The sequence below is a fragment of the Homo sapiens genome, chromosome 2, assembly GCF_000001405.40.
Source record: "Homo sapiens chromosome 2, GRCh38.p14 Primary Assembly".
Classification (NCBI taxonomy): Eukaryota; Metazoa; Chordata; class Mammalia; order Primates; family Hominidae; genus Homo; species Homo sapiens.
In genome coordinates this window covers 216,584,843-216,870,890 of record NC_000002.12, presented here as the reverse complement: position 1 = coordinate 216,870,890, position 286,048 = coordinate 216,584,843, and the positions used below count along the sequence as shown (strand labels likewise).

The 286,048-nt window shown below is 46.6% G+C and overlaps 3 protein-coding genes, 9 long non-coding RNA genes and 4 pseudogenes across 17 annotated transcripts in view, besides 6 other annotated features; 12 read left to right on the top strand and 4 right to left on the bottom strand.

The window, feature by feature from the left end:
• TESHL (testicular germ cell expressed HSF2 interacting lncRNA) overlaps window positions 1-119 on the bottom strand; it is an 868-nt gene extending 749 nt beyond the window's left edge. Inside the window, exon 1 of the long non-coding RNA NR_130782.1 lies at window positions 1-119. This exon is cut by the window's left edge and continues 90 nt beyond it. This is a non-coding gene — a long non-coding RNA (testicular germ cell expressed HSF2 interacting lncRNA).
• Window positions 120-3,081: 2,962 nt separating this feature from the next.
• LOC105373876 (uncharacterized) lies at window positions 3,082-4,559 on the top strand. Its single transcript, NR_135525.1, has 2 exons — window positions 3,082-3,310; window positions 4,363-4,559. It is a non-coding gene; the product is annotated as an uncharacterized LOC105373876 (long non-coding RNA).
• A 1,851-nt stretch (window positions 4,560-6,410) lies between these two features.
• On the top strand, window positions 6,411-10,637 carry LOC124906118 (uncharacterized). Of its 2 annotated transcripts, none has more exons than XR_007088082.1 (3): window positions 6,411-6,499; window positions 9,909-9,966; window positions 10,531-10,637. It is a non-coding gene; the product is annotated as an uncharacterized LOC124906118 (long non-coding RNA). The 2 variants fall into 2 exon arrangements; XR_007088083.1 differs by lacking the exon at window positions 6,411-6,499 and adding an exon at window positions 9,365-9,484.
• Window positions 10,638-10,826: 189 nt separating this feature from the next.
• TNP1 (transition protein 1) lies at window positions 10,827-11,433 on the top strand. Its single transcript, NM_003284.4, has 2 exons — window positions 10,827-10,995; window positions 11,196-11,433. The coding sequence occupies exons 1-2, from the start codon at window positions 10,857-10,859 to the stop codon at window positions 11,222-11,224; spliced, it is 168 nt and encodes a 55-aa protein (NP_003275.1). The 5' UTR covers window positions 10,827-10,856; the 3' UTR covers window positions 11,225-11,433.
• Window positions 11,434-13,113: 1,680 nt separating this feature from the next.
• LOC124907979 (uncharacterized) lies at window positions 13,114-14,494 on the bottom strand. The gene is made up of 2 exons (XR_007088084.1): window positions 14,322-14,494; window positions 13,114-13,747 (listed from the first exon to the last, which is right to left on the bottom strand). It is a non-coding gene; the product is annotated as an uncharacterized LOC124907979 (long non-coding RNA).
• A 1,261-nt stretch (window positions 14,495-15,755) lies between these two features.
• Window positions 15,756-16,508, top strand: LOC124907978 (uncharacterized). Its single transcript, XR_007088081.1, has 2 exons — window positions 15,756-15,922; window positions 16,084-16,508. It is a non-coding gene; the product is annotated as an uncharacterized LOC124907978 (long non-coding RNA).
• Window positions 27,904-29,103: an enhancer, noted in NCBI's record as "BRD4-independent group 4 enhancer chr2:217706511-217707710 (GRCh37/hg19 assembly coordinates)". NCBI's record gives its function as "activates an origin of replication core promoter dependent on BRD2, P300/CBP, MED14 and CDK7 cofactors, and independent of BRD4, by STARR-seq in HCT116 cells {active_cell/tissue: HCT116}" and the evidence as "EXISTENCE:reporter gene assay evidence [ECO:0000049][PMID:35650434]".
• On the bottom strand, window positions 59,818-176,445 carry IGFBP-AS1 (IGFBP5 antisense RNA 1). Of its 2 annotated transcripts, NR_187138.1 has the most exons (6): window positions 176,130-176,445; window positions 158,422-158,511; window positions 105,881-106,002; window positions 71,206-71,342; window positions 67,504-67,579; window positions 59,818-61,075 (listed from the first exon to the last, which is right to left on the bottom strand). It is a non-coding gene; the product is annotated as an IGFBP5 antisense RNA 1 (long non-coding RNA). The 2 variants fall into 2 exon arrangements; NR_187139.1 differs by lacking the exons at window positions 59,818-61,075; window positions 67,504-67,579 and adding an exon at window positions 65,605-66,166.
• FABP5P14 (fatty acid binding protein 5 pseudogene 14) lies at window positions 64,899-65,368 on the top strand (annotated as a pseudogene).
• RNA5SP120 (RNA, 5S ribosomal pseudogene 120) lies at window positions 77,291-77,402 on the top strand (annotated as a pseudogene).
• RPL31P14 (ribosomal protein L31 pseudogene 14) lies at window positions 84,712-85,091 on the top strand (annotated as a pseudogene).
• Window positions 171,886-171,965: a silencer, noted in NCBI's record as "silent region_12306". NCBI's record gives its function as "represses an Ori minimal core promoter by ATAC-STARR-seq in GM12878 lymphoblastoid cells {active_cell/tissue: GM12878}" and the evidence as "EXISTENCE:reporter gene assay evidence [ECO:0000049][PMID:35858748]".
• IGFBP5 (insulin like growth factor binding protein 5) lies at window positions 175,342-198,786 on the top strand. Its single transcript, NM_000599.4, has 4 exons — window positions 175,342-176,452; window positions 191,812-192,041; window positions 192,660-192,779; window positions 194,009-198,786. The coding sequence occupies exons 1-4, from the start codon at window positions 176,116-176,118 to the stop codon at window positions 194,138-194,140; spliced, it is 819 nt and encodes a 272-aa protein (NP_000590.1). The 5' UTR covers window positions 175,342-176,115; the 3' UTR covers window positions 194,141-198,786.
• On the top strand, window positions 179,327-189,652 carry LOC124900515 (uncharacterized). Its single transcript, XR_007088080.1, has 2 exons — window positions 179,327-179,435; window positions 180,464-189,652. It is a non-coding gene; the product is annotated as an uncharacterized LOC124900515 (long non-coding RNA).
• Window positions 198,787-206,454: 7,668 nt separating the features above from the next.
• IGFBP2 (insulin like growth factor binding protein 2) lies at window positions 206,455-238,063 on the bottom strand. 4 transcript variants are annotated; one of them, NM_001313992.2, is made up of 4 exons: window positions 237,616-238,063; window positions 210,105-210,334; window positions 208,893-209,033; window positions 206,455-206,951 (listed from the first exon to the last, which is right to left on the bottom strand). In NM_001313992.2, the coding sequence occupies exons 2-4, from the start codon at window positions 210,276-210,278 to the stop codon at window positions 206,787-206,789; spliced, it is 480 nt and encodes a 159-aa protein (NP_001300921.1). In that variant the 5' UTR covers window positions 210,279-210,334; window positions 237,616-238,063; the 3' UTR covers window positions 206,455-206,786. The 4 variants fall into 4 exon arrangements, with proteins under 4 accessions (NP_001300921.1, NP_001300922.1, NP_000588.3 ...); NM_001313993.2 differs by having other exon boundaries at window positions 237,877-238,063; NM_000597.3 differs by lacking the exon at window positions 237,616-238,063 and adding an exon at window positions 236,926-237,471.
• Window positions 226,672-227,246: an enhancer, noted in NCBI's record as "H3K4me1 hESC enhancer chr2:217508368-217508942 (GRCh37/hg19 assembly coordinates)". NCBI's record gives its function as "activates a minimal SCP1, AML or CMV promoter by ChIP-STARR-seq in naive H9 embryonic stem cells {active_cell/tissue: H9 hESC(naive)}" and the evidence as "EXISTENCE:reporter gene assay evidence [ECO:0000049][PMID:30033119]".
• Window positions 238,064-248,458: 10,395 nt separating the features above from the next.
• LOC124907977 (uncharacterized) lies at window positions 248,459-250,052 on the top strand. The gene is made up of 2 exons (XR_007088079.1): window positions 248,459-248,501; window positions 249,780-250,052. It is a non-coding gene; the product is annotated as an uncharacterized LOC124907977 (long non-coding RNA).
• Window positions 249,764-250,264: an enhancer, noted in NCBI's record as "H3K27ac hESC enhancer chr2:217485350-217485850 (GRCh37/hg19 assembly coordinates)". NCBI's record gives its function as "activates a minimal SCP1, AML or CMV promoter by ChIP-STARR-seq in primed H9 embryonic stem cells {active_cell/tissue: H9 hESC(primed)}" and the evidence as "EXISTENCE:reporter gene assay evidence [ECO:0000049][PMID:30033119]".
• Window positions 255,391-255,685: a silencer, noted in NCBI's record as "tiled region #7775; K562 Repressive non-DNase unmatched - State 23:Low". NCBI's record gives its function as "represses a minimal TATA promoter and a strong SV40 promoter by Sharpr-MPRA in K562 cells {active_cell/tissue: K562}" and the evidence as "EXISTENCE:reporter gene assay evidence [ECO:0000049][PMID:27701403]".
• PSMB3P2 (proteasome subunit beta 3 pseudogene 2) lies at window positions 259,845-260,605 on the top strand (annotated as a pseudogene).
• Window positions 263,953-280,898, top strand: LINC01280 (long intergenic non-protein coding RNA 1280). Its single transcript, NR_110392.1, has 4 exons — window positions 263,953-264,029; window positions 271,867-272,255; window positions 275,648-275,707; window positions 279,808-280,898. It is a non-coding gene; the product is annotated as a long intergenic non-protein coding RNA 1280 (long non-coding RNA).
• Window positions 267,217-267,938: an enhancer, noted in NCBI's record as "H3K4me1 hESC enhancer chr2:217467676-217468397 (GRCh37/hg19 assembly coordinates)". NCBI's record gives its function as "activates a minimal SCP1, AML or CMV promoter by ChIP-STARR-seq in primed H9 embryonic stem cells {active_cell/tissue: H9 hESC(primed)}" and the evidence as "EXISTENCE:reporter gene assay evidence [ECO:0000049][PMID:30033119]".
• Window positions 280,899-286,048: the final 5,150 nt, after the last annotated feature.

Genomic DNA, 286,048 nt, shown 5'->3' with positions numbered 1-286,048 from the left:
CAGGCCTTCACCATCTTCTTCTGTTCCTCAACTCTGGTCAGCATGAGGTTTTGGTTGAAACAGCAAGATCTGCCTGCTCCTACTGTTGTCCCTCTCTCCTACCGCAGGTCCATTTGTCCAAAGCAGTCCACCCATCATTCCCTTTATATAGTGGCTTATGACACGGGCCCTCCTGGTAAAGGGACATGATGATTGATGGTGCCTTGTCACAATGGCTGAAAGTCAACATGAGAGCTTGGTTGAGTGGTTGGGGCAGTACTGAAATGTTGGATAAAATTAAGAAAATGCCTAGTAGGACTCCTTAAATCAGCTGGCTGCCTATCAGCCAGCCCATAGGAACCCCCAAGAATTACAGAAACCAAGCAAAATTCTCTATGCCTTTCAAACCCAAGTCTAGCTTTTTTTTTTTTTTAAAGAATAACCATTTATTAAAGTAGATACAGAACACTTGTTTGGCCAAATTTTAATACTGCTTTACATGTTTTGTTTGTGAAACAATTCGTATTACATTTATAACCAAAAATTTCAACTGGTAACATATTTAATATTCACTGTCAAACACACAGTTGATAATCTTGAGGGGAAAATACATGAAAGGCATATATACAATTATAGAAGCTCTTATTGTACATGTAGCATATTTTGATCTCCAAGTCTAGCATTTTTAAAGCCTTTGTCTGCTGACACATTTAGGCATACATTCCTGGTTTCATTGCCTTACTTCTAGAAAGAGATCTTGAGGGAGGATTTGAACAATGTACACTTTTTAAGTGAATTTATTGAAGTATAATTGATAAACAATAACCTGCACATATTTTAAGTGTACAATTTGATAAGTTTTGACCTAGGTATACACCCATAAACCATTACTACAAATCAAGATAAAAAGTACAATTAAAGCTCTAGTCCAGTTCATTTTTTAAATCTACTACCCCTGCCCTATCCCCTAGAGCCCCACAGAAATATAGCTTCAACTTCAAGAAGCTTGATATCTGGCCAGAGAAGCCATCTTCTACTGGTAGATATAAAATGTGACCAAATGAAGAAGTAACCATAGAGTATAGGGCCTTTGTTTTGAGTCTTGAAGCACATTTGGAAGTTTAATAGGTGAAGATGAAAAAAATAGTACAAATCACTGAATTTCCTATGAAGACCTGTACTTTTTCTACTTTTTAAATAACCCAGTTTGGTTAGAACAGAGGTTGCCTGAAGGAAATAATGAAGGACATGGCTAAAAAGCCAGGTTGGGGTTGGGGATGGGGATATGGAAATTGAAATGCTGTAGTCAAAATGTCTACATCTTGTTTCACTGGGCAGCAGTTTGCATGAAAAAAGAGACTCCAGCCACCTCCACAGTGATGTAGTCCAAAGGCTGATGAAGGGCTGCCACCTGGCATCATGGAAACATGGGCCTCATAAAGGGGGAAGAGCCCAACAACACACCTGGGCTTCAGGCCTAAGTAATGAAGCTCTGGGTGGTGCCAACCAGAAGGGTCAGGTTGGCAGGAAGGTCCCAAGAAATGTCGTCTCCTCTCTTCCTTAAAAGCCTGGTTTCAAACACACTTCCTGAACAAGGGCTGTAGTGATTCACCCACTTCAAGAAGGCCAACTTCATGTTGAGGCCATAGTGGGTGGAGGGGTGGAGGTGATCATCCAAGCATCCCCCAGTGTCCCTCTAATATCCCACCTCTTGCAGATGCCCAAGAGGCAGAGAATGCTACAGTTCTCTTGTCATTCTTTTAACATAAGACCTAAGGTTTTAATCCTGGGTAGGGCAACAAAGGCAGGAAAGAAGAGAAAGAAAGAGAAGGAGGTGGAGTTGTATTCAAACTACATATGTGATGCTGAGCTTAATGTATTCTAACTCTTCTCTGATTGTCAGGTGCTCTGCAGGAGTCACCTAAGGTAAGGACAGAGAAATGAGATGAGGTTCCCTCAAGCGGTCACACAGTGCCTGGCGCTTAGTAGGTCCCCTAAAAGTGCTCTGACCACCTCAAGTGTCGCAGCTTCCAGTTTTGCATGCCTTACTTTCAACCCCATTCTTTCCTGAGTTTTCTTCTGTTCTCTCGGTCTCCTTGCCCTGCTCTCTCCTCTGAAACACCCAATGGCTGATAAATCCCATAACTTTGTCTCTAGAGCATCTTACCTGCCCCTGGAGATTCAACCACACAAAACTCTACCTTGCCAGTGCCCAAAACTACATCCCCAGCCTCAATTGCTCTTCTGAGCTACAGATGCCTCTATCCAATTTGTCTACAGGGCATCCTTGGGGACCTCTCTGGTAGACATTCAACCTATGCAAAACTAAAACCAGTTTTTTTCTGTTCACATCTATTTCCTGCTCCTGCATCTACTCAGCAGTCATTCACTATTCACTTAGGACAGAAGACTAGGATTAAAACTTTACCCCTCCACATAAATCACGTCAGTATTTTATAACTTATCCCTTCTTCAACTCCATTGCTGGCTTGGGTTAAATGGCTTAATATCACTAAAGAACTTACCATATTGCAGGCACTTTCCTGCAATAGATAACAAGTTAGAATTCAAGTCTTTTGTTGATAGCTGTCTTTATGGTGAACATTAAGTCAAAGATATCACCCTCTGGGTAACTGACCGTCTTCCTCTGCATCCCTTCTGTGGCAGCAGTTAGAGCATACGCACTAAAATTAAGTAGATGTGGATCTAAATCCCAGCTCTACTGTTTAGTATTTGCACATCCTTGAGCTATTTCCTGAAGCTCTGAGCCAGTAAGGAGGTGATCTCCAACTAGGTGTTTAGTCTCCTCATTGGTAAGATAACAGGATTGCCATTAAGCCTGAGTCCTCTCTTTAACTTATTGAAGATTTTTAAGGCTGGGAGCAATATAATGATTTGCCCACATTTGGTAAGTTGAGAAACTTGGATCCAGAAAATCAGTCTGACTAAATATTGGAGAAAATCATCTCAGGTCCCCTGCTCAGCCCTTCTCTTGTAGATTGGTTCACTGACCTCATATGGCCTTTGTGATATCCCAGAGAGGGGAAGACCAAGTCACAGTGGCCTAGATTCTCTGCAGCTGGGCTCCTTCTGTCTCAGAGCTGGGAATACAATCTTCAGGCAAATGACTGGAAAGCCTCCTTCAGGCCCCTAACATCTCCCAGCAGTAAGTATGAGCACTAAGTGTGTGCATTCAGCCACACTAGGATACAGCAGAGCTGCATGTACCCCAGGACTCAGCCAGTTTCCTACGGGAGCATAGAAGAAAGTACCACTAAAGGAGAGCAAGGAGAAGGAAGAGGAAGAGGGCAGTGATTGGCAAGGCTTGAGGGTAAGAGTAGGAGGAGTGAAGACAGGAGTAGTACCAGCTACGGATGGAGGATGTATGTGAGGAGGGGAGAGGGGAGATGGTCATGGAGCCAGTAATGAAGAGACTAAGTCCATTCTCAGGCAAATGGCACAGCCTCAGTATGAAGTAAGTCATTTGCAAGTATTCATGAATCTCCCATTATGAATAGGAGATCTGACCAGCTTTCCTGGATTATAAAGGTAAACAAGATAGGGATTTTTCAATTTAGTTATCTGGTATTTGCCATAAGTAGTGTCTTAAGTGAGGCAGGAGAGACAGAGTGGGCTTCATAGTCACGGGACCTGTGCATCACAAACGGTCTTGTGCCCACTTACCCACACTGATTCCAGATTTATGCTCTTCTGTCACCATCTTGAAATTCTTAATAATTTTTTAGCAAGAGGCTAGCATATTCATTTTGCATTGGACTTCACAAATTATGTAGCTGGTTCTGGGGAGACATAATTTTTTTTATCTGGAGCATGTGGAGTCCTAATAAGCAACAACAAGGAAAGGGCGCAAGATGGGGGGAGGGCCGGCCCCAAGTTGGAGGAGAACAGTAAACAATTGTTCTGAGAAATGGCTAAACACAAAAAACCTGTGGGCATAATGACCTCCTTCCCCAGATAGACCCAGCAGCACAACCTCATTCTGCACATAAATCCTATAAAACTCCCCTCTAGCCCCTGCCTCTTTGCAGACAGCCCCTTCTCTGCTGTGCTGCCCATTGCTTTCTTGCAACATACCTTCATACTTTGTCTAATAAATCTGCCTTTCTTTACCTATGATTGTCTTGGTAAATTCCTTTACTGCCCACAACACCAGCCCCAGCTAGTCACACCCACAAGAAAGCAGATGTCACAGGAAGTAGCAAGTAAGCTAGGCCAAACCAGAGCTAAAGAGGTAACAAAATCATAAGGGAAAATTTGGAAAATGTCACGTTAGCCTTGTGTGCCCATCTGAAGAACTTCCTGAGGTTCTCCTGCTCTAACCAGGGACTTTTAAACCTCAGTTTTGTCTTTCCTCTCTTGCAGCATGAAGAAAGTGCACTTTCACTGTTGCAGTAGTCTTAGAAAACAAATATTTCTGCATGGTGACACGGTTCTTACTAGAACCCCAGAACATCTCCATGGTATGACCTACCACATTTCCTCCCCACCAAAATAATAATAATAATAAGGCTACACAGTATCTGGAATTTCTTGCTCATTAAAATCTGATTACTACCACACTCAAAAGCATCTGGGTCTTTCTTTGGTCCTTACTAAAAACAAAGGCTTTGCTTTGAACATTTCTCCAGGCAAGTCCCATCTGCTCCCCCAGAACAAGAATGTAATGAAGAAGGAAGTGTTACTAAACCTTTGTGCTTTGGACCACAGAACTTTAGAATTAGAAAAAGCAGCAAAAGATCTACTTTTTTCTTTTTATTTAGTATAAATACAACTAAATCTACTTTTTGAGATCCCCAAATATGAGTATTCTGCCCCAAAGAACAATGCGGAAAACTGACAGCGACACTGTCAAGCAAGCCTTCATTGCCAGCTCTGTCTCTCAAGAGTTTCAGGACATGTAGTAAAATTATGTTTTGAATCTGCCTGTTCTTCTCCCTCAATCGCCACTAAGACTAGGAAGTAGAGGCTTGGCAAGCCAAGTCAAAGAGGCAGGGCTGATTGTGATGCTCTCTCTTGGCCCAGCCTTGGTCAGTAGAGTTAGTCAGAGCTCCTGTATGCAATGCACTCTACCAGCCTGATGGTCACAATGCTATGAAATCATCAATTATGAAGCCATTGACCTTCACGTGTGGCAACCTCAACCTGTCTCTGTGGTCCTTTTCCACCCTTGATGGCAACTCTTTCCCCCCTTTCAAAGGGTCAGGTGCCCTAAAACTCAGTGAACTGATGGCCCTTGGCAGGTGGGATGATTTTAAGAGGGCCAAGGCCCCTGCACATGGCTCTTAGCACACAAGAGGAAAAAAGAAAAGCAGACCAAATGCACAGAAAATAACAAGAGGCCAGAAATTATAATTGTGGTGCATCATTGTATAGTGGCATGAAGCCTGGACTGGAGATTAAGAGATCTAGGTTTGAGATCTCACTTTGCCTATGATTTGTGACTTTGTCTGTTACCCTTCATCTCAAGGCCTATTTATTATAAAATTGTTCTCTAGCAATGCTCCAACTCAAAGTTCCTTACTCCCGTTGGTGGATGGATTAAAACATATTATTCTTGACCACATGAGGCCAAATGATTTTAATATGTGTGATATTTTTGTACCATAACACCCTTTTCTAACACCCTGGGATGCAGCCCTACTTTTATCTTAACAGCTGAATGGAACTATATTTCCAGTGTATTCTGGAAAAGGATATCTTTTTTGTTACTATGTTATAGATGGGGATAAAGGAAGGCAGCAAAGTGGCTAGTGGTCAATGTGAAAACTTTATTTAGAACCCTCTGAAGCACACAATTTGAATTTTCTTTATGCACCATTATACCATGTAGTTTTATTGTTAGTGAGACTTGGAAAGACAAAGGGAACAGAAATAGTCAATTTTCAGAAATCCAAAAATAATTAAAAGCAAACGAAAAGTTTGAGTGCTCTCAGAATGAGAACTTGAAAGTTGTCCAGAGGTCCTCCAAATTCATGCCCTGCCTCTAAGGACTACTTTTTTCCAGTTCTCCCTCTTTAATATTAGGTTCCTTCACTGTGATCATAGCAGGCATGCATGAAAGAAAAGGCTAATAGAGTGGAGACTCAAGGACAGGTTTGTTTTTAAGTTGAGTAGGGAAGGCACTGTGGTGCAGCAGGCAGTCCTTGGCCTGGGGTCGGCAAACTTGTCGCTATCCTGGCTCTTCCACTGCCCAGGTGTGGCTCCCGAGATAAGCCTCTTGGCTCCCAAAGGAGCAGGACAAGGTACACCTTAAGAGCCTCCCATGACCACTGCTCTTGTGATAAATCTCCCACTTTAAGCACCCCAATCTCTCTCCCCCTGAAAAAAACAGAAACTGTTTACTGAAAAACAATTTGAGAATGCAGCAGAAAGAATAGGAGAGAAGCCTGACGGAAAAATGGGAAAGAACACCACCAAATCTTCAGGCAGACTCCAGGCCATTCTCAGAACCAGGATGCTCCCTGTACCTCCAGAACTGGATGAAAAAAGACGAACGGAGGTAAGATCCTTCCTCCCTTTTGCTCTGCAAACCACCCCTTGGCCTTGGTCTCTGGCCTCTTCTTATTCCCTACTGAAGACAGTGAATGTGTTCTGAGTTCAGAGAGCTCTGCCCCTTGGTGAGGCACCTCTCTCAGCCACTTTCCCCTCCTCCAGCCTGTCCCCAAGCCCCTTTGGCCTGTTTGAACAGCAGCAATAACAACAGTAGAGAAGACAGGGTGTGCATGTGAACTGGGTAAAAGGTCCCCACTTCCCAGCCGAGGTCAGCATCTGGAGAGACTTAGATTTCAGAGAGGGATTCAGACTGAGTCATCGACAGGTATAAGGACTGTCAGCAACTTTTCCATGTTCCCTCTTCATAAGCCCCAAGTCTCAGCCTGCTGGGAAGATCCGGCCCTATGAAGGCATCCACTGGACTCCCCGGGAAAATTAATGGAGTGAGTTTGAATTGGAGAAGTGACATGGAATCTAACTAGAGATCTGACTTCCAAAACAGTGACACCCTAAGGCTACCCCTCCTAGCCTAGGAAAGGGACCAGTGAGAGCACTGGCCTCCAAGCCCTTTCCTGCACTGTAACCCTAGCTACCCGTCTAGGAGATACAGACACCATCCTGTCCATTTACCTTTCTCCAGGCAAGAACTCACTGAGCCCCAAGAAAAGAAAAGGCTGATAGTGTCTCTTCTCAAAAGGCCAGGAATTTAGCTCTCTCTCTTTCTGTGCCAAAAATGTTCAGAACATAGTCGTTTCCTTTCATTAAGGGAAAAAAAAGCTGAGTCCCACCAGGGAAGCTAAGGTGTAAAGGAAACAGGTTTATGGGGCTGTCCCTGTTAGTCCTATGCTGAGTTATTTGAAGTCACTCATATGTCCTCTCTGTGCAAAGATAGCAGAAAAAAACAAAATGGTGAGACAGGGAGCAGACTGGATTAACAGATGATTCTCAAGGAAGGGCCTCATCCTGGACCTGCTAAAGGTTAGAAGTAGCTCACTAGGCTCTATCTAAATTGCTGCTAGCTTGAGCAACACTGGGGCAGAAATGGGAAGAGAAACAGAGACAGGCAGCAGAGACCAACGCTCAGCCCTGCTCCATCCTCACTCCAGGAGGTCCGATACAGGAGCCAACCCAAACACCCCCCACACCCCACTCTTGAGTGGCCTGTGAATCGCCTTCCCCGTCCCCCACTGGGTTTTCTGCTGCTTAAGTTTCTCAGCATGGGTGTCTGGAACCAGAACTGCTCCTCAACTCTAGGCAAAGGGGACTTTTTTGTTTGTTTCTTCATCAGTTCCCGAGTCTGGCTGCCTTCTTCCCTGTGATCTCAGCTTCTCCTTGGCAGAGCAGATCTTTTGGGGGTGGGAGGGATTGGGGAGAGAAATAGTATCCAGCCTTCAGGACCATCCAGAAAAATGTCTCTCAAACCAAAGAGGCCAGTTCCTCTGTAAACATTTTAGCCAATGGTTTCAGGCATGAGAGGTGGACACAGAGCACCAGAGGACCTGTTGTGAGGACAATGTCTTCTCTCTTCCCTGCCTTGAAATGGCCCCACTTATGCAAAGTCACTGTGATTGTGTTGAACTGTCTGTCCTCATAATATACCAAAGCAGCTAGACTGAACAAATATTTACTGACCACCTAGTGTGGGCCATGCTAGTACCTGCGGAAAATGCAGTAGAAATAAAAGGTACAGTCCCTAACGAGAAGGAGGCTATCGCCAAAGTCAGATCATTTCAGAGATCACCTAGCCCAATCTGCTTATTTTTAGAATAAGGGAGCTAACGACCAGAGAAGTCCAGTCAGGACCAGAATGAAGACACACCACCTCCTGTTGAAACCAGTCTAACACACATGGCTGGCAATGCAGGCATAAAACATGATTTCACACAATTAGGGTTGGTTGTCTAGACTTTAAAGCCAATATTATACAGACAATAAACTTTGAAGAAGTTTCAAAGGACAGTGAAAATTTGATAAGTTGGGAAGTCTTCCTTAGAGATGTGGGGCAAAATGGGAAGGAACAGGATAGTTAGAAAAATAAAAGAAGGACTTTTTATTCATTGACCAAATGTATTTCACAAATACTTACTGAGCTTCTATTCTGTGGCAGGACTGATGAACTCCCAGGGAATATTCAGTAGTGAGCCCAATTTCTCAATTCCTGCTTTCACAGAGGTCCCTGCTTTCATGGGGGCATGTTTGTAGGAGAAACAACCAGCCTTGAGTGGACGCAGAAGGTCTGGACTACCAACAAGCAAGCCAGCAGCCTGTTTTATAGAACTTCTTCATGTGAATAAAAGTCACCAACAAGTCACCAATAGAAGGTCTCCAGAGAGACCTGCCCAGAAGCAGGAAAATGGAAAGTGTCACATATGGTGGCTATACAAGGAATCTGGGTTTCAAAACTCAATTTGCCATCTATAGATATCAGAAAACCAGGGAGTGGGACTTGAACTACTTTCGCTCTTCTATTCAACCAACTTTTGCTAAGGATCTCCTGCATACAAGATGCTCAGTTCTTGAATGAGGGTAATGACAATGGAGAGAGGAGAGACAAATGGAAGAAATAGCAAACAAGTTCTATAGAAATCCGAATGAGGCGGGCACAGTGGCTCACGTCTGTAATCCCAGCACTCTGGGAGGCCAAGGTGGGCAGATCACCTGAGATCAGGAGTTCAAGACTAGCCTGGCCAACATGGCGAAACGCTGTCTGTACTAAAAATACAAAAATTAGCTAGGCATGGTGGCACACGCCTGTAATCCCAGCTACTCAGAAGGCTGAGGCAGGAGAATTGCTGGAACACAGGAGGCAGATGTTGCAGTGAACCAAGATTGTGCCACTGCACTCCAGCCTGAGCAAAAGAGAAGACTCGGTCTCAAAAAAAAAAAAAGAAAGAAACATTTTCAAAAGCAAAGCATTTACTATGAGGTGTAATGGAGGAAAAAGGAAAGGCTGGATGACTTATACACCAATAATCATTCAATATATCTATTTGTAAGTGTCAAAGGCACTTCAAAGCTGGTATGTCTTATACCAAGTACATGATCATCACTCTCCCCATGTCTGGCCTTTATCCCCATGAATGGCACCAGCATCCAGATAACTGCATTATACAGAAACAAAAGCCACACCCTTGACACCATCTGCTTTCACCTCCCAAATTCAATCCGTCACCAAGCCTTGGTCTCTTGTCTACTTTAGATCTCAATCAACACCTTTCCTGGCCAGACCTAAACCATCATCAAATCTTTCTCTCTGCTGAACCATTGATGTTGACAGTAGCATCTCCCTTTACACAGCTCCTCCAGTCAATACATCACCCACTTGGCACCCTCTAATCTCACATGCCATCCTCTTAACATTTTTAAAGGCTTCCCAATGTACTTGATCATGGTTTGATCTCTGTCTCTCCCTCCAGCCTCATCCTGTACCATGTAGGGAGTTTCCCTCTGCCCTTCTCCAGCCAAAATGACTCCGTAAGTACTTACTCACTGATTTATGTAGACATCTGATGAATGGCTTTCTCCCCAGTGGGCTGAGAGTTCCATGAGCACAGTATCTACGTGTGTTTATCCTCCACTAATTTTCTACCACCTAAATGTATGGCATATGCTATGTGATCAATATCTGTGACTGAATTTTAAAAAATGATTAGGTTAATTGTTCTGAACCAGAGCCATTTTTTCCCTCACTTCCCCAGCCTCCCAAAGAAACAGGTGGCAATGTTTGGGAATATTTTGGGTTGTCATAGCTGCCAGGCTTCTCTGGTGTCCAGTGGGTAATGGCCAGGGATGTTGCCAAACATCCTAGGGTGCACAAGACAGCCCACTGAAAGTTACCCTGCCCATTGTGTCAACAGTGCCAAGACTGAGAAATCCTGACCTAGATGAAAAAGAAGGAATATTTCTATTTTGATCATATTGAATTGGGTTCTGTAGAGTCAAGTCCTTACAGAAATAAATTTATTATCTCTGGATGCTGTGAGAGACTTAAACAGTCATGCATACACACACACTCAATGACTGTTACATTTCCTACAGGCAGGAGAAGCATATCTGAATGGTCTCTTGTACTCATCCAATGCCTGGCACAGGGCTGGGATTCAGTTTCTCAATAACACCTCTCTGGGAAAGCCTCACTTAACATAAAAAGGACCTCAAAACTGAGGGCAGCCCTTGAGCTGCACGAAAAGGACCACCTTATTTCACAAATGTGACCAAAGTGCAGCAAAGGTGAGTGACAGCACAGTAGAGCCCCGCCCACCTGCTGAGCCATGCCCCTTCCCTGTCACAATGGCCAAGGCCTTAAATACCCAGACTCCTGGCCCCCGGGCCTTGCAAAGCCCCTCATTTTGGCAGAACTTACCATGTCGACCAGCCGCAAATTAAAGAGTCATGGCATGAGGAGGAGCAAGAGCCGATCTCCTCACAAGGGAGTCAAGAGAGGTGGCAGCAAAAGAAAATACCGTAAGGGCAACCTGAAAAGTAGGAAACGGGGCGATGACGGTGAGTGAGGGATGGGGAGGAGATTGCCAAACTTAGGCACACATTGCTGCCAGGCCCTCCCTCTTGGAGGCAGCTCTCACAGGACCCTGAAATCTTGGCCTGAGATTATTTCCAATAACTAAATGCAGATTTGAGCAACAAGAGTCTTGATGGGAATGTTCTAATTCGTGTCTCTGTTGCAAACCTGTCCTTTCCCACAGCCAATCGCAATTACCGCTCCCACTTGTGAGCCCCCAGCGGGCTCTGCCCTGGTGCGCTTCACACAGCACCAAGCAGCAACAAGAACAGCAGAAGGGGAACTGCCAAGGAGACCTGATGTTAGATCAAAGCCAGAGAGGAGCCTATGGAATGTGGATCAAATGCCAGTTGTGACGAAATGAGGAATGTATATGTTGGCTGTTTTTCCCCAACATCTCAATAAAACTTTGAAAGCAGAAATGTTTACTTTGATCTTTTGGTTGGAAAGACTTGAGTTCCTGAGCTAGGTGGGTTTGGGGAAGAATTGGCCAGTATGAAACCATTAAATGTGACTTGGAAAATATCAAAAGTAATTTGTCCTCCAATTCCCTCCCACCACCGTGGGAGGTGGTCCTACTCTGGCCACACACTATTGCCGTATTTGTCTTCATCCCAGTGTGCTGTCTCTCTCCTCAACATGGAAAGGGAGAAGAGATAAAAAAGGGAGAAATGCATTCATTAGCATTAACCAAAGGATTCAAGCTGTTTTTGTTAGAGCTTAAACCAAAGGATGCAAGCTGTTTTCGTCAGAGCTTATAGCATAGAGGTGTTGAAAGCTAAACTAAATCTAAAGACTTGGCCCGGAGATAGAGATCACCTGGAGGAGCTCTTAGAAGCTCTTAATTCATTGATCATATGGGCAGTATTAGCAGGCTAAGAGATGGGAACACCTTCTGAACAGAGACCAACATGTTCTTTGTAAAGGATCCTATTGGTAACAGTGGAAGTGATGAGAGTTTAGATTTCTTTAGGTTATTTTGGTAGCTATGTTGGGCTTGAGGTGGGCAAGACTGAAGAGTGGGATATTGCCTCGTAGCATGCCATAAGCCTTAGTCCAGTGTGCCTAGAAGTAGGAATTGTCTCAATCTGAGTATTGATCATTTGACAGAGAGAGAGAGAGAGAACTGACTTTAGGGATAGAGCTGGTTCTGCTCATTTAGGAAATTCCTAAGCCCTCACTTTACCTTGTCCCTGAGTTGTAACACAATTTATGATGTCTCTGGTCAAGGATATGACATTCACCCACTCAGAGGTGGATCGTATTTTTCTTGTTTCCTGTTGCCTCAGAGGTAGCTCCAGGGTAGAAATGAGACTCATATTTAAACTCAAGAACCAACCACCCACGTGGTTTCTGGGGAAGTAACCAGGAAAGGGTATAAGCAGGAAGGAATGAGGGGGCATGAGGTTAGACACGAAGTTTCCAGCAGTCAGGGGTGTGAGACATGGGAAGAGGACACTATTAAGTCTGAGCCTCATGCAAATGTGTGGGTACCAGGATGTTGGTCCTATAAGGGGTGGCAAGGGGTGTTCCTGTGGGTCAGAATCTAGAAATGCAATAAAAAAAAGCATGTTCATTTTTCAGATAAGTTATTTCACTTGTTGGGGTAAAATATTTCAAGTCCTCACTCTTCCATAACCCTAAGAATGAGCATGCTGATTCAGAGCTGTTTTCAAGTTCATGTGAAAAACATCTCTCCTTACCATCAGGCACACAGATACTTCAAAGTTTTCCATTGTCAGTTTCCCTTTTTGTTAAATGGAGGATAGGGATAGGGAAAATGCTTCATAACCCTCATCCTCCATGGTTGTGTATATTTTACCTCCTAAATGTGACTTTTGTTTGTCTTTGCTTCTCTAACCAAACTCAGATTAGTCTCAAATAATCCTATATGTGTCCGTAGTGTCACTGAACGAAGCTCTAACTTCTTAGAAGTTTGCACACATATCTGATCTGGATTCCCTCCTTCAAATCTCTGAAAGAACTCATCAGCCATGGCTCTCACCCTGCTCTCATGCCTCCTGGGACTTCCTCTGCCTCTGTATAAAATATAAACACACTTTGCAACACATGAAATCTAGAAAATAAATCCAAAAAGTAAAAATTGTTTAATTATTTTAATGTGCTTTTGCTGCTCTTGCTGTAAATTCTTTTAAACTTAGCCTCATAGGTTGGGTTCTCAGGGAGTGGAGATGGAGCTTGAATGCAAGATGTTTATTAGAGGTCAGTACTTGAAGAGGGAGGCTGCAGGGTCGTACAGAAGAAGGAGCTGCACAAACCATCAGGCAGTATAGCCAGGCCTTTATACCATTTATACCCCCCCTGGCTGGGCTGCGCCAGTAAGACATGGCATTTCCCTGCTGAGGCAGACTCAGAAGGGAGCATCAGCTGGAGGTTCCTTGGTGGACCACACACCCACAATCTGAGCAGCTCACCTCGGTGTCTATTACAATTGCTCTCTGGATGATCTGTATCTTTTCTCAGCCTCTGGTCCCCATCTTCCCCTTAAGCCTCTTCACAGCTTGCTGCCTTGCCACTTCCTGCTATGACTGTGTGTCATGAGTCTTCAAATGCTCTTGTGCACAGCTCACTTCTTGTGGATTGCCAATTTGCACAAAGATGACCTCTCCCATAGGACAAAGTCAACAGTCAGGAACAAACTAGAATACCGTGATGCTGAGTGTGCAACATTTACTTCCCTCAGGAAACTTGTTATGATTAGGGAGCCACAGATCCCTGCAGATGGTCCAAATGAAGACTTTGTCAAAGGGATTATTTACAGAGGAGAGACACCTAGAGCCTACCAATGAGGTCTTCAGACCCTTAGGACTGAGAAGGCAAAAGGGCAAAATAGCACAACAGGAGCCCATTGACAGCCAAAACTGTGTGTGGGAAGGAATGGTTGTGAATGGACCTCCTGGTAAAATCTGTACTAGGAGGATCGCAGCTGTTGTCAGGCTCAGACACAGGGAAGAAACATTCCATCATTTATCTAATCTCCTGCTGCTGCTCTCATTGGCGAAATTCAGAAGTCAGCAGACAAGAGACCCCAGGTGACACAGAGCATAAGGGCCAGCCCCCTGGGGCATCAAAGAGCAGAGAATGTTGGATAAAATCTCCAAAATCCAACAGTGATATCTGACACAACTTTGTAGACAAAATTCTTCTTTCCCTGGACTCCTTAGAAGTTTGCCACTTTATCAACCTGCTTATCTCCTCCCTTATGTTGTCATGGACCGAAGTCCCTTCAGAAGCAAATTGTAGAGAGATAGAGTGAGGAGAGAGTTACACAGGGCTCCTGAACCCTCACCTTAAAAAGCTTGTTTTCATGTTATTTGCATGACAGTATTATCCCCAAACCAATACAACGCAATGTTCTAATGTAGTGCTATATCTTCACAATACTCTAAACACTGAAACAATCTAATTAATCATCAGGACAGGCCTGTGGTGAACAGCCCAAGACTAGCCACGGCAGACAGATCTTCGCCTGGTGACTTCAGCCTCTGCCCTCTTAGACAGGTTGTGAAGGAATGGTAGCCGCCCGGAAAACTCTGCTTTGCACTGGGAACTTTTTCCAGACCCACATATTGGAAGTTTTTCAACACTGGCATTGATGTAGTCTCTGTACCCCAGGAATATTCATTCTGTCCCTCTGTTTACAGTTCCTGTAGGCCCAGCACCTGCAAGGCACGTGTAGGGGTCTTTGACCATGGGGACTCTCTTTCAGAAAACCCAAAGGCCTCACCCCCTGTGTGCTTTTTCTCCATCTCCCTAACCAAGGAGGACTTTGTTTCCCTCCCCAGTTTTCTCCAGAACGCTATGTCCTAAAGTCATCACTTGTTTGGAAAAGTGAAAAATCAAAAAAAAAAAAAATGAAGGATCTTGGCCACAAGCCCTTTTGGGTCACCTTGACCTTCATGTGAGCTGACTTGGATATGGGGCCTCTGCTCCACTGGCCTCAGAGCCCGATGGGAGTGGCGAAGCCCAGGGGACCCACATGTGGGTGGAGAAAACCCCAAGGAGCTATGGAGAACACAGCCAACTCCCAACTTTCACCCAGCCTCCTCCGGATGACCCTTGGGTGGGACCTGCATCTGTGCAGCTGCAGGCAAACAGGAAGTTCTGGAGAAATGCTCAGGGCTATGTTTAGGAGGTGAAGGCCCAGAAATGGCAGCAGGGAGGAGACTTTGTGCTCTGGGGGTAGCTGGTGCAAGCCAGACATGGCCTGGGGCTTGGCTGTTGGGGTCACCCAAAGGTTCTGTCCTTTGAAACAAGAGAACAGCAGCAGCCTGAAAACTCTCTCACTTTCTGGCTTTGCAATCTGAGCACTCGCTTCCAGGCCTATGCTGGGAGAAGAACCCAAACAGGGAAGGGTCTTAATCCTTGACCTCTAGGAGCAGTGGGCCTTGGTTCCAGGTTGATCTGCCTCACTGGGCTGTACATGAGGAAGCTGGCTATTTCAACAAAGCCTGCCTCTCCTCATGGCTGGCCTCACCAAGCCTCTCTCCATTCTCTCCCCAATCCCTCCCACGGCACTCCAAACATGAGCTTTCTACTGCAGCTGAGCCCTCCAGCCATTCCTAAACTCAGTGTTCCAGAAGTAGTTAGCATCATAATACAAGAGGGTTGAGAATCAAAACCCAGGGGCCCGACTCCTTCTGAGCCAACTCCTCTTGCTTTGTGACCTCAATTGACCTATTAGTCCTGCCTCATTTTAAGCTTTGCACACCTCCTCTCCTGCAACTGGGGCCATTTCATCTCTTTCAATGGCCCGGCATCATCATCGCTGTATGCAGGCCTGACCTCAGGCAGAAGGGAGTGAGGCAGCATGACATAGGATGAAGCAGAAAGGCACTGGGGTGAGTGGGCCGGCGTCTGAATGCCCACTCTCTAGCTGTGTGATCTTAGGTGAATTTTATAACCTCCATTAACTTCATCTTCCTTATCTGTAGGATGCCAGTCATAAAATCTACCTCTCAGGTGGCTTGTAAGAATCTAAAATGCTGTAAATTATAGGCCCTGAGTACATTGCATAACCCCTCATTTCTCTGTCTGGACTGGTCTTTTAGGGATCATGACTGCTTCCCAGACCTTAGTCTCAGGATGCCACACCGGAAGAGCTGGACCCCACATTTGAAGACAGATGTCCCTGGCGGTGCCCGCCTGCTCTGTAAAGAGCTAGTCCCAGGCTCCCATTGTGACCTAGCACCTCAACCTCTCCTGACCCTTTTGCCTAGGCCAGATCCTGAGATCGGAGAGTACATACATCTCCCTGGGGCTTGCTTTCCTCTCCCATAAAATTTAGGAGTTGGGGATGATCTTATCCCTCTACCTAGACTGTAGACTCCTGGGAGCGGGAGGCAAGGCACTCACAAGCAAGGGCATCAGAGTGACATCAAGACACAAACAGCCATGGAATCTTGGGAACAGATCAAGGAGTCCACCTCTTAAAATATTGTAAAAAATAAAATCTGAGTACGAATGTTGGTGAAAAGGACCAAGGATGGATCAATAAACTCACCAATTAGCAACATACTTATTTTTTTCCATTAGCACTGGCAAGTATCTTTAAAATTAATTAGGTATGAAGTCCCTGGGTCTAACACACAGGAGGTTTTTACTAAAAAGATGTAAAGAGCTTGAATTTCACAATCAGCAGGGATCATCCTCAAAAATGCTTTAGAACAAAAACTTTTCTAAAAGTTGAAGGAAGGATACAGCCTTCAACAGTCCTAGAAACTGGACCTTTATTTGTTGAAGTTCCCTTCAGGAACACAGAGGAGCAACACTACACCAGCTATACAATAATACTTCTGCAACTGTATGTGATAGAATCACCAGGAGATCCTGATAAGATACACACTCTGATTCTGTAGGTCCAGGGTGGGCCCAAGATTCTGCATTTCTGAGAAGCTCCCAGCTGGGGCTGATGTTGCTGGTCCAAAGACCAGAGTGAGTAGCAAGGACATAAGAATACTCAATTGGAAGCTCTCTCCAAACTTCTACAACTATTCATTACCCCTATCTGAATCTGAGCTTACTTCCCAGGGATATCAGACAAAAAAATGAAAGAAGAGATAAGAGAGTGCTGTGAAACAGTTAGGCTTCTCCCACCATGGCCACCACTGGACTCTTGAAAGGGGATGTCTGGGTTGTCTGTTTGTTTGTTTGTTTGTTTGTTTCGAGTCGGAGTATTGCTCTATCACCCAGACTGGAGTGCAGTGGCGCGATCTTGCCTCACTGTAACCTCCGCCTCCCAGGTTCAAGTAATTCTCATGCCTCAGCCTCCTGAGTAGCTGGGACTACAGGTGCATGCCACCACCCCCAGCTAATGTTTGTATTTTTAATAGAGACAGGGTTTTGCCATGTTAGCCAGGCTGGTCTCAAACTCCTGACTCAGGTGATCCACCCAACTTGGCCTCACAAAGTGCTGGGATTACAGGCATAAACCACCGCATCCAGTCGGGATCTCTGTTTTGACCACGTAACCCTTTCTTTTTTTTTCTTTTATGTGCTCCCCTATGCTGCAGATCATGAGCCATATCACCCCCAACCTGCTGCCCGAAATGTGCATTCGTTTGCATTTGGTTGAGATCAGCAGAAACAGATTCCAGGTCACTTAGAAGTGGGGTGGGGTGGGGAGAGGATGAAATCTATTAGTAGAATGTGGAAGAGCTTAGGGAATAGGAGGAAAAGCTGAACAACTGGGCCTCACAATGGGAACCAGGCAGGCATCAGATGGGGCCTCAAGGGCACCCTGCTTTGATTGAAATGACTGATTGTTTCTCATTCTTACATCACTTAACGCTAAAAATTCAGAGTCCCAGGAGAGAGAAAATGATGACCACGCTTGTGTTGCTGTGGGGACAACAAGGGCTGGTCCTAAAAGGAAAATTGAGAGACTAATACCAAAGATGGTTATATGCATGCTGATCAGCCAGACACGATGATATCCTCTACAGATGTAAGAAACTACTTCCCTGCAATGCAAAGAATTCCAAGGTACCAGCAGCATAGCATAAAAACAGCACACAACAGCCACTTTCTTGAACCCCTAAATCTGTGAACACACTTATGCAGTTTTTTTCTGTAAAATGGCTATCTTAGCACAAATAATTTGTTTAGAATATATAACATATATTTCACTTTTCACCAGCAGAACCAGAAGGTAGCTTCATTCTCAACTCCATTACTTTCCCTGCCTAGAAAGTTTTACCACATTAGGAGAGGTAACAGAAAATGGGGTACGAAGGAGGGAGTCATAGAACACTGCACTGCAGTTCTACATGCTGGAAGGCTCATTTGCTAGTGAGCATGTTTTATATTCATGCCACAGCAAAAGGAAATGTTCCTGGGAGTCATAGACTCTCTGAAAGAGTCCAGGATAAAGGCGGTGATGTCCTTGAAAGCCAAGAGTACAATGACATAAAGGTGTGGTGGTTGGAGGGGACCCTGGCCTCAGGGCACTCCATCTGCCCCTGCCTAACTCCTAGCAAGAATAGACCCCTCTTCCTCTCCTTTTACTCCGAACAGCCAGGAAGCAAGACATGCTCTGGCTGATTCAGCAGACAGAAGCTCCTTGGGGTTGTGGTCTGTGGCTCTCCAGCCTGGGATCCACTGGGCTCATGCAGCTACCAAGCACTGGAAAGAGGGCGCGTTTGAATGTCGACGTGCTCCTATGATCACAGACACACCAGCCACCAAAGACATCATGCGAGAAAAAGAGTGTAAAATATCTCATTCATAATTTTTTACATTGATTACATGTTAAAATAATATTTTAACTGTATTAAGTTAAATCAAATAATGAAAATTAATATTTACATGTTTCTTCTTTGCTTTTTAAAATGTGCCTGCTAGAAAAAATGAAATTACAAATATGACTTGCATTATATCTATTTCCATATTTGGATAGAGTTGGCCTAGGCTGCCCTGGGTGTTAACTCCTCATTCCTCATACTTTCTGCACTTTGCACTTAGAGCAATGCCTACTAGCCAGGCCCTGTGCTACACAGAGCCCATTATCTCCCCCACACCTTTCTTCTCTCTCTGTCTCCTGTCTTAGTTTAATCCTATAGGTCTAGAGGTGTAGAGGTGATTGCTGAGGCACTGTTGTGATGTTCTTGTTGCTCTCATGCTCATTCTTGTTGCCTTTGATGGACCTATATGATCACCTTATCTGGAAGTCTGGAGGCAAAATTGTTCACCACTGTATATCTGTATCTTTTCTACCCAGACAACTCTTAGCTCCTTATGAATGGGCTCAAAGCTGATTGGTTTATAACCATATAAAGTGAAAACAGAAAATGTATTCTTTCTGATATATGAGGAAGTTTTCTATGTCACACACGGAGGAAAGGATAACTTGACATCTAATTTTCACCATGATCTACTCACACCTCTGCCTGCTAACTCTCTCTCTCACACACACACACAAACACACACACACACAGGCAAAAAGTAGAGAAGCAAATATCAAGGGAGTGGCACTCAGCTTTAAATTCTGTGTTATTTCCCATATATTTATTTGAAAATACTAGAATTTCATTAATTACACATTTAAGGAGAATAATGACAGCAATACTCGTAAAACACCTACACCAGACACTCTCCTAAGAGTGTTATGTGTATTAACTTCTTTCACTCTCATCACAGTCCCATGAAGTAGATATTATGATGATCTGTATTTTAGAGATGAGAAATGTTTCCAAGGTCACAGGGCTAGTGAGCAGCAGAGTTGGGGTAGAGCCAGTCTGTCTTTTGTCTGTCTGCTTAACAACTAAGCTATGCATCTGTGTTTTACAGGCAGAAAAAATGAAGCCTGGAGATTGGGAAAGATGCACTCAACATGGCTCAGTTAGTGACAGAGGCAAAACTAGAAATCTGTTCTTCTGTACTCTATTGCCCTCCCTCCACCCCCACAAATGCTGCTCCCCCACCTCCCCCGTCTCGCTACCCGCAAAACCAGACTACGTCATTGTCTGAAGTGAACGGGAGTTTTGATAGCAGACCTAGGATGCTTAGGGGTAGAAGACAAGGAGAAGAAGACAGATGATGTTCCTCATATCTCTTGATCTGATAGAGACAGGGCCAGTTGATTCAAACCCTAAGTAACAAACTATAACAGAAAAACCCAACAGCCTGATTCAAACCCTAAGTAACAAACCATATCAGAAAAACTCAGGCTTTCCCAACAGCCTGTTCTAGACTCAAATCTTACAACAATAACTTAGCAGTTACATAACCTTGAACAAGTTGTCTAGCTTCTCTGATTGCTGTCATTTGCTCTGTAAAATTGAGTTAAGAACACCTTCTAGGATCAACATGCAGATTTACATGGAATCCACGTACAAAACAATTCACATCATACCCAGTATATCCTGGGTACTTGATAAACATCAGCTCCTCCCCAGACCACCCTGACCCTTCTCAAGGTTAGCTGGAACCAAACGGGGACCCTTGAAATCTCTGCAAATGGGTCTATCATGGAGGACAGTAAGTGTGTAGGTCTACAGAGTTGCCCCAGGAGCAGAGAAGGAGCAACCTACACACCGGTCACTGCATAGCAAGTCGGGCAAGGGTTACCACCGAGAAATCCACCCCACAGCCTCACTCTGTGTTGCTAGAAAGAAAGAGAAGGATTGTGAGCTTTTGCTTGAGTCACAGAAGCCTTTTGTGTCTCCCCGGAGAGGGGAGGGTGGGACCTCAGGCTAACGGAACAGTAGTGGGCGGGGTGATCTGGCAGCCTCGATTTCATCGAAGACAGGCTGGCTTGATGCCCAGCCTGGCGCGTTGCAAGGCCAAGGGTGGAGGTGCCCTGTGAGGTGGAGACAGGTGTGGGGGAAAAGCAATGACTTGGAAAAAGGAGATGCCTCATTCTTATTTCTTTTAGATCGCATTTTAACTAAGTAAATTCCATTTTTAAGACTTTTTGTGCTTAAAAGGAGCCCATTTTCCATGCCCCAGTTTCCTCAACAAAAACATAGGAACTCAAAACATTGTGGAGCTCAGAGGACACTCCCAGGCCCATCTTTTCTATCTCTTCTATCTCCCAGTACACACCACAGACGGCTCTCGCCCCTACTGAGCAGATGGAAAACAAATGGGTGAGACCCCCAAGACTCCCAGAGACTAGAAAGCACCTTCTCTTTCTAGGCCAACTTGACCTACCATGGTTTTGGTTGGAAGGGAACTAGGCCAAAGACCAAAAGGAGGCTCCCTTCTGGAAAGTGGCCTCTTCTGTTTCTCACTATCACCTTTCTCTTTGAAATTCCTCCCAAATGTTAAAACCCAGCTCCAAGGATCTTTTCCTAATTAACCCAGGCAAAAATGAATAGGCTTTATCACCTCTCAATTCCTGGCTCACTGTGCATGCCCTTCTAGAAGTCCTCACTTTCTAAGAATGCAATGATATTATAGCTGCTAGGGTCTCTGTTCCTAATGGAGCATAATTTCCCTGAAGACAGAACCATTATCAGCTCTGTCTCATCCACATGGCTCACAACAGGGCTTCTCAGGCTGGGATAGTATCCTCCCTACTAACTCAGGATTTATTGAATGTCTACCCTATACCCAGACTGTATTTATAGTTTCCCACATTCATCCAGGATGACAGCCACTGTTCTGTAAATGTCTGTGGAGTAAAAGCCCCTTACACCGTAGACTGGTGCTTGTGTAGAATGAGTGGTCCAGGTACCAATTTCACCCTTCAAGTTATATGCCTCTAAGGTGAGCAGGGCATCAAGATCCACACGAAAGAGACAGGTTTTACCATGGCTGTGCTGAGAATCTGAAAGATGAAAAATATTGTCCTGGGTCCCTCAGAGTACACACCAGGAGTTCCCAATTTTGTCCATTCCACAACGCCTCAATTCTAAATGTAATTATTTGGCCAAATAGGGTAGAAGAGGGCTCCATTAACCCAAACTGCTACTCCAGGCCTGGACATCCCATGAGGACAGGTAGCATGACATTTTGTACTCTACTGTCTCTAGCCTCTGGTAAAGTGCCTGGAACATGATAGTTGCTCAACAAATATGTGTTGAATAGATGGACAGATGGAGGTGATGCTGCTGACAAGCGACCACATACATCTTAGGAGGAGGATAAGAATGAAGAACATCGCAGTTAGAAGGGACTCTGAAGTATTGCAAGACCAGCCTCTTATGTTTAGATTAGGAAATGAGGGCCAAGTTCACATGATGGAGTAGAAAGAGCACTGAACCAGAGTTTGGGAGACCTGGAAGCCTCAACTCTGACAAAAAAACAAAACAAAAAAACAAAACAAAACAAAACAAAAAACAACTCAGAAAAAAGAATAGTCAGCAGGGGTGCTGCTGGGGAAGCAGTCCTTGCCATATTACCACCACCACCCCTCCACTGACCAGGTCATGTGCTCTTAACACATGTATGTTTATGCTCTCCAAAATCACATTTCACATTCTCAATTCTGTTCCTATGTATTCTCTAATTCTAAGCTCCATGAAGCTTGGGGCGGGGGTCATGGTTTTGGTTTGTTCTTTTCTCACTGGCCATGGTATCCCTATCATCCACCACCACAACTGAATTACATATTAAATATTTGTTAAACACAAGAAGTTATTAATTATACATTCCTTCTCAATTGCATGCTAAATTTTTCATGCAGTCTAGAGTGGCTCTCATTGCAAATGTAGCCACCCTCGTAACTGTAAAGTTGCACTTGAGAAAGCTGATGAGAACAGAAGCGGGTTGAATTCGGCCCTAGAGAGCTGGTAAAAAAAAAACAGAAAAATGTATGGCTATTGGAGCAAAATCGATTCTGCCTTCAAGATGGATGGGGTGTCTTTCAAAACTCAGACTAACGCTAATCTGAGCTGGGCTTGAGAGACTTGCTCCAGGGTGGTAGGTCTGGGGAACATGGGAATGCAGAAGATTCTGCTAGTGGAACTGAGAGAATAAGCAACCAGCAGCAGTAGCCAAGTGGCAGCTGGGAGAAAAGTTTGGACCTCAATTTGAGAAGGTTCGTACCTACAACACTGTTGGCAAGAACTGGGTATCCTCCAAACTCAGGACCAAGAGAGGTAGAAGAGTTAGCCAAAGACTGATGCATACGCCTGTCATTTTTTATTCTGTTCTGTGTTAAGTTGACCCAGTTATGTGCCTATAAACCGTCCTTCCATATATAAACTGTGTATTAAGATGTTGAGCTCCATTTCATGAAGCTGGTTTATCATCCAGAAAGACTTTAGATTTAGAACATGAGTGACAAGGTAGATCATGGTTCTAATGTCTGGTCTGAGCAAGAAAAATGTGGCAAACTAAATGAGGCAGCCACCAAGTCCCATAAACTGTGAGAGAGGAACCCTGGGGCTATGTCTGGGGTGTCCAGGAAGAAATTTCAGCTCTAAGATTTTTGAAACCTTGGTGTGTAGAAGTTGAAATAAAAAAAAAATTTAAAAAAAGTTCAAGAGCAGATCTATTAAAAATACAAACGAGGCTGGGTGTGGTGGCTCACGCCTGTAATCCTAACACTTTGGGAGGCCAAGGTGGCTCGGTCACTTGAGGTCAGGAATTCAAAATCAGCCTGGCCAACAGGATAAAACCCTGTATCTTCTAAAAATACAAAAAAAATTAGCCAGGTGTGGTGATGGGTGCCTGTAATCCCAGCTACTCCAGAGGCTGAGGCATGAGAATCACTTGAACCCAAGAAGTGGAGGTTGCAGTGAGCAGAGATCGTGCCACTGCCCTCCAGCCTGGATGACAGAGTGAGACTCTGTCTCAAAAAAAAAACAAACAAAAAAAGCAAACAAGCAAAACATCGGGCTCAGAAATTTCACCTCTAGGCATCTGCTATGGTTTGAACATTTGTGGCTCCTCCAAAATTCATGTTGGAACTCAATCCCCAATGCAACAGTATTAAGAGGCAAGCCTTTCAGGAGGTGATTAGGCCATTAGGAATCCACCCTTATGGATACAATTAGTGCCTTATAAAAGGGCTGGAGGGAACTAGATAGGTCCCTTTTTGCCCTTCTACCTTCTCCCATATGATGACTCAGTGTTCATCTCATCCAGAGGACACAGCATTCAAGACACCATTTTGGAAGCAGAGACTGGATCTACTAAACACCAAATCTTCTGGGGCCTTGATCTTGGACTTCACAGTCTCCAGAACTGTGAGAAATAAATTTCTGTTATTTATATATTGCCCAATGTCAGATTTTTTTTATAGTAATATTTGTTCTAAGCCCAATGTTTTGCTTGTTTGCTTTTGTTTTGTTTTGTTTATTTATTCATTTATTTTTTGAGACAGAGTCTCACTTTGTCATCCAGACTGGAAGGCAGTGGCACAATCTCAGCTTACTGCAACCTCCACCACCTGGGTTCAAGTGATTCTCGTGCCTCACCCCCTCGAGTAGATGGGATTACAGGCGCCCGTCACCACACCTGGCTAAGACAGCATCTATTCTAGAGAAATTGTTACATCTCTGCACAAAAAGTGTTCCATAATAGTCATGGCAGGATTTAATGTTAACAAGACTCTTAACATAGTTATTTAACTAATAAAAATATGCCTGCTGCAAAGTCTAATATGGACTTCTCCACTGAAGTACACCCTAAGGGACTAGTCAAATCAATTAAATTACATCTGTACCATGATACATTCTATAGCAGTTTAAAAGTAGATATGTGTATGTGTGTGTGTACGCATACACACACACATATACATATGCTCTGATATGGATAGACTTCTAAGTCATATTACTAGGTAAGCAAAAAAATGTAAGAAGCAAAACAATACATATAGTATGATCTTGCTTAAATTTAAGAGGATAAAACTTTTTATGTTTAAAAATAAAGTGAATGAGTGTGTGTCTATGTGGTGTGTATATCTATATGTGTATGTGTGTACATATATTTACAAACGAACATACACACACACAATTTTGTACTTTTTTTATGTTTGCACCAAGCTGTTGACAGTGATCATTTCTGGGGGAGAAGAGTGAAATTAAGTGGTGAACAAAGAAGACTTTTGATCTGTCTGTATTGTTTGAGTTTTATTACACATTACTTCTATAATTAACTTTTTTAATTTCTTCAAGCTGCAAGCAATTTTTATCTGGCAATAAATGGGAACACCACCAGTCTTTTAGCATAGAGAGTCTCTTTGTTCTGCGGAAATTTCCCAAATGAGGCTTTTGATGATATAAAAGGACTTTCTTCCATGCTCAAGATGTGGTTTCCAGAAGAAAAGGTTATTTTGGGGGATTAATATTCCCTGTGTTAACATGTCCCTGAGTTGGAGCAGGGCAGACTGGACTAGGAGGTTTATAAGGACATGTGCCCTAGCTGAGAAAGGAACGAAGACCCAGAGGGATGGCAGGTCACTTATGTCTCACTCAACAGCAGCATGCTGGGAGTTGGGGCCCTTGTGGTTAGAAGTTTGAGGATGAGAGGCTTGAAATATTTTCATTCTATCTTTCATGCAACTCTGGCTGCAAGCTGTGCTCTTTCTGTGCCCAGATGACCAAGTAAAGCCCCAAGTCACAAGACACCCTCTCTCTCTCTCTGCCCTGTGTGGAAACACTCCTGCAGACCAAGCATCGGTGGTTATTGTGAATGGCATTGTTTCCATTGTATTTTTCAGTAGGCCATTACTGATATGCAATAAAGCACTAAGCCTTTTTAAATATTTATTTTGTATCTGGCTACCTTAATAATCTCTTATTAGTTCTCCTGCATTTTCAGCTCATTCTCTCCATTTTTTTTCGGTATGCCATCTGTTATGGTTGAATTGTGTTCTCTAAAAGGTATATGTTGGAGCTGTAACCCCCAGTACTTCAGAATGTGACTGTATTTAGAGTTAGGACCTTGAAAGAGGGGATTAAATTCAAACGAGGCTGTTAGAGTTGGCCTTAATCCAATCTGACTGATGCTGTTATAAGAAGAGGAAATTTGGGCACATGGGGACAATCATATGCAGAGGCAACAAGAGGTGGACATCTGCAAGCCAACAAGAAAAACCTCAGAACAAACTCAACCTGCTGTCTCCTTGATCTTGGACTTCCAGCCTCCAGAACTGTAAGAAACCCAGTTGTTGCTTAAGCCACCCATTATGTGGTATTTTGTTATGATAGCCCTAGCAAACCAATACACCATCATACAATCAGAAAATACTCAGAATTTTGGCTGCTCTTCCCCATAGTTCTGCCACTTATTTCTGTTTCCTGCCTTATCCTATTGGCTACCATATCCACTCTTTTCAAGTTTAGGATGAGTGCAAGAGGGGAAGTCCTCATTTGACATCCCAGTAGGCCTGTTTTTATTAACTAAGTCACTCAATATGAAAGAGCTAACTTTAAAAGACGTTAATGTTATTCAATTAATCCTACAAAGTTGACACTGTCATCCTGGTGAGTAGATCAGCGGATTGAGGTTTCATGAGGGTAAGTGACTTGTTTTGGTTGAAATTCAGACTCCAGCTTTCTCTAGTTTCTAAATTGAATTCCTTGCTTACTCTATCTTATCACCAAACAATTGACCAGCAATGAAAAAAAGAAATTTTAAGTATTTATTAATCAATGTGATGATTGCTTCTTTCAAGGGCTTAAATTGTCCTTGCTGCCACTAATTCTTGCTTCCCCTTCCTTGTGGGAAGAGTGTTTTCTCCAAAGGAAAGGTGGGGCCGAATAGCTGTAGAACAAAACACACACTTCTTAGGGCTGCCTTCCCAGCCCTCTCTGCTATATGGCTCAGAGAGGCAGCAAATATTAGCAGGAAGTATTTGGTATGGTGGCAGCTTCTAAGAAGATGGCTCCTGCCTCTACTGTTCAGGAGTGTGGGCTATAGAGAGTGGCTTACTTCAGTGAATGAGATACAGCAAAAGTGATGATATGTCATTTCCAAGGTGAGGTTAGAAAAAGACTGGCTTCAATCTTGCTCACTCTCTTTTGCACCCTGACTTATCAAACTGATGGAAGCCAGCTGCCACAATGTGAGGGGCCACATGGAGAGTGATGCATGGCAGGGGACTTAGAGAGGCCTCTGGCCAACAGCCAATGGAGAACAGAAAACCCATTCCAACAGCCTGCAAGGAACAGCATTCTGACAACAAGTGAGCTGGTTGAGTGGACTTTGAAGCAGACCCTCTCCCAATTAGGCCTTCAAATGAGCACACAGCCCCTCCTAACACCTTGAGTGCAGCATCCTGAGAGTTTGTGAGGACCCAGCTAAGACACACTCATTTTTCTATCCCATAGAAACTGTGAAATAATATGTGTTTATAGTTTTAAAACCACTAATTTTGGGGTTAATTGCTTGCACCGCAATAGATAATGAATAAGTTCAGTCTGGAAGTGAAAAGACCTGGATTCCAGTCTCACCTCCACCAATAGTTTACGATGAACCCTTAGGCTAGTACTTTTCTCTCTCTGAGAATCTGACAGCTCCTCTCCTGTGAAATGAGGAATGTGAGAGATAGCTCTAAAAATCTCTTCCAGCTTTCAAACTTTATAAGCCTCTTGACACAACATCCTAAATCTTTTCCTATGTCCCCTCCCACTCTTTTTCTCCTCTTTCATGTGCCCCCTTCCTTCCAGGCCCCCTGGCCTCTACTTGGGCTCTGTCATCCCTGCTCTTTTCAATCCTGCAGTGAAATAGAGAAGATCTTCCTGGGGGAAGAGGCCCAGCCCCCATGGCCCAGCCCAGGACTTTAATGGAACTTCAGAAGCTAAAGACAAAAGGAAGGGATGCCACTCTACTCTGTGAATTTCTCAGCAACTCAGACATTCACAGGCTGCTGCTAACTGCACACCTCAGCCCTTAGCCCTCAGCCCTCAGTCCCCTCTTCAACTTTTAGGAGACTCATGTCACATGTCCTTCCATGTTCCCCCAAAGGAAGCTCCAAGAGGCTCTCAAAGCCTGTCACCTGACTTCGGACAACACCTGGGCCTCAAGTCAGCCCAGCATAGTAAGTTCAGCAAATGGCATCTCCGGAGACCGGCGCCTTCCGCGGAGAATGCTGACCTGGTGCTTTCTCCAGAACATCTGGTCTGGTTCCAGGGGAAGCAATTCACAGGCCTGAGGAGGAGGCAAACCGGCCATCTGGAGGGTGGGGCCTGGTTTGGGAGCAAGCGCTCTGGAGTTCAACTCTCTGTAATGCCACCGGATTGCCTGGTTGACAAGGAACAGGTTCCCAGCGTTAAGCCTCAGTTTATATTTCTATAAAATAGAGAGAAATCCCTGAAAGATTTCTACCTCTCCTAACACATCTGCACCCACACTTTACAAACCTCTCCTCATAGACTTCTCTTCAATACCCCCAATCCTTCCTTAGAGGGTCCCCAACCTCCAAGAGACAGTACTAGGGGAGAGTGCCTGTTTCCTTAAAGACAGAAAGCATGGCAAAGTAAAGCCACTAGTGAAATTTAAATACAGAATCTCTCCCTCTATTGCCTTCTGGTTCTGTTCTCTTGAGAACAACCATCCATGCAGCCCAGCGTAATAATGAGCAGGTCCTGGCAGCTGTGATAATGGCCCTTGTGTTCTCTAGAAGGGGAAAATGAGGTACAGAAAAAGAATTAACTTTTTTAATACATTTTAATTATTTTTTTACTACACCTGCATCTGTGAAAGGAATCTAAAAGGCTGGGTGATTCATTCAAGTTCAGAAGAGTGCGTGCCAGAGAGGCAATGCACCTACCTGCTGTCTCTTTCGACGGCGTGTAAAAAAGAAAAAACATCTGACTCAAATAGCTTAAACTTTAAAAGGGGCTTATTAGCTCACCTAATTTTAAAAGATGAAAGGTATGCTGGCTTCAATAGTTCCACTTAGAATTTTTTCTCTTCCTTTATCTCTGTTCTAACTTCAACTTCATCTTAACACTGGTTCCCCTACTGTTCTTCAGATAGCTGCCAGCAGCCCCCAAGGTCACGAGCTTCCTCGTTCACATGGAGAAGGAATGTAGGAGCTTCTTTGCTCCAGCATTCACAACGAAAGTCATGAAGTTCACTGGGACATGACTAGCTGAAGCCACCCAGAGGTCATCATTATTGGAGACTGGATATGCTATCTGACTGAGCTCCCCACTGAGCCAACAGCAAAAGCAGCTTCCCTGAACCACTTGAATTCCCAAATAAAATTGGAGGCCTCTGGGGAAAAGAAAGGCAAAATGGATACTGGTAAGATAACCAACAAGAATCTGCTATAGATACAAAGAGGTTTTTCAAGTTCAGAGCCGCAGGGTTTTAAAGTGAATAATAGCCATACTACCCACCCTTCTTGGACCTCTGGATGATGACAGAATGTCATGTCCCACCCAGACAAGTGTGCCCATGCACACACGTAGACACTTATCCTCTTTGGAACCCAATTCCTCATCTGGAAAATGAAATGTTAGAGTAGATCATCTCTAAGTGGTGGTCCACTTCTAAGATTCCATGACTATTTATGAAGCAGATGTGTCCCTGGGCTCTCTGAATCCACATACAGACCTATGCTGGTTAGTTCTTACTACAGACCTATCTCTGCTCTTCTTGGGCCCAGGGGTGCTCCTAGAACCTACCTCTATGAACTCTGTATAAGGGCACTCTTGCCAACTGGCTCTGGTTCGGTTTGGCCAACAGAAGACATCAGCTTGAGATGATGAGTTGGGAGGAAAGACATTTGGGGTGTCTTTCTTGCTCCATTCCTAATTTTGGCCTCCTTTTAATAGTGTCTATTCCTCTAAAGCCAGGCAGCACCTCCTCTACTATTCCAGCTCTCACTGGGATTCTTGTAACACTGATCCCTCCCCTTCCCCTCTAAGGCCAAAGTGTGTCCATGGTGTTCCACTGTTGCTAGTCTCTAGGTGCCTTGGCATTTCTTATTGGTTTCTTTAAACCTGTCCACACCTTTGAAAGTAGTGCTTTGTTGTTTCTTTCATTCTTTTTTTTTTAAATTTGAACCATTTGAGTTGAATTCTGGAACCTGACTGATACATATTTTATCAGTCAGTGAAACACTCTTGCATTCCTCTTCAAACATGCTTCCAGGCAAAAACAAACAAACAAAAAAATAAATAACTACTGAGGATTCCTTATTCTTACACATAGGCGCACACACATGGACATGGAAATAAATGGGTACTACCCTAGGGATACAAATAGATTTTAATTTCTATGACAATACTGCCAAATTGGTAGCACCTGTCAGGAACACTGAGTTGAGAAGGATTCTGTCTGTGCAGTAGGCTGAATAGTGGCCCTAAAAATGATACGCCCACATCCTAAAGCCCAGAACCTATGAATGTGACCTTATTTGAAAATAGGGTATTTGCAGATAATTAAGGATCAAGATGATAGCTCCCAGGATTTAGGGTGTACCCTAAACCCAATGACTGATCATTGAGAGAAAGGCCAACAGAGATTTGAGACACAGAGAGAAGTTCGTGTGAAGATGAAGCACAGATTGGAGTGATTCATCTACCAGTCAAAGGCTCCCAGCAGCCCCAGAAGCTAGGAGAGAGGCATGGAAGAGAGTTGCCCTCAGAGTCTTCCCGAAGGAACCAATCCTGCAAACATCTTGATTTCAAACCACTGGCCACTGGCCTTCAGAACTAAGAGAATAAATTTCTGTTGTTTTAAACCAGCAAGTCTGTGATAATTTGCCCAGCAGCCCTGGGAAACTAATCCAGTCTGCACCTTAACTCAGCTGAACAAAGTCCCATGCAGAGTCCGGGGCAGGACTCTACCGTCACTAGGCTATCCAGTTTGGACAGCTGGAAGAGCCACTGGCCTGTATGAGCATCTGTGCTCCGATGGGCTTCCTTATGAAAATGTGTGTATGTGGGCATTCTAGACTCCGGGAAACCAGTGAAATGCAGCACATACGGCACTCCAGAGAATACTAAAAGATGACCCGAAAGAATATGCAGACAGTTACAGTTAGAGTCTCAGGTTTCCTTGTGAGTATATGCATGTGCACACACACCCACAGCCTGAAGGCAGAGATGATATCTGTTTCATTTAGTGTTCTTTTTCTCCACCTGTCCTTGTGCCATATGGTGCTTTGCACACACTAGGCATGGGATCACAGTTTGATGAATGAAGGAAGGAGAGAAGAAAATGAATTCATTAGTTAGTGAATTCCCAGGATATGGACTGGAGCCAAAAGAAGCAGGTTGCTCTTGGATACACCAATAAATCCCTGTGCTGATCTATCCTTCCAAATAGGTGCAAAATGCTAAATTAAGAATCATAAATCTGTGGGAAAGTCAGAATATGAATCAAATTGATTTACCTGTGCCAAGAATTAGTTCAAACCTGTGCAGGCTCTTGCCTACAACCCTCAGACACACTCTTTTCTAGCACACTTGGGTATATAAGAAGGACTAAGTGACCCTGCTAGGTTAAACGTCTCAGTTTGATGACCAATTAAGGCAGCATGGCCAGAAGTCAGGGATGCAGACTCTGAAGCAAGCCTTCCTGGACTCACATCCCAGCTCTGCCACTGACTATTGGTGTGACCAAGGGAAGATGAGGTAACCTCTCTTTACCTCAGTTCCTGCATCTGTAAAATGGGGATAATCGTTGTACAACTTCATAGAGTTACTGTGAGGATTACATGACTTACTATTTATAGACTCCTTAAAACACTGGCTAATATAAAGAGCACCACAAATATGTTTACTGTTGTTATTCTTCCTTTTTGCATTCAGGTATAGCTTGACCAATGGACAAATTAGAGCTCTCAGCCAAGCGTGCTGGCTCACGCCTGTAATCCCAGCACTTTGGGAGGCGGAGGCAGGAGGATCACCTGAGCCCAAGAGTTCAAGGCCAGACATAATGAGACCCTTATCTGTACAAAAATACAAAAAAATAAAAATTAGCCAGGCATAGTGGTGCATGCCTATAGTCCTAGCTACTTGGGAGGCTGAGGTGAGAGGATCCTTGAGCTTGGGAAGTTGAGGTTGCATTGAGCCAAGACCCTGCCACTGCACTCCAGCCTGTGACTGAGAGACCCTGTCTCCAACAACAACCAAAAAAGAAAAGAAAAGAAAAGAAAAAAGCACGAAAAACCAAACAAACAAACAAACCGAACAACAACAAAAACAACACATCTGAGCTCACAAAACTTAACTCTGGACCTCAGAATATTCTAGCATCAGATGAAGGACTGAAGGATGGTATAGACAATGACTCATGCCGGGGAGCCCATAGTAGCCCATCAGCGAAGTGCGAGAAGTTAGTGGGACAGGCTAAGTCACAGATGAGAAGGCAGTAGAGGCAGGAAAAATGCCCTCCATTCTCCAATATGGACAGAAGTATTGCAGGAAGCTGGAGGCCTTGTATAAAATGCATTCTTTGCTTTGCATGGTCCTCAACCCTCTTTTCTTCTTTTCTGAGCTGAGAACACTGTCATTTTATGAAAAGAATAACAAAGATGCATATATGCCTATAAATGGAAGATGAAGTGGTGACTGAGGGCTTCCTCCTGCCAAGGAAAACAAGTGCAAGGCAGCTGGAGAGAGAGGAGCCACGGAAGTCTACAGAACCAGAAGCGCTCCATCTCCCTGGGACCTGGCTCTGGTCTGTGCAGGCTTGGCCGTCTGGGAACGGCAGCTCCATGGTCCTGCGGGAGAGACCTGCCAGGAACCTTGGGGCCACAAATCAGGAGTTGCTGGGAGCTGAATGCTGCAATTTGCCATGGGAAAAGAAAGAGACAATTGGAGGCTGGTGGCCCAGAGAAACCACTGCTGAATTTGAGAGACATCGACTGAAAGATTGCTGTGTGTGAGGCATGGAACCATGGGGCAGAATAAGCAAGGCTGGCATGCTTTCTGTCCTTGAAGACCTAGAGTCAATGGGGAGGAGACCTGTGAAAGTGAGAGTAAGACACATACAGATGTGACTGCACCTTCCGAAGCATCAGCTCTGCTTTGAATCCGGAAGAACTAGGTTTCTGAGCCGCAGGGGGCTCGCTCAGTTTAAGGAAGTGACATTGGAGAAGTTGTGAAGGAAGGGCAGGATTTAGACAAGGGGAGACGGGGCCATAGGAGGGCAAGTGACTGATGTGACCCGGTATGGAGGCAGGGAGAAAATGGCACCTTTTGGTGGGGGGATGAGGAGGAGCAAGGGATCCAATTTGACAGGTTGGGCAAAAATGTGACAAAAAATGTGTAAGTGCACAACTTGGTAGAGTGCTCTTGAAACCAGGCTGGGCAATCTGTGCCTGGTTCTGGAAGCAACGGAAACTCACTGAAGGGGTGGGAGGCTAGAGAGCATGTGACCAGCACTGGAGCCCAGGCTCTAGGATAACTTATGGGCAGCAAGTGAAGATGGACTGGAACAGAAAGAAAGAAGACTCCTTATGGCTGTCAGCCCTTGGAAAGAAGGAAACCTAAGGCTTTTGTGCGACTTAAAAAACAAAAAAAATCTAGCCAGGTATGGTGACTCACACCTGTAATCCCAGCACTTTTGGAGGCCAAGGGAGGCTGATTGCTTGAGGCCAAGAGTTTGAGATGAGCCTGGGCAACACAGGAAGACCCCATCTCTACAAAAGCTAGAAAAATTAGCCACGTGTGGTGGCGTGCACTGGTAGTCCCAGCTACCCGGGAGGCTGAGGTGAGAGGATCACTTGAACCCAGGGAGGTCGAGGCTGCCGTGAGCCATGATTGTGCCACTGCACTCCAGCCTGGGTGACAGAGAGAGACCCCATTTCAAAGTAATAATAATAATAAATAAATAATCAAAATTCCCTACCACAATTTACCTATGAGGACACCACTCTGCCCATCCTTCCTGCCTCATCTTGTGCCACCTTCCTGTGCTCCAGCAGCACTGGCTGGCTTTCTGGTCCTCTGACACACCAAGCCTTTTTGATCTCAAAGCCTTAGCTTGTCTCCAAGATGGTCACCATCCCTTCCCTCCTTGACGACACCAGCCATTTTCCCTTTGAGAAGGAGAGTCTAATTCTCCATGTCCTACAGTCTGGACTGTGACTTCCTTGATCAACAGGATACTGCAGAAGTGATACTAGCCCAGCCTAGGTCTAGTCTTTAAAAAGACAAGTGGTTTCCTCTTCCTTGCTCACTCTGGACAAAGCCAGGCTCCACAGAAGAAATTCAACCATCCCGAGCCCTCCATGCCATTAGAAAGCCCAAACTAGCCATGTGGAGAAGCTACATGGAGAGAGAGCGTTGATAGCAACCTCCACCTATTCCAGCCAGCCTAACCCAAAGGCCAGGCAAGGGAGTGAAGGGACTATCTTGAATATCCATTCAGCCAAGTCCAGCCTTCTGATGACTCCAGCCCCAGCAGCTGTCTGACTACCACTGCGTGAGAGACTCCGGTGGGAATTGACACCCAGCAGAGGCCAATCAATCCACAGGTCTGTGGGAAATAATAATAATAATACCTTTTTGTTCTAAGCCACTAAATTTTGGGGTAGTTTTGTCTTCTCTCTAGAATATTCTGTCTCCCTCACCCATAAGCTGACATCCCCCATGGCTGGTCATTGTCAAACTTCAGGCCCCAGCCCACTTTAGGGCCTTCCTTTCCCACCCTACCTACATACCCCGGGTCCCCACCACCCTGAATGTCATTGTGTTACTCATACTCCTTGCACCCTTCCTGATGTGTCTCATAAATGACTTATTCTGTTAGTGACTGCTACCTCTCTCCCTTCACTAAACATGGGCCCTCTGAGGTTAGAAGCCATGAATACTTGAACCACTATTTCATTACCATACCTAGCAGACAGTATGTGTTCAATAAATATTTGTCAAATGGGTGAATAAGTCATAATCTCTCTACATAGCACAGAGCCACCAACAGGATGATGATAAATTTCCAGAGCCCCAGTGGTCTAACAAGCAAATAAGTGAGTAATTACATTTAGCTGTGACATTAGTCTTGCTCCAAGGGGTTCATAAGCTACTTTAAAAGTCTTTAAAGTATGTTCCTTCTGTATCCCCCAAAGCAGCTCATCTAAGAAGGGCTGCATAGAAGCTGTTCATTACATAGTCACTGATTTATTGATAGAAAATTGAATCAAAAAGCAAGTCTGGTCAACAGAGCAAGATCCCATCTCTACAAAAAATTAAAAATAAATTAGCTGGCATGGTAGCATGTGCCTGTAGTCTCAGCCACTCAGGGTGTTGAGGCAGAGGATGGCTTAAGCCCAGGAGGTCAAGGCTACAGTGAGCGGTGATTGTGCCACTCCACTCCAGCCTAGGCAACAGAGTGAGACCCTGTCTCAAAAAAAAAAAAAAAAAAAAAAAAAAAAAGGAATAAAATTGATCAAAAAAACCCAATGATTTAATGGATGGGTTATAATAGTAGAGTCAATTCTAGGAGGTCTGACACCAAAGGGATCCCCCTAAGACTGAAAGAGATCATTTAAAAGACAATCAAGAGAGACTGAGGTTGTTTTCTTCTCTTTTAACAACTCTCCTCAATGCAGAGAAATGTACAGAGTATGTCCATCTCCATCTCCATGGTAGCAGGAGGCAGGCATGATTATTATTCGTCACATAATTATAAAGAGCCTCCACGTGGTTATTCAATTATCAGATGAAGAAACTGAGGTTCATGGGGGAACCTCAGGGAATTCTAGGAAATTGTAGGAGCCGGCCACAAGGCTACTATTTCTTATTTCCAGTGGCCCAGGGGTTAGTGAGGAGGAATCCAATCAGAAGTCTGATTGGAATTTAAGGAATTCAAGGATGATGTCAGGCAGTCAAACACTGTGGATCGCCAGCCCTAATCAAATCACAGATGGGATTTATAACTCCCTTGCCCATCAGTGGTCCAAGTCGCGTTGTGTGTATCAACACCTCCCTTACCATGACAGCTAGTTTTGGTCCACACTAGGTGTGTCCATTTTTATGTTGAAGGGTGTCAAAATTATTACAAAGCTCCATTCTTTCTTACCAGACCAGTCTTATGCTGCTTTCTTCTCCCATTTCTCCAGTACCCCTCACCTCTTTCTATGTCAGCCAATCTTTCCTGGTTTGTTTCTGTTGGCCCTCTCCTAATGGTCTCTGAGTTTCTGCCTCTTTCCTGTATCCTGATGGTACTGCAGCATACTACCGAGATGGCCTGGGGTATCTTCTCAGTCATCTTTGACCACAGGCCACAAGGGAGCCATAGAGGAGAGAGAAGGCTCTTCTATGAGAAGTGGCTGGTACAGGTGAGGAGATCCGTGTTACAGGTGATTGGGAGTCAGAAGACCAAAGTCCTTATCCCAGTTTTGCTGCCTCCAGCCATGTGACTTTTATTCAAATGCTTAACCTTGTGAACCTCAGTTTCTCCATCTGAAAAATGAATAACCACGTGGAGGCTCTTCATAATTATGTGAATAATAATAACCATGCCTGCCTCCTGTTACCATGGAGATGGACATAGACATACTGTGTACATTTTAACTGCTAAATCTATGTATGGAAATACACTTTTGGCTGTCTGGTCTCACCTAGCTTGAAAGGTCTTGTGTTCCTGTCTTGGCTCTGCCCTTAATGATGTCACCTTAGATAAGTCACTGTCCCACTTTGAGCCTCAGAATCTTCAACCACAAAATAAGAGAGTGGAGTGACCTTGGAGGCATGAAATAGGACCAATATTCTGGGTCTATTTCACCCACTTTTTTATCCCCACCATTGTGTTTGGTGTGTGGTAGGCACTCAACAAATGTTTGCTGAATGAATGCATGTGAAACGTGATATTTATGAATAAGCCCTAAAAATACATGTTAAGAGTGGCTGAAGGAAATCTGGCTAGGAGCAAGGTGCCACATACAGGAGGCTTCCAATGAAACCCAGCTGGCCAAGGGCACATCCCCCTCTCCCTCCACATCTCCACACTGTCTGTCCACATTCCCTGAGAACCTGGCCTGGGTTGCCGCCCCTACATGAGCTCTGGGCAGATGCTGAGCATCTCTAAGCCAGATCACAGTGGAAGAGGCAGAAGTAGAAGAAGAGAGATGAGATGGATATGGAAAAGATGGGAGACCCTAGGAAAAGAAGGCAGGATGCTTCAAACTTTAGACTCTGACAGCAGAAAAAAAACCTTTGCAATCAGGTGATCAGGTAATGAAATTTCTCATTGTCTACACAAGGAACTTGGAGGACAACAAGATCACCTGGTTCATTGGTGATTAGGCAAGTTTGAATTTTAAAGGAGAACAAAAGTGTTGCTCCGTAGGATGTCCTAACTACTTCATGTAATTTCCACCTCGCCAGACTTTCCAGAACCTGGAAGCAGGAACCATACCACCTCCCTCATCTTTCTGTCCTCTTTCCTCCAGGCTCCATTCCCCACCCCACCCTCAGCCCCACATCTCTGTAGCACACAACAAAGGGAACAAATGTGGAGCAGATGCCCTGTAAATCATGAGGCCCATGGGCTGGGAGCAATTTCCTACTCACTGGAGAGCCCCTCTTCTACCTCAATGCAGCCACATCTGTTTCCCTACATCACAGAGGGACCTGTTGGTCTCAAAGGAGGAATTCACAGGGCTTCTCTATCACCTGCCTGGGAATGGGTAGGAGCTGGAGGAGGACTGCCGTTGCCAGAGACCACATGAGCACTGACCTCTGGCCCTGGCAGCAGCAGTAGCTGCTGTTGCAATGGGTCTCTGCCATGCCCCAGTCCTCGGGGAACATCTGCAGATCAGTGGTTGTCTTGGAATAGGCCATGGGAAAGTCAAGAGAAGCCACGGCTCTTGAAAACCATCCCAGAATCCCACTGGAACGCTGTGCCAGAATACACTGAGCCCTAAAGGTCTTGGGTTTTATGCTATTTTACTCATTTTTATTTTTTGGCTGCAGTTTTAGTTGGAAATTCAGAACACTAAAGTTATCCCAGGGCATTGGTTCCAAGCAAGTCACATAGCTCTCCTGCAGCTGATAACTACGGGACCTGTGTTCAGGATCCACAGCAAATGATGCAAATCAGCCTAGCCACCAAGAACAACCAGTCTCTAAAAGAGACCCAAGTCCAAGGAAGCAAAGACTGAGACCAAAACCCAAATCTTGTCTCCACTCCTTAAATCTTCCTGCCATGGCCAGGGGAACGTAAGTTACTTGAGGGCAGGCACTTGCCTCATTCATTTCTGAATTCCCAGTACCTGGAGCAGCCCCTAACACACAGTAGGTCCTCAGTAAGCATTTGACTAAAGAAATGGATAGGCCGGGCACGGTGGCTCACGCCTGTAATCCCAGCAGTTTGGGAGGCCGAGGGAGGTGGATCACCTGAGGTCAGGGGTTCAAGACCAGCCTGGCCAACATGGTGAAACCCTGTCTCTACAAAAACACAAAACAACAACAAAAAAAAAGTAGCTGGGCATGATGCTGGGTGCCTGTAATCCCAGCCACTAGGGAGGCTAAGGTGGGAGAATCACTTGAACCTGGGAAGAAGAGGCTGCACTGAACCAAGATCACACCACTCATGGCACTCCAGCCTGGATGACAGAGCAAGACCCCATCTCAAAAAAAAAAAGTAGATAAACTACTAGGCCATACAAAAGAATCTCTAGGCAGAGTGACCTCATCCCACAGCACCGCTCATCTTAGAATGTGATAGGAGAGGTGATAGGAAGGCAAAGGTTAGCAAACTGGCCCATAGAATTCTGTTTTTGTACAGTCCGTGAGCTAAGAATCCTTTTCACATTTTTAATGGCTGGAAAAAATGCAAAGAAAAATAATATTTTATGACACATGAAATACATGAAATTCTAATTTTGGTATCTATAAATAAAGGTTTATTGGAACACAACCACTCCCATTCACTTATTGGTATTTTCTGTGGCTGCTTTTGAAGAACAGCAACAGAGCTGACTAGTTGCAATAGAGACTGCATCACCCACAAAGCTGAATGTATTTGTTATCTAGCCATTTACAGTAAGAGTTTTCCAACCCCTGGCCTAAAGAATCTCCCCAGTTAGGTACATGTGGTCTAGATCCCCAGCGTTAACTGTTTGGAGTTAAGCATTGTTCTCTCAGCTCTTCCTTTTTTCATTTTTATTTATTTTTATTTTATTGCAAATTGACAATTTGTAATTGTATCTATTTATGGGCACAAAGTAGTGTTATGATTTATTAATACAATGTGGAGTCATTAAATCAAGCTAATTAACATATCCATCACCTCATGGCTCTTTCTTTTAAATAGAAGCCTTTCTAGGGTGGTTTAAATTACTCTTAGTAGTATAAATTTTTTGACAATTTCTCTCCCTGAAAAAAGGGACGTGATCAAGGATAAGGAGAAACAAGGGAAGACATATTTTTAAAAGGGTAAAGGACACAAAAAGGGGAACTTCCACCAAGAAAAACTGGGTGCACTTTATAATGTTCCTAATGGCCGGCACTATACCAGGGCTTTGGGAAAGGACACAAAACAGGAAACTTCTCTGAGTTCACAGAAGGACCCCTTACCTTGCCCTGAAACAGCCACAGCCCTGCCCAGGCTGGCTCCTCCAATCTGGCCTCCTTCAGTACCTCATCCGTCCTGAGCAGTGTGAGCGATGCTGTCTTTGGACGTCTCACCTGCACCATCCACAGGGCACCACACACAACTCTCCTGAGCAGTGGAAATCATGGTATTGTTTATTTAGATCCAGACATACCAAATGACATCCATCCCTTCCTCCCCGCAGAAAACACTCATCACAGCAATCCAGTCAGCAAACAAAATGACTACCACTTGCCATTTCTGATTCCATGCTTGCCTCGAGACAGAGAACTCCTTGCAAGTACAAATTCTGCCTTAGTGATTTTTATTTCCCTGCACCTAACACAACATCTAACTTGTGGTACGTATAATATTCAACTAAAACTAGTCCTCTCCTCTTTTTCCTTTTCTTTCCCTGTCATGCAGCTAGGAGATGCATGGAATCCAATGCTCTTTCCACTGAAGTGGAAAGTAGGCTGCTAACAACCTCCCCAGAATCCTTGTAAGTAACTCCTCCCCAGGGGAGAACACACATCTACAACTTGAGCCTGGAATTCAGGTCAGCTTGGTATCAACACTCATCCAGGGTCTCCCCATGGCCAGTATGGCTTTTGTCCCCCTTAGATATGCTGGAGGAGGAGTCATCTAAGTTTGTTTTTCCTCTCTAGTCTTCTGATCAGCTAGGAGGATCCAAGGTTCCAACTGAGTTCTCTTGCTTCACCTTGGGCAAGAGGAGAAAAAACAGTCACTTGTACACCTAACCACAAACCCCTGACCCTCTTCAAGGCAGAGGAAAGTAACTTTCCAAACTCTTCTTGAATAAGAAGAAAAGAACCTCTCCTCTTTCAACAGGTATTTCTGGCTGCTGGGGAGGGTGTTATTAATACAAGAATCTAAACACAATAGCCTGTCTCCTGGCAGCTGCCATTCCCATGGCAACCTCTGACTTTCACGGACTCCTTTGGATACTAAGGGCCTCAGAGACAGACTTCTAAAACAACCAAATTTTTCAAAAGTGAATTCTCAGGGAACTTATTCCTCTGTCAGAACAGACCCCTCCTAAACTTCCATTTAAAGAGAAAACCTAAAATCTGCTGTTTTAAAAAAAAAATAACAGAAACCCCCATTAAGTGCTGTTATCACACCAACCCTCAAAGCTATGGAAATGGACAATATAGAATTTAAATTTCACAGGTGAAAAAAAAAGTGTACTAAGTGTGAGTTGAGGATGGGAGATGGAGATCTGGTGGACTACCAGCAAATGGAGATAGCCATGAAGAGGCATATTTGGGAAGGTAGTTCACAAACCTGAACCAGAAGAGACTCACCTGGAGAACATGTTCAAATACCGATTCCCAGGCCCTGTCCCCAGGGATTCTGATTCTGTAGGTCTGGAATGAAACCTGGATCACTTTTGAAAGCTCTTCCAGTGTCCAGATGAACATTCAAATTGGGAAACCAGCAATCTGAAGCCTATTCCTTGCCCCTTCCCCACCATGGTCCAAGGGTCTCCTGGCTCTTAGCTCCCTCAATTCCTGCCAGCCCTCAATTCTAGAACCAGAGTAAAAGAAACTCATTTTCTTTAAAATAAAAGGAAGAAGTCGCAGCCCTGAAGTGCACGTGTGCTCTGTTAGGCGCTGTACCCAGGGAACCTTGGAGCTGGAAGCCGACTCCAGCCCTGAGCTGTGGGAAGGTTATGTCATGCTCTTGGCTTGCTGCCTGGTTTCCACTGGGGTTGCTGCCTGGTATATTTTAGGTGCTGGGTTTGCAGGCTAGTACTCTGACCTTCCTTGGCTCTCCCCCAGGGAGCAGCCACCAGGCTCCTGCTGTATCAAGAGCTACAAGGTACAATTTCCATGGCATCCAGGTAACAGGAACCAACTGGCAGCAATAGCTGGGACCTGCATTAGACCTGGGGAGGCAGCCTGCTGGAGAAGAAAGGTTCCCGGATGTGAGCCTTTGCACGTGGTATTAGCACGGCTATTCACAGCTGTGGGATTCGGGGCTAGCCACTGTCCTTCCATGGGCCTCAGTTTCTCAGCTATGAAACTAGGGGCTCAACAAGGGGTTCAGCATAGAATAGTGGAAGGAATGTGGATTCTGGGGCCAGAAGACTGAGGCTCAAATCCTAGCTTCATCACTGACTTGCTTGGTGATGTTGGGCAAGTGCCTGAACCTCGTCGTGCATCAGTTCTGTCATCTACAAAATGAGTGTAATGGTACCTCTCCCACAAGGCTGATGTGTCAAGTAAAGATGATGTGTGCCAAGTGCTTGGCTTACACACCACTGGAGATCCAAGACACCCACACACACACACTCACTTCTTAACCGGGAACCTGATGAAGTGGGTGCCAAATCTGGATAGAGATGGTCTGGAGGGGGTTTAGAAGACGGAGAAGTTTCTCTGTGCATAGCACATAGGAAGAAAGGGAAACATGAATTTCTGAAGGAAACGAAGTTTGAGTTAGGATTTTGACAAATTGAGAAAATATGAATAAGCAACTACAGGACAAAAAACTGAAGAATAGAAGAAAAAACAATCTGGAATCCGGATTGGGAAATTTGGATTCTAATCCCAGCCCTTTCACTGTCCAGCTTTGTGGTCTGCTGATATGTTGCCTCTGTTGCAGGAAAAAAAAACAGGTTCTTTTCACACTACTCGGAAAATTTAGGCTCACGGACACATTGTAGGGTGAGATGCGAGGAAGGGTTTATTGGGTGAAAAAGGAAAAAGGAAAGAGGAACTCTCAGCAAAGCGAGAGAGTCCTGCTAGCAGGCCCGCACCTTGCAGACTGAATCCCAGGCCACTACATAGGAACTGAAGAGGCCAGACTCCTCCTCCCTGCTCCACCTGCTTCCTTTGGTGCGCATTATTCAGACAGAACCAATCAGGAAAGGGTGGACTTCATCCAGGACCAGCAGTCCGGTTTTTCAGCCTTCAGGATTGTTTTAGGTTTTAGGTGGGTTTTCGCCAGGGACCCTTGTCTGTCTCCTGTCTCTATCACCTCTTTATCTATGGAATGGGGCTGTGGCAAAAATTAACAAGATGACTTAGGAGAAAGCACCTTGTATAGTGCCTGGAACACAGTAGATGTTTACTGGATGGATGGACGGATCTATGGACAGACAGAGGATGGATTCCAGATGGAGAAAGTGGGGTGGGCAAAGGAATAGAAAGAGGAATGCCCAAGGCATCTTTATAGGTCAGTGGGTATATCTGCACAGTTCAGCAATTTCTGAAGAGTGTTCTTGGAACTCTAGCCCCTAAGATACTCCTAAGGGGAAAAAAAAACATATTCCCTGGTCAATTAAACTTAGGAATGACAGTTTGATACACCACTCTCCTGATGATTTGCAATAAATGTCAACGTATAAATGATTCTGCAAAGTTCTTTCTAGTTTTATTTATACCCAGTAGTCCACAATCCATTTCACTTCTAAACCAGTTTTTCACATTAAATTTGTTAATTTCACACTGAACTTGGCAGAGGTCTTCCTGAAGTAAACTAAGGAGGTGGCGGCAGAGACCCTCGGAAGAATTACTTGGGGTTTTCTTTGTGCTCCTGCTGCACGCAGCTTTAGGAGCTGCCTGTGCAGCACTGTGTAGAAGCACCCTGGACAAGACAGGCAAGCATATTGAAAACAGGGTCCTGTGCTTCTATGCAGCCGCCGCTGCTGAGCCATATGACCTTGGGCAAGTTCCTCAACTTTCCTTTGCCTCCATTTCCTCACCTATAAAGTCACAGTACTTACCTCACAAGGTGATTGCAAGAATCAAATGAGCTAAGGTACCTAGGGAGGTTAGCATGCTGCCTGGCACTTAGCAATCTGTCAGTAAAAATGGTGCCGGTATGATTAGGTCACCATCTGAATATTCTCAACCAGTCATTCTCTAATATCCAGCAGGACTTGGACGCTGAGTCCTGAGGGTAGTAATCATACCAATTTCTGCCTCCCTCTTCCTTGTGGGGGTCAGCCTAGAGCCACACACCAAGAGGAGGTGAGTCAGGCCATTGCAAAGGAGGCAATGATGGTGATGTCTGCTTCGTGCTTTCTCTGAACACAGAGCAAAAGAAGGGCCCTCTTTCAGAAAAGCATCAAGTCTCGCAGGCTGGCAGCTGGCTACCAGGAGATGGAGAATCTGCTTAGTCATTTCTTAACAGCAAGAACAAGTGGCTTAGAGAAGAAGCCAGCTATACCCCCTGGGAGGTCAGCCAAGTACCGCCTAAAAAGAGAAAAGCAGAGAAGCACAGAACCCCAAGTGCCTGGATCTGATCAGAGCCATGGGGCAGAGACAACTGGCTCGCAGTGTCAGAGACCCATGCCCTGCACAAATGCCTGCACTCCAGGCTGGAGGGGGATGGGCCAGCTTCACCTCTGGCCAGAAAACCAAGTCCCCAGCTCTCCTCCATTTGTGGAAGAATGTTTGCTGCTCTGCAGAGGCCCTATGGTCAGTTTCTCCTCCTTGATTCATTCACTCATTTAGTTAACATTTATTGAATGCTTACAAGACGTCACAAGGGATACAGTTGTACACAAGACAGGAAAAGTTTCTGCACTGATGGAGTTCACATCTTAGTGGAGAGAGACAGAAAATACGCAAATAAAGAAATAAAATAATGTCAGGGAGTGATAAGTGCCTTAAGGAGAAATAAGTCAGGGTGAGGGTGAGAGAGAGAGATCAATAGATTAGGAGCTAGAGAAGGATGGAGAACTAGAGGTCAATGGATTAGGAGCTAGAGAAGGAAGCCTCCTGAAAGAAGGGACCTCTGAATTGAGATGGGAATGGAGCAAAGGAAGGAACCGGAAGAAGATCTGGAAGGAAAGTGCCCCAAACACAGCAAGTGCAATGGCCGTGAGACCAAACTGAGCCCCACATGCTGAAAAGCAGCCAAACTGGCTACGGCCAAAGCGGGGGTGGTCAGGAGAAGCAGGAGAGAGCTACAAGTGAGGTCAAGAACCTGCGCAGGCCAAGGCAAGGATTTTGATTTTATTCCCAATGCGACGAGAAGCCATTGGGAGATTTTGAATGAAGGAAAGGATAAAGAGCTCACCCTGACGACTGAGTGAGGAACAGATGGAGAGCGGTGAGAGTGGGCTCAAGGAGAGCCCTTGTGAGGCAGGTGCACAGCACAGGTGCGAGCTGATGGCAGGAAGGAGGTGAGATTTGAAGGCGGAGTGACGGGACATGCTGGTTGATGGATTGCAGGCTGTGTGCGGCACTGAGGATAAAGGCGGACCCCCAGAGTAGCCGCCCTTTTCCTGAAGTGTGGAAGGCTGTGCCGCAGGAGGAACCTTCTGGGAAAGGAAGACAACCTAAGGCTTTGGATGCACATGAGAGGCTGGAGATGCCTTTTGGACATCCATGTTGAAATGCCAGCCTGGCAATTGACTGTGTCTTAAAGCCTTTTGGATCCTTGAATCCAGACAGGATTGAGCGCACAATCAGAAGTATAACATTTGAGAATGAGACCCTAGCAAGATTATTTAGTTCAATGCTTTTGTTTCACAAAGGGGAAACTGAAGCCCCAAGAGGGGAAGAGACTCAGTCAAGGTCAAACAGCAATCTGCGTGTAGTGCCAGAACCACAGTCCACGTCTCCTGTGCTGACCCCCACAAGCTATCTTTCCAGTTGGAGTTTTCTTTCCACTCTTGTCAAAATTGTTTCCCACTGATTTCTTGAAGTTATTTGCACATTCTCTAAAAATTTTCCCTGTTTCACTATGGGGAAAGTTGTTTCTTTTTTCCTTACCCAATTTAATTTTCTCCATCTGCAATTTAAACTCATTCTCTATTTTAATCATTGTTTTGTTTTTACAAAATGTGCATGATGTTGCTATACCTGACTTTTAAAACAATTCTGTTAGGTAGTTAGAGTATGCATTTTGGTTACCATTGACAGATGAGGAAACTGTAAGCACAATGGTCAGATAAATTATATTCAGTCCCATAGCTAGTTTGAGACAACCAAACTAGAATCTAGTGCATCTTGAGTCTTTGCTCATGGCTCTTCCTTGTGGGCCAGAAAACATTTTTAAGCCCAGGCCCTGCCATCCTTCAGCAGCTGAGGACTTCTAGCTCTTCAGAAAGAGGAAGATAATTAACATTACCTCAATCTTACTCTTCTTCAATTCACATAATACTTTCTCCTTTAAACTCTCCTCTCTATGGCACAGATTGATTCCTATTGGCTAAATCCATTTCCTCTTTTTCCTGGGCACGGAGCTGAACTACCTTTCCCAGGCTCTCCTGTATTTAGATGTTTCTATGTGAGTGATTTCTCACCAGTGGAATTTGACCGGAAATAATGCACACCCTTCCTAGTCAGTCCTTAAAAATCTCTCAGGCTCAATTGCCTAGTGCTTTTTCCTCTTCCACCAGCTCGATGTAAATGAGCATGGCTCCCTTGGAGCCAAGTACCTAAGATGTAAGAACCTCAAACAGGAAAGATCCTGCTTCCCTGTATCACCACTTGGAGGAAAATGGCGTGCTCATTAGGGAAACACATTTTAGACCTTTTGTGAACAAGAAGTAAATTTCTACCATGCATGGGCCATTGTATGTTTTGAGATTTGTTTGCTACAGCAGCTAGTATATCGACCTGGGTTACAGACAACTGATTCAGGCTTAGGAAGACACTCAAGAGTATCTACATTCCAACACTTAGACTTAGCATAGAACCAGTGGTTGAAGTAGAAGGAAGAAGCTCAGAGACCATAAACCATGACCTTCCTTATTTAAAAAAGAGAAGAAAATGAGATCCATAAATGGACACATCTGGCATGTCTAAGGTCATGGCAGCTAAAAGGTCTCTACAGGACTCCGGGGTTCCTTGCCCAGTGCTCTTTCTAGACCACGTTGCCACTCTACTAACAGATGGGGGGTACAGTGTCCAAGACAGGCTGGAGAACAGGACTCAGATGAAGCTCACTATGTCTTCCATGACTGTAACCTAAGTCTCATTTGTAGAGGTTCACATCCATCTCTTCATGCTCTGAGCTCAGGGAGGAGTAGCTTGTCACCTTCCTTCCCATAATAACCTTCCTGACACTTAAGGATGAATATTAAATTACTTCTCAGTCCTGGCTTCTCTAGCACAGCTGTATTCTCACAGGTATATCTCAGTATTATGAGAAGTAAAAGGCAAATGTGATCATAACAGCCCCAAACCTTCATCATGGTGGTTGAAATGTAGGTCCGCACTGAACTGGCCCCCGGCCCAGTTGTCTCTTCTATCGCTCAAAGATGTCTGAGTTTTTGCTCATAGGACTGTACTCTGGTGGAAGAAAAAGGGGATGGTTTGGGTTGAGCCAATGTTTTTTATAGACACACTGCCCAGTCTCACACTTTCTGAGGTCCCTTGAGCACCAAGCTGGAGACTACAGCTTTAGCCCTGTCTCAAGTAGGGGATGTGCAAATATACGCTTTTCAAAGACCATTCCAGGGGTCTAGGGGTCTTTCCTTTCTTTCTTTCTTTTTTTTTTTTTGAGACAGGGTCTAGCTCTGTCACCCAGGCTGGAGTGCAGTGGTGTGACCACGGCTTACTGCAGTCTCACTCTCCTAGGCTCAAGTGATCTTCCCACCTCAGCCTCCTTAGTAGCTGGGAATACAGGTGCATGCCACCATGCCCGGCTAATTTTTATATTTCTTTTATTAGAGACTGGGTTTCACTATATTGTTCAGGCCGGTCTCAAACTCCTGGGCTCAAACAATCCGCTCACCTCAGCCTCCTGAAGTGCTGAAATTACAGGAGTGAGCTACCATGCCTGGCCTATTCCAGGGTTCTTGAACCCTTCTGCTCCACACCCTTATCGATAAAAGTACTTTGATCACTTATCCCCAATATATATAAGTAATGTCTTTAAATATTTAAGTGATATGCCTGTGCTATATATGAGTCAGTTATGTAGCATTCACAAAAATGAAATTTTTTAAAGGATGAGATTAAAAAACAAATGGGATTAGAAGTGTCAACAATTTTTTCCCTGGCCCTGCTGGACCATTCTACTCCCCTCTTCAGAAAACATTTGGTCCAGGCTGGGCACGGTGGCTCATGCCTGTAATTCTAGCACTTTGGGAGGCCAAGGCAGGCCGATGAACTAAGGTCAGTAGTTCAAGACCAACCTGGCCAACATGGTGAAACCCTATGTCTACTAGAAATACAAAAAAATTTAAAAATTAGCTGGGCATGGTGGCAGGTGCCTGAATCCTGGCACTTTGGGAGGCTGAGGTGAGTGGATCACTTGAGGTCAGGAGTTTAAGACCAGCCTAGCCAACCTGATGAAACCCCATCTCTACTAAAAATACAAAAATTAGCCAAGCATGGTGGTGGGCACCTGTAATCCCAGCTACTCGGGAGACTGAGGCAGGAGAATCACTTGAACCCAGGAGGCGGAGGTGGCAGTGAGCCAAGATTGCACCACTGCATTCCAGCCTGGGCAACAGAGCAAGACTCTATCTCAAACAAACAACAAAAAATTTAGTCCATCAGAACTTTTGGACGCCACAAACTGACAACCTACAGGTCAAATGTGGCCCACAGATGTGTTTTGTTGGACCTGAAAAATGTTTTCTAAACTTTCTGTTAGTTCCCAATACTTAAAAATTGGAAAAGTTCACATGAAAATCTAGAGATTTTTATCAATTTCATTCACTGCTTTAACCCCAGTGTCTGATACACAGTAGGCACCCAATAAATATTTGTTCAATTGAATTTCTAGCTTCTCTCCAAAAAAAAAAAATTCAAGCTGGCATTTCTTCCTGGCAGTAATCGCCTGGAGCTGAGTAGTGATTACTCCCTTTAGCAGGGTGTTGGCCTACCAGTCCTGAACCACAGTCCCCTCCACTCCCTGTTGTCCTATATCCAAACAGCTTCATACTGGTGATTTGCCCAGCCCCCATCAGCATCTGAACAATTGTTTTCATCTCAGGGTTTTCTGGCTGTGTGATGGCCTCAGTCACCCTCCATGAGTTAAACAAAAACAATATTCCACCTAGAGTCCAAAGACACAGGTTTGAGCCTGATTCTGCCAATTGCCGTCCTTGGGAAATTTGCTTTCTGAGCCAATTCTCCTAATCTGGAAAATGGGGATGGCAATACCTTCTTCACAGGTTGTTTGACAATCAAAACAAACAAGACAATATCTGTGGGCTGCTTTATAAATTGTAAAGTATTATGGAAATGTGAACACTTTTCATTGTTGCAGTTGCATTCATCCCTTAAAAGTATCCACTGTGGTGATAGTGATGGAGATTCCTAATGCCAAGCTCTTGAGCTCACTACACTTCCCTACATCAGCCATGTCTCTCTCTATACACACCCCTTTCCCAGCCCTCCCCTCTCATCTACCACTTTGGATTTCAGGGTTGAATGGGAAGACAAATGAAGGAACAGGCTGAAGAGTAAAGAAGAAGCCACAACACTCAAGGTTGGGTTCCATTTTTTCTACTAATATTGACTCCTTTATTTCACTCTTTCTCATTTCTAAGTCACTACACCCTTGTGACTTAATTCACTGTCACTGTACCCAGTGTCTCCACTCTGCGTCCTGAGAGCCAGTCACTGCCTCCTCCCTATGTCCCTGAATCCAGACCCCTCACGGACTGCTAATCTGGGTATTCACCCCCTGGAAATATGCCAAAGAGAGCTTTCGTCTTCCACCTTTTTATCAGCAGGGAGACTATTTTTGTCACATATAAGCCTAACTTAACAGCAACACCCTCACCTCTCTCTCTCTCTCTCTCTCTCTCTCTCTCTCTCTCTCTCTCTCTCTCTATATATATATATATATATATATATATATCCTCCCTTCTGATGCTCCCATAAATGTTTTGCCAGCTATAGGTTGGACCATATGAAATTACCAGTGTTTAACAATTTCCGATGTTTAAAAAATGGCAACTTTTTGTGGTTCAACTTGATACATTTACTCCAGTGGCCCAGCCTTGGGGTTTCTGTGATCTCCACCTCTTCCCATGTTAGGCCACAGCCAGTTGTCTTGTCCATTTTTTGTGATGATTGCACGGTAGCCCTGAGAAAAATGCTTCAGCATTTCAAATATGGCAGGGGGTTTCCTCCCTCCCAGACCTGAGCTACAGTTGCCAGACAACTCTGTGAACTAGAAACCCTAGTAAAAAGTTACATTCAGGATGAAACAGATTCCTGTCTCTTCAGTTTCTTTCCTGCTCCTTATGGGAAAAAATTATAAAATATGCATTGCTGGTCTGTGGCTTGGGAAGTGGAAGCCTTTTTAAGGAAGGGGGACCTCCCCTCAGAATCACCCATGTGTCACCACCTTGGAAGTTTCATGTTTTTCCTCCATGTGTTTGTTCTTTCAGCCCTTTGTGAAAGAAGTTCCCAAATCCCCTGCCTCTTGTTTATTTTGCTCTGTTGATCAGCAGGAACTAACCCTACTAACTGCCTCTTACCGGAAGCCCTCTCTCAACTTCCCTCTTAAGCCCAATGGGGAAAAGCGGACATTCTGAGGCTGTTGGAAGAATTCCCCCAACTGCCCACTGATAACTGAAATTCTGTATGGTAGCATGTCTCAGTCCATTGAGGCTGCTATAACAAAATGTCTTAGTCTGGGTGGCTTACAAACAGAAATTGATTTCTTTATAGTTCTAGAGTCTGGGAAACCCAAGATCATGGCACCCGCAGGTTTGGTGTCTAGTGAGAGCCTCTTTCTGGCTCATATATAGCCCCTTCTCATGTATCTTCACATGGTGGAAGGGGCTAGCTAGCTCTCTGTGGCCTCTTTTATAAAGGCACTAATATTCATGAGAGCTCCAGACCCATGACTTAATCACCTCCCAAAGGCCCCACCTTCTAATACCATCACTTTGAGGATTAGGATTTCAACATAGAAACTGGGGGGACACAAACATTGAAACCATAGCATGGCATAAATCCTGTAGCAGTAAACATTACTCCCTTCTTGTGGGGAGTCCTCTTTGAAAGGCAAATCCCCCACATATTAACAGTTTACAAAATGATTCCTGGGAATCCTAGTGTTCTAAGACATATTCTTGGTTGTTCATAAAAAATGGGTTTTTAGGTCCAATAAGTTTGAAAATTTCTTCATGCCATAGCCCCTCAAGTGAGTGCGTAATACACAGCATCAAACTAAAGACTCAGAGAGACCCTGCAGTGAGGAACCATTTAACTTTGTTTAATCTAGTCTTTCCTTAATTTATTTATCAAAATAATGATTTTTTCATGGAATTTTTTTTTATCACTTCTTGATCCTTTATGCCTCACAGAACACACTTTGTGAAACCCTGAGCTACCCCATGAGGGAGAACAGATGAGTCTAACACTTCCTCTTCCCCTTGGGTATGTGGAGAGAGCAGAGAGAGTGAGGACACCACACCTCTTATCCATCATCCTGCCCACCCCACACCCCCACTCCTGGAAAGGAACGCCACTCACACAGGCTTGCATATGGCTCTCCTCCTCCGCCCAGGACACACGCAGTATCTGCAAAGAGCAAGACATTCCCAAGTGTCTGTTCAGCCTATCATCCGTCATCAGTCTGGGCCCTGGGAAGCCCTGTGTGAGCCTGCAAAACTCAGTTAAGACAGGGAGATCCAAAAGGACCCCACCCAAAAAGAAGAAATTAGAAGGCCAAATATGATACGTTCTCTTTAGTTCCGTTGCCCAATTTCGATTAGACACACCCTTGTCTCCAAATTCATGCGAACTAGTCCCACCCAGGTGGGAGCCCCTGGAGCACCCTGTAGAAACCACAGACTTGGAGGTGATGCTTCTTGGCTTGGCCAAATTCCTTACGATTCATCTGGATCCCACACTTTCACATTTCAATTCTTTCTACTTTTTATTATTCTGTGTCATCTATGGAAATATCTCCCCACCTTGAATGTAAAATCCAAGAGGTTTGAGGTACTTCCTGTTTTTCTCCTTACACATCTAGTTTTCAGTGATAGGTATGGAGGAAGTACTTCATAAACGATACGAATTTGTGTTTAACAGAATCTCTTCTGTTCTTACCCATTCCAGGAAAGAAGGGAGGTAAGATAGAAAATCTCTCTTAACCCACCTCCTCTAACTGCCTCACAGATTCAACCAGTACCATCAATTTCCACTAAGAAACACACCCGAGAAGCTCCTGGCACACTCCTTGCTCACAGCACTGGGCCACTGACTCTCTCATGCCCTATGCACTTCTGTTCTCTCTAATCGAGTTATTTGCTTATCAAAGGTCATGTGTTCCCCAATTTGTTCATGCCAGTTGTATGTGTTACTGTAGTTGTGTATTTTAAATGAAGTTACCGGGACAGACACTCATGTTCCACTACACTAGATATTCTCCATTCACCCTCCAGGTCTGTTCTCCCCTGCCCTCTTCCTCTCTCCTGCTCTGTGTCCCAGGAGGCTGACCTAGATGGACTGCACTAGTCAGGCTTCCTTGCCCTCTGGCTTCTGGTTGGATTCAGCCACTGGAAGGTACCAGTGGGAGATAGAAAGTAGGAGATAGAGGGGTTGAGCTATTTCTTTCCCTGACTCCCTCCTTGCAGGTCTTCAGCTTGCTGGTGACTGAGTCCTCTGCCAAAAATCCTAACCCCAACCAGGAAGCTGTCTCTTGTGCTACCTGATGATGTTAGATCTAGCAAGGATAGCAGCTAGTCACTGTTGCTAGTTGCTAATCACTAAGTGCTTTGCTACCCGCTGTTGTTTTCCCTCAACTCCATCCACACTTTATAGTTCCTTTGTTAAACTCTTGTCAACATTCCTTTTGAGTGTACCGTCTCTTTCCTGCCCCCTTTACCTTGACTGGTCCACACACCCATAACTATTCTTCTCTCTCTTATTTTCTAAAAGAGCCCCAGTTTATTCTGATACCAGGATCCCAAGTGCTTCAGGTAGCATATCTCTCCTGCCAAAGGGTGAAAAAAACAAGTAAGACTTAAAGAGATTAAGTAATTGACCTAAAATCACACAGCTCCAAAGTGGCAAAAGCTGGGGATGGTATCAAACCACCTTAGCCTGGGTTGCTCTGAGAAATCAGAGCATCAGACGTCTTGTGGGTGGGTGGTTTATTCAGGAAAGTGATGTCATGGAGCAGGTGTGAGGGACAAGGGAATTGAAACAGTAATGAAGGGGGAACCAATATTAGAATATGTTATCAAATTGGTCATTGTTAAGAGAACTGCATGCTGCTTGCACCTGCATCCACCTGAAAAATCTTATGAATTCTATCTTTTTGTCCATCTGAAGCAAGAAAAGAGAGGTGCATTTATCCATCAGCTCCCATGCCCCATTGGCCAAGCATTGCCCCCCTCTGGAGTATTAACTGCTCTGCACTTCCAGGTGGCATATGGGGGAGAGCCTAGTGGTTTCCCACAGGTATTCCATACTGTGCCGTCAGAAAAACCCAGAACAGATCACAGGAGGCACTCTATACCAGTGTGAGGTGAGGCAATTGTAGGTTACATCTTTGTAAAGTGGGTCAAAACCTCTGTGGAAGTGGTCAGTGCAGCAGAGGCTGGAAGGGGTGAGCCCAAGAAGGTATAAAATGATGCCCGAAAAATGACTGATATAGTCTACCTCTTCTACTACTCAGATCCACTCACATCCTTCATCCTACAAGCCCCATCTACACAGAGACCCCTAGAGTGGTGACTGGCCACAATCTCCACAAAGACTTAATGCAAGAGAATTAGTGGAACCAGCTGGAGTCCCTACATCTGCATCTGTCCAGAAGCCATAATTAATATTCATCATCTCCTTCCTCCACCACCCTTTCTGGGTTCCCCTCCTCTCAGTCAGCACTTTGGTTTGTCTGGGTTGCTTTCCAGGTGGGGCATCACAGGCTCTTTGTTGCCTTGACCTTTTTAGTGTGGTGAAATTGCTTATTCACCAATATCACTGGGCAAGGATGCCCAATGCACCCCATGAGCTCCAATAGACTCCTCTCTGCCGTTCCTTGTATGGAAGCCACCATGGTTCCTCGTATCAGTCTAGGTCAATTACCCCCACCCCCTACCCCAAGTAGCATAACTCCTTTCTTTGCCTGCTAGTCCATTGGCACGTGGGGCCTAAAATGACCTAGTAGTAAGGAAATGGTAGTGGATCCAAAGTACAACAACTTGTCATTCATCTCAGAGGTGTGTTTCGGTGTGCTCTAAAGCAGTGGACCCCTGAAAACCCATTTGAAGTAGTAGATCTTTGGATCTTTGTGGAGCTTATCTCCCACTTTCTGGCATGCATGTGTCTTAATAGGGCCACTTCTGCCTACCAGATCCAATTAGCGTGATTTCCTCACTATTGTGAGCAGAGAGTAGGAGAGATTGTTCTGAGGATTAAACTCTCATCACAGAGAAAGCATTTACCATCTTTGGCCTTTCTTCCTTCTCTCGCATCATTCATTTCTTCTGTTCTCCCTAGTGCAGGTGCTTTCTTAAAGGTTATAGGGTCCTCATTTCAAGTGTCTGGTGTCATGAATTAGGTCCATGCCTCCCTTCTCAGGAGACTTATCTTTGTGATCTACAGGACCATGGTCTTCTGCAAGCATGAACCAAATTACAAACCTTGTTAAGAACTCTTCAGACTTAAGAAGTTCCAGACACAAAAATCTGTGAAATTGAACTAAATTATTTGAGTTGGGTTGATCCAAGGAGACTCAAAGCAATTCCCTAGAAGCAATGCTGCCTTTGTCCAAAATCCCTGTCTCTGGTGTCAAAATTGAAGAACAAGTGTTTCCACTAAGAGTTTTCATTGGGTCCCTTTTCCCAAAGATCTGCCTTTCTTGGATGGTCTGTACATGTCTAGAATTCCCTTGAATGATCTGTGCACATCAGAACCCACAAGAGCAACACCAAGTGGAGAGAGCCATAAGCCTGAAGGCAGAGACTTGCCACAGAGACATATGGAAATATTTTGCACCATATCACAGCTGACCTTTATCCATTCCTCTCCCTGTATTATTTTATCCTGACATTTACCATGCACCTGCTGTGTGTTAAGCACTGTGCTTTTCTATAGATTCGTTCACTTTACAAGAAGCAGAAATTTCAGATTATCCATGGGCTAGAAGGGTTGGAAGATGGTCTTAGGAAAGTCTCTGGCCTGTCCCAGATCTGCTAAATGTATGGGTGTGCTACATAATCTCTCAGGGTTCTTCCAGCCCAAATTTGCTAAAATTCTATGCAGCTCTGAGATCTAGTTTCTCCTTCTAACAGAAGCCCCAGTGGAGCTTCCAAGCCTCTCTTAACCTTGAGTTTCTCCCCAGAAAGCCAAGCTTGAGACAAGGGCTTGAGTACAGCTTTTTTGAAGCGACTCCAGGAAATAGAAGTGGGGAAAGAGCAGGAAAGAAGGAAGAAAGGAAAGAAGGGAGGGAAGCAGAGACAGAGCATGAGGAAGACAGGAAGGGAGGAGAGCTTGAGGGAGGGAAGAAGAGAAGGAGGATGGAGGGAGGGAAGGAGTCTAACATAAGAATGCATTATGAACTAGTCACCACTGTAGGAAATTGAGCTCAATCCCACTGGTATCCTCTACAGAGCCATATGGAATGCACCTTATAATTGTCCACTGGAAAGATGAAAAGAGAAATGTTTGTCCGCCTACTTCCCTTCTCCATTGATGAGGGGTTGTACCATGGTTGTTAAATCCCTCCCAGTTTGCAATTATGCCAGTGTCCAGAATTTCCACACAGTAATATCAGAGAAGCGCCAGGGCAAAACAAGAGATACAAGACACAGCTTAGACACTGACTGTCAGGGGCTCCAAGCTGGTTATCACAGCAATGATGTAAAAAGTGGGCCATTAGGGTTTGTAAGATTTACCAAACATACAGTATACTCTGTTAAATTTGAATTTCAGGTAAATAATAAATACGTATAAGAATGCCCTCATGCAATATTTGAGACATACTTATACTAAAGTTTTTCATTGTGCATCTGAAATTCGAATTTGACTAGGCATCTCGTATTTTATCTGGCAACCCAAGTGCAATGTACAGGTGGGTACAGGACGAATGCAATACAAAGCCCCAGCCCGTATCTACCATCTCCTTTAAGGACTTTATCTATCTACCTTGAGGATCTTTAAATTTCCCATTTCACCAAGCCTTGAGTATAGAACTGGCTTGATCATGAGTGATGAGCTGTGATTCCTTTGTACAAGGACAGGAGAGGTAACAGAAGAAAATGCAGCAGGGTGAGGTGAAATGGGACACAGAATTTCCCATTCTTTGGGGACTCAAAGCCCAGGGAGGGACTCTTGTGCTTGATACTGCCAAGACCCCATGCTGAGCAAACCCAGGCTCGTCCTGGACTTGCCCTTCATGCCCCTTGCTAGCTGAGGATAGTATATAACAATGTCAAGATATGAAGCCCCTACAGGGAATGAAGAAACAGAAATGCTCATTAGCACTACAAATGAGGATGCCAATATTTAAAAACAGTGGGTTTTGCCGACAAATTCTTCTGTTGTTTTCAGGAAGACTTCTCATCTCAAAATATAACAAATGTAATTGTTTTAAGAGCATTTAGAGCTGGGAGATGTTTCCTATTTTAAGTTTAAAAATTGAAAAAAAAATAAGATGCTTAAAAATTACATTGCTTCCATTTTTCCATATACTGCCTATACTTCCATTTTTCCATATACTGCCTATACTTCCTTTAGCTTCAAAATTTCCAGAACTTTCACATCTGTCCCTTGGTGAGGACTCCTCAGTCCCTGTGCCACCAGAAGCCTGCCTTTCCCCTGCCCAGTTCCCTCATCTAGACAGAATGACAGCTCCATTTGAGTCTCCTGTGAGGATAAGGCTAAACTATATTGAAGCTGCATTTTCTTTCTTTCTTTTTTTTTTTTTTTTTTTTTTTTTTTTTTGAGATGGAGTTTCCCTCTTGTTGCCCAGGCTGGAGTGTAATGGCGTGATCTTGTCTTACTGCAACCTTCACCTCCTGGGTTCAAGCGATTCTCCTGCCTCAGACTCCCGAGTAGCTGGGATTACAGGTGCACGCCACCACCCCCAGCTAATTTTTGTACTTTTAGTAGAGATGGGGTTTCACCATGTTGGCCAGGCTGGTCTTGAACTCCTGACCTCAGGTGATTCACCTGCCTCAAGCTCCCAAAGTACTGGGATTACAGGCATGAGCCACCGCACCTGGCCTGAAGCTTCATTTTCTATGTTGGAACCTTGAATCTGCTTCCCCTGCAAGGCCTCTGGAAAAAAAGGCTGAAGTTGCTCAAACACCTTCGCCTAGGATCAGCCTCTTCAGCACCGGTCTGATTCCAGAGCCTGGTTCCCACTGAGTCTCAGTTCCCCAAAGTGAGATGGAAAGGACAACAGTGTCCCCTCCTCCAGCCTCCTTATTCCATGGGTGACAATACTCAATCCTGAAGGTGGAAGGTGACTGGCCCAAAGTCCACAGCTGGATTTTGCCATTTGATGGAGCCAAGAGAGGAGTCCAATATTCCTTCTGTTACCCCAGCCACAGTCTCACCCCACTCCCCCATTCTTCTGTCTGATTGTGGGGACAAGCGGAGCCCCATATGTAGGGACCAGTGTTCAAAGAAAACTATAGTGAACATTTCACCGTAATGACTCAGAAGACAGATGAGAGCCCCAGACAGTAACCATGAACAGCTTGTAGAGGAAACTAGATGAAGACCCTGTTTCTGTCACTTAATCATCATGTAACTCTAGCAAGTCATGTAGTCTTCCAGAACCCCAGCTCATCTGAAAAGTGGGCAGGTGACCTCTGCTCAACTCTGAGTAATTGTGAGGAACAAAGGACTTCTCAGACATGATGGTGCAGAGAGATGTACATGTAAGTTATTGTGATAGAAGGGTATTCTGAAAAAATATGCCAATTATGGAAGCTTTTACACTATATTCTGTATGAATGACCTCATACCACATGCTATGGATTGAACCGTATTCCCCCAAAAGACACTGAAGTCCTAACCCCCAGTACCTGTGAAGGTGGCATAATTTAGAAATAAAGCCTCTGCAGATAATAAAGTTAAGTTGAGGTTATTAGAGTGGATCCTAACCCAATATGATCCATGTTAAAAAGGAGACATTTGGACACAGAGACACACAGAGGGAAGACAGTGTGAAGACACGGGGAGAATTCTATCTACAAGCCAAAGCATGGCTGAGGATACATGAAGCTAAGAGAGAGGCAGACAGCAGAATCCGTCTCAGCACTTGGAAGGAACCAACTCTGCTGACACCTTGATCTTGGACTTCCAGCCTCCAGAACTAGGAGGAAATAAATTTCTGTTGTTTAAGACAACCAGTTGGTGGTACTTTATTATAGTAGCTCCAAGAAACAAATACATTGTACAAAGATAGTTACTAGTTCTATGTTTTTCATTACAACAACCACACACCTGTACTGGCCCTGTTTCCCATCTAAGCAGCTCCTTGTTGCCCAGAGCTGTGCTGTCCCATACAGTAACTGCTAGTCACATGTGGCTATTAAAACTTAAATATCGATTTCAGTGAAAATTCAGCTCCTCAGCCACATGAGCCACATTTTAGGTGCTCAGTAGCCACACGCGGCTGTTGGCTACCATATTGGACAGTGCAGATATAGGCATGTCCATCACCACAGACAGTTTCATTGGGCAGTGCTGCTGGAAGATGGTAGCAACTCACATGAGCCACAAGGTAATTCACAGTTGGGTCCCAGCCACACTTGTTCAGCCTCATTGACTGCCACACCCAGACCATGTGTTCTTCCTGCGCTGGTGCCTCCACCTGTCCCTGCCTTTTTTTTTTTTTTTTGAGACAGAGTCTCGCTCTGTCACCCAGGCTGGGGTGCAGTGGCGTGATCTCAGCTCACTGCAACCTCCACCTTCTGGGCTCAAGCAATTCTCCTGCCTCAGCCTCCTGAGTAGCTGGGATTACAGGCGTGTGCCACCACACCTGGCTAATTTTTGTATTTTTAGATAGAGACGAGATTTCACCATGTTGGTCAGGCTGGTCTCGAACTCCTGACCTTGTGATCCACCCACATGACTTTTTTTTTGTGGTGTCCTTTGGCAAGAATGCCCTCCCTACCCTGTACCCCTCCCTATCCACTGTTCCTGTCTGCCGAGAAAGCCCTGTTCACTATTCAGACCCAGTGTCAAAAGTACCGTGCAGTGCTCCATGACCCTTCCAGGAAGAACCAATCCTCTGGCTCCACAATTGCTGTCTCATTACATCTGTGCCATGATGTGTGTTTCGCATGAGGCTCTCTATTAAGCCCTTGAGGGCAGGGACTTTTATATATATATATATATATTTGAGACAGGGGCAGTCTCTGTCACCCAGGCTCTGGAGTGCAGTGGTGTGGTCGTGGCTCACTGCAGCCTCAAACTCCTCAGGCTCAAGCAATCCTCCCACCCCAGCCTCCCAAGTACCTGGGACTATAAAGGTGCACACCACCATGCCTGGCTAATTATTGTATTTTTTGTGCAAAAATTAGTCAGGAGTTTCACCACATTGCTTAAGCTGGTCTCAAACTCCTAGGCTCAAGTGATCTGCCCGCCTCGACCTCCCAAAGTGCTGGGATTACAGGCGTGAGTCACTGCGCCCTGCCAATATTTTATCTTTAATTGACAAATCATCACTGTGTATAGGTATGGGGTGCAAGGTAGTTTTTTGATATACATACACATTATGGAATGATTAAATCAAGCTAATTAACATATCCATCAGTTTACATACTTATTTTTTTGTGTGTGGTGATAGTGGACATTTAAAATCTACTCTCGGCCAGGTGCGGTGGCTCACACCTGTAATCCCAGCACTTTGGGAGGCCGAGGCAGGTGGATCACGAGGTCAGGAGATTGAGACCATCCTGGCTAACACAGTGAAACCCCATCTCTACTAAAAAACATACCAAAAAAAAAAAATAGCCAGGTGTGGTGGCAGGCACCTGTAGTCCCAGCTACTCGGGAGGCCGAGGCAGGAGAATGGCATGAACCCGGGAGGCAGAGCTTGCAGTGAGCCGAGATCACGCCACTGCACTCCAGCCTGGGAGACAGAGCGACATTCCATCAAAAAAAAAAATCTACTCTTTCAGCAATTTTGAAATATATACTACATTATTAACTATAGTCATCATGCTGTGTAATGGGTCCCCAAAATGCATTTCTCTAACTGAAACTTTATACCCTCTGAACAACACCATTTCCCCCCACCCACCACCCCACCCTCACACTTGCTCCCTCTCCCCAGCCTCTGGTAACCACTATTCTACTCTCTACTTCAATGAGTTGGACTTTTTTAGATTCCACACAGAAGTGAGATCGTGGGGTATTTGTTGTTCTGTGCCTGGTTTATTTCACTTAGCTTCATGTCCTACAGATTCACCCATGTTGTCACAACCGACAGGATTTCCCTCTTTTGTAAGACTGAATACTATTCCGTTGTGCATAATACCACATTTTATTTTTGTACACCTGGGGCTGAGCCCAGTGCTTGGCAGAGAGGAGACACCTGATCGATGTCTAGTTCATTTCCGTTCGGGTTTAGGACGGGCTCCAGCTGCCTTGCTTCCCCATCACAGTGGTTCTCAGCTCTGGCTCAGCCTCAGTTGTTCTCCCCAGAGGGCGGGACTTCCCCACAGGCCCCTAGTTCCTTCCAGAGTCAGCGAAGATGTGGGGAGATCCCAGATCGGAGGCAGGAGCTCAGACCTTGGTGGCTCTGGGGAAGCCGTCAGCTGAACAGAGCATACCCTGAACCCTTCTCCACGGCGCAAGAGATGCCCAAGCAGGGAGGTGGCGCCCAGGGGCCGTCTCCGCACACACACTGGCCGTTCTCTTCCAGTGGAATATTCTGGCTGACCGCTCTGGCGTCCAGCACTGGCAGCTCTCCTGGCCTCCCACGAGGGCATTCTCCTCAGGGCACTGACCCACGTGCCTGCCCTGGCGAGCCCCAGGGTGACAGAGCCTCCCGTGGCTGAGAGTCCCCTGCCTGTTCCCCGAGCTCCCTTCCAAACTAGCCCACCCCGGTGCGTTCCTCGCCGCCCCTCCGGCCATGTCTCCCGCTCCTGGGCCCCATGTTGGGTTACCGGCCCCACCATCCTTCCAGCTTCCCTGCAGAAAGCTCCCTGCCGGTCTGGGCCTCCCGCCCGTCTCCCCCACAGCCACCTCCGGCCGTAGAGAGCCCTACCCACTGGACTCCGGCGGTGGCCTGAACTCCCCGCCATGATTTACTGAAACCCCATCACCTCTCGGGCTGCCCACACCAGAGCGTCGCTCCTCTGCTCTTTAACCTTTTCCATCCACCCCATCATCTTCCTAAAATTCAAATCATCCTTCTGCTCTAGGCTTCAGCTCCTCCCAAAGTTCACGGGACAAAACAAAAGCCAAACTCCTTCTGCAAGCATTGAGGTGGCTCCCAGATCTGACCCTTACTGACCCGGGCTGCCTCCCTTTTCAGGGCCATGCCACACGCTGTCCCACTCGTCTGCCTTTTGTCCACCTCCCGTGCCCCCCATGTCACCACCCCACACACTGTCTTCAGGTTCAGCTCACACACACACCCTCTGTGTGACGGGGGCACAGGGAGCTGCCTGCCATACTCACCTAGACGGCCTGGCTCATACATGACACCCAGGCATACAAGCCGAGGAACCTCCTTGCGCCTCAGTTTCTTCGTCTGCAACACGGGGTCGTACGATGCCTGCTGGTCGTTGAGCAGATTGGTTGAGATGTGTTACATGCGCACAGTGCCGTCCCTGGCACATAGCTGTTCATTTCTGTCACTGGTATTGCTGCGTGGTCTCCCGGGAAGATTTCGCCAAAACTGCCTCCTCCCTTTTCACCACATTTTGCCTGAACTCTACATTGGGGCTTTACAGCAGGCTTGGTTTTGCCCATGGCTGCCTCGCTCCAAAGACACTGGGGTGGAGTCTGGTTTGCCTGGCACCTCCCCAAAACAAGCACAGATGAGGCCCCGTGAATGTCAAATCCCTCCTGCTCCTGTCTCCTGAGCTCCTGCCACCGCCAGCCACTCCGAGCGAAGGCCCATTTCACTCTGACTCCACAGAAGGCATGTGTCAGACACTGTGTGAGTGTGTGACAGACGTGCGTGAGTGTGTGTGAGCATGAGTGTGAGGGTGTCTATGTGGGTGAATGTGAGAGAGTGAGTGTGTGAGAAATGCATGTGTGTGAGGGCATAAGTGTGAGTGTGTCTTTGTGGGCGTGTGAGTGTGTCTGTGGGAGAGTGTGAGAGAGTGTGTGACAAATGAGTGTGTGTGAGGGTATGAGTGTGTGTCCATGTGGAGCACTTGCTGTGTGTGAGTGTGAGAGTGTGAGTGTGTGACAAATGAGCGTGTGTGAGAGTGTGAGTGCGAGTGTGTCTAGTGGGTGTGAGTGTATGACAAATGTGTCTGTGTATGAGTGTGTGAGAGTATGAGTGCGAGTATATCTATGTGGATAAGTATCAGGGAGTGTGTGACAAATGTGTGTGCGAGTGTGTGTGGCCATGAGTATGAGGCGTCTATGTGGGTGTGTGGGTGTGAGAGTGAGCGTGTGACAAATGCGTGCTCGAGTGTGTGAGGGCATGAGCATGAGTGTAGCTATGTGGGCATGAGAGTGTGAGATGTGTGAGCGGGGGTGTGGTATATGAAAGTGAGTCTATGTGTGCATGTCTATGTCAGAGTATGCGAGTGTGAGTATAAGAATGTGTTGGAGAATGTGTATTGTGAGAATGTGTGCGAGAGTACTGTGAGTGTACATATGCCTGTATGAGAATGTACAGGTGAGTGTGAGAGAGTATGTGTGAGTGCACAGGTGTGTGTGAGGTGTATTGCGGGATTATGTGTGAGAGAGTATGTGCGTGTGTTTATATGCACATATAAAAGGTGTATGTGAGTGTGTGAGTGCACGGTGTGTACATGTGAGTGCACATATGCATGTATGAGAAGGTGTGTGTGAGAGAATATGTGTGAGTTGCATACCCATGTTTGAGGTGTATGTGTGTGTGTGAGTGCATGTATGTGTGTATGTGTGTAGCTCATGTTTATTGAGCACTTGCTGTGTGCCAGGCATTTTACTTATCAGCAACAAGTAAACTCACAGAGGTACTCATTATTTCCATTTTTTCAGAAAAGATAATAATTAGGTAACAAAGAGATTAACTTGCCAAGGGAGCTCAGATTCAACCCAGAAAGTGTTACAGTAATAGTAATGCCTGCATGTGCAACTACCAGATTTACTGCTAGAAATGGCTGCTTCAAGATTCCGTCTCACCCCCATGTCCCTGAGATCTGAAATCAAGGAGTGTGTGTGTTTATGTGAGTGTGAATGACTCCGTAACCAGGAAATGAAAACTGGGCAACTTGGGCAGGGGCCAGAAAGCAGAGTAGAAGAATGGGAACCACACAGAGGTCTTGCGGTTCTCAAGCATTCAAACAAGCTGGTCTCTGCAGAGCGCCCCTCTTGAGTTGGGGCTGAGTGGTTTCCAGGCCTAGAAATCAGCCTGATACCAGGTGAGTGCCAGTTGGCCTGTAAGCAGCAGCCATTTGTTCCTGGTTGAAGCCAAGCCACTTGGAGTTGTCGGATCAGCAGATGTCAGGGCAGGGGTGGGGCTGCGGGAACCCATGTGAGCAATCATCCCATTATTGGTTGCTCACGCTTCCAGGGGAGCTACAGTGGTTGTTCTCAAAATGAGGCCCCAGGACCACAGACAGCAGGATTCACACGGAGAGCTTGCTAAATTGCAGATTCCTGAGACCCATTCTCCTGGATCACAGTCTCTGGGATATGACCTTACAATCTGCATTTCTAACAAGAACCTCTGGTAATTCTGATTTGCTCTCAAATCAGAGAATCACCAATCTACAGACATGCATAACTGTCTGTCTTAGAGCATTAAGAATGATGGGCTGGGTGTGGTAGCTCACACCTGTAATCCCAGCACCTTGGGAGACCGAAGCAGGCAGATGACTTGAGCCCAGGAGTTCGAGACCAGCCTGGGCAATATAGTGAGACCCTGCCTCTATTTAAAAACAGGAAAAAAAAAGAGCGATGAAAATAAATTCTTTTTGTGAAATTAATGATATTCACAATATGTACATTGGCCAAAACAGTTTAGAAACACTCTGGATGTGAACCCATGGAGACCTAGGCTGCACCTAGGATGGCTTCTGGAACTCGACCCACCAGCAGTCCTGTGTCCAGTCATTGGTCAAGAGAATCTTTAATTGCCTAATGCCAATAATCAGGGTAACCAGCTCCTGCCTTTGGAATTGTGTTGTTTCTGCCTTGAATAAACTGGTGGAAGGTAAGAGGATCTACAAGGACAGAGATCAGGGACTTATTTAAGCTATCAAAGCAGGTGCCTGTTTGATCATGAATGCTTATTTAATCATCGTAGGTATGAATCTGGTCTGAGACTTATTTTCATTAGAAGATGCTGGCAGGGATGAGAAGGAACAGCTAACCTCACCCAACTCAAGCTTCCTTGGCTCTATCATTAACCACTAAAAAGTACCCAACAATTGTGCTCAAACAGATTGACTCAGGTTGGCTTGTAACAAGGCAGACGACCCAGTAGTGACTCACTTATTATGGGACAAGCAGAAGACACATTTTCAAGTGTTCACAATTGTGGTTGGGGTACCCTAGACCACCTGCCTTGGTTCACCTAAGGAGCTAAGGTGCAAATTTCTTAGCCCCTTTCCAGACCTATTGAATCAGAATCAACTGGGGTAGGGGGAGCTTTTCTAGAAATGACATTTTTTAGAAAGCACTCCAGTGATTTTCTGCACACTAACATTTGAGAACCACTGCTAAGAAAATCTTTTCTCGCTTCTCCACTCCCAAGGTCAAAGCTCATCACTGGTAAGGCCGACCTCCAGAGAACAAGCATTAACCACTTATCTTTCTTCCTTAATTGCATCTCCTGGTCTACTTCTGGGAAGAGGAGAGCCATCCAGGAGGCCAAAGTAGAAATAAGTCAGAAATAAGGAGGCTGTGGTTTGTGAACTCCACTATTAAGCATTTAACAGGGCAGGGTGCGGTGGCTCACGCCTGTAATCCCAGCACTTTGGGAGGCCAAGGCAGGCGGATCGCAAGGTCAAGAAATCAAGACCATCCTGGCCAACATGGTGAAACCCCGTCTCTACTAAAAATACAAAAATTAGCTGGGTAAGGTGGCACATGCCTGTAGTCCCAGCTACTCGGGAGGCTGATGCAGGAGAATCACTTGAACCTCGGAGGCGGAGGTTGCAGTGAGCCGAGATGGCGCCAATGCACTCCAGCCTGGTGACAGAACGAGACTCTGTCTCAAAAAAAAAAAAAAGAATTCAAACAGGAGAGTATACCTCCTCGACTCTGACCACCTTGCAAGGCCATCTGCCAACCATAGTCACCACTCAGCAGCTGCTAGGAAGATGGCGCCCAGCAGAGAGGAAATACCTCAAAGAAACAGGGATGAGAATGGCCCTGCAAAATTGGTGCAATGACTAAACCAGATGGTGCCATCTCTGATGGCAAAAGCTTCACTATAAAAACCAAGAGCACTCTGAAAACAACACGGTTTTCTTCTAAACTTGGAGAGAAGTATGAAAGAACTACAGGTGATGGCAGAAAAAACTCAGACTATTTGTCTGCAACTTTACAAAGCGTGCATTGGTTCAACACTGGGAATGGGATGAGGAAAGAAAAACGCAAGAAGAAGAAAAGTGGGAGACAAAAAAGCAGGGATGGAATGCATTATGAACAATGTCACCTGTACTCAGATCTGTGAAAATAAAAAAAGCAGAATAAAAATTTCCTTACTGCTTTGGAGAGCAATTAGCTGAGAGAAGGAACAATTTCAGTTCAATGAACATATCTCCATCCTGCTTGTTTTTGTTTTTATTTTTTTCATTACTGTGTTTAATTATCTTCATCACAAATATTTTACATGCAGCTATTTTAAAGTGTTGGCTTAGATTAGGATCAGCCTTTGGTTAGTAAATAAATGTGTGTTTTTGCTCAAAATAAAATAAAATAAGGAATTCGAGCAAGAGGCAAACACCCAACAGAGTTTCTAGCTATTATCCCAACAGGGAAGTTATCATTCAGGTGTATGCTTGTAGGACCTGATGAAGTTCTAAAATTTTTATAATTATTCCTTCATTTAGTAAAACAAAGATGTGGGCAGGCGGGGTGGGGAGGTGACAGGCTTGTCTTTGGAGGCAGCGAGGAAATAGGAGCCAGGAAGAGAGTGTTCCACTCTGCCTTTATTGGCGGAGAAGCAGGTTAAAGAACAGAAAGGATGGTGGCAGTTCCCAAGAAGAGAGAGAGAAGGAGGGACCTACCATGATGAACCAAAATCACAGGAGCTGCTGTCCCTGGGGCAGGGACTCAGAGCCAGGCCTTGGACTCAGTACTTGCCTTATCCAATCCCAACTCTCCCAGTCAGCCAAAGGTTATGTCTAGTTTTTATCTTTACAGATAAAGACACTGAAACTCAGAGGGGTTCAGTGACCTACCTGGAACACTCAACTTGAAAGTGGCAGAGTCCTGGAGGTGACCTGCATCAAAAAGTGTTCCAGGCACAGGGGAGACATGGCAAAGGACTGGGAGTGGGAGGGAGCAGGAGAAATTCAAGAACGAGAACCTGAAGGGCGAGCCGTGAGAATGAGTCACAGAGCAATTGGGAGCAGGGGAGCGGGGACTAGGCCTCTCTCCATGCTGAGTTCTCAGGAGCACAACCAGCACTGATGAAGCAACTGTCATGTGCGAGGTGTCAGGGGATGTGCTCCCTCTGCTCTCGGAGACTCTGATCAATGGGAAGAAAATAGACAAAAGAGCTCATCACTGAGTGACCAAGTGCAAAGACCCAGCGAATCCTGGGGCCAGAACCTGCAGACTCAGCAGCCTCTAAGTCTAGTTTGCTTCAGATTTCAGTGCTTGAAAAGACAGGAGCCCCAGAAAGTTCTGCCCTCCCTCCTTTCCTCCCTTCCTTCCTCCCTCCCTTCCTTCCTTCCTTCTCTCCTTCCTTCCTTCTCTCCTTCCTTCCTTCTCTCCTTCCTTCCTTCTCTCCTTCCTTCCTTCTCTCCTTCCTTCCTTCCTTCTCTCCTTCCTTCCTTCTCTCCTTTCCTTCTCTACTTCCTTCCTTCTCTCCTTCCTTCCTTTCTTCTTTCATTTTTGCCAATACAAACTATGAGCCAGACCCTAAGAAAACAATTTGACAAGCATCTTCCCCCTGCCCTGATGTCCATGATTCTGACATCCACTCCAAGAAGCGTGAATTTTCATCATTCCCATTTTAAATTATGAAGAAACTGAGTTCTCACAGCTGGTTGGTGACCATGCATGGACTTGAACTCTAATCTCCAAACCTCTACGCCTTGCTTTGTGTTGTTTTCCCCAAACCCTCTAGTCTCACCCTCGCCTTTTCCTTTCTGAGGCAGCTGTTGAACAAACCCAGCCAACCCCATGAGCTCCACCCCCACTCCTGCCACGGCTGCCATCAGAAAGCGGACAGGCCAGGACAGTAAAAGGGCGCACTGGCATGCTGCCCTGAGAGCAGCGGGTCACAGGCTGTGCCAGGGCTGGGCTCCAGCATGAGCTAAATCTGCCTCTCCCTTCCTGCCCGCCCGCGCCCCCACCCCCCCCCCCCGCCACAACCCCGACCCTGGCCAAAGTGGCGGGGAGCGGGAAACTAAAGGAAAGAACATGTTAACCATCTGCAAATATCATGAGAGGTGTGAACATAGAGAGCCAGGATACGATGTATACCCACTCTCCAGGGCACCCACGACTGGGGGCTGGGCAGGGGCAGGAGCAGCTGCTACAGGACCAATTTATGAAAGACACAAAAGAAAGATGAAGGTGGAGGGAGCCTGACCCAAAAGGATTAGGATATGAAATTGCAGAGGCATAGAGGGTCGGGACACAGCTGTAGAAAGGCCTGTAAGATGGCCTGGCTTGAAGAATTTTCAGCCTCACCAGACCCTAGCGGTGGGGTTCACTGCCCCAGCCTCCTGGCTGGGAGTCCAGGCTGGGCTGAGTGGAGGGAGGTCCCTGCTACTGCCTCCCAGAGCTGAGGGGAAGAAAGAAAGGCTGACCTTTGAGGAGAAGCTTGGGGTTGGGATGAGGAAACAAGCACTCTACCCTTGTAAGATGTGTCTGGCAGCAGAATCTAGAATCCTGGCTGACCCAGAGCCTCATCATGTGTTCTTTTTGTTTTCTGTAATGACAAAGATAAAGAGTGGGAAAAATAAACCAATGAAACATGCAGAACTCCTCTTTCACCTGCCTTGACCCTGAAGAAAGCAATCCCATTGGCAGACTAGGGGCTGGAGGGAGCACACAAGCTCAATAGCAGGCTCCAAGGTCCCGCCACCATGAGCACTAACTGGTAGCCTGCTCCACCTTTTCCCACTCCCATCCCCTGGCTTGAGAAGATTGTCAGGCTAAGCTGCCCCTGAGATGGACACCAGCACGCGTCACTCAATCTCTGGAAGTGTTGGTCCATCCCCTTACATCTGCAGCTGTCAGGCAGCCTCTTTGAGAACAGGCTCTGGTTACAGGGTATAAACAGGCCACAGAATCAGCTGGCCCTGGTCTGGCCCATGCTGCTGGTGCTTCTAACTTGAGGGGTGGGGAGCAGTGACAAAGCTGGAGGAGGGATTTGCAAAGTGGGATGGCCCCTCTCTCTGCATGCCACCTCCTCCTCTCCTTCCCCACTCATGTGAATTTTCGCCAGAGAATACAGATCTTCCTTCCCTGCAGTGGTCATGTGTCCCCGTGACCTTGGCATGGGCCGCAATGCAAGAGCAGCCCATCTTCCAAGTCAATCGGGTCAGAAACGTGCTGTTTGAGACCAAACACCATTCCCTGTCATCGCTGTGCAGACACAGAGATCCCTTTCATCGGAACAACAGAATCTTCTGTGTATTTGTCTTCCTTCCAACCCTAACCAGTGGGATTGAAAGTTTGTATCTTTTTGGCTCCAGGAGACCCTTGTTGTACCCAATATGGTATTCTGAATCTCTAAATGCTCAGCCAAGACCTGCAGATGATTAGGGTAAGCGTGCAGTGGGGGCTTCCAGAGTAAATGTTGCAAACCCAACAGAAGGGGCCACTGTCATTCTGGAGGGAAAAACAGAAATTCAGACTGATTTTCTTACTGAAGGGCCTCCCTATATCCTTCAGAACAAAGGATTGCTGGGGCTGGAATTCTGCCTGGTGATTGAGAACTTCAGAAAGCAGATGACATCTGGTGGGCCCATCCAGGTCTATAAATTCCTAATACAGTGTGAATATCCCAAACAGAGTAGAAGAAATCACTAGAAGCTGAAGCAAATAGTATAGATCCAAGGGGAGTGACCAGCTATCAAAAGGGCAGAAAGATTGGCTTGACTCAGCCTCAAGGCCACCTCAAGTCTCCTAATTGGCAGGCTTGTGGAATTGTATCTGTAGCTCTCACTTGAGAATTATAGATCAATTTCAGATCAGAACAATGGGCTAGATTGCTGCTATTCAATAGCTGTGTGATCTTGGGAGTCTCTTCGCCTCTCTGTTAGTCTGTTACCTTCCAATAACATGCAAGGATCTCTAAATCAAATTCATCCACATGTGCAGATCAATCCGCACATATGAATGACACACAGCCTTTGTTATTTTTAAGATGGGAAAAGACAGGGGTGACTAGGAGAACAGGGGGCTTTCAGAAACTGAGAATGTGGAAGATGACCACCCCTGAATGGAAAGATCAGAAAGAAGAGGAGGCAAGGAACAAAAGAAGAACTTCAAAAGACTGAGCTATGGGATCTAGAGTAGGCTCTGTGCACTTCCAACAAGGCCAGGCCAAACCAGGCAAAATTCTGTGGTTTTAGCTATGCAGCTACCAAGGTCCTCCGCTTTCTATCATTTAAGAAGTAGGTTTGTGTAGGTTTGGAGTGTAGCGTGTATGTGTGTTTTAACTTGGCTAACTTGAAACTTCCTTCCCCCAGATTAATCAAAGAATCAGCATATGACTTACTCAGAATATAGGTCACAGAATTATAGAATGTTATTGCAGGAAGAAGCCTTTGAGGATACACACTTGTACACACCCAAAGAGTGGCTTAATAAATGCATGTTGAATGAGGACACTTCATTACAGGGTTAAAGAATTATCCATCTATTCAACAATTATTACATACCTATTATGTGTTGGATCCTGTATTAAAATTAGGCCAGTTGCACAAATTCATCTGCTAGAGCAGCAAAAAAAATATTTTATTCAAGGCTGTTTAGCAGTTTAATCAAAAAGCTAAACTATTTTTTAAAGCCCTGAATGATATTTTTTTCCCCTATACTTGGACAATCAGGCATATGGGCCTTGGCATAAAAATGTTCCAGATCCCAGTTGGGGTAAGGCATGTGGCTAAAAAGACCTTCGAGCACTTCCAGTCCTTTCCACACTCCTGGAAGGTTTTTAAGAAAAAAAGAAGAAAAAGAAACACCCTTTGGTTTCAGTATGCACTCTCTGTACTTGCATCTGTCTCTTTGGACGTGGTTGGCCAAAGAGTCTGCTAAAAATATAACGAAAGAAGGTGGGTGGGAAGTGAGGAATATAGGGAGAAAATTGAAAAAACTAACCCTGTTCCTTGCTGGCTGCCTCCCCCCACAAATTCACCACAATGTTTAAGCATGTCACTATTTATCCCTCTTTTTAGCCATATTTTTGACACTTGACATGGGTATATACTGTCTTTTAAATAAAAGGTAAAAGTGCTCTCATTTTTATTCTTCCTGTTGGGCTCAAGAGTCTCTGAGACTGAGAAAAACTCTCTAGCTTCAAGCAGGTCTTTGTTCTGATTTTGCTGCCTCCCAATGGCTGGAAGGCAGGCTGGGGAGTGGTGGGAAGGGTGTTTGAGCCAATACCCATTGTATGGGTAGCAGAATCCGCCAAGATCCTGAAGGTATACGGGAACCAGTTTAATAGACTTCCAAGGACCAGCCAGCTGGGAGTACCCAAGTCTCTGGTTTCTCAGTTTCCAGGATCTGTTCATCCATGTCATGGTTGGAGTTTGCCCAAAGGGAACAGAGGAAGGGAGCTCAGCAGGAGCTAGTCCGGGAGCTGGGTGGTTGGATCATTGGGCTTCTTGGAGTTTGCTTCAACTCTTCCCTTTCAGCAAAGGTTACTGGAGCAGGCTGGGCCTACTTGGGCTAGGAGAGCTGAGTCATGCATGGGAAGGGACACCAGCAACTATAAATTATCTTGTGTGTAAGGCTGGCTTTCGAAAACTCTGGCTTTGGGCTTAGAGGCTTTATTTATATCTCTCACAGGAATATTTTTCAAACTCATGACCATGCACTCTGTATTGCTTTGGGGACACTCCAAGCACCTGGTCTCCTCTATGATGAGTCCTGCAGGTGACAGTCCCCAGAGGCCCTGGGCCTGGACTCTGAGTCTGCTGTCACTCACACCCACACGTACACCCCCTTGTTGCCAAGGCCAGGACCCCATCCCACACATAGATGCATGTCCAACTTCATTGGCACAATGTTGCGTGCAGACACACAGATGACATTCAGCCACACATCCACACACACACACACACACACACACACAGAGTCTCTCTCTCTTTCTCTCCCTTTCTCCCCATATGCAAACTACTACAACCCACTGGTTCTCTGCCCATTTCAGAGACAGCCTCTGCTCACTGTGAAACCTGCAACACACAAGAATACTCCACAGGCTGAAGGGCCCCTCCAGGAGTCAGATGCCCACTTCTCTGGCTGAGGAGCATTTTGTAACTGACTGAACACATTTTTTTTTGTGCTTTGGTAATTTGGTTTGCTTGTTGTTGTTGTTACTCGTACCTTACAAAGTGGATAGCGAGGTACCATAAAATAGTAGCTGCCACCTAATTCACACTCTTGAGAACAGTTTCTCTGGCCAAATCCTCGCAAATCAGAGTGAGGTGCCATGGAGATGCTTCTCCTCCGTCTTGGATTATCTGGCAAAGAGAAGCAAAATTTCCTGAGCACAAGTGCAAGAGGGGGCAAGGTTATCTCTTCTGATAAATGTGAATGCTTTTGTCTCTTCTTAGCCCACTGACATTGTTTCTGTATCTTCCACCTCCCTAGCCTTTTCTTTTCTCTTCCCTGCTTTGTAATTAGATGATTTTTGAAAATTTAATAAATTAGTGATTGTTATTTATTTCCCCTGGCTTATTTACCATTATTTGTTTTTATCAAAGTCTCTTCAAGATAGATAGAAAGTATCTCATTGTGGCCACTTTCCTGAGAGAGACACAGGAAAAACAAAACACTTTTCCTAGGATCTCATAGGACAGTGGCTGTGATGGGTTTGAGTCCAACACCTCCAGACCCTGCCTAGCAAATTGCTTCTAGAATGATGACCACAGGTCCCTGTAATTCATCCAGCCCAACTTCTATCCTCTGAGCCCTGTGTCTTCTTATTCAAAGGACATAGGACTGACTTCAACACTCACTCACTACCTTTCTGGGAAGCAGTACTCCTAGACTTTGAGGCTAGATCTTATGGGGCTGTCCTCGCCTGTCAGTAGAAGGGATAGTTAGGGCTCTACATGGGGCAGCAGTGACCCTATTGTTGATTGCCACAATGCCAGAAATTTGAAAAAAATGTCATAGTTCTACTTGAGGTTAGTGTTCCCCAGTTCCTCCCTCTTCCCACCTGATTTCCCCAACATCATAAGCACATGCTGTTCACACATATCTAATACTCTTATCCCACCATCATCTCTAGCTATCTTCCAAGCACAAATATATACATATATAAGGAATCACTTTCTCATCCCTGGATCATCCAACCATCTTTCTCCCGCTACTCAAACATTACTTAACTTTCTACTTCTTCCACCAGCTTTTTCAGACAATTTATTTTCCTCTTGACTACACAAAGCACTAATTCCTGCCACATATATCTCATGGAAATGTTTGCACCTCATCCTTCCATGGCTGTTCAATGCTAACAGTTCAGTTGTGCTTTTCGGGCAATGGGGGGCATGCCAGACAGTTCCACCTGTCCCTCCAAGTCCAACCTTCTCCATCCTACTGAGCCTCAGGAGGCCAACCCCTAGGGGCCCTATCAAGGGGAGTCCCTTGCCCTACAGTTTTCATTTGGATTTGGCCAGTGGGAGGCACTATCTGGAAGTCAGAGAGAATGAAGAAAGGGGAAGCTGGGAATTGATTCCCTCATTCTCTCCTTGCAGCATTGTTCCAGGTTGTCTGGGCTCCTTACAGCTCCTGGCATATCGTCCTCTCTATGGACCTATACATTAGTTTCCTGTGGCTGCTATAATAAATTCCTGCAAACTTGGTGGGTTAAAAACAACAGTAATATGTTCTCTCATAGTTCCAGGAGGACAGAAGTCTGGAATCAAGGTATTGGCAGGGTCACGCTCCCTCTGGAGGCTCTGGGATCAACAGGATCAGTTCTCTGCCTCTCCCAGCTTCTGGTGGCTGTCAGCATTCCTTGTCTTGTGGCCTCATCACACCAATCTCTATCTCTGTGGTCACATTGCCTCCTCCTCTTCTGTCTTCTCTTCTGTCTAAAATCCCTCTCTTTCATTTACGAAGACATTTGTCATTAGATTTAAGGCCCACTTGGATAAACCAGAGTAATCTCCTGATCTCAAGATCCTTAACTTAATGATATCTGCAAAGACCCCTTTTCCGAATAAGGTCACGTTCGCAGGTTCCAGGGATGGCCACCAGGCTCAACTAATTTTTTGTGTGTTTTTAGTAGAGACGGGGTTTCACCATGTTGGCCAGGCTGGTCTCGATCTTCTGACCTCATGATCCACCCGCCTCGGCCTCCCAAAGTACTGAGATTACAGGTGTGAGCCATCACACCTGTCCCGTGAACAATCTTTTTATTACTTTCATTAAGCTCACTTCTAATCACCCAGTTTGTTTCCTAACTGGTACAGGCATCTTGAGGTCAAAGGCATCAGGTAAAGCATCTGTGGGACTCACCCTATGCACTCTATGCAGAAAGTAAAGATTTATTGATGATAATGATAAAAATGAGAATAAGAACTTCAAGAGAGAAAGGGCCCAGCCCTCAGGAGCAGCATCATAGCAAACATCGCATACAGTTCCTCCCTAAACTCAGTCACGGGTACGAAATGAAGGGGTAGAATTGGAATGATTCTAGATTCTTTCCAGACCCTTTCTGTTAAGACTATTCCACTTAGAATATTTCAGCAGCAAGTAAACAGAATCAAATCCTCCTCCAATCTTGACTCCAATGGCTTAAATGGTGGCTCTCAAACTTTAGCATGTACCTGAAGGGCTTGTTAAAAGGCAAACAGCTGAGCCCCCCTCCCAGAGATTTTAATTAAGTAGTTCTGGGTAAGACTCAAGAATTTGCATTTCTAACAAGTTCCCAGGGGATGCTGATTGGCGTTTCTGGTCCAGAGACCAGACTTTGAAAACCACTGGCTTAAAATAGGTGAAAAATTTACTCTCTCATATTAAAAAAAAAAAAATGCCCTGGAGATGGTGGCTTCAGGGTTGGTTAACTCAACAGCTCAACCAGGTCCTCAAGGACCTGGCTCCACTCTGCTGTGCCATCCTCAGCATGTCAACCTTGACCTTGACCAGGTCCTTACAGCTGCAGGCTGGGTCCGACAGTTCCAGGCATCCCTTACAGGCTGGATAGTGGCCAGCAAAAGAGATTAAGCTTCTTAAGGATTGAGAACTCTTCTAGTTGTTATCTCCTTACATCATATTGGCCAGGATCACATCACATGCTTGTACCTAAACCAATCACTGTCAATGAGAAGAGGAACAGCAATGATTGGCTTATACCCATCAGCCATAGGAAGGAAGAGTAGACACCAACTATGCTGATGGGCTCTGGAGATAATAGAAAAAAGGATTACATCACCTGCTTAGGTTTTAGGCCTGCTAGAGTACTTCTTGGGTGTTGTCTGTTCGGCAAACATTCCCATCGTCTTTCTTCTGCTACTTGGAGGAGTGGGCGTAGGACTAAGGACGAACAAAGCCTAGTGGTCTGTGTTCAGGCAGCAGTGACACGTAGCCCAAGTAGGGAAACTGAGAATCCTTCCCTGAGTTGCAGCGAAGAATACGGTAGGGGGAAAAGGCACTCTCTTTCTGCAGAAGTTGCTAAGCAGGGACAGCTGGTGGTTATGTGCCTCCTAGGAGACGAAAGCCTCTGGGAAGTACTCAAAATTAACTAGCAGTCAGAGAAGCACAGATAAGCAGAGATGAGCAAACAGTGATTGCTGCAGCTCTTCCCCTATTTCTGTGAGGCATCTCAGTGCCCTTCGTATCTCTGGAAGAAATGTCTCATTTGTCTACACTAATCGGAATTATGTTTCTGTTCTCTGCAACCAAACAAGTTCAGATTTAGACACTGGTTCTGTCATGAAGGACAGAGGGGAGGAAGGTCTGAGGATTACATAAGGGTGGAGGTGGCTCGCACCACCTCAGCTCCCATCTAGAACCTCCACTCTTGGCCACATCTTCCAGACTGGGAACGAACAAAACAGAATCCCTACCCAAAACCCCAGGCCCCAGCCTACTCCATGATTGGCATGTAAGAAATGCACAAGGGCCCTAGGACCTTCAAAGACAGGGCAGAGACAGAGAAAAGACAAACCAGGTTTAGTGGGGCACCACCCCTTTCTTGGCAAAAGGAGTACTCCTGGCCACAGAGACTGGGGAGCATAAGAAAACAGTCTGCACTCTCAGCGCTTCCCTCATCTTCTCCAACAGCTGCTAGGGTGAGGGCAGGGTTAGGGCATCCTCCCTCAGGTGGAGATGTGGACAGAGGATTTCTCCAAGGGTAGATTTCACAGGGAGGAGGACCAACCCCAGACCCACTCTAGGTTTCCTCCTGGGACTTTTTTTCCCCTAGGGAAGAGAGTTCCTCATGCATGTGCTAAAATAGAAAGTTGCTTGTTTGTTTTAATTTTTTTTTTTTTTTTGAGACCAAGTTTCACTCTTATTGCTCAGTCTGGAGTGCAATGGCACGATCTTGGCTCACTGCAACCTCTGCCTCCCAGGTTCAAGTGATTCTCCTGCCTAAGCCTCCCAAGTAGCTGGGATTACAGGCATGCACTACCATGCCCGGCTAAGTTTTTTAATATTTAGTAGAGACGGGGTTTCGCCATGTTGACCAGGCTGGTCTTGAACTCCTGACCTCAGGTGATCCACCCACCTTGGCCTTCCAAAGTGCTGGGATTACAGGTGTGAGCCACCATGCCTGGCCCTAAACTTTTTTTAATGAAACATAACAACCTACATATGCAAGGAGCACATGTGATGTGTTGATACATGCATAATAATGTGTAATGATCAAATCAGGGTACGTAGGACATTCATCACCTCAAACATTTACATTTCTTTGACATTGGAAACATTTCAGATCTTCTCATCTAGCTATTTTGAATTGTACAACATATTACTGCTAACTGTGGTCACTCTGCTGTGCTATCAAGCACCGCAACATATTCTTCTAGCTGTATGTTTGTACCCATTAACCACCCTCTCTTCCTCCAACTCCCCACCCTTCCCAAACTCTGGTAATTAGCATTCTACTCCCTACCTCCATGAGATCCACCTTTTAGCTCCCACATATGAGTGAGAACATGCAATATTTGTCTTTCTGTATCTAGCTTATTTCAGTTAACATAATGACCTCCAGTTCCAGCCATTTTGCTGCAAATGAGGACATTTCATTTTTATGGCTGAATAGTATTCTACATGTGTATGTGTTACATTACTTTTAATGGCAAAAATCGCAATTACTTTTGCACCAACTTTATATATATATGTGTATATATATGTGTGTGTATATATATATATAAAATACACATACAGATATATATATATATACATCTCACATTTTCTTTTCTTTTCTTTTTTTTTTTTTGAGACAGAGTCTTGCACTGTTGCCCAGTCTGGAGTGCAGTGGTGCGATCTCCGCTCACTGCAAACTCCGCCTCTTGGGTTCACACCATTCTCCTGTCTCAGCCTCACGAGTAGCTGGGACTACATGCACCCACCACCGCACCTGGCTAATTTTTTTTTTTTTTTGTATTTTTAGTAAAGACGAGGTTTCACCATGTTAGCCAAGATGGTCTTGACCTCCTGACCTCGTGATCCACCCGCCTTGGCCTCCCAAAGTGCTGGGATTACAGGCGTGAGCCACTGCACCCAGCCATGTCTCACATTTTCTTTTTCCATTCATTTGTTGATGGACACAGGTTGATTTCATATCTTGGCTATTTTGAATAGTGCTTCAGTAAACCTTGGGATGTAGGTATTCCTTTGATATACTGATTTCCTTTGGATAAATACCTAATAGTGAGACTGCTGGATCATAGAAAAAACAATTCTAAAATTTGAATATTTGTTTTTAATGATCTTACTAGTAAAGGATGCTAGCAAATCAGCAAATTCTGCTAAGGCAGTAGAAGTCTGCTCAAATAATGTTTCCATTTCCAATGACTCATTAAGTACAATAATTACAACAATTACCATCACTTCTGTTGCCTTCATGCTGTCTATTGATCCACACACTCTGCCCCCAAAACTGCACTAAGCACTTAACAAGGAATTCACATACTAATGAGTGGGGTATCTGCATGACCCCTCCACAGAGTAAGATAAATAAATTGATCTTTTCTTCCATTGGCAATGGAATAATAACAATTTTTACTTTTCTTTTTCCTTGTTGCCATCCATAGATCTATACCCATTAGAAATCACAGCGAGAAAAAGAGCGGCAGGGGAGGAGCTCAAGAAGAGACGAGAGATAGGAAAGAAGCATTATAATTTGGCAAAAATGTGAGTCAGGGAACCTCCCTTTTTCTAACCCCTGGAAGCTCTAGCTGGAGCTCATCTTGCCTCCAGATGCAGAAAGCATATTCTACGCCATAGGGTCACCGTCTACGGCCATATCACCCTGAATGCACCCAATCTCAGAAGCTAAGCAGGGCCTGACCTGGTTTATACTTGGATGGGAGCCACCACAGCATCGCTGATGGAATCTCTAGATTAAGTGGTAGCTGGGTCCAATGTGGGTTTTTGGCAAGAGGAAAATAATAGAAAAGGAAGAGAAAGAGGTGTGTGTTTCTGCTTCTGTTGAAATACTATTTGTCCTTTAAGGCTGCCTGCTCTGTGAAGTTTTCCTCAAATTCTGTCCCATCCCACTCACCCCTGTCAGACTTAACTACTCTTCCTCCATCCTGCCATAAGCATGTGTGATAAGAGAAATCAAAGAGGACTATCAGTCTTCTGTGCATAGTGAGGGTGCGTGTGTCTAAAGCAGAGTGCAGAAATGTCTGCATTTCTTTTCCCCTACTCTCATCAAGAGCTGGAGCTCTTCCCCACTGCCGGCTTTGGCCCTGTAACTTGCTGTGGCCAACAGAACATGTTACATGTATTCTAAGCCTGTCTTCTAGAGGCTTTGCAGGCTGCCCCTTGCCTCCTTGGAACCCTGCCTCTGCCACCTGAGCAAGCTCAAGTCTGCCTGGGAGAGGATGAGAGAGTATGCAGAGAAAGGCTCCAGTCATCCAGGCTATCACTGACCAGCCTGGCCCATCAGCCAGCCTACAAACACTTAAGCAAGTGCAGCCAAGAGCCACAGAGCCCAATCTGATTCAGCAGGCCTGCCCTGCTGGTTTGCAGACTCCGCAGCAGTGATGAAGGAATGTTGTCAGACATCGCTAACGCTAGGGGTAGCTCATCATGCAAAAGCTAACTGATGCAGGTTGCTGGCCCCCTCTAAAAGGGAATGCCAAGAGGGCTGTTAATCTTAGATCTCTCTATATCACTCCTCCACTAATATATTCTTGGGACATTCCTGATTCTCAACCAAAGCTCACAGACTGGAGAGGCATAGGGTGCAATGGAATGGAACTGAAATGTTGATAAAGGGCGGAGCACCCACAGAGCACGCCATGCATGCACTAATGGAACTGTCTGGCTCTTCTCCACATCCCCAGGGCATGAGCTTGGGAAAAAGGTTACCTGATCTCCAATGCCTTTGTCTATTAATTCATTCAGGGCTGGATTAATCCCTGCTCAGCTTCTCCTCCACCTCCCCACCACCCCTGTCCCCAGTCTGGCTGCTCAGATGATGTAAGCAGTAACCAATCTTGCAGTCGGGGCAGTCAGCTGGCTGGCTCACTTCCGTATCCATTAAGGGAAGGCAGACACTTTAGAAAGAACTGGAAAATATTACCAACCACCCACTCCACTCAACTCCCCACCCCTTGCCCCAGTCTCCTCTCCCCGTCACATACACCCTAACCTCAAGAGACTGGAGCTGGAAAGTACTGAAGCCAAAGAAAGAAGAAACTGGAATTGTAGCCCCACAGATCTCATGGGTTGAGACACAAGAATCCTTTGGCATGAGAACTAGTCTTGGGAGAGACGAACCAGGGCTATCTCGAGAGCCCCATCAGCTACCCTCCCCCTCATCCCAGGCATCCTCCCCTCCAGGGGCTTTTCCATTTGGTACCAATGAAATGGGTATTCAGGGGCCAGAATGTCAGCATCAATGGTGGGAAAGGAGCCACACAGAAAATGCCCATCCCTTATTAGAAGTTGCTAGACTCCCTTACAGGGGCACAGTGGGGACCCAAAGTTGATGACTTGAATAGACATGGGCAGACTGAACGTGGTCTGTTTGCTGAGTTCAGGGTTTTCAAAACCTGTCAATAGTTACACTATTTCTCTCAATATCTACTATGAAAGGAGAATTCTACCATTGAAGAGCCAGCCCTTCCTGCTTTGGAAACTTCTGCTCTTTGAAAGTGCCCAGGAAAATGCACAGTAACACCCCCAGATTGGCTCCTCAAAAGCTGTGAGGTCTTGGGCAAGCCCCTTTACCTTTCTAGGCCTCAGTTTCCCTATCTGAAATGTGCAGATAAAAATGCATCCCTACTTCACAGAGTTTTTGAGTAAAACAAAAAAAATGTCAATAAAAGCTGGTTGCACAATAGTTTGTGAAAAATATGTGCTGGACGGGATCTCTGTACTTTCCACTCAATTTTGCTGTGAACCTAAAATTGCTCCAAAAAACAGTTTACTAATTTTTTGTAAATGCTGGACAAATGAGTGTGGAATGGATAATAGATGGTTGGGCCTCTTTTTTTCAGTGCTTACAGGCTGTAGAAAGGAAGATCAACGTTGATGGTGGGACTTCTAGACTATAAAGTCTGTTAAAAAGGTGGGTTTGTTTTGTTTTGTTTTGTTTTGTTTTGTTTTGTTTTGTTTTGTTTTTTGAGACGGAGTCTCCCTCTGTCACCCAGGCCAGAGTGCAGTGGCATGATCTCAGCTCACTGCAACCTCCACCTCCTGGATTCAAGCCATTCCCCTGCCTAAGCCTCCCAAGTAGCTGGGACTACAGGTGGATGCCACCATGCCCAGCTAATTTTTGTATTTTTAATAGAGACAGGGTTTCACCATGGTGGCCAGGATGGTCTCCATCTCTTGACCTCGTGATCTGTCCACCTCGGCCTCCCAAGCAGCTGGGATTACAGGCATGAGCCACCATGCCTGGCCAAAAGGTGGGTTCTTAATCCATCAGGGTAAGGGGATGTATCTACCCTGGAAAAAATTATCGGCAGCCCCAAACTGGAGATAAATTTGCATAAGGGATGAGAGGCAGCACTTTAAAAGGAAAATGGCTCTCGTCGTTCATGTGTGTTTCTGCCCAGCTTAGGGCTAACCACTGAGAAAGGGCTATTCAAGAAAGGAAGACACTGAATGCATGTCTCTTACTCTGTCTGCCTGTCACATGTTCTTCTGCTTCTAAGAAATGCATCCCCCTTCCTCTGGGATGTCTTCCTTCCACCCCATGCCAGTTTTATTCTACTAGAAGCTTCCAGTTGTGAAAATATACCTCCCTGATCTCAGGTGGAGCACAGGACCCACGGAAAGCCAATGTTTCCCTAAGAGTTTTTAAGTTAGACCTCGGGAGGTGGGAGGCGGGAGGCGGGGGGCAGGAGGTAAGGCAGCTCCTCTTCACGGTAAAAATGGCAGGTCGTGAAACCTGGCCATTGCTGGCACCCTTGATTCCAAAAGAGAATCAGTCTGAGTGAACAGAACTAGTACGTGGGCAGAAACCAAGATGGAGGACAGTGAGTCCTATCCGCTTGTCTTTTCCCTGTTCCCTGTTGACCCTGAGGCCAGCTGCACTCTGCCCTCCCTTGGTTCAGTTACAGGAACCAACAAATCCCCCTTCTAGCCTAGGCTGGATATGGAAATTCTGCCATTTGTGACTAGTATAATCCTGGCTACTACAACTCTGCCTTTCTCCCTCAAAAACAGTATAAGTCACTGGGAGAGAAGACATGATAAATAAAGCAATTAGAAAGCACTCAAAATAGCACTAGATTGGGCAATTTTGAATTAACTCAAACTTGCATCTATTTTTTTCTTTTCTTTTTCTTTCTTTTTTTTTTTTTTGCTTTTTTTTTCTTTCTCTTCTTTATCTATCTCTCTCCCTCTTTCTTTCTTCGCATTTTTCCCCAGCTAGCCGCTGAAAATGTAAAGATGAGGAAAACATATACATGAAAACTTTGCAGTGAGGAAGCCATAAATATAACGCGATATTATGCAATTTATACCTGATGGAGGTGTATAGCAGCACCAGGAAAGCATAGAGGAGGGTTAATTTATCCTGAATGCCAAGGAAAGGTACTGTTGAGGCAGGATTACTAACGGTGAGCTCTAATGGGTTTGGCAAGAGAGCCAAGATTGGGAGTTTACAAGAATGTAGATGGCATAAAGGAGACATAAATCCCAGAAGATTCCAGGGATGACTAAAAAGAGCAGGAATCATAGTAGAGGTGGAGCCTGAGGTTGCTTAGAGCCCTAGGCAACACAAAGAACCAGATGTCTTGCTCCTACCTCCTCCGCCACCTTAGCATCCATATTCAGATACTCTGCTGTTAAAGAGACCCTATGCCTGGCCCACAATCTTCTTTCTACTGCCAACCACCATATCACCTCCACACTGAAGATTCTGTCCCTCTTCTGCTCGGTTTCACTTACAACTTCAGCTTAGGCCCATTAGGGAACTTCTTGCCATAAACTGGCACATTCTCTGTGCTTTACCATCTGGTAGGGAAAAGCAGAGAGTGCTAAGCAGGCTAAAGCTCTACACACCAGGGGTTGGCAAAACCTGGCCCGCGGGCCAAATCTAGCCCACCACCTGTTTTTGTAAATAAAGTTTTCTTGGATCACAGCCCGGGTCATTCATTTACATATTATCTATAGCTGCTTCTGTGCTACCGCAGCAGAGTTGAATAGTTGCAGCCAAGACCACATGGCTGGCAAAGCCTGTAAGATTTACTATCTAGCTCTTTCCAGATAAAGTTCCCAATTCCCACTCTATAATACTGCTTCCTCTGAACTTTAGTTCCAGACTCCCCAGTACCGACTTTTATAGTTGGATTAAACTTTTTTTTTTTTTTTTTTGAGACAGAGTCTTACTCTATCACCCAGGCTAGAGTGTAATGGTGTAATCACAGCTCACTATAGCCTTGAACTCCTAGGCCCAAGGGATCCTCCCACCTCAACCTCCCAAGTAGCTGGGACTACAGGCACATACCACCATACCTGGCTAATTTTTTTTCTTTTTTTTTTTTATTGTGGAGACGGGACCCTCCCTCTGCTGCCCAGGCTGGTCTTAAGCTTCTGGGCTCAAGTGATCCTCCCGCCTCAGCCCCCCAAAATGCTGGAATTACAAGTGTGACCCACTGCACCTGGCTGACTAAACATTTTAATGCATCTTTAAAAAATTGTCACTTGGGAATAATGGAACCTTCTTAGACCCTTGTCAGAGAGGACTAAGTAGAAAATGTAGTCACTAAACTGGCTCAAGCCATAAGAATATTTTTTACACAACTAAAAAATATGGAAAAGTAACTTTTGAAATTTTTTTCCCTTAGAGCTTTTTAGGGGAACTCTTTGGTACCCTTTTTCTTTTTAAGGTATGACCTATGACTTAGGTCAGTCATAGGACATTTTTTTCAGAAGCTTGAAAGATCACTGCATCACCTGCTACCCTTGAGTCCTGCACAAATTCTGTTGCAGCCTGTTCCAGAGTAGCAAAGCTGATTCAGTTTCTAAAGATCTCCCCCAAAGAGCATTTCCCAGCCTTCCTCCTCTTAGACGCATCCTCCCCCTTGCTCACCCCACCCCCTTCCTGAGCACCTGTTGTTACAACAAAGAGAAGCTCAGGGTTGAAGTTTCTGGGCTTGTCCAGGTGATAAACTGAGGCCATTCAGAGGAGATAATGCCATTTGATGGTTGAGCTCTTTTCAATCATCAGGGAAAGCGCTGGGTGGAGAGAGGCATTCAAAAAAGCTCCGTGGATATAAAAAGGTGATTACATCTAAATGGAAGACCTGTCACTAGGCAAAGCACTCTGCCAGCTGATGTGCAGGCAACTTCAATGGCTAAACGGCGGCAGGCAGGGTGGGATTTTTGTGGCTCTGGACTTAGACAGCTGCAGCTCTGCTAAGGGGACAGGCCTTCCTGGGTCCCTCAGATCTAGTGAGAGAGGCCGCAGGCTGCCAGCCAAGGACTCTGCTGGGGGCTCTGTCATCCTTGCCTAAGCCATGAGCAACCGAGGCCAATGCTCTAACACTCCTGGAAGACAGGTCTGTATGAACTCCTCAAAGACCCAAAGATTTGAGGACTGTGGACATAGCCAGTTTGAATGCTTAAAGATCCAGGTTTAGCTCAGCATTTTTATTCGCCTGGTTTTGTTATTCTAGATCAGGAGTCAGGCACCATTTTATGTAAAAGACCAGATGGTAAATATTTTGTCCTTTGCGGGCTGTCTGGTCTCTGTTGCAGCTATTCAGCTCTGCTGTTGTCATCTGCAAGCAGCCGTAGGCATAAATAAATGAACATGGCTACATTCTGATGAAGCTTTATTTATGGACACAGGAATTTGAATTTTATATAATTCTCATGTCACAAAATATTATTCTTTTGATTTTTTCAACCATTTAAAAATGTAAAAGTGATTCTTAGTGCATAGCCTGTACAGAAATGAGCAGCAAGATGGATTTGGCCCATAAGCCACAGTTTGAAGACCCTTATTTTAGGGGGTTCTATTTGGGAGAGAAAGAATTACAGGGAGAGATTGTCTGATTTAGCTCTATGCAGAGTCCTAAATGTATCAACTGTGATTAATAACTTGCATACACACAGCACTTTAATGTTAACAAAATGCATCTGTGCTGTTATTCAATACCCACTGCAAGCCTGTGAGTTAGATATTATTATGCCAATGTCTAGATGAGGAAACTGAGAGTTGAAACAGACGCAGCCAAGATCAAACAGTAAATGGAAAGACCCAAGTTCAAATACAGTATTCCACCTCCAAAGGCAGAGCTTTTCCCACTGCATCTTTGGGGAGCTTAGATTGTCCATTTCACCAAGTGTTTATTAGGGCTTGATGGGGATGAACACCTGGGCAAAGGCACAGAAGCAGGGGAGTCAGAACCTCCTGGCTGCTTCATGTTTTCCTTAAGGCCGTGGACACTCAGGAAATTGACAGCTACTGTTCTCATTAGGAGCAGAGCTGACCGTTGTTCCCACAGACACAGAGTAAGCCAAGTTCTCCGATGTGGTGTAATCACTCAGCCTGGTCACCGTGGCTGTTGCTTGGATCCGTAAACCTCCAGCAGGTCAGCAGGTGTCGCAGAGGACTCAGAGGTCAGCCCAAGGCCTTTCTCCGATGCCTGACCAGGAGCATTCCATGACGGAGTAGGCACCCATCTACATGGAATGATATCCGGGACCCCTAAGAGAAAGCCCTACCCCCAAACACTCTTCCTTCCACCTAAGTCTCTTCAGCTTTATGCCATATTTTTGGAGAAGGCACTGGACATAGGGCACTGGGTATGGCTTCTTGTCTCCACTATGGTGCCACATTGTGATCTGACCTTTGCCCGGTCACTTCCTATCTCCACATATCGGCTTTCACCTGTGAAATGGGGGAGTAATGGCAACGTGGGGAGGGTTCAATGCTGGTTTTTATGTGATATCTAACATGGTGCCAGCAACACAGTAGGATCCCAAGAGGTGTCAGTTTCTTTTTGTCCTGAATCTTCGTCTTCATGTCTTCTTGTCTGCACTGGTCTGCCTGCCTGGAATGCCTCTTGTTCCACTTCATTTTCCTGGTAAGCCTTCCCCAACATTCTGCCCATTATATACAAACACCTTGAGTAGTCACTCCCTCACTGGGCGATGTTATGGGTTGACTTGTGTCCCCCCCAAAAAGATATGTTGAGATCCTAATCCCCAATAATCAGAATGTGGCCTTATTTGAAAATAAGATTGGTGCTCTTCCTTTCCAACTTGGGCCCAGCAGAATGGCGCTGCAAAGATGGGTGACAAGAAGAAAAAGGGCCGTTCTGCCATCAATGAGGTGGTGACTGAAGAATACATCATCGACATTCACAAGTGCATCCATGGAGGGGCTTCAAGAAGCGTGTCTCTCAGGCACTCAGAGAGATCCAGAAATTTGCCACGAAGGAGATGGCAATTCCAGATATGCACACTGATGCCAGTCTTAACAAAGCTGTCCGAGCCAAAGGAATAAGGAATATCCATACTGTATCTGTGTGTGGTTGTCCAGAAAACATAATGAGGATAAAGATTCACCAAATAAGCTCTATACTTTGGTTACCTATGTACCTGTTACCACTTTCAAAAATCTACAGTCAATGTGGATGAGAACTAACTGCTGATCATCAAATACATCAAATAAAGTTATAAACTTTAAAAAAAAAAAAAAGTGAGCCGGGCACAGTGGCTCACGCCTGTAATCCCAGCACTTTGGGAGCCCAAGGTGGGCAGATTACCTGAGGTCAGGAGTTTGAGACCAGCCTGGCCAACATGGTGAAACCCCATCTCTACTAAAAATACAAAAATTAGTTGGGCATGGTGGCAGGCACCTGTAATCCCAGCTACTCAGGAGGCTGAGGCAGGAGAATCGCTTGAACCCGGGAGGCGGAGGTTGCAGTGAGCCAAGATTGTGCCACTGCATTCCAGCCTGGGTGGTAAAGCGAGACTCCATCTCAAAAAAAAAGAATGAAGGAAGGAAGGAAGGAGGGAAGGAAGGAGAAAGAAAGAAAGAAAGAAAGAAAGAAAGAAAGAAAGAAAGAAAGAAAGAAAGAAAGAAAGAAAGAAAGAGAAAGAAAGAAAGAAAGAAAGAAAGAAAGAAAGAAAGAAAGAAAGAAAGAAAGAAAGAAAGAAAGAAAGAAAAGAAAGAAAACAGGGTCTTTGCAGAGGTAATCAAGTTAAAATGATGTCATTAAGGTGGGTCTTAGTCCAATATGAACAGAGTATTTATAAAATGGGGATACATGGTTACAGGGACAGATACGCACAGAGGGAAGACCACGTGAAAACACACAGAAAGAAGATGGCCATGTGACTGGAGTGATGCAGCCACAAGCCAGTGAACACCACGGATGCCGGAAAACACAGAGGCTTAGAAGAGCAAGGAAAGATTCTCCCTGAGGCCCCTCAGAGAGAGTATGGCCCTGCTGACACCTTTTTGACTGGCCTCCAGAACATCAATCAATTTCTGCTGTTTGAAGCCACTCAGATTTTGGTTTTTTGTTAGAGCAATCCTGGAAAATGAATACAGGCAACCTCAGTATCTCATTCGACACTTGCCCCGTTGCACCAAACTTTAGTTGATATGCCTGGCTCCTCTCCTGAGTTGCAGGCTTACCTCTGTATTCCCCAGGGTCTAGACGCTGCTGGGAGGTGATCTGTACTTGCTCCATATCCTGAATTAAAGTTCCATTGCCCTGCACACTCTGAGTCTGTGCCTGTGTGACTGCCTGTGTGTAACCACTTTGTTGATCCAGTGACATTACATCAGTAGGAGGCCAAGGATGAGCTATTTTTTTCTGCCTGTATATTCTGTGAATTAAAGACTCAACTAGGAAAGGCTCAGTGGTCAGGCCAGCAGTTCTGCCCCCTCCTGAGTTTATGAATATCTGCTCCCAGTTCCTTTGCCTCTCATGCTGGGCTGGCTGCTGTCTTGCCACGTGAAGCCTTCACCCTCTCTTCCCCAGCTGGCACCATCATCGGCAATTCCTCTTCTCCTTAGAAAAGGAATTTCTCATGCCTCTAATCCCATCACTTTGGGAGGCCGAGATGGGTAGACCACCTGAGGTCAGGAGTTTGAGACCAGCATGGCCAACACGGTGAAACCCCGTCTCTACTAAAAATACAAAAATTAGCTGGGCATGGTGGCTGGTGCCTGTGATTCCAGCTACTCGGAGGCTGAGGCAGGAGAATTGCTTGAACCCGGGAGGTGGAAGTTGCAGTGAGCCAAGATTGTGCCATTGCACTCCAGCCTGGGTGACTCTGAGAAAATAAGACCCTGTCTCAGAAAAAAAAAAGAAAGAAAGAAAAGAAAAGGAATTTCTCAACCAAGAAGAAGTTGGAATGCTCTAAAGTAACTTCAATCAAAAGAAAAAAGAAGCCAAGGGAAGAGAAAGTAACATGCTAATGCCTAGAAGCAGTAGGTCACATGGCCCAGAATTCTACCACCCTGTAGCCCAAGATCACACACAGGGCTCTCAGTTCTCATTCTCACCTGCGAACCAGGTGGGACATTAAACCAAGCTGCTCATCTTTCTAGCCCAAGAGAAAAGTGGGCCCTCTCTGCTCCACCAAGGCTGGTGGAGGTTCCAGACTCTGCTAGAACCTGCTTTCTTGATCTCTGTCTGTATGTGGCTCCCCAGCCTTTGTCTCTGGCTTTGGACTTCCTTGCAGAGCACTCTGTCGCTGCCCTGGCCCCTCCAGGTTCCTCCGAGCCCTGCCCTGGTCTCTGCTTTGCTGAGTGAGGGCACCTGCACTGCAACCTGGCTGCAGAGAGTCCCTACCTTGATTCCCTTCTGCAGTCTCAGCCACACCAGCTCCAGGGAGCCACCTCTCTCCCTTGGTCCCTTCTCTGTCCTCTGCAGATGCTGTCCCATGTTCAACAATGGTATATCAAGATGATGTCTACCTTCAAATGGCCTATTTTCTTCCTAAGGAAGTGACCTTATTGTTTATTCAACAAATATTTATTGAGTACTATTATGGGTTACATTGTGTCCCCCAAAAACATATTGAGATCCTAACCCCCAGGACCTGTGAATGTGACTTTATTTGGAAATAGGGTCTTTGCAGGTGACCAAGTTAAAATGAAGTCATTAGTGTGGGCCCTAATCCAATATGACTGACCTCCTTATAAAACAGGGAAAATCTGGACACAGAGACATGCAGAGGGCAGATGATGTGAAGACACAGGAAGAACGCCAAATATAAGCCAAGGTATGTCTGAGGCTACTCGGGGTTAGGAGAGAAGCCTAGGATAGATTCTCCCTCTCAGCCCTGAGAAGGAACCAAACCTGTCAACCCCTTATTTTCAGACTTCTAGCCACCAGAACTGGGAGACAACACACTTCTGTTGTTTAACTTGTGATACTTGGTTACAGTAGCCCTAGGAAACTATGAGCCAAGTGCCTTCATTCTAGTATCAAAACTCCATGTCTTCACGGAGTTCACATTCTAGAAGGGGATAACACACAAGAAACAATTAAATGAACAAAGCATGTCAAATGCGGGTGGCCATAAGTGCAATGGAGAAAAATAAAGCTGAGAATGGAGTTAGAGAGTACAGGCGAATGGGAAGCACTGCAATTTAAAATAGAAGAGTCCTGTAATCCCAGCACTTTGGGAGGCCAAAGCGGGCAGATCACCTGAGGTCAGGAGTTTGAGACCAGCCTGGCCAACATGGTGAAATCCCGTCTCTAGTAAAAAAAAATACCAAAATATATATATATATATTAGCCAGGCGTGGTGGCAGGCGCCTGTAATCTCAGCTACTTGGGAGGCTGAGGCAGGAAAATCGCTTGAACCTTGGAGGCAGAGGTTGCAGTGAGCTGAGATTGCACCACTACACTCCAGCCTGGGTGACAGAGCAAGACTCTGTCTCAAAAAAATTAATAAATAAAATAAATAAAGTAGAAGAGTCAGGGAAGGACACTCCAAAGAGGGAACATTCGAGCAAAGACCTAAAAAAGGTGAAAGAGACATCCGAGGAGATATCCATGAATAATATGGTTCAAGTCAAGGAAGCAGCACACATATTGAGCACCCTTTGTATGCCACCCTGTTCAGCTGGGGGCCCGGCAGGGTTGCGAGGGATGATTGGAAAGGCTGCTGCAGCGAGAGGGCTGCTGGCCTCCACGTCACAGCACTACCAGCCTCAGACGTATGTGCCAACATCATCTCCTGGTGTGATTTTGCACAGCCACACAGATCAGCAGAAGTGAAAGAAGACTCTTCACTGCAAATAAGTTTTTTTCCATAAACCTGTAATTACGAATAGCACAAATATGTTTCATTTTTGTGAAAGTGAAGTAAGACTGTTAACTTATTCCAGTTATCATTTGAATTATATTGTGATTGTTATAACCTTGTTTTGTCCTTGGGTCCGTTTTCAACCAATGTCAGAGTCCTCGAAAATGGAAGAGGCCCTGACCTCTCCTGACCTCTGAGAGGCCCTGGCACACCAGGTCTGGTGCTGGATTCTGGCAATCTAAGAACAATAAGGTGCAGTCCCTGCCCTGGAGAACATGAGGCCTTGCTAAGAAAGAAGGGTATGTAAACATGCCATTTCAACAGAATGTTGTAAATACTCTGACGGGAGCATATGAGAGTTCTTTGGAGGGCTTTTTAAAGTTCTTTTTTTTCTTCAGTACAAGGGAATCTTGAGGCAAAATTCTATACGGACTGGTTGTCTGCAGATACAATCTTACATTAACTGCTTGGCCAGGCACGGATTTAAAGAACAAATCCGTCCAAGAACAGTGGCTCAGGCCTGTAATCCCAATACCTTGAGAGGCCGAGGCAGGAGGATCGCTTGAGCCCAGGAGTTTGAGACCAGCCTGGGCAACAAAGTGAGACCCTATCTCTACAAAAAATCAAAAAGTTAGCCAGGCTTGGTGACACATGCCTGTGGTCCCAGGTAGGTGGTAGGCTGAAGCAAGAGGTTCACTTGGGCCTAGGAGGTGAGGCTGCAGTGAGTTGTGTTCACACCACTGCACTCCAGCCTGGGCAACAGAGACAGACTGTTGAAAGCAAGGGAAGCGGAGGGGAGGGGAGCAGAGGGGAGGGGAGGGCAGGGGAGAAGAGGGGGAAGGGGAAGGGAAAGGGGAAGAGAGGGGAGGGGAGGGGAGGGGAGGGGAAGGGGAATAGAGGGAAGGGAAGGGGAGGGGAGGGGAGGAGAGGAGATGGGAGGGGAGGGGAAGGGGAAGAGAGGGAGGGGAGGGGAGGGGGAAGAGAGGGGAGGAGACAGGAACAGAGAGGAAGGGAGGGGAAGGAGAAGGTGGGGGAAGGGAAGGGGGAGGAGAGAGAGGGGAAAGAAAAGAAAAGAAAAAGCAAGCACAAATCAACCCCTTCTGAGTGCATTTCCCTCCAGCTATGAAGTTTTCCTAACCATGACCCTTTGGGGTCTCCATCTTAAAAATAAGCAGGGAGCTCTTTAACCAAAAGAAGATGCCAAAGTCGTAAAGAAATTGACCTCAACAAAGCCTCGCTCCTTCTCCAGCAGTTTCCAGCTCCATTGTCTTAATCTTCCCGTGAGAGTCATGCGTCAAAATCTTGACCAGTCTCCCCATGACTTTGCCATCTCCTCTTTCACCTCATCACTTGCTTCCTCCTCCCACTACCAAAGTCATCCAGTCACTTCCATCACCTCCTTCCACATCCTCACCATCCTCTCCACCCTAACTTACTCTTTTTGCCTCTTTCTGTCTGCAGAACCCTGGGAAAAATCCTTCACCAAGCCATCAAGCCTCACAGGCCTTCTTTCAGGACTAGCTCTTCCTGCCCTGGTTGCCATACATGGCACTGTGGACCTCCCCCTCCTGAAATGTCTTCATCTTCGGACTTTCCAGATGAACTCTGCCCTAATTCTTCTGTCCCAGACCACTTTCGTCATCCCCTTCTTTGCCTTCCCTTCCTCCTCTTTCCCCTTAAATACGTGCATGTGCTAAAGTCCAGTCCCTTCTGAATCTCCTGCTTTCTCTTCCTTGCAAACCTAACTCCTCATGGCTTCCACCCTCAGTTTTACATCTGTTACTCCAAAAGCTATAGCTCTACCCCTTACTTGGTCAGATAAGCCAACTGTCTACCCAGATTTCTGCTACTTTATATCACAACTGCCTGAGATTCAACATCCCTCAGCCTGAACACAATTTCTTTCTCACCAAATCACCCTCTTTTTGACTTCTTGACCCCAGTTCATGGTAGCACTATCCTCCTTGTTATCCTGATCTGACACCTCACAAGAACATCTTATCCTTCACCTCTCCTAAGTCCCCCATATTCAGTCAGCTGGTACTTTCTTCAAAATTTCTCTCTCACTTCTCCATGGCTATTTATTCTCATTGCCACTGTCCTCCCTCATCAGGGCTATACAAATAGTCATCACATGCACCTTCTCCCTCCTGCCATGGGATCTTTGAATGGAGAACCCTCTTCCTTCATAATCTACTTACTCCACGTCTATCATCCTTAGTTCTTCACCCTAACATCACTTCCTCAGGGAAACATTTCCTTCCGTGTCTGACTCTAAAATCCACACTCCTCCATCTGACAAGGGATACAATAATCAGAATATGTAAGGAGCTCAAACAACTCAACAGGAAAAAAATCTATTAATCACATTAAAAAAAATGGGCCAAAAACTGAATAGACATTTCTCAAAAGAAGACAAACAAATGGCAAACAGGTATATGAAAAGGAGCTTCACATCATTGGTCATCAGAGAAATGCAAATCAAAACTACAATGAGATATCCTCTAACCCCAGTTAAAATGGCTTTTATCCAAAAGACAGGCAATAATGAATGCTGGTGAGAATGTGGAGAAAGGGGAACCCTCATACACTGTTGGTGTACATTAGTACAGTCACTATGGTGATCCAGCAATCCCACTGCTAAGCATATGCTAAAAAGAAAGGAAATCAGTATATCAAAGAAATATCTGCACTCCCACGCTTATTGCGGCAATATTCACAATAGCCAAGATTTGGAAGCAACCTAAGTGTCCATCTACAGACAAACAGATAAAGAAAATGCGATACCTATGTACAATGGAGTACTAGTCAGCCATAAAAAGAATGAGATCCTGTCATTTGTAACAACATGGATGGAACTGGAGGACATTATGTTACATGAAATAAGCCAGGCACAGAAAGACAAATGTCAAATATTCTCACTCATACATGGGAGCGAAAAATTAAAACAACTGAACTCATGGACATAGAGAATAGAACGATGGTTACCAGAGGCTGGGAAGGGTAATGGATGGGTGGGGTAAGGGGTGAGGATGGTTAATGAGTACAAAAATATAGTAATATAAACTGAATAAATCTAGCATTTAATAGCACAAGAGGTGACTACAGTCAACAATAATTTTTTGTACATCTTAAAATAACAGAGTATAATTGGAATGTGTATAACACAAAGAAAGGATAAATGCCTGAGGCGATGGATACCCCATTTACCCTGATAGGATTATTACACATTGTATACCTTTATCAAAATATCTCATGTATCCCATCAATATATACACCTACTATGTACCCATAAAAATTAAAAACAAAAAAATAAAAAACATACCCTGTTATAGGAACTCATAGTCCCATGTTCCTCTCCAGGACTTACCATAGTTGAAATTTTATATTTTTTACGTGATGATTTGATGCAAGTTGGCCTCCTTACCAGGCTGTCACCTCTAGGACTTGGAATCATGTTTGTTTTTTCTCATCACTATCTCCCCAGGCTCTTGCAGGGGCAGGGTACCTAACACATAACAGATGCTCAATACATATGTGTTTTGTTTGTTTATTTGTTTGTTTGTTTTTAAGTGAAAGCAAGTTTATCAAGAAAGTAAAGGAATAAAGAATGGCTACTCCATAGCCAGAGCAGCCTCAATACATATTTGTTTTGAATTAATGGCTTTTTCCATGACACTGTCTGTCACAGATTGTATTTTGCAAAGGTGACCACAGCAGTATTTCTGGTTCCACCTGCTGTTCCTCCACCAAGAGGGGGATTTTACTTCCCCTCCCCTTGAACTTGGGCAAGATTTTGTGACTGTCTTGATGAGCGGAGCCAGGACATGACTTCTGAAACTCTGTTGGAAAAGGCATTACAGTTTCCTAGGTCTCTCAAAATGCTTGCCCTTGGAACCCAGCCTCCATGTTACGGGGAAGCCCAGCCTACATGGAGATGCCATGGACATGTGTCTGGGAGACAGATACAGCGGAGGACTCAGCCGACTGCAGTGTGAACTGCAAACAAGTGAGTAAACAAGCCTTCAGATGACACCAGCCACAGCCATCAAGTCGTCACCAACTTTCGAGTCTTCTAGCTGGAGCCCCAGACATTGGAGAGTGGAGACAAATCATTCCTGCTATACCCAGTCCAAATATCTGACTCACAGAATTTGTGAGCATGACAAAAGATTGTTTCATGCCACTGCATACAGTGCAAAAGATAACCCAGCCACTTTCTCATTTACACCTGCAGTGCCTCCCACTGCCTGTAGGACACAGTGTATGATCCTTGGCTTGGCCTTCCAGTTCCAACCTCTTTGTCTCTATTTATCGCCCTCTAGAGGAAACTGCTTCTCCAGCGCAACTGATCTACTCATTGTTTACCACTATCCTCTGTCCCTTCCTGCCTTCACCCTGCCCTCACTGTTGCCTATAACTGCAATGGCCTCACCTCTAGCCTCACCAAATTCTCCCCATCGCCCAACGCTTGGCCTTTTCCCCAAAGCCTCTAAAACAATCCCAGGTAAACAACACTCTCACTCTTCTTGCAAGCTAGACTTTCATTATTTAGTAATATCATTTTCTAAATGGAAAAATCAGAATCCATGGTCTGAATTATTTTTATAATTTGTGCTTTTACTTTCAAGGAGAATTTCACACAGAAATTAAAACTTACTTCCACTTAGTGATGTACTCGACCAATAGCCTTCACTGCAAAGTATGAGATTAAAAACCTCGTAAAGTAGGCGTGGTTATTATTTTTACAGATGAGGGAACTGAGGTTTAGAAAGATTAAATAAATTAACTACAGTCATATACTTAATATTTGGTGTAACTAGGATTCAAACCTGCATCCTCTAAGACAGAACGTAATCACTGCTTAATCTAGTAATTAAATATGTACAATATTATAGTATGCTTTCCTTTTATAAATTAATTCTTTATTATAAAAAGTAATACATGCACATAATAAAAAATGTCAATAGAACTCAAGAATGCAATATAAAAGTAGGTCTGTCTCCAAATCCAGACTCTATTCCAGACTCCATCCAGTTCTTTTGTGTATTTCCAGAAATATTATGTGCACAGGTAAGCATCTCTTTGTTACACACAGAGGGCATACTATTTACAGCACTTTCTCTTTACAATATCTCTTGGAAAGCATTACATGTGGACGTGTATAGAGTTCCTATATTCTTTCTATGGCTGCATAATATTTCATGGTTGCCTGTTAATAATCTTGGAGTAGCCAGAAGCTAGAGAGAGATGGAGAGAGAGAGAGAAGGAGGGAGCTGGATGGAAAACTACAGTAAAATGAGAAGGGATGAGGGGAGGCCAGTAGGCCTGGAGGAGGAAACACCTGATTTCCAGGCACACCGCAAAGAGAAAGCAAGCCTGGCTGGGAACAGAAGTGAAAACAGAGGAGGCTCTGAATACATTGTATAAAAGTGGGCCCCAGAGGTGGGGGAAAGGAGTTATTGAGCTCCACGGGGTGAACATTTGCCTCTAACCTGTTTCCTGATGACTTCATCATCCCTCCTGAGGACCTCCCCACTTTTGCCAACCCCACCATTTTTTAAAAAGTGCCCCACCCAAAAGAAAACAAACACGTTACTATTTATTCATGCAAGAAGGCCCAGGAGACACAATAGACAGCAGCACCAGCCTAATTAAATGAAACGGGGTAGGTGTAACTCAAACCACCTTGGGAAAATATAATCTGCCACCAAAACAAAATTCCCACCGTTCAGACCACAGGGAAATCAGACCAGCCTCCTCGCCAGGTTCTCAAGCAAAGGCTGACTCCGCAGGCAGCAAGATAAGAGAAGGTCGGCTTCTCGCCAGTAGCCTTCCTCCCTCCGCTGTCAACTCTGTGCACCCCCACGGCCCCCCACCTCTCTGAGCTTGTTCACCGACATATCAGAGCTGCTCCCTTTGTGGGCTGGATTGTTTAGCTAATTTGCCCATGGAAAACAGTTCAGGTTCAGATTCCAGGCCAAGGCAACCAGACACCAATTGCAAATCCAAGCTTGGGGATTGTATCTCTTTCACCACTTTGAGACACGTAAACTGCATCTCTCCTCCCCCACATAGCTTTTCTCTCCACCTAGGGAAACCTCAGGGATGCTCCAAGTTGGACCCTCCAAAGCTAAGACATGGGAGGGGTACTGGAGAATCTCTGAACTGGCCTTCTCTAAATTTAGATGTGGACTCTGAGAGTCAGAAGGTGAGCTTGACCTAAGGATGTGCTCCTGGGCACCTTTGTCTGAAGAGTTCTGGGGCCAGATGAAAAATCTGACTATGTCTCTAGATTTCCCTCATCAACTGCAAGTGGGCTCTGGAATTAGACCTGCCTGGTCAGGTCTCAACTGTACCACTCCAATTGTAACTAGGTGAGTTTGGGTACAAGCTTAATCTCTTTTTGCTTGATCTCCTAATCTGTAAAATGGAAAGAACAGTTTGTCTCTTCCTTCCCCGACAGGATTATTGTAAAAATTAAATGAGGCTACCCACGTAAAGTTCTTGGCACACGGAAGGTGCCGCAGAAGTATGAGTTAGTTTCTTCCTCCTGAGAAAGTCTATACCCACCCACTCCAACCTCATTCCAGTCCTCCTTTCATGGGTCCAGTGTAAAAATGAGGGGCTTCAGACTGGGCGCAATCGCTCACACCTGGAATCCCAGCTACTCAGAGCCTGAGTTGGGAGGATTACTTGAGCTCAAGAGTTCAAGGCTGCAGTGAGCTGTGATCGCACCACTGCCCTGTAGCCTGGGCAACAGACTGAGAGTGATTGATGCGTACCAGGCATGTGTCCCAACTGTTCAAACCTGTGTCCACCCCCAGCCAGGCCAGCTGTCTGAAACACCATTCATGAGTCATTCTTCCAGGCCACAAGGGCTTTAGGGATCTGTGAGCTGCAATGGCTGTAAGTGTTAGTCACTCTCAATTACAGAAGGGGGTGATCGTGCTGATAATCTGAAAACGTAGCTCCCCCTTGCTATAGGGTTTCTAAAGCTCCAGGAACTCAGTCCATCCTCAAGAGCAAAGCTGCACTGTGACCCTAATTCCATCCTCAGCAAGGCCAGAGAAGAGCCAGGGCCTGAGCACCGGGGGGCAGGGCTCTTCCCTAACCCCTCACTCAAACCTCCCTCTCTTCTCCAGGTAGAGCCAGTCCCAGTCCCTTGACCTGGCCACCGAGCTCTAGTTTCCAGCCATTTCATCACCTCTGGGTCCCTTCTCTGAATCCTCTCCAGGTTCCCCTTGTCCCTCTCAAGCTGCCCATCCATCAACACCCGTTCCTAAGCTCCTGCCCTATTCAGATGACTGTACTCAGAGCTGGCCCTGGGGCTGCGGTCAGAGTCTGGCCAGGGTAGACAGAGTATCCTGGGGAGATGACCTCATAAGCCCTCCCTCATGGAGTATTTTTAGGCATCACTTTCCTCCCCCTCCCACTCAGCTTCCATGCACTTCCAGTGCAGTCCAGAACTCTCCGGAATCTCTAGGGTTGCTGCGACTCTTGTTGTTTTCCCAGTGTTTAAGGGGTGGAAACTGTAACTGCCCCTCCAAACACTCAACTCGTCATCCTTTGAATGATTCTTTTTCATTTCTACTCTGCTTCTTTTCGGAAAATAAAGATAGACTCTTGTCAAATATTGAGGGACTCCAACCATCACCCCCGAGGCAGGCAATTCCAGCTCCGTGGCTGCATTCCCTCCTCTGTGTGGCTATGATGTGGTTTCCTTTGTTGCCAATCTAGTTACATGTCACATAGACTAAAATCCTGTGAGTCTGCCTCCTCCCCAATGTGGGGAGAGTCCCAGATCCTCTCCAAGAATTCCAAGAGTGGCATCCAGAGATCTCAGAGTCCAAGAAGCAACAGCGTGTGACCACGAGAACCTGAGGCTGGATCTCAAGGTATCAAGGTCTCTGTTTAGTCTCACCTTCATCTTGCCCGTCTTTCTGGAGAAGTTGTTTTAATGTTCTAGTTTCTCTGTATGGTCTTTGATTATTTATTTTTTTTCTTTTTGGCCACCAATGAACTTGGCCACCAATGCATCCACAAGTATCCACATACCTCTCAGGACCTTGAGATAGAAGAGATTCTGATGCTACCAGGCACAGAGACCCAACTCCTTCTCACCTTCATGCTCTGCCCCATCATTGCCAAGCACCTAATCTAAAGTGGGCCCTGGAAAACCAGCTCCAGGCCATATCTGGCCATGGCTACCAGTCACTCACTGGATGCTAAAAAATGAGGAAAACCTTCCCAGCCTGGGACAAGGGGAGAGGGAGGCTTAAAGGCTCAATCAGGAGGCTTGGAGGGTCCTGTCCCATCTCCATCTCACCCAACTTCAATGAACCCAGAAAGTATGGAGAGAAAGTATCTCAATCCACGCCAGATGGAGAACAGTGCTGGCAAACAGCTGGCCTCAACAAATAGTTGTTGCTTTTTTTTGCATGATAAATGCTGCTGACAGCCAGAATGGCTGGAGAGAAAGGAGGCAGAGTTTCTCCTGGGCCCTGTATATTCAGGTAGGATTTGAATCGAAGGCAATCTAGGGTCAGCTCCAGCTGAGTTTGGGGCTTCGTACTGAACACAGTTCAGTCTCAAATCTCTTTGTGTGTCTCACCAATGAGGTTCTCCTTGCCCAGAATAGCCTCTGCTCACCCCACCCCTGCCCCCTGCCCTCACCACCTGACATGCTCCAGATCAAAGGCTTCCCTTCATGAGCAGTCCCCAATGCCCAAATCCAAAAGCCTCTCTCCCATCTCGGAGGGCCCTCTCCAAGCACTTTGCTCAGAGCTCTGAAAGTATCCTTATCTCCTACCACCACAGAGCAGGCAGGCGCCCGTGGTGGCATCCCATTTGGGCAGCCGTTGGGAACATAGCTGCCTCTTGCAGCATTTGCAAAGTCAGAGGCACACTGGCAGGGAGCCAAGACAGGCGGCTAGAAGCGAATGGCTTTCAGGGGAGATGGTCAAGAGAACTAATTTGTGTCGCATACATGAGGCATTCTAAAGAGGTTCCCAAGCCTATCAGCGAGAAACTAGATGGAAGACTGGATAGAGTTCCCAAAGATACACCAGCCAGCACACAGAAATCATGGTCAGGGGCTTTCTGTGGCCCAGGTTTTCCCCGGTAATATATAACCCAGGAAGGTTGGATTACATGGAATGGTGGGAGGCTCCTCCAGGATTATGGGCTGCCTCTGTCATCCTCAGATTATCTGAATTTCATCACCCGCAACAGGGATGGGGGGTGGAGCACAGCCCAGAAGCAGGAGCCCCTCAGCTGCAAGTCTATAGAATATTGAAATCAAAAAGCAAATGAAGACAAACACCATAGAGGCTGAGCTGCTGGGCTCCAGAGCTGAACTGCCTGTTTGACATCCCCCTCTACTGCTCACCTCTCTGCTGGGACCTCACTATGCCTCAGTCTCCTCTTTCATAAAGTGGGGATAATATTATCTACCTTATAATTTTGTTGCATGGATTAAACAGGTTTATATATGTAGAATGCTATATGTTTGCTACGTCATTGTTGCTGTTGTTCAGATAAATTGCCAAAAATGAAGAAGTCACAGGTAGAGGTTGAATGTGGAGTTCAGTGTGGAGATCAAAGAAAGAAGTGCCAGGGGAAGGAAAAAGAAAAGTTGTGTGTGTGTGTGTGTGTGTGTGTGCGTGTGTGTGTGTGTTTGATATAGGGTCTCACTGTGTTGTCCAGGCTAGAGTGCAGTGGTGTGATCAAGGCTCACTGCAGTCTCAACCCAGGAGGTCTCAACCTCCTGGGCTGAAGTGATCCTCCCACCTCAGCCTCCCGAATAGCTGTGAGTACAGGCACATGCCACCATGCCTGGCTAATTTTTTAATTTTTATAGAGACAGGAGTCTCACTATGTTGCCCAGGTTGGTTTCAAATTCCTGGGCTCAAACCAAAGTGCTAGGATTACAGATGTGAGCCTCCACACCCAACCAAGAAAAGTGGCTTGAGAGATGTGGGGAAATACCCAAGACATATTGTTAAATGAAAAACAGCAAGGTAACAGTACACATTTTATGATACCACTTTAGAAAAATAAATAAAAAACAAGGATTTACATAGAATACTTCTCATGCAAAGAGTATTTGTGGACGCATACCCTACAAACTGGAAAGAGGAACTGGGGAGATAAGGATGAGCAGGAAAAGAGAAAGTTGCTTGTCACTATAAGCTTTGCTATGTTGTATAAAATTTTGGCCAGTCTCAGTGGCTCACGCCTGTAATCCCAGCACTTTGGGAGGCTGAAGTGGGAGGATCCCTTGAGCTCAGGAGTTTGAGACCAGCCTGACCAACATAGCGAAACCCTGTCTCTACAAAAAATATAAAAATTAGCCAGCGTCTGGGCATGGTGGCTCACACCTGTAATCCCAGCACTTTGGGAGGCTGAGGCAGGCAGATCACTTGAGGTCAGGAGTTCAAGACCAGCCTGGCCAACACGTTGAAACCATCTGTACTAAAAATACAAAAGTTAGCCAGGTGTGGTGGCACACACCTGTAGTCCCAGCTACTTGGGAGGCTGAGGCCACAGAAACGGTTGAACCTGGGAGGCAAAGCATGCAGTGAACCGAGGTCACCCCCACTACACTTCAGCCTGGGAGACAAAGCAAGACAGACAGGAAGGAAGGAAGGAAAGAAGGAAGGAAGGAAAGAAGGAAGGAAACAAGGAAGGAAGTAAGGGAAGTGGTTTTTAACCTGTGTTTTGTGGTGTTTGCTCATCATGACCCTGTCACATATGTGCTTCCAAAGTTGCAAAGCATAACGTTATGTTATGCCTGGCCAGGCATTGTGGTGCACTCCTATAATCCTAGCTATTTGGGAGGCTGAGGTTGGGGGATCGCTTGAGCCTGGGAGGTTGAGGCTGCAGTGAGCCATGATCATACCACTGCACTCCAGCCTGGGCAACAGAGTGAGACTCTGTCTTTAAAAAAAAAAAAAAAAAGTCACAGATATATGTTTTTATGTAAAATAAACTAATAGGCAGGTAGATGAATGACCAGGTGGATGAAAGGATGGGTGGGGCGGGTGGATAGATGGATGAACAGATGGATGGATACATGGATAGGTTGGTGGATAGGTAGGTGGACGAGTGGATAGATGGGTGCATGGAAAAACTGATGGATTAATGAATGGCAAAAATGAGGAACAATGTAAGGCAATTGCTGAAACCCATGATTGTGGTTGGCTTTAGTGTGCCAGCCACCATATAGTGAGAGGGTGAGTCAACCTTGTTTTCAATGCCAGGAATGAGCAGATACCACTTTCTTTCTGCTTAGTAAATAAAAAATAGGAACCACCAAAAGTTTACATTTGAATTTGTTAAAAACTATATACTCAATCAGGCCAACTCCTTCCTCACCCTCACATGTCAGACCACTTATAAAGAGGGAAAGGACAGGGTGGGGGGACCTGTTCACCTCCAAAGAGATGAGAAGCAGCACCAGGGGGTGGAATAGAAACAAGGCAGCAATGAGCAGGCCAGGAGCAGAAACAATGTGCTTGTAAATTGTTTCCCAACTGTGAGCTCCCTCAAGGCTCAACCTTAGCTCATTCTACCATTGTGACAGACACTGCAAGTGGCCCCAGTGAAGCAACTTCCATGGGGATTTCGTTTTAAAGTCAGTGTCTAAGGGAAAAGTCTTATGTGGTCAAGCTTTGAATTCCCTCCATTGCAGAGTACACAACACTTCTCAATAGATCCGGCAAGGTCTGCTTTAATTCCGACCTTGTAGAAAGAGATCAGTTTCTTCAATTGTGCAGCCGGTGAAGTAGTTGAACTGTGTTTAGGGGCCATGTTGTAAACACCATAGTCATCCCCCACCTAATGAGCTGCTCACACTGGGGGAGGTACTTGAGGATAGAGAGGCTGGGAGGTGATGGCAGATTGACAGCACCTATCTCAGGCTCACATCATCACACACACCCTTTCAACTTGTTCATTCTGTCCTCTGTCTCTTTGAATTACATACATTTGAATTCACATTATTAAATGTGACTCCATTTCCATGGATGCTCACTTTATAATGACTGAAATAAAGCATCTAACATAAAGAGGTTGGCCACCCAGAACCATCACCCCCTAAGAAATTAAAAAAAGCCAAGGCAAAAAAAGGAGGTATTAACACTTGTGCTGTACCTGGAATTCTACCATTGGAGGCCATTTGGAGCTAGAGGATCATGATAAGCTGCACCAGGGTAGAGGGAACTCATGAGACATTGTCTTCATATCACTAGCTTTAAGGAGTAGCTGTCTCACTGAAGTGCTGGAGAGGTGGGCAAGTGCCAACACCATGCTTTAATGCATAGTGCAACAAACAGAAGTGCCAGGAAGAGGCAGAGACTGTCTTTTGAAAGGACAGCCCAGGGAAGTGGCATTTTGTTCAACCCAGCTTGGCTTCTTAAGAGCACCCACTTCCAGGATACACCCTGGGTACCATTGAAAAGCCATTTCTAGACTAGTAAGAAAACTGGAAGCTGACCCTTTACCCTCTCAGCTATCCTGGTCACAGGTTCTCCACTTTGTCTCAGGTCCCATATTTGCCCATCCTCTGTCTTTAATGCACATGTGGTTAAATTATACCAGACCTCTGTTCCGCCTTTCTTCCAGGCAAGAGCACCTCCCTTAATGCTCTGTAGGGATCCCTATACTCCCCGAGCCCTTCAACCCGATTCTCCTCCCCTCCCACGAAAACACATCTAGCTGGTCCTCAACACTGAATAGGAGTTTACTAAATGGAGAAGAGACATGGCTTTCCAGATAAGGGGTGGGGGGCTTGGAGAGGGGCCAAGGTATAAAATGTCATGGGTGTTTGGGGGAGAGGGAACTAGTGTGGTTGGTATACAGGGTGGAGGGTAGGGACTGCAAGGAGATATAACTAGAGAGATAAAGTTATCTAAAGAGAAAATGTGACAGCCCTGTTCATTGGATTTACTCGAATAAGCTACCCATTCCTCTTCTAATCTCTCCCCACTCTAACTCTGCTTATATTTCTCTGCCAAATAAAGCTTTGAAGTTTCCTAAAACACTGCTTCCATCAAATTACCCAAGAAACTTCAGCGTCCCCTGCTTGTGAGGAGTCAAGTCCAGGGTCCTGTTTGGGACTTCAGGGCCTTCCTATCAGTTCCAGCTCACCTGCTTATCATTCTGCAGAAATCCTCCAGTGCACGCTCTCCTCCAGCCAGGGAGACAGTCTCATTGCCCCCATGCAGGCCAAGGCCACCCCTGCCTCTGAGCCTCTGCTAATTAACTCTCCCATCAAGCCTGGAAGGACCTTAAGGGCCTTCTCCACAATCAACCCTACCTCTTCTTCATGGCCCAGCAGGAATTCCACCTCCTCTGGGAAGCCAGGCTTGACAAATCCAGTGTTCTTCTCTAACCACCACTGCAATGAGTTTAGCACTTACCTTTTTTCTTTCTGTAACAACTTTATTAAAATGTAATTCACATGTGATTCGTCCATTTAAGAAATATACATTGAAATATACATTTCAATGGTTTTGGGTATATTCAACACTGTGCAACCAGCACCACAATATGTTTTAAAACATTTTGCTACCCAAAAAGAAACCCCAAGCCAGTTCCCCCCACCCACTCCTCCATTCCTTCCCACCCTCCAGCCCCAGCCAACCACTAGTCAATTTCTTCTTCTTCTTTTTTTTTTTTCAGATGGAGTCTCACTTTGTCACCCAGGCTGGAGTGCAGTGGCACGATCTCAGCTCACTGCAACCTCTGCCTCCCAGGTTCAAACGATTCTCCGGCCTTGGCCTCCCAGTCAATTTCTGTCTCTACATATTTGCCTGTTTTCTGCCTGGCTGCTTTCACTTGGCATAATGTTTTCAAGGTTCAGCCATGTGGTAGCATGTATCAGTACTTTATTCATTTTTATTGCCAAATAATAGTCCATTGTATAGTTATATCACATTTTGCTTATCTATTCATCAGTTGATAGACATTTGGGTTGTTTCCATTTTTTGTCTCTCAGGAATAATGCTGCTATAAACTTTAGTGCATTATTGTGTGGACATATGTTTTCAGCTCTCTTGGGTTTATATACCTAGAAGTGGAAATGCTGGGTCTTACGGTAAGTCTATATTTAACCTTTTGAGGAGCTACCACACCATTTTCCACAGAGGCTACACCATTTCACATTCCCACCAGCAATGCATGAGGGATCCAGTTTCTCTACATCCTCACCAATATTTATTGTTATTATTATAATCATTAGCAACAGTTAAATGCAATAGGTTTTCTTGAAATTAAATGAACTCTACATGGTAAACACCAGTTATCTTACACATTAATGGCTAGTTATGTTTTTGATATTGGAGATTTGAAATGTAGAATACTGTCTGTAAAGATTTTAATTGTAAATATTTCACAATATGAAATTCATGTGATAATAAAAGAAATCATAAGATCTTCAGTAGTGGAGGGAAAAACTAGAGAAGCTATCATTTAATCCAAACTCATAACTTTTCAGAGCAAACTCTTAACTTTAATCCAACCTCTTAATTTTAATCAGAGTCACCAGAAGACTTGTAAGCTAAGGATCCCACAACCCTTATTCAATTTCCTGCTAAGGTAGAGTGATTAGAATAGGCGTTAGATCTGATACACCTTCAGGGTATAAGAATACTTCCCTGGATGGATTATGAATCTGGTCAAATGTGGAAATTCCCGAGTATTTTTTATCTTTTAAATTTGATTTGATGTTAAGCAAAACAACCAGGTAAAATATTACAGGTCTGCCCTGACCCACCACTGTCAAAGTCAGAAGGCATTTACTAATGATCATGTACTGACACTGCGCTGGGTTCTGTGCAGAGGGAATGCCCGACTCCCTGATCCCTGGAACTGACAAGCTCAGGCAAGGCTGGCTGAGCTACTTCTAGGCAGCCAGGAAGAATGGGAATGAAGGAGAGAAGAGGAGGCAAAGGAGGTAGACACAAGACACAGAGTGGAGACACAGTATGGTGAGTACCTGATAAGGATCAAGCTGGGCTGCATGGAGGTGAGGACAATTCATGAACTGTAATGGAAGAGTTAGCAACTTATGAATTAGAGTCTTGTTTACCCTTCTCCTTTAATGCTAATCATTTGTTGGTTTAAGTGCAGCTTGCATCTAGACCAACTATGTTCCATGCTGGAGCTCATGTTGAGCTCATGGATTTCTCCCTGGGGAGAAATCCATCAAATCCTAAAACCACATTATTTTTCTTAGGCACTAATAGTGGTCTGATAAGTCTGAACCTTTTGAAAGCATTAGCTTTCTAAATGGTCGCTTAAACAAAAGAACATCGCCACACCTCCCACCCTGGATTTGCAAATTGTTCTTCTCTGATATAGACCATATCACTGATCTCCAGGGTTATATAGGCAAGCCCAAGGTGAATTAATTGAAAGAAACAGAGCTTGGTGTACAAAGACAAGGTGACCTGGAGCCTTCCTGTAGGAGGTGTGGTTTAACAGGAGCAAATCGCAAGTCCCAAGCCCTGCCTTATTTGTGAATGTAACTGTGGACTCAAGAAGTATAGGTATTCTTCTAGAAGAGGGACTTTCTAGTGTCTTATGATATTGGATGGAGGAGGGCTTGATAATTCTTTTTCCTCATCCCTTTACCATTCTCTTCATCTACATATTTTCTAGATCAATACCTCATTTGGGAGTGGGAAGGGGGGTGTCATGGTTCTTCCTGAAGCTTCTCATACCCAGTTCTCCATCCTCCATCATCCCCAAAGCTTCTCTAGGTGAAAGCCCCGGAGCTCAAAAACCAGGAAGTGCATGAAGTAAGCCAGCCCCTGAAGTAGGAAAGGCTGTTGTGAGCCCAGAGGACACCTGCTCCCCACCCCCAAAGCCCAGGCCCCGCTTCTCCCCAGGGCTGGGCCCCCAGCCTCACTCCTGCCACCCGCCTTGGGGAGCTAAAACAAACAGTCCTTTGGAAATGCAGTGAAAAGAAACGGCTGAGTCAGGCCTTCTGTTTAAACAGTCCCCACCTGTTCCCTCGGCACTCGCCTCCCCCCACTGCCCACCCTGTGCTTCCCCCACTTCCCTTTCTTTTTTCTTTTCTTTTTCCCTTTGTTGCTCATTTTCAAAAGGGCAGAGTTGACAGCTCTCGCCTTGAGCAAAGCCAACCCCAGAGCCAGCCAGGAGTGGCCTCGGGCTGTGACCCAGCGCCTTCCTGCCCCTCCCGCCTGGCTCCCCGGCCTCCCACCCTCAGCCTGCAGTGGCTGTGTCTGGTCAACAGGGAGTGAGAGAGAAGGGAGGAGGGACTTAGTTACCAAGAAAGAGAATCCCACCCAGAAAGGAGAGAGGACCGGAGAGGACATGAGAAGGGACAAAGGGAGACAGATAAGGTTCAGCCTCACGGAGGGATGTGCCTTCTCATTGGCTGGAACCCTCAATCACCCCATACACTTGTTGCTATGTGTAAAAATAATTTCTTGGCATTGGAGGAAATGAATTAGTTGCCCATATTAAAAATTAAGGAAAAGAAATGTTTCCAAAGTGACACAGGTTAAGTTAGAGACATTCCCCCGACCAGCTAACAGCTCCTTTCCAAACAGGTGAAGCCTTTTAGAACTCCCCTGTAGGAAGAGTAACAATCTCTCCAAGTCCACTGCTGGCTCTCTGAAATCAAAAGCCTTTTTTTAAAATTGCATTTTCTATTTTGAGAAAATTGTAGATTCATATGCAGTTGTAAGGAATAATGCAGAGATCTCCTGTACTCTCTACCCAGTTACCCCAATAGCAACATCCTGCAAAACTTTTGTACAATAGCAAACTAGGATGTAGATTTTTATAGTCAAGATACAGAACATTTCCAAGACCAGAATCCCTCATGTTGCCCTTACGTAGCCATACCCACTTCCTACCTATGCTAACCCCTACCCTTAACCCCCGGCAAATGCTAATCTCTTCTCCGTTTCTATGTTTCTATTTTGAGAATGTTCTATAACTTCAATCATACACTATGTGACTTTTTCAGATTGCCTTTTTTCATTCAGCATAATTCTCTAGAGACTGGACCAAGTAGTTGTGTGTATCAATAGTTCATTTTTGTGGCTAAGTAATATTCTATGGTATGGCTTGACCACAGTTTGTTTAATGCACTCACCTGTTGAAGGACACTTGGATTGTTTCCAGGTTTGGCTATTACAAATAAACGTCCATTCATTTTCATGTCAAGATAAGTCTTCATTTCTCTGGCATAAATGTTCAAGAATCACTTGCTGGTTCCTACGAAAATTGCAGGTTTAGTAGAACACCTTTTAAAATTATTCTTTAAAATTACTCCATACATATGTCTAGAGGTGTTCCAGGCTGGGAGGTGAACAGAAGAGGAAGCTGGAAGTAGAAGGAGGGGGTCTTGGGGACCTTGATTCTTGGAGCTGACTTGCTACCAGTATACCCCCTGTGCCTGTACCCCACGGTGAAGGTGATCCAGCAGCAAACCAATTGTGGTGGGTAGAAGAATGACCTCCCGCCTAAAGATGGCTATGCCCTCATCCCCAGAACCTGTGAATATGTTAAGTTACATGGCAAAGACAAATGAAGGCTGCAGATGGAATTGGGGTTGCTAATCAGATGACCTTGAGATGGAAGATTATCCTGTGTGGTCCAGGTGGCCCCAATGTCATTACAGAAGCCTTAAAAGTAGAAAGAGGCAGAAGAGGAGAGTCAGAGAAAGAGCGATGTGACTATGGAAGAACACCCCAAACACACGACGTGGCTCGTTTCAAAGATGGAGAGGAAAGGGGGGACGCGAGCAAAGGAATGTGAGCAGCTTCTAGAAGCTGGAACAAAGAAAAAAAGCAGGTTCTCCCCTAGAGCCTTCAGAAAGGAACACAGTCCTGATTTAGCCCAGTGATACCTGGGTCAGACCTCTGACCTCCAGAAGTGTCAGATAATAACATTCCTGTTGCTCCAAGCCACCAGCTTCATGGTTAGGTTTTATCTTGATGCTCTCACAGATAAGCTCTCAAGGCAGTGATCCTCACTGTGTTACAGCCGCTGATAGAAAACAAATGTACCAAGTGACCTCTATGTGGGTTTCAGCCTTCAGAGTTGACCACCGCTGCTCTGAATGAGCAGACTGCAGCTGCCTGCCATTATGAAGGAAAGACCAGAGACTTCATACATGGCACTTCTCTCAGCTCGCTTGGCTGAAGACACCCTGGTCTGTCTTTGTGTGTCTAGATACTTTCCAATACAGCCATAGGCTTCCCACCCACTGGACCTGCTGCCTGTGCTGTCTTTCCCGTGTACCCCAGCCTGTCTGGGCCTTGTCTCATCCCTTTCCAAGGTACCATCTTCAGCATCAAGGACCCTTGGAGTCTTAGTCCAGCACACCCACACACCAGCCCAGTCTTACTCATTCTAAAGGCTTAGAGTGAGAGTTAGGATTTGGAATTTTTCTATGGGGATTCAGTACTTAATTAATACAAACCCATGTAGCCTGCATCTCTTACAGCCAGAGATTGCTCTGCAAATGCAGGCAGTGGATGGTTCATTAGCATATTAATGATCTGGGTTTTTTTTCCCCCTGATAATGACCCTAGGGAGTAGTGAGCCTTGGGTGCAGATGAAGAAGATCCAGAGAAATAATGCCAAAAGGACCCTTTCATGAGGAAGCAGAAGTGAGATGATGATTCCCTCAGTGAGTAGTTCTCAAGGGAGGTGGGAATCAGAATTACCTAGGGAATTTTTTCAACACAGCACACACATATACACATTCTACTCTACCTGAATTATTATAATTCTGTGAGGATCACTGCCTTGAGAGCTTATCTGTGAGAGCATCAAGATACAACCTAACCAATAAGCAAATAATACCTATGAACCACTCCTCTCAACACTTTTCCCAGCACACACAGACACACACACACACACACACACACTTTTAATTTGATCAATTGTTTTACATCTAGTTAGGCTTTGGCCTAAAGCCAAGACTAAGAAGCTGTTCTAGGCCACAAGACCCCTCTAATTAGCAACCTCTCCCCAACCAAGTCCTCCCTCTCACCTTCATGTGGCATTCTGCACCTAGCCTACTTTCTCATTTGATACATGGGCTTGGGCAAGAGGAGCTGGAAAGGAAAATGGATAGATTGTCACTCCTCCAAAGATTTCCAGAGATACAACCAAAGAAAATATCCCACTGACAATGAGACCTCTGAAACAGCAAGAATACCTCACTCACTTATTTAACAAATATTTGTTCTGCAAAAACACAAGAGGTATCACCCAGGGTCAGGCCAAAAGTGTGTGTAGCCCACTGCTGCAAGCTCTCTGACCACGTGCTGGAGCAGGCCATCAACAAGGGCAGCAGCCCTCAACCAACCACCCCGACCCTCACAGGACAGCCAACAAATGAGGTGGTAGATATCCTAATTACCCTGATTTGATCATTATCTCTTACATGCATGTATCAAAATATCACATATATCCCATACATATGTACAATTATAATGTATCAATAAAAACTAAAAAAACAAATGAGGTGGTAGATATCCTGAATGTGAACAAGGATGCTCTTTATTTTTGCTGCACCTGAGTACACACACTGTTAGGGCAGTGGTGGTCCTGTGTCCTTTTGAGGTGACTGTACCACGTAACTCAGTTGAGAGCAGGTGCTCCTTGCAGTGAGTAAAGGGGCAGGGTGCCTTCCAAAGAAGGAGCACGTGCTCAGTGGAATGTTCGAGCACCACAGGTGACAATGTATGGGAGCATGGTCAGGGTCATACAGAGTTCTGCTCACCAGGAGTTCAACAACAACCTGGGCAATATAATGAGACCCCAGTCTCTAAAAAAAAAAATTTTTTTAATTAGCTGGGTGTGGTGGTGTGCACCTGTTGTCCCAGCTACTCAGGAGGCTGAGGTGGGGAGATCACTTGAGTCCAGGAAGACAAGGCTGTAGTGAGCCATGATCGTGCCACTGCACTCCAACCTGGGTGGTAGGCCAAGACCTTGTCTCATTTGAAAAAAAAGAGAGAGAAGGAGAGAGTTCTGCTCATAAGGACCATGGCACTGAAAGGAACCCAAACGAATTATGAGGTGACTGAATGCTTTCTTGGATACTAAAACACACCATTGATTGTATTGTAATAATCACTGACTCATCAATTGCTATCTTCAGTTCTTTCATCATATCAAGCGTGTTTCCAATGTAAGTACAAAATGATTGGAAACCACTGGGTTAGACACAGTCCTGAATCCCATTAATTTCACTGAAGTTTTTCTGTGACCCACCTGTACCCCCTTTGGAAGGTAATAATCTCACCAAAATGCATTCATGGCTCTATAAAATTTAAGTTCTGTTTTTGTCTTTTTTTAGTTTTTATTGATACATTATAATTGTACATATGTATGTAGGGGATATATGTGATATTTTGATACATGCATACAAGAGATAATGATCAAATCAGGGTAATTAGGATATCTACCACCTCAAACATGTATTATTTCTGTATCTTGGGTGTGTGCTCTTAAACCGTCTTCTAAAATTACCCATTTCATGCTTCTAGGGATGCTCCCTTCTTCTCACAGGGAAGGAGTTTAAAATCATATCCAGGTTCACCATATTTCAACCCTGAATGGCTTCATAAAAATGTGCTATAGGCCTCCATACTTTCAGGATGAAAAATCCTCTTTAAAAGCAGATGGAAGGTCTTCCATGAGCCAGATCTATTATTTTTAGATAATAGCCTCTCTATTGTTTTCATTTGAGACCAGGCAACTAGAATGTGTTTGCACCAAGGTTTGTATGAGGAGCAGAACAAACACTTCTGGTTTCAATATCCTTTTTGACAAAGTTCAACACCGTGCTGGCTTGCTTTCTGCTACAGCTAACAACCCTGTCTTCAGGAAACAGTCTGCAAAGGACTCTTAGTTTCTGTTTTTAGGGCTGCAAAATTCCAATAAAAGTTTAAAAAGTCTTGCTTGACCCTAAAAAGTCAGGGTGAAGAATTTCCCACCTCTCACATATGTCTAGTAAACTTAACATATTTTTTATTATAAAAGCAATATAAGTTCACTGCAGAAAGTTGAAAAATAGAGATAAAGCACAAAGAAAATAAAACTCACCCATATTCTCTCTGTTATTTGTATATAAATATTTTAACATAAACAGGATCATAGTGTATCTAACTGTATCTAACCTGCTTTTTGGACGTATTAATAAGACATGAACACTTTGACAAAAATGCTTGATCAAACTTTAGTAAGGATACTCTAAGGCCTTGAGGTCTCAAACTTGACATCCGTCTTTGTCAGGCCTGTATTGCCCAGTTGTAGCAATAATCTTGCGAAGTGGGTTTAGAACAACTCCTCCAACCCTGATATCAAGTACCTCATCCTCCCTCCTTGGTGTCTGACCACCCTGGCCTGCCTTCAGCAAGAATCCCATCAAGTCTGTTTAGCCAGAACCCCCTCCCTTATCCCTGATGTTTCCTCTTAGCAATTTTCCATCCATTGACTCCCACCCTGCACCTGGGCCATAAACGCCCCAACTGGTCCATGCTGTATTCAGAGTTGAGCCCAGTTCTCTACTGAAGTCTCTCTCCCCCTATTGCAATGGTTCCAGAATAAAATCTGTTTTTAGTGCCTTAATGACTGTATGTCGGGTGTGTCCTCTTAAATTGTTTTCTAAAATTACCCATTTCATGCTTGTAGGGATGCTCTGGTTTTCTTTAATAATTTTCTCTTGTTATTTATGTAGATCTTTTTCAACATAATTTTTCATGGCAGATGGCATTCTATCCTATGGGTGCATCATGATTTATTAAACCTATCCTTCATTGTGGGCTAGTTAGTCCATTCTTAATTTTTCACTACTTCAAGCTATCCTTTTAAAAAGTATTGCATATTGAATCCTAACTTACAGCTCCACAGAGAAAAAGGATATCAAATCTAAAGTGAATCTTCAGAATGCTAATTTTGTGACTGTGTGACAATTAGCTAATGGCCACTCATTTAGGCTGATGACTTTGACAGGAGCAAAGATAGAAACAAACCAAAACTCCTTACAGAAATTTATATGACAGCCTGAAGATGGTAGTTGCTTTGGTAGGTTTGGAAAATAAGTACATCAACCAACTAAATGATAGTTCATTGAATGTAAAAGGCATTCATTCGTTCAATCTAAAATAGTAAGATGTACCATTTAGTTTAGGTTCTATTAAGAAAGGGGCGGGAACGCTGCTAAGAATCACATGATCCTGTCATTTGTAAACAGCATCCAAGGTGTTCCAAAGACCAAAGGCCCCAGGAAGAAAGTCTTGCTAAAGAGATGCTGGGCCAGAATTGGGTCTGGGTTGGAAGGGAATCAGCAAGCAGCCAAGTCTAAGGCAGTTTCACCCTAAACCCAAGGCCTGTATTTAGAACATTTCAAATAGACACTCTGTGACTTTGATGAAAATCAAGCTGGCAGCTCCAGAGAAAATCAGCCTGGGATTGCCAAATCACATGATTATTTTATTAGATTGCATGCTATCTTGAAATGGTAAAATAGGCTGGGCGCAGTGGCTCACACCTATAATCCCAGCACTTTGGGAGGCCGAGGCAGGTGGGTCACCTGAGGTCAGGAGTTCAAGACCAGCCTGGCCAGCATGGTGAAACCCCATCTCTACTAAAAATACAAAAATTAGCCGGGCTTGATGGCACACGCCTGTAATCCCAGCTGCTCAGGAGGCTGAGGCAGGAGAATCACTTGAACCCAGGAGGTGGAGGTTGCAGTGAGCCGATATAGCACCCCTGCATTCCAGTCTGGGCAACAGGTGGGACTCTGTCTCAAAAAAAAGAAAAAAAAAAAAAGAAAGAAAGAAACAAATGGTAAAATAAGCCTGTGACTTGCCACGTGGTGGTTTAGTCCCTCTCACCAACTCACAGTTCACAGCTACCTGACTTTACCAGGCTACTTAGCTCTTCTGTATACTTTCCAAAATAGTTCTCACTGCCTGAAACATCCTTGTTCATCCAGAAAATACACCTCAAGGCTCACCATCTTGGGGAGACTTTCCCTGACCTCCTCACCAAGGAAGAGCTGGAGCCGCCAGCCCCCCGAAATAGACCACTCCTTCCTTAGACCTACCACTGACTATACAACCCACTTCTGGGTAAACTAGGCCCGCTCAGACCAAAACAGCTTGACAAAGACAAAAACCTGGCACAGGGCTCTTCGCTTGGTGTTGCTGACTCCAATAGCCAGAATCTTGCCTGGTTGTCAAGCAAGATTGTCACGGTCTGGTAACAATAAGCTTACCCTGCAGGCTCTTTAATTCTGAATGTTTTGAAGATCCTGAAAGGATTTGATGAGAAAGGCAGAGCCCAAATGAGTTCTACATACATTTTACTAAAAAGCTCACTTTATCCTATTCAATGCAACCACCAGGCTAGGGAGTGTCCTCAGATCAGCTGTCAGTTTCCCTCCCTCTGAAGCAGTAAAGAGCCTTCACCTTAGGGAGTGGGCTGTTCAGGCATGGCCTTCTCTCCTCCAGCTGGCACTCACAGTTCCTCCAGTCCTCACCTGTGCATGCCACATCTTATTCTGCATTGCCAGTTCTCAGTTACTGAATCTCTGAATTGTTGAGTTTGTTTTTAAAACTGTTCTTAAAACTCAACAAAAACCTTTACTAACAAGCCATGCAAGGAGCTTGGGTCTGTTTGTACAGCCCAGCAGCTTTCTCTCTAATCTGGGCATTAGGATCTCAGACTCCCGGTGTTCTCTCTGTCTGGGAGGATCATTTCAAATTACTTTTGGCGGGAAAGGGAAGTCCCTACTTGGAGACTTGATGAGAAATGATCAATTCGTTCATTCCTCAGCACCCACAGCAACTCAACAGCTTTGCTGTTTAACCACTTTATGCCCATTCATTTGTAGGCACCAGTAATCTTAATCACACTGTGTTTTAATTAAGGATTCCCATATATACCTGTCTGGAAGTCCTTGGAAACCTGAAACCATGTCTTAATTATCTTTGAATTCACAGCATTGAGCACAGTGCCTGCAACCCTCAATAAGTATTAGTTTCAATGAATAACTGAATGAGAAAATGAGGTGGATTCAAACTGGATCTGCTTTTTGGAGAGATCTGGAGCACTGAAGGTCGAGCTGATCACACTCCCAGACTCTTGTCTCCATTGTACACCATCCTGTGTGATCACCAGTTGCTGAAAACATGCTCCTCTTTGTCCGTTGGTTTCTTTCTCTGTTCCCTTTTCTCACTGTTCCCCATTTCCATCTTCTCCCCAGCCCCCAAAAAGCACATAAGATTTAAATGAACAAATCATCTACCCACATAAAGTTTGTCGGAGATGGCATCACACCCTAGTAAAATTGCTTGGCACGGTTAAACAACTGAAGTGAGATTGTGCAGACGGTGCAGGAATGCAGGAAATAAACAAAGAAAAAAAGCAAAGGCCTCCAGGTTGAGGTCTTTGGGAGACGGCCCATCATCAGCTGCCTCTGCCACCACATTTTTTTGGACAGGATCTCCCAACATTATCCAGAGCATACATGAGGAAGCCTCCTCTGTTGGGGTGCCAGAGCAGCTTCTCACTGTCACCACCACAGTCATCTTTCTCAACAGAAAGCATCCCATGGTACACAGCAATCTGGGCTTTTACCCTGGGAGGATGGACAACTTCTATCTGTGATGAATCCTACCAAGCCCCAATTACCAGATGTATCAGTCAGAGCGGACAGGCAAGGTATGCTTTATAACAACCCCCAAATCTAAGAGGCTTAAAACAACACAGGTTTGTTTTATATCACATGTGCATTGCAGACATGCTGCCATGCACGTCTTCTCCCTCCAGGATCCAGGCTGTTGGGGTCAATCATCATCAGTGTCAGGGACAGAGGGCAAAAGGGGAAGAGTGCAGTGAATCCCACAACAGCTCTTAAAGCTTCAGACAGGAAATGACAACCATCACTTCCACTAACATTCCATTGGCCAAAGCAAGTCACTGGCCGCATCTGTATTCAAGTGGGTAAGGAAAGGTATAATAAAACTATCCCATGCCTATGTGAGCCCCAATGACCAGCACACACTGTGTCTTCCATGATGTTGGAGCTCAATTAATCTATGTTTAACAGGAGAAAAAAAAACTATTTATGTCCCCCTAGCGTAAAGGTAAAGAAAGGAAATGAAGCAGGAATATGCAAGATGAGAAGGGAAATAAGTACAGAGATGCTCTATGTAAAAGAAAGACTGACCCAGGGGAAGAGCCCAGGAGTCCTGAGTGGGTGGAGGTAGCTTGTTCCCTGTCTAGAGATAGGGAAATGAAAATGAAAAGGACAGAATTATGGAAAGAGACAAAAAGAATATGGTAGCAGCCAGAGGTAGAGCAGAGATGGTTAAAGAGGACATTTAGAAAGTCTTGTTACATGGGATATGCTATGCCTTCTTCCGGCAGCTCCCCCTGCTTTAGGAGCATGATTTATGGGTTTTGAAAGTGACAGCATGCTGAGGCTGGTCTCAGGGCAGGCACCAGGCAAGGCCAGAGTCTGCCAAGGAGGCCCAATTACTGTCTACAGGCCAGAGTCAAGTTTCATTTTGTTTTGTTTTCCTGATCTGGCTCCAGTGGATCCATCCCTTATCCTCTGCTGTGTCCCAGCCCCAACCCAGGTGCATGCACTGTGCCCTACCCCAGGGCCACACCGGGCCTGCTCAGCACTCCCCTCCTTTTGTGTCTTGGTGCTTATTGTCTTAGCCACCTCCTCAGCCCCAGCCTCAATGTCTCCTACATTTTCTTCCACCTCTTCCACCCTTGAAGTCCTCCCTGCTCATCAAGCTCCATCTCAGAGACCACCAGTTCCATTGAATCACCAAGTCGAGCTGCTCGTCCCTCTCTGTGCTACAGCCATCCCCCTCCTGGAGGAATGCCACCATACTAGAATGACTGTTGACATGCTGTCTCCCCTGAAAGACCATGAGACCCTGGAAGGCAGGGGATAATTTCTACTCAGCTTCAGTTTTTGTCCCCAGCTCCCAAGACAGGATTGCATAATGACCACAATGATGCTAATAGGAACGATCATGACAGATGAGGTTGGTGTTGGGCCCTCTTTGAAAGGCTCAGGTCCATCCTCATTTTATCTGTACAACCACTCTGGCGAGTGTGATTAGCCTCATTCTCCAGATGAAAACCTGGAGGCCCAGAGAGTAAGTGACAAGTCCCAAATCCCACAGCTCTGGAGTCAAACCAACCTCTGTGGGAACACCTTCCTCAGTACTTACCTATGTGTGTGCCATTAACACAAGTGGCCAGTTGCTTCTCCAGAGTTCTGAGCACACACAACTCAGTGGTGGGCTGGGATTTCAGCTCAAGTCTTGCTGACGCCAGAGATTATGTTTTGTGGCAGAGACCACGAGAGGCTCACCAAGCCATCATCCTTTACCCCCAGGCACTACATTTCCTTCCTGCAATGTGAGGTGTGGCCATGTGGGCTGGAGTGATGAACACCACCTATTGACCAGGCCATGGAAATTTCCCATACAGGCCCCCACGGCCTCTCCTCCTCAACCCCTGCTGCCCTGTAGATGCAAGGCTCCAATGGAGGACACTGAGCTAGATGGCTGGTGACTTCATGAAGCAGAGTTCCCTACCCTCCGCCCCTGACCAAGGGTCCCCACCTCCAACAATGCACCCCTCCACCCTGGAGATGTGAGCAAGAAATCAACATTTATTGTGTTAAGCCATTGAGGTTTGGATGCTGACTGTTAAAACCACACTAACCTAAACAGCTTTCCCTAGATTGTTGACTGTAAAGCAATATTTGGGGCAAATGGCAAGACCGCAGCAGTTGTATTCTCTTAGCAAGAACCAGGAGAGGGGCCACAGGCGTGCTTAGAAGATTTGACGTCCATTCATCCATTTGAGGCTACACACCTTGAGGGCAGGCCACAGACTAGAGTCCTAAGAATGAGCTGGACAAAGGTTGAAGGGAGGTGGAGAAAGCTGAGCCAAGCCCCTGAAAGCAAGGACAGTCGGAGAAACGTGTGACTCAGAGGGTGCCTTGGAGAGTCTTCAGGGCAGAGCAGGGCGAATTCTGTTTACGAGGACAAACTGGTGCAGCTGAGGGCAGCTCCAAAAAGGAAAGGAGTTAAGGCTCCCTCCTGCCCCGCATGCTTGCCAGGTGTGAGAGGAGCCTGCATGGCTGCCATACTGGATGGGCAGCCTGGGCCACCCAGCTGAGATCTGGCCGAGGTCCTTCCCAGGTGGCCCCCTGAAACACGAGCTGGCATTATCTCCAGGAAGCCTGCTTTCCATTGCCACTCTCTTTCTTTCTCTTTTTCTTTCTCTGCAATCTCCTCTCCCTGCCACCTCCCTCCTACACATAAGTCAATGCATTAGGGAGAGATTGACAGTCCCCTGGGGCAGAGAACACCCTAAACCTACATCCCTCTGCCCACCCACATATTGTGCCCTGAGTATTTGCATGTCAACACCCAAGATGCCCTGCCTGCCGATGCCAGAGCCATTAAACAGCCGATGCCAGCATCTGGATCTGAGAGCTGGCAGAGCTAGGTGTGCCTCCGAAGGCAATATGTTTGCTTTCAGAGCAGCTTGAATGGGGAAGGAGCTGCTTTGCTGGCAGCCTTGGTCCCCATGACAGAGCTCTTCTAGCTTGGCTCAAACTGGCATAAGGCATAATGCATGCATTAAGAAGCCATTTCTGAAGCCATCTGGCCAGGCTTCAAGGTCCCCATACTACCCACCAAGTCCTATCACCAACACAGTCTTCCAGATTCTAGTGCAGTCCAGCCCTCAACCCAAGACTGGGCTGCTAGAGAACTTTCTCAAAACCCAGATTTGGGGAGTATTTCTGCACCCCCATCCCATAATTTCAGCATGCAACAGCTTTCTCTTTGGGTTCAGAGAGGGGAAGCAACTTAACAAAAACCACACAGTTGTGATGAGACCCCAGGCTTGGTCCCAGTGTCTTGGAGTTCCCCCAGTCAGCTGAGAGGTATCAGTTCACAGTTCCAGAGAACAGCTTGAGAAAAGCCAACTTCTCTAGGTCAGGAAGGAAGGGGGAGTCATACATGGAGTGGAAATAAGCACCAGGCAAATATCTGAGAGAACAAACGTAAGGAATGATGATATATGTTAGGGAAGGGAGTGGATGGATCTAAAGAAGAAAATGCAAAAACAGCAAGCAGGACATGACCTCCATGCTCAGCATTATCCAAGGAGGGTTCCTTTTGTGCCGAGTAAATAAGACTGGTCTGCTTCTGCCCCTATAGGACTATTAAGCACCATCCCTGATTCAGGCAGTTATTTAATAGCTCAGTAATTCATTCATTCATTCAGTTAAAACTTTTGTGCTCATTGTGTGTCTGACATCATGGTGGCAACTGAAAGAATAAAGATGTGGCCTCTGTAAGGTGGTGCTTTCCTATGCTCGAGTGTCCAGCGAGCCCCTTTCCTCCCTGCCATATTCAGATGACAGCTTTCCAGGTGGCAAGGATGTGTCCCCCTGAGTTATCCGTGCTCCCTTGCCACTTTCACCCCTACCCAATAGCATAGGGGTAAAAGTGAACTCTGGAGCCACACTGCTTGTTTTCAAAAGTAGGCTCTGTTCCTTCCCAGCTTGGGGATCTTGGGCAAGCTCCTTAGCTCTGTGCCTCAGCTGCTTCATCTGCGAAGTGGAGTTAATAACAGAACTCCCCTCATAGAGTTGAGGACTGAATGAGTTAACACAAGCACCACTCTTAGCACAGTGTCGGATGCATAACAAGCATTCCATAAACATCAGCTGTTGACATCATTGAACTGGCCACACAACAAAAATCACTGCCAAACATAAGGAAGCAGTAGTCAATGGTCACAGACCTGAGCAAAGCTGAAAGTTTTGCACAGGAAACCAGACAATGAATCTGGCCTCCTTGCATGGACTCTAATCAGATAAGTACAGGAAATCAAGCATTTATACATCTACAGGCCAAGAGATAAATGGATTATTGGAATGGTGATTGGCTAGTAAGTTTGGAGAATTTCCTATTTAAGCCTACATATGAAAGACCCACTCCTGCTCTCTGGCTCTCAGCCATGGCACTGTTGTAGGAGAAAAGATAGGTGAAGTGGGATGGGAGTCCCAGACAGACTTCTGAGAGGGTGCTATGGCTCAGAACCAGGAAAGGCAGGGGTCCTAACAGGAGATCAATGTAAATCCAGCTCCTTGAGAAAGGTGATGGGTGGCCATGGCTAAAGGTTTTCACAATTTTGACACCACACTCTCCCTGGTGTCTTCTCACCTGCCCTCCCTCATCCCAACCCAGGGTGGGGTCAAAGACAGAAGGATTTGGAAGGCTGGGCCCCAAGTCCCAGGAAAACTCCTTTCTCTGTTCCCCTGGATTAGAAGATTAGGAGAACAAAGGAGCAATTCACCAGTGGATTCTGCAATTCTTCCGTATTAGACTCAGCCACCACTGAGTTCCCACCATCTCAAGTGGCTGGAGAGGGGGTTGAGACCAGCTCTCTGGCCTTAAGCAGTGTCTTTGCACAGATGCTTCTCCCAGAGATGCTGCTCTGCCTTCCTATGCATGCAGTGTGGAGAAGGGAGTGAGTGTGTAAGTGTGGACATGTGTACATGTGTATATGGGTTGCTTAGCGGAAAATCAGGGGCAAGGGAGATAGGTACTGAGTCAGAAAATCTTCCACAGATCTTCTGTTCAGAAAAATACCTGGTTCCCACCCAGTTTTCTTAAATCAAGAAGATGGAAAATGACCATGGAGGGACAGCTGAATAACTGATACAACTGAACTGACTTCCAACAGAAACACACTCTGCAAAAGAGAGACAATTGGAAACTTGTGGAAAATTGATGAAGAAAGAAACATGCCCACAATTTCATCATGGGCAGAATTTGGGTATATTTCTTCCAGTTTCTTTCCCCTTATGTTTCTTTTAAAATACATATACTTATTATCATGCAGTTCAAACTTTCCTGGGTCCTGTGATGTCTTCTTTTTCTTAACACTATACCACAAGCATTTTTCCATGTTCCACACATTTTTATCCATCTAGCTTTCTTATACAATGAAACCCAATTGGAGGATTGATTGTTTTTGTTTCTCTTTTTTAATTTTTATTATTTTATTTTTCCATAAGTTATTGGGATACAGGTAGTATTTGGTTACATGAGTAAGTTCTTTAGTGGTGATTTGTGAGATTTTGGTGCACCCATCACCGAAGCAGTGTACACTGCACCATACTTGTTGTCTTTTATCCCTCACTCCCCTCCGATTCTTCCCCTCAAGTCCCCAGAATCCATTGTATCATTCTTAGCCCTTGCATCCTCATAGCTTAGTTCCCACATATCACTGAGAACATATGATGTTTGGTTTTCCATTCCTGACTTACTTCACTTAGAATAATAGTCTCCAATCTCATCCAGGTCACTGCAAATGCTGTTAATTCATTCCTTTTTATGGATGAGTAGTATTCCATCATATATATATACCACAGTTTCTTTATCCACTCATTGTTTGATGGGCATTTGGGTTGGTTCCACGAATTTGCAATTGTGAATTGTGCTGCTATAAACATGTGTGTACAAGTATCTTTTTCTAATAATGACTTCTTTTCCTCTGGGTAGATAGCAAGTAGTGGGATTGCTGGATCAAATTGTAGTTCTATTTTTAGTACTTTAAGGAATCTGCACACTGTTTTCCACAGTGGCTGTACTAGTTTACATTCCCACCAGCAGTGTAGAAGGGTTTCCTGATCACTGCATCCACACCAACATCTACTGTTTTTTTATTTTTTTATTATGGCCATACTTGCGGGAGTAAGGTGATATTGCATTGTGGTTTTGATTTGCATTTCCCTGATCATTAGTGTTGTTGAGCATTTTTTCATATGTTTGTTGGCCATTTGTGTATCCTCTTTTGAGAATTGTCTATTCATGTCCTCAGCCCACTTTTTGATGGGATTGTTTGTTTTTTTTCTTACTGATTTGTTTGAGTTCATTGTAGATTCTAAATATTAGTCCTCTGTGAGATGTATAGATTGTGAAGGTTTTCTCTCACTCTGTGGGTTGTCTGTTTACTCTGCTGACTGTTCCTTTTGCCATGTAAAAGCTCTTTAGTTTAATTAGGTCCCAGCTATTTACCTTTGTTTTTATTGCATTTGCTTTTGGGTTCTTGGTCATGAAATTCTTGTCTAAGCCAATGTCTAGAAGGGTTTTTCCAATGTTATCTTCTAGAAGTTTTATAGTTTCAGGTCTTAGGTTTAAGTCCTTAATCAATCTTGAGTTGACTTTTGTATAAGGTGAGAGAGGAGGATCCAGTTTCATTCTCCTACACATGTCTAGCCAATTATCCCAGCACCATTTGCTGAAAAGGGTGTCCTTTCCCCACTTTATGTTTTTGTTTGCTTTATTGAAGATCAGTTGGCTGTAGTATTTGGGTTTATTTCTGGGTTCTCTATTCTGTTCCATTGGTCTATGTGTTTATTTTTATACAAGTACCACGCTGTTTTGGTGACTACGGCCTCATAGTAGGGTTTGAAATCAGGTAGTGTAATGCCTCCAGATTTGTCCTTTTTGCTTAGTCTTGCTTTGGCTATGCAGGCTCTTTTTTGGTTCCATATGAACTTTAGAATTGTTTTTTCTAAGTCTTGAAGAATGATGGTGGTATTTTTATGGGGATTATGTTGAACTTGTAGATTGCTTTTGGTAGTATGGTCATTTTCACAATATTGATTCTACCCATCCATGAGCATGAGGTGTGTTTCCATTTGTTCATGTTGTCTGTGATTTCTTTCAGCAGTGTTTTGTAGTTTTCCTTGTAGAGGGCTTTCTACTCCTTGGTTAGGTATATTCCTAAGTTTTTTTTTTTTTTTTGTGGCTATTGTAAAAGGGGTTGAGTTCTTGATTTGATTCTCCAGTTGGTCGCTATTGGTGTATAGAAAAGGTACTGATTTGTGTACATTAATCTTGTATCCAGAAACTTTGCTGAATTCTTTTATCAGTTCTAGGACTCTGGAGGAGTCCTTAGGGTTTTCAAGGTAAACGATCATATCTCCACCAAACAGTGACAGTTTGAATTCCTCTTTGTAGATTTGGATGTCCTTTATTTCTTTCCCTTGTCTGATTGCTCTGGCTAGGAGTTCCAGAACTATATTGAAGAGGAATGGTGAGAGTGGGCATCCTTGTCTTATTCTCAGAGGGAATGTTTTCAACTTTTCTCCGTTCAGTATTTTGTTGGCTGTGGGTTTGTCATAGATGGCTTTTATTACATTAAGATATGTCCCTTGTATGCCGATTTTGCTGAGGGTTTTAATCATAAAGGGATGCTGGATTTTGTTGAATGCTTTTACTGCATCTATTGAGATGATCATGTGATTTTTGTTTTTAATTCTGTTTATATGGTGTAGCACATTTATTGACTTGCACATGTTAAAACATCCCTGCATCCCTGGTATGAAACCCAATTGATCATGGTGGAGTATCTTTTTGATATGTTGTTGGATTCAGTTAGCTAGTATGTTGTTAAGGATTTTAGTATCTATGTTCATTAAGGATATCAGTCTGTAGATTTTTTTGGTTGTGTCCTTTCCTGGTTTTGGTATTAGGGTGATGTTGGCTTCATAGAATGAATTAGGGAGGGTTTCTTCTTCTCTGGCTTCATAGAATGAATTAGGGAGGGTTTCTTCTTCTCTATCTTGTAGAATGGTGTCAAAAGGATTGGTACCAATTCTTCTTTGAATGTCTGATAGAATTCTGCTGTGAATCCATCTGGTCCTGGAATTTTTTTATTGCTGTTGGAAATTTTTTAGTTACTGTTTCAATCTCACTGCTTGTTATTGGTCTGTTCAGGGTATCTAATTCTTCCTGATTTAAGCTAGGAGGGTTGTATTTTCCATAAATTTATCCATCTCTTCTAGGTTTTCTAGTTTATATGCATAAAGGTATTCATAGTAGCCTGAATGATCTTTTTTATTTCAGTGGTGTCAGTTGTAATATCTTCTGTTTCATTTCTTAGTGAGGTTATTTGGGTTTTCTCTCTTCTTTACTTGCTTAATCTTGGTAATGGTCTATCAATTTTATTTACCTTTTCAAATAACCAGCTTTTTGTTTCATTTGTCTTTTTTAATTTTTTTATTTCAATTTCATTTAGTTCTGCTCTGATCTTGGTTATTTCCTTTCTTCTTCTCGGTTTGGGTTTGGTTTGTTTTTGTTTCTCTAGTTCCTTGAGGTGTGACCTTAGATTGTCTGTTTGTGCTCTTTCAGACTTTTTGATGTAGACGTTTGGGGCTATGAACTTTCCTTTTAGAACTGCCTTAGCTGTATCCCAGAGGTTTTGATAGGTTGTGTGATTATTGTCATTCAGCTCAAATAATTTTTTTAATTTCCACTATGATTTCATTTTTGACCCAGTGATCTTTCAGGAGCAGGTTATATAATTTCCATGTATTTGCATGGTTTTGAAGGTTCCTTTTGAAATTGGTTTCCAGTTTCATTCCGCTGTGGTCTGAGAGAGTGTTTGATATAATTTCAACTTTCTTAAATTTATTGAGGCTCGTTTTATGGCCTATCACATGGTCCATCTTGGGGAAAGTTCCATGCGCTGTTGCATAGCATGTGTATGCTGTGGTTGTTGGATGAAATGTTCTGTATATATCTGTTAAGCCCATTTGTTCTAAGGTATACTTTAAATCCATTGTTTCTTTTTTGACTTTCTGTCTTGATGACCTGTCTAGTGCTGTCAGTGGAGTATTGAAGTCCCCCACTATTATTGTGTTGCCATCTATCTCATTTCTTAGGTCTATTAGTAATTGTTTTATAAATTTGGGAGCTCCAGTGTTAGATGCATATATGTTTACAATCATGATATTTTCCTATTGGACTAGGCCTTTTACCATTATATACTGTCCCTCTTTGTCTCTTTTAACTGCTGTTGCTTTAAAGTTTGCTTTGTCTGATGTAAGAATAGCCACTCCTGCTTGCTTTTAGCGTCCATTTGCATGAAATGCCTTTTTCCACCCCTTTACTTTATGTGAGTCCTTATGTGTTGGGTGAGTCTCCCGAAGGCAGCAGATAGTTGGTTGGAGAGTTTTTATCCATTCTGCAGTTCTGTATCTTTTAAGTTGAGCATTTAGGCCATTTACATTCAATGTTAGTATTGAAATGTGAGGTACCATTGCATTCCCCATGCTCTTTGTTGCCTGTGTACTTTATTTTTTTGTTTTTTGTTTTTGCTTTTTAACTTGTGTTTTTGTTCTATAGGTCCTGTGTGATCTATGCTTTAAAGAGGTTCTGTTCTGAGGTGTTTCCAAGATTTGTTTCAAGATTTGGAGCTCCTTTTAACAGTTCTTGTAGTGGTGGTTTGGTAATGGCAAATTCTCTCAGCATTTGTTTGTCTGAAAATGACTGTATCTTTCCTTCACATATGATGCTTAATTTCACTGGATACAAAATTATTGGCTGATAATTGCTTTCTTTGAGGAAGCTGAAGATAGGGCCCCAATCCCTTCTAGCTTGTAGGGTTTCTGCTGAGAAATCTGCTGTTAATCTCATAGGTTTTCCTTTATAGGTTACCTGGTACTTCTGTCTCACAGCTCTTAAGTTTCTTTCCTTCAGCTTAACTTTGGATAACCTGATGACAATGTGCCTAGGCGAAGATCTTTTTGTGATGAATTTCCCAGGTGTTCTTTGTGCTTCTTGTATTTGCACGTCTAGGTCTCTGGCAAGGCTGGGGAAGTTTTCCTCTATTATTCCCCCAGATATGTTTACCAAGCTTTTAGAATTGTCTTCTTCCTCAGGAACACCGATAATTCTTAGAGTTGCTCGTTTAACATAATCCCAGACTTCTTGGAGGTTTTGTTTGTATTTTCTTATTCTTTTTCCTTTGTCTTTGTTGGATTGGGTTAATTTGAGACCTTATCTTTGAGCTCTGAATTTCTTTCTTCTACTTGTTCAACTGTATTGCTGAGACTTTCCAGAGCATTTCACATTTCTGAAAGTGTGTCCAAAGTTACCTGGATTTTTTGTTGTTTTTTCTTTAAGCTATATCTATTTCTTTGAATATTTCTCCCTTCACTTCTTCTATCATTTTTTGGATTTCCTTGCATTGGATTTCCTTGCATTGGGCTTTGCCTTTCTCTGGTCCCTCCCTGATTGGCTTAATGACTAACCTCCTAAATTCTTTTTCAGGTAAATCAAGGGTTTCTTATTGGTTTGGAACCATTGCTGGTGAACTAGTGTGATTTTGGGGGGGTGTTGACGAGCCTTGTTTTGTCATATTACCAGGGTTGGTTTTCTGGTTCCTTCACATTTAGGTAGGTCCTGTCAGAAGGAACATCTAGAGATAAAGGCTACTGTTCAGATTTTTTTGTCTCACAGCATGTTCCCTTTATGTAGTACTCTCCCCCTTTCCCTGTGGATGTGGCTTCCTGTGAGCCAAACTGCCGTGATTGTCTCTCTCCAGAGTCTAGCCACCCAGCAAATCTACCTGACTCTGGGCTGGTACTGGGGGTTGTCTGCACAGAGCCCTGTGATGTGAACCATCTATGGGTCTCTCAGCTGTGTAGATACCAGCACCTGTTCCAGTGGAGGTGGCAGGAGGGTGCAATAGACTCCGTGAGGGTCCTTAGCTTTGGTGGTTTAATGCTGTATTTTTGTGCTAGTTGGCCTCCTGCCAGGAGGTGGCGCTTTCCAGAAAGCATCAGCTGTAGTAGTGTGGAGAGGGAACAGCGGCAGATGGGGCCCTAGAACTCCCAATATTGTATGCGCTTTGTCTTCCACTACCAGGGTGGGTAGGGAAGGACCATCAGGTGGGGGCAGGGCCAGGCGTGTCTGAGCACAGACTCTCCTTGGGTAGGTCTTGCTGTGGCTGCTATGGGACATGGGGGTGAAATTCCCAGGTCACTGGAGTTGTGTACCTAGGAGGATTATGGCTGCCTCTGCTGAGTCATGCAGGTTGTCAGGGAAGTGGGGGAAAGCCAGCAGTCACAGGCCTCACCCAGCTCCCACGCAAACCAAAGGGCTGGTCTCACTCTCACCGTGCCCCCCACAATAGCCCTGAGTCTGTTTCCAGGCAGAGGGCGAGATTGGGCTTGAAAACTTGCCCGAGGCTTTCCACCTCCCAGAGTATTTGGGGTGTCTCCTGGGTCCTGTGGGAGCAGTCTGCTTCCTTCAGAGGGTCTGTGGGTCCTCTCAGGACTGCTGGTTTGTTCTTGCAGTCAATCTGAAGCTAAAATTCACAATACAAGCCTCCACGTGGTGCTCTGTCCAGAGCTGCAATCTAGTCCTGCCTCCCATCTACCATGATCCCAAAATCCTCGGAGGATTGATTGTTGAAGGTGTCCAACATGATTCACAGCAGAGAAGGAAAGACCAAAGTCACCATATTGAAGCTCATCCAAGGCTACTTCTAAATACACTATGGGAAGCACAATCTTTTCGGTTGCTTTATGATCCAAATGAAATAAGAGAAAAGCAATGAAAACTGAAGGAAAATTTTGCTGACTATAAAGATAATTGTACCCTAACATGGATTAGGAGTTCCTTAGATCTTTCTGTCCGGGGTGAATTGTGGTCAGTTCTTCCTAGATGCCAAGAGATGCACCAAATATGGTTCCTCTTACCAAAAGGGTTTAGTATTTGATAATTCTTAATGGATCACTTTCTTCAATTTCTGCTTTCCTCTATAAAGCAAATTGACACACATTCCCATTTTCTAGAACCACAGCAGCCTCCCAAGTTAAACATAAACAGCCTTCTTCTTCACTTTCTCCAGGCTGGGCATGCTCATTAGTGGCATTGAGGAGATCCTAAAAAATATTCCTTTACAATGAATTGGGGGTTCATAGTAAAATGGAACTTTTAACAAGTACTGGTAGATCCTGTGATCCTGTTTCTGATAGTACTTAGTGTCTACCTTCCTATTTTCTAAAAAGCAATGCCAGGATGGGTCTTTAATACAATCTCTAAAGCAGAAGTATGTTGGCTAAACAAGGAAAAGGTGGTTCTTAGATGGGCAGGTATTGCGTTATTGAGGGAATGACCTTTGGAGAAGTAAAGACCCTTGTGTGAGCAGAAGTCTATGTGGAGCAGAGAAGCTTCCAACCTGAGTGTGGAGAGTTAACACATCCTGCCACTCAACTCCCCTCCTCTGGTCCATGGGGCAGGGAAGAAGTCATTCAGACCAAGAGGGAGAGGAATCCACCCTTCCTCACTCTCTAGCTCCCATAGAGACATCAGCTGCACTCAGCTGAGTCTAAAAAGACTAAAGACCCAGCTCTATGGGGTCTTCAAGGAGCAACCCACCAATCACTTTGACACAGTCTTGTCATGGCCCACAGAAGTTAGGAAAGAATAAAGATGTGAGTGGACCAGAAAGGCAAAAGTTAGTGGTCATAATTGGAAGGAAAAGAGGTTCTCCTCTTTGAGGTCATTTGCCTGAAGTGCTGGGAGGAAAATGGAAAACTTTTTCATGGCAATTATATTTGAGGAATCAACCGATGCCATTACTAACTGGTGCCCTTCCTGTACCTTCTTTGGAGAGCCCTTCCTAGCTGCTTCAGCTTCCAGCATCTGAGTTCTCAGGCTCCCCACCCAACTGTCCATAGAGGAGTATCTTCCTAACTAGGAATGAACAGGTGATGGGGAAGGGGTGAAGAAGGATAGAATCATTATAACGAAGTCTCTGGACAAAATTAAAGTGGAAAACCAATGTCATCTCTAGCTCACAGGACAACTAAGGCCCCAATTTGGAAAGATACATGATTCCAAGTCCTAAGTGGAGATGAGATTACGAAGTGAGACATGGATGCTAGGGGGAGAAGGAGTTGATGATTCTTACAATTAATTCTTTAAAAGCTATAACATATCAACAATTGGAAAAGGGAGCTAAAATGTCATCTTGAAAACCCCATTTTGCAAGTGAAGACACCCAGGTTCAGTTCACCCAGATGGCCTGCCAGAAGTAACATGGCAAGTCAGGGCCAGAGCCAGAGCTGTGGCCACAGGATTCTGAATCCAGATCCAGGGTTCTTTGCATTGTTCCATGTTCATATTCACTCCACATGTAAGCCCCTGCTAAGCCTCACTGGGACATTCCCCTCTCCCACAAACATCCCGCCTTGAGTGTGGATTATTTCTCATCAAGGCTATGCTTGATGCTATTGTACAGCCTGAGGTCATGCAATAGGGAGAGAAGCATGCACAGGGCAGGGAGTCAACCACAGAGGACTCTAGGGAAAGTCTTAGAGGAAGGGTGAATGGCTGAGAAATAGAGAAGGAGCAAAGACCTCAAAACATTCAGAGTGGAAAAGTTGAAAAGCTTACAGTGTTACTGGAAGAAAAGCTAAGAAAGATTCTGCTTTAGGCAGAGCTATAAAATGTAAACATTTGTGTTCTGTGCCCCAACCCTCCTTTTCTTTGCCTTTTCCTCTCTCTAACATTGAGTTTCTCTTCTTCAGGAGCAAAGTTTTCTGCCAAGAAGAATCTAATGAGCACCTCTGAAAATTCTATCAGGCAGATTACATAGGATGTCAGAACTAGAAGGGACCAGGACATAACATTGCCAACCCAGCCTGGAAAAATTTTTTTAATCTAGACGCTCAATAATAGGGATCATCATCACCTTTTGTTGAAGGCCACGAATGTAAATCTAAACCTTTAATAGCCTGCCTGGCATATTGCAAGCCCTCAGCAAAAAGGAATGAAACTATGGAGTTTCTCCCAGACTCTGCATCCCACCTCAGGAGAGTGTGGCCTCAGTAGGTATTTGCAGGGCGTGATCAAATGCTATTGCTTGCATATGTCCTTTCAGGGTACTCTGCCACAGGTTTCACCCGGGGGCTCCCCTCTGGTCACCCCAGGTATTTGGAACCGTATTCCTTCCAAGAGGTCATTATCCCTTCTCTACTTGAACTCAGGAGAAGTGGAGATGAGACAACACCTCCCCCTCCTTTTCCTTGGCCATCACAAGACTCACACACCAAGTTGCAGTTATATGCAAATTTCCTTGTTGAAGAATTAGGAAAAACTGGCCAGACACCGTGGCTCACGCCTGTAATCCCAGCACTTTGGGAGGCCAAGACGGGCAGATTATCTGAGCTCAGGAGTTCGAGACCAGCCTGGCTAACATGGTGAAACTCCATTTTTACTAAAAATACAAAAAATTAGTCGGGAGAGGTGGTGCACGCCTGTAATCCCAGCTACTTGGGAGGCTGAGGCAGTAGAATCACTTGAATCTGGGAGGCAGAGATTGCAGTGAGCCAAGATCGCACCATTGCACTCCAGCTTGGGCAACAAGAGCAAAACTCCGTCTCAAAACACAAACAAACAAAAAAAAGAATTAGGGAAAACTGAAAAGAATGATCATTTAGTCTGGACAAACTTCTGGTGAACTGTGAATAAAAACTCTCTCTCTCAGCTCCCAAGGGAAGGCATCTAAGGCCTAGGCTTTCTCAAGGAACACATCATCTGTGCAGGGCTGCCATATTGCACAACTCAGGGAAGCGCCATTCACATAACAGTCTGTGTGAAGGCTCCCCTGGCCCTGTGTGGGGCTTGACCTACCCATAGCTATCAAGGCAGTCTTGCGTCACTCCTAAGTTGACCCACTTGCACTCAGATCATTCACACGCCCTGAAGTTCCTGCTTCTTTAAGTCTCTGGGTCCTAAATACCACTCTCCTTCAGGAATCCTCTTCTCCTTTCCACACAAAAAGGTCTGTGTTCCCTAAATCATTCCTATGTTTTACTGACTCATGTAGACCTATCCGTGCAGCTATGTTGAGCATTGGTGTGTTGGCCTCTCTCAGTCTCAAAAGTACCAGTAGAAGAATGGCCTCCAGTCCCATAAGCAAGAGTCAATGTGGATCCTCTCATTCTCCTATCAGTGGTAGCTGTCCCAAAGACAAATGTTAAATGGGAGCGGGAGTGAAAAGGGTGCAGCGTGTACCACAATGGGAAAAAGCTCTGGCCCCACCCTTATGGTCAATGGGTATCCATTACTGTATGACAAGCATTTGGTTTCCTTGGGGCTCTCTTTTATAGACAGTCATCCCCACCAAAGGGCTACTCTGGGGTTTACTTGTTAACTCCATCTAACCAAAAGACTTTGATAATAACCTGCATGATCCCCAGATAGCAGAGCTCCTCCAAGTACATGCGTCTCAAGAGGGGCCATATTGTTGGGAAATTGGATCTTGGGGGATAAAAAAAAAATCTTAGCTATCGTGATGATTCATAGTCTCTAAAAGGTCACACTATATTAACAGATATAGAGTATATAGGGGAGAAGGGGAAATGATAAGGGAATCAATGACTTAAAAGACTCCTTAGGGGAGTGATAATTTTAAAAAGTTGAGAAACACTGCTCTAATAGAGGAGGGAAACAGGGATAGAGGGAAGTTGTCATTTTTAGTGCTATCATAGTTAGTGTTATTATTGATTACCACCATCGTTATTATCATAATTAGAAACATTTCATACCCATGCCCTAAGTTAATCCTGCTGACCATCTGAAGGTGTAGATACTATTATTCTCATTTAAGATGTTGAAACTGAGTTTTAGAGGTATTGTCCAAGGTCACACAGCTAGTAGTTGGCAAAGACATGATTTCAACCCAATTCTGTCCGACTCCAAAGCTCATGGTCTCAGCCATCCTAGAATATTGACTGTAAAAGGGAGAGTAGCAACAGAACAGCACATCCCTAAATCCTACCATCTACTCTACCAATCTAAGTCTAGCTTTCAGACCATGGAAAGCAGTCGGGTTGTAAGAAAGGAGACAGTCATATCCTGGAAAAACTCTAGGTTGGGTTGAGCATGGGGTGGAAGGAAGATGATCCTGCTCTTTCCTGAGTGTGCCCCTTCTTCCTGCCCTAGGAAGCACCAGCCTTTGGGACCAGGAGCCTGGAACCCAGGGCAGAGAGAGAAATAAGAAGTCCCTGGTGTGTTTTCAGCTACTGCTGCCGAAACCCCAGCTGGGGCTGCAGCCAAGCCCAAGAGATGAGATGACCTCTATACAAACAAAACTTCCCCAGGCAGTGCTTCTGCAATTATAAACATGGACTCACCACGTGATGGGTTCAACCAGTTCACATAAACACCAAAGAGAGAAAAAAAAAAAATCCAAGGGAAAAAGTACGCTTTAAAGGGACTGAGCAGGGTATGTAGTTTTGTGACTCAAAGAGGGGAAGATCAGGAGCCAAAGGGCCCTGAGTCTAGTGGGCCTGATATCAAGTCACAGGGGCTCTTCCAAACCTGTACACAGGAAGCCTGCACCCCTTCCCAGTGTGGGAATCCTTTGTCAGGGGCAGCAGATCCATGTATGGTTGGCTTTTCCTCTGTATCTGAAGCACATTGTGCTGAACATCCATGAAAAACACAAAGGGTAGTCCTGAAGCAGGAGGGCCAGCTGTTAAATATCAGAAGGACTGCCCCACTGCCAGGTGCTTTCGCAAAGGAAGGGTACCGCAAGAGGTTCATTTAAGCTTGGGAACTATTTAAGCTGAACTATTTGGATGTGGGGAATGGATGGGGTGAACTCTGAAGAAACAGCACACCCTTCCTCTCTGCCCCTACGTCCCCCACCCTGTTGCCTGTGCTGGCAAAGAGGACGTTTTCCTCTGCAGCCCTGTGTTATCTGTGGGAATGCTAGCAGAGTCTCTGTTGTTTTTGCAAATAATCCACACCACTCCTGCGAGAAGGGCCAGCTCTGCAGAGCATTTGCAAAGACCATGCTCTCCTGGACCGGAAGAGCCTTGACAGCACCATGACCCAAAATAAAGTGGCCTAGAAGAAGGTTAGCCACTGGACCTGGTGGGCTGTGGGGATGGGATGCTCGGTGCTGCTGTTATGGTCTCCCCAGTGTTTCCAGAAGAAACCACAGAGCTCTGAGAAGCCACAGCAGCCAGGGCAGTCAGACGTCTCCAATTCTGAACTGAAACAAGAGGACTGTGGATGCTGCTTGCAACCCCACCCCTGCATTGGGATTCATTCTGCAGGCGCAGCCTCCTGGCGGCTCAGCAGGGCACCAGAGAGGCCCACCTCACCTGCTTGGCTGCAAAAATAGCACTGAAACCCAGTCCAGCACAGGAATGGGAAATGGACAAGGGGAAAGACACATGAGCAGGCATAGCCTGCGGGAGACTGGAAGAAACTGGGAGGCAGTATAAAGGGGGAATAAGGACGGGTGGATTGCAATGTATCAACACTAGCAAACCGTACCTACATTGTTGCACCCATTTACTTTCATAATATCACACGCAGGCACTCAGGCCCCTCCACATGTGCCGAACCAGTAATAGGTAAGTCCTGTAACAACAGAAGATATTGGAGGCAACCCAGGCCAGTAGACTCCTAACTCTACCACGTATCTGTGTAACTTTGGGCGAGTAACATGACTCCTCTGTATGTCAGTTTTTAAATGGGATAAACAATAGTACATATCTCATAGACAAACTATGAGAATTAAATGAGTTAATATTTGCGAAGCACTTAGGACAGTGCCTGGCACACATCAAGCATTATTAGTATTTGTTCAACAAACATAGGCTCAAATGAACTTACCTCATATTTAATGTCAAAAAGCCCCTCACCCTATTCTTTTATTCATTCATTTATTTACTTAATAAATATTTATTGGATGCCTTCTATATGTCAAGCTCTATGTTAGCACTGCAGCCGTAAAAATGAGCAAAAACTACCATGGTCTGCTCACACTTGGGGCTGAGAGTCTAAATGGTATCTTTTTTGATTAGCTTTTTCTCCAAGTAGCTATGACCTCTGTCCAGTGAAACCAGCCCTACCTAAATCAAATCTTGCCTAGGGGCACACACTCCTGAATGCAGGATCTGAAAAAGAAAGCTGCTTGTAGTTGTACAGCTGTCCCAATCTTGGCATACAGAAGCAAAAACTGCCGCAGTCACTGAATGAGCCCCAGTGTCAGAACGCAGGTGGTGTAAACCCTGGCTTAGTTGAAGTGGCCGGTTCTGCAGATTGCCTGGCTCAGACCCCATTCCAGTTCTAGTAGGCTTTCCTCTACTGCAGAGGCTAGAAACCCAAAAACTACATTGCTAAGATGCCCAACCAGTTAAACTTTTGGATGTGATCTGAGACCTATTAACAAGATACATTCCTTCAAGACTCTGATTTGGAATCAAGCTATGAGGGAAGAGAGGACCCACGTGGGATGTCCATTTCACTGGAGCTGACCGGAGTGCAGGCAGGTACATGGAGCAGCCGCTGTGGCTCTGGCTTCCTGATTCAACAGGCATCTTCCTGATCATGGCAGAGGCAGTGACTCCTTTAGGGGCCCAATCCTGTAGTGTGGTTTTGGGAGTCATCCTGGAAGCTTAGCCTAGACTCTTTTTCTTCAGCCCTCCCAGTTGGTCCGTGATACATCTATACCTCTTTATACATCTCCTTCATCCTATACTAGCTGGACTGGATTCCACTGTCTGCAACTAGAAGAAGTGGAAGAACCCCCCAAGAAGAGCTGATCACCCTTAACAATGTAATTATTGTTAAACAAAGGCCTAAACCTAATCAAAAAACCAGATCCCCTATGGTGCTAGGAAGGAGGAGTCACCAGTTTCTTTACTATCTGGCCAGAACCAACAGCACAACCAGCTAGGAGATTCAACAAATCCCTGCTTGACATTTTTCTTAACAGTAAGCTTCTCCTGTTTACCAGGTGGAGAAAAAGTGTGGAAAGTTTTGGCTACATAGCCCTTGATGAAGTATTATAGATTCTGCCCCACTTTAGCCCTCAGGCATGAAGGACTGCTGGTCTCTCTCTCAAACACAAATGTATCCCCCACCCCAAGGCATTTGCCCTTACTGTGTCCTGCCTGCTGGGAATTGACTTTCTATCACATTTCCCTGTCATATAATATCCTCTTTGTGGCACTTACCAGTTATTTTATTGGTTTATTTGCTTATATGTTTATTATCTGTTTTCCCCCATTAAAACATAAGCTTTGGGATATCAGGAGCTCTGATTTGTTCACCCCGAATCCTTAGACTATAGAACATGCCTGGTAAATAGTAGGGGCTCAAAACAAATGTGTTGACTGACTAACTTGTTCACTGACTCTAATTCCTCAAACCTATTTCCTAAGGTCAGAGGCTTTTGAGTCAACCAAAAAGACCCAGCAGGCAGACAGGTTATGAATTAATCCCTAGTACATCTTGAGAACAGAAGGGGCTTATGGGTTAAAACATAAAGGTCAATGGCAGGGAAAGCCTTCTCCCCTGAGAAATTAATAAGTTAAATCAGACGGAAATAAATTTAATCTTCTCCTTCTCCCCTTATTATCCTAATTGGTTTAATTTTGTGGCAACTTCTCAGCATTCTCACAATGGAAAGCAACTCATGTTGCGTTGGTAGCCCAGAAAGTAATTACCCCGTGGTTTTATTCTAATTCACTAACAGACACTTTGGCTTTAAAGGCCGCTGAGAGTGAAGTAAATAATGAAGATTAGAAAATACTTTACCTTCCCTTATGCTTTTTCAAAATTTTGAACCATGATTTGAAATAATCAGGTATGACAATTATATGTTTTTTGAAATTAAAGTACATGATTTAGAGTACAATGTAAAATATAAATAGATGCAAACACTGAAAAACAACTGGGCATCTCAGTTGCTGACCTTAACTGGTTTTGAGTATTGCTGAATATAGGCTTGGTTTTATTCCAGAACTGAGTAAATTAAACGCTTTCTGATTATCCTAACCTGGACATAAAGTCTCCCCAGGGCTTATCCCAAGTCTGGTGTGCTTTGTATCTTTGTAGCAGTTTTTGTTTAGCAAAAAAAAAAAAAAAAGAAGAAGAAAAGTTCAAGGAGCGTCTATCCAACTTTGGTCTCTAACAAGAGAGACCTTGAATGTCCTACTTGCAATTTATCAGAGAAAAGTCTAAGTTGTCCTCTCAAGTTCCCAGCTCTCTTCCTGTTTCCTCCCCATCTTGCTGCCCACCAAGAAGAAAGTAAAAAAAATCAGACAAAAGTTTTCCACCTTCTTGAGATTTTCAACCCAACACAATCACTTCAGGTTTCCCAGGACATCCCTGCCATGGACACAGACTATCTTGTAGAAAGAAAAGAAAAGAGAAAAAAAGAAAAGAAAAGAGAGAGAAGAAAGGGAAGGGAAAGAAAAGGAAGGGAAGGAAAGGGAGAAAGAGAGAGAGAGAAAGAAAAGAAAGAAGAAAGAAAAAGAAAGAAAAGAAAGAAAGAGAAGGAAAGAGACAGAGAGAGAGAGAAAGGGAGGGAGGAAGGAAAGGAGGGAAGGGGTGGGGGGGAGGGAGGGAACCAGTCATTGTTCCTTTGCCCCATACTTATCTTAACAGGCAAGAGCACTACTTAAAAAGGGAAGGATGCTATTTTCAAAAGATGTGCAAAGTGATTTCTCTACCATGGGCATCACCCACATTGCACCCAAATTTATATGCAAGATCCTTTGAAAGTCCTGAACAAAGTGGCAAAACAGAGACAAGCACAATCACAGTCAGAAGGAATGGAAGGTCCCGGGAAGAGGCCCCAGATGCCTCAGGCTCCCTGCCCACCCCAGCCCCCCTTCCTTCTCAATTTGGTGACATGAATCTCTGGTGTAGGAGCCTCTCCTCAAGTTTAATCTGCCACTTGTCAAGCAGTGGGTCAAATTCTCCCAGCTGTCACCATGAGTCTGCTCATCCAAACAGATGTTGACACTTTGGTTTACAAAGAAGGAAGCTAGAGAAGTGGAGGAGTGGGGTCTGGAAACATGGGAGGGAATGAGATGTGGCTGTCAGAGGACTTAGCAGGCCTGTTAATTCCATGGCATCCTTATTTTCTAAGAGTTTTTCGCTCTGTCTGCATAGCCTAACTCCTTCTACTGCGTCTCCATCTCGGCCCCTTTCTTCCTTCTTGGTGGTTCCTCATGATTGGAAACCTCCAAGGATCATTTAATGTGGTGGCTCACAGATTACAGATAACAGTAAAATGTCTCCCAAAGTTTGAGTCCTACATGGGAATGCCAACTCATTTTCCAAATGCTCACTCAGGGGAGCTTCTGGGGCAAGCAATGGAGCCCCCAACTCAAGCTGAATTCAACAATAAGAAGACAAATCTTCTCATGTCACTGGAAGAGCAAAGGTAGAGTGACTCTATACAATGTCACATTAGCAGTCTAGTGACATTCTCTAGGCCCCAGAATGTCACCTTCCCCTCTCTCCACACTGCTATCCACAGCCCCTGTATGGTCCCTCCTGGCTACAAAAGGCTACCAGGAGCAATGCAAACTAAAAGCTTTCACATTCAACAAGAGAAAGCAGAGGAACTTCTGCCCCAAGCATGCACTATAAATCCTTCCACCATCTAATCTGAGTGGGCTAATTTGGGTCACTTACATGAACAATAGCTGTCACCAGCTTAAACCAGTAGTTCTCAAACTTTTCTGACATGGAACCATTTTAAAACTCTAAAAATTATTGAGGACTCCAGAGAGCTTTTTTTTTGGGTGAGTTACATCTATAGATATGTGTTATATTAGGAATTAATACTGGGAATTTTAAAAGATATTTATTTATCAATTCATTTAAAAATAACAATAACAACTGCATTACATGTTAACATCAATAACATATTTGTTATTTTTTTGAAACTATGGCCTTTAAGAATTCAGTGAGAAGTGTAGCATTGTTCCACATCTTTGCAAATCCCTTTTATTTCCAGTTTAATAGAAGACAGCTGGCCTCTCCTATCTGCCTCTGCATTCAATCTGTTGCAATATCACATGACAGCTCGCCTCTGGAAAACTTCAGTGTATACTTGTGAGAGAATGAAAGTGAAAAAGGCAAATAATGGCTTAGTATAAAAATAGTTCTGACCTCCCAGACCCCCTGAAAGGGTCTTATGGCCACGGTCTGAGGACCGCTGGCTTAGCCTCACCAGGCCTGCCCTCCGAATCAGGGGGTGGGGTGGACGCCTGAACAAAACAGCTCCTGTTGGAGGTGGAAAGGGGCGCTGAGTTTCAGTAGCAACAAGCAGTGTCCCTTCACTGTATGAAATACACACAAACAGACAACATCTGCCATCTACCATCTCCAACATTTCATTTAAAAAGAGCATTTTGTGGAGTTTTTGTTTGTTTGTTTGTTTGTTTGTTTGAGACAGAGTCTCGCTCTGCTGCCCAGGCTGGAGTGCAGTGGCACGATCTCAGCTCACTGCAAGCTCTGCCTCCTGGGTTCACGCTATTCTCCTGCCTCAGCCTCCTGAGTAGCTGGGACTACAGGTGCCCGCCACCACACCAGGCTAATTTTTTGTATTTTTAGTAGAGACAGGGTTTACTGTGTTAGCCAGGATGGTCTCGATCTCCTGACCTCGTGATCTGCCTGCCTCAGCATCTCAAAGTGCTGGGATTACAGGCATGAGCCACCGCACCCGGCCTAAAAGGAGCACTTTGATATCAAAGACATAGGATGAACCCAATTTCATGATAAAGGGTGGGGGTTTTGATTGAATGCCTATAGTTTTATGAAAAACTTACTACACAGGCCGGGCATGGTGGCTTATGCCTGTAATCCCAGAACCTTGGGAGGCCGAGATGGGCGGATCACCTGAGCTCAGGAGTTTGAGACCAGCCTGGCCAACATGGTGAAACCCTGTCTCTATTAAAAACACAAAATTAGCTGGGTGTGGTGGCACATGCCTGTAATCCCAGCTGCTCGGGAAGCTCAGGCAGGGGAATCACTTGAACCCAGGAGACAGGTTGCAGTAAGCTGAGATTGCGCCACTGCACTCCCGCCTGGGTGACAAAAGCAAACTCCATCTGAATGAATGAACGAATAAAGCATTTTGATATCAAAGACATAGGACGAACACAATTTCATGATAAAGAGTGGGGGTTTTGATTGAATGCCCATAGTTTTATGAAAAACTTACTACACTGATTGGAAATGGAAAGAGAGGAAGAAGACAGTGGATGCATGGTCTCTGGCTTGAGAAGAGGTGAGAAAAGGTGACAGAGGAGGGCATTTACTCAAACAAAGAAACAGAGAGGAGCAAGTTTGGGGTAGAAACTTGAATTCCACTTTGGACAGGTTGAGCTTGACCAGGACCTGGAAGACAGCCAGGTCAGACAACTGAGTATGGAGATCTGGGGCTCAGACAGCTCCAAAATTCTAAAATTTGGGCTACATAGAAATGCATAAAGAAGGAAATAAAAATCACCCAAATTCTCATAACCCAGAGACAACTGTGATTAAGACATCGTTCTAGTTTCTAACAGACATATTCCTTGGTTTACTGAGACGCAGAGCAGTGCGAAGGTTAAAAGCAAAATCTCAGAGCCAGGAGCTAAGCCAGTTACTAGCTCTGTGACCTTATACCCTTATACAAGTGATGGCCTTCTGTCTACTTCAGCCGCTTCATCTGTAAAATGTAGATCATGGTACCTATGCTAGAAAGAGGGAATCTCAGGAAAGGTGACCCCCTTTAAGTCCCTGCCTTGTTCATCTCAGTAACCCCTTAATTTAGTACAGTTACATGGTGAGTGTTCGATAAATATTTAACTAATAAATGTGATTTTTCACAGATGGACTATAAGGAAGGAAGGAAGGAATTAAAACTGACCCAAAGAGGAAGTTTAGGAGGATTTCCTAACTCACAACCATGAAAAACCAAAGCGCATATTCCCTGGGGATATTTCCCAACATGATAGACTTCGGTCAGCTTCAGATGGGAGCAGAGGCAGAGGAATGGCCACAGTGACCCGTAACGACTCTAAGGGCCTGAGCAGAGGCAGCATGTCCTAGTTAAAAAACAAACATTAAAAAAATCATCTGGGTTTGAGTCCCGGCTTGTAGAGATTTATAGAACGTGGGGGTTTATGGGACTTCAGGGACCTTCCCCGTTTCTTCCATAGCCCACATGCAAATCCCTCCCACACTCTCACCATCTTGCAGTCTGACCTCTAATCCCCATCTGACCACATCCATGACGAGGGGACTTATTCTCCAAAAAGCCCATTTTAGTAACATGTCCTTGGAAAGATCTGAAGCAAACCTCTTTGAAAATATCATTGACATGACATTTTCTGTCCTAGGATGGCGAACCTGGTTGATATCCAAGCCGGAATGTTTATGAGACTAACTCTGCCTCTTCTCTTGCCTACGGGGGATACCACCTCTCGTAAGAACAAACAAATCCACCTCAGCCGATGCCATTTTAGAACACTTGATGCATTTCTCCAAGTAGTTTTTTCAAATAAGAGAAACCTCTGCTAACTCTGTGAACTTGATTAAATTTCTAACCTTTCTTAGCCCTCCATTTCCTCATCTGTAAAATGAGAAAATTAGATTAGACAACTTCTCACTGAAATTTAATCTCAGATTAACACTGCAAACCTGTGATTACTCTTGCTGGTGAACTGGCAGGTGGGGAGAGAACAGGTACACAGGATTTATGTGGAAGTCAAACCTGAGCTCCAGGTATAAACCAGCCGTGGCAATTAGCAAAGGCTGGAAACATGGAAAAGGGGTGTATTTGCACTTGAGAGTCAATGGCTGCCCAGGGCTCCAGGTGCACAGAGAAGGCCGGGGTCTCGAGCTGCTTGAGGACACGCCCACCTGAAGGGAAGGCCCCACCCGCCCAACAGCTGTCAGGGCTGTGGAGGAGGGTGCTCGGAGCTCCACCCCGAAGCCAGAACTTCAGAAAGTGCCCCCCTTCCCAGGTACAGCTCTTGGACTGCAAGGTGACTGGGAGGCAGGTGACTATCTGGGGAAGACTTGGCAGGGTCTTTTCTAGGTGAGGTTTCCAAAAGTTCTTAACAAGGCTTGGGAAACCACTGGGCAGATTATAACTGAGGAGGGATTAATACTGAGCATAAGCAGTAAGACATCACGGAAGTGCAGGCAAACATAGGAAGTTAAACATTCAAGGTCACAGCCCAGAAAATGCCAACCCATAGTACGGATGAGATGGGGATGGCACTGAAATGCCGCTTCTGTGTTCCCATTCCAGCGCAGTGCCTGGGCAGGAGGGGTGCTGCCATGGACAGGGTGGGCTCTAGCAGAGATCATGGAGCTCAAGTCCCACCACACTCTGATTCACAGCTGTGTAACTTGGACCAAAAACTTAACCTTTCTAAGTTCAATTTCCTCATCTGTATTATGGGCGTAATTATAGTATCTACCTCATAAGTTCCTTATGGGGATTAAGTGAGATAATTTTCCAAAGCAAAAACCTAAGATGCACCCAATAACGTGAGTAGCAGTGGTAGTCAGAGCAGACGTCATTGTCATCTTACAGACCAGCCCTCGCCCAGCCCTGTGCCAACAATGGAGCTCCTGCTCATTCTCAAAGTTCCAGAGTTTGGAGGAGATGATGGAAGGGAGGAGGCAGGAAGGAAAAATCAACCCCAATGATAAGCCCGAAGAAAGAGTCCTTTTCCTCTCTGCAGACCACACCTCACCCCCACCCCAAAACCCAGCTATGTCTCTCATAGCTCCTGGTGAGGAGCCTGCAGAGAACAGTGGCAGGGGGCCCACAGGCCACCTGGACTCCCACAGGGGCTGCTGGAGTGCTGGAGAGGCTAACGCCATAGGTGACAGACAGGGAGCCTATGGGACAGCAGGGGACCGCACACTCAATGGAGAGACAGGAAAAGAAATGTTTTGCAGTGATGTGAAAGGGGAGAAATGGCAAAACGTTGGATAAAACAGTGTGGAAAGTAGGATTGTCAGATAAAATGCAGGACACCCAATTAAATCTGAATTTCAGATAAGGAATAATTTGTAATACAAGTATGTCCCAAATAGTGCATAGGATATATTTTTTAAAAATTGTTGGTTATCTAAATATCAAACTTAACTGGACGTCCTGTATTTGTATTTGTTAAATCTAGCAACCTTGGCAAGAAGTACCACTACAGCAGGCAGAAGAGGGTTCTCTGCGGGCAGGAAGAGGGGAGCTGGACTCAACCTGGCAGAGGAGGGGAGGGGACAGGGTCAGACCAGGTGTGCAGAGGAGTTGACAGGGAACCCAACGCATAAGCCGTGAAAGATGACAGAGGCTGGTCAGCCAGAAGAGGAAAGGGAGAGCTCTACAGACCTCATGTACAAAGGCCCAGGTTCTGCAATAGCTGGGAGTTTTTGGAGAACCACTGGCACCCAGTGTGGCTGGAGCAGAAGGCATGAAGCAGAGAGGGCTGAGGCAGGACACCTAGCAGGTCCTCTTGGAAAGGGTCTGGGCGAGGTGACCCTGGTTCAGGACATGTTTGTGCAGAACGTTTTTAGCATCACCATGTGCTGGACTTTCTTCCTGAGGCTACAGTAGTGAACAGACAGACAAGCTCTGCTCTTACCGTGCCACTTATTCTAGCAGGAAGTGAGGGCATTCCAGACAATAAACTAGCAAATAAGATCATGACAGAAAGAGACCACCAGAACTGGCCACCACTCCCATGCACATCTGGTTAATTCTAATTCACCTTTAGGTTCTTTCCAGATATTGTGTCCTTGAGGAAGCCTTTCCTAAACCCCATAGCGAGGGTTAGGTGCCCTCCTTGGTTTTCCCAGCACCTCCTGGACTTCTGCCAGCACAGCACTCAGTAACCTTGTTGAAATAGGGTCCTTACTTCTCTATGCCACACACTAGACCCCAATACACAGGTGCTCCTTATAATTATGAAGCTTTACCAAACTCAGAATGCAAAGTGCTACAACAGGGGACCCAAGGATGCTCAAAGTCTCCTATGGTAATTTCCTTAGGAGATTTCTCCTAAGGAAACCCCTCCTCCTAGGTAACCCCTGTCTCAGATTATTTCAAGGGAACATTGACTGAAAGTAGAAGAATATGCTGCAGAATATCTTTAGTTGTTCTTTCTAGACCTATAAGAATCAACATTCCAGGAGAACCTGAATGGTTTGATGTCATTGTTAGTGTGTTTTACTGTGTGGGATAGTATGAAATCATGCTGTTTCATTTTTGGTGTGGTAAGGGCACAGTGGGGTGAGTGGTTGGAATAACCAACTTCAGGTTTAGTGGGTGATGTCTAATTTATGTATAGATGTGTGTTCAGTGTGCAGGTGCATATGTCAAGATAGACATCTAGACATGCTTGTATGCTGCAGGCAAGCTGCCCTCCTGTTGGAGCACCTGGGATGTACAGATTTGGAAAAGGCTTCCCCATGCAAGCAACTGTCAAGAATGATGGATACTGAAACCTCAGGGAGGAGGAAGGCACAAACAAGAGGCCTGAGCTCTGGGAACCTGTTGGAACTTAGTTCCATTCTCTCCATCCTTGACTATCAAGGACCAGTGATTGGTGGTTCTTTCTAGTTTGCCTAGAGGACATCTGAGCCTAGAAACCAGCGAAGTGATTAGAGAGGTGATAAGAACAGCTACTTGAGGGAGAGGGGTGCAGTGGAGGAGGGTGATCATGGGATGGGGAGGCAATGGGGCAGAGACCCAGTGGGGAACACCAAGAGATGATTTTGCATGTCAGAAAGAAAACTGGGATGATTTTCCTTTAAAACTATTGTTTTGGATAGGAAATCCTATTCTCCAGCTGTAATACTGAGTATCTTTCTCCTAATTTTCAAAGCTCGAGAGCCTTTTCATGGCCTTCCCAAATTTCCCTGCCCAATTTATCTTTCCTTTCACTTCCCATTCCTTTGTTTCCCACTTCACATCTAAAGGAGACTGGAAAATAAGCAGTGAAAATGTTAAAGCCAGCAGGCACTATTTCCCCACGTTTTAAAATAGCAGCAGTCGGCCGGGCATGGTGGCTCACGCTTGTAATCCCAGCACTTTGGGAGGCCAAGATGGGCAGATCACTGAAGGTGGGGAGATCGAGACCAGCCTGGCCAACATGGTGAAACCTCATTTCTACTAAAAATAAAAAAATTAGCCAGGCATGGTGGTGGGTGCCTGTAATCTCAGCTACTCAGGAGGCTGAGGCAGGAGAATCGCTTGAACCTGGGAGGCAGAGGTTGCAGTGAGCCGAGATCGTGCCACTGCACTCCAGCCTGGGTGACAGAGTGAGACTGTCAATAAATAAATAAATAGCAGCAGTCCTTTTCATGGGTATGGTAATTACCAGATTGAAAAGCATTTTCATGTATGCAATCCCATCTGATTGTCACATCAGCCCTCTGAAATAAGAAAGGCAGTCATTATTTTTCTTCAAAGAAGAAAACAGTAATGGAGAAATAAAGACAAGTGTTTAAGATGGTGTGTCTGGAAAGGAGCAAAGTGGAGAGAGGTGAATCCCAATCTTCTTAGCAAATTCAGAGTTATTTCCATAACACCACACTGCCTGAAACCTATGCTCTTTACTGCTTACTAGAGGGGAGTGTGATTTACTCTGGACAACAGGAAAGGAGTAGAAAATAACATCAAAGCTTCTGGGAATGGGAGCCCACTTCAAATGCTCCTCTGAGAGGGAGATACTGCCTGATCCATCCATTCTGAAACTATGCACAGAACCACTGATACATAGCAGGTAGCTGCCCCTCCTCCTTTACCTTGTAGGTTGGGTGGAGTGTGACCCACCCCAACTCCAAAGACAGGCCCCGATTGGTCTAAACCAGTCAGATAATCCCTTTCAATTTACCATAAAAGTTGATCCAGGAATAAGCAATAATCCAAATTTAAGTGAAGCAGCCCATGGCATTCCCCTGGGAATCACAGTGATGGGTTCAAGTTGGCCCAATGGGAGTGAAGCTCAGGACCAGCCCCAACCTCATGGGTACGTGACCTTTGAGGTCAAGGCCCCATACTTACTGGGTCCCAGAGTTGGTTTAATACTCTGGTTTTGCCTTCTTGAAATTCTTAATAATTGTTGAACAAGGGGTCCCACATTTTCCTTTCACACTAAACTCACAAATTATGTAGCCTGTCCTGCACAGGACTTTGGTCTGTTGGAGAAGGGAGGACAAGAACAAGAAGCATGCAGCCATGGTCACGGCAGGCTGCCATCTTCAGCCATGGGGCAAGTCAGCCTGAGGATGCAATCAACATTTAGAGGAGGACAGAGCTCAGAGAATCACAGTGAGCTGTGGTCCTGATGGAGCCGGACCTAAAGCAGCTGCCACTCAGTCGGACTTCTTGATTTTACCAACTAAAACATCCCCTTCTTGGTTTAAGCAAATTTCAGGGAAATTTTCTATTACTTGCAATTGAACACATCCTAACTGATACAATGACTAAGGATGACTGTCAGTGCAGTAACTTAGCACACCTCCAGGGCAGGATGCAGCGGCCTCAGCCACTTCCACTACATATTCACACTCGGTTCTCATTCCCTCCATAAAATCTGTCCTGTCCACTCACTCCAGCCCCCAAAGGAGCCCCCACTCCTCCATACTCCCAAAGCAATTCAACCACATCAATACATGTTCCTTGATCATTTGGCATAGGATGTGCTAAGGACCAAGCTGGGCTGAGCCATTCATGTGCCTTATAGTGAGTATTTACACAAAAAGCATTAGAAGTGTAACATTTAGAGCTGGACATGATCTATGAGGTCGAGTCCAACACCACTGCATTTTTCAGAAGGAAGAAAGCCCACTGAGAAAGTGGCTTGTTTTCGGGCACACGGTGAGTCAGAGGCTGAGCCAGGCCTGAGTCTCCACCCCTTACCCCCAGCTTTCTCCACCGCACTCTGCCTCTGGAACTGTCCAGGTATTTCTACACATAAGTTGAAAGATTGAGTTTAGTCCCACTAAAGTTGAAGAAGTTGCAGTAACCCTGCCAGTCATAAAGAGCTTGATTCACAAAATCCCTTCTACCTTCTCCAAGACTTAGACTCCACCATTTACAAATGTCAAAAATCTTCCCAATATCTGATCATAATAAAAATTGTTTTTTCTCCCTATTGCAATTTATTTATTTTTTAGTTTATTTTATTTGAGATGGGGTCTCGCTCTGTCGCCCATGCTGGAGTGCAGTGGTGCAATCTCAGCTCACTGCAACCTCCACCTCCCGGGTTCAAGCAATTCTCCTGCCTCAGCCTCCCAAGTAGCTGGGATTACAGGCGTGCGCCACCATGCCTGGTTAATTTTTTGTATTTTTAGTAGAGACGGGGTTTCACCGTGTTAGCCAGGATAGTCTCGATCTCCTGACCTCGTGATCCGCCCACCTCACCCTCCCAAAGTGCTAGGATTACAGGAGTGAGCCACCACCCCTGGCTCCTATTGCAATTTAATTATTCATCTTCTGGTATTAAATTATCTGGGTTGACCTCGTGAAATCTTGCACTTACTAACCCTGTGATCCTAGGCAAATTTTTCCACATCTCTACGACTCAGTTTCCTTCTCTGTAAAATGAGATAATAGTTCCACCTCAGAAGAGAAAAATAGGGATGAAATAAACTAATGAATATGAAGCACTTAGAGCAGGCCTTGCATATAGTAAGTGCTTAGTAAAAGTTAGCTATTATTACTATGATTATTATTATACCCTCCCTAGTGATATGGCACATGGCTGTCTTGCGTAGACATTTAACCCTTAAGTTGATGTTTAGCTTTTCATAGATATGCACTTTGCCCTCTCCCAAAAGCACCTTCAGGACAAAGGCCATGCCATAATTGATTTATTTCTCCTATAATACTTGACCTACCTCTTCCTCCTCTACTAGTTGGGATCCAAGAACTTCCTCTCCATAAGCTTTAGAAAAGCCTAGCTTTGCAAGATGGGGATCCAACCAATGAACTTTAAAAACTGGCCAGTTCAGAGAAGGATCCATGGGCTCCTTGAAGTGGTGGGGATAAGATACCTGTCCTTTATGCCAAGGTAGACAGGATCAAAAACAAGAGGACTCCACTGCAGCTGAAGAAATTTGAGTTAGGTATCAGGAAGAATTTCTTCATGGTACTGGGCTCTGATAAACTTTCAAAAAGGATCATGGTGTTTTCTTTTCTGGATATTTTTAGAAAAGGCAGAGACTGCTTTATTTCTAGCATGATTCGCATGAGGTCCTCCCACAGCGACACATAGACATCTAGTGTTCTTTTGTGCGCCTGGGATGAAGGCAGAATAAAGACACCAGAGCCCTGGTCCCCAAGTCCTGAAAGCCTAACATCCCAGCAGATCCCCTGGAACATCCATCCTGGACACAGAAGCTGGGGTGTCTCTGGGTTGGGATGGGAGAGAATGGTTTGGGGACAAGGAAAGCTGGGATGAGGTTGAGAGGAATGAATGACATCATCTCCCTACGGTATTCTGAGCTCCTTGGGAGAAAGGTGTGGTGTAAATACCAGGTATTATTATTATGAATCAGAATTTCTTCTTTTTAAATCCCTTGTGTACCTTAATTCTCTTAACAATGGACCATTTCTAGGAAAGAGAACAAAAGACTTGCAAGGTGGTTTTCCAAAGAGTGGAGCGTTTGGGGTCCCTTCCACCAGGCTTCCCAGGCTTTTTTTTCTCTCAGGGATCAAATGTTGCCAAGTGACCAGACACCATTCTGTCTAAACAGGAAATTCTCTGTTCCTGACCCCAACCTTCCCTTCCCAACCCCCATTTTATTTACCCTTTGACCTGAACATAACATAAATATTTAATGTCATTTGTTACCTGAAAATTATCTGTATTTATCCTGTTTATTTACTGGCAGTTCCTTAAAAACAAAACAAAAACTACAGGATTGGGTCAGACAACACCAGTTTGTCTGATTTTTCCACTGAAGTCGTCATTTCTGTATTTGATTTAAGTCAGTGACTAGTTGCTCCCCAAACACACCATAGATTTTCCCAGCCTTCTTGCTCTGGGCCTTCCTCCCCGCCATATCTTTTCTCTGCCTGGCAAAATCCTTCTCACTTTTCAAAACCTATTTCAAGTGCCCCCTCCTCTGCAGGGCCTTCCCTGAGAGACCCCTCCACCCTCTGCAGGTTGGAGCCACTGCTATCCCCTCTGTGTTCCTGCAGTGCTTTGTGTGTCCTGTATCATAGGTGTGGGAGGCAAGAAGGTGGAGGTGTCCAAGCAGGACTCTGGAATCACACTGCGTGGCTTCAAACACAGGCTCTACAGGTCCCTGGTTTTGAGGCCCAATGCAGGTGTCTTAGCTTTGGGCCAGGGATCCCATCTTGTTAGTTTCTTTTTTTTTTTTTTTTTTCCGAGATGGAGTCTTGCTCTGTTGCCTGTGCTGGAGTGCAGTGGCACAATCTCGGCTCACTGCAACCTCTGCCTACCCGGTTCAAGCGATTCTCCTGCCTCAACTTACTGAGTAGTTCAGACTACAGGCGCCCACCACCACGCCCAGCTAATTTTTGTATTTGGACTTGAGACGGGGTTTCACTGTGTTGCCAGGCTGGTCTCGAACTCCTGACCTCAAGTGATCCATCTGCCTCGGCCTCCCAAAGTGCTGGGATTACAGGCGCGAGGCACAGCACCCAATCCAATCTTGTTCGTTTCTGCTTGACAAACTTCTGACTTTTAGGAGATACTATGCAATCCTTGGAGGATGGATCATAAGGGAAAAAAAGGAAATTAAGCAGAAGAATAAATAAAGATGGGGCTGGGAGAATTAGAAGGAAAGGGGAAGAAAAGAGGAACAAGTTTTTAAAGAGGGAAGAATCTATCATTTGGGAGTGGTTGAGATATCCAACATCTAACTCCTAAGTTAGTATCCCACACCCTAACCTGACAGCTACTCTGGGCTTCTGGTTTGGGGGCCGCAGCCAATTTGTCAGCTAGCTCTGCATTCCTGCACCCCAGTGAGGTCTTGAGCTGAGGCTTGCCTGCAGCGACAGGATGAGACGTGAGCAGGCAGGTTACAACAGTCCATCCTGGCACCGTGTGCAAAGTCTGCCTGTAGGGAAGGACCTGGCTTTGGGACTATCCTGCCGCCTCCCATACTAAGCCAGATCTGCTTAGCCTTGAGCTGGAAGAAGGCTATAGCTGTAGAACTTGGGAATCAACTCATCCTTTTAACACACAATCCAGACCATGCCACTCCCTTGTTCTCATGGCTCTCATGGCATCCTCAGTCCCTTAGGAAACAATCCAAGGTCCTTACCATGGCCCCAGCTCCTGGCTACTTCTCTGCACCCTGTCCCCACCTGGCCTCCTTGCTGTTTCTCAAATACACCAAACAGGTTCCCTTCTAATGGCCTTGCATTTGCAGTTCCTTTGATGAGGATCCACTCCTCCAGATATACGTGTGGCCTGCTCCCTCCTTTCCTTCAGTCTCTATCCAAATGTCACCTCTTGGGAGACATCTTCTCTAAGGTGGGCCCACCCCACTCACCTGCCGAGTTTACCTTCGTGACACTCATCTCATCTGATATTACATCCATTACCTATTGCTCACTGCTTTATTTGGTTTTCGCCTGCCTCTGCTCTAAATGTGCCCCGTGACTGTAGAAGCTAAATCATTGAAGTGCCTGGCACATAGTAGGTACTCAGGGAACAACTGTTGAGGACAGAATGAAGGAATCCATCTGCCTCACTCTTGGTGAGAATCTTGGGACCCAGAGTGGGAAGAACTTGTTCAATGTCACCTTTGCTAGCTTATGTGTAGCAGACCTAAGTTCACCCACATCCCCTGGCTCCCAGATGGAGGTTTTGGTGCCCGTTCACACAGACTGTGACCTAGGAAGGGCCGCCTACCCTCACCAGTCACCTACACAGACCCCAAGGTGGACTCAAGCACAGACAGCCCAGTGCATGAGGGCACCTTGCACCCAGGTCTCCTTCTGTGCTGTGCCTGAGTCTCTTCTCATCGCTTACTCATTCTGAATCTGCATGAAAAGGTGCTTTTAGACACCAGATCAAGATGATCATGGGCTGGGGATCACCAGTCCTAGACTAGGTCCACAGAGGATAGGACAAGAGCCCACTGGATTTAGCTGGAGTGGGGTTAGAGGGCAGAAGGAATCCCTGACAACACAGGACAGCCAAGTCTGAAGTTGGTGTCCAAGACAGGGTGAAATATTTTGAGAGTCCTTCAGAGACAGGGGAAAGCCACTGCTATCCATTTATGTAAACTCCTCTTGGTCCCTCAGCATATATGTATTGAGTGACTACTACAGCATTCTGGTGTGTGCAAGGTCAGGTGTGTGGGCAGGTGACCTGTGGGGCCTCTCACAAGCCCAAAGAGACTGAACCTGTGTGACATGGTCCTCAAAGAACCTCCTTCTAGAGCAGCTTGTTCATCAGTGAAGTGCCAGCCCTCAGGGACAGGAAGTGCCCAACAGAGAAAGTGACACAATCTCCCCACTCTGCTTCAGCAACAAGGATAACAATGACACCCCCATCGCTGAGTCATGGACGCTGGGCTACCTGGGCCCTCCATGGCTCATTTTGACCATCACCCTGCCCCTAAGAATAAGTAACACTACCTTTCTCCCAGACAAGTGTGGGTCATTCTTGGAGCTTCCCCAGCCTCATTAATTCCACAGCCTCCTTTTTTCAAACTTCAGTGACCAGTGGTCCTTTCCGTTGTAAAGTTTTTTCTGAAGTCTGCCTTTATACCTCCCTGCTACTCTTTTTAAAGTTCTTTCTTAAGGTTAGTTTCGGTTATTCATCCTAAACAACTCTCTAGACACCTGGACGTTTTTGCACTGTTTATTGAAGAATACATTAAAAAAATTAAACAATTGGTCCTCCACAAATATGTACTGGGTATCAATTATATGCAAGAATCTATGGTAGCTTTAGGGAGAGGAACAAAGAGAAGGCAGAAGGGAGAGCAGTGGATCTGGAAACAGATCTAGGTTAGAAATGCTAGCTCTGATACTTGTCTCCATGAGAACAAATCCTGTTTCTCATGCCAGGTTTATTATCTGTGAAAAGGGATGAGGAACTCTTGCTCCATCTATCTCATTGGGCTGCTGTGAGGCTCAATAAAAATTAACAACAATCAGAGGCTTTACAAACTGTAAAATTCCATAGACGTGTAAGTGACATGCAATATGGTGCAGTAGAAAAATAACTTAAAACCACAGGTTAAGCAGGGCCCAAGGACTGACTATGTCATTTGCTTCCCTTGGGACTTTGGGAAAGTCATTTAACCTCAGTTTCCTTATCTGTAAAAATAGCTTTTGGTGAACATTGAGATGTTGCCTGCAGAAGCATCCGTCATTGGCTGCTGGTACCTAACAGATCCTCAGTCTGTATTTGTTCATTCATTGACAGCCGACTAAGGGAGAGCTGTGCTTGCAAGTGGAAAAAGAAGAGAGGCAGGCAGCAGTGAGCACCTTGGTCTGACCAGGCTTGAAGGGTCTGCCAAGGAGCAATGAGAAATGCAACTGGAAGGACTGTGAAGGCGGTGTGGGGGCAAGGGCAAATGCCAGACTAAGGAGTTTGCACCATAGAGAGTCATTCATGGGCATTAAGGAGCCATTGATGGTTTTAGAGCAGGAGGGAGTAACAAATGAAAAGTTCTCTGGGGGAAGTGGCTCCGGAATGGGGAATGCTCTGGAATTGTCAGGTTCTCCATTCCAGGGCTGCAAAGCTGGAATGGAATGTGGGCTTCAGAGGGTCAAGGCCTGACTAGCACCTCCTTTGACACAGCCAAACCAGAACAAAACCTGTTCAGACTTATGGAACTTAAGCCTTGTATTAGTCTTCTATGAGTGAATAACAAATTGCTTTAATAATTAGTGACTAAAAAGAAAATCAACACTTGTTATCTCACATATTCTACGGGTCAGAAATTTGGGAGTGCACTTGTTGGGTAGTTTGGACTCTGGGTCTCTCATGAAGTTACAGTCAAGATAGCAGCTGGGGCTGCAGTCACCTGAGGGCCTGACTAAGCTGGGATCCACTTTCCAAGATGGTTCACTCACAATTGGCCCATGGGTGATGGCTGTTGGCAGGAGGCTTCAGTGACTCACCATGTGAACCCCTCCACAGGGCTGTTTGAAAGTCCTTAGGGCATGGCATCTAGACCCCAGGGCAAGTGTCCAAGAGAACAAGGCAAAAGCTACAATGTCTTTGCAACCCAGCCTCAGAAGACACACACCATCACTTTCCTGGTATCCCATTCATCACACTGACCCACCCTGATAGAGTGTGGGAAGGGTCTCCATAGGAGAGTGATCAGGGTCATTGGAGCCTGGCTACCATGACAGGGAGAGTGTCATATTGAACGGAATGATCTTGGAATCAAATAGACCAGGGTTCAAATCTCAGGTCCTTGACTTACTCCTTGTATGACCTCAAGCAAGTTGCTTAAATGCTCAGTGTTTATAGAGTTTCTTCTTTATAAGACAGGAACAAATGTAATGGTGCCAGCATCATGGAAAGGTTGTAAAACGTCAGCAAGATGACGCCCGCACATAGAGTGCCAGTCCAGCTGCAGCTACAGAGTCCATGCTGTTGTTTACTGGTATAATGGACAGGCAGGTTGAAAGAAGGCAATTCTAGATGCACAAACCATCCCTGTGGTCAATTGAAAAATGCCTCCCAAAGATGTCCATGTCCTAATCCTAGAAACTGTGAATACATTACCTTATATGGCAAAAGGGACTGTGCAGATGTAAACAAAGAATTTGGAGATGGGGAAATTGTCCTGGATTATCTGAATGGGCCCAGTGATATAATTACATAGGTCTTATGATAAGATAGGCAGGCACTGCATATAGAGAAAGGAAAGGGTGATGTGATGACAAACAGAGGCAGAGATTGGAGTGATGCAGCCATAAGCCAAGAAGCTAAGGTGTGCCAACAGCTAGAAACTGGAAGAGGCAAGGAATAGATTTTCCCCTGGAGCCTCCAGAAGAAACCAGCCCTACAACATCCTGACTTTAGCCTCCTAAGGCTCATTTCTGACTTGTGACTTTCAGGACTATAAAAGAATAAATTTGTGCTGTTTTAATTCACTAACTTTGGAGTAACTTGGTATAGCAGCAAGAGGACACTACTACAATCCTTCAAGGGTACCTAACTGACACCTGCAGCCTAGGGAGGTAGATGAATGGGAAAAGAAAGGATGGCAGAGGAGGAGAGATAGGTGCACGTTACTGAACTGCCTCCAGGGAAACCCATCACCCTCTTGCAAGGCAGAGTGAAAACCCTAATTCTGAAGGCTCTGGAGCTACCTAAGTGAGAGGAATGGGTTCAGAACCCAAAGATGGATGAAGATAGAAAGCAAAGGTTGACAGCTGTTTTGAAGTTGACTGGTCAGGCTTGTGGCCTTAAAGTGCCTCTTGCTTTGCAAGAAATAAAGCGTGTTGGTGGGTTCCTGATGGCCTCAGTGGCCCTGCTCCAAGATGGGCATTCTGCAAACGTCTTTTGCAGAATGAGATTAGGAAAAACCATCTCCAGAAACCATGGGGAAGGGGAAAGAAGGAGGCTCTAGTGAGGAGGGTACTGTAGACACTTGTAAAGAAAAACGCACAGGATTTAAAGGCAGAAAATTTTCTTTTGTCTCCAACTCTACCACTTGCTGCTTAGGGACACCGAAAAGGTTCATTTCACCTCTCCAGGTCTCAGTTTCTTCATCTGTCAAATGAGATTGTTTCGAGGATTACACAGGGGAATGCATACGGTATAGTCTACAGAACAGACATACAGTAAGCAGTTAATGTTAGCTATTATTATGGTGACCAATTTCATTTAGAGAGCAACTGTTAAGTGTTTACTATGCATAAGGCAGTGTAGATGCCAAGTGAGTAAGCACAGTCTCAACTTTTAATGCATTAATGGTCTAGTGGGGGACAGAGGCAGTTGCCTGTGGGGCCCTAGAGTGTGAAGTCCAGGACAGGCTGTAGAATTCTAAGACTTACGGGGCTCCCTGGTAGGTAAACAGAGGGCTACCACTGGAGCAAAACAGACTTCCACAGTCACTTTAAGCATACTAGCCAGACTAAAGAAGACAATCCAAGAAAGTCTGGTCTTAGCTCCCCTACACCACAATGTCCTCATCCATAAAAGAACAACTGTTCTATTGTCGGTGCAAACATTTCAGTAAAACAATGCACATAGCAATGGCTCCATTAACGTCAATTACCTTAATATTATGAGGAACCCAAGCTTTGGAACCATATATTAATAATTTTTCATTCCAACCCCTACCGCGAACCTGTACTGTACTTGCAAACTGTCCGACCTTGGGCATGTAGCTTAAATTCACTAAGTACGGCCAGGTGTGGTGGCTCACGCCTGTAATCCCAGAACTTTGAGGGGCCAAGCTGGGTGGATCACCTAAGGTCAGAAGTTTGAGACCAACCTGGACAACATGATGAAACCCCGTCTCTAGTAAAAATACAAAAAATTAGCCAGGCGTGGTGGTGGGCGCCTGTAATCCCAGCTACTTGGGAGGCTGAGGCTGGAGAATCACTTGAATCCAGAAGGCAGAGGTTGCAGTGAGCCGAGATCACGCCATTGCACTCCAGCCTGGGCAACAAGAGTGAAACTCCATCTCAAAAAAAAAAAAAAAAAATTCACTAAGTATCACGTAATTTTCCAGGAAATGGGAGTGATTATCCTTACTTGCAGAGTTGCTGTGAAGATGAGAAATATTCCATGTCGTGTGACTGGAACATCCTAGACTCTCAGTAAAAGACAGCTAATAGCACAGTGCTTGGCCGGGCCAACCTGCAGGGAGAAGTACCTCATATCAGATGGATGACACCAAAGAATCCCTCTGCTCTCCTGTGACCTGTGCTGCTCACCTGGGGGCCACTGCACAGGAATGATGGCAAAAGGTGAGAACTCAGCTCTAGGCACGGCTGATTGGATAGGGACAGGAGAGGAGTGATCGCCCAGCCAGGAGCTGCACCAGCCACAGGGCCCTCTGTTGCACGCACGGCCACCTCCATGCAGCCTCGCCAGGGGACCAGCTCTGGTTCAATGCAAAGGCAACACCTCTGCCTCCAGGGGCCATATCAACTGTTTACAGATGGAAGTTCTCCCTGGCACGGAATCTCAGTCCTTTCTGCTGCAGCAAACTCTTGAGTGGGACAAGAAGGCAGGAGTGTCCTGTTCACAGGCAAAACCCATGTGGTCTCCCACTATAGCAATAACAGAAGCTGATACCTATGCTCACCATGTGCCAGGAGCTATGCCGAGCAGCCTTCTTAAGGAGGTATATTACCATTGTACCCATTTGCCAGATGAGTAAACTGGGGGACAGAGAGAAATTGAGTAACTTGCTGCAGCTTATGCAGACAGTAAGCAGAGACTCAGGTTTCAAATATAGTCATCTGACTTTGAAGGCCCTGCCCCCTCACCACCAGGCCATGCAGGGACACTGTCCCTGGGACCCATGATACAAGGAAATTACCCTCATTGATGGCCATGGCTGCTCCCATGCCGAAAGGCAGCAGATGCCCACCTGGAAATTCTGGGATTTTAAGAGGCTCCCTGCCTGGAGAGATCCAACCAGACTGCACTTGCCCCTGCAGGATCCTGGCCCTCCCCATTCCTCCTTCAGGACCTTCCCCACAACATCCCCCAGGCCCTTTTAGGAGCTGGCTCCTGAGTCACTGCAGAAGGAAGACTGCCTCGACCACCTCCTTCCCCGCATCTCCAGGCCAGCCCTGTAGGAAAGGCTTCCTGGCTGAGGACACTAAAATGTTTCAAACGCCTCACAAGCCCCTCCCAGGCAGGGAATTAAAACGAAAAGACAGAGAGGGAGGAGGAGCCATCTGAGAACTGAGTCTTCTGCCCAAACACTGTGCCAGTCTTACACATCCTGAGGGCTGGAGCCCAACAAGTTGCAACTCACCCAGGGTTCTTCCCTCCAGCTGCGTCCACTAATTATAAGGGAAAAGTTGAAAGGAAGGTTTCAAACTTTTCGTGATAGTGCAGTTTTCTCTTTTGCTCTTCTTTCTCTCTCCTCCAGTCTCCTTTTCCCATTCCCTCTCCTTCTCTTCTCCTCTTCTGGTTCCTGGCGACAGGCTCCCCCAGACAAGTGCAGGAAAGGACTGTGCGCATAGAGCACAGAATGGTGTACTGCAAGGTCCTTCCAGAGGTCATGGAACTGAATCTCTGCCTCCTTACACAAAACCATTGCTCACCCCTTAGCACCCTTGAGAAGCAGGTGAACAAGTGACTGGGACCTCTCCCTCTCATAACAGTCTTTAAAAGTTTACTTTAAAGTCTTTACAGTTTATTTCTCACTGTACCAAAAAAAAAATGCATATCCATAAAGATTCAAAGAAGACTCTTCAGATCATCCACTGTCGCAGAACACAAGACAACACACTATCAATGTTTTAATGTACAGTAAACTCTTGACATTCCCAAGGATTATATCTCAAGATCTTCATGAATCCCCAAATTTAAGAAAATGGGAATATCAGAGACAAACCCGAGAGCCTTTACGAAGAGGTTCTTAACTCTAAGTCTGATCTACATCAGCATAGGCTTAAGGAAGGGATGTCCTAGTTTGAGGCTGAGTTATGGGTGAAGTGCCACCCACTTTACAGATGAGGAAACTGAGGCTAAAGGGGTATATGGTTTTGTCTGTGACCCTGAGCTAAATGAGAGTTCAAGGTGTGGCAAAAAGAAGAAAAATGCCTTGGCAGGGTCAGCAGGGGACTGGTTGGTGCCTGCACTGGCCAATAAATTGGAGGGACAGGGAAAACAGCAGAAATCCTGCCCTCCCATGTGCACTAACACGTTGAGTCCTCCCATTTGACCAGACCCAGCTTTTCCAGGAGCTGGAGTCAGGCACATTGTCTGGGTTTAGAGAATGAGATACTGGTGGGCTGAACAGCCTGCCCTGGCCCAGGAGGCCCCTCACTCACTGCGGTAAAGTGTGGGCTTCCAGGCATTAGAGCTGGGACCCAAATGTCTCCCAAGAAGGTAGCCAAGAAGCCAAGGAGCAGACGTTTACCCTGGATGCCACAGGAACCACTTGGTTCCAGAGGACTCGTCCTACCAGGCAAACAGGAGAGCTTGCCAGAGCTGGAAACCTGGAACCAGCTTGCTTCCTCACCTCTGTCCCACACTTAACACTATTTAATATTGGTCAAGTCTTCTGACAAACTAGCATCAAACAGTGGCAAATCTGTCCTGAACAAAAAGATTCAGACATCCCAGCCTGGCAATGGCACTTACACTGCTATTCCAGGGCAACCAGAGTGCTCCGGGCAATCTCTTTTTTTCTTTTTTTTTAAGACAGTCTCACTGTGTCACCAGGCTGTAGTACAGTGGCACAATCTCAGCTCACTGCGACCTCCGCCTCCCGGGTTCAAGCGATTCTCCTGCCTCAGCCTTCCAAGTAGCTGGGACTACAAGCGCGCAACACCAAGCCCAGCTGATTTTTGTATTTTTAGTAGAGATGGGGTTTCACTGTGTTGACCAGGATGATCTCGATCTCTTGACCTCGTGATCCGCCCACCTCGGCCTCCCAAAATGCTGGGATTACAGGCATGAGCCACTGCTCCCGGCCTGGGCAATCTTTTTGGAGTTTGTTGCAACCTGTGATGCCTGGCTCCAGGATCGAGCCAGGGGCTAACAGCCCTCACCTGCCACTCCCTTTGCACAGCCCGGAGCCAGCTGTGTGGAGTCTGCCATTCCTAGACCGGCAGAGGACTGATTCAACTCCTGCCAGAGTTCCCTGAGTCCTAGCCCCAAGCTTTTTCTCGCCGCGCCCACAAAGCCCTTGCTGGATACCCCTCTCTCATGCACTCAAACCTCTCTAAGATTTATTTTTCCCCACCACGCCTAAGCTCTTAGGGCTTCTGGCTTCATATTTTATCTCCTTGGTGGCTCGCCAGAGAGAAGAAAGAGGAGTGCAGGACAGCGATCTGAAATAATGACAGAAAGAAAGGGGGAAGATCACATATGACTCTAAGACTCCCAGCTAGCTCCTTCTTCCCAGTGACCTACTGGAGAAATTTAATTAAGAAGATCTATCGGTCAAGTTTCTGGAGGGCCTCTGGAATTCTCCAAGGATCTCCAAGGACTTGAGAAATGTTTTGAAATAGAAAATTAACAATTACGGAATCATTCAAAAAACAAAACAAAACAAACACTGAAATGACCTCTGGCCTAGATATTTCTATTTGCCTTGGTACCCCAAATGTCCTACATGCAGATGTGCGTGCACACCAGCTCCACAAAAACCTGAAGATGCCAGGGACTGGGCCCACCCAAGTGGAGTTGCCAGAGTTAACAAATAAAAATATAGCACACTCAATTAAATTTGAATTTTAGACAAATAATTTTTGCGGGCATCTGTAATCCCAGCTACTCAGGAGGCTGAGGCAGGAGAATCACTTGAACTTAGGAGGCAGAGGTTGCAGTGAGCTGAGATCGTGCCACTGCACTCCAGCCTGGGCAAAAAGAACAGAACTCTGTCTCAAATAATAATAATAATAATGTTTAATATAAATGTGTCTACTATGGAGTGGGACACATTTTTACTGCAATTTATTAGTTGTTTATCTGAAATTCAAATTTAACTGGACTCCCTAGATTTTATCAGGCTTCCCTAACCCTCAGGCCTCTGCCTCTAGGTTCTCCACAGAGGTACTCTCACCTAGGCCCACATAAACATTCTGTCCACTAATGTGAACCTCGATCCATTGTGAATTCTCCCTATTTGCATGTAGTCATCTAAAATATTACCCAGGGCTGGGGGGCTGGGGAGTAGTGCATTTTTTTCATGCCTCTTACCACCTGCCTGACCCCTGATCTCACTCAGGAATGTCATCCATGAGTCGAAATCTAGTCATCTAATTTTGGAGGCCCTTCCCCCTCACCAGGCCACGCAGAGACACTGTCCCTGGGACCTGTGGTGCAAGGAAATTGCCCTCATTGATGGCCATGGCCCATGCAATGCTGAAAGGAAGGAGGTGCCCACCTGGAAATTCTGGGGTTTTAAAAGGCTCCCTACCTGGAGAGATCCAACCAGACTGCACTTGCCCTTGAGTACTAGGAGTACTCAAACTCACCAAATGTCAAAGACCTTTGGCATCTCGGAAGGTTCTTAGCTCACCCGTTCTAAATTCTCCCTCCACAGCAGTCCTGGGAGAGGAAGTTTGGGTTAAGAAAAAGGCTAAAAGTATTGGCTCGTGTAAAAAGTTTAATTTCCAGATGCTAGAGAAAATCAAAGAAGTGGCTTAGATTGCTTTTTCTGGTTTCTAAGGTAACATCACAGAGATGTCCAGGTCAGTGGGGGTGCTGTCATAGCAGCTCTCTTGCTAAAGGGCCAGAGGAGTGTTTTGTGCCTGTTATGAATGGTCCCGACCCTGTACTCCATAGAGACAGACCATGGCCCTGGAGCCAGGGTCTCAGGACCTCTCTTATTCTTTTCTTGGCACTCAGTCTGGAGAGCTGGGCATCCGCCAAGTGGGTGGGCTGTCTCTTCCAATAGAGAAGAGAAAAGATCTCCCGAGTCTCTGGTAGGACTCCTTGAAACATCTCCCTTGGGGCTTTTCCCTTGGTCGGCATGTGTGAACAAGACTCCCTCATGTTTCTGACTCACTCTGAAATGAGTTCTGCCCAGAGCTCGGGTCTCTAGCTGGCAGCTTGGCAATGAGCCTGGGATAGTGGGGAAAGGAGGCATTCTTCCCAGGTTTCCAAAGCTGACTTGCCTCAGAGATGCAAGCCCCCAGCCAGCCTTCTTCTAGGCTTCTATTTCCAGGTTGGGAGAATGGGTTCACTGAGCCAGCCAGATATTGTGGGAAGGAACAAAGAGATGATGTCTGTGAACGTATGGTGAATTCTCAAAAAAATAGGGCTGAGATCCAAAACATCAGGCATCTTGCAAAGGTAAGATATAGTTTAAAACTTTCAAAACAGATTTTATGTCTCCAGAATCTCTCCCTTGAGAAATTCAGAGTCTGATCTCTGGTCTCCTTGAAACCAATCAATTAAAAAAAAAATTGAGCTACAAGGCTTCCAAAGGAGCGGGGGCCGGGGGAAAGGCCAGGTGCAGTGGCTCACGCATATAATCCCAGCACGTTGGGAGGCCAAGGTGGGCAGATCACCTGAGGTCAGGAGTTCGAGACCAGCCTGGCCAACATGGCAAAACCCAGTCTCTACTAAAAATACAAAAATTAGCTGGGTGTGGTGGCAGGCGCCTGTAATCCCAGCTACTCAGGAGGCTGAGGCAGGAGAATCGCCTGAACCCAGGAGGCCAAGTTTGTATTGAACCGAGATCACACCATTGCACCACAGCCTGGGCAACAACAGCGAAACTCCATCTCAAAAAAGAAGAAGAACAATGAGAAGAAGAGTTCAAACTGCAGCAAGAGGAACATTGTTGGATGCTACAGGAGTTTCCTAAGCATGAAAGTTGTCTAGCTTGAAAACTGATGGAAGAATGAACTCCTGTCGTGCAGCACCTTGCAGAGTTGACATTCCATGAAGACACAGAATGCCCAAACCCTTCGAGGTGAGAGAAGAAGAGGACTTCTGTGACAGCCAAGCAGCACTCACAATCAGAAAATCCATGGCGGTGTTCTCATAAAGGCTCTTTGGGTTGCAAGGAACAGAAACCCCCTCCAACTAGTTCAAGGGAATAGAGGCGTGGTTGAAAAGGTACCAGGAATGTCATGGGAAAATGGGGAAGATGTCATGGGTCCCTGGAACGGGAGAACCAAAAGCCTTTGTGATCCAGGGCCATTGTCTCTTGATTCCATCCTCCTCGCCTGCTGCTATTTGTTCCTCTTATCCTTCTTCCAATATTCCATCCTCCTAAGGCTTCTCACCTCCCATGACTGCCCCTAACTGATCCTTCCTCCTGTGTGCCTTTCATTCTTTCATTTATGAAAGAGAGAATCGAATTGTCCCAGACTCACCCGTGGGTGGATTCCGATAGGATCAGGTGTCCTGCCTTGAGCAGTCACTGTGATGGAGCAGGAGGCGTTCAAAGCACTGAGGCTCGCTCCCTGTGAACAGAGGCAGGACAGGCAATTATCACTAGGCCTGGTACAGAAGGAAAGGGGAATACATTAAGAGGAGAAGCCAAGGCTATCTTAAAAAGAGAGAACACTCTTTGCTATCCACAGTGAATGTGAAGAGTTGGAACTTCAGGTCGAAAGCCCATTTACTTATTGAACAGTATGCTTAAGAAGGTTATGTATATTATCCTGTTTTGCATTCCCACCATTGTGGGTTAAATTATTTCCGTTTTACAAGTGAGGAGCACTGAAGCTCAAAATGGCACACACCAAGGTCACTCAGCTGAGGGAGGCATCGTGGTCCAACTCAGTTTTGTGTGACTCCCAGCTGGTATGTTTTCGGACAGAGTCAGACTCTGAACAAGGGTGTCCCTCTGAAACTTGAGTCAAATGAGATGCAGACAATTAAAGTCAAGCTACTCTCCAAATCACACTACATGAGGAGGAATGGGATGAGAGAGGAAGGCCAGGGGGAGGTAAATGGATTTTGCTTTCTGAGAAATAGGAAGGATGTAGGGGTAGAAAGATGGAAGATGTGTGGCCTGTCTGAGAACTCTGGGGGTGAGGCACGGGGTGGCAAAGAAAAATGAAATCCAAGGCCATAGAAAAGTACATACTTTAAAGGAGTGGGTTTTTCTGTTGTTGTTCTTTGTTCCTATACCAGAAGTGCCTATTAAAAAAAAAACAAAAAAAAAAAAACAAAAAAAAACAACAACAAAAAAAAACTCTGCTGTTGCTCCAGCAACGAACAGAGCCAGAGCCCTGCAAGGCCTTTGCCAGGTCAAGAGCTTTTTCTATTCCCGCTACCCCCAACATTTCTATTGTCAAGGAGGAAGAGCCGAGGCCGCCGAGACACACCACTCAGAAGACTCAGCAGAAACCCGGACCTTGCTTGAAATAGAAGGGAAGTTAAAGACAGGTATAGGGAAGTGGGTGGGGTGAGAGGGATACTACGGGCTCTGCCCAGTGATACCTGAAGACAGTGACTGAGGCAGAGACCAAAATCAAGCCCTGACGTGGATCTATATGGAAAGTAAAAGCACAGGGAACAGAGAAAAATGCTCAAAGCTAAAAGACACACACACACACACACTCCCAGAGACCCAGAAACAGACACACACACAAAGCGAGAAACACGGGCCAGAGAAAGAAAGGAGGGCTGCCTTGTTTATTCTCGTGAAAGACATCTGGATTTCTCAGTGAGGTCTCCACTTGGTCCTTCCCTCATTTTCCAGCTGGACTGGCTGGCGGAATGCTGGCTGCAGAGGTGCCGTTGAGTCAGCACCAGATCCTAGCTTAGTCCCGCTGCCCCTCTGCTCTGCCCTGTGCCAGACCACACAGCCTTCCGCCCCTTCCTGCCAAGCATGGCTCAGCTCCCTGTCCAGGTAACACACTTCAAAGGCACTGGGTTGAGATGGGGCAGGCTGGGCCAGCCTCAGGATGGGAGCAGTTTCCAAAAGGCCCCAGCCCAAACACTCCTCATCAATTTTCTAGAATGTCTTCCCTCCGCCACTCCCTGCCCCACTTCCCTGACACTTTGAATAACCCCTGGAAGTTAGAACTGGAGAACTCAGTTTTTCACTGGGGCTGTCAGCCTCTTCTGCACTGCGAGTCTGTGCAGTTTTAGTATTGTAGGGTTGGCCAGATGTCAGCCAGTGTCGAAGCACAGCCCTGTAATAACACAATCGGTATGTTCTTCCCTGAAGCTGGTCATGCTCTCTGGGAGAGTCAAAAAGACAAGGGGGTGCTTAAATGGCTAGGAAAAATAGGACATCTATTAAGGTGTGTGTACTATAGAGATGCCCCTGGGAGTGAATCTTAATCCCCAGCCCCCAGGCTGGTTGCCTGCATCTCTCTGAAGATAATACCTGTATGCGCTTTGTACTAACTGTATGTGTCCAGTCTTCCACAGAAAACCGTAAAGATCTCTGCAATCAGGAAACATACTCAACTTTGTGTTCCTGGTAACACAAAATAAAGCACAGTGCCTGGTGCTGAAGTACTCTCATGAAACATCAGCTGACTTGGGTTCATTTGCTGGTGGCTTCTTCTGACTTTTTAAAAATACAACAGAACTTTAGAACCATGAAAACAACTTAATGTTTCTTCCTCTTGTAAGTCCTTTCTCTCTTGTCAATTAGGTTCATGCTTGAGATCTAGCACTGATCCAAGGACTCAGAGCCTAAGGATGATGTATGACCCATATGTCATCTTGGACATGTAACTTAGCCTCTATAACAACATCCAGTAAAACTTTTTGCATTTATGGGAATAGTCTATATTTGCACTGTCCAATACAGTAGCCACTAGGCACATGTGGCTATAGAGCCCTTGAAATATAGGTTGCAGTGAGCCGAGATCACGCTGCTGCACTCCAGCCTGGGTGACAAAGCAAGACTCCATCTTATAAAAAAAAAATAAAATAAAAAGCAATGGATCTGAATAGACATCTCTCCAAAGAAGATATACAAATGGCCAATTAGTACATAGAAAGATGCTTAATATCATTAGTCATCAGGCAAATCAAAATGACAATGGATACCACTTTATACCCAGTAGGATGATTATAATCAAAGAGTCAGATAATAATAAGTGTTGACAAGACTGTGGACAATTGGGACTCTCATACATTGCCCCAGAGAATGGAAAAAGATGAAGCTACTTTGGAAAACAGCCAGTCATTTCCTCAAAAAGTTAAGCATAGAGTTACCATATGACCCAGCAATCTCAATTCTAGGTACATCACCCAAGAGAAATAAAAACATGTGTTCACACAAAAACTTGCATACAAGTGTTCATAGAAGCATTATTCTTAATAGCCAAAAACTAGAAACAACTAAAATGTCCATCGACTGATAAATCAATAAACAAACTATGGTATATCCATACCTTGGAATATTATTCAGCCATAAAAAAGAATGAAGTACTGATACATGCTGAAACATGGTTGAACCTTGAAACCATTATACTAAGTGAAAGAAGCCAGACACAAAAGACCACTTATTATATGATTCCATTTATATGAAACATCCAGAATAGGCAAATCTATAGACAGAAAGTAGATGAGTAGTTGCTTAGGGGTAGAGGATGTTGGGGAGATTATAGAGTAATAGCTAAATGGCTCAGGGTTTCTTTCAAGGTGGTAAAATATTTTTAAATTAATTGTGGTGATAGTTGCACAGCTCTATGAATATACTAAAAATCATTGAATTGTACACTTTAAATGGTTGAATTGTATGGTGTGTGAATAATTATATTTCAATAAAGCTGTTACTAAAAAGGTACCCCAGATTTCTCAACTAGCATTGATCCTGCTCACATTTCCCAATGGGCTTTAACGAGGCCGCATCTTTCTCTTCCTGTTGCTGTCGCAACGTATGGCTAAGAGAGACCAACCTTCTTATAGCCAATGCCTGTGGCAGAGCCCCATCCGTGTAAGTCTAGAAAAGAGATGGAAGCTTTACTCATGTTTCTTTGGGCCTGCTGGGTAATTGGACTTGGGTTAGGAGTTGGGGGCACTGGCCACTACCCCAGGAGTTCAGGGGGAAATTCGCTCTACAGTAGTTGGGTGCCTGCTCTGAATCAGGCCACCTGAGTCAACCTCCTCACTCCTGAGCTCACTGCAGTGCTGCCGGGGTGGTGGCAGGAGGTAGGGTAAGTAGTTCTTACTCTGGGGACAGGGACCACTCTGAGAATCTGAACCTTGGGCATAAATGGCCATCCTGCTAAACAGTGAGGCTGAAAGCATGGAGTTCCTAAGCATGCCCCACACCTCCCAGGAGCTGGTGGGAAAGGAGTGTGCTGAGGCGTGTGAGATCACCATGCTCCTGCCAGCCACCTCTCTCTGAAATCTGGTTGGAGAGATGGCTTGGCCAGCCCTGGAGCTGGGCAGCAACCTGCTCTAAGAGGAGACTCTCAGTCACCTGAGTCAGCCTTCTCATCCTGGAGCTCACTGCAGTGCTGCCCAGGTGGTGGCAGGAGGTAGGGTAAGGCAGGGATGCGGGCTCCCTGCCTCCTGCTTCCAAACCACCTCTCTTCTTTCCCATCCTGCATGCCAGGCACAGAGCTGGCAGAAGCAGGGTGAAGGCACTGAGGAGCAAGTTTGATCTGATTTCCAGGCCTCCATCTGCCTTAACCAATCTCTGCAATGCTGGCACTCTGTGATCAAGTTAAGCCACTACCAAGAAAACTCGAGAAGTATAACTGCACACTTCTCTGGGACTCAGGATAAGCAACTTCCTGGCAATCTCAAGAGTCTGCCATCCTACCCAGTTTATCCCAGCTGTTTCACACACTCATTTCTCTCCATAGGTTCCAGTCTCTTCCCACCTTGACATGATGACAAGCTCTTGACTTCCTTCACCATGGTCAAATCAAACAGGTGCCCTTCATCCCTCCTTCCTTCCTGGAATCACCTCTCTGCCTTCATTGCCTGCACAGAAACCAAGCCCCTCCACCCACACCAAAAAGTATCTATTCCAGCTGTCTTCCTATGTCCACTCCCTGCCTTCGCCTCTTGTCTCCCTTGTCACCAGCTTCTCCACTTCCCCCTCTATTTTGCAGAAAACCAGGGTTTTCCTAGGGCCATTGTACTAGTCAGAGTTCTCCAGAGAAGCAAAACCAATAGGATGGATGAATGGTTGGGTGGTTGGTTGGATGAATGGATGGATGGATGGATGGATGGATGGATTGCTAATACATAGATATACAGATACATAGAGAAATACATAGATACACAGATGAAAGGACATTTTTTTATTGGATTGGTTCATGCAATTATGGAGCCTAGGAAAGCCAATAGTGTAATTCAGTTTGAGTCCCAAGGCCTAAGAACAAGCGGAGCCTCTGGTGTAACTCCCAGTCCAAAGGCCTGAGAATTGGAGGGGATTGGGGGTGAGATTCAGGGGAACTTTGAACCAGGAGCTCTGATGTCCAAGGGCAGGAGAAAATGGATGTCCCAGCTCAGGAAAAGACAGAGCCAGTTCACCCAATCGTCCTTGCCTTTTTATTCTATTTGGGCCCTCAGTGAATTGGCTGATGCCAGCCCATGTTGGTAAGGGTGAATCTGCTTTACTCAGTTCTCTGACTGAAATGCTGGTCTGTTCCAGAAACACCCTCACAGACACACCCAGAAATAATGTTTTACCAGCTGTCTGGGTGTCCCTTAACCCAGTTAAGTTGACACATAAGTTAACCATCACAGTCATCAATCTAGCCACTACCTCTCTCTTCCCTCTTCCAAGAAAGATCTCTTAGACTGACTGCTTGGTCTGTACTGATGACTCCATGTGGTGGCTCTCATCGACTTCTACTCTCGGCAACCCACCACCCTTTCCCTTAATTCAGGCTTCAGTGGCAGTTCTTTATCATGCGAAACCAACCATGGCTTCCCCAGGCAGGCAGGTTGGCATGGTTAAGTGTGGAGACTGCCAGCTCAAACTTCCTGAGCTCGTAGCCCAACTCTTCTATCTAGTAGCTGTGTGGTCTTGGGCTTGTTTTTTAAGCCATTCAGTGCCTCCAGTCTCAATTATAAAGTAAGTTAATAAATGTGCTCTCCCTTATAAGGCTGTAGTGAAGATTAAGTAAAATAATGCATGTCAGGTGGCTCGCATGTAAGAAGGCTTCTATGAAAGTTGGCTAATGGTGTTATTATGGTGATTTTCTTCTTTCTCTTAGAGCATTCCTAGTTCAAGAAGGCAGAGACTGATGCCTCAGTTGCTCCTTTTATTTCCAGACTGTTCTTTCTCTGTTCCTCTTTTCCTCTCAAGCAATAACTCGGGCTCTTCTCCTAAGCTCAGACCAGGTGCTCTCTTCTGCCCAGTGATTCTCTGTGGGAGGTCATGTTCATATTGCCACAGTTTTGCGGATGATCCCTAGATAGGTACCACCAGCCTCACTTGTTCCAGTCCTGTGGGCTCCCCTATACTCAGGACGCTTCACCTGGATGTGCCCTCTCCACCCCCTTTTCTCCACCTCTTGCTTCACTGCTTTCTCTGCCCAGATCATCTGCCCCCAACCCCATCCTCTTGTATGTCCAGACTCTGGAACCTCACCTGCATCCTCCACTGACCCACTTTCCCCAAACACTCACTTCTATAGATCACCAAATTTTCTTCTCCAATAGAGAGAGGAATCACCCCCCTCCCTACTTACTAGTCAGGAAATGCAGGTGAGTGTTCAGGGTGTAAGAAGAAAGATGCCCCATAAACATAATACTGTGCCTGGACTGAAGGGCCATGTTTTCATTCTATTTTAAAATCCAGTCAATGGGAATGGGGGGAGCAGATGGAGCTGTGTATATGGGACAGGGTGGCCATGGAGTAATGGGAGAGCCATCTTTTGTGTCTGTTTGAAATTCTCTACAATGAAATGATTTGTGTTAATATAATTAAATAACCAGTCAAATCTTTGGGAATAAAGAAGGTGGGGGAGGGTGAGCCAATGCTGTTTTCAGAGACCCAAATGGTGACAACAGGCAAAAAGTGAATTGCAACTGTCCCCCTTAAACCCACATCTCCCAGTCCCCAGCCAGCCAGTATCCTTCCTGTTTCTTTCTAGGGCAGTGTGCATAGGTAACCTCTGTTTTACAGCTGTGAGAAAAAGGTAGGTAGGTGGATAAATACATATGTACACAGATGATGACAGTTAATCAGTAATGATTAGTGTGTCTGCAGTTTTCAGTCATTTCTGTTTTTGGGGAGTAGGAGATGGGGTCCAGAGACCACTCCAGAGAAGCTTAGCATATGACAGTTTATCTCAGGATTTCTAGAATACAGAGTGTTTTCTCCCTGTATTTCATATTCCGGGTTCTGCCTGAGTCCAAGATTTTACAACTCCCTATGTGTTTGCAGGCCAGAAACCATCTGATGCAGGTGACCAAATCTTTGGGGCCTTTACTGGTGGTGCCTCATTTAAACTTTGACTTTGAACCTCTAGGGTCAATATTGACCTCATTTATTTCTTCCCAGACTATTGAGTAGAATTAAGTCCCATTCATTCCAGACTCCCAGCCCTGGCCCATATCAACCCCTAGGAAATGCCCCAAGTGGACTCCAGCTCTCTCCAACACAGGCATCTCTCCCCACCCCCTACTCTCCCAGGCCCTTTCCCATCTGGTTGGGTTTCTAACTGGTTGCAGAGAGCAAGTGATTAGGGAGGATTTAGTAATTATCAACAAAGAAAATTAAAATTTGTTTGGTTTTATTTTTTTTGCCTTTAATACTTTAGCAACGTAAAAAAGATAACAAGAAAGAGAAGCTGGCTATTGAGTAATCAAAAGAAAAAATAGAAAGAGGAAAGGAGGAAAGAAATAGACTTCATTCATTTACTCACAAATATTTGAGCATCTACTATATGTCGGTTGCTCTTGTAGGCCCTGGGCAATGCAATGGTGAACACAGCCGTCAAACTGCCTGCTTTCATGGCACTTTTTTCTAGGCAAAATTAAGGCCTAGAAGGACTATGAGAAGAGAGATGCAGTTCTGAAAATTTTGTATATAAAAATATTCACAGAGGCCAGGTGTGGTGGCTCACACCCGTAATCCCAGCACTTTGGGAGGCCAAGGCAGGTGGATCATCTGAAGTCAGGAGTTCGAGACCAGCCTGGCCAACATGGTGAAGCCCTGTTTCTACTAAAATACAAAAATTAGCTGGGTGTGGTGGCAGGTGCCTGTAATCCCAGCTACTCAGGAGGCTGAGGCAGGAGAATCGCTTGAACCCGGGAGGTGGAGGTTGCAGTAAGCCAAGATCGTGTCATTGCACTCCAGCCTGGGTGACAAGAGGGAGACAGTCTCAAAAACAAAACAAAACAAAACAAAAAAACCAAAAGGTAATTTTAAAAGACATTGTGAATAATAATTACCACTTGAGTGTGTTACGGATTGAATTGTGTCCCCCAAAATTCATATGTTCAGTCTGAACCTCCAGTACCTCCAAATGTGCCCTTATTTGGAAATAGGGTCCTTGCACATGTAATTAGTTAAGATGAGGTCATACTGGAGTAGAGTGGACCCTTAATCCAAAATGGCTGGTGTCCTTCTAAAAAGGGAAAATTTGGACACAGATACACCACAGGGAGAAAACAATATGAAGATGGAAGTCTGCCACAAACTAACGACCTACTAGAAGCTGAGAGAGAAGCCTGGAATAGATTCTTCCAGAAGTGGTGCCTTCAGAGGGAGCACGGCCCTGTTGATAGCTTGATCTTGGACTTCTAGCCTCCAGGACTGTGAGACAACAAGTTTCTGTTGTTTAAGTCATTCCATTTGTAGTACTTTGTTAAGGCAGCTTTAGCAAACTAATATACTTTGTAGTAGGTGCTGTGCTAAGTGATTTACATAGATGATCTTATTTAGTCCTCACAACACCCCACTGATACGTACCATAATCCACTTTACAGAAGAATAAATTGAACCAGAAAAAGTTATGCAACTTGCTGAAGGATGAGCTGCTTTAATAAAAATAAACGTGATATTCAACATTTGGGTCTCAGAGAAACCCACCCTCCACATTTAATCTATGCCAATTGGGTAAATCCCACATCTCTGTCGACTCAGTCTTTTTTTTTTTTTTTTTTTTTTTTTTTTTGAGAGAGAGAGTTTCGCTGTTGTTGCCCAACCCGGAGTGCAGTAGCGCGCTCCCGGCTCACTGCAATCTCCACCTCCCAGGTTCAAGAGATTCTCCTGCCTCAGTCTCCTGAGTAGCTGGGATTTCAGGCACTTGCCACCACTCCTGGCTACTTTTTTGTATTTTTAGTAGAAACAGGGTTTCACCATTTAACCAGGCTGGTCTTGAACTCCTGACCTCAGAAGATCTACCTGCCTAGGCCTCCCAAAGCGTTGGGATAACAGGCATGAGCCACTGTGCCCAGCCTGGTCTTTCAATCCTTGCTTTAAATAGATGTTCTCTTGGTTGGCTTGAGGTTAAGATGTTTTTGTTCTCTGCTTGGTAATCGAATTGGTGCATTAACCTGTTGTAAGTCTACACAAGGCGAAGGACCTATTAAGTCATGATGTTTATGCTGTAAACAGTATCTCCTCCTTCCTCATTCACCAACAAATTGGTAGCCAACTCTCCTGGCCCCATGACATCTCTGTATGTAGCTTCCAATATACCCCCCATCACACATACACACATGAGCCATAATACTAGAGACTGTTCATGTTGTTTATATTTAAAGTGTGGTTTTGTCCAAGATTTGTCATTTGGTTGTGTGTAGATTTTTTGTCCCAGCTGGTCAAGTGTGTCTGGCCTAGAAAGGAGCTCTCAGAGGATAAGTCCTGAGTCTATTTAAAACCCAATAATTGCCTAGTTAAACTGAGTGACTTCACAGCCTTGCCAGCAGACCAAAAGTTGGAACAGAATCTCTGCAGACCAGCTTCCTGGAGTTCTAGTCAGCTCAAGAGTCTGTGAAACTGTGAACCCAGCTTTCGGTTCATGGTCAAGTGTCTGTGTTCCTTGTATTGATGAGGAGGTAACTCCTTGGGCCTGGACCAAAGAAGCAGTCACTGAATACCATTTATGCTCTCCTTGAGTACAGAGCCATCTTGGATGAGAGTGAAAAAGACAGTGAAGGAGTACACCAGTATTTCTCAAACTGGAGTGATCTAGAGATATATTCTATGCTAATTGTTTTGCAATATATGTGTGTATGTGTCATTTTGCTAATAATCTCGAAAATAAACATATTTTAGGTCATCTGGATGACCACCTAATTCAGCTCTAGAAGACTTTTTTCATTTTCTAAGGCATAGAAGCCAAGTAACACCACTTTCATTGTCATTTGCTGATGGGCTAAAGAGCAGAAGCAGACATGGTCCTGAGATAATGTGTGGAAGCTGAGTGAAGGCTGAGTGACATGGTGCCATGTTACAAAAAGTGAAGATTTGGCAGTACCATTTTGTTTTGTAAGTAATTTAAGGACTTTTCATGGGGAATCTTGATTATACTCAATTTTTGTATTTCAAGATGACTTTAAAACTAACCACTATGCAAGACATGACTCCACTGTTGTTTTTTTTTAAAAAAAAAAAAAAAGTAGTGGGAGAGTTAAATCATCAAACAAAATATCAAATGTGCATGCCAAGCTCAAAAAAACTTGCACTGTCACAGTTAAACCATAATCACAACATGAGTAGTGATTTATTTTCAGCAAAACATCAACCAAACACCAATCAACACACAAATTAATGTCGTCATTTTGCACTTTGTTGAGTTTGTAACTTTAGTTGGGTTTATTTACATATTAGTTGGATTTTACAGTGAGGTTAGCATACAGAGCATACACCTTAAAATGTTTGTACATATTTAAGTTACATTACAATTAACATATTTTAAGTCCAACAATAGGGCTCTATTGGAATTTTTGTAAAGAGTTTATAAGCTACATTTGCAATATACAGGATTGACCAGACTAGTATATGAAAGAACATAATAGAAACACATCAACATAGACATTACCAACAGTCCGGCAAAATGATGCAAAGATAAACTCAGGCGTTTAGGAAGATGTTGGAAGACGCTGGAATAATTCAGGGGTGGTAAATATTTTTCTTTCTTTTTGTTTTTTTAAGACAGGGTCAAACTCTGTCACCCAAGATGGAGTGCAGTGACGCAATCACGGCTCACTGCAGCCTTGACCTCCCTAGGCTTGGGTGATCATCCCACCCCAGCCTCCTGAGCAGCTGGGACTACAGGCGTGGGCTACCATGCCCAGCTAATTTTTGTATTTTTTGTAGAGACAGGGTTTTACCATGTTGCCTAGGCTGGTCTTGAACTCCTGGCCTCAGGTGATCTCCCCACCTCGGCTTCTCAAAGTGCTGAGATAATAGGCAAGAGCCACCACACTCAATGTTTTTCAGTTAAAAATAATGTATTAAGTGCCTTCTGTGCTAGAAACTATACTAAGGGCTCATGTCCAAAAGGTAAGGATAGGAGGAAAACCAAGATGAATAAAACCTGGGGCCCTTCAAGATCCTCAGTTTAATGGGGAAGATGGGACTACAGCAGGTAATATTGATTAAGCACTAACAAGATATACACGGACTGCCTCACTCAAGTCCCACGACAACCCTTTGAAGCAGACAATATTTTCCCCCTATTTTACTAAAGAAGACACAGAGGATTCCAGGGGCACTAGCAAGATGCACTTAGGAAATCACACACGAGAGTCAGCAAAATCTTCCAAAGTAGATGTGATTTCATCCAGGTTTTTAATGACAATTAGCAGCTCACCAGTTAGCAGTGAAGAAGAAAAGTGTTCCTGTCAGAATGAAGAGTTTGTGCACAGGTGTGGAGGCATGGAAAAGCTTGATTTCTCTAAGGAAAGAAGGGCATAGGGGTTTAGATTGACCCAGCTGGGAACACGGCCAGAGGCAGCTGCTTTAAATGTTTCAGGACTATCCCTTAGCCCCAGTAACGGATCAAATCACGTCACTGGACCCATGCTTTCCACACTAGTAGAAAAGCAGTGTTTCCTGCTAGTTTAGATATGAAGTTTAGCTCTTCCAACCAGGGCCATTGCATAGAGCTGTGCAGATTGTGTACGACACAGCAAGAACCCCGTTTAAGTGGTGCTATTCACAGAGCAGACACAGACAGGTACATTCATTATGACAATTTCCTGGAAGAGGCAGTAAAGTTTCCTGTCCTAACAGAATCTGTATTTTATAACAATATTCTGATGAATAGAAGTAAAGTATCTTGAGGAAGGTCATCTTTTCCTAATTTACACAAATTTACCCTCTGCACTAACAGTGGTAAGCTAGCTCTTACCACTTCTCCCTCCCAAACTGTGTGAAATCTCAGTTGCTAACCATGCACTGTGATTTTACTTGGCCTTTTCACGGTTCATATGAATCATATTAAACCTGCTTCAAGTAGTTAACACTCTCTCTCTCTCTCTCCTCTTTTTCCATGTGATTCCATTTTTTCTACCTACCCTATCTCTCTCCCACCTAGATCTGGTGCTACCAACACTGTCTCTAAGTCACAACAGATCACTTTTCCTGGTTAATCTCATTTTCCAAAATTGAAACAGCTTCTGAGCGGTCCATTGTAGGAACATGCCAGATCCCATGATCCAAGAAGACAGAAGGGCTCCAACCAGAAACAGTATTTATGGAGCCTGCCCTGCTCTGCCCTATCTGTCTGGAACTGCTCCAGAAGCCTCCTTAACATCAATTCGTGCAGCTATTAACTTATATGCGGCTCACATCGGGATATAAATCACTCTGCGTCACAGCTGGCTCCGGCTCCTTTAACAGCCAGCCTCAGGGTCAATTTAGACTCTAGTTAAATTGCCACCACTGCAAGCACCACTACAAAATTAACTCTAAAGTAGCACATGGTTTTACCCTCAAAAATCACTATAATTCTGTTCTATGAGAAACTACACATAAAACCTAGAAAAATATTGTGCAGAAAGGATACAGAGCTATTTCAGGACACTGACTACCTCTGTCCAGGGAAGAGGATGCGGGGATGGCATGCATGGGAGGTGAGCTGTTATCTGTCCCACTCTACTTCTCTTTTAACAAAATCTTCAGCTGGGCGCGGTGGCTCATGACTGTAATCCCAGCACTTTGGGGGGCCAAGGTGGGTGGATCACAAGGTCAGGATTTCAAGACCAGCCTGGCCAACATGGTGAAACCCTGTCTGTACTAAAAATACAAAAATTAGCCAAGCACAGTGGTGCGCACCTGTAGTCCCAACTACTAGGGATGTTGAGGCAGAAGAATCGCTTGAACCTGGGAGGTGGAGGTAGCAGTGAACCAAGACCGTGCCACTGCACTCCAGCCTGGGAGACAGAGCAAGACTCCATCTCAAAAATAAAAAAAAATAAAAATCTTCAACAACAACGGCAAAAAGTGAACATGTGTCAAATAAGTGTAGGGAGTGGAGGGCACATGCTCTATTATCTTCTGTTCTTTGAATGTTTGAAATGTGCCATAATTACCTTTTTTTAATTTAACAGGGGGAATTTTTATGAATTGTGGCTGAAGATCACTTCTGATTATTCCTCAGAGAAGGTTTAGGACACCCTTTGATGAACCCAAAGTCATCAAGTTCCTACCCTGGCCATACCTTTTCTCCAAAGAAAAGTAATCATGAACACAGCATCTGGTGGGACACAGAGGGTTTTGCACCTCAGGCTGGCCTGGTGCTATTGGGGCAACAGTGCAGTGCCGATGCTGGGGTGGCCTATAAGTGGACCCACAGGGTGTCCGTACCTGTCCTTCCATCCATGCTTTTTCTTCTCCCGTTGCCCCATCCCCATTGTTAAACACCTCTACCAGTATCTGCTTCTTTCCCTTCGTGAAAGGAGGCGTGTTTCTAATGATGTATCTATCCTGCCACCTAGCCTTCAGCAATATCACTACAACAAAGTTGCCTCATGCTGCTCTTTAACACAGACTTCAGTCTTGCTGAACCTCCCAGAGCTAGGGAAGGACCTGAACAAGGGGGCACTTTCTTTATTGAACATCACTGTACCTTAGTTTGGGACCAGGACAACATGGCCGCAGCATTAGTATTCTTGATGTGTGTTGGCCTCTGGGAGAGACTGAAGTCAATGTCATGAGGTCTTTAAAAATTGAATAAATTATATAAATAAGCCTGTCTGAGAGTGGTGAGAGTGACACAGAAAAGAGAATGAAGACAAGATCCTTAGCTAACATTTTTCCATTCTAACCAGTAGAATCCACAATACTTTGTGTCCTACTAAAAAGTCTAGCTTTCCCAAACTGTGTTATCAGGCATCATCCTTGAAAATCACTTAGAAACTCACAGGAAATGACCACAGGCAAGGCATCCGAAGCTTTATAAAATAAAAACACTATCTATCCTTTGAAAAGTTATCCAGATAAAAGATCATAAATCTTTCACTCCGCTGCATTTCTTGAAAGCTGGCTTTGATAAGCAGTTAATCTTTTAAAGGAAAGAGGAGGAGTGATCTCCGGGGAAACGGGACACAAGTGGTTGATATTTAAATACTACTTCCCCGAAAAAGATGCAGTTGACAGGTATAGAAGCTAGTCTATGCCAGAGTTGGGAAGCCCATGACAGCGAAAGCAAGCCGGCAGCACAGGGGGGTCTCTAGGAAGGGAACATTTGTATCTGGCAGGAATTAATGATCCCCTCCCAATTACCCTGGTTGATGCAAACTATTTTTTTTTTCTACAAGCAATTTTCTAAAGGTGATTGTGAACAGATCTAGACCTCCAGAATGGAGGGAAGGGGAAAATGGAATCAAGTAAGGCTCATAGGCATCCTCCATAATCCCGTATCCTGCAGTAACAACACCAACACCTTCCCACTCCATTGTCATATGTTAATTATGGACTCAGAAACAACACCCATCTGGCCAGTCCTCCATCTTTGGATGAAATTACTATAGACAATCCCAGGCTACTGAGAATTCTTCTTTCTCTCATGCCCTCTCGGGAAGCCTATCCCAGGGTCTCTTGGACAACAGCTCCAGTGTCTGAATCCCTTATAACCTAAGCCCATTTCTAAGTGGAGATAAAGAATGGCTGCTTAGCACACCAACACAGCACATGTATACATATGTAACAAACCTGCACATTGTGCACATGTACCCTAGAACTTAAAGTATTAAAAAAAAAAAAAAAGAATAGCTGCTTAACATTTACAGTCTTGCAGAGTAACCTCTCTCCATGGCCCCTGTACTGCTCTGCCCCAGGGTCCGGCTCCCACCACATTCTCCTCCCCCCTTCTCTCTACCCTTTTTATCTTTTCTGTGAATGATCCCCCCTCCTTTTACCTGTCTTCACATATTGTATTATCCAGCCATTGGAAGTCGGCTACACAAAAAGAGGTGTCACTAGAGGCCATCTCTCTCAGAATACAGGGTGACTGGAACGAGGCAACTCATGTTTCTTTGGAAGGAGTACCACAATTTCCCCCAATCATCTTAAAAGCTACCAGTGTGCCTGAGGCAGGCTGAGCTGCTAAGGGTGTGCAGAAAGAAATAGGAGCAGGGAAGAGAACATACTGCACACATTCTGCTGCCACTCTTGTAGTCTGAACTTGACACAAATGACAAAATAACACATGATTTCCCTCACTTCTAAAATATTTCCACCAAAGTTTTGAATATTGATTTGTTCCTACCTTACCAAGCCCTCAGACTGAGAAAAGAAGAAATTAAGATGAGCCTTGCTGCTATTTTTTGTTTTAATCATTACACACAATGCTCCTCCCTCTCCCAGCCACCACGTGGCTAAACCCCCTTTGGCAATACAGGCAAAGACATAACTTTAGACGTTAACCTTGTTTTAAAATGTGCCTTTCGGCAAATAGATAAGTGAGAAGAGAGATCAGGATCTGGGGGTGTTAACGGCATAAAGTGAGATGCTCCTGAACTGAACGAGCAAGAAAAAATATTTTCTTGAAAGCAGTCCTCCAGAAAGAATTCTTATCATAGATAAGGGTGCAGTCTAGTGGCAAACTTCATGAAATGCAGCCCCTTCTCCAAAGGAAAGTTAGAATACTTCTCAAGGGAGGAAGCACAATGTAAAAGGTGTAACAGCCCACACCAAGTCCACCCAGCAGGGGCAGTGACATTGGTCATTTCTCTCTGACTTGCCTGTGAGGCTCATGGCTCACTCAGGTCAATTTCAGAAAAAGCTAAAACCACCACCTTCCTATTTCAAGGCCTTAGTTTTCTTTCATTTTATTAAAGAGGTTCTAGTGGCATGATTCGGTTCCTGGTCAGGACCTCTTCCAAGCAGGTCCTGTGGCCCTGTCAGCTCATATTCCTGGGATGTGCCTATAAGCACCAACTAACCTGTCAACCTATCACAAGGTCTCCTCCAGCTACTCTGCCACCCACTCCCTCCAGGGATGTGGCCCTGCCCAATAGAAATACCTCTGCAAAGTGACAGAGAGGGAAGTGTCACTCCAATCCACCTTTCTTCCCTCTAAGAACCCCACACACAAGGACACTTTAGGCCACCATGCAAGGTTTTCAGACTTAGCATTTCCTCCAAAGTGTCCATCTCTGCAACTCACTGCTCTCAATAATGCTGTTGTATGAATGTCCATTCCTGCAGATACACAACACACACACATACACACACACACACAGAGAGAGAGAAAGAGAGAGAGAACCTCCCTGGCCAACGCAGCTGAAGGCAACTGGTCACCTCTTCATCATGAGTACTGAAACCCCCTGATTAAATCCTCTTCTCCAGACTTTTAGGGGAGAAATTCAATTTTTTCTTCTTTTTTAAATTTAGCTCACCAGACATCACTGGCCATTCTACACTACCTGTCCCCCAAACACACACACACACACACCCCACATGGAAACAGACACCAGCATACAGTCAATTGCAGAAGCTTAGGAAGATTTCTTGGGCACGGTATATCCAGTTGGCTAATAAGAAAATACGTCTCCCTTCAGCCTGTGCCTTGACTACTTAAAGGATAGGAGGGAAGGGGAGACGAAGTTACTCTCCTCATTGTGTTCACCCTGCTCCGAAGAACTCTGTCTTCCACTGGCCCCTCCACCTCCTCCCCATTCTCGGTAGCCCCAGCCTGTCCCCCTTGCCCCTTTCTTACATTCCGGGGGGAGGAGGGCGCTGTTCAGAGGGGAGGAGGGCGCTGTTCAGGGAGCGAAGGGGAGCCCCCTTGTGTCTAGAAGGCCTCTCCCCACCCCCACCCCGTGTGAGTTTGTACTGCAAAGCTCCTTGGCATCCTTGCCTGAGTTGGGTGTTGGGAAGCTCAAATTGCAGCTACAAACTGGCTGGCAGCCAGGGGCCGGCTATTTAAAAGCGCCTGCTCTCCCGGAGCCCCGTAGTCTCTTTGGAAACTTCTGCAGGGGAAAAGAGCTAGGAAAGAGCTGCAAAGCAGTGTGGGCTTTTTCCCTTTTTTGCTCCTTTTCATTACCCCTCCTCCGTTTTCACCCTTCTCCGGACTTCGCGTAGAACCTGCGAATTTCGAAGAGGAGGTGGCAAAGTGGGAGAAAAGAGGTGTTAGGGTTTGGGGTTTTTTTGTTTTTGTTTTTGTTTTTTAATTTCTTGATTTCAACATTTTCTCCCACCCTCTCGGCTGCAGCCAACGCCTCTTACCTGTTCTGCGGCGCCGCGCACCGCTGGCAGCTGAGGGTTAGAAAGCGGGGTGTATTTTAGATTTTAAGCAAAAATTTTAAAGATAAATCCATTTTTCTCTCCCACCCCCAACGCCATCTCCACTGCATCCGATCTCATTATTTCGGTGGTTGCTTGGGGGTGAACAATTTTGTGGCTTTTTTTCCCCTATAATTCTGACCCGCTCAGGCTTGAGGGTTTCTCCGGCCTCCGCTCACTGCGTGCACCTGGCGCTGCCCTGCTTCCCCCAACCTGTTGCAAGGCTTTAATTCTTGCAACTGGGACCTGCTCGCAGGCACCCCAGCCCTCCACCTCTCTCTACATTTTTGCAAGTGTCTGGGGGAGGGCACCTGCTCTACCTGCCAGAAATTTTAAAACAAAAACAAAAACAAAAAAATCTCCGGGGGCCCTCTTGGCCCCTTTATCCCTGCACTCTCGCTCTCCTGCCCCACCCCGAGGTAAAGGGGGCGACTAAGAGAAGATGGTGTTGCTCACCGCGGTCCTCCTGCTGCTGGCCGCCTATGCGGGGCCGGCCCAGAGCCTGGGCTCCTTCGTGCACTGCGAGCCCTGCGACGAGAAAGCCCTCTCCATGTGCCCCCCCAGCCCCCTGGGCTGCGAGCTGGTCAAGGAGCCGGGCTGCGGCTGCTGCATGACCTGCGCCCTGGCCGAGGGGCAGTCGTGCGGCGTCTACACCGAGCGCTGCGCCCAGGGGCTGCGCTGCCTCCCCCGGCAGGACGAGGAGAAGCCGCTGCACGCCCTGCTGCACGGCCGCGGGGTTTGCCTCAACGAAAAGAGCTACCGCGAGCAAGTCAAGATCGGTGAGCGCGCTCAGTGTGCCAGTCAGTTACGCGGCGCACGGGCGGGGGACACGAGACCGGCTGGGCCCGCGCGCTTTGCGCAGCAAGTGGCTTCGAGCTGGGGTGCAGCTCGGGAGTAGTCGGGGAGGGTCCTTGCACCCCGGAATTGGAGCCCTGGAGGATCCTGCTACCCGGGGGAACTGTCTAGCCGAGTCTATCCCAGCTTTCGCTCTTTCTCCTTCCTCCTACCCACACGTTGCCCGCCCCCTCCCCCTACTCTGTCCGAATACTGATTCTGAGCTCTTATTCGGTCACAAGGTCCAAATCCCCTGGTACCCTATCTACAGTCTGAAAGAGTGTATGTTACATTATCAACTCCCTCCTCCACCCCCCTCGCGCCCCGCATAGGTTTTTTTCTGAACTTGGAAAAAAAATCTCTTTTGTTAAAATATTATTTTAATTGCGGCCTGGAGAGAGAGGCATTACCTATCTTCTGAGCTAATTCCACCTTTGTCCCTCTTGGCCCCTCCACCCCCGTGCCTCCAGACGTTTCTATCCCTCCACCCCTACACACACACCACAAACACCCCACATCCTTGGTAGCTAATGCCTTTCGGGTGGGAGCCCTGAAGCCCCTCCCATGTGCATAACCATTGCTTTTTATTGAAGATGATTGCCTGTGGTAGATGGTAAAACATATTTAACTGCAAAATGACTTTTATTTTATCCCAGGAAGGGAAAAAAATACTTTAGGAGTGCGGGGGTGCGGGGTGGGGGTGGGGAAGAGTAGAAAGGAAGGGTTTGGTATTCTGTGCCTGGTGTTCGTTTCTGAATCTAATTCCTTTTCCCCCTCTCCAATTCAGATTTTACCTAGGATGAAAGGTGGACATAGGGCTGGGAGGCAAAAGGGGATGTGAGATTCAGAGCTTTCAACTTCCTCGCCTATGCAGATTCCTGGCACCACCACCACCTCCACCCCCGCCCCGCAATTCCTCCCTCCGCAATCCCCCCACCCCGCCCTCCCCAATCTCTTAAACCAGATCACAAGTGGGTGTGGATTAAGTGCATGAGGGGCCCTGGAAACGCAGAATGCAAAATTCAGGGGGCGGAGACAGAAAAGCCACGCACTGGGAGCCTCGCCTCCGCTTGCCCCGCCCCCGGGTTGCGCCGCCCCCAAATTCTCGGCGCCAGGAGTCTAGGGTTGAAATGATTGACACAGCTACTTGTTCAATCAGAACAGTTCTACCCCCTTAGACTGAGTTTCTTTTTGGAAAGAGTTACCTGATCTTTAGTTAAAAAAAAAAAAAGTTAAATAAACTACATAAAAGTCTGGGTTCTAAGACGTCAAACTGGCTATTGATTCTCTCCAAAAGGGGTTAAAACTTGGCTAAACAATGTTTATTTGGCGTAGTTTAGTTACGGAGACAGTTTAGTTACGGGGGCAATCCCCTTCTCCCTCCCTGTCCCTTTCCGTTACTCACGAGCACCCTAACATGAGTTTTCTGAAGTGCAAATTTCAGTCACTATAGTGCAGGAGAGGAGTGCGTCCGCGCTTGCCAGGAGGCCGGAGAGCTTCCTGTGTTCAGCCTCAGTCCCCGCAAACCCTGCAGGGTTTGAGTGGCGCAGGGGCCAGCCCCTCTAGCTTTGCAAGAGGTAGTCGATCTCCAAACCTGCAAAAAGTCGATCTTTTTGCAGGTTGCAGCCTGCAAAAAGAGGAAAAGGGGAGGATGTGCAGGCTCTGGGAACCCCAGAGACCGGCTTGTGAGATTATTTTTATTAAGATCCACTTTTCAAAGGCGGTCCTGCCCGCCTTCATCTTGGGGGATGTGGATTTGGAAAAGCCTAGCGGAGAAGGAAAACATTAATTGATTTCCCGGCTTGGGAGCCACCGCCCTGGGTAACAATCCAGTCACACCGAAAGAACGTAAGGTGTCACTCAGCCGCATCCTGGCTCCACTTATTATTTACCAAGCGTGTAGTGTGATGTGGCTAGTGTGAAGGGTGTACACGCAGAGCGCACGCGCGCGCAATTGCTAGGCGAGCACGGAGGGCGCATCACACACACACACACACACACACACACACACACACACACACGACACTTCAGTCCCAAGCAAGATCCCCTGTAGAATTCCCTGCCGCCCCTTGCTCAACCCCCACCTTCTGAGTGCCTTTGGGCCAACCCGAAGCCGCCTCTTCTACCCGCCCCCTCCCCAGCACTCCTCTCCGACTCCACCCCGCCGAAGGCAGGTGCCCGGCCGGCTGCTGTTGCGGGTTGGCGGCGCTCCACCGCTGCTGGTGCCGACATCTTCTTCCCGAACAGATGGGATGGGAGTGGGCGCTCCTGGAAAGGGCGTTTTAGCCGGACAACCACTGGGCGGGTCCCCAAAAAGTTGGAGATGGTGTAGAGACCGTTCTTAAGGAGAGAGAAATGGACAGAGAGAGGGAGAGTGCCCTTTTGGTCCTTTAGCCAAAATTCCTGCTTCCCAACACACCTCCTACCTCCCTCCTCTCCCCCACCCCCGCCAAAATCTGAGCTTGCAGATATGGATTTGCCCCCTCCCTCCCGCAGTTGCAGCATACACACACACACACACACACACACACACACACACACACACACGACATATTATATCTATATAATTATATATTGTATATATGGTATATACTATATTATATATATTTATATGTAACCAAACATGTAGAACCCAAAAAAGGTGCATTTCTGGAATCAGAAATGGGGAGCAGAAGAGAGTGAGGTGGCAGGCAGCCAAAGCCTCTGGGAGGGAAAGGAGAGGGCGGAGGAGAGGGTGTTTTGCTAGGCTGTTGCTGAGCAACTGGAGAGGGAGTGGGCCCGAGAGCAGGGTGCTGAGAGCGAGCCTGGCTCTGCATTTCATTCTGGCCAGTTCAGGAGCAGAGATAGATACGGAAAAAAGAATGTGTGTGAGGCTGGAGGGAGATGAAAGACGGGAGTTATTTGATGGGCAAAGCTCAGTAAATAGCGGTGAGTGGAGGGAGTCAAGGAAGTACTGGGTTTGCTTTCGGGCATTTTTGGTGGGGAATGAGGTTTGATGGGCTGGTCCCCAGCATAGATACCGGGGTTCGGGTAGGTCTCCTCTGTGCTGGTGAGACATTCAGTTTAAGATGTAGGGAGCCGTGGGTTCTGGCTTTCGGTTCTGTCATTAAGAAATGAGACACCGTGGGACAAAAAATAGGCTTCTGGAAAAGAAAGCAAAAGCATTACCTAAATAAAAGTGAATTCAGCCTTTGCTTCTTTGAGGGGTTTGGCCTCCATCACCCTGGCTTCAACTCCAAGCCTGGTCTAAAATGCCATGTTGAAGTCGAGTTCCAGAGTTAGGTTTATTGGCCAAATTTATGTCTGGGTTGAGCAAGATCATGGAAAACTGAAGGAGCCAAATTCCTTTCCCACCCGCACCCCCTCCCTCTGAAACAAGTCTTTGAGAGGATGGCGTGCCCTGAGCCAACCAAAACGGGAGTTGGGAAAACGAGATGGGGCTTTAACTGGACTTTTCTCGCCACCTCCGCCCACCGCCCCCGCCCCCGCCCACCCCGCCCCCCCTCCCCCACCTTTCTGCTGTGTCAGCTCAGACTGGAAGAACAAGCAGAGTTAGCCCTAGTGAGAGCTCATATTCTTTCCATTTCTCTTTTTCCCCTTTCTCACCCCTCCCTCCTACTCTTCCCTCCGACCTTCTCCATCCACCCCCCGACCCCCCACCCCAACTCTAAGGCATCCCCTGAGGGCTTGAGTTTTAAGTCAGAGCAGCTGTGAGTTAGTCCCGGGGCTTGGGCTGGATTTGAGCAGGCAGGTGGGCCTGCAGCTGCAGAGGGTGGACCAGCCTGACCCTAGGAGCCAGAGGTCATCGTGAGGGTTACAGCAAAGGGCATGGGAGCAGGAATTCCCTGCAGAAGCCCTGGCCCCCTTAATGGAGCGAAGAAGCCAGCGGGAAGGGAAGGTAATACTTGTCTAAAGTTTCTACTTTGTACCTGAGCAATGCCTATGAAACTTTTAAGATATTTAGTGTGTGGAAAATAAAACTCTGGAGAAGAGATCACCACACTCCAGACCCACTACATCCAGAAACTGGAAGAAGATCATAAAGAGCAGGTACCAACCAGGGGCCAGAGCAGAAGGGAAGAGGGTGGGAGAATGGCTGCGTTGAGTCAAGCAGGCGATTTGGAGGGGTTTGTTTAGTTTTACATTTGCTTTTTCTCTACAGTTGGTCCAAAAGCTGCAATTCCCAGAGACTATCCTTAAATTGCAATCAGGACATGTTATTCAAAACAGTAAGACTGATTACACATTGATTACATACTTGCAAAAATAAATAATAAAATAAACAAGGATGGCAGTGTAGGCTTCTACTCCCCTCCCCCAATACCAGTGAAATCCCCCCCTTTTATTTCCAGTTTCATTTCTTTCCATAAATTCTGTTATGATGTCATTTCTCTCTCTCTCTCTCTTTTTAAAAAATATAAATCCAGAGGAGTGACTGAAAATCTCTGTGAGGAGGAGAGGTTATATTCCCACCTTGGCCACTATGCTGTTGGTTTAGAGCACCTAACCAGGTTAGTTAGTTAGTGCCTGGCCACTCAGCTTAGCTCAGTCCTAGTGTCTCTCCAGGAATTGTCTGGGTATTGGCCAAATAATGTTAAAGCTGGAAGGAACCCATAGCCATCATCACAGTCAAGGTCCTAGTTTTAGAATGAGGATACTGAGGCCCTGAGTGGGAAGTCACTTGCCCAAGATGTGGCAGCAGGGTTAGAGACAGACAAGGGGCTGGGACTCAGCTCTTTCCCGCAGGGGCTCCAGCACTGCATTCAGCCATTCCTGGCTTTCTCGCTAGTCACTGGGGCTCATGCCTGGACCTGGGCTAACCTGCAGTAAGGCCTTTGGCAAACACTGCCAGATGCTATCACTCCATGACATAAGAACCCATAATCTGAAGGCACTCTGTTTTAGGGGCAGTAGGAAAAGGAGTGAAGCGGCCCCAAAGTGGAGAGGGCCACACTCTCTTATTTTCACACTCACTTCTGTCCCTTTTTCTACACAGTCTTGCATACAAGCCTGGCTTAGGCTAGTGGTTTGGTCAGAGAAAGAGGACCAAGAGGGTGTGAAGGAGGGGTGTTCACCCCAGCTTTCAGGTCCATGCGCCAAACCTCATTTTCTACATGACAGGAAGCTCTCCTGATGTGGAGAGGCAGGCAGGCCTGGCTGCCTCTGAGCTGTGCAGCGGCCTGTAGTCTTGAAGAACATGGTGCAGAAGTGGCCCGCTTCCAACAGCACAGTCCTCACGTGGTGCCAACAGAAAGCAGAGATCGAGAGAGGGTGTGGTTGGATGGGGTGAGTGCAGTAACTAGGAAGTTCTGCATCCGAAGGAGAGAAGGAAAACCATATACCACCAAAGCTGATAAGGAAGAGAGCATGAGGGCCCCCTGGCTTTCTTTCATAGGCAGATGTGTCTCAGATCTTTCAGCAGGAGAGGAGAGATGTGCTTCCAGAGGGCAGCTGGGGACTTCTGGTTGTGCTGCAGGAAGTGCTGAGACCCATTCTAATACATCCTGGAGGCCGTGGCAGCTCCTCCTTCTGGGATGCTTAGGAAGGAGGCAGATAAGATAGGCCCCTTTTTCCGGTAAGTCAGACCTGCCAGGTGAACTATAGGAACATTTTAAACGAACTCAGTTATCTCATGTTTGATCCCTCAACCTAAACCATCAGGCCCCTTTCCCTGGCCTAAAATAAGGTCCCACTGAATCTGCACTCAGAGCCAGGCCTCAGATGACCTCTGCTGATTCTCTGAGTTGTTTAATGTGGGTTCCAGTTATCCCGAACTGGGACTGCGACACCCCTCTGTCACCTCAGCCAGGATGACTCTTCTTCCAGATCATTTAGAACAGCACTTCCAATTGAAACATAATACAAGCCATATTTGTCATTTTTAATTTTCTGGTAGCCACATCTTTTTTAAAAAGGTAAAAAAAACAGGGAAATTAATTGTAATAATACATTTTAACTGAATATATCCAAAATATCCTTTCACCACACGCTCAAAATAAAACAATTATAATGAGATATTTTACATTCTTTCCTTCATATTTAGCCTTTGAAATCCGGTGTTTTTTACACTTACAGCTCATCTCAATTCAGACACTAAATTTTCATTGGAAATACTTGATCTGTATTTAGATTTCATAAAATTTACAGTTGAAAAAGCAGAGTCACATACCTGAGGCATTCCAAACATACTTTAAAATCTTTCCAATAACTGAGTTGAGTATCTGTTTTTAAATTTAAACTAATTAAAATTAAATAAATATTAAATAAATTTTAAAATGTGGTTCCTCAGTTCCCCGGGCCACATTTCAGATGTTCCGTATGTATCTGCACATGGTTAATGGCTACCAGCAAACCCCTCTCTCACCTGAGAAGGCAACTGCTGTCCCCACTCTTTCCTTTTGCTCCCAAAGACTCAAAAAAGGGGAGTCTCAGCTTTCGTTGACAGACAGGGCTCCCTTGTTTGGTCCCTAGCAGAGCCTGGGCACCTTCTTCGGGGCCTCAGGAGAGAAGCGTAAACCCTACTTCCTCCCTGCCGCCCCCTTCTGGTCATGCAGAACTTTGGGGGGATGTGGCTGTGGCTGGCAATGTTCTGAACTGGCTGTGATGGGTCATGATGGGAAAGTGGCCAGGAGAAAAGCTGCCCAGTGCTTCCTCCAGAGGCTGCTCCCCACCTATCCCCCCACCATTACCTTCTCATTTGGGGAATGTATGAGGAACAGACAGACACTTCTACTAAGCATGCTCCCCCTTCCCCAACTCCAAAAGAAGCTTGGCTGGAGATTCTCAGCCAGGGACTTGTGCATCAGTGTGTATTTCCTATGTGTACAGTTATCGCCAGCTGCTTCCCAGGGACCAAGAAATGTGAACCAGAGTCACAACCCCAAATCCTAGTTTGGCATCAGAAAACAACAAGGAGCCTCTCTTTACCTCTGGTCCCTGGACAGTGGGGCAGATGTAAGGGGGACCTCAGCCCCTTACTCTGTGAGGTGTCACCTTCCCACCTGTGGCATCTACACTGTGGAGGGCGGTGGGCCCCCTTTTCTCTATATATCTTCAGGGAAGGAGGCTAAGTGCCCTTAACGCAGCATGAAGGAATGGGGTTAGGCAGAGGAAGGACTCCCAGGGGGAGCTCTCTAAGTGGAGACGGGTCCGGAGAGCACCTGTGCCAAGTCCTCACCTGGTGTTGGCCAACAGACCCCCAGAGACAAAGGTCGAGCCAACACTTTCTGGCAGACCTTCCTGCAGTCCAAGGAGCCTCAGATCTTGTGGTCTACAAGTAGGCGTCTGTCAACCAGGTGTCACAGCAACCAAATTTTTAGTTGATGATTCGAACTAGGGAGGTGGTAGGAAACAGCACTACAAAGGCAGAGACCTGTTCTGAGAGTGAATTAGCATGCATCACCCTGATTAATCCTCAGAATATAATGGAGAAGGGGCCATTGCCATCCTCCCCATAACACAGGTGAGAAAACTGAATTGGAAAGAGGAAGAAGAAAGTAAGGTCTTTGGGAGGCTGAGGTGGGTGGATCACGAGCTCAAGAGATCAAGACCATCCTGGGCGTGGTGCTGCATGCCTTTAGTCCCAGCTACTCAAGAGGCTGAGGCAGGAGAATCATTTGAACCTGGGAGGAGAGGGTTGCAGTGAGCCAAGATCATGCCACTGCACTCCAGCCTGGCGACAGAGTGAGACTCCGTCTCAAAAAAAAAAAAAAAAAAAGAAAGGTCAAAGTAAATCTGTACCAAGGTTTGTTTATTTATTTATTTTTAGAAACAAGGTCTCACTCTGTCACCCAGGCTGGAGTGCAGTGGCACAATCATGGCTCACTGCAGCCTCCAACTCCTGGGTTCAAGCCATCCTCCCTTCTCAGACTCCCCATTGCTAGGACTATAGGTGCACACTGCCACGCCCGGCTAATATTTCATTTTATGTAGAGATGGGGTCTTGCTGTGTTGCCAAAGCTGCATCAAGGTTTACTGAGCTATTGTCAACAGCTTCATCTTCCTCCCAGAAAGGACAGCTGAAGGTTTAGGGTGGCACAGTTTGCTGTACCTATTCAGTAGTGGAGCTGGGATTTGAACCCAGGTGGTCTGGTTCCTGATTCTGAATGGTTATCCACTATACTACATGGTGTCTGTATTTCTCTGGTAAGGATAGAGATATATTCCCAGCTTGGCCAGCTTTGCTGTTGGTTTAGAGTACCTAACCATGCTATTTCTCCCGGCCTAAAATGGGGTAGGGGGGCTCAGCTGGGTACACCTATAGCCCTCATCATCCAGTCAGTAGTTCTCTAAGTCTGCTCAACTCCCCTCCGGGGTCTTCCTCCTGGCTTTCCTCCATTCTTACAGCTGCTTTTTAGGATGACAGCTTTGGGTTTTTTTTTTTTCTTAAAAGGTTAGTGCTCATTTCCTCCTCAGCCCATAATTCAGGTTAAAAAGAACCCGGAACATGCATGCCTATTTCTGACGATCAAGTAAAAACAAAAACAAACAAACAAAAAACAAAAACAAAAAAAAATGTCTTCTGAGAGAGACTGGCGCCAGGCAGCTGCTGGTCAGAGATGGGATGGGTAGGAAAAGAAATGATGTTGCCACTTCCCTGGAAGTGTCCACAGCACCTTCCCCCTGCCACAACCACTGTGGCCTTTCTCCTTCTGCAAATGCACACACACAAGCGCAGAAAAGCCATTTGACATCCACAGCTGGGAAACAGACTTCAAGAGACTGAGACATGTCTTACATTTTTTCAAACAGTGAACAGCCAATCCCTCATGCTTCCACCAGCCTTGTGTTGTAGGGAGGGGCTGGTGGCTGCAAGTTGGCTAGGGACCTAGGGTTGGCAAGGGAGGAGGGGGACTGCAGAACATTCTAGACTGGGCCTCAGTATTTTCATCCATACCCAGGCACAAGTCAGTGCCGTCAGGCCAGCACTGACCAGGACTTTCTGCAATGATGGAAGCGTTGCAGGTCTGCAATGTCCATATGTGGCCACGAAGTCCTTGAAATATGGCTAGAGTGACTGAGGAGCTGAATTTTTCATTTTATTTAATATTTATTTAAATAGCCACATTGGCTAGTGGCTACCATATTAAATATATACTTTTTTTTTTTTTTTTGTCACACTATTGCCCAGGGGGGAATGTAGTGGCACGATCTTGGCTCACTGCAACCTCCGCCTCCCAGGTTCAAGTGATTCTCCTGCCTCAGCTTCCCGAGCAGCTGGGATTACAGGCACACACCACCATGCCTGGCTGATTTTTTATTTTTAGTAGAGACAGGGTTTTACCATGTTGGCCAGGCTGGTCTCGAACTCCTGACCTTGTGATCCAACCTCCTTGGCCTCCCAAAGTGCTGGGATTACAGGCGTGAGCCACCATGCCTGGCCTAAGTAGTACATTAATATATAGTAGCCTTAGGCCAAAGAGAAGCCCAGTGAATCCAGGAGCACCCCTGCTGTTTCTCACACCCATGACGCTCATCTGTCTGCTTCCCTGTGCCCTGCGGCAGGGTTATCTTGCTCCAGGGCAGGAGCATGGATGAGATAACCTCCCAAGGCATGCACTGGGCTCTAAGCCCCAGCTTATATTACAGAAATACTTCCAGACCTACTTCTCTTTGCCTCTTGGGCAGATTTACACATCTCTCCATTTAAAGGTTATTTATTGAATACTATATGCTGGTGAGACAAAGAGAAATGACAAAGCTCTGCCCGTAAGAAGTTGGCTGTTTAAATTCCACAGGGGGGACTAGAATGAAACCCAGAACAAATTCAGCTCCCTTTTTCATTCTTTGTAGAGAGATTCTAGGCGTCCTCATCTTATCTTCTGTCTAGAAAAGGAGATGGGAGAATCTCCCCAGGTCTGGGTGGCCTGGCAAAGCCCGACACTCTTCCTGGACTGTGAATTTCAAGGATGCCTCTGTTTCTTCGATTTTTGTAAGCTAAGGCACAATATCTGGGTCACCTAGTTTTCTCTTACAATTGATTATTAGGTCAAGTGAGATAGAGTGATAAACTAACACCAGCCCAGGAACAGGCTGTTAATAGCACCGGGGTGTGGCTAAGAGGTCCGGGGGCGGGGGGTTTAGATTTTAGGCAGGCAGGTCTCCTGGATCCATCCATTGCTGTGACCAGCAAGCAAGGTGGAGTCAGAACCCTTCAGACTCTACTGGAAGAGAACAGCCGTGGCAAAAGGGCAGGTTTGGAGAAAGTGGTTGAGCTTGGGCAGGGTACATGCGTTGTGCAATTGTGCAGCATGGAGTATTTCTCACCCTAAGATGCCTCTGGGTCTGTAGCAGCTGGGCTTGCATCATGACACTCTCTGTGTTTGCCAGGACATAGAGGATGGTGCAATCCTCAAACACGTGTTCATGTTACCATGGGGAGAGGCTGATGTACTGTGTGTGCCTCTGTGGATGCTGCTGCACTGGGGTGTATGGGGAACTCCTTATGAATGAAAGAGGACTGAGTTGGCCACCCAAATGTGGCAGGGGCCAGAGGCATTGGAGAGCCAGTGGGAAGGACTGGAGGTATTATATAGAAGCCAGAGATTTAGATCCCACCCCAAAGGTAAATACTGTATCCAGATAATATTATCATCATCCCCTCCCTTAGTCATTGAATAGGGTTATGAAGGTAAGGTCTGGCCTCCATAGATCCCAGCAGGAGAAATGGATGCTGAGCATTCCACATTTCCCATCCTCTGCAAAAACCTCTCAGAACAGCATCTCATGGGCGGGGAAGTCTGGAATATGTCTCTCTTCCTTCCTGGATCATTTTCCAGTTGGAGGTTACAGAAACAGCAGAATGCCATGCACAAACAAGCCCTGTTCCCCTCTCCCTCACCTGCCTTCACTCTCCCACACATGGGTTCTCTCCGGGCCTCGCTTGTTTGTCTCCCTGACTCTTTAAATATATCCTGCAGACACACAAACAGAAGGAAGGGATTTATTTGAATGATTATTGCAGAAGTAGGAGAGGGAGGCACCCAAATTCCAGATTTATTTTTTCTTTGAGACAGGGTCTCACTCTGTCCCCCAGGCTAGAGTGCAGTGGAGCTATCAAAGTGGAGCAATCATGGCTCACCTCAGCCTCAGCCTCAACCTCCAATCTCCAACCTCCTACCTCCAACCTCCCACCTTCCGGGCTCAAGCAATCCTCCGGTCTCAGCCTCCTGAGTTTCTCAGACTAGAGGCGCACGCCTCTATGCCCAGCTAATTTTTGTGTTTTTTTTGTAGAGACGGGGTTTCACTATGTTGTCCAGGCTGGTCTCGAACTCCTGGGCTCAGGCAATCCACTCACCTTGGCCTCCCAAAGTGCTGGGATTAGAGATATGAGCCACCGCTCTCAATTCCAAATTCCAGATTTTAAAAACACTTCCAGGCCGGGCTTGGTGGCTCACGCCTGTAATCCCAGCTCTTTGGGAGGCCAAGGCGGGCGGATCACGAGGTCAGGAGATCGAGACCATCCTGGCTAACACGGTGAAACCCCATCTCTACTAAAAATACAAAAAATTAGCCGGGCATGGTGGCGGGCGCCTGTAGTCCCAGCTACTCGGGAGGATGAGGCAGGAGAATGGCGTAAACCCAGGAGGCGGAGCTTACAGTGAGCCGAGATCGCGCCACTGCACTCCAGCCTGGGCGACAGAAGGAGACTCTGTCTCAAAAAAAAAAAACAAAAAACGCTTCCAGTCCCTAGAAGTGTGCCCATGCTGTGTGGGTGTCAGTCTCCCACGCCCTCTGCTGGCCACATGGAGATATTGACCTGTTTGTCAAACAGGTTCCAGAGCAGACTGTTGAGTTCTTTTGCTGTTCACGTGCAGAACAATCTTCACCAGGAAGTCCTCCCGGGTATCCTGCCTAGATCCCTTCTGCAACCTCAGTTCATTTTCTCTTGATGAAATAGCTCCAGAGTAGCCAGTCTACTTGTTCCTTCTTGTTTTATCTAAAACGCAAAGCCTTCCACAATTGAAAGCCTATTTATGACTCAGCCACAGAGCAGCTGAGTCGGGCTGGCTGCTTCTGGCACTCAGCTCCAGTCTTACTTTCCAGCCCTTTAATCTCCATGGCTCTGCCCTGGCTCCCCTCCAAGTTTCCGCTGTCTCTCTGGAGCCTACAGGTGACCACAAGACCCTGATTAGTATCTTCGACACTGGACTCTGCTGCTGCCTAAGGAATAGGTCCCATGGGGTTAAGTGGCACCAGAAACCAGGAGGCACATCAAAATGTTAAGCCTGCTCTTCAGAAGCAGCCAAAAAGCTTGCAAAGCTGGGGAAGGTGTGCCCTCAGGAGACTTGCCTTGGGGAGGCTGGGAAAAGGAGAGAGTTTGCAAAAGCATTTTGAGTTCCTTAAATGAAGAGAGATACAAGAATCTACATTTTGTATGCCAGTATCATGGTTGCTTGGCCCCGGGGCAGTACTTGAACACTTTCAAAGAAAAGAGTAAGAGAGGTCAAAATAAATTTACCCCAAGGTTTATCAAACCGTTGTCAACAGCCCCATCCCCCTCCCAGAAAGGGTGACTCAAGGTTAAGGACAGCCCACAGCACTTCTTAGAAAAAGTCCCAAAAGGTGAAAGGTCTTGAGAAGAGCTGTTGAGGGAAGGCTGTGGGCCACCATGCTTCTGTGTCCCCCAAGGCCAAAGAGAGAATAAGCTAAAATGACAGCTGGAAAAGGGCACCCTCTGACCAAATGGACAGAGCCTCCCCCAACAGGTAGCCAGAGGAGGATGGAATGGCACCCCCATTTCAGATGTCCTTAAGAACTAGAGAGATAGATGCTTATTTCTGCTTGGACACAGGGGGATGGACTAAATGGCCTACGGAAAGGATTCCAGGAACTGCTACACCAGCCACAGGAGAGAAGCCAGCTTCCCAGGCTGTCTCCCCTTGAAGAGGTGACAATGTGTTGGCTCTCCAGGCCAGGCTGGGGCAGCCCACTGAAGGAGACGCATAGACGCATGCGCTGGTCAGCAGCCAGCCCACTCCCCCACCTGCCCTCACTTTATCCAGTTACAATCTTGATTGAGGAAGGGGTCCAGGCTTCTCCAATCTGAACCCCCTCCAGGCTTTCAGTAGCCACCATATCCTGTCTGCCCCTCCCCCTACAGTAGTCAACTACTTTTTGAGGATTAAAATGCGTGGTGATGCTGAGGTTGAGTGGCACGGCTCCAGTCCCTCCATAAGACGTGCCCAAAAGCCCTTCTGTGCAATGGTTAGCACTCCCTCTCCCTACTCCCTCTTCTCCAAGATCTGAGCCTTGGCGTGAGGCCTGTGTTACTAGATAACGGAGCCCCAGCCTTTCAATTTGTACAAAGTCCCCAAACCAGCCATGCTTCTCCCTTCCTCCTGCCAATCTCACTTGCGCTACAACCAAGAAAAGTCAATTTACCCCAGAACATGACCCTTTTAACTAATCCCTAGAATCCTGCATTCCACCTACCAGAGATGTCACCCTATTGATGAGTCGTCACAGCAGGGTCTGATAGAGCAGAATCGAGGTACTGGGACATCAAGACATGACTGGGAAGAGGGGGTGAGAGTCCAGAAGGGGTACCAGGATTCTCAGGTTGAATTTTATTTAGGGAGAGCCCACCCACCACCTTGCTATTTGCTTTCCCCAAGTCATCATCTTCCTCTCCAGTAATTACGTCCCTTCCTTTCCTGTGAATAAATACCCAAAGCAACTCACCACCAGGAACGCTGCGAACCTTTGGAGGCTTCTTTAGGGCAGGGACCTTCTCTGCCAAGGCCTTAAAGACCAGATACCTATTTCATTAGACTTGACAAATCCTGAGCCAAGAGAGAAACAGATGCTTGGGTGCTTCCTGCCACCTGCCATCCTGCCCAGGTTAGGCCAGGTGTCCAAATGCCTTTCCTAACTCACACCTGGAACTTGCCCAGGGCTGCAAGCTCAGAAGTCAGGTTCTATACCTGCCCAGAGGCATAAAACAGCGTCTTCTCAAAAAAGCTTCTCTTTCCTTGCACCCCACCCCCACTTCCTGGAATTCTACCCACTTCTTCTGTTCCCCATCCCAGATGTCTGGCGGTCACTGTTCCTGGACATCCCAGTGATCATGGAGTAGATGGAGAACAGAATTTTCTTTCACCTCATTTCAGTTATTTAAGGTCACTCAAAGCTCTATTTTCTCTTTCCAGTATTTGAAAAAAGAGGGAGGCAATGAAGACAGGGCCCCCCACCTCCACTCACCCCTGCATCTGGTCCCACTGTGAGGCATCCTGGCCACACGCTGCCCGCCTGGAAACAACAATCTAAAGTTCCCCCATTCTGGTTCCTCTGAGGCTGGGGGAGGTCAAGGATCTGAGAGGAGAAGGGGACCCAGGGATGGATGCCTATGAGATCAGAATTTAGGGGAAAACTGCGCACCAAGAAAAGGCCGGACGGGTGGAATTAAGGATCAACAAATACATCAACAAAGTCTGACTTCTCTAAAGGTCAAAAGCCAGCTAAGTATAGACTGTCAGCAAGCCACTCCTATATATAACTGTCCCGGTCTCAGCCAGCTGTCGGCCTCTCTCAGTCCAGAGCTGAGTAACGTCCCAGCCTCCCAGGCCCCCGAGCACCGCGCCAGTTCTGAGCCAGAGCAGGAGCAAGGCCTCCGACTTCCACTTGGCCCCACGCCGGTCCCCTCCGGGCCTACATTTCTGGCTCTCCCCTCCCCTCCTCCTGCCGCTTATGAAGGTCCTCACCACCCTGCTGCTCCAGACCCCAGGACCCCCTCCTCCTAGGTTCCCCAGGTCCAAAGAGACCTCAACATCCAGCAGCTCTGAAAGTGCAAAGATCTCACTAACAGGACAGCCTTTGCCCTTCTCGTCCACGCCCTGACTGTGTCATCTGCCTCCATGGGCCCAGATTCCCGGGTTCCTACTTCTCAGCCCCACCTCCAGCCATGTCCCATCTACTTGGCCATCCCCCAGCAAGCAAACCGCTCGCTGCCACCTTCATCCTTGCAGAGGCCATTTTCCTTGCCCTTCCTCCTTACTGCCCCCAGAAGGCCTGCTCCGTCCTCACCCATCAGTCTGTCAGTCTCTCGATTCTCCTCCTCTGTGAAGCCTCCCTGCCTGCACTCTCTGCTTGACTCCAAGCATGCCAGAAACTTCCTGCCACTTAAATGAGCATTCCCTCTGCTTCCTGGTTCTTATCCCCCTGCTTTCAGGGTGTGCTCCAGGAGGGCAGAGACACATCTGCTTCAGCCTTTATTACTCCCCTCACCCCAAACTGCCCAGCCCTGGGCTCTGGCCGTGTGCACCTTGGCCCACGGGGGCTGACCCTCCGGCTCCTTCTCCTGCAGAGAGAGACTCCCGTGAGCACGAGGAGCCCACCACCTCTGAGATGGCCGAGGAGACCTACTCCCCCAAGATCTTCCGGCCCAAACACACCCGCATCTCCGAGCTGAAGGCTGAAGCAGTGAAGAAGGACCGCAGAAAGAAGCTGACCCAGTCCAAGTTTGTCGGGGGAGCCGAGAACACTGCCCACCCCCGGATCATCTCTGCACCTGAGATGAGACAGGAGTCTGAGCAGGTGCATCTCGGGGATTCCCTCATTCCCTCCCAGCTTTTGACCTTTTCCTGCATCTAAATGGACATTCATGGCGGCAGGAGGTGCTAGACTAGACCCAGCAGAGGACCTACAGCCCACCATGTGGCTCAGCTTAGGACGTGGGAGTAGAGTTTCCAGAGCATACACTTGTCAGGGCCAAGGGCTTGTGCAAGTAAGTGGGAATAGAGGCGGTGCTCATTTGAGGAGAGTGTGTGCCAGCCCAGCGGCCACGTACCAGGTACCTGGGCCCTGCAGCTGTGTCCAGTCCAAGGCAGAGACTGAATATTCTCCTAGAGCATCTAGAAATGGGCACCTCTGGACATTGTTACTCAGCAGAAGAGAAAAGCTGCAGGGGAGGGGGTGGACTGGAACACAAAAGAGAAAGTATGACTCCGTACCTGGCCAAAGGCAGGCTTTGTATGATCCCAGCGCACGTGACAGGTGACAGGGAGGAAAGATCTTTGGTAGCAGATGATTAGAACCAAAGGTGGTGACTTTCCTCCAGAGACCCTTCAGCCCCCACCCCCTGGGCCATTCGTCAGCGCAGCTGGGTGGTTTTCCCTTGGTCTCGCCACGCCTCTCACCCTCCTGTCCACACAGGGCCCCTGCCGCAGACACATGGAGGCTTCCCTGCAGGAGCTCAAAGCCAGCCCACGCATGGTGCCCCGTGCTGTGTACCTGCCCAATTGTGACCGCAAAGGATTCTACAAGAGAAAGCAGGTACGTCCCCTGCCCTGAGCTCCAGGCTCAGACTGCTCCAAAAATGGCACCTGCCAGGAAACTCCACCTTGGGCAAGTGCCTAAGGTTTCCACCGTTAACCACTTAGTGTTTCCTGGGCCTCAGATACCCATTCATATACCACGATCATGACTTTCCACATTCCCTACTATGCTGTAATCCATTTCCTCATTCTCTCCTATGCGGTAATCCACTATGCTTTCCACAGGTCGCCTTAGCTACATGAATTCCTTGCAAAAGGTAACTCTGTAACACTATCGCACAGCACGTATCATTGGTGCACCGCACACTCAGGAATTTAAACCATATTTTCTCTGTGAACCACCTGAAATCAGTTCATGTCCCTTCACAGCCAGGCTCTCCTTTGGGCAATGGTTCTTAGATTTCCAAGGGCATCCTATCCCTGGAGGGCATGGCTGATGGCTGGGCCCCACCCCTGCAGTTTCTGATTGGTAGACCTGGGGTGGACTCCGGGGTGGACACGTGACCCTGATGCTGCTTTAAGGGCACCAATAATCTAAATGTAAGAGCCAGGCCACACTGGGGCAAATCTTGGCTCTGCCACTTACTAGCTGTGTCCTGTTACTCACCATTTAATGTCTCTGTGCCTCCAGACCCTTGTGTAAAATGGTGAATGAGGAGTGAGTGATTGGTCTTTGTAAAGCACTTAGAACAGTACCTACTGCCTACCAAACGTTGAGTGGTGTCTACTACATGATAACACCACAAATCATGCCTCCTTCTGTTATTATTATTACCATCATCATTATTATTGGATCATAACTCTCTTGAGAATCCCTGCAGAGTTTCACGTTGGGGGAACTCAAATGGGTAATATTTAAAACGGGACTATAAGCCAGGCACAGTGGCTCACGCCTGTAATCCCAGCTACTCCAGAGGCTGAGGCAGGAAGATCACTTGGGCTCAGGAGTTTTAGACCAACCTGGGCAACATAACGGGACCCCATGTCTGAAAAAAAAAAAAGGAAAGAAAGGGATTGAAGGAGCTTGCCAAGGGTAGGCTGCCTAAATTCACATTTTCCCTGGGTCTTTCCGTGAAATGGGGACACCAGAAACCCAAGGGTCGGGTCTAGTGCCCTCAACTCTCTGGGGATGAGAGTCTTGCCTTGGGGTAGACAAGAGGCAGGGCAGGGAGGAGCAGAGCCCTGGGGTGCGGCCGTCCTCACCGCCTGTTGCTCTACTCACCCCAGTGCAAACCTTCCCGTGGCCGCAAACGTGGCATCTGCTGGTGCGTGGACAAGTACGGGATGAAGCTGCCAGGCATGGAGTACGTTGACGGGGACTTTCAGTGCCACACCTTCGACAGCAGCAACGTTGAGTGATGCGTCCCCCCCCAACCTTTCCCTCACCCCCTCCCACCCCCAGCCCCGACTCCAGCCAGCGCCTCCCTCCACCCCAGGACGCCACTCATTTCATCTCATTTAAGGGAAAAATATATATCTATCTATTTGAGGAAACTGAGGACCTCGGAATCTCTAGCAAGGGCTCAACTTCGAAAATGGCAACAACAGAGATGCAAAAAGCTAAAAAGACACCCCCCCCCTTTAAATGGTTTTCTTTTTGAGGCAAGTTGGATGAACAGAGAAGGGAAGAGAGGAAGAACGAGAGGAAGAGAAGGGAAGGAAGTGTTTGTGTAGAAGAGAGAGAAAGACGAATAGAGTTAGGAAAAGGAAGACAAGCAGGTGGGCAGGAAGGACATGCACCGAGACCAGGCAGGGGCCCAACTTTCACGTCCAGCCCTGGCCTGGGGTCGGGAGAGGTGGGCGCTAGAAGATGCAGCCCAGGATGTGGCAATCAATGACACTATTGGGGTTTCCCAGGATGGATTGGTCAGGGGGAGAAAGGAAAAGGCAAAACACTCCAGGACCTCTCCCGGATCTGTCTCCTCCTCTAGCCAGCAGTATGGACAGCTGGACCCCTGAACTTCCTCTCCTCTTACCTGGGCAGAGTGTTGTCTCTCCCCAAATTTATAAAAACTAAAATGCATTCCATTCCTCTGAAAGCAAAACAAATTCATAATTGAGTGATATTAAATAGAGAGGTTTTCGGAAGCAGATCTGTGAATATGAAATACATGTGCATATTTCATTCCCCAGGCAGACATTTTTTAGAAATCAATACATGCCCCAATATTGGAAAGACTTGTTCTTCCACGGTGACTACAGTACATGCTGAAGCGTGCCGTTTCAGCCCTCATTTAATTCAATTTGTAAGTAGCGCAGCAGCCTCTGTGGGGGAGGATAGGCTGAAAAAAAAAAGTGGGCTCGTATTTATCTACAGGACTCCATATAGTCATATATAGGCATATAAATCTATTCTTTTTCTTTGTTTTTTTCTTTCTTCCTTTCTTTCAAAGGTTTGCATTAACTTTTCAAAGTAGTTCCTATAGGGGCATTGAGGAGCTTCCTCATTCTGGGAAAACTGAGAAAACCCATATTCTCCTAATACAACCCGTAATAGCATTTTTGCCTGCCTCGAGGCAGAGTTTCCCGTGAGCAATAAACTCAGCTTTTTTGTGGGGCACAGTACTGGATTTGACAGTGATTCCCCACGTGTGTTCATCTGCACCCACCGAGCCAGGCAGAGGCCAGCCCTCCGTGGTGCACACAGCACGCGCCTCAGTCCATCCCATTTTAGTCTTTAAACCCTCAGGAAGTCACAGTCTCCGGACACCACACCACATGAGCCCAACAGGTCCACGATGGATCCACCAGTCCCACCCCAGCCTTTTCCTTTCATCTGAACAGAATGTGCATTTTTGGAAGCCTCCCTCACTCTCCATGCTGGCAGAGCAGGAGGGAGACTGAAGTAAGAGATGGCAGAGGGAGATGGTGGCAAAAAGGTTTAGATGCAGGAGAACAGTAAGATGGATGGTTCCGGCCAGAGTCGATGTGGGGAGGAACAGAGGGCTGAAGGGAGAGGGGGCTGACTGTTCCATTCTAGCTTTGGCACAAAGCAGCAGAAAGGGGGAAAAGCCAATAGAAATTTCCTTAGCTTCCCCACCATATGTATTTTCTAGGATTTGAGAGGAAAGAGAGGAAAATGGGGGAATGGGTTGCAAAATAGAAATGAGCTTAATCCAGGCCGCAGAGCCAGGGAAGGTGAGTAACTTTAGGAGGGTGCTAGACTTTAGAAGCCAGATAGGAAGAATCAGTCTAAACTGGCCATGCTTTGGAAGGGACAAGACTATGTGCTCCGCTGCCCACCTTCAGCCTGCAATGAGGGACTGAGGCCCACGAGTCTTTCCAGCTCTTCCTCCATTCTGGCCAGTCCCTGCATCCTCCCTGGGGTGGAGGATGGAAGGAAAGCTGGGACAAGCAGGGAACGCATGATTCAGGGATGCTGTCACTCGGCAGCCAGATTCCGAAACTCCCATTCTCCAATGACTTCCTCAACCAATGGGTGGCCTTGTGACTGTTCTTTAAGGCTGAAGATATCCAGGAAAGGGGGCTTGGACACTGGCCAAGGAGACCCCTTCGTGCTGTGGACACAGCTCTCTTCACTCTTTGCTCATGGCATGACACAGCGGAGACCGCCTCCAACAACGAATTTGGGGCTACGAAGAGGAATAGCGAAAAAGCAAATCTGTTTCAACTGATGGGAACCCTATAGCTATAGAACTTGGGGGCTATCTCCTATGCCCCTGGACAGGACAGTTGGCTGGGGACAGGAGAAGTGCTCAATCTTCATGAGACAAAGGGGCCCGATAGGGCCAGCAGCCACAAGGCCTTGACCTGCCGAGTCAGCATGCCCCATCTCTCTGCACAGCTGTCCCCTAAACCCAACTCACGTTTCTGTATGTCTTAGGCCAGTATCCCAAACCTCTTCCACGTCACTGTTCTTTCCACCCATTCTCCCTTTGCATCTTGAGCAGTTATCCAACTAGGATCTGCCAAGTGGATACTGGGGTGCCACTCCCCTGAGAAAAGACTGAGCCAGGAACTACAAGCTCCCCCCACATTCCTCCCAGCCTGGACCTAATTCTTGAGAGGGGCTCTCTCTTCACGGACTGTGTCTGGACTTTGAGCAGGCTTCTGCCCCTTGCGTTGGCTCTTTGCTGCCAGCCATCAGGTGGGGGATTAGAGCCTGGTGTAAGTGCGCCAGACTCTTCCGGTTTCCAAAGTTCGTGCCTGCGAACCCAAACCTGTGAGTCTCTTCTGCATGCAGGAGTTTCTCCTGGGCAGCTGGTCACTCCCCAGAGAAGCTGGGCCTTCATGGACACATGGAACTAAGCCTCCCAAATGGGAGTTCTGGCTGAGCCCAGGGTGGGGAGATCCTGGGAAGGGAGGCACTGGAGGAAGACGGCACCTCTTCCCCCATGGCAGGGTGTGAGGGAGGCAGGTTTGGAATGGTGCGAGTATGGCAATCTAAGCAGGGGTCTGGTCTCTTTGACTCCAGGCTGGCCTTTGGCCGACTGTCTGCTCACCCAGAGACCTTGGACTCCGGACTATCCATGGCTCCGAATCTAAGTGCTGCCCACTCCCATGCTCACACCCACAGAAGGTCTTCCCATCCCCTTTAGATTCGTGCCTCACTCCACCAGTGAGGAAGATGCCTCTGTCTTTCCCACGACTGCCAGGAGATAGGGAAGCCCAGCCAGGACTGACCCTCCTTCCTCCAGCCTGCCCTGACCCACCTGGCAAAGCAGGGCACATGGGGAGGAAGAGACTGGAACCTTTCTTTGACAGCCAGGCCTAGACAGACAGGCCTGGGGACACTGGCCCCATGAGGGGAGGAAGGCAGGCGCACGAGGTCCAGGGAGGCCCTTTTCTGATCATGCCCCTTCTCTCCCACCCCATCTCCCCACCACCACCTCTGTGGCCTCCATGGTACCCCCACAGGGCTGGCCTCCCCTAGAGGGTGGGCCTCAACCACCTGCTCCCGCCACGCACCGGTTAGTGAGACAGGGCTGCCACGGCAACCGCCAAGCCCCCCTCAAGGTGGGACAGTACCCCGGACCCATCCACTCACTCCTGAGAGGGCTCCGGCCCAGAATGGGAACCTCAGAGAAGAGCTCTAAGGAGAAGAAACCCCATAGCGTCAGAGAGGATATGTCTGGCTTCCAAGAGAAAGGAGGCTCCGTTTTGCAAAGTGGAGGAGGGACGAGGGACAGGGGTTTCACCAGCCAGCAACCTGGGCCTTGTACTGTCTGTGTTTTTAAAACCACTAAAGTGCAAGAATTACATTGCACTGTTTCTCCACTTTTTATTTTCTCTTAGGCTTTTGTTTCTATTTCAAACATACTTTCTTGGTTTTCTAATGGAGTATATAGTTTAGTCATTTCACAGACTCTGGCCTCCTCTCCTGAAATCCTTTTGGATGGGGAAAGGGAAGGTGGGGAGGGTCCGAGGGGAAGGGGACCCCAGCTTCCCTGTGCCCGCTCACCCCACTCCACCAGTCCCCGGTCGCCAGCCGGAGTCTCCTCTCTACCGCCACTGTCACACCGTAGCCCACATGGATAGCACAGTTGTCAGACAAGATTCCTTCAGATTCCGAGTTGCCTACCGGTTGTTTTCGTTGTTGTTGTTGTTGTTTTTCTTTTTCTTTTTTTTTTTGAAGACAGCAATAACCACAGTACATATTACTGTAGTTCTCTATAGTTTTACATACATTCATACCATAACTCTGTTCTCTCCTCTTTTTTGTTTTCAACTTTAAAAACAAAAATAAACGATGATAATCTTTACTGGTGAAAAGGATGGAAAAATAAATCAACAAATGCAACCAGTTTGTGAGAAAAAAAAAAAAAAGCCGAAAAAAAAAAAAAAAACACCTGAATGCGGAAGAGCTCGGCTCCCGTTTAGCATTTTGTACTTAAGGAAATAAAAAACCAACAAAGGATCTCACATTTTCTTAAAAAGTGAAGATTGCTGTATACTATTTATTCAACTTATAATTTATGTTACTCCTTGATCTTTGTCTTTTGTCATGACAAAGCATTTATTTAATAAAGTTATGCATTCAGTTAGCCTGCGTCGGCTTCCTCCGAGGGCTCAGGGAAGGCAGGCAGAGGGAGAGGCAAGTCCCTGATTCTCCTCAGGCCACAGCCGAGAGGGGATGGAGAAAGGCCCCCGGTGGGATCAGGGCTGAGCGGCCACATGGTCCAGAGAGAACCCCTCATCCCCCAAGACAAGCACTCCCACTGGAGCTCCAGCGGCCCCTTCCCCATCTGTTGGAAAGCCACCACAGTCGTGGAACCCAAGGCAACCTACATAACCTCCTCAGGCCTCCATTTCCTTGTGGGTAAAACCTCATGGAGCTGCTGTGAGGATTCAACCAGTTAATGTCCCCAAAGCCCTGAGAACTGGGAATATTCAGCACCTGTTCCCCTACTGTTCTATTAATGATTATTACCATCTTTTCATCTCAGCCCTTGCTATGAAGTAAAGTGGCCTTCATCCACCCTTAGACAAATGAGAAGTTTCTGCTCCTTGGAGAAGATTTTAAGGAAGCCATTTCTAGAATGTTCCTTATTCCCTCCTCCCACTGCCTTGTAAGCTCATAACTCCTGGGAACCTCTGGCCAAGATAAAGTCTCCCTCTGGTTCCTACCCAACCTCCACCGCTGTCTGTGCCCAGTGAAGAGGAAAACCCAAGATGGCACCCCTGATGTCAACCCCTGGGCACTGAAGAGCACAGTTCTTACACCCTCCGACCTTCTGCCGCCTCACTGTGTTGCTTTCCTCCCTCCTAGGCCCCTTCGTCCCCAGGCTCTTCCCCTACGGCCCCTCCTGTGTTTCACAGAGCTGCACAGCACACTGCCCCTTAGGCACCCCACTGACCGCACACCCCAGAGTCTCAGGCCCAGGAGCAGAGCAGGGAGACAGAAGCGGTGGCATCCTCACTCTGCTCAGCTCAATGGCTGAGGCCACCAGGAAGCCATGTGTCCCGTCCTGTCCTAGTCACGGGGCAAGAGGAGTCACTGGGGCGTCCCTGCCTTGCCGATGGCCTGATTCGTCACCAGGCACACCTCCTTCTGGGGTGGCTGAGCCGCTTCCCTGACACCTGTGAGCACCAGGTCCCTCAAGTTCACAGAGTAATCTATCCAGCCAAAGAGCACAGGATTCGGATGCCTGTCACTCAGCCTGCCCTGCAGTCACCTGGGTAGCCAGGGAGGCTCCCACATGGCTCTCTCAGGCTACCGGGGCCCAGCAGTGGAGGTAGAGGAGGAGGAGGTGGAGGATGCATTAGGAGGTGCACAGAGGGAAAAGGCACCTTCTCTGCTTTCCTTTCCAGAGGTGCCTCAAGTCGGGGGACAGGAAAAGGAACTACGGGAAGGCCTCCCACGTGGCACCTCCTGCCCCCAGAGTGTCTCCTGGCTTATCCGGGGGAAGCTGCTCACCCTACCATTGCAGGCACACTGCCTGGAGCAGGTGCCAGCTGGGATCCTTCTCCCCAGTGCTCCTCCCCAGAGGCTCTCACGCCCGCCCCCCACACAACTGTATCCCCCACCACTGTGGTCCTTTCCTCCCCTTTCATCTCCTCCGACCCATATAACCCACATCTGTGAATCCCTGCTCACAGCCCGTGACCACCGATGATTCCGGCTCTGGACGGACTACTCCACTCCTGTCTCCCCACCACCCTGTACTGCCCGTGCTCAGTGGGACAACCCATACAGCCCCTTAGCGATAGCACCATTCCCCTGGGGTCCCCGCGGTTCAGCAGCCCAGAAACTGTGTCTCCCACCCTCTCCCCAGTGGTATGCTGCTGGTCCAAGCTCTGCCACACACCATCTGCCTTCCCCTCCATCCACTTAAGCCACACTCTGAGCCATGGGACCCCCAAGATTCCACATCTAAAATCTGAAAACCCCACTCTCCCACTCTAATCGTAGTCTACTATGAGAGTGAGAAGAATGAGGCAAGAGAGCAGAGACGATTTTACGACAGAGAGCCTTTGCTCACCCCGCTTGAGTTTTCAATCCATCAGCCCTCTCTGGCTCTGATGCTTTGCCTAAGGAGACCGAAGCCCATAGCTCCATGCTTGGCATCAGCTTGTCTGGGGCTCCCCTGCCCTGCAGCACCTCAGCCCTGTCCAGTCAGCACTGTCCCTCCTGCATGGCACTGCTGAGCCCCACAGGGAAAAGTGCCACTATTGAGTGAGCTGACATCACACCAGAATCCCCAGGCTCCGAGGGCCCCACATCCTGCCTGGGAAACTTATTAGGGGCCCCTAATCGGATTATTTCCCCCACATTACCCTCATTTCTCCAATGCATGGTACCACCTTCCCTCACTCCTAGCAAACACCCTTACCTTCTCCCTATCAGAGAAAACCAAGGCCAGCAGGTGAGAACCTTCCCATCTCCCCATCCCAACCCCTACAAAGCTATCCACAAAACCGCCCGCCACACTCTTGTCTCCTCCCCTGCCAGTCCTCCTCTGTTCCCAAAACAGCCCCTTCCTGCACGCTCCCCACCTGCTTGTCGGCCCCCCACGCATCAACCATCCCATCTCCCTCTGTGTTGGTGACAGAGGAAATGGGGAGGACGGAATAGAGAGGAACCGCGGCCTGCAGACAGAACTGATGGACCTTGCTCAAGAATTGACATCAGGATGAGAATGAGGGAAAGTCAGGGATGTCTTCTCCACCCAGTGTCCCTCAAGCAACTCAAATACAATGTGTTCCACGTTGAACTCATCCTGTAAGCTCAGGCTCTTGGCCTCTCTTATGATTTTATCTAATGCTTTACAAAGTACAAGTTCAATAACAACACAATTTGAACTCATCATCTTCCCCACTAAGCCATCCCTCTTCCTTCTCTTAATCCTTCTTTAGCCCCCTCCTCTTATTCCCCATTCCTCCTCCTCCTCCTGTTTGCTGTCTCAGAGAATGGCACTGCATCCACCCAGCTGTCCAAGCCCAACCCCCGGCCTCAGTCCTGACTCTTCATTTACCCCTTCCATCCAATAAGCCACCAGGTGCTAGGAATCAGTGACCTCATGGACCACCCTCACCCTCGGCCCTTCTCTCCATCTCCCCAGCCCTGGTTCATTCAGATCATGCTCACTTCTACCCTGGATCCTTGCAATTCCTGCTGCAGGGATGTTCCACCCAATCCCACACCATGTATTGTCCTCCACGCTGGACATCACAGTTGCAGTTCATGTTTTTTTGTTTTGTTTTGTTTTGTTTTTGAGATGGAGTTTTGCGCTGGGATGCCATGGTGCAATCTCAGTTCACAGCAACTTCCGCTTCCCGGGTTCAAGCAATTCTCCTGCCTCAGCCTCCAGAGTAGCTGGGATTACAGGCGAGCGCCCCCATGCCCAGCTAATTTTGTAATTTTAGTAGAGATGGGGTTCCACCATGTTGGTCAGGCTGGTCTTGAACTCCTGACCTCAGGTGATCCACCCGTCTTGGCCTCCCAAAGTGCTGGGATTATAGGCATGACCCACTGTGCCTGGCCCAGTTCACTTTCTAAACACCAAACCAATCATGCCCATCCTCTGCCTAACTTCTTTCCTTGGTACTTAACTTTTGGTCCAGAGTTCAAATCCCTCAGCAACACACCCCAAGTCGTTCCTGATGTGCCCTGGCTTCCTCTTCCTCTCGTTCCTCTTCCACCTGCCGCCTCCCTTCACCACATGTATCCCCAACCATGCGCCGGTGTCCAGGCTCATTGTCCAGCTCGTGACTTAAAGGTTTTGCCGGCCAGGCATGGTGATGCACTCCTGTAATCCCAGCATTTTAGGAGGCCAAAGTGGGAGGATCACTTGAGTCCAGGAGTTCAAGACCAGCCTGGGCAACATAGTGAGATCGCTGTCTCTACAAAATAAAAATTAGCCAGGCATGGTGGTGCACACCTGTAGTCCTAGCTACTTGGGAGGATGAGGTAGGTGGGAGGATTGCTTGATCCCAGGAGCTCAAAGCTGCAGTGAGCTATGATCATGCCACTGCACTCTAGCCTGGGCAACAGAGTAAGACACTGTCTCTAAAAATAAATAAATACAGACATAAAAATAAGATAAAGTCTCTGCGCATGCTGCTCCCTCTGTCTGAACCCCAGCCCCCAACACCCGCACCTGCACATACATGCATGCATGAGGCACGTACATCCTCCCGCTCCTCTCCCCAATCTCAGCTTCTTCCTTCCAACTCTGCCTTCACCCTCTCTGAGACACCTTCCCTGACACCAGACTTAACTATTTCTCCTAACTTGCCCAACATCCCCTACTGGAGGGGTACCGCCATCCATGGAGGGCCATCTTTGGGTGTCGGGGCTGTTTCCTTCCACAAGAATCTCAGCCCTTCAGGACAAAGGCTGTAATCTTCTTCATCTTCATCATCTTCATAGCCTGACATCCTAATACCGAGCCTGGGATATAGTGAGAGCTATTTTTTTTTTCTTTTTTTTATGACGGAGTCTCACTCTGTTGCCCAGGCTCGTGCAATCTCAGCTCACTGCAACCTCCACCTCCCAGGTTCAAGTGATTCTCCTGCCTCAGCCTCCCAAGTAGCTGGGATTACAGGCACCCGCCACCGAGTCCGGCTAATTTTTGTATTTTTTAGTAGAGACGGGGTTTCACCACGTTGGCCAGGCTGGTCTTGAACTCCTGACCTCGGTTGATCCACCCGCCTTGGCCTCCCAAAGTGCCAGGATTACAGGCGTAAGCCACCATGCAAGGCCGAGAGCTACATTTAGGCAGCACTTACCGTGTGACAGAAATGATTTTATATTCTCAAAGCAAGTCTTTTAAGATAGAAACTATCCCAATATTTAAAGAGGAAGTAAATGAGATTCACAGAGGTTAGAAATATGTCCAAAGGCACATAACTCAAGAGTCTGATTCTGTTCAAAGACTACCTCACCTCCATGGTTACGCTTTTAACCACCACATCTTATTATGTAGTTAGTATTCAAGACACATCAAACAGATTCAGGGATGACAGTGGTGACTGTCCAAATGTAGAGAGCATAAGAAGAGGGATAGCCCCGTGGGCATGACCCATGCAGTCATACAAGGCTGACACTTAGTTTAATGTTCTGCTATTTCTGTCTTGACATTCTTAATAATTTCTGAATAAGGGACTCCATATTTTTATTTTGCCCTGGATCCTATAAATGAAGTCAACCAGTCCTCCATAAGAACCACACAGGAAGCAAGTTTCAATGCAGACTCCCAGGCCCCTCCCCGAGCTTCTAACTCAGGGGATCTGGGATAGGGCCAGTGGTAACAACGTCTCCAGCTGACTCCTTCTGGACCACTCCTCTTCAATGCAACAGACTCTCCAAGGGCCCGATGTAGGCTCAGCTGCAGTTCTGCATGCTGCCACACAGTGGCAGTATAGCCCCGGTGTTTGCTTAACGTTCAAAGAGGCACAGTTAGTTCCAGGTGAGAGATGTGCTTGACATCTTCAAGATCCCTGCCCAGCCAGCCATCTTCCCACGTGGATGCAATGATGCTTCCTCTCGGCAAAGGTTTCTAGGTTGCACTGCACATCAGTGAGTGTGGTTCCTGCAGCTAGAGCCACAGCGGAGGTGCTGCTCACCCACTCACCCATAAAAGCTACCTCTTCAGAGGGTTGGGTACAAGAGCACTAAGGGTAATGGAGGGGAAATGGGCAAGGAGATTGTGGCATCCTCAGAAGCCCTCTGGAAAAGTTCAAAGAATGGACAAGGTGGCAGCCCTGGGGCGTGAGGTCTGGCAAACACCTGACCCAACAATGGCCCCATAGTAACCCCTCCCGTTTTATACAGTCCTAGTTTTCAAAGCACCTTCACATCTAGTCTCACACTAATACCACCCTGCTATTTGAGGCTGATAACATCCCCAATAGACAGATGAGGAAAACAGGCTCAGAGAAGGTGGACAGCATAGCCCCAGGCAATGGAAAACGAAGTGGTGGGAAAGGATCCAAGCCCAGGTGTCCTGACTCCGGCCTTTTTCTTGCCTTATCCCTCCCTGGTTCACAATCACCATGGAACCTAAGAAAGGAAAAAGACCCTGCCTGGGCTCCATGGCAAACCAGTTACATCAGAATGTCTGAAGCTGAGGTACTGGCATCAGTTTTTGTTTTAAGTGCCGCCGTCGAGTCAAATGTTCACCGAGGTTGAGAAACACCAGGCTTCCCAGGAGGGCAGGCACGGGCTGCTCCACCCAGGGATAGCAGCTCCACCTGGGGACAGCAGCCCCGGGGCTGACTGCTCTTTGCAGCAACTCAGAGGGCAGGGGGAAGGGCCAGCTGCAGCACGCATGCGCCGAATGAAAGACAATCAGACCCCATGCAGGGACTGCTGAGCTTCAAGCTCCAGGTCCATCCAGTGCCCAGAGCCCTCTAGGCCCTCTCCAAGCGTCTCACCTGCTTCCATCCACGGGGCCAGTATAACTCAGGGGTGGGTGGCTGCCACACGCTGGAGTTAGGGGTCCCCAGACCCAGGGCAGGAGAGTTTGGGCACTTCTAGTTACACTTTTCCTCATCTGTAAAGTGTAACTAACAATAGTGCCTGTTTCACGGATGCACAAGGATCCGCTGAATGAATACTTTTGGGGCTGTGGCCAAGTGCTGGCCTTGGCCCGGTGCAGCCTAGAACACACCCTCCTGGCATGGCTCCATCTATTCTTGGGGATCTGGTTTTCCTGCACTCCAAGAAAGCTCATCTTGTGCCATTTCCAAAAGCTGTCTTGCATTCCAGCTACACTTATGTCACACCTGGTAAAGGGCCCGCCATCCCTCCGCCTCCCTACACTCACCAGATGGAAGGTCTGGAAGGTAGTGGATTGGGCCAGGCCCCTAGGGAGCCCCTCCTCTGTGGGAAGGGATCAGACTCCAGCCACAGGAGAGGGGAGTGACAGGAGAGGCCAGGCCCTGGGCCACGTACCGAGGAAGGTTAGGGGGGCAGGGACTGTGGGCCTCAAATGGTGAGCTTTCTCCCCCCATGGCCCATTGCAAAGGCAGGGGTCGGGGTGCATAAGCCCCCTGGAATTCACTGGAGTTGAGAGGCCAGCAGAACAGAATGGCAGATGTAGGTGAGCTCTGATGTGGAACTCTGCTAAGAAAGGCCACATTCTGTGCCTCCTTCCACAGTCCCTCAGCCTGCACACCTTGACACACTCATAGCCCTTTGTTTCAATTGATATTTGCTGGTCTGGACACCAAATCCCTTGGGCCCCTTAGAGAGCAGCATCTGAATTCTCAGTGGTGTCATCCTTATGAATAAGCCAGTTAACCACAGCCCTACTCCCTTTCTTTGGGGGCTGAGTGGAAATGTCTCACCCTGGGCAGGAGGGAGCCTCCTTTATTTCAGGGGCCAGACAACCCCAATCCCAACGTTTCCTGTTCCTTATCTCCCACTGCAGTGTTATCTGAATGTGCGAGGGAGGAAGCCGGACCCACGCTCCACATCTCCCCATCCCCAGCCCGTGACTCATCCTGCCCCTGTACAGCGCCAGGCAGGGGCCACATGGGGGCAGAAGCCTCACCTGGGAGTCCTGGGGCTGCACTGGAGGGTTTGATCTGGATTCAGGAGGTTCCCATTCCTTCTTATTGCCATTTCATGAATGGGAAACGGAAACGGCCTTTCCCATTTTCCTAGGAGCCAGGGGCAAAGCTGGATGATGGCGGGTAGGCCAACCTAGGCCAGGCTCTGCATCTCTCCCTGGAAGACCCCAAAGACTCAGGCAAAAGACACACACTTTACTTTTCCTTCCTTTAATCTTATGCAAAAGGGACACAGGGGTTCAAAAATAAAAATTTCTCTTCCCCCTCCCCAAACCTGTACCCCAGCTCCCCGACCACAACCCCCTTCCTCCCCCGGGGAAAGCAAGAAGGAGCAGGTGTGGCATCTGCAGCTGGGAAGAGAGAGGCCGGGGAGGTGCCGAGCTCGGTGCTGGTCTCTTTCCAAATATAAATACGTGTGTCAGAACTGGAAAATCCTCCAGCACCCACCACCCAAGCACTCTCCGTTTTCTGCCGGTGTTTGGAGAGGGGCGGGGGGCAGGGGCGCCAGGCACCGGCTGGCTGCGGTCTACTGCATCCGCTGGGTGTGCACCCCGCGAGCCTCCTGCTGCTCATTGTAGAAGAGATGACACTCGGGGTCCCCCCGGATGGTGGGGGCTCCCTGGATCAGCTTCCCGGTGTTGGGGTTCACACACCAGCACTCCCCACGCTGCCCGTTCAGAGACATCTTGCACTGGGGAGAGAGGAGAAGAGCATGGAGGAGCCCGCAGCCAGCAACTTTCCTTCTGTCCCTCAACCCGGCGTCCACTGAGCAGCCACCCCTTGCAGCTACCCATGCGCTGCCGGGTGGAGCTTCGCAACTTCAAATATGCGCCAGGAAACCTTGATAAAATGCAGATTCCCATGCAGTAGGTCCCTGGAGAGCTGGAAATTCTGCATCGCTAGCGAGCTCCAACGTGATGCTGATGCTGCCCGCCCAGGGACCCCTCTGATTAGCAAGGCCATTCAGGACACCCGAAGATGAAAAGACTCAGTCCCCAGCCTCAAAGAGGTCCCATCCAGTGGGGGGGACCCAGCATACTGAAGCTTAGTCATAGCGTCAGGTGTAAAACCTCATGTTGCAATCAAAATCAGTGTGTGCCAGGCACTGTGTGTGCAAGACACACTGCTAGTTCAGTTTCTAACAAATATAGTCATTTAATCCTCACAACCACTTTGTGAATTAGATGCCATTATTATCCCTGGTTTACAGATGATAAAACTGAAGCACAGATGGGCTAAGCAACTTGCCCAAGGTCACACAGCTGGTAAGAAGCACAGCTGAGATGGAAGCCAGGCATTCCCACTCCAAGGTCTCTGTTTTATGCATAAGCTAACTACTCCTGCAAATCACTTTAGTTACCCAAAGGTGCAGCAGACAGCCTGTTTCCCATGAGAAGTGATCGAGACTTTTTCTTCTGAGCTCCAAATGGAGTTAGCCAGCTTACATTTAGAGGGCATGTACACAAATAGCTTTTAATACTAAACTAATATTTAGAGGGTCAAGGTGCCTGGGTGAAGGGGGTGGAGAGGTGAGACCCCTAAGCCATCAGCAGAGCCCTGTTCCCATCTCCTGGCTTCACACATCCACACTTTAGGTCAGCCCAGACTGCCATTAGAACCACCAGGGTAGCTTTATAAAAATCCCAATGCCCAGCCAGGTGTGGTGGCTCATGCCTGTAATCCCAGCACTTTGGGAGGTCGAGGTGGGGGGATCATCTGAGGTTAGGAGTTCAAGACCAGCCTGGCCAACATGGTAAACCCCATCTCTACTAAAAATACAAAAATTAGCCAGGCATGGTGGCAGGCACCTGTAATCCCAGCTACTCAGGAGGCTGAGGCAGGAGAATTGCTTGAACACGGCAGGCGGAGGTTGCAGTGAGCTGAGATCACGCCACTGCACTCCAGCCTGGGAGACAAGAGCGAGACTCCGTCTCAAAAAAAAAAAAAAAAAAAGTATGTTACAGGGAAAATATTGCATATGCACAGTGACTGTTAAAATGCATATGAACAGAAGGTGGATAGAGGAGGGAGAAGGGCTCCTGAGTGGTTTACTTAAACTTCATTTTCTCCAATGTATTTACAATGGTGTTCTAGATGGCTTTTCAGAATCTTTCCAACGGCATTTCTCCATGCCTGACTCTTCATTCCCTGAGATACTTCGAAACCATGAAGACAACTCGGCCAGTGGTTGAAATCAATGATGGTGGGAGTGTGGCTCACAGATTATGAGCCTCACCTGAGGCTTGTTAGAGCTGTAAACCTGACCTACCACATGGCAATTTGGGGGCGGGCCCAGGAAGAGCTCCAGGTGATGTCAATGTCCGATCAAAGCAAAGATGCTTGGTTTAAGCCACTTCCCTTCTCCAAGAGCCTCCTCCCAACCTGGACTCCAAGTGAGGCCGGTGGGCAGCTGGGCAAGTGGAGCCAGCAACTGACCCGTCGGAGGCAGGGAGAAGAGCTGCACCCTCCCCGGCCTGGCAGCTGGCATCCCAATCCCCATGGTGACAGGAGTCTGAGTCTCTCACTCAGCTCAGACCTCAGAGGATCATAGGCGGGTGGGGCAGAAACAAGGCACATCTGGGGCCCAGGGCTGAGGAGGAGCTGCTCTGGCCCAGGCTGGCACCATGCTCACCTGTTTGAGGTTGTACAGGCCATGCTTGTCACAGTTGGGGATGTGCAGGGAGTAGAGGTGCTCCAGAGGGCCCCGCTCATCCGGAAGGCGCATGGTGGAGATCCGCTCCAGGACCTGGTCCAGTTCCTGTTGGCAGGGAGTCTGCACGCACAGACAGCAGGGGACGCCCGGAGTGAGGACAGCAGGCCCACGAAGCACGCGCCAGACGCAAGCTCAGCGAGAAGCTGCTGCACAGGGAGGGGACTTTCCCATGGTCACACAGCCAGCAGGGGGCACAGGGACTTCTGACAGCCTGCCCGGGGATCTCCCTGCCATGCTGGGTGCCCAACCCCAGCCCCTAAAGAAAATTGTATGGATGGGAATGTTCACTCCTCTCCTTGTTCTGTGACCGTGGCTTTCATGTGTCAGAATGGGCTCTGCCTCCAAATATCCATCTAAGTGGCCGTCTCGAGTCTCCATGCCCCCACCCCATGCCCAAGCTCCACTTCTTTCCATAAAACCAACCAGGGCCAGGACCCAAGATGGCAGAGCTGGGCAGGAAAGAGGGGAGGGGTAGCTCAGTGAGAGAAGCATATGGCAACAAGACTGAGTTTCAGGCCAGGCGCAGTGGCTGGCGCCTGTAATCCCAGCGCTTCGGGAGGCCGAGGTGGGAGGATTGCTTGAGTCCAGGAGTTTGAGACCAGCCTGGACAACATAGTGAGACCCACATTTCCACCAAAAAATACAAAACTGGCCAGGTGTGGTGGTGCATGCCTATAGTCCCAGCTGTTCAGGAGGCTGAGGAAGGAGGATCACTTGAGCCCAGGAGTTGGAGGCAGCAGTGAGGTGTGATGGCACCATTACACTCCAGCCTGGGCAACAGAGTGAGACCCCATCTCAGGGGGAGGAAAAAAAAAAGAGTAAGCAAGTTTCAGGGACTCTGTCTTCATCTCTGGGATTCATTTTCTGTGTCTATGTTCCAAAACCATACAGAAATGTGAAGGTTTTAGAAGGAAAGAACATCAAGAAACCACATGTCCAGTCTATTTCACAGCCAGAGATACTGACTGCCCCAAAGGTCACTAACTATGTTCCACAACTATGTTTGTGGAAAGAAAAGTGCTTTGCCTACAGGTCACACCAGATGAGGGTCTTATTAGGATGCCCTCCTCCAGCTGAGACCCCACTTTCCTTGTCCTCCCACCCCTTCCACCAGACCTGACCCTCACTGACCCTGGCAGGGGGTGGTCGCAGCTTCTTGGGCTCCTCCAGGCCAAGGTGATGCTTGCCACCCTTGCCCATCTGCCGGTGCTGCTCAGTGACCTTCTCCCGGAACACGGCCAGCTCCTTCATACCCGACTTGAGGGGCTTCCGGCCAGCACTGCCTCCCCCGCCCAACATGTTCATGGTGCTGTCCACGTGGTTCTCCACCAGGCCTCCTTCTGAGTGGTCATCGCCATTGTCTGCCAAGAGAGGAAGGGAAGAAAAGCTCCAGGTCCAGTTTCCCAGAGAGACGTGCCCTCCGGGAGCCACCTGGACCGTAATGATGATGAGGGTGGAGATGACGCGCGGCTAATGAGTGCTGATGGCCTGTCAGGGCCCGTGCTGAGCAATTTATATGGATGATCAATTTCAGCTTCACCCTAACTCTTAGGTGGGTACTACTAGCACCCTCCCCAACTTTCAGAGATGGAGAATTTGAGGCTCACAGAGGTCAGTTACTTGACCAAGATCACAAATCTGAAAAGCGATGGATTCAGGATTTGAAATCAGGCTGTCTGGCTCTAGAAGAATGACAGGGACCCTCTTACAAGGCTGGGGCAGAACAGAGGCACACAGAGGGATGAATGCATTTGAAAGGCCCTGACCATGGAATGGGTTTAAGTCCTTTCTGGGACCCCCCCAAATTCTCCCACTATAACCCCCAGTTTAAAGTTCTTCATTTGTGGTCTGGAAGAGCACCAATTAGTTGAGTTTTTTAAAACTCGTGCCACAGACATCACCGGGCTGCAGCATATATGGCAAAGGAGTGAGAAGGTGGAAGGCCACGTCGCCACCCAGAACCTGGTCCCAGCATCCCCCTGCTGTCACTGTGTACCTGCCCACCTGGCCCTGCCTAAGGTCCCATAGTGCTGCTCCGAGGCAGCTACAGCTCTGCCACACTGACATTCCCTCGTTCCCAAGTCTGTCTGTGCAGCCCACCCCAACCCCATTATACTGAGAGCCCCAAGAACAGGAACTATGACTCCTTCGACTTCATAGCTTCAGCTTACTGCAGGGCATGAAGCTTCGTGATGTCTGTCCAACAAGCGTCCATTAAGTCTCCTTATACTTTCTTCAACCTTTTGTATGCACAGCCTAGGTGAAGGAGGCCTTGAAAACAGCTCCAGCCTGCCACAGTCTCACTCTGGCTGAGGCACGTCCAGCCAAAGGAGGCAGAGAGGATCTGAATCGCACGGCAGAGCTGTAACCAGGAGACAAGCCCCAGCAAGCTCCAGAAGGGCAGGGCCTCACACCGCCGAGCCCCAGCCCCAACCCCTTGGAGACACGGCAAACAGCCCCAGACCCTCCCACCCAGAGCTGCTCTCCTGCAGGTCCCAACAAGATCTGGGTGGGTGCAGAGGGGTGTTTTTCAACCAATCTTGCACATTTTTTCTTCCCCATTAATGCACCTTCAAAAACTTACAGCCCTTAGAACACAAATGAATAATTCTTAGAGTAACTCTATACAAGAGTATTCACTCACTCACCAACTAAGGGAGGGGGCACCTCTTCCATGCCAGGGACAGCACCGGGTGCTGGCACTCCAGCAGCACCTGCTGTCAAGGCGTGCCCAGCATAGGCCCCAGCATACGGAACATTTGATGGGGGTCTGTCCCTGTCCTTTCCCCTCCCTCCAAGCCTGAGAACTAGTCACTCTTCACTTGCCATGCAGCAGCTTCCTTTAGAAGCCAGCACGCCGTCCCCAGGGTAGCAGCTCTGGTTAAAGGGGTGTAGCCGGGTTAAAGTCCAGCTCTGCCATTTTCTATATCAGCTGCACGTGTTCTCCCCACACAGACCCTCTCTGTGCCTCTACTTTCTTAACTGTAAGTTGCTGGATAATAACAGTTCTTTCTTCATAGAGCTGTTGAGAGTATGACGAAAGAAAAGCAGTTAAAAGATGACTTAGGCCGGGTGTGGTGGCTCATGCCTATAATCCCAGCACTTTGGGAGGCTGAGGCATGTGGATCACTTGAGGTCAGGAATTCAAGACCAGCCTGGCCAACATGGTGAAACCCCATCTCTGCTAAAAATACAAAAAAATTAGCCGGGTGTGGTGGCACACACCTGTAATCCCAGCTACTCAGAAGGGTGACACAGGACAATTGCTTGAACCCAGGAGGTGGAGGTTGCAGTGAGCTGAGATCGCACCATTGTACTCCAGCCTGGGCGACAGAGCAAGACACTGCCTCAAAAATAAATAAATAAATAAATAAATAAATAAATAAATAAAAGACGACCTGGAGCACAGAAATTCTATATCCATGTTGCTGCTGGTTATTACACTGATGATGATGACAATGACGAATGCCCCAGTTATCTACTACTTCAGCAGCATGGAACCCAACCGAGAACAGGGAAACCAAGGAAAATAAGCTCTGAACATCCTAATAGCTGTTACCACGGCTGAGCATGTTCAAATGTTGGCACTTTCCACTCAAGATGAGGGGAGAATCATCTCGTGAGGAGCCTCGAGACAGTTCACAACAGTGCTGCTCCAGGAAGCCTGGCTTCTGGATGTCTGGTTTCCAAGGCCACCGCAGAAGAAAGTCAACAAAATTGAAGGGACAAAGAAGGAATGCATGTGGACAGTAGCAAGAAGGATCAAATGGCAGAGAGGAAAGAGGACACTAAGAAAACAAAACATACAAACTCCGGGTACATTTTGTGTGTGGCAAACAATGAATGCCCCTCAATGAACCCTGGGGATTTCCATGTCTTACAGCCCAAAACAAGAATTACGTTGATGACGATGATCTTGGGACATCAAAAAGGGGAGGGAATTAAAATTCTACCTATTCATCATTTTAAAAGACTTTTATCCAAAATTGTTGAACTCCAGGAAAAAAAAAATTTAAATGTTAAATGTATAAACCTGAAACCTGGAAAAATATTTTATTTAGAATGGTTATTCCCACAGGGGCTCTGGGGAGCCTGGGTTGTACCATAAATGAAGCCAGCACAGATTAAATTGTTCCAGCAGCCCGGCAGCCCAGCACCACCGGCAGGAAAAGGCCGATTTAGCGTGCGCCTCCAGGCTAGGTTGGAGTCCTGCTCCACCATGTCTAATCAGACCCAGGCACCAGCCCACAGCTTTCCTCATCCATCCTGCCCTGCCCTCTGTGCTCCTCCACATGGAGAGCAGCAGACACCCAGGGACCCAGAGAGGCAGGCTGAGTGAGTGCCCCTGCTCAGCTGCCTGCCAGGTTCCCAAGAACAGGGACGCTGAGTCACCCCACCGTGCGGCAGATTTCTTCAGCGCCACCAGGTCCACACCCTCCTAGAAGAGCCCCCCTTCCCTCTTCAGATGGACCCCAGAGGTCAGAAACAAAAGGGTGAAAGAGAAAGGCCGGGGAAAGTCTGAGATCAGACAAACCTGGACAACAAACAGAAGAGATCAGGTTCAGTCAACTTTCCATCTCAACACTGACCTCTAACGCAGCACACAGATGCCGTGCAGCGCACGCACTCATCCCCAGCCTCCCTGCCTCCGCCCCGCTGCCCTTCCCAGACAGGCCTCTCTGTCCCCAGACCTGAGTGGGACCATCTCAAGCTCCCTGCCCCTGCCCTCTGCAGACACCAAAAACACAGGAGGAGAGCAAAGTAGCTAGAAAGTCTCCCCACTCCCACCACCTGCATTGGAACATAGAGAAGAGCCCTTTGACTCCCTCCCAGCTACTCAGGATCAAAATGAGAAAGACAAAATGAAGTGGGAACCTCCAGTTCGCCCTCACCCGAACCCTTGGTACCTGAGATCACCCTTGGCATCACCCTGCTTACCGCACCCTACCCAGCTTTGTGCCCACAGAGGCAGGAAGGGTTTCTGGAGACCTCGACACCGCATTCTGCTCACAGGGTGTTAGAGAAGACAGGAGCTCTGGGAGTCTGCTGGTACTGCACCCTGCCACCATTTCTGGAACTCTCCAATCTGTGGACATGAAGTCTGTGATGCTCAGAGGCTCACCTGGCTCTGCCCTCTTGGGAAGTGGCTTGGGTGAAGGCAGACAGTCTCTATTATGGCTATAACAACACGTTGTCTGGTTGGAGACGGGAAAGGCAGCTCATGTGTACCTCTATCCATGAGCTTCTGGGAAGGAGCCGCTCACCCGAACTCAATGCCTGGAACATCCAGTGTACTCCAGATGTTGGGCAGCATTCCTGGCCTCTACCCACCAGAAACCAGTAGCACCCTCCCCAGGTTGGAACAACAAAAAATGTGTCTTCATTCGTTGCCAAATGGCCCCGGAGAGGCAAAACTGCCCAGGGTGAGAATCACTCTTCTGGAGTCAGGCTTTTAGCCCAAGACCTGTAAGCTGATAGCCCATTGCTGAAATGGCTCCAGGCCCCATATAAAGCAAATCTAGCTCCACTATATTCCGCATCCACGGCTAAGACCCCTCCGCTACCCTTCCATCTGCAGCCACAATAGTCCACAGTTTCTTGGGGGCAGGGCACAGGATCTTCCCTGGGCTTCCTAGAGGACTTTCAGCCTGCAGCTCCCCATCTTCACGAAGCCCTCTTGTACCACAGACAGTGGCCAAAGAACCATCCCTTGGCTGCGTCCCAGAGGTCAATCCAACATTAATCCTCAGAAGAAGGCCCTCTGCAATCTCTGGAAACACATTTGAAAAAGGAGAGGGGCACACACAGATAAATGTGCATTCGGGCCTGAAGGCGCCAGGCAGGGCCAACTTGTCCATTGGGCTCTGGAGGCACAGTGCCTAGGACATATTTTTATTTCTATTAACATCAGAAAAAAAAAATAACTTTTAGGTTAAAAAGTCTTACTATATAATATTAATACATTTGCATTTATTAAACAAGTTATAAAATATGGTTTTTTGATTTTTTTTTTTTGTTTTTTTGAGACAGAGTATCGCTCTGTCACCCAGGCTGGAGTACAGTGGCACGATCTTGGCTCACTGCAACCTCCGCCTCCTGGGTTTGAGCAATTCTCCTGCCTCAGCTTCTCGAGTAGCTGGAACTACAGGCATGTGTCACCACGCCTGGTTAATATTTGTATTTTTAGTACAGACAGGATTTCACCATGTTGGCCAGGCTGGTCTTGAACTCCTTGCCACAGGAGGCCCACCTCGGTCTCCCAAAGTGCTGGGATTATAGGCATGAGCCACCACGCCTGACTGTATTAGTCCATTTTCACACTGCTATAAAAAACTGCCTGAGACTGGGTAATTTATAAAGGAAAGAGCTTTAATTGACTCACAGTTCAGCATGGCGGGGAGGCCTCAGGAAACTCACAATCGTGGTAGAAGCCAAAGGTCCGGGAAGCAAGGCACCTTCTTCACAAGGTGGCAGGAAGAAGTGCCAGGTGAAGCGGGGAAGAGCTCCTTATAAAACCATCAGATCTCAGGAGAACTCACTCGCTATCACGAGAACAACATGGGGGACCCACCCCCATGATTCAGTTACCTCCACCTGATCTCTCCATCAACACCTGGGGATTATGGGGATTACAATTCAAGATGACATTTGGGTGGCGACACAAAGCCTAACTATATCACCTTGTCTCTGCTAAAAATAAAAAAATAGCCAGGCATGGTGATGCACACCTGTGGTCCCAGCTACCTGGGAGGCTGAGGTGGGAAATTACTTGAGCCCAGGGGTTAGAGGCTGCAGTGAGCCATGATCATGCCACTGCACTCCAGCCTGGGTGACAGAGTGAGCCCCTGTCTCAAAAACGAAAAATAATAATTTTTAAATTTTAAAAATATATGTTTTTATAGAAGGGCCCACAGAGGCAGTGTCCAGGGCCCACAGATGTCATATGCAACCCTGGCTCCAGGTCCCAGGAGGCTGGGGTCAACTTGGCAGTGTTCCTCCAGGAGGACAAAGTTGATTTCCTGCCCTGAGATGTCCCAAACTCTCTGAGGTGAAGGTCAAGTTTGTCCACCCTCACAGAGGCCACCTGGATTCAAGGGTATGTTTCATTCCATTTCTTTATTGATCTCAGCAGTGCCAACGAACATGCCAATAAGATGAAGAAATCCACAGGCCTGGTTTGCTGATGCAAGGTCTTTTAAAGATGGTTTAACAAGACCATGCATCAGCATCTGTTTCTTTCTCAGGAAGAGGCTTCTGGACTCAAATCCCGTAGCCAGATCTGAACTCCACATCTTGAAGTAGAAGCCCAGGGAAGGGAAATGAAAGAGTTGACCAGGCAGAGATCAGAAAGCATTGTAGGCTGAGAAAAGCCTGCATTCCTTGTTACTGTTCCCAGCCAAAGAGATTCAAACCCCAAAATCTAACTGCCTGAGTTGGAATTCAAGCTTTTACTACTGAGCTGTGCAGCACCAGACAACTTTCTTAAGCTCTCTGTGCTTCCATTGTTCATCTGTAAAAGGACAAACAGTATGCACCTCCTATGGGCAACTGGGAGGATCCAAAGAGATGCTGCCTGCATCTACAGAGAGGGCCTGGCACACAGTAGGCACACATGGGGTTAGCTCTTAGCCACTTCCATTTCCTGCCTACCAGGAAGTACCCACATAGCGCCCCTCCTCCCCTCAGTCAGACAAGGGCATTATCACATGTTACCAAGTTCTTCCCATATATCCTCTTATAGGCTGCAAGAACAATCCACAGGAAAACATTCCAGATGTCGAACTCCAGCTAGAGATGGAATTTGCCCTCAGAACAAAAATACCAAGTTGTATTTTTTTTCTGCCTAAGAGAGTTAAGTTCAGAATAATATTTATTAAGCAACCACTTATGTATGCAACTCCATGGGCTATGGTGCAAAGGTCACTATAAGAAATGGTTCTTAGCAACCCCAAATGACATCAATGGAAAAGGCTCATGGGCTTAGAAATGGTTGATAGAAACCTCCAAGGCCCCTGAAGAGACTTTCCCTGTAGATTAGTAAGCATTAGCTCTTCTTCCCTACATAGCACCTAGGGAAATGGGTCAACACAGAAGCAAGGGATTTCACATATAGAAGGTCAAGCTTTTCCAAAGAGAAGTCAGGGAGATGACAGACAACCCCAGAGCCATTAGTCGGGGGCTTGAAGGGCAGGGGAGAACTCCCACCCCTGCCTTGGGTAGACTGCCACACCTTTCTACCTAAGACCCCTAGAGGAGAGCTGGAGATGAGGAAGGCAGATGGGATGAAAAGAAATGGATCGTTGTCCCATTTTACAGATGGCAAACCTGAGCCCAGATGGACTACCATTTGAATTCACAGGAGCAAACAACCTCTCTGCCATTCTTCACAATTATCATGGGGTCCCTACATTGTCTTTTGGCCCACCCTTACTAATTTAGCCAAGGAGAGCAGCTGGAAGCTGACAGCCCAAGAGAAAGAGCCTTTATTGTTCACTTCTATGCATTCATACCCAGGTTTTCAGACCTAATTTTGGCACAGCTCATTTTTCCAATGTAATCCTGTTTGTTGCATCAATGATCTTACTCAACAAATCAAACTCTTGTGTTTGATAGAAACGGACTCCCACAAAATCTCATTTTCTCCTAGCACAATGTTCTGACCTCAGTGCTCTATTTGGAAATTGGTGATTCCTGATCTAAGAGAGACCTTAAAAAGCTTTCTTAGGAAACTAAGCCCCAAGAATCTAAAAGCACCTCCCTGGTCCTTCCTCCTCAGAGTGTGTGGCCCCGGTCCTTATCCAGACCTGGTGAGGAAATAAGACCTTTTCCCTACCTAGAACAATCACATCTTCCTAACAGCTCATGTGTCTCTCTTCTTTCTTCTTTTCTTTATTCTGAAGAAAGACTTACCATTTTCCAGCCTTCTCCTCCTATCTCATGATTATCTTAAAATCTAAGAGCAGGGTTGGGAAAGAGGAGTACCACAGAGATGATCTAAGCCAACCCTGAACTTATCATTCCTCCAATGAACTCACCTCTTGCAACAGGTAATAGCATTCCAAGCCTTTCAAGAGTTAATTCTGAGTAATGGGCCAGGGGAATGAAGGCTGGCCGCAGCTTCCTGGTTCCACCCTAGCTGGGCAGAAAACTCACATGGCTCCGTCTTTGTTAATTTCTCCCAAAAGGCACTTAGCCTTGACATATGTTGGGCAACAGAATAAATACTAACCACCATCCTCCTCCCCCTGCTCTCTAGACGACTCCATTAATATCCATAGCAGTGGACGATTCATTAACAAACTGGAATGAGCAATGAACCCAGCAGTCAAGAACCCTGAATGCCAGCTTTGCCCTTTGAGATTCACTCACGAGTCAGAACCTTTAACCTCTCTGAGCTCTAATTTCTCAAGTCTGAAAAATGATATTAACAATTCTGCTAAGGGGCGGGGCGCGGTGGCTCACGCCTGTAATCCCAGCATTTTGGGAGGCCGAGGCGGGCAGATCACCTGAGGTCAGGAGTTCGAGACCAGTCTGACCAACATGGAGTAACACCGTCTCTACTAAAAATACATAAAAATTAGCCAGGCATGGTGGCGCATGCCTGTAATCTCAGCTACTCAGGAGGCTGAGGCAGGAGAATCACTTGAACCCGGGAAGCGGAGGTTGCAGTGAGCCAAGATCGCGCCATTGCGCTCCAGCCTGGGCAACAAGAGCAAAGCTCAGTCTCAAAAAAAAAAAAAAAAAAAATTCTGCTAAAATGATGGCTGCTGTTAAACAAGACATGGTATTTTTACCCCTGACAGCCCAAGAAACTCTCACTGTGGCCAAAACCAAGCTTTAGAAAAAAATGTGTGGTGGCCAGGCATGGTGGCTCATGCCTGTAATCCCAGCACTTTGGGAGGCTGAGGTGGGCGGGTCATTTGAGGCCAGGAGTTCAAGACCAGCCTGGCCAACATAGCAAAAACCTGTCTCTACCAAAAATACAAAAATTAGCTGGGCATGGTGGCACATGCCTGAGGTCCCAGCTACTTGAGAGGCTGAGGCACAAGAATCGCTTGAACCCAGCAGGCGGAGTTCACTTCTTGCAGTGAGCCAAGATTACACCACTACACTCCAGCCTGGGCGACAAAGCAAGACCTTGTTTCAAAGAAAAAGGAATGTGTGAACAATCAATTTCTTGAATGGGTAAATAAAAGTTATATCTGCCATGTGAGGGGAAGGCTAGGTAATGTCTGATTTGTAGAATGGCCAAATGCATGGAAAAAATGAGTCATGAGAGTTCTGCAATATGATCTATTGCATATTTCTTCTAAAGCTTGGTTTTGATTGTACAAATTTTATACATTGCTAAATATCAAAGCTCTCTGCCATTTAATAGAAGTCCTTAAGCAAGAATGAATTTGCCTAAATTACTTTAACTTTGTTTACAGAATTTAGCGGGAGGGACAAAGGGAAGGAGGTCAGGCAGTAGCTCATAATCACCACGCATGCTCAGTTGAGACAGGGCTCATAAACACGCCAGCACATACAAGAAACAGCTTTTGTTGGAGAGAATTTGAAGCCAGTCCTCTTTGGATGGCTGATGGTGGTCACCAAACTCCATCTAGCATGTGGCCACTATGTTCAATAGCACAGCCCACCAACAGGCTGGGATTAGTAATTCAGGCCATGCTGGTGGGAGGGAGGGAGGCAGAAGTTAGGAAAGAGGAAGGTAAAATGGGGGTTCTATTTGTTACTTCTTTAGCTAAAGTTTAACCTGAGGTCCTGAGACTTTGTGGGTGAGTGACACTGTTTATGTGTCTTCCCCTGACTTTTTTTTTCAAAAGGTCAGAGGGGGCAGTGGCCTCTCACACTGGAATTCTGAATAGTGTGCACAGATGTCTGTCGCGGTATAGGCTGGCACTCAGGACACATTCCAGCTTAGTTAATGACATCACCCCAACTGGTCCATCTATCTCCTGAGGACACCCAGCTTCATTCATTGTAAACTCCCTTCCTATTCCTTCTCACCCCCTGAGCCCTTCCTTCCTGCAAGGGAGCCAGCCATGCAACACCTGATATCCTTCCATCCTTCAGCAACAGACCAGTCACTTCTGAGCATGGTTTTCCAACAGGTGGTCCCTCCTCTCCCAGTTTCCTTTGTGGTAGTAAATAACTGCAAACAGCCTTCTCAGATGTTTCAGATCCACAAGTCCCCTAGGTTATAAGATCACACGACTGCAAGAACTGGCCTTTCTCTTCTGAGAATCATCTCCCTCCACCTGCAGCTACCACAGGCCAATCACCCAGCTGAGTGCGGAAGAGCTCAGTGACCTCTGTTGAGTGGCAAGCCCAACAGGCACAGGCTACTGCCCTTCCACGGTGACAAAACACCTACAGGAGATGATGCACCACCAAGGGAGGGCAGAGAGCCCCCACCTGGCCGATGAATCCCCTCCACGTCAAACCACTCTGCAAACTCTTTTTGGATTTCCTTTGGAGCACCAGCTTTTGGGTTCGAAGCCTTGGCCAAGCAGTCCCAGTGTGGGAGGAAGGACTGAGGTTCGATCCTGACTTCACCACCACCCCTGGGATTCTGAGTGACGCTAAGCAGGGTGTTCAACTTGCGCAGGTGTCAGTGTACTCATCTGTAAATTCAGGGAATTAGACCCAGTCAGAAGTTCCCAAACATAGCTCTTCATCAGAAATCATCTGATGAGCTTGCTAAAAATAAGAGCCCTGGACCCCAGCCCCAGAAAGTCAGAGGCAAGGACTAAGGAATCTGTATGTTGAATGATACCTCTCCTCTCAAGCTCTGGCATTGCCAGGCCCCCATGCCTTTGTGATTCTCTCTGTTCTGTCTGTTTCCTGAAGAACTTCCTGGTGAGGCGAGAACAATGCCTCTTCTTTTCAAGAGAGGTGGTCTCGGGTATAAGCTTTGCAGAGACACAGCCTTGTAAGCTCATCCACTCATGGGTTTGTAAACAGACACATATGCTTGCTTGGATACATGCAGAGGGGCCTCTCCTGGCCTGGCGTCATGGAGGTTTCTAGAGTATGCCCTCATGCTGCCATCTCATCTCGGGCTCCCCCCGAGTGAACAGAAACAGCACAGCCTCTCCAGAGCCTCCCTGCCTGTGCACTCTCCAAAGGGCTCCTTTATAAACATCAGGGTCATTCCTGGAATTGCAAAGACCTGGGGAGGGTCAGGGCTGAGGCAGACAGTTTGAGAAAACAAAAACATGCTCAAATTCAGCCAAGGTCCTCTGGGGCCCCGTGAGCCAAGCTGTCCTTGAAGAGCCAGAGAAACTGATATCAAGATGGCAAACAGCACTATCAGCTTTCACTCCTTTCCACGGGTCCCAAACATTTCTCCTTGGGTTCAACTAAAGCCATCCAGGAACCTGGCAAGGTGACCTAGTTGCTGAGGCCCAAGTGAGTAGACTGTGCTTTGATTCAAACTTGAACCAGGGACTATGGGAATGGGAAGAATGTGCCTGACCCAGCAATTCTTCTCTCTACATGTGCACAGGGACACATGTACAAAAATGGTCATTACAGCATTACTTGTAGTTGTAAAAACACTATTAGCAACCAGATCCAAAAGTGTTTCAACAGGTGAATGGATAAATAAAACCAGTAGGGTAATACAAAGGAACAATATATAGCAGTTAAAAAGAATATTTCTGACCTATGGATGTCAACATTAGATCTCAGACACCTAATGTTAAGAGGGAAAATAAAACCTTTATGTGCATTTTCAATTTATTTTCACAAAACAATTTGGACAATATTGGTCATCTATCATATATATGCATATAGATGCAATATATGCAAACATAGGCATATTAGTCATCTATCACATATATGCAAGTCTGCTTAGCTAAGAAAGATAAACACTAAGTAAGTACTGCGTGCTAGTGGACAAAATATCAACCGCCCACGGTTCTGGGTGGTAGACTTGTGTTATTACATTGTTCTTTGTACTTTTCTGCATTTTTTAAATATTCTTTTAAAAAAGTCACCTCTCAGGGCTGGGCGCGGTGGCTCATGCCTGTAATCCCAGCACTTTGGGAGGCCAAGACAGGTGGATCACGAGGTCAGGAGTTCGAGACCAGCCTGGCCAATATGGTGAAACCCCGTCTCTAGTAAAAATACAAAAATTAGCCAGGCATGGTGGTGCATGCCTGTAATCCCAGCTACTCAGGAGGCTGAGGCAGAAGAATCGCTTGAACCCGGGAGGCGAAGGTTGCAGTGAGCCAAGATCGCGCCACTGACTCCAGCCTGGGTGACAGAGTGAGAGGCTCTGTCTCAAAAATAAAAACAAAAACAAAAAAGTCACCTCTCACACCAACCACCCCTCATCTTCCTCATCAAGCAGAGCTATCAGTAACCTCAAGTGTCCCTGAAGCCCTACTGGAAGAGGACCAAACGATAGTGACATGGCGGACTTCACCACCACTCTCACTGGCCAGGGCAATGATGTTACCAGGGTCACTTGTCCACCAGTCAGAACCTAGCCCTGGGCTCCTGGCCTGTTCTCTATGCCATGAAGAACTCGGAAATGAGTCAGAAAGAAGACCCAAAGGTAGTAGAAGAGGGTCACAGAATTAAGAAGGGGAAGATGAAGTAATCAAGATGACTCAGGCCTGAGAACTGAAAGCCAAGGGACAAATCCATCCTGGTGCTGCCAGAGGGTGCTGAGTGGTGGAGGTGTCCAAGGGCCAGGAAAACCCAAGGGAAGGGAAGGAGCCGTTCTGTCTCCCCAAGGACCAGAGAGAAAACAGCCTTAAACTAAAACAGGAGAGATCCAAGTTAGAAGCCATCCAAGAATTTCATAAGAAAGAACAAAACAAATCTGATAAATTGCAGATGGGAAGAAATTGCACAGACTCCCTCTGGTATAACTTAGGAGAAACCTTTTGAGAAGGAAGAAGGATGAACAATATGGCCTCCAAGTGTCCAAAGGTCACTTGATTGCATTGATGAAAAGCACTGCCATAGCTGGGAGGATGGCTTGAGCCCGGGAGGTGGAGGTTGCAGTGAGCTGAGATCGTGCAATTGCATTCCAGCCTAGGTGACAGAGCCAGAGCTTGTCTCAAAAAAACAAATAAATAAGGGCCGGGCGCAGTGGCTCACCCCTGTAATCCCAGCACTTTGGGAGGCCAAGGCGGGCAGATCACGAGGTCAGCAAATCGAGACCATCCTGGCTAACATGGTGAAACCCCGTCTCTACTAAAAAATACAAAAAATTAGCCAGGCGTGGTGGTGGGCGCCTGTAGTCCCAGCTACTCAGGAGGCTGAGGCAGGAGAATGGTGCAAACCCGGGAGGCGGAGCTTGCGGTAAGCCGAGATCACGCCACTGCACTCCAGCCTGGGCATAACAGGGGGACTCTGTCTCAAAATAAATAAAATAAATAAATAAATAAAAATTTTACAAAATTTTAAAAAAGAAAAGCACTGCTGGGTAAAGTCTTCTGGTAATTTGACCCAACTTTCTTCACAGCACTCTAGCCTGAGTCCATTGCCAAAAAGCTGTAGGTCTGTGCATTTTCTTAGTCCTCCTAAGGACAGAAGCTTCCTGAAGACATAAACTTGGTCTTAGCTTCCGTACAGCTTTCCATACTTAGTGAATGAAGGACAGGTGAGAAGACATTCTGTGTCCTCAATTAACATTTTAGGAAGGAAGACACTGCTTTTTTTTTTCTTCCAAGACTGAAGAAGTAGAAGCCTGTCCAACTTGATTCTCTTACTTTCATAACTTTATTTACCATGAAGGGACTTCATTATTTAACATCAAGCTCTTCCCAAGAGACTTGGTTAAGCTCTTTTAGTGACCAAGAGCTACCTGTTTATTTGCATAGGATGTATATACATCTCTGCTGCCTTGGTTTCTTCTTTATTCACCTTTCTAAAATGCTTTTCTTGTCCCCCTCCAGCATGAAAAAGCATGTGTTACAGGTGGTATGACAACTGCTTTTTCATATGGTCTCCTAGCTGACACACAGCATGTGCTCAATTAATGTTTACACATTAGAAAAGGTGACCATCTGATATGGTTTGGCTGTGTCCCCACCCAAATCTCACCATGAATTGTAGCTCCCACAATTCCTACATGTTGTAGGAGGGACCCAGTGGGAGGTAATTGAATCATCGGGGTAGGTCTTTCCCATGCTGTTCTCGTGATAGTGAACAAGTCTCATGAGATCTGATGGTTTTATAAAGGGGAGTTTCCCTGCACAAGCTCTCTTGTCTGCCACCATGTGAGACGTGCCTTCACCTCCCACCATGATTGTGAGGCCTCCCCAGCCACATGGAACTGTGAGTCTATTAAACCTCTTTCTTTTGTAAATTACCCAGTCTTGGGTATGTCTTTATCAGCAGCGTGAAAACAGACTAATACACTATCAAAGAGCATCTAGCACTTGCCCAAGAGTACCCTGTTACATTAACTCTTTTTCTCATTCTTCTGGCCTTTGCCTCATCTAGAGCCCGTATCAGCAAGAGTGGTTAAGAGTCAAGAAAGGCAGTGAGCAAGTCAAGAAAGGCAGTGAGCAAGTGGAACCATGAGATGGGATGGGAAGGACACATGCCTGTCCTAAGACCCACATTCAAACAATTCAGTTTCGATGATGCAATCCCACAGCCCCACTCCCATAGTGTAACAAAGGCTGAATCCTACCAACCTTTCCCACCACCCTCCCCTTCCACTGTCCTCTTCTCCATCCCCATAACTCTGCTCTCAGATATTCCAGGCCTGACAAATTGAACCCACAGGATGCAAAAAGAAATTTAAAACCTGCAAAGATGTCCAGGATTGCCGGCCACTCTCAAACCAGCACAAGAAGTGTCTTGAATATAAATAAGTGTCTTTAAATAGGTCACCATGCTTTTCTCTGTCTTCAACTAAAGTTCACTAATTTTGTCTGATAGTATATCACATCAATTACCTTCCTTGGCTATGCTCTCAAGGTTTAAGAGGCAGTGAACCAAACCAGAGACAACCAGCAGAGCCTCAAGTGGGAGTCCTAACTTCTGGGGCATAAATGGGACATGGTTGGTCATTAAGCTGTTGGTAGAACCACAGGCACAATGGCATCGAGGGTCATGACTGCCCCCTGGAAAACTCTCAACCATTGACTCCTCTCTGGACTCACTGGAGGCTTTCCAAAGCAAAGTGGCAGCTGTCCAGGTAAGCCACACTCAAGGGAATAAGTCACACCTGCTAACAGGATTCTTGAAATGACCAATCAGAAAACGTCCAAAAGCGGTGTCTGCCATTCTCCTGTTCTCCTGTATTGCAAGAATCAGAACCTGCACTACCTCATTTGATTATCTGAGTTTCTGTGCTACGTGGCTTGCATGTTTACCTTTGTTATCAAGCAGGCACATGAGGTTGGTAATTTCTTATCCCCCTCACACTTGATAAATGAACTATAGAGCTGGAGGCCAACTGCACAAAGTCATGTAGCCAGTGGCCAAAACCAAGCCCAGGTTGTTAACCAACCAGATGGCACCTGGTCACTTGGCATCACCTAAGGAAAGACTCTCAAGCAAGACCTTTTAGCCCCAGGGCTTCATTTCTTCCCCTCCCCATCTCTATGGGACCCCCATCTTTCCCTAGAAGTAGGCTATCAGTCATGTCAGCAGCCCTACTCAACCGCAAAAGCCTCTTTGATCCAGTAAACCTGTCCTACCCCCACCCCCTTTATCCTGCCTGACACACCTCCCACCACTGTTGCTATAGCAACTGCTCAGCATTATCAGGAAGTCACGGGGCAGGGCACAGGGCACAAGGGAATTGCCATTTTCATTTTGTTCTTGGCCTCGGGCATTTTAGAAAACAAGTTCACCACCCAGAGGCAACTTGGCACCTCCATCCAGAAGTAAAGACAATAGACCTAAAAGAAACTTCCTAGAGAGTTGCATAAAGGAACATTTTTGAGAAGATATGCCTTAATTACTACTTCCCAGGGAAAAGGAGCTCTTCCAAGAAGCAGTATATAATTCACTGCTTTTCTGCATGTGTGAGTCTGGTGAAATGGAGAGCTGGAAGAATCTAGAGACCCAGACTACAATCTGGTCTGTGCTTGCCTTGGCAGTTGAACCTGAATGTAGCCTTGATTTCTTCATTTGTTAAGTGGAGAGAATCTCGAGGCTAAAACAGAGCTGGGGCAGGAAGTGGGAGAGGGGAAGAATATAAAACAAACAAAAAAAACAAAATGAGCTTTCTGGTAGAAGCAGGCAATGTCTAGAACAAAGCCATTTTGTTTATCACTGTTATATCACTTATTCTTTGAGGTGGCTCCCTTTGCTTAGTGCCAATGACTGACTCTCTGCACCCCCAGAGTCCAACCTGAATCACTCCAGCTGAAACACCCCCCTCTTCTCAACTTCTAATAGGATGGAACACACTGAGTAGGTACAACTTCCTCCCCACCTACCAAGGCCTTCCGGGACTCAGTCCCCCTCTTCCCTTTGACTTCCTGGCTCAGAGAGCTCAGTTCCTTGAATGAACACAGGCTGCCACACCTTCACCGTCCTCCACTAATTAGAAACCTCCCCAGGCTTCACTAGAGGCCAACTCCACCAGGGCCTATGGACGAATTCCACTGCCCAGCAGCTGGGTGTTTGCCAGCCCCTGCCCCCTTCTCCCCAATCTTCCCTCCTGCCCTGCCTCCCAACAGCCAGGAAGAGATGTGGGGCTGGCAGCCAGAAGGGCCCCAAAGACTGCCAAGTGTCCCTCCCCCCGCCCACAGAAAAAAGGAAAGGGAAAAATTCCTGACTACAGTTGCTCTGTATTTCTTTCCGGGAGGGCTGGCTTTTTGAGCAAAGTCTCCCTCTGAGTCTTGACTGACACCCAGGGGCTGAGCCAGCCCAGATCTTCCCTGGCTTTGTTCAGGAACAGGAGTGGCCAGAGAAGGGGGAGGGAAAAGTCAGGGGTTAGTAGCCAAGGAGGAGGAGAGGCATAGGGAGATGGTCCATTCTCCAGAAGAAAAAAAAATCGACATCCCACCCAGCCTGCTCTTTGTGAGTGTGGAGGGTGGGAGCAGGTGAAATTACTCTGGAACTGAAAACCAACACATTTCTCTGGACCTACTATCCCATCTGTAAAAGGGGCTTTTCCTTTCCTGCCTCCACCATGAAAGCCCTCCAAGAGTCTACGCCAAGCTTGTCCAACCTGCAGCCCAGGAGAGCTTTGAATGTGGCCCAACACAATTTCGTAAACTTTCTTAAAACATTATGAGATTTTTTTGCAATTTTTTTTTTTTTAGCTCATCAGCTATGGTTAGTGTTAGTGTATTTTATGTGTGACCCACGACAATTCTTCTTCCAAGTGGCCCAGGGAAGCCAAAAGATTGGACACCCCTGGTCTAACATGACCATCCACCCCGGATTCCCAATGGCAGTACTTTGCCTTGTCCCCAGTTCTGATTTCACCATAAGCGTATTCTGACCCTCAGAGACTCAAGCATCCGCCTTCTCTGCTTTCCTGGGGCCATGCCTCATTAGATGCTGGAAAAGAAAGTCTTCGGCATCATTGTGCACAGACAGGCTGCCATTCAGAGGGCTTTTTGGTACCACAGATGGAATCAGACATTAGGTAGAGCCCCAGTACTCAGAAGACACTCCCCCAACCCAGCGTTTCTATGGAGAATCCAACAGCCCCTTGCAAAATGAGATGCTGCTCCCCAACTCAGGAGTAAACTCTGGAGACAATGTAGCAAGAACATATCACTTTTTTGGAAACAGCTTCCAATTTATTTGCCAGGATCAAGTTCAGTGCATTCTGGCATCCCAGGTTCAGAGACGTGAAAGGTCCATTTTCCTGGTGCAGGAAATGGGTGGCATCGGGTGCCCTCACTGGCTTTGATGACTGCACAATTGCACACCCTTGAGCATGCCATATGTGCTAAATGTGCTAGGACCACTTGGATTAGTTAATACTTAACTCTATTATTCTGAAGTCTGGATCCTTGCAGACTTCCCCTGGAGGGCCATCTATACAGAGAGGACCTTCCCCCACCCAGAGATGTAGCCTCAGGGATTCTCCAGAGCTCTGGACACTGACAGCCAGAAGGCTAGGTCTTCCAGGTTGGCTGGCCAGGCAAAGGAGGAACTCAACCCTGTGTTACCTGCTTATGAGCAGCAAGGCCAGCATGAGAACCCAGATGTCCAAGCTCTGGGGCCACCTCTGTTCCCCATAGTCCCTCCAACCCCCATTCTAGACACTGCAGACAGAAGCTCCCATACCAAAAACAGTCAGTCCTAGACATCAGCACATCGGATCCAAAGAGCACTGCCCAACTAATCCATTAAAAATGCAAGCCTAGGCCAGGCGTGGTAGCTCACGCCTGCAATCCCAGCACTTTGGGAGGCCGAGGCGGGCGGATCACAAGGTCAGGAGATCGAGACCATCCTGGCTAACACGGTGAAACCCCGTCTCTACTAAAAATACAAAAAATTAGCCGAGCGTGGCGGCGTGCGCCTGTAGTCCCAGCTGCTGGGGAGGCTGAGGCAGGAAAATGGCATCAACCCCAGGAGGCGGGCTTGCAGTGAGCCGAGATCGCGCCACTGCACTCCAGCCTGGGTGACAGAGCAAGACTCCGTCTCAAAAAAAAAAAAAAAAAATGCAAGCCTAGCCAGACGGGGTGGCTCACACCTGTAATCCCAGCACTTTGGGAGGCCGAGGTGGGCGGATCATGAGGTCAAGAGATCGAGACCATCCTGGCTAACACTGTGAAACCCCATCTCTACTAAAAATGCAAAAAATTAGCTGGGCGTGGTGGCAAGTGCCTATAGTCCAGCTACTCAGGAGGCTGAGGCAGGAGAATGGCATGAACCCGGGAGATGGAGCTTGCAGTGAGCCGAGATCGTGCCACTGAACTCCAGCCTGGGCGACACAGCGAGACTCCGTCTCACGAAAAAAAAAAAAAAATGTAAGCCTGGTCGGGCACCATGGCTCACGCCTGTAATCATCAGCACTTTGGGAGGCTGAGGTAGGCGGATCATGAGGTCAGGAGATCGAGACCATCCTGGCTAACACTGTGAAACCCCGTCTCTACTAAAAAATACAAAAAATTAGCCGGGCGTGGTGGCGGGTGCCTGTAGTCCCAGCTACTCGGGAGGCTGAGGCAGGAGAATGGCGTGAACCCAGGAGGTGGAGCTTGCAGTGAGCTGAGATCGCGCCACTGCACTCCAGCCTGGGCGACAGAGCAAGACTCTGTCTAAAAAAAAAAAAAAAAAAAATGCAAGCCCGATGGTCTCCAACCGTTTATGCACTGCATTTATAATGCACTTATCAGTTGCATTTATATTGCATTTATCAATTGCATTTGTATTGCATTTAAAGTACAGTTTCATTGCCCTTTCCATAAACCACCTCACTACAGCCCTGTGAAAGTAGGTTGGAGAGGTATGGATATTTCCATTCATAGGTGAAGAGATGGAAATCAAGTGACTCATCACCAAAATGCAAGAGCTTAGGTTTTATATATAGTTTATATCTTTACACACATCTGTGTAGTTGACCCAATGAAATACTATCAATTTCTGATTTGCAAATAAGAAAACTGAGGCTTAGCAAGAAATCTCTTACCTTGGGTGATTAGTACATGGTAGACCACCTGGGATTTGAACCTCCAGAGAGGAGTGGCCTGCCTGACCTTTCCAGTTTGGCCTTCATTTTAAAGGCCAGCTAATTGTCAAGGAGGAGATGTCACTTGCCAAGATTAAGGCAGCTAACATGTACAAGAACATACTATGTGCCAGGTACTTGCCATTATCACAGCCACCCCAACACGCACCCTGGGAAAGAGGTAAAATCATTGCTATTTTACCAACAGGGAACTGGCATTGGAGGAAGAGCCTTACTAACTACTGAAGTATTAAGAGACAGGGTTGCAATGGAACCAACCCCGGTCAATATGACAGCAAAGGCCAGGCTGCCTGCACCATCATCTGCTACCCAGCAGCTCTTCTCTCAAGAGGCCCACCCTGTGACCTTCTTGTCCCTCTTGACTGACCTCTGTATGCTGGCTACTTACAACTGTGAGGTCCCCAAACTCCAGGACTTGTAACTGTCCATGGAGTCAAGGGAATCTACATAATTGAAATCTGGCAGAAATTTACTGTGCCCCATACATCACCTGCACATGGCAGCTGTCCAGGAACAAAACTGCTGGTTGATACGGTCAAAAGCTTTTCTCTACCAACAGCCCAACTCCTTACCCGGCCACGGAGGTAGAGGGGTGCAGTGGGAAGGTACCCAGGTTAGCCTCTCAGCATTTTCGTATCGCTGAGTCACCCAGTGTCCACACCTGCAAAATGGAGGTAGAACGGCCTCCCTCGCAGGGAGGTGGAAGACAGGAGACAAAGCAGGCACAGAAGCCAGTTCATAATAGGGTGAGGACAGATGCGAGCACCACCAATCTCCTGGCGGCTGCCTGCCATCTCAGTGAATTGCTGGCCAGAGACAGGATAAGCAGAGGGATCTAGAATATCTGCCAACCACGTTACCAGCTTCCCTCATGAATTCAAACATCATCTCCCGCTTCTATGCCTTGGTTTCAGCAGAAGCAGCGCTAGTGCTAACTCTTATAGGAGAGAATCCCATTCCCTGGCCTATAGAAGTCCTTTCCCTCAAAGCCCAGTCAACCACCCTCCTCATTTAAGGATTCTAGTTTTTTCAAGCATTATAGTCTCCAGTCACCTACATAATATCCCTCTGATTGGATGGATCTCTGAGGCTGAGACCACTATATTTTCCACACCATTTTTGAGCCCCACCCACCTACCTAGCAAGCAGGTGTTCTAGCTGAGCCGGAGTAGGAAAGGCATGGAAGGGAGAAGTGTGGGAAAGGAAAGAATGGTCTGCAGGGACAAAGAGGACAGCATGGAGAAGGCAGGAGGAGGAAGAGGGAGTCGGGAACATACAGAGAAAGGCTGAGACGAAATGCACTCCCTGGATACAGAGTTCCTTAAAAAATTAAAATAGGCCAGGTGCAGTGGTTCACGCCTGTACTCACAGCACTTTGGGAGGCCAAGGCGGGAGGATCACCTGAGGTCCAGAGTTCGAGACCAGCCTGGCCAACATGGTGAAAACCTGTCTCTACTAAAAATACAAAAATTAGCCAGGCATGGTGGCAGGTGTCTATAATTCCAGCTACTTGGGGGGCTGAGGCAGGAGAATTGCTTGAACTCGGGAGGCAGAGGTTGCCGTGAACCGAGATTGCGCCACTGCACTCCAGCCTGGGTGACAGAGCAAAACTCGGTCTTGAAATAAATAAATGAATAAAAATAATAATACAAATAAAAATAACAATTCCCAGATACACAGACTCTTTGTAAAAACAAAAAAACAAACAAAAAAAAAACAAGCTTTTTTCTTTTCTTTTGGGTACAGTCTTCTAGTACGCGGGAAGGACCAACAACAAAAGCAGATGTGGATGTGGCCTCACAGCCCCTTTTTGTTCTGCTCCTCCTTCATTCCTTTCAGCAGCCCCCTGTCCTATCCTGCCAGGCATCATAGGTATTTACCTGTTCTCCATTCCCTTTGGTGCAGAATTTTCAGAACTTCCTCATATCAATATCGAACAGTTGTGGCCAGGTGCGGTAGCTCATGCCTGTAATCCCAGCACTTTGGGAGGCCAAGGCGGGCAGATCACTTGAGGTTCACGAGTTTGAGACCAACCTGGCCAACATGGTAAAACCCTGCCTCTACTAAAAATACAAAAATATTAACCGTGTATGGTGGTGCATGCGTGAATTCCCAACTACTCGGGAGGCTGAGGCAGGACAATGGCGTGAACCCAGGAAGCAGAGCTTGCAGTGAGCCAAGATCACGCCACTGCACTCCAGGCTGGGCGACTGCACTCCAGCCTGGGCGACGGAGCAAGACTCCGTCTCAAAAAAAAAAAAAAAAAAAAAAATTAGCCTGGTCGGGCACCGTGGCTCATGCCTGTAATCCCCAGCACTTTGGGAGGCCGAGGTGGGCGGATCATGAGGTCAGGAGATCGAGACCATCCTGGCTAACACTGTGAAACCCCGTCTCTACTAAAAAATACAAAAAGTTAGCCGGGCGTGGTGGCAGGTGCCTGTAGTCCCAACTACTCGGGAGGCTGAGGCAGGAGAATGGCGTGAACCCAGGAGACGGAGCTTGCAGTGAGCCGAGATCGCACCACTGCACTCCAGCCTGGGCAAGAGAGCGAGTCTCCGTCTCAAAAAAAAAAAGAAATTGAACAGTCGTACCTCCCATTTTCTATGGGTGTGAACAGCCCAGCTGAGAACCAACTGGAAGCCACCTGATGACTGGGCCAGAGAACAGTTCTCTCCAAGTCAGCCCTCAAAGGTCAGATAATGAGTGAATGGATATGCTCCTACTTTCAGGTAACCCATGGCTTTTTATTTTTATTTTTATTTTATTTTATTTTTGAGACGGAGTTTCACTCTTGTTGCCCAGGCTGGAGTGGAGTGGCGCCATCTCGGCTCACTGCAACCTCCAGTTCCCAGGTTCAAGCGATTCTCCTACCTCAGAGTCCCGAGCAGCTGGGACTACAGGCAGGTGCCACCATGCCCAACTAATTTTTGCATTTTTAGTAGAGATGGGGTTTCACTATGTTAGCCAGGCTGGTCTTGAACTCCTGGCCTTAGGTGATCTGCCCACCTCAGCCTCCCTAAGTGCTGGAATTACAGGCGTGAGCCACCGCGCCTGGCCAACCCGTGGCATTTTTATTTTATTTATTTTTTGAGACGGAGTTTTTTTGCTCTGTTGCCCGGGCTGGAGAGCAGTGATGCAATCCCAGCTCACTGCAAGCTCCACCTCCCGGGTTCAAGCAATTCTCCTGCCTCAGCCTCCCAAGCAGCTGGGACTACAGGCATGCTCCACCATGCCCAGCTAATTTTTGTATTTGTAGCAGAGAAGAGGTTTCACTATACTGGCCAGGCTGGTCTCCAAACTCCTGACCTTGTGATCCACCTGCCTCGGCCTCCCAAAGTGCTGGGATTACAGGCATGAGCCAATGCGACCGGCCCCATGGCATTTTTATAGAACTAATTTCCAGCCTCTGAGCCTGAAGGAATGATTTGCCTGAAAGTCTTGAAGCTCAGTGCTGAAGTAGGCCAACAGTGAGAACTATCTAAGCCTCCCTCTTCCCTCTGCCTGACAGGAAGCTCAACAGTCCACTTGGCCAAGAGCCATTGTGTGGGCAGACCCTCGGGAATACAACAGATGGGTTCTTCTCTCCTTCCAGGCTCTACCACCTATTCTAACCTAGAGACTCCTGTGCCCCACTTTTCTCAGATTCCTTAACATTGTTAAGTAGAATTTTTCTGTTCTCGAACCTTCCTCAAATATCTTGTCTAAAGAAGTGGGTCATTACCACCACACAAAGGGACTTATCACAGTAAATGTTTTGGACATATGTGGAAGCTGAGTAGGGAAATTTCAAACAAAGAAGACCCGGATTCTGCAGCTTCCTCAAACTGCAGCCCACCATGGGCAACGGCAGCCCCAGGCGTCAGAAAGAACACCACTTGCCTCACTGGTCCAGAATCTGTCGGGCCACACCCTTCAGAGAGGCCCTGCCTCCGAGGCCAGGGTGCACACTGCCACACCCTGCTTGGTCTCCTAGACAGGCGCTTCCCCATCTCCTTCTTTCATGAACAGTGGTGACTGGTGACTCAGGCAGCGCTGCTTAGCAGAACTAGTGCCGGGAGTTCTGTCCAGATGGGGGGAGGGGAGGTGGAAGGTAGTGGTGTTAACAATCAGTGACAGTAGATCCCACTCATTTCCCTAGTCTATTTTACGACTTTGAACTCAGTATGCAAATTTATGCAAGACGAGATGCAAAGCAGTACTCTGAGCCAGAAGTCCCATTGCTTTTTCCCCCTTTTTTTTTGAAGCTGCACTGAACCACTGTAAATCAGTGCTTGCCTCTTCCCCCCTTTATTCTTCCCCGGCAACTGCAGATGCAGAGCCTCCCCAGGCCCGCCCGCCCGCCCGCCCGCCCGCCTGCCTGCCTGCCTGTCTGCCCGCCCTGGGACTTTGAACGACTACACATTTCTGTAGCACCTTTATACGTGCAGCGGGCCAAACGGCCACTCGGGCGGCCCCGCCCCTCAGCATAATCCCCTGCATTGTACACGGTAGGGAAGGAGGCTGGGGAGATACTGAAGGAACCGGTCTAGCCCAGCCTTAATTCTGAAAGGGCCTGGACTGGCCCAACCCTGTTCCCTCCTCGACCCTGACATTTCTAGGCACTTCTATCCACTCCACCACCAAACACATACACACGCTTTTAGAGTCCCAACTTCAAGCAGATCTCAGGGTCTCCTTTCGGTTTTTCTTCTAGGCCTACCCACCCCTTCCCCCAAGACTGACTTCTCAGTTTCTTTGAACCAACAAGCCCCAGCCCATCGTCCCCGTGGGATACAGGCTCACCACCACCCACTCCTTCCACCCACTGATGTGCCCACCCCCACCCCTGCATCCTTGCCATCCCCAGGAAGCCAGCAGCAACACAGCCCCTGAGTCCCGGGAACAAAGACAAAAGAGCTAACAGCAAAGCCGGAACTGCTGAGGTTCGCTGCCTCGAAATAAGAGGGTATGTTTAAAATTCTCAAAAGCAACCTGCTCAAAGAGGAATGCAGGCTGGAGGGGGGGTGCTCATTCTTCGGAGAGGAGAGAAGACGGGACGGGAGATGGAGTGGGAGGCAGAGGATTCAGTGCTAAGATCTCCGTCTGGGCCAGGCCCCACCCAACTCGGACCCAGCACTCTCCATCCAGTGACTCCAGTCTCTGCCCCAGCCTAAGACCCTCTCCCACACAAAAGCCTCCAACCTTGACCCCTTTTTCTCCTGCACCCTTGCAAGCTCAGGCTCCTTCCCAAAGTGCTCCCCTCCCCCAGCCCGACTCTTTCTCAGGCACCCCTGACATTGGTCACTTCTTTTGAGTGCACCCACTCAGCTTCCAGCCCCACCCCCCACCTTCCACCCCTGCTTAACATCCCCTCTTCCCAGGCCGGTGCACAAAAATGCGGAAGGCGTCTGGGCACTGGGGAGGAGAACGCAGCTGGGGCAAGCTGGCGGAAGGGAGTCCCATAACCAGGCAGAAAATCCAGAGTGACATTCTTCCCATGAACTCACCCCATTGTCCCTGGCCTCCCCTGACAACTACCCCCCACCCCCTTCAGGCTCCAGGGAAAAGTGAATGGGAGAAAATCTGCCGCATCTGTTCCTGGCTAAAGACCCTAACCGGCTTCAGGGATTTGGGAAGTAGAATTGGTTTTCAGGCTTAGAATAAGACGAATGAAGAGTAGGAAAAAAAAAAAAGTAAAACGTTAAAGAAGGAAAGGCATCACACACTTTATTAAAACAGTCAGCAGCCAAACCATCCTATGAACTTAGAGGCCTTTCAAAAAGTTCACCCTGCTGAGGAAGATGTTTAGTTTGTCAGAGTTCAGCTCAGAAACTGCACAGCACCTCCCCGGTGGACCACGAGGGGTGATGAGGAGGAACGCATGACTGGGGGACAGGCACCCCGCAGTGAAAGGATTTCGTGGGGGCTTTTTCCTTTTATTGTTACTTTCTAAGAGAAGCAGGAGGGAAGGGTTAACTTCCAGGCAGGCTAGGGAAGGAAGCGAGCCGAGGGAGAAGAAAGGGACTGAGAGGCTCCACTCAGAGGAAGCCCTAACTTGCTCTGTACTCCAGAGCAAAATGTGCTAGAGAAACAGAAGAAAGATTTCAACTCTGACCCCTAATTCCATTCTCAAGGAGAACAGGGAAAAAAACAATAGCCGACCAGGAGAAGGGAGGCGGGTTGGTGCATGGGGTGGGGGGCTTACGAAGACCTCAGAAGCTAAAAAGCAAGCATTCTTCTTTTCACTTTTTCTTTTTAAGTTTGAGAAACTTAAGACTCACTTGCTTTTTCAACAACAGCAGCAGGCAGTGGACACATTTCACCACTGTCTCCAAGAGGAAAGAAAATAATTACAGCTTCCTCCCGACCACTGGGGCAGGAGGCTTTCGTAATTAAAAAAAAAAAAAAGTAACCTCCTTAGAGCCTGGTTGTGTCCCTCAAATAACTTTTTGGGAGGGATGAGGGCCCCTGAACAAAGAATATCGGGTCCTCATTCTATCCTACAGGAAAGGGTCCCTCAATTTAAGATAGGGGCGGGGGTGGGGGGTGGCAACGCATCTCTCCTGCCTTTCGATCTGGGGCCCAGATGCGAAACCGCACAGCCTGGCTGCCCCCGTCCAGGGAATGCAGCCGGCGATCGGGCTTAAGTTACATTGATTCAGCTGCTAGGAGACCCCTCGCCTACCAAATGCCTCCCTTTTATTTTTCCATTCAACGTGGTAGCAAGAGCCCTGCTCGTTCCCTATGGAGAAATAGTAGTGGTGGTTTTCATTTTTCTCCTAAGCGACTCATCCTACAAAGTACCAAGTCCTTTCTTTCCAACTCACAACCCCAGTAGAAGGAAGGGCCCCTTGGGACGCCGGTGCCTCCTCCTAGCTCCCTCTCCTCTTCCAAGGTTCCTGGTGTCACTGGCACCCCGCAGCCTCCGCCTCCCAGCAGCGATCCCACCAGGACCCTTGGGTCCTCAAGCAGTGCCCCAAATAAGATTCGAGTTCCTACTCCCATGGATCTGACCACCGGCCCCCTTCTCAGCAAATCCCTCCTCCAGAATAGAAGTCTGGGTCCGTTCCACGCGGGTAAAACTATGGCAGCAGGGATGCCTTTCCTCTCCCCATTCATCCCCACCAAATGAGTCGCCAGGGCTCTTCCACTTGCTCTAACTCCAGTTCCCCTCCCCGGGCCTGACTTCCGCGTCCCGCTAGCAACAGTCCCCCTTGATTTGGTCCAAGGTCTCGGCTCTGCCGCCCCTAAAACCGTCCGTAAGGTCCAGCCGCCCGTCGGGCTTCTCCGCTGCCCTCCAAGTTTCTCCCAACTACTTGTTCCAGACCGCGTTACCTGCAACCTGCTCCGGGCTGGCGCCATACTCGGCGTCCCGGCGCTTCTCACAAGTGCCCTCGCCCATGACCAGCGCCTGCAGGGGCAGCTCGGAGCCCGGGTGGGGATAGCAGCGCAGCCCCTGGCCGCAGCGCGGGGTGTAGACGCCGCACGCCTCGCCCTCCAGCCGGGCGCACACCGAGCAGCAGCCGCAGCCCGGCTCCCGGACGAGCTCCGCGCATGGCATGCGGGCGCCTCCGGCCACTGCGGCCACCGCGGCGGGCGGCGCAACCGGCGGGGGCCCGCAGGCGGCCAGGCGCTCGGGTGTGCAGGGCGGGCAGCGGAACAGCACCTCCGCGCGCGCCCCGCCGCCGCCGCCACTCGCGCCCAGTAGCAGCAGCAGCAGCGGCAGCAGCGGCGGCGGCGGCAGCGGCAGCGCGGGGCAGCCCACTCTCGGCAGCATGCTGGCGGTCGGCAGCGCGGCGCGGCGGGCGAGCGAGCGAGCGGGCGGGCGGGCAGGTGGCACGGCCCTGCGAGCGCGGGAGCCGCCTCCTCCGCTTCTTCCTCCTCCCTCGCCGCCGCAGCCGGGTCCTAAAGGGCCGGCTTCTCCCCGCCCCCTGCCTTCTCCCCTCCCCCTTTTGGAGACCACTCCCTTCCCCCCCGACACTCCCTCGCGCCGGCAAGTGAGTGCGCGCACGCCCGCTCGCCCACCTCCGCGTTGGCTGCGGGCTCTGGGGGTTCCCTGCTCTTCCCGGGCCCCGTCCCTCCGCACTCTTCTGGCCTGACTATGACTCCTGAAGGAGAATACGGATAACTCGCGGGTTTGGGTAGGACCGGCGTGGCGGTGGAGAAGAGCGCGTGCTTTTGTCTGCTCTCAGTTCAGTTCGCGAGGACTTCGTTTGCGCGCTTCCCCTGTGGCCGGCACTGGGCTAACCGCTGGGGAACACAAAAGACATAAGGCTCCGTTTTGACCTTCAAGTAGATTTCAGTCGGCTCATACCAACTCCTTCCATCCTGGGGTATCACCCACCACTGACACGTGGCTTGGAACAATGACTTCTTGTTGGGTGGGTCCTGCGGAGTTTCAGACCCGTCTAGACCAAGCTAGACCCAAACAGCCCCGAATGGTCTTAGTGACTATTGCAGTTTTCCAAACCTGGGAGCTCGTGACTACAACCTATGAGAACCCTAAGTGCCCCGCAAAACCTGCCCCCTTCGTCTGCAGACCCCCTCCCTTCTCCGCCCGCTAAAATAATCCCTTAGCACCCTGGGCCCCCACCTACAAATCTCGAGGCACTTGTTGCAGGACAGATCCCAGAACACTCAGTTGCAGGGGTCTTGGAGAGGTCAGATCAGCTCTCCAGGTGTGACAGACCCGCTCTGGGGTAAGGCCATTTATGGCTGTCTTCAATAATGCAGATGGACAAGCATGACCTCCTTTCATTGTTCTGTTTGATTTACTGAGTCATCTACCCAAGCTGCCCCCAACCCCCATCATTCCAGGCTGGACTCAGCCATAATCAACCATCTCCTGGGGTGTGACCCTAACAAAGACCCCTGTCAGAGAGATTCCTTGGGTGACAGGTGGACCATTAAGCTGCCTCCACCGCAGGTTTCATCTCCCTATACCTCAGCGCCCCTCTTCCCCCCAGACCCCTCCACTCTGGCTCTTTCTGACTTCAAGGCTCAGAGCCTGTTTGATTCAGTTCAACAGCTAGTTAACCCAATGGCCACCTGGCTCTGAAGGTGACCTAGATGCCTCCAGGAAGGCAAGTACCTGGTCTTAAGACGCCAAGCTGGGAAGAGTTATCGGGAAAGACTTTGGTAAGATAAAAAATAAATAAATAAATGTTTATCAGAGGCTTTGAAGAAAAGAAATATTTTGGTAGAGAGGTGATGTGGTGGTTGAGGAAAGGGGAGTTTCTTGGGTGAGTCGGAGCTGAAATTGAAGCTTGTAATTCTACCAGAGGAAATGGGCGGTTAGCAAGGGCACAGGCAGAGGGACCACCTGAAGCAAAAACACAGAAATGGGGCCGGGCGCGGTGGCTCACACCTGTAATTCCAGCACTTTGGGAGGCCGAGGCAGGTGGATCACCTGAGATCAGGAGTTCAAGACCAGCCTGGCCAACCGTGGCCAACATGGTGAAATCCCATCTCTACTAAAAATACAAAAAATAGCCAGGCACGGTGATGCACGCCTGTAGTCCCAGCAACTTGGGAGGCTGAGGCAGGAGAATCGCTTGAACCCAGGAGGTGGAAGTTGCAGTGAGCCAAGATCGCACCACTGCACTCCAGCCTGGGTGACAGAGTAAGAATCAGTCTCAAAACACACACACACACACACACACACACACACAGAGAGAGAGAGAGAGAGAGAGAGAGAGAGAGAGAGAGAGAGAAATGGGAAAATGAGTTTGGGGATCAGAAAGTCCACTTCAGCCAGAGTGCAGGATGCTTGCAGAGAGCAGCAGGGGAGGCAGGAAATCCAGTTGACTGTGGCGCTTTGGCTTAATATGCTGGGCAGTAAGGATACAGCATCCATGTTTGAGCAGAGGAAGAGATGGACAGAGCTGGACTTCTGGAAATCATTAGCACTATGTAGAGTGCCGATCTGAAAAAAAAGTAAAAAAAAAAAAAAATCGTTAGCACTATGTAGGGTGCCGATCTGAAAAAAAAAAAAAAAAGAAGTAAAAAGCACTATGTACAGTGCCAATCTAAAAAAAATAAAAATAAGACACAGGAAGGATCATGGTCATTCCACCTTCATTCTCCCTGGTGTCTCCTGCCTGCTTTGTAACGTGTTTCTGTTGGTCCCACCCACTGAGCTCCTACAGAGTAGGCACAGGGTCTAGCACAACGCTGTCCAATAGAAATCTACTGCAAATCGCAAACGTGAGCACATGTGCAATTGTAAATTTCTAGTAGCCATATTAAAATATAGTAAAAAGAAATAGATGACATTTATTTTAATAATATTCTTAATTTGGCGGTATATCCAAAATACTATCATTTCAATGGGTAATCAACACTAAAATTAATGAGAGAGTTAACATTCCTTTTCTTATACTAAATCCTCAAGTTCTGATGTGTATGCTATACAGCACATTTCAGTTTGAAGTAGCCAAAATTCAAATGTTTGATAGCCATGTGTGGCTAGGTAGCTATCAAATTGGACAGCCCACAGGTCTAAATACTGCCTGGCACCAGGTAAGCACTCAATAAATATTTGTTGAGTGAATGAAAAGTACAGTCTCTCAAAATATTCCTGGCAGGGCCCCTCATTCTCTTTCTGTCTTAATTGCAATGCCCAGGAGCTGGGAATGAAAGGCTGTGATGAGTCTATTAAGAGGCTAAGAGTGGCATTGATTCATTCATTCCCATGCAGCTACTCACTTATCTTTTGGGATTCATTCTCTTTCCACCTCCTTTTAAAGTTCTTGATCTTTCAGCCAAGAGCAGTGGAGATGAGCAGGCAAAGTGATGCTGACTTGACAAATGCAAAGTACTCAATGATATTTCACTTTCTAATGAGCCTGAAGGCCACACCCAATTCTTTTCTCCTAGTTCCCAGGTTAATGGCCAATTTTACCCTTCCCCACCCTAAATACACGCAAACACATAACAAAATAATCCCATATTTTTAAGGCTTTTCCTAACCTCTCCTGAGCCTCACTCAGAATCCCACTCCCCAAAGGCCAGCTGCTACAGAGGCTTGAATCACAGAGCATCCTCAATCCATTGAAGCCTAGAGAAGTAGGGGGACTCAGCCCAGAACCCAGAGCTGGTTACTGGCTGGCCTACAACTTAACCATTTTGCTTATTACTGTAGGCCCAGGGCTAGAACGGTGCCTGCACAGAGATACTCAAAGAATATTTGTTGAGTGAATCCAGGTTCTCCGCTTGTTGTCTCTGGCTTTGCCCATCCCATTGTTCCTGGAGCATTCTTCACTTTAGATTTCTCATGAGTCCTCTGCAAAGGTATGTCCTCAGGCTTGAGAGCCTGTCTGTGCCCAGCAGTGAGGATTGGTTGAGAGATGGGGACAGGCTAAGACTGGTTTTCTCCCTTCCCCTTAATCCCTGCCTTTTTCCATCTCAACCACGTTTTATAAACCCCACCCTTACATGGTTTACCGTAACTAGGTACCACCTGTACTATTATTTACATAATTTTTTTAAAGTAAGGCAATTCACTCTTTTTTTTTTTTGCTTACGATCATTTTTAAAAGAAATTGTATATCACTACCATAAATGGAAATGTAGTATTGATGGCCATCTATAGATGGTAACCATAAAACACAATGAAAACAAGACAATGTTATTTGATTCGAGCTGGATACTGTTGCCTGCTGAAGCTTCTGAAGCTGGCACACTCTTCCCAAGTTAAGAAAGATGAGACAATTTAGAAGAAGCATTCAAGTTAAGTCAAACCCAAGCTGAGATTTTCTCCACTAAGTCATCAGGAGAGGAATGTTTTTTAAAAATATTTTATTGAAATATACATGCAAAAAAAAGTAGATAAACCAGATAAATATCCACAAATTGACCGCACCGTATAACCAGCTCCCAGATCAAGAAGAACATTGGCCAGGCACAGTGGCTTACGCCTGTAATCTCAACACTTTGGGTGGCTGATGCAAGAAGATCACTGGAGCCCAAGAGTTCAAGACCAGCCTAGGCAATATGGTGAAACCCCGTCTCTACAAAAAATAAAAAAATAAGCCAGGTGTTGCGCATGCCTGTAGTCGCATGCCTGTAGTCGCAGCTACTCAGGAGGCTGAGGTGGGAAAATCATTTGAGCCCAGGAGGTAGAGGCTGCAGTGAGCTGTAATTATGCCACTGCACTCCAGCCTGGATGACAGAGTGAAATGCTGTGTAAATAAATAAATAATAAAGAAAAGAACGTTGACAGCATATGGAAAACCTTTCATGCCCCTACTGGTTATTATCCCCATGCTCTGCAAGGGTAAACATTGTCCTGACTTCTGCTGGCGTGGATGAGTTTTCACATAAATGAAAACTTACAATAAGCAGTTGTTTTTGTTTTTTTGTTTTTTGGAGACAGAGTCTCGCTCTGTTGCCCAGGCTGTAGTGCAATGGTGTGATCTCAACTCCCTGTAACCTCCACCTCCCAGGCTCAAGCGATTCTCCTGCCTGAGCTTCCAGAGTAGCTAGGATTACAAGTGTCCACCATCATGCCTGGCTAATTGTTGTATTTTTCGTATGGAACCAAAAAACAGTGCAAATAGACAAAGCAATCCTAAGCAAAAAGAACAGAGTCAGAGGCATCACATTACCTGACTTCAAACTATACTATAAGGCTACAGGAACAAAAACAGCATGACATTGGTACAAAAACAGACACATAGACCAATGGAACAGAATAGAGAACCCAGACATAATGTTACAAAGTTGAGAAAATAAGCAATGGGGAAAGTACCTAGTCAATAAATAGTGCTGGGATAGCTTGCTAGCCATATGCAGAAGAAAGAAACTGGACCCCTACCTCTCACCATATACAAAACTGAACTCAAGATGGATTAAAGATTTAAGTGTAAGACCTCAAACTATAAGAATTATAGAAGAAAACCTAGGAAACACCATTCTGGACATCATCCTTGGGAAAGAATTTGTGACTAAGGCCTCAAAAGCAATAGCAACAAAAACAAAAATTGACAAGTGGGACCTAATTAAACTAAAAAGCTTGTGCACAGCAAAATAATCTATCAGCAGAGTAACAGACAACCTACAGAATGGGAGAAAATATTTGCAAACTATGCATCTGATAAAAGTTTAATATCCAGAAACAATTCAACAAGGAAAAAAGCAAATAACCCCATTAAAAAGTGGGCAAAGCCACTTCTCAAAAGAAGACAGACAAGTGGCCAATAAACATATGAAAAAATGCTTAACAACACTAATCATCAGAGAAATGCAAATCAAAACCATAATGAGATACCATCTCACACTAGTCAGAATAGCTATTATTAAAAAGTCAAAAAACAACAGATGTTGGCAGGGCTGCAGAGGAAAGGGAACGCTTATACACTGTTGGTGGGAATGTAAATTAGTTCAGCTACTGTAGAAAGCAGTTTGGAGATTTCACAGGGTACTCAGAACTATCACATTACTCGGTATATAGCTAAAAGAAAATAAATTATCTTACTAAAAAAGACACATGTGCTCATATGTTCACTGCAGCACTATTCACCATAGCAAAGACATGGAGTCAACCTAGGTGCCCATCAATGGTGGACTGAATAAATAAAATGTGGTATATATACACCATGGAATACTACACAGCCATAAAATAAAGGATGAAATGATGTCCTTTGCAGCAACATGGATGCGGCTGGAGGCCATTATCCCAAGCGAATTAACACAGGAAGAAAAAACCAAATACCACATGTTCTCACTTATAAGTGGGAGCTAAACACTGGGTACTCATAGATGTAAAGATGGCAACAACAGACGATGAGGGCTACTAGATGGAGAGGGACAGAGGGGGCAAGGGTTGAAAAACTAACTGTTGGCTACTAGGCTCACTACCTGGGTGATGGGATCGTTCATACCTCAAGCCTCAGCATCACGCCACAAACCCATATAATAAACCTGCACATGCACCCCCTGAATCTAAAATAAAAGTTGAAATCATATTTTAAAAATTCCTCCTATTTTATCATACATATATTAACCCCACTGTGAATAGCCCACGGTGAATAAAGAAGGTGTTCAACCAGAACTGGTAAATTGAGAAAAGATGGAAATTGCCAATTGTTGGCAAGGATAGGAAGCAAGTGGAACCTCCAGGTACTGCTGATAGGAGTATACGTTCATACATTTACTTGGCAAAACTTTTTGGCTCTGTCTACTGAAGCTGAACAAATGTGTACCCTATGACCCAGAAATTCCAGGTCTAGGTATGATTACAGGTATGAGCCACCATGCCCGGCCATCACAGTTTTTTTTTAAAGATGGGGTCACTATGTGTCACCCTGGCTGGAGTGCAGTGGTTATTCACAGGCACAGTCATAGCACTTTGTAGCCTCAACCTCCTAGGCTCAAGTGATCCCCCTGCCTCAGCCTCCCAAGTAGCTAGGATGACAGGCACATGCCACCATGGATGGCTCATATACTTTTTTTTCATGGAGGAGTTTTGAGTTTGAGTTTTAGTTGTTGTTTCGAGAGGAAGGGAAGAAGCACAAAAGGATAAGAGCATTGCTTGAGTGGAGGAAATGTCCTCTAGTTTTTATACATTCCCCTGGGATTTGCCAGAGACCAGCACAGCCTCCTCCTTGGTGAACCCTGAAACAGAATGAACAGGGGTGAGGACCTCTGGCTTTTCTGACCCAGTTCCTTGGTAAGAAACTCCCTAAGGGAAATCTGGGGAACATCATTATGGAAAAGATGAAGAATGGAAAAATGTGCTGTGGTGAAACTGAGGCTGGGGCTGCATGCTCCGTGGTGATTTCCTGAACAAGCAACAAGTGCCAGGTCAACAACTCGATCGATCGCTGTCATCATCTTTGTCTTCAGAAAATCTTAACCAAGCGCCTCCTCCCAGATGATAGATTAGGCTTTGTATAGCCGTGCCATCTAGAAGTTGCTGATCAGGTTGGATGACTCCACAGTGACCAAATGGAAAGGACACAAAAGAAAAGAATCAGAATCAGAATGTGGGCCCTGGAGGCAGGTAGGAGTTAAGCAAAAAAGGGCCTTGGGACCAAGCTGCCTGGATTCATGTCCACCCACTCTGCTTACTGGCTATGTAATTTGGGGCCAGTTTTTTAACTTCTCTCAGCCTCAGTTTCCTCATCTGTAATAAGGGGATGATAATAGTACCTGTTTCAGAGACTTGTTGCAAAGAGTAAATTAGGCTGGGCACTGTGTGGTTCATGCCTGTAATCCCAGCACTTTGGGAGGCCGAGGCAGGTGGATCACTTGAGGTCATGAGTTCAAGAGCAGCCTGACCAACATGGTAAAACCCCGTCTCTACTAAAAATACAAAATTAGCGGGGAGTGGTGGTGCACGCCTGTAATCCCAGCTACTGGGGAGGCCGAGGCAGGACAATCACTTGAACCCTGGAGGCAGAGGTTGCAGTGAGCCAAGATCGTGCCACTACACTCCAGCCTGGTAAATAAGAGTGAAACTCCGTCTCAAAACAACAACAACAAAACAGAGTAAATTAGGCTGGGCACAGCGGCTCATGCCAATAATCTCAACACTCCGGGAGGCCAAGGCAGAATTGCTTGAGACCAGGAGTTCGAGACCAGCCTGGGCAACACAGCAAGACCCCATCTCTACAAAAAATTAAAATTAAAAAATTTTCCAGGGATGGCAGGGGGTGCCTGTAGTCCTAGCCACTCAGGAGGCTGAGGTAGGAGGATGCTTGAGCCCAGGGATTCAAGGTTACAGTGAGCTAGGATCGCAGCACTGCACTCCATCCTGGGTAACAGAGTGTGACTCTGTCTCTAATTTTTAAAAATAACAAAAATTTTAAGAGTAAATAAAACAAGGTGAAATCCTTAACCCACTGCCTGGTATGCAACCCTCAGCCAAAGATAGTCCTGCCATTATGATTGCATTAGGCACGTGGGAGGCACCCATGTCTTTTGGCATGGTGCAGGAGTAGGTATGATGTTTAGAGTTCCTCAGTGTGAGGTCAGAAAGCACCACGTCCCCCCCTCTGTAAAGCTGGGAAGATGTTTGCAGAGGAAGGAGAAATTCAAAGGGACTACTTGGTTGGAAGGGATTGGAGTTGTTCTGCAAAGTGTAATGAGGCAAGAGAGGGAGAACTGGATGCATATTGCTTCCAGCAAGTGTGCTCAAGAGTAACAGAAAAGTAATAGAAAAGAAATAGAAGAAACCAGAGCACAGGGTCCTCAGAAGCCTGGAAGAAAGCATGGAAACCAGCCGTGGAGATTTGGAATCTTATCCGCACTGTAAGTCGAAGGCCTGGCTGGTCTGCATGGCCTGGGTAACAGGCAGGGAAGTGCAGTGACAACAGGAAGAAAGGAACAAAACTAACAGCAGTAAGTCCGTGCAGACACTTTTACAGGTGCTATTTCATTTAATTCTTACAAGGGTCAAACGATGCTTAGACAATTTAAGTGACCTGCCCGTGGTCATCCAACTAGTATGTCAAAACCTTACCTTTCCACTACTACCAGGGGAGCCAAGAAATGACAACTCTAACTCAGGACCTACTGCCAACCTCAGGGTGTGTGGCCTTGGGCATGCTGTGGCACTCTACTCAATTTCTCTGAGTTCACTCAAGTTCTTCTGAAGGATGAGGGCATTGGACTGCATGTTCTTAGGCACTGGATGAAGGAAAGATGACTTACAGAGGCTGTTTAGTGTGATTAAGAGCAAAGATTCTGAAGCCACATGACCTAGGCTCAAGTCTTGGTTCAAACTACTGTGGTAGAGCCTGCTGATGTTCACCTTTATCCCATTCTCTTTTCCTTCCTTCACACACAGAAGCTTAACTCGCACAGTCACAAGTGACTAGTTGTGGGCAGTGAGCTGTGAGTGAGATGAAGTGACCTGTCACTCCTAGCCTGAGGCAACGGAACAAAACCTACATGACTCCTCACTTTCTATCTTCTTCATGTTTTAAATGGTGAGGCTACAATATGGCAGGGTCTCCACCAGCCTGGATCCTGAGTGACTGTATGGATTAGAGAATAGAGCCTCCTGCCTTGAACAGCTAATGAGTATAAATTAAACCTCTGTTGTTTTAAGCCATTAGGATTTGAGAGGGTTGTTATTGTAATATAGGCTAGCTGTCCTGACTAATGCAACCATTTACTAGCTGTGTAAACTCGGGCAAGTTTCTTTTCTATTTTTTTCTTTTTAGAGACGGAGTCCTGCTCTGTCACCGAGGCTGGAGTGCAGTGGTATGATCTCGACTCACTGCAACCTTCACCGCCTGGGTTCAAGTGATTCTCCTGCCTCAGCCTCCCGAGTAGCTGGGACTACAGGCGTGCACCACCACGCCTGACTAATTTTTGTATTTCTGGTAGAGACAGGGTTTCACCATGTTGGTCAGGCTGGTCTTGAACTCCTGACCTAAGGTGATCTGCCTGCCTTGGCCTCCCAAAGTGCTGGGATTATAGGCGTGAGCCACCCCGCCCGGCCTACCCGGCCAAGATTCTTAACCTCTCTGTGTGTCAGTTTCCTCATCTACAAAATGGAGACACTGATAATACCTACCTCATAGGGTTGTTGTGAGCATATGAATAACAATATTTTAGGCACTTAAGACTTAAAAACAACAGCTAAAACATTTAAGTACTATGTAAGTATTATTTATCACATTTATTTTGTAGGATGTTTTTCCAGGAGCAATAGAAATTGTCAGTTTCAATTAATATTCAAACATGCAACAATAGATCCGAGTTTGCATCCTGACATTGCCACTTGCTTGTTGGATGACTTCGAGCCAGTCATCTGACTTTTCTGAGCCTCTGTTTCCTTATCTTTAATGCGAACAATAATGTCTACTTCAAAGGGTAGTTGTGAGGATCCTGTGAGCTCAGCACCTGGCATGTTGTAGGCTCAAAAAAAAAAAAACAATTCCGGCCGGGCGCGGTGGCTCACGCCTGTAATCTCAGAACTTTGGGAGGCTGAGGTCAGGAGATCGAGACCATCCTGGCTAACACGGTGAAACCCCATCTCTACTAAAAAAAATACAAAAAATTAGCCAGGCTTGGTGGTGGATGCCTGTAGTCTCAGCTACTTGGGAGGCTGAGGCAGGAGAATGGCATGAACCCGGGAGGCGGAGATTGCAGTGAGCCGAGATTTGCCACTACACTCCAGCCTGGGCAACAGAGCAAGACTCTGTCACAAAAAAAAAAAAAAAAAAATCCTTTCTTGATTTATATTTTGTAGGTAGGGAGTTTGGTGATTCTCCTCTAAAAAAAGAGATATCAAGGCACAGAAGGGAAAAGTCCAAATCTTCTACTACTAGAGGAAGCTTTCCAGACCAAAGCAATGGAACCCCACCTGGGACTAACCAGATGGCCACCCTCATCCCCTATTCCCCTCACAGCCCACACTGCCATTGCATTGTTCTCATGACCTTTCCCGTATAACAAACCATCCCAAAGTTTAAGTCTTGAAACAGCCATTTATCTTACTTCTCGTGGTTCTGTGGGTTGACTGGATTCAGCTGGGCAGTTCTCATGTGGGCTGTTTCATGTAGTTATAGCAGACGGTGTCTGGGACTGGAGTCATCATCTGAAAGCCCAGCTCAACTGACACCCAAGAGGGCTGCACACTCCCCTGGGGGCAGTGGGTGCCGGCTGCTGGCTGTCAGCTGAGCTGGCTGGTCAACAACAGCACCTGCATCTGGCTTCTCCTGTGGCTCAGGTGGCTCAGAGTATGGTGGCTGGGTCTGGGTTTTGAGAGGGAGTGTCCCAAGAGTGAGTGCTCCAAGAGACCAGATGGAAGTTGCAAGTCTTTTTTTTTTTTATTTTTTCAGACGGAGTCTCACCCAGGCTGGAGTGGAGTGGCATAATCTCGGCTCACTGCAACCTCTGCCTCCCGGGTTCAAGCGATTCTCCTGCCTCAGCCTCCTGAGTAGCTGGGATTACAGGTATGCGCCATCATGCCCAGCTAATTTTTGTATTTTTAGTAGAGACAGGTTTTCGCCACATTGACCAGGCTGGCCTTGAACACCTGACCTCAGGTGATCCACCCGCCTCGGCCTCCCAAGTTGTTGGGATTACAGGCGTGAGCCACCGCGCTTGGGCCCAGAAGTTGCAAGTCTTTTTGGCATTGAGAAGTCCCGCAGCATCACTTCCCCAACATCCTATTAGACACACGGAAGGTCAGCCCATGTTCAAGGGGGTGGAGAAATAACGAGTGGGAAAGAGATATTGTGGAGACCAGCTATGGAAAGCGTAATTGGCACAGCATCCACACCTCCTCACTGATGGGACATCTGCATAGAAGCCAAGCCTTGTTCCAAGGAGTTGAGGGGCAACCCCACTCACCCTTGTCTCCTCCGACTGCTGGTCATTCCCTGGGAAGCAAGGGACAACTGCTGCTCTCCAGAGGCAGGCCAATTTGGATAAATGAGTCAACCCTCTACCAGGCCAGGAGTCCTGCCCAGCTTCTGGGGCTTACAGTTTTACAAAGAGCACTATAGACAGAGCTCCAAGCCTTGGGTAGAGGCGCTTCCCATTAAACACATTACAAACAAATAGAAGTTTTTTCCCTCCCCTCTTGGAAGTTTGTATTGGGGTAAAGGAGTTGTGGAAATCCTTGATAGCTCAGGACAGGGGCCTTTTGCATCTGACGGAAAGGGGTGTTGAGCAAAGCATCCCTCAGCCAGAATTTTCTAGATTAGAAGTTGGCAAACTTTTGCTGTAAAGGGCGCTGTGGTAAATATTTTAAGCTTTGCAGGCTTCATGGGGTTGCAAGCACTCAGCTCTGCCATTATATCCCAAAAGCAGCCAAGGGCAATATTTAAACAAATGAGCAGGCTGTGTTCCAATAAAATTTTATTTACAAGAACAGATGGCGGCCAGAATTGGCTTACAGGCTGTAGCTGGTCCACCCCTGCTCAAGGGCTTCCTCAGTTTTAGAGAGCAGATTTTCAAAGGCTTCCGTGCCCAGGAGATAACATAGGGCCTGAAGTATCACTTCCCAGCCTGCATCCAACCAACCCCCATTAGAGCAGCCATCCATGTAACCCCAAGAAAGCCCTAGAATGCCTGTGAGAAAGGCCAGCTCCACAAATGTCAAGTTCTTTATGAGGGTCCCCACTCCCTCCCAGGATTCCAGGGTGAGGTGTTCCCAGTCCCCAGTGTCCCCAGAGGAGAATCTCAACCCAGCTGTGGCCGGGCCCTGGCAGCCCCTCTCTGTTCAGTCAGGACAAGATTCAGACGTGCACCCTGAGACGTCTTGGAGAAAGGAAGAGAGACAGGCAACAGAAGGAAGCAAAGCAGATGCCGCGAGAACGGGCCTGGGAAAGGTTTCAAGCAGAGTGCGGCATCTGTGGACAATGTGAGCTGCGCTGCGGCCTCCACTGGACAGCCCACCCCCTGCTTCCTGCTGCAGCTTTTCTTTCGAGGAACAAGACTACATCTGTTTGGCGATATTCTATTTGGAATCATTAAATAAAACTTTCAGGCCTGGCAAACAACAGCCCATCTTATTCCAATGGGGGAGCTCCTGAAACGCAGCAGACTTCTAAATCCTAAATCTGTCTGCTGGCTCCCCCCTCCCCTCCAAGCAAATCCCTGCTCGCCCCATCCCCTAGCCAGCTACTTGGAGAAAGACAGCATACTTGCCACCTTCGGCTCCTCTCAACACTAACAGATCCTTGTTTTGGAGTCTTCATGTTTACTTTTTTTTTTTTTTTTTTTTGAGATGGAGTGTCACTCTGTTGCCCAGGCTGGGGTGCAGGGGCACAATCTTGGCTCACTGCACCCTCCGCCTCCCAGGTTCAAGCAATCCTCCTACCTCAGCCCCCCTAATAGCTGGGATTACAGGCACATGCCACCACGCCTGGCTAATGTTTGTATTTTTAGTAGAGACAGGGTTTCACCGTGTTGGCCAGGCTGGTCTCGAACTCCTGACCTCAGGTGATCCACCCACCTCGGCCTCAAAGTGCTGGGATTACAGGCATGAGCCACTGTGCCCGACCTTCATGTTTACTTTTAGTATTATTGTACTTGGTTTCTCTCTCTCTTTCAGTAGCTCAATAGTCTTAGCCACACAATACTGTCTGAGCAAACTTGTCTAGGCCCCCACAATTATCTCATCTCCCTGTTACCCCCACCCTCACCCTCCTGAGGCCACTGAGAAGCAGGCAAAGCTAAACAAATAAAGGATGGAAAGCGACCCAGCCAGCATTTCCAAGGGCCTGGCAATGGGAAATTACAAGCTCACTGATCAGCTTGTCTTTACACCCCACAGACACCAGCCTGCCCCACAGACACACTACAGACACACACACACACACACACACACACACGCACACACACACACACACCCCGCAGAGGCATACTGCAATGCAGGCTACAGACCCTGTGTGCCCAGCTGCGCACACAGCCCTCTCCCCTTCCCCCGTCTCCTCACTCCCTTCCCTCAATGCAGCAGACACTCATTGCCCTAACTCCCCTTTCCAGGAAATCTCTTGCCTCAGCAGAGAGTCATGACATGGAAAGCAAGAAGTTGCTGTAGGCACATTTGATTTCTGATGAAATTGCTGCTGGGTGGTGGTGAGAAATGAGTTTGAACTGCACCCTTCCACCTCCCCAACTCTTTCCGGCCTGGGAGAGGGATGTATAGACCACATGCTGCAATTTCACAGACAGGCCTTGTTTCTCTGTTGCTCTGTGATTAAACCGCTGCCTCGCTTTTCTAATCAGAAGCCAGGTGGTGAGCCTGTTACTGCTCTACCAAGACAGAGGGGGAATGGGGGGAGGAATAGGAGGAAATGATGAAATAATCCAATTTGGAAACAGCCATTGCGGGGTGGAGGTAGCAAAGAATCACTCCCCAGGGGAAAAGTAGAACCCTCAATTTGGAGACTCTTTACAGGGCAGTTTGGGGATTGGAAACGTTCTTTGTAGGAGGAAGACTCTCTTCTAAAATGATTCCTGATTCAGTCCTTGCAGAGCACCTTCCTGAAGGTGAGGCAAACTTCATCTAGCCTGTTCCTCCCTCCTAACACCAGGCGTGGAGCCCCCCTCAAAGCTGTCCTAAGATCTGAGTTTAGGTGGCTTTGTGTTTCTTTTTGTGCCCTACCTCCATCTCCCTGATGACATTGAAAGCTCAGTGAGGGCAGAGACTGGTATTCTCTGATTCCTGTGCCCCCGTCCCCTCACCCGTCTCCCCACAACCCTCCTGCCTGGCTTTGCCTATGGTAGAGAGGTTACTCCATTCTCATTCTCCTGCTATGCCTTCAAGTGAGCAGCCTCGGTGATTCTCTTTTGCATAGGTGGAAGAATCGCAGCCTGAGGAAAAGAAGCTCACCCCTCAGGGCAATTGGATGATCCTGTAACTCCCAAAGCAACAGCCGTTCTACTTGGCATTCCTGCCTTTTCATCCTGACTGTGGCCAGGCAGGAAAACACAACTTATTCAGCACCACTGGGTTCAGAGCTCACATCAAGCAGTATTTCCCAAACATCAGCCATTCAAGAACTTCTTCCTACTCTGTGCGTTATCTTTGAACCATGTCGATTATTATTTCTCTAATATTTATGTTTAAATCAACTCATTTAATTTATTTATTTAGAGACAAAGTCTTGCTCTGTCACCCAAGCTGGAGTGTAGTGGCGTGATCTTGGCTCACTGCAACCTCTGCCTCCAGTGTTCAAGCGATTCTCCTGTCTCAGCCTCCCAAGTAAATGAGATTACAGGCGCCTGCCACCATGCCTGGCTAATTGTTTTTTTTTTTTTCCTGAGACTGAGTCTCGCACTGTCACCCGGGCTGGAGTACAGTGGCACGATCTCGGCTCTCTGCAATCTCCACCTCCCAGATTCAAGTGATTCTCCTGCCTTAACCTACCAAGTAGCTAGGATTACAGGCGCCTGCCACCACGCCCGACTAATTTTTTGTATTTTTAGTAGAGACAGGGTTTCACCATGTTAGCCAGGCTGGTCTCGAACTTCTGACCTCAAGTGATCTGCCCACCTCGGACTCCCAAAGTGTTGGGATTACAGGTGTGAGCCACCACACCAGGTCACACTTATTTTATTGAAATAAAAACACTGCAAGGAATAATATGCCCCAAAACACAGCTTTAATATATTATTTTCCTATTACACATAAAGACAAAATACATAAATAAGAGATCTTCCTTCTAATACCACCTAAAATCAGCTTGTATGCTGTATATTGCTACACAATGTAGAAGATATTTTAATCTTTTGGCCAAGTTAAGTAATAGACATGTCTCTGAGACTCAGTCCATTCATCTTTAAAAGAGGAATAATAACTTCTGCTCTGCCTTCATGAGATAATAAACACCTCATGGAGGGCAACGGACAGTATAAAGAGCTATCAAGTAGGAAGGGGATTTTTAACAAAGGACATGGCCAGGAGAATGGCATAAGATGTAATAAGCTAGGAATTTCATAAAAGAATAAATTGCTAAAGGGGAAGAAGTAAAGTGTTATACATACCCAAAAGAACAGAAGCCCTGCACCAAATACTGCAAAGGAGATAGAAATAGTAGAGAAATGTACAGACTATTAAAAGAAACAATACACGCCCACAGGAAAAACACAAATAAAAAAGGCCTATAGAGAATTATAACCCTAATTATAATTCTACAGAGCTATGAAGGCAACGCAAAGGGACGATGAGCCTCTAGATGAATCATGGGGAACTCTGCAGTTCTGCAGCCTAAATTGTGGGCTGGGAGGACTTCCTGGAGGTGGTGTTAGAAATCAGAGCTCTGTCTCCTCAGTCGTGAAGGTGTTTCTGGGATCCTTTTTCTCTCTGCCACATCTGAACTCCACATTCCCCTTGGGCTTCAGCCGTGGACAAAGGTGCCTGCTGGAAACGACTTTTCTGGAGGCTGCTGGTGGTTGGCAGGGCCTCGGGGCCACGGGTAGCAGCAGCACCGTGTCTCTGTGGTGTCCCACAGTGCCCAGCACCCACCATCTCTCCGAGTCCTCTCTACGGCGGTCCATCACCCCCTCTCATCCACAGCTCTCCATGTGCACCAACTTCCCACTTGAAATCTTTCCCACTGCCGCCTCCAGTGAAACTTCTCTTGCTCACTTTCTGTAAAGTGTTTCTCCCTCTCCTCTCAGCAACTTGTCACAGTGCAACTATTTCTATCTCTTACATTGCTGTTTCTCTCTGTCACATTGTAGCTTATCTTGGGGTTGGTCTCTCTCTCTCTCTTTCTCTGTGTTCTATGACTCTTTTTCCTCCATTGTTATTATCTTCATCCTCCCACCACCTCCTGATCCCCTGAAGGCCTGATCCACTAAAGGCCTCCTTCTGTGACCCAGCCCTTTCTTTCTATAGAGCAGAGTCCAAGGTGACTCTGCTATAATATAATAATAATCAGTGGCCAAGGGACTCTAAGGCAGGGGTGTCCAATCTTTTGGCTTCCCTGGGCCACATTGGAAGAAGAATTGTCTTTAGCCACACATAAAATACACTAACACTAATGATAGCTGGTGAACTAAAAAAAAAAAAATTGCAAACAAATATCATAACGTTTTAAGAAAATTTACGAATTTATGTTGGACTGCATTCAAAGTCATCCTGGGCCGCAGGTTGGACAAGCTTGCTCTTGCTGTAAGGTATCATTGTCTGGGGGTTGGGCAGAAGGGAGGTTTTAGAGGGTCACAATGAAACCTCTACCACAATTGCACTAGACACACACACACACACCTACACACCCACCCACACACACAGGAACACACACTGCATGGCTAGGGTGCAGCATTGGGCATCTTGCCGATACTTTCAAAACTGTGCCTTCTGCCCAAGAGCCAGAATGCAGAATCAATAATTATTTCTATCCACATCTTTACAAAATAGTAAACAACCCTGAGGCTTAGCCAATCAATGACCTCAGTTCCTGCTCTTTGTCCAGAATCCTGCTCTCTGGACTTTCACTGTGTAAGGGGCATTTGAGTTGTAACCCAGAAGAACTCAGAGCTCGAAACAACCAGAACAAGCACAGCACACTTTAGAGGCACTTACTGGGGAGTCCTTATCCCAGCTCTGCCAGATAACCTACAATGTGACCTGTTTTGCAAGTCATCAAACTGTTAGGAGCCTCAGTTTTTGCATCTGCAAAATGGAGTAAGAACACCTAGTTCATGAGGCTTTTGTAAGGATTGTGTGGAATCGTTCTTGGAGGTTTCTGGGAGGATGTCTGACCCAAAGAAGGGATTCAGGTCAATGTTTGCCAAACCTGGAGTCGGATCTTTGCTGTGGACATTTGCCTCTTGGAGCAATCTCTTGACTTTGAGAACTCTGATCCACGATATGGGATGCCCTGTGTTCTTTAAGACCACCTGATGGCACCCTGAGTCTGGTCTCTCCTTCCCTGGGCATAGCAGTTCCAAGGGGACCTACCACGTGAGAGCATCACCCTTGCATGGAGACCTTCACCTTGCATTGTGCCATCTGTCACTGCCTGCCCATCCGACTTGATCCTGGCTGTCTGGAACAAGACCTTCTCTCTGGGGAAAATATTATTGTTTTTTTTGGCCACTTGTTTGATCCTCCAGAGTCAATATTTGCAGCGATAAGCACAGTGTGATGTAGCCAGTGGAGTTGTTTATAACTCTGCCCCTCTCCTATTGGGTTCTGGTTCCTTCTGGGCCACACTGTGAGGTGAGTGGGTGTGCATTTCAACAGCAGTGGGTCCTGGTACTCACCAAAACTGCTTTGGAAGAATATGGAAGAGGAGCTGGAGTCTGTTTGCTCCTGTCTCCTGAAGGTGTGCCCTCAGCCTACGCTGAATGCTAAGCAGGAATTTATGTGACCTTCCCAGGAAGCTGGCCTAGACGCCTTTCCCTCCTAAGCCTTTCTTGTAACACAAACCTCAGGGCTGCCCCAGTCTTCTCTACTAGATAGTGAGATCCCAGAGGAGTCTTTCTATAAAAATAAGATTTTCTGTTTCCACTTCACATAAAAATGCCTAGGGAGGTTTTCCACCCAGTTTGGAGGGCTTATTTCAAATGATTTGACTTAAAATACAGGCTATGAGGAGTGGGCAAAACTCCCTTTGAAGTGGCCCATAGGAGAGTACCCCAAGGGCTGGAGGGGTGGCCATTCTCTGGAGAGTGTGACTACTCGGGATACCATGAGAGGCCACAGTGACATCTGATTAGGAGAGACAGGCTGCACATATTAATCCATGGAGGACAGAGGCGACAAACATGGTTTCAACTGTGAGCTCCAAACCAAAAGTGATGAGGCCATGCATTCAACAATCGTAATTGAGCTGCTTCTCATATGGGCAACTCTATATGCCTCTAAGAGAGTAGAAGCAAGGATGGATATTTTTTCTTTTCTCTCTTTTTTGTTTTTTTGAGACAGAGTCTCACTCTGTCACCCAGGCTGGAGTGCAGTGGGGCGATCTCGGCTCACTGCAAGCTCCGCCTCCCAGGTTCACGCCATTCTCCTGCCTCAGCCTCCCGAGTAGTTGGGACTACAGGCGTGCAGCACCACGCCCGGCTAATTTTTTTTTGTATTTTTAGTAGAGACGGGATTTCACTGTGTTAGCCAGGATGGTCTTGATCTCCTGACTTCCTGATCCGCCCACCTCGACCTCCCAAAGTGCTGGGATTACAGGCGTGAGCCACCGCACCTGGCCAAGGGTGGATTTTTTAAACCATGGGTAATGGTTTTCTGGAGAAATACAGGCAGCCTGGCTAGCTAGTAATAATAATAATAATAATAATAGTAATAGCAACAACAAGAGAGGAAGTGGAGGAGGAATAGGAAGGAGGAGAAAGAAGAAGGAGGAACGGAACAGTGGCATGGCTGGGTAGTCCACTATGTGCCAGCCCCTTAGCAAAGTGATATCCAAAAGTGATCTCATTTAATCTTCAAAAAACCCCTACAAATCAGCTCTTATCATCTCCACTTTTCAGGTGAGGAAAGTGATGCTCTGAGAAGTTAAAGCTACTTGCCCAAGGTCATGCAGCTTACCAAAAGCAGATACTGATACGGTTTAGCTGTGTCCCCATTCAAATCTCAACTTCAATTGTATCTCCCAGAATTCCCACGTGTTGTGGGAGGAACTCAGGGGGAGGTAATTGAATCATAGGCCTCATCTTTCCCCTGCTATTCTCGTGATAGTGAATAAGTCTCACGAAATCTGAGGGGTTTATCAGGGGTTTCCGCTTTTGCGTCTTCCTCATTGTCTCTTGCTGCCGCCATGTTAGAAGTACCTTTTGCCCCAGCACTTTGGGAGGCTGGGGTGGGCGGATCACAAGGTCAGGAGATCAAGACCATCCTGGCTAACACAGTGAAACCCCGTCTCTCCTTAAAAAAAAAAAATACAAAAAATTAGCCAGGCATGGTGGCGGGCGCCTGTAGTCCCAGCTACTCGGGAGGCTGAGGCAGGAGAATGGCGTGAACCCGGGAGGCGGAGCTTGCAGTGAGCCGAGATCGCGCCACCGCACTCCAGCCTGGGCGACAAAGTGAGATTCCGTCTCAAAAAAAATAAATAAATAAAAAGAAGTACCTTTTGCCTCCCGCCATGATTCTGAGGCCTCCCCAGCCATGTGGAACTGTAAGTCCAATTAAACCTATTTTTCTTCCCAGTCTCGGGTATGTCTTTATCAGCAGCATGAAAACGAAGTAGTACAGATACTGAGTGAGATTTTCCTGACCTTGATCAAGAAACGTTCAGCAAATCCATTTTTGATGAACTCATTATTGTGCGCTGTGGACAGTTGAGCCCTTATTGTTATCCCGCACTTGCCACTTCCTTGATTGTTGTCTCTGCCCTTTGAGGCAATGAGATCCTTTGTATCCTCCACTTGACACATGCTAGGTCCCGGTACAAGTTGGTCAAATGAATCAAGATGACTGATGCCTTACTTAGTCAATCAAGGATCTGAGATTGACATAAACCTGCCCTGAAGCTCTTGGGAATTTTTGAAGCATGCATGCATTTTGGAAGCAATTGCTACATGCCAGGCACAATTTTAGTTGCTTGGGATACATCAGTGAACCAAACGGACAATTCCTCATGCTCTGGTTTAGCTTACAGGGGGAGGGAAGCAGCAGAAATGACTGGCGAACACTCTAAGAGGTTTCTGCTCACTGCCTTCTTATTGAGAAAGCAAGACTTTTCCCCAATCTGCTTTCCACATAGTAACCAGAGAAGATTCGTTTCCAAACATAAATGTGATCAACTCATACCCCTGCTTAAAACTCTCAGTGGCTTCCCATGGCTCTTAAGATAAAGCCCCCACACCTTAGACCTGCCTTCAAGGTCTTGCATAGGATCTCTGCTCCTGGCAAGCCTCATTCCACAGCCAGTTCCCCCATCATAAGCTCTTCCAGCCCCTCCCCTTTTACTATTCAACTCCTCCTTCAACTGTCTTTCCATGGAAGACCTGTCCTCCCTGCATCAAACTCTCCCTACCAACTCCATGGATCTGTCACACTTCTCATAGTTACAGCTTCACACTGATTTGGGCGAGTTTCTGATGAATGTGTGTCTTCTGTACTGAACTGTAAGCTCCTTGCACATAAGGAATGAGTCTGCTGCACTCCCCATCGTGTGTCCAGAACCTCACCAGGGCCTGGTACAACACAATGTGCTGAATAAATGTCTGACACGCCATCATTCTCTCCACCCCATACTGCCCATGGCCTTCTCATCTGATCTGTGCAAATCTCCTTTTTCCAAAGAATCAAAAGGGCTGGGAATCCAGAGCTGTGGGCAGGGTAGCCACAGCACCTAAACCTTCAATCAGGACTGTGGTCTCACAATGCGGGTGCATATAACAGGGCCAAAGACAGAATGGTTGACCTCAGACAGTCCAGGTCATATGGTTACTGCAACTGTGATGAGAAACAGAACCTAGGCCAGGCACTGTGGATCACGCCTATAATCCCAGCACTTTGGGAGGCCGAGGTGGGTAGATTACCTGAGGTCAGGAGCTTAATGCCAGCCTGTCAAACATGGTGAAACCCCGTCTCTACTAATAATACAAAAATTAGCCAGGTGTGGTGGTGCATGCCTGTAATCCCAGCTACTTGGGAGGCTGAGGCAGAAGAATCACTTGAACCTGGGAGGCAGAGGTTGCAGTGAGCCAAGATTGCGCCATTGCACTCAAACCCGGATGACAAGAATGAAACTCCATCTCCAAAAAAAAAAAAGAAAAGAAAGAAAAATAGAAGCCACTTCAGTGTGAAATGCTGGAGAAGGAATGGGACAAAATGAGTTTCTAGCCAAGCCTATCCCTAGGAAAACAGTGAGCAGAAGCCCTCCAGCTTCACAAAGCTTGGAGTTGCACAGCTAAGAGCTCTGTTCAATTTCACCTACTCATCTCTTTTTTAGAAGGGTATAGTACCGGACCAGGAAAGTTACTTTCTAATTGGAGACGTGATTTATTTATTCATCAGCATTGATTAAGCTCCTACTGTGGGCTGAGTTTTGAGGATGTAAAAGTGAGCTAGATTGATGCAGTTCTTGTTTTCAAAAATCTGACACCCCAACAAAGCAGGCAGGCCATGCAGGATTAGAGGGCATGGGCAGTGCTAAGGATGCCCAGGGCAGTGTGGCAGGGCACCTACTCAGCATGGGACGTGGTAGAGACTCAGGAACTGAGTTTAGAGGAAGACATTGCACAGGCTGGGAAGGGCTTTCCAGGCCATCAGAATGGCACAGCCAAGGGCATGGAGGCAACAGAGCTCGGGGTGCTGTGGCAACCACTAGTAGTTTGTGTTCCTGGAAAACTCCAGGGTAAAACTGGGAATGGCAGGCAATGGAGCTGGAGCAGTAGGGAGGGGGTGAGTCACAGAGAAATCTTAAGTCCTACTGAGAATCTCAAACTCTCTCATGTTGAAACAATAGAGCAGCATCGGAGGTTTTCAGCAAAAGAGTAAGATGGACAAAATTGCATTTCAGGGAGATCACCATGCTGGCAGAAAGGATCTAAAGGAAACCAAGGAGGGTCAGAGAAGCCAGTTAGAAAGCGGTGGCCATGTCCATGGAAGAGTGACAAGAACACGATCTCGAGTTGTAGAGGAGACATCATCAGAAAAGAGATGTTCAGGAAAGGTTTAGAAGCCGGCCCTTGGAAGAACTAGAGTATGGTGCAAACAATAACAACACTTTCCATTTATTTAACTTCTTTCACCTCCCAGACATTCTGGAGAACTTTTCTCTGTTATTGTAAATATTAATATTCATCCAAGTAGGTAGGGGATGCAGGATGAGTAAAGGCCTGGAATCTCAGGACCCTCTATGTAGAGTCTAAATGTCAGAAATGATGGGCAGGAGTGAAGGCTAGACCCGGTTTACTGGAATTGCTCCGGCAATGGAGGGGTCCTCGTATACCACACAATCATGTCTATTATGTCCTATAACGGAGGAGCCATCATGGCCATGAAGGGGAAGAACCGTGTGGCCATCGCTGCAGACAGGCACTTCGGGATCCAGGCCCAGATGGTGACCACGGACTTCCAGGAGATCTTTCCCATGGGTGGTTGGTTGTACATCGGTCTGGCCGGGCTTGCCACTGACGTCCAGAGAGTTGCCCAGTGCCTCAAGTTCCAGCTGAACCTATATGAGTTGAAGGAAGGTCAGCAGATCAAACCTTATACCTTCACGAGCATGGTGGCCAACTTCTTGTATGAGAAACATTTTGGCCCCTACTACACTGATCCAGTCATTGCTGGTTTGGACCTGAAGACCTTTAAGCCCTTCAGTTGCTCTCTAGACCTCATCGGCTTCCCCATGGTGACTGATGACTTTGTGGTCAATGGCAGCTATGCCGAACAAATGTACGGAATGTGTGAGTCCCTCTGGGAACCCAACATGGATCCAGAACACCCGTTTGAAACCATCTCCCCAGCCATGCTGAATGCTGTGGACTGGGGTGCAGGGTCAGGCATGGGAGTCATCATCCACATCACCAAGAAGGACAAAATCACCACCAGGACACTGAAGGCCCAAATGGACTAACCCTGTTCCCAGAGCACACTTTTTTTTTTTTTTGAAATAAAATTGCCTTTCTTTCAAAAAAAAAAAAAAAAGAAAGAAAGAAAAGAAAAGAAAAATGTTGGGCAGATGCTAATGCCAGCTGAGCTGAGATTGGGGCAGAGGAATGGAGTAGGGGCTGAAGTAGAGGATGGAAATGAAAAAAAGCATATCCCAACAGCCAGTTAAGAGAAGAATTGTGTTAGGGACTTTTTTTCTTTTTTTTTTTTTGAGATGGAGTTTCACTATTGTCACCCAGGCTGGAGTGCGATGGCACGATCTCAGCTTACTGCAATCTCTGCCTCCTGGGGTCAAGCGATATTCCTGCCTCAGCCTCCTGAGTAGCTGGGATTACAGGCGCCCGCCACCACACCCAGCTAATTTTTGTATTTTTAGTAGAGATGGTGTTTCACCATGTTGGCCAGCTGGTCTTGAACTCCTGACCTCAGGTGATCCACCTGCCTCGGCTTCCCAAAGTGTTGGGATTACAGGCGTGAGCCACTGCGCCTGGCTCTAGGGACTTCTTAAGAGTCCAAAATTTAGACAAGGGTTTGCAAACTCAGATGTCTATATGTACCAGAAAGGGAACATTAATCAGTTAGATAAGCAGAGAGCTGTGAGGATTCGTACATAGATGCTTCTTGACCATCAGGAATGGTGGGGACTGTGCCAAGGGGAGAGCTCTTGTGCCTCTGAAGGGGTCAGCTGCCACTCAGCTCCAGCTGATTGTGGCCTGGCAGGAATGAAGGTCCAAGGTAGCTAAAGGGGCTCATTTCAAAGCAAAATTAGTTCTCAGACTTTTCCATGAATTCTCTCAATTTGAAAGTCTTGGCAAGTAATTCGAAATTCAAAAAAGAAAAGAAAAACGTAGTACAAAGCACACCCAGCATGCTGATAAGCTAGATGTGAATATAGGATTGGTACTGAGTCCTCTGGCATAGACCTTTTTTTAACAGTAGAGGTATACGAAGGAAAGGGAGACACAGGCAGGGCACACCAGTGCAACCAGAACCACAGCTGCCTACCGGCTGACAAAGTGTGGTGTTGTCTGCTGTCCACCACGTGACAGGGTCTGCAACAACATCCCCTCCTAGAGTGAGGGAGATGTGTTAAGGTGTGAATAGTGGTTATCAGACATCAGAGAACATCTTCAGCTTTCCAGAAGCATATCAGGAAGGAGCATGTCCTACACTTTAAAGGATGCTGTAGCCCAGGTGTGGTGGCTCATGCCTGTAATACTAGCACTTTGGGAGGCCGAGGCAGGCAGATGACCCAAGGTCAGGAGTTTGAAACCAGCCTGGCCAACATGGCAAAACCCCATCTCTACTAAAAATACAAAAATTAGCAGGGTGAGGTGGCACATGCCTATAATCCCAGCTACTCGGGAGGCTGAGGCAGGAGAATCGTTTGAACCCGGGAGGTGGAGGTTGCAGTGAGCCGAGATTGCGCCACTGTGCTCCAGCCTGGGTGACAGAGCAAGATTCCATCTCAAAAAAATCAATAAATAAACATATTTTTTTTTTTAAAAAAGGATGCTATGAATAAGCCAAAAGCTTGCTGCAATTGTCAGAGGCATTCGAACAAGAGTGACTCCATCTTGAGTGGGGGCTGGGTAAAATAATGCTGAGACCTACTGAGAGGTCTCAAGAGGTTAGGCATTCTTAGTCACAGGATGAGATAGGAGGTTGACAGGACTGGTATCACAAGATACAGGTTATAAAGACCCCACTGATAAAACAGGATGCTGTAAAGAAGCCAGCCAAAACCCACTGAATCCAAGATGGCAAGGAAAGTGACCTATGGTTGTCCTCACTGCTCATTATATGTGGAAGTTACTCTATTTGGTCTAAAAAGGGGAGGAATCCTCAGTTTCAGGAATTGCCCACCTTTCCCAGAAAACTCATAAACAATCCACCCCTTGTTTAGCATATGATCAAGAAATAATCATAAAAATAGCCAACCAGCAGCCCTTGCGGCTACTCTGCCTATGGAGTAGCCATTCTTTTGTTTCTTACTTCTCTAATAAACTTGCTTTCATTTTACTCTATGGACTCACCCTGAATTCTTTCTTGCATGAGATCCAAGAACCCTCTGTTGAGGTCTGGATTGGGACTCCTTTACAGTAACACAATGACGCCCCACTGTCCCACATTTCTTTCTAATGGTCTGCCTTCTGCTGCCCTTGTGGAGTCCCGATTTTAGTGCCTATTTTGTGATTCTGGTTTTGTGGCCTTTCCCTCTCATGGCTTAACACCTTCTCTTCAGACCCCCATAACTGCCCTTGGCTTCCCTCATCAGCTCCAAGGGGGCCTCAGGGTGGACCCAGTGCTCGGGTCCAATGCAGAGATCCCAGGTTTCATCTTGTAGGTCCCGTGAGTCAAGACAGAGGATGGGATGGAAATGTCACCATGGAAAGAAGCGAACTTTAAGATCAGTAATTATTATAACAGCCATCAAAGAGTGGGAATAGAAGCTACGTCCTCAGAGATTCCCAGAAAGAGAGTCAGTGGACAATGATCTTGGTGGTTTGGTCAACTCAAGTCAAGAAGCGTCTACAAATAATCACACACCCTCCCCACTGTGTGCCTGGTGCCCCACGGTGCTTATGTCATGTACTTGTAGAATTCTTGCAACAGTCCCATGAGGTAGGAGTCAAGATTGTCCCCATATTACAGAGGAGAAACTCAGATCCATAGAGGTTAAGTCACTTGCCTCCAGACATTTATCCTCTTTCCAAAACTGGACCCAACTCCTGAGTGTGGCTCCGAAAGAGTGCTTTTCAAATCACCTCTGGCAAAGCACCCGTTTTTGCACCTTAGTTCATCACAGACTGACACTTAATACAATCATAAAGTGAATGACTAGCAAAACGATTAGGCGTTGGAAGGTGCAGAGATGTCAAATAGTTCCCGAAGTTTCTGAGTGTTCTCCGTCTCTATCGCTATCACGTTGTGGTGCAGCAACACACACTGCCCCAGCAGCACAGGCCACACGCACCTGGCGTAGCGCTGTGCCAATCCATCTCACTACACACTCAGGCTCTCAGGATGTAAAGTACTTTTGGGAACCACTTGTCTATATTCCAGCAGCTGAACTGTTCACCTCCATGGGTTCATGACTCTCCTGCCGCGTTTCTGGTTTTCGTGATTTTGGGAGAGGCACCCCGTATTGTACAGGAATGAGATTAATTCGCCCCTCAAGTCCCTTTCAAAACCAAAATGCTAGGATTCCATCTCCTTTTACAGCACCCCAGTTCAGCAGGACGTCTGCAGGGCCAGCTGATTTTGTTCTTGCATTCATTAATAAAAGTAGTGAATGCAACAAGAGCCACCCTTTTCTTTTCTTTGTCTTGTCTGAAAGAGGGCAGGGAGGGAGCAGGAGAGCCCGCAGACGCAGGGGACGTGTCAGACGTGCGACAGGAAGGGCTCAGCGAGGCGAGAGCGAAGCTGTGAGGAAGGAAGGCAGGTGGGCGGAAGGCGGGTAAGGGGGGCCAGGAGGGGGCCGGGTGGCCCCGCAGACAGACACATGGAACCAATCACCCCAGGCAGGGGGTGGGGGTGCACCTGAGAATTACAGAGACACCTGGCCTGCTTTCTGGAGTTGGGGAGGATTGAGAGCTGATGAGGAAGGGGGTTGATGATGGAGCAGGCTGGGCGGGAGGGAAGCACATGGGAGCTCACTCCGGGACCTTATTGTGATATCTGGACTCTTGGTGATTGGAGGGTGGGTACTTCTCATTGTTTGTACAGTCAAGGTCCAGCCAGGGAAGCAGGAGGGAGGGAGTTCGCTAAGTCTTATTCAGAGACTTTAATGAAGGTAATTGGTTACAGAGGTGCTAGAAAAACCTCCTTGGACTGGAGGGGTGACAACAAGAGGTGCTTTTTCAGAGCCCAGGAGCAACGGTCACCCTATTACAATACAATACAATTCCCTACTACAATTGTATTAACAATAACAGTTATTGTATTTAACACTAGTTAAATCTGAATTTCAAATAAATAACAAATAATTGCTAGTATTTTAAGTCAGTATAGAGTGCATTAAATGCCACAGAATTGTATACTTTAAAAAGGTTAAAATGGTAAGATTTATGTTATGTGTACTTTATCATAATCAAAAATGTAATATAAAAATGTATCCAGTTGGACCAGGCACGGTGACTCACGCCTGTAATCCCAGCACTTTGGGAGGCAGAGGCGGGTGGATCTCCTGAGGTTAGGAGTTCGAGACTAGCCTGGCCAACATTGTGAAACCCTGTCTCTACTAAAAATACAAAAAATTAGCCAGGTGTGATGGCACACGCCTGTTGTCCCAGCTACTAGGGAGGCTGAGACAGGAGAATCGCTTGAATCTGGGAAGCAGAGGTTGCAGTGAGCCGAGATCGCTCTACTGCACTCCAGCCTGGGCGACAGAGTGAGACTCCATCTCCAAAAAAAAAGTATCCAGTTTATCTGCAATTCACATTTAACTGGTGGCCTGTATTTTATTTTAAAAATTTAGTACTGTACATCTAGCAGGTACTAGAATGATGGTGGGGGCTGCCCCCAAGGGAGCTGCGGCCACACAGGAGTCAACTGCTGCCCAAGAAGGCAGGAAGTAGAGGGACTGGAGAAGGAGGAATGGCCGGCTTCTCCCCTCCTTCTGGTGGCCCTCCAGTGATTTACCAGTTCCTCCAATCAGCCACAGCTACCTGGAAGCCAGAGGGCAAAGGCACCTCAGAAATGCAGGTGCAAGGAAAGGACTGAAGAGCAAGCATGCAGTCATTTTAGATGACCCAGGAAGGCTTGACCTGCCTGGCTCAATAGCCACAGTTGTATTTTCTCTGCAGGCTGAAATGAAGCTGCAGGTTCAGTGGTGTTATCCCTGAGGTTCTTGTTCTCCCTACCCTGATCCATGGATAAGTAGTTACTGCTTGCTGCCAAGGATGAAGGACATGAACTCATGTGTGGAGCAACTTCTATGTACAAAGCTGCCCACTAGGAATCCAGGAGAAGTGCTTCAGTTGGGAAGTTCAGGATATGGTTCCCCAATGCCCATTCATTTATTCATTTATTCAGCATCTGCTTATGAGATAGGCATGGTCCACGGCAATTGAGTAGATGGTAGTATAGAAGGCAGACACATTCCACATTCTTAACGTACTTATGGATCTAGTCTGTTGGGAAGATTTCAAATGCAATGAGAATTAACTAAAATATAAGATGAAATGGTAAATGTAAGAAGAGTCTAGCAGAGCAGTGATGAGGGTGCACATGACCAAAAGAAAATGGACAGTATAAGTGATGCTCACAGAAGGTAGCTAGTGTCCGGCATGGTGCCAGGTGCTGAGGAACAGCAGGGCAGAACTGGGCATTTGCTCACCTCTCTTTCCAGGAGATCATGATGTTGCCCAAAAGAATCTCCAGATGGCAACTACAAATATCTCTTTACCATCTTGGCTTCTCATAATCCTGCAGGGAGGCCCTTGAAGGGAAGAGAACAGATTTGGTTGCCTAGAGCTCTTGGGTTCATGCCAGGTTCAGCCTCTAGCTCTGGGGGTCCTGGGGCCTCAGTTTCCCATCTGTGAAGTGAGGGGTGGCCTTGATGATCTCTGCCCCCACTCTGTGATTCCTCAGGTTCTGTGATGTCAGTACTTCTGTGTTCCAGATCTGCTTCCCTCTTACTGCTGACAGCTATCCAAGTGGCAGGAGCTACCATCAGTCATTTGTCACTCTGGAGCACCAAGCTCAAAGCTCCAAATGAATGACTGGATGAATGTATACAGGTCACCTTGTGCAGTGACAAAGATTCTTTGCTTGGACAAACTTCAGTTAGGCTTCTGAATCTCCTCTGAGATTCTTTCTTGTAAAATCCAGTTTTAGCAAAGAGCCCTGCTAAATCAGTCTAGCAAGAAGCTCCCTGATCCTTGAGATCTGGACACTGTTTCTAGCTGATCAGGTTCCTCATCCTCTACCATCCCCCAGGTGCTGTCTGATCACCCTGGCCTGTCTTCAGCAAGAATCCTGTTAGCTCTGTTTGGCCAGAATCCCCCTTACCTCTAATGTTTACTCTCAGTAATTTTCCATCCACTGACCCCCACCCTGCTCCTTGGCTACAAATCCCCACTTGCCCAGGTGAGCCCAGTCTCTCTCCCCTGCTGTGAGACCTCATTGCAGTGGTCCCTAAATGTATAGGGATAGTCCTGAGTAAAGTCTTCCTTACTCTGGTTTAGCAAATGTCATTGAATAATGTCTTTAACAGCAGGAATGTCTGAATATTGGACTGTGGCTGTTGCGTCAGGCTGGAAGGGTTGAATCCTGGTTCTGCCACTTACCATCTTGAGCAAAGTTATTTGAACTCTCGGGCGTGTCTGTTCCTTCATTTGTAAAATGGGAATAATAATAGTACCTAATAGATTTATAAGACTGAATAAAATCATGCATGTAAAACTGCTGAGAACTATGTCTATTTGCTATCATTATTTATAAATATCATTATTTATTAATCACCCTTCATAGATTTAGGAGCCAGTAATAAATTCACTCTCACTGCCTATATTTATCGTTTTTTCAATCTGTGGTTTATGAATCACTAGTGGATTATGAAATCACTTTAATAGGTATAATAGTATCCTTGTTTAATGACTACTTATTATAATTATATACAAAAGATAAGCATATGGAAAAAAGAATATAATAGAAATATTAGTGTATCGCATGTAGTAAGCATAAGTATCCTCATGTGAAATTTGATTTTTCAGGATGTATGGTGTATGTGTGGACACGTGTGCACACACATAGTGTAGTTTGCTGGGTTGTGATGTAAAATGTGTTTCTTACCGGGTGTCATAGTCCAAGAAATTTGAAACCACTGCTTTAGGTTAAATCACCATCCCCATAATTCTGCCCTTCATGCTTTTCAACACTCCAGTTCCCCTCTGACCTTCAAGCAAACACCACTTCCCCCTCCTCCACCTCCTCCTCCCCTCCCCTTCCTCTCCTCCCCTTCCTCACACTGTATTCACCCCTTCCTTCATCCTCCCTGCCTCTGAGAATCAAAACTGCCCAGCCTTTCTCTCCCTGGAAGCCCAGCTCCTCCTCCCCCACCCTCCCAGTGTAGGGTGCCAGAAAGGTGCTCTGGGTGCCAGACAAGCTGGGAGCCCGGGAGCTGCCACAGATGCTGGTGGTGCTGGGGCTGGCAGGAAAAGAGCCGGCGACCAAGGGATGCGGTTTGGCATTTTATCATCAGAGCATGCTCCAGGTTATGTACAAAGCAAAGTCAGAGGCCTGGGGTCAATTGTGAGGGAAAGACGTTTCTGAGGGGAGAGAGGGATTAAGCTGGAGGGAGGATGAAGAGGAGAGAAAGAACTGAAAGACTACCTGGAGAGAAGTCCCTGAAACAGGAGGCAAGGAATGTTCTTCAGGAGCCAGCTGGGGAAGAGAAGCAGCCTGGGTGCAGGTGAAGGAAAGACTGGGGAAGGCTGGAAGTGATGTCTGGGGCAAGCAGGGGCTCAGCCCAGCAACACCACTGGCTCAGTCTGCGGAAGATGTTTTCCTGGAGGGCTGTTTTGCCCTGCAAGGCCCTCCTCCTCCTCGCTGAGGGAACTCTCTGGAACCTCGCAAAGTCAGGAACGGTTTGCTCAGGATTAAGCCAACCTAGCTATGGCCACCATCACTGTAGCCAGGGGACCCCTTGGCTTCGTACTTTGCAGCTTCTGCCCTAGCAGTGTCTGGGGGATGCTTGCTTTGCAGGAGAAAGCCCAGTGTCTGAGCGGGGCCTTGCAGACAGCCAGGACCCTCTGTACAGAGCACCCCCTCTGCCCTTCTGTCAGGTTGCGAGCTGGGAAAATGAACAGACCTCTCCACCAGCTCACTGGCCCTCTCCTCACACCCAAACTCCATGACAAAAGGGAAATTTTCTGCATCCTCCAGAGTCTTATCCTTGAAAGTATCTCAGTGTCTTCACACTGGAGTCCTGGGCAGGGTTGGCAGGACTGGGTCCCTGAGAGGCTCTAATGCCTCTGCCCATCTTGGCCTCAGTTCCCTCGAGAGAGCAGATCTGGGCGTCACTTGGCTCTGAGTTCTGTCTGGAATTGGCCATGACGGGCAACAAAGCCACCTCCCTAGTGGGGATTTTGCTTCCTCATCTGTGCAATGAAGGGTTTCTATGGAATGGCATTGACCTTGATGATAAACAGTTCCGTAACAGGTGTTGCAGGGGCCAGACAGGTAAAGGGAACAAATAAACCTTGCTAGGTATAACAACAGGCCGTAGTAGGGATACGGCAAACTGGAGAATCCTTGCTGTGTCTCAAGGGGCAGCTACTACTCCATTCCAGCCAAAGAAGCTGAAAATCTGTGATTTTATGTGAAATCTCCAAAATTGTAAATGTGGACAGGTAATTTCAAAATGTCCAACCATCATGCAGGACAAGCAAAAATGTCTGTGAGTCTGACTCAACCTGTAGGTACCAGTTTTCTACCTTATCCAAGTGGTTCTCAAACGTGAGTGTGCATCAGAACCAGCCAAAAGGGCTTGTTGAAACAGATTGCTGGTGGCCGGGCGCCATGTCTCATGCCTGTAATCTCAGCACTTTGGGAGGCCGAGGCAGATGGATCACTTGAGGTCAGGAGTTCGTGACTAGCTTGGCCAACATGGTGGAACCCTGTCTCTACTAAAAATACAAAATTAGCCAGACGTGGTAGCATGTGCCTGTTATCCCAGCTACTTGAGAGGCTGAGACAGGAGAATCGCTTGAACCCTGGAGGCAGAGGTTGCAGTGAGCCAAGATCACACCATTGCACTCCAGCCTGGGTGACAGAGTGAAACTCTGTCTAAAAACAAAAAAACAAACAGACAAACAAACAAACAAAACCAGATTGCTGGGCCCACCCAGAGTTTCTGCTTGATGGAGTTTCAGCTTCTGATGGAGCTGACCTAGGAAACATACTTTCAGAACCACTGCCTTGTACTATAGGAATACCAACACCACCGCCATGTTATTCCTTACATGCTGCCAAAGCCACTTCTCATGAGGCATTATTGAGATTCTAGGCCCCTATTTTGAAAGAGTGATGATGATGATGACAATAAATGAATGAAGTAGGCACTATAAATAGCACCTTATTTTAGATGAAAATAGCTATTACGTGGTGAATCTGAAGCCAGGTAGACAGACCCCAGAAACCACCTCCCCTGTGCAAGCCTTCTTCTTACACCCTATATCTGTCTTAGTCCATTTGTGCTACTTCAACAAAATATCTGAGGATGGGCAACTTTTACGGAATAGGAATCTATTTCTTGCAGTTTTGGAAGCTGGGAAGTCCAAGATCAAGGTGCTGGCAGATTCAGTGCCTGGTGAGGGCCAAGTTTGTGCTTCCAAGATGGTACCTTGTTGCTGCATCCTCCAAGGGGACAAACGTGATGTCCTCACATGGTGAAAGGGACAAACTTACCCCCTCAAGCCCTTTTACAAGGTACATATGGCAGAGCCCTCATGGCCTAACCATCTCCAAAAGTCCTCACCTCTTAATATTGTTGCACTGGGGATGAAGTTTTAACATGAGTGTTGGAGGGGACACGAACATTGACATGAACATCCTAAGCATAGCACTGTCACATATTCAGATCCTTCAGGTCACACTTTTTTTTTTTTTTGAGATGGAGTTTTTTTGCTCTATTGCCCAGGCTGGAGTGCAATAGCGTGATCTTGGCTCACTGCAACCTCTGCCTTCTTGGTTCAAGAAATTCTCCTGCCTCTACCTCCTGAGTACCTGGGATGGGATTACAGGTACCCACCACCATGCCAGGCTAATTTTTGTATTTTTGGTAGAGATGAGGGCTCACCATGTTGGCCAGGCTGGTCTCAAACTCTTGACCTCAGGTGATCCACCCACCTTGGCCTCCCAAAGTACTAGGATTACAGGCATGAGCCACCTCACCCAGCTGGGTCACGCTTTTTAATGGGTGTATCTTCATAAGTCAAAGCAAATTGTGTGTTAACCAATTATTCATTCATTCAATGAATGTTGAGCTTATGATATAACTGCAGATCCTGCTACAAAAAGGAACATAGCAAGCAAGGCAAATGGGTGGGGAGTGATGGTGGAGGAGGGCTAGGCCATGCTAAGACAGAGTAGTGTGGGGAGAAAAAGTAATAGCTTTTCCTTACCTGCTCCAAGGTTCATGGCTGACTCCCCTATAACAAAGAACGATTAACAAGGGAAAAACTGTACCGATTTAATATGTTTATGTGATACAGGAGTCTTCAGAAGTGAAGACCCAAAGAGAGAAAAAACTGTGTATTTTTATGTTTAGGTTTGATGAAGAATGGACAGTTATGTAAATTATGATTGGACAAAGGTAGTGTGGTCTAATGGTGAGAAAGTGGGGGAAACTTAGCAAGGCCTGTTTGTTTAGATTCTTCTTGGCATCTCTCTGTCTTCATTCCTTTTCTCTGGGTATAGGGCAGGATACCTATCACATGAGGGTCTTATGACCTACTTTCAGGGGTGGTAAGTCAGGGAACTATTTAAAGGCCAGCTCTCACACAGAAAGATGGCAGAGGCTGCGCACGGTGGCTCATTCCTGTAATCCCAGCACTTTGTGAAGCCAAGGCGGGCAGATCATGAGGTCAGAAGTTCGAGACCATCCTGGCCAACATGGTGAAATCCCATCTCTACTAAAAATACAAAAATTAGTCAGGCGTGGTCGTGGGCACCTCTAGTCCCAGCTACTTGGAAGGCTGAGGCAGGATAATCGCCTGGACCTGGGAGGCGGAGGTTGCAGTGAGCCGAGATCGCGCCACTGCGCTCCAACTTGGGTGACAGAGTGAAACTCCATCTCCAAAAAAAAAAAAAGGGAGTGGGAGAAGGTCAGAGAGTGAATTCCAAGGTGCTACATTTGTAGCATGGGGGTGAAGGTGTACAAGGTGTAGCATTTGTAGCTACCCCGTATTTCCCACAAGGGTAGCATGTCCTGCACTCCATCAGTAGCCAAGGAAGGCCTCCCCAAGGAGGTGACATTTGAGCAGAGACCAGTGAAATGAGAAAGTAAGTAAATGAGGGAGAGCAGCAAGTGCAAAGGCTGTGGGGTGAAAACAAATGTGGCATGTTCTAGGACCTGCAAGTAGACCCTCGTGACAGGGAAAGTGAACAGAGAAGAGAGTGCTAGCAGATGAGGTTGGATGACTGGGCAGGTATCTTGAAGGTCATGCCAAGGAGTCTGCATTTTATGCTAGGTGGGATGGGAAGCCATGGGAGAGCTTTGAGCAGGGGAGCGACAGGCTCTGATTAGGTTTGGACTAGGCTCCTTCTGGTTGCAGGGTAGAGACCAGAATCGAGGAAGATCGGAGTGGAAGAAAATGGAGCTGGTGTCTCAGTGAAGACATGCCCAGAGATGCCCAAAGATGCCCAATGGATGAGCTGCTGCAACCTGTCTCAGCCATGGGGGATGGGAGAGGAAAGTGGAGAAAGGACAAAAAAAAAAAAAAACGAGTAGAGAGAAAAGAAGTGAATATGTAATGCAAAAATTAAAATTACCTGATAAGTCAGGACATGGGAAGTTCTGCCTCCCTAATGGGGACCCAGGAAGATGTAGGAAGAGAAGTAAAGCCACTTTCTAAGGACATGGAGAAATTCAGAACACCAAGCCGCCCAGGTTTCCTGGCTCCCAGTCTTGGCACACAGTGCTCCACCTTGCTGGGTAATTCAGGTATGAATCTGCAGAAAGATGGTTTTAGCTCACAGGGCGCTCTTCTATTAAGCTTATCTAAAATGCTTAAATTTAAAAATTTTCCCATTAGGAGGCATGGAAATATTTGAAAACTAAATTGTGGTGATGGTTGCACAAATGTATCAATTTATTATACGAAAAGTCAGCCAGGCACAAGGGCTCATGTCTGTAATCCTAGCACTTTGTTTTTTGTTCGTTTGTTTGTTTGTTTGTTTGTTTGAAATGGAGTCTCACTCTGCTGCCCAGGCTAGAGTGCAGTGGCATAATCTCAGCTCACTGCAACCTCCACCTCCTGGGGCAAGCCATTCTCCTTCCTCAGCCTCCTGAGTAGCTGGGACTGCAGGCACGTGCCACCACCCCCAGCTAATTTTTGTATTTTTAGTAGAGACAGGGTTTTGTCATGTTGGCCAGGCTGGTCTCAAACTCCTGACTTCATGATCCGCCCGCCTTGGCCTCCCAAAGCTCTGGAATTGCAGGCGCGAGCCCTGGCGCCCAGCCAATCCCAGCACTTTGGGGTCACTTGAGGCCAGGAGTTTGAGACCAGCCTTGGCAACATAGTGAGATGCTGTCTACAAAAAAAAAAATTAAAAATTAGCCAGGCGTGGAGGTATGAGCCTATAGTCCCAGCTACTCAGGAGGCTGAGTGGAAGGATCACTGGAGTCCAGGAGTTTGATGCTGCAGTGAGCTATGATTGCATCACTGCACTCCAGCCTGGGTGACAGAGTGAGACGCTGTCTCAAAAATAAATAAATAAATAATCAAAGTCATCAAACTGAATACTCCCTAAGGGTGAATGTAATGGTATGTAAGTCCACCTCCATAAAGTTATTCTAAAAAGAAAAAGCATTTGCTTATAAGGGAATCGTTCTTTGAACCTCGAGCCTGTAAGAGTTTGCCTATCATTAAAGAGAAGTAGAAAGAAAGAAACTAAGGTGTTAACAACGGAATCATTGGCAATTTCAACATTTTCTTCTTTGCTTATCTATATTTTCTCATTTTTCTACCATGGACATATATTATTTGCCTAATGAAAAGGAGGCATCAAATCTTATAAATCATTGGCACTGTGATGCTACAGATTACTTTCTGCCTTTTCATGGACTATTTCATTCCTGTTTTTCCACTGTGAATATTTAATTTAGCTCAAAAATTCCACAACTATTTATGGAATGCTTATTTTGTGCCAAGCACTGTCCTAGGCACGGCAGGAAATGGAAAAATTAATAAGACATGATCAGATCTCTTCTGTCCTGTTGGAGAGACAGATATCCACACAAAGAATTGTACTGCCAGATGGTGTGGATTACAGGCGCAGAGACGGAAGTAGAAGGTGCAAGGGGAGTTCAGTTAATTAATTAGTCAGCAAAACTGCTTTTTAAAGGAATCCCTGTTACTATTGCAAACACTTGTGCAGAATTAATCCCTCTGGCCTTACAAGCTTGCCAGATCTCTGGTGGCCTGAGCTATGTGGGTAGGTGGGACTTTTTTGGTAAAGAGCTAATGGTTACTGGGCATTCACTATGTGATGGGCATTGTGGTTTACATTCATTTAACCTTCACAACTGCCCGAGGCTAATTTAGTGCTTAATCGTAAGGAGGGGAGTACAGAATACTGGTTAGAAGACCAGTCTCTGCAGCCAAGCCACCTGGATTCCAATGCAGTTCTACTGCTCACTAGTTATATAACCTCCAACAAGTTTCTTAACCTCTCTGTGCCCCAATTTCTTTATCCATAAAATGGGGATAATAATAGTACACACCTTGTAGGATTTGTGGCCAGAACTGAACACATCATTACACACTCACAGTCCCTGACAAACAGAAAGCTCTCTAGGATGTTACTATCTTATATTTACATTCCACCAAATACATATTCATGCTACTTTGCATTTCCTTTTTCATGTACTGCTTCCATTATTTTTCCTAAAAAGCCAATTATGACAATGATTCAGCACACATTTTTGATCGCCCACTATGTACCTGATACTGTTTGCCTGCTGGGAAAGCAAAGATAAATAGCCATGACTCCACCCTGAGGGTGCTCGTAGGTTAGTGCAGGAGAGAAGCACAAACACAAATAACACGACAGAGCTGGTAATTAGGAACAGTGGTTGCCTAAGTTGCCCTAAAGTCCCAGAAAACGTTTCTCTCTCTCTGTCTGTCTCTCGTTGTTAAAATGTGTTTCCCATTATCCTGTTTATAGTATTTGCTCGCAAAGGAAACCGGAAACTAACATTCTCTGGAAGTCTGCCATGCGCCTGACATAGTGTGATCATCCATAAGAGCAGAAGTTTCCCCATGTGCCAGGCACCCTGCTGAGCACTGGCTACACATTATCTCCTTTATTCCTATAAATGAAGTACAGTTATTATTATCCTCATTTTACGTATAAGGAAACTGAGGTCTTTCTCTCAGAAGTCAAATAATTCCCCCTAGGTTATACCACCAAGAAATTACAAAGCCAAGGTTCAAACCCAAGCCCGTCTTCTCAACAAAATGCCATACCTCCTCCCAATGTAAAATTCTATATGCCATCTAATTTAATTCTCACAATAACTCTTTGAGATAGATGGTATTATGCCCACTTTTATGCCTGAGGAAACTGGGATTTGAAAAATTAAATTATTACCCCAAGGTCAAAGAGTTAGTAAGTGACAGGCCCAGCTGCCTCCAAAGCTGTAGTCTTTGCCTAGATAATGCAAAGACTCCTGTTGCCTCCTGCACAGGGTGAAGTTGAATTTTCACCCAGGCCTGGGAAAAAGCCCCCTGGATTGGGATAGAGGAGAGGAGAATTCCAGTCTTGACTCTGCCACTTATTAGCACATGGCCTTGGACAAATTTCTTTCCCTTTCGGGGTGTTGGGGTATATCTATCAAAAGATAATTTGGGGCTAGACACGGTGGCTTACACCTGTAATTCCAGCATTTTGAGAGGTCGAGGTGGGTGAATCACTTGAGGCCAGGAGTTCGAGACCAGCCTGGCCAACATGGTGAAACCTTATCTCTACTAAAAACATAAAAAAATTAGCTGGGCATGGAGGTGGGCGCCTTTAATCCCAGCTACTCAGGAGGTTGAGGCACGAGAATTGCTTGAACCTGGGAGGCAGAGGCTGCAGTGAGCCGAGATCGCATCACTGCATTCCAGCCTGGGCAACAGAATGAGACTCGGCCTCAAAAAATAAAAATAAAAATAAAGTCTTTAATAAGATAATTTGGGTGTCACCCTTCCCAAAAGTCTCCAAAGAGATGTCATAAACAATAGGCTGAGACCAGGCTCTGCTGGAGTAAACCTAGGGGGGAGCCTGGTGTGATGCCCATGGAGGGAAAAGGGAGGAGGCTCCAAAGATAACACCCTCACAACTGTGTTCCAGCCACCTCTGATGGGAGAAGCTCTTCAGTCTTCCATCTGCCAGAGGCTAAGCTGCAGGAGGGCAAGTATATGACTTTTTTTTTCTTTCTTTCTTTCTTTCTTTCTTTTTTTTTTTTTTTTGAGTGGGAGTCTCACTCTGTCACCCAGGCTGGAGTGCAGTGGCATGATCTCAGCTCACTGCAACCTCTGCCTCCTGGGTTCAAGCGATTCTCCTACCTCAGCCTCCCAAATAGCTGGGATTACAGGCACCCACCACCACACCTGGCTAATTTTTGTATTTTTAGTGGAGTCGGGGTTTCACCATATTGGTCAGGCTGGTCTCAAACTCCTGACCTCATGATCCACCCACCTCAGCCTCCCAAAGTGCTGGGATTACAGGTGTGAGCCACCGCACCCAGCAGTATGTGACTTCTTTGACACTGACTTAGACATTCTATTTTATCTTTGTCATCATCAGCAAACATACATGGAATGCCATGGATCAGGTTCTAGGGTTATAAACAGTCCCTGTCTTATTGAAGAGAAAGGGCACACACTTGACGAAGGAAATAGGAAAGTACGAAAGAATAGGCCAAGGCAATGAATGCCCATGAGGGCTTAGATAAGGAAGCAGGGCTGGGAGAAAATGGGAAAGACTTTGTAAATCAGGATAAAATTGCCCTGGGTGGGGACATGAAAAAAAGTAAGAAGGAGAAATGAGGGCATTTTGGCTTAAGGTATCTCTGGGAGGCAAAAATGGATATTGGATAGTTGGAGGCTCATTAGTAGACCAATTACCTGTAGTGGAGGGCTTGCAAGATGAGCTGAAAAGCTAGAGTTCATCCATGGAAGATGAAATGTGTGAATTAAGAAAACAGCTTTAATCCCTTTACCAGTAGGCACCCTCAAAAACTTGTAACCAGGAGAGTGATGTGATTGCAATGGGGTTTCACAATATTACCCAACGCCAAGTATAACAAACAGGTTAAAGTGAGGCAAAAGATAAACAGTCAAGGAAAATATGATGAGGATAAGAAAAGGCTAGTGGATTTGGAAAATGAGGTGGCAGTGATGATCTTGCCATGGCACTACCAGAGTGACCTGGATGGAAACCAGGTCACAAAGGAAGGAGGAATGGGTAGGTCATGCCAAGGTGAAGAGCCTTCACAATTCCAGGGAGATGCTTCTGAGGGGAGGGAAGGTCGGTAGGTTATGGAACAGGTTCAAGGAAAGGTGTATTTTCCTTCCCAACAGGTTAAAGACAGAAAGAAACATGCCAGTAGAGAAAAGAAATAAAGGCGATTAAAAAAAAAAAAAAAAAGCTGAGTGGTGGGGAGAGTGGTTAAGCAAGACCCTACAAAGTTTTAAGGTTTGGATACAGAGGCACATGAGTAAGGCTATACAGCTCTCCCCATAAACTCAACCAGCCTTATGTCCCCACAAAATAGGATATGAGGTTATTGGCTATGAGAGATAGAGATGGAAGAGAGATGGTGTTTTGGTTTGGGTATCCCAAAACAGACTCCAGGATGAGGATTTGGGACAATTAGTTTACGTGGGAATTGATTCCAGAAGCAACCGTAAGGGAGTGGAGAGATGAGATGGAAGGGAAGGTGCTCAGCAAAGGATGCCCTCTCAGGCCAGTGTCTGCCATGGTGTCTGCAGCTTTGTCCAGTGGAGAACTCCAGAAACCAGCACAGAACACACCTCTCAAAAGTATCCTTCTAGAAAGGTGAGAAAGCCGGCTCATTGATCCGCCAGCTCCCACCAGTGTTTGGTTTGGGGGTGCTTCTAAGGGTCACATTAGGGGGCAGTGCCATGGACACAGCCGCTCTGGCAGCCAGGCGCAGGTGGTTGGAAGCATGCCTGGACAGAGCACAAGCTGAGAAGGTATGGATCCAGCTTGAGAGCATCTGCTAGAGATGGGAAGTTGGGTTAAAAAATGTTCGCAATAGACAAGCTGAGGTGTGTAATAATGGTTCTTCAGGGATACGTAAAAGGGGTCCTTAGCAACAGTGAGAGTCAGCTTAGATTAAAGGGCATGATTTGTAACAACAAAACAGAGCAAAACTTAGGACCCAATCAGATTCCAGAACCACTTTGCCATCTGAGAGACGAGTCCAGGGAATGGCAGATTCCACGTGCGGATGATCAAGATGAGCTATGATTAAGCATGGGCAAAAAAGAGCAAAGCAGGAAGTCAGGGGATGAAAACGTCCCAATGGCTGGAGACCCAACAATGGGCTGGTTGTTGTGGCATTTGGACACATTATGGAGGTATCAAAGCAACACCACCATGGACCTATAGACCTGGAATTGGAAGATTATTGGTTCCAGTGGCCTCATTCAACTATGAAAGAGCTGAGAGGAACAGAGAGGGAAAGTGACTTGGACAATGTGGCATGGCTAGTGAATTTCAGTTCCAGTATTTATACTCCATGTGCCCCACCATTGCCTTGGGCTGCTTTATCTTGGGGCACATCCCAAGGATCATGAAAGGTTGACTCAAGGGAGGGAAGCAGGTAAAGAGGGTAAAGAGGGTGCAATCAGAGCATGACTGAAGCTGACACAGCTGCCTGGTGGGCTCTGATGCAAAGTTACAGCCTTAAGTAGCAGTTGATGGTATGGCTGCGCCTTTAGGGTAGCAGTGCATCCAGTACTCAGAGAGGAGAGGGGGCAGTCTGGTGGGAAGATCATCCTGTGGATGTATCTCGAAGCTATGTTTGCTAAGAAGACAATTGTCTTATCTTCGATTTTGGGAGAATTCACTTAGGGAAGGTATTGATGGAGATTATAGGGAGTGAGCTAGAGCCCACTCCTGAATTGCAACAAACATCCCTTTGTGGTGCTTTCAGGGATCCAAACAATAGACGGATCATTGATACGGATGTCCAGAAGAATAGCGTGTAGAGGAAATGTTTGGTTTCAGTAGTTTAGCCCTAAGGAGTGAGGAATTTGTTTGGTTAGACATACTGAAGATAAAAACTATACTTCTGAGAATAAGCCTAAAGCCTGTGAGTCTCGAAAGCCAATCTTCTGAGCTTCACTGAACCCCAGAACCCCATGTGCCCCTTTTCCCCATTTCCCACATTGGTAAGACATCGTGAGGGGTAGACGCTCACTCTCTGATGGTTTGTCACTTGCCTGGGGCTGGGGCAGAGTTTAGGGATGGGGTAGAGTGAGGCATTGCCCATGTGGGATCATGCTCAGAAATGGTATATCAATTCAATGTTGTCTCTATGAACCAGTCCTCTACAACCAGGACTGAGGCTCTGTTGGTCTCCTGCCTATAGCCTCTGTGATATTTGTGGAGTGAGCATGCCATTAACCCAAGTTAATGGCTATTGCAACTTATTTTTATGGTATGCGTATCTTTACCAAAATAAACAACAACCAAGAAAAGGCATTTAGTTGATGGTAGACGAACAATAATACAGAATTGGGACCACAGAGGAGCCATAAGCTGGCTGCCCTCCTGTCTCAGGGGACGGGGAGGTGAAGTTTTCCAAGGAAGAACAGCTCCTGGTGCACAGGTATTCGGGGTAAGCGGAAGGATAGATGGGCCTGAGCGTGCATGGGAAAGGAACCAGCTGCAGGAGAGTCTTTGCTTAGAAAAAAAAGAAACAAATGAAACCTCAAGATGTCAGCAATGGAAGGGATTAGAGAGAATGGGGGAAAACCATGGGAGGGAGCAGTGGGAAGGGGCTCAGTTGGACGAGATATGCATTGGGGTGGAGCTGGCATGGGGGATGTTACCAAGAGAGTGAGTGAGTGAGTTTATTTATTTATTTATTTATTTATTTATTTATTTGAGATAGAGCCTCACTCTGTCACCCAGGCTGTAATGCAGTGGCGCGATCTCGGCTCACTGCAACCTCTGCCTCCCAGGCTCAAATGACTCTCCTCTCTCAGCCTCCCAAGCAGCTGGGATTACAGGCGCGTGCCACCACGCCTGGCTAATTTTTGTATTTTTAGTAGAGACAGGGTTTCACCACGTTGGCCAAGCCAGTCTTGAACTCCTGACTGCAAGTGATCTGCCCGCCTCAGCCTCCCAAAGTGCTGGGATTACAGGAGTGAGCCACTATGCCTTGCCAGGAGATTATTATTTTTTAAGCAAATAGTTTAGAGAAGGCATTGAGACCTAATTCTCATTTTAAGTATCGTCTCTGCTGTGCTCCGCAGTACGTGGCCATAAGAAACCCGTGACACCCTCCCCTGGAACTGTACCCACGTCCCACACGGACAGATGCTTCACTCCTCCACTTCTTGGCAGTACTTCCTACAGCCCCTGGGTGAACTTCTCCAGCTGGCTGTGATCGACCTCCAGAGGGCATGACCGTGGCTGAGACTCAGCTTTTCATGTTCCCAGCTCTGGCTTAGGGAGTCACCCCAAGGAAGCAGCAGATTAAGGAGAAATGTGGACGCATCCTTCCTGAGTGTTGGTTCCCCCAGAGAGATGACAGACCCCATGGCCAGCACTTCAACATATATTGAGCTGTGGGAATTAGAATCTAGGACAATTTGGGAGAAAAAAGGCTTTTGTCTTTAAGGCGTTTACAGCTTAAGGAGAGGATATCATATTCCATAGCTGTGACAAATCAAAAAATTAAAAGTAGTCTTTCCAAGGATGGTTTCAGTAGTTTAGCCCTAAGGAGTGAGGAATTTGTTTGGTTAGACATACTGAAGATGGAGACTATACTTCTGAGAATAAGCCTAAAGACTGTGAGTCTCGAAAGCCAATTTACACACCACGCAGAAAACTGACGGGTCTCAGGAAAACTAAAATGAGGAAAGCCAGCAGAGGCCCAGGCAGACGTCAAATTAATCTCTAGAAACAGAGGACAATCTGCTTTGGCTTGGCAAAAATTAAAATAGAACTTAGTTGAGCTTCAGTGTGAATGGAGGTGGGGAGAGTTCCTTCCTTTCTGTTGATGGGATGTAAAACCCTCACTAGCCAACAAGCTCCCCCAGGAAAGACAATGCCACATGCCTTCATTGCCCTGGTGAGTTGTGGGATGTCTGTCCCTCAGCAGGGTCTCAGTTACTGTGTGTTGAATGAATGATGGATCCAATAGAAGAAAAAAGAAGTGAAAAGAATGACTGGATAAAGCCCCATTCCAGCCCATGTTCCCCTGATAACAGTAATAAAATGAAGGACAGACTGGACTGAATTATTACGGTACTTTAACTTTGTTTAACTTTGTGAAAACACTATGTTTAGCTAGGATAATGGGAGTACTTGGACTGGTAATAAACAAATAAATGAGCAAAGCAATAATGTCTTACATTTGAAGTTATTTACAGCTTACAAAGCTATTACACACACATTTTTTCCATAAGAGCCTGTAAACCACCCTGTGGCACAGGCATGACAAATATTACTTTCCCCTTTTGAAGAACAATGAAACTGCAATTTAAATAACTTAAATAACTACAATCACAGTGCTCAGGGTGGCAGAGGACAGATTTAAACCCAGGGCTGAGTCCAAACACTCTTCCCGACCTGTGGTTCTGGCTCTCACGGGGGCCTACACTCTGGAAAAAATAATTCCACTCCTGTGTTCAGCCTGGTCCACTCCTCGCAGAATCTTCTTTTTCAATCTAGGTATCCGGGAATAACATTTGGTCCTGTTTTGTGTGAGTTTTAAATTTTGTGCAAATTATGCAATTAAATTACAAAACATGTAACACAAGCCTTCGTGTCTTCTCCCACAAACAAAAACATCCACTTATCACATCTCTGTGAATATCAGAAATTCCCCCGATTTTCCCTTTGGGCCTTCTCATGTTGTGTCTGGTCATTTACTTGCTCATTTCCCCAGACACTGGGCTTCCTTTTTTGAATTTAAACATTTTGTTATGCCATTTGTTGCTGCACTCACTTCAAATCTCTATTCTATGCTACTTTACCCCAGGGCCCTGGAGTGACTTTCTTTGAAGCTGGTGTCCACTCACTCTTTCTCTCCAGAGCTTTGGCCAGCTAGCCCCAGAAATCTTCCAGTGGCCCATCAGAGAGCAAGCTGGCAGAGCTGTCACTCCCGCCATGGAAGTCAGGTAAGGTCCCCAGGGACTGTTAGTGCACACATCTCATGAGACAGCTTTGCTAACCTGTCACTTTCTACTCTATGGAGATGGACTTTTTCTTTGTCTGTCCTCATTTTCTTTCTTTTTAATTGACTGCCTCATTTCCCAGGGGGATTTTATAACCGTCACACTGCACCATCTTCATTACTCTGCTCTTTTCACGGGTCTCACTAAGGCTTTCTCTTCTGTTGCAGTTGGTGCCTTTACACTTCAGCCCGCCTCCCACCCACTCAGCCTTCTTAGGTTGCTTGCTTCTTCCTGCCCGGTTGGATGTCAGGAGGAACATCAGAGACTCTCCAGTCCCGGGATTCCTAACCTGGAGCCCCTGGGGCCCATCAGTGAGTTTCACAGGCACATAGTGGGGCAGCTATGATGGTTTGAAGTCCCATGTAACATCCCCATTTTTCTGGGGAGAGAATCCATAGATTCCCATTTCCATCCCATTCCCAGACCCTTCATTTTGCAGATGCATAAACAGAGGCCCATAGCAAGTTGCTGGATTGGAGAGGAGAGCTGCCTTTTGGGACATCAGTCCTGTGTGCTTGGCTATATCTCTGTGGATTCCCCTGCCCTGGAGGTTTCCCAAGGGAAGAGAAGGCTTTTCCTTTCTCCTGAGCTTTTCTCTTTGTCTTCTTGCTTTTCCACATGGACACACACAACACACACAGGGACACACACATTAGGCACTTCCTTATACTTGTACTGCATTCAGGGCCGACTACATCATTTGTGAGGCCAAAAGCAAAATGGGACGTGGAGACTGGCAGGGGGCGGGGAAGTGGATCTCCCCTTCCTGTAGATGAGCCACTGCCTCAGCCTGTAGAGGACAGGCTATCTCCCCAGGAGTTGCAACCTTGATGCCAGGGTGCCAGGGTGCCTGGGTGCCAGGTTCCCTGGAATGAGGGTGAATGAGAGGCTCATACTCAGTTGTCCACTGCAAAAGCCACAGCACTGCAACCCTGAGGAGGGACATAACCTTGCCCCATGTGAGATACTGCGGAACGTGCCCAACTCCAGCCCTGTCTGTGGCTGCATCCAGGCCAGGACGACTAATAGTGGAACGTGGCCCATCAACACACTGGGCAGAAGGTAGCCACCACTATGGAGTTGGGGGTGGGGAGGGGGAGGCCAGATTGGGCTGTAGAGAACCCATCCCAGGGAGACAGTCGGGGGTGGGCCGCAGGTGAGACGAGGTGTCAAGCCTCCTGTGCATTATCCCACCAGACTTGAAATACAAACACAGCTAAAGAAAAAGTATTAAGATTCTCAAGGAGGCAATAGCAGAGCATCAGACCCAAGCACTGATCCTTCTGCACTAGCATGTGCCATGAAGCCACTCTGACATGTTTCAAAGCACGACAGCATCCTTGCCTTATGTGCCCCCCTAGGCAGCTCTTTGAAGTCATTAGCTCAGGTGTGCCTTAAGACTCATCTTACAGACAAGACTTCAGACATTACACATCGCCTAGGCACAGGAGTCTCGGATCAGAGAGTTCAAACGTGGGCTCAGCCACTCACATCGCCCCTCTGGGCCTCAGTTTCCTAATTTGCCAAAGGGGACTAATCATCCCTTCTTCAGGGTTGTTGTGTGATTACAACAAATTGCATATAGAATGCCTTCTATAGTGCCAGTGGCAGTCAGAGTGCTCAATAAATGTAGGTATCAGCTTTTCCCAAAATCCCATTCATGAATGCCCTTCACTAATTTTCAGTATTCATATGCCATGTGTACCATTATTGGCTTAATACTTTAAATTTAAATCTACCTAATTTTTACACTTTAATAAATTTACTTTATAGGGTAGCTTTATTCTACTGTCAAAAATGAAAGACAAATATTATTCATCTTAAGTATAAATTAATCATAAAAATAAGTGCATGGGCCAGGCACAGTGGCTCACGCCTATAATCCTAGCACTTTGAAAGACCAAGGCGGTACCGGGTGTAGTGGTTCACACCTGTAATCCCAGCACTTTGGGAGGCCAAGGCAGGTAGATCATCTGAGGTCGGGAGTTTGAGACCAGCCTGACCAACATGGAGAAACCCCGTCTGTACTAAAAATATGAAATTAGCTGGGTGTGGTGGCACATGCCTGTAATCCTAGCTACTCAGGAGGCTGAGGCAAGGGAATCACTTGAACCTGGGAGGCGGAGGTTATGGTGAGCTGAGATCGCCCCATTGCACACTAGCCTGGGCAACAAGAGCGAAACTCCGTCTTAAAAAAAAAGAAAAAGAAAAAGAAAGGTGGGTGGATCAATAATTTAGGCCAGGAGATCAAGACAAACCTGGCCAACTACTAAAAATATAAAAATTAGCCAGGTGTGGTGGCAGGTACATGTAGCCCCAGTGACTCGGAAGGCTGAGGCAAGAGAATTATTTGAATTGGGAGGTGGATGTTACAGTGAGCCAAGATAGCACCACTGCACTCCAGCCTGGGCAACAGAGCAAGACTCTGTCTCAAAAAATAAGTAAACAAATACATAAACACATGGAAAATGACAATGGTATGAAAATCTAGCCAGATAACTTGGCTAGCTTAGAGTCTGTACTTCCTCTTTGTTAAGGAAGGAAATTAGCAAGTGTTTAATACTTAGTCCCCCTGAGACTTAATCTGCAGGGAATAATATGTCCTTATTCAATTCAATGTTTTTTTGTCTGTTTGTTTGTTTGGAGACAGGGTCTCACCCCGTCACCCAGGCTGGAGTGCAGAGGGTGATCATGGCTGACTATAACCTCCAGCTCCTAGGCTCCAGCAATCCTCCCACCTCAGCCTCCTGAGTAGTTGAGACTACAGGCACATGCCACCATACCCGGCTAATTTTTGTGTTTTTGTAGAGGTGTAGTCTCCCTTTGTTGCCTAGGCTGGTCTTGGACTCCTAGCCTCAAGTGATCTTCCCACCTCGGTCTCTCAAAGTGCTGGGATTACAGGCGTGAGCCACCGCGCCTGACCCATTCAATGTTCTTTAATGCCTTACTAGTCATGTACCAGTTAACATCTCTCGTACCATGATTTGCCTGCTAGACTTTGGGAAGTAGCAAACATGAAGTTTGGAAGTGATAGAGTCAAAATTCACAACACATGTATCGTGAATGCAAAAAAATAAAACCCACACAAACTAATACTACATGCTATTCATGGACACATGGATTGAAAGAATTCACATCAGTTCCTTGATAGTGACTGCCTCTGAAGAAAGAGAGAAGAGGAAAGGGCTGAGGGTTGTGTCAAATTTTAACTATCATCGAAATGTTTAATTATTTTATCAAGAAAGTTTGAAACAAATGAAAAAAATTTTTTACAGTTGTTTATTCTGCATAACAAGGACATCTATATTTAATAATCTTTATATGCATTTTTAAAAGAAAATAAAATTTAAATTTTCTTTTAAAAGAATAAATTTTAATATGTAAAAGAAAATAAAGAGAAAGAAGAAAAAGTTTGATCAGGCAAAATGCTCCCAGAAATAGTTGCTGGGAAGAATTCAACATACGCTGATAAGTAAGGGACTGTATCAGTCAGCTTGGGCTGCTGTAACAAACAGCACAGACCAAGGTCAGGAGACTGTTCTATAAACAACAGAAATTAATTTTTACAGTTCTGGAAGCTGAAAGTCCAAGGTCAAGGTATCAGTGGAGTTGTTGTCTTCTGAGGTCTCTCTCCTTGGCTTGTAGATGGTCCTTGGCTTGTAGATACCATCTTCTTCCTGTGTCCTCACAGCTTCTTCCCTCTGTACATTATTTCTGTGTCCCCATTTTCTCTTCTCTTTTTTTTCTGAGATAGAGTCTCACTCTGTTACCAGGCTGGAGCACAATGGTGCAATCTCATCTCACTGCAACCTCCACCTCCCGGGTTCAAGCAATTCTCCTGCCTCAGACTCATGAGTAACTGGGATTAGAGGAGCACACCACCACACCCAGCTAACTTTTGTATTTTTAGTAGACACGGGGTTTCACCATGTTGGCCAGGCTCCTCATTTCTTCTTCTTATAAAGAAACCAGTCAAATTGGATTAGGGCTCACCTTAATCACCTCTTTAAAGGTTTTTGTCTCTAAGTACAGTGACATTCTAAGGTACTGGGGTTAGGTCTTTAGCATATGAATTTCGGGGGGAGACAAGTCAGCCCATAACCGGGACTTTCACTGGTGCCCCCTGCTGACTTCCCTCTTCATCCAGGAGCCTCTCACCTCTCCTTACTGACTCTGCTGCTCTTCCCTCCTCTTTCCAACATTCAGGCAGGATCTTCTGACTGCTCCACTGCCTGCTCCTTGCTGACCCTTCCTGGCTTCACCCCTGCTTCCTCTAGCCAATCTGCTGAGGACCTCCCTCCTCACCCAGCTC

What these genes read in the sequence shown, in the direction of transcription:
- TNP1 (NM_003284.4), top strand. Translation starts at nt 10,857, where the DNA reads ATGTCGACCAGCCGCAAATTAAAGAGTCATGGCATGAGGAGGAGCAAG. An exon ending in TAGGAAACGGGGCGATGACG is followed by an intron (nt 10,996 to 11,195) that starts GTGAGTGAGGGA and finishes CCTTTCCCACAG; the next exon opens with CCAATCGCAATTACCGCTCC.
- IGFBP5 (NM_000599.4), top strand. Translation starts at nt 176,116, where the DNA reads ATGGTGTTGCTCACCGCGGTCCTCCTGCTGCTGGCCGCCTATGCGGGG. An exon ending in CCGCGAGCAAGTCAAGATCG is followed by an intron (nt 176,453 to 191,811) that starts GTGAGCGCGCTC and finishes CTTCTCCTGCAG; the next exon opens with AGAGAGACTCCCGTGAGCAC. An exon ending in GATTCTACAAGAGAAAGCAG is followed by an intron (nt 192,780 to 194,008) that starts GTACGTCCCCTG and finishes TACTCACCCCAG; the next exon opens with TGCAAACCTTCCCGTGGCCG.
- IGFBP2 (NM_000597.3), bottom strand. Translation starts at nt 237,367, where the DNA reads ATGCTGCCGAGAGTGGGCTGCCCCGCGCTGCCGCTGCCGCCGCCGCCG. An exon ending in CAGCCCGGAGCAGGTTGCAG is followed by an intron (nt 210,335 to 236,925) that starts GTAACGCGGTCT and finishes CTCTCTTGGCAG; the next exon opens with ACAATGGCGATGACCACTCA. An exon ending in TGCGACCACCCCCTGCCAGG is followed by an intron (nt 209,034 to 210,104) that starts GTCAGTGAGGGT and finishes CTGTGCGTGCAG; the next exon opens with ACTCCCTGCCAACAGGAACT.